General features: G+C 42.6%; 5 protein-coding genes, 1 non-coding gene and 3 pseudogenes across 11 annotated transcripts; 4 read left to right on the top strand and 5 right to left on the bottom strand.

Annotated features, from left to right (window-relative positions):
• Positions 1-3012: 3012 nt before the first annotated feature.
• On the bottom strand, positions 3013-3424 carry LOC142427445 (large ribosomal subunit protein eL27-like; annotated as a pseudogene).
• A 10532-nt stretch (positions 3425-13956) lies between these two features.
• On the top strand, positions 13957-14038 carry TRNAS-GCU (transfer RNA serine (anticodon GCU)). The gene has a single exon. It is a non-coding gene; the product is annotated as a tRNA-Ser (tRNA).
• A 15789-nt stretch (positions 14039-29827) lies between these two features.
• Positions 29828-40651, bottom strand: LOC142427398 (zinc finger protein with KRAB and SCAN domains 4-like). Its single transcript, XM_075532665.1, has 5 exons — positions 39935-40651; positions 38229-38370; positions 36870-36952; positions 35179-35302; positions 29828-33847 (listed from the first exon to the last, which is right to left on the bottom strand). The coding sequence occupies exons 1-5, from the start codon at positions 40355-40357 to the stop codon at positions 32982-32984; spliced, it is 1638 nt and encodes a 545-aa protein (XP_075388780.1). The 5' UTR covers positions 40358-40651; the 3' UTR covers positions 29828-32981.
• Positions 40652-52564: 11913 nt separating this feature from the next.
• On the top strand, positions 52565-53597 carry LOC142427435 (farnesyl pyrophosphate synthase pseudogene; annotated as a pseudogene).
• Positions 53598-65494: 11897 nt separating this feature from the next.
• On the top strand, positions 65495-82481 carry ZSCAN26 (zinc finger and SCAN domain containing 26). 2 transcript variants are annotated; one of them, XM_075532672.1, is made up of 4 exons: positions 65495-65651; positions 73393-73870; positions 74165-74282; positions 76726-82481. In XM_075532672.1, exons 2-4 carry the CDS (start codon positions 73454-73456, stop codon positions 77619-77621), a joined length of 1431 nt encoding a protein of 476 aa, XP_075388787.1. In that variant the 5' UTR covers positions 65495-65651; positions 73393-73453; the 3' UTR covers positions 77622-82481. The 2 variants fall into 2 exon arrangements, with proteins under 2 accessions (XP_075388787.1, XP_075388795.1); XM_075532680.1 differs by lacking the exon at positions 65495-65651 and adding an exon at positions 65750-65767.
• A 3515-nt stretch (positions 82482-85996) lies between these two features.
• PGBD1 (piggyBac transposable element derived 1) lies at positions 85997-149859 on the top strand. Of its 5 annotated transcripts, none has more exons than XR_012780032.1 (12): positions 85997-86631; positions 88315-88766; positions 90939-91089; positions 95321-95406; positions 99106-99235; positions 102125-102209; positions 109467-110233; positions 114537-114616; positions 119630-119689; positions 136274-136412; positions 136523-136672; positions 137701-137830. XR_012780032.1 is itself a non-coding variant. In XM_075532589.1 (11 exons), exons 2-11 carry the CDS (start codon positions 88359-88361, stop codon positions 138030-138032), a joined length of 2238 nt encoding a protein of 745 aa, XP_075388704.1. In that variant the 5' UTR covers positions 85997-86631; positions 88315-88358; the 3' UTR covers positions 138033-149859. The 5 variants fall into 5 exon arrangements, 3 of the variants coding, with proteins under 3 accessions (XP_075388704.1, XP_075388696.1, XP_075388714.1); XR_012780031.1 differs by having other exon boundaries at positions 136497-136672; XM_075532589.1 differs by lacking the exon at positions 136523-136672 and having other exon boundaries at positions 137701-149859.
• Positions 93347-94324, bottom strand: LOC142429850 (rRNA-processing protein UTP23 homolog pseudogene; annotated as a pseudogene).
• Positions 149860-158485: 8626 nt separating the features above from the next.
• Positions 158486-177731, bottom strand: ZKSCAN8 (zinc finger with KRAB and SCAN domains 8). Its single transcript, XM_075532655.1, has 6 exons — positions 177458-177731; positions 171182-171665; positions 170406-170547; positions 167535-167626; positions 167115-167238; positions 158486-166451 (listed from the first exon to the last, which is right to left on the bottom strand). The coding sequence occupies exons 2-6, from the start codon at positions 171599-171601 to the stop codon at positions 165487-165489; spliced, it is 1743 nt and encodes a 580-aa protein (XP_075388770.1). The 5' UTR covers positions 171602-171665; positions 177458-177731; the 3' UTR covers positions 158486-165486.
• A 64262-nt stretch (positions 177732-241993) lies between these two features.
• LOC142441094 (putative olfactory receptor 1F12P) lies at positions 241994-242932 on the bottom strand. The gene has a single exon (XM_075543182.1). It carries the CDS (start codon positions 242930-242932, stop codon positions 241994-241996), a length of 939 nt encoding a protein of 312 aa, XP_075399297.1.
• Positions 242933-262031: the final 19099 nt, after the last annotated feature.

Here is a 262031-nt window from a genome sequence, read left to right as displayed (position 1 = left end):
TGGTCACTGGTTAGAAGACATGACTGGTCATCTATCCCCTGGAGCAGTGCACATGATGGTACAGGAACATGCGGAGGAAACACTCTCAAACAGCAGGGAGGAAGAGGCAGATAAAAATGAGCGATTGCAAAAAAGAGGACCTGATGCAAAGGGCTTAAGTGGAGAGCAAATGCTTTGAGAATGATTGGGGCAGGGAATGTGCGGATGTGCTTTATACAATTGATGTATGTATATGTATGGATTGTGATAAGAGTTGTATGAGCCCCAAATAAAATGTAAAAAAAGAAAAGAAAAAAAATGATTAGGGCAAAGAATGTAGAGATGTGCTTTATACAATGGATGTATGTATATGTATGGATTGTGATAAGAGTTGTATGAGCCCCTTATAAAATGTTTAATTAAAAAAAATGAGCGATTGCTGCCGGGGGTCTTAACCAAGGGTCACTATACTCCTCAAGATACTCACGACTTGGAAAGGAAACACTTTCTTTTTTCATTGTATTAATCTCAAAATAAACTCTAGCATTTCCTTCGATTAAGAATGCAAGCCATATGAAGTTAAACAATCGGCCATAAAGCAGGGAAGCAACAAAGCCCACATGGAAGAAGCACACCAGCCTGTGTGATCATGAGGTGTCAACGGGAATAGGTATCCGAAGTTCAAAAACAAGTAATCAAATTGGTGTGAAGAGTGTGGACAAAGTGGAGACCCACCTGTGCAAAACCCACCTGTGCAAGATAATTAGGCAGTCCCTCTCAGGAGGGCCACACGGAAGGGATGCTATATCCAGGATGTGGGATAGCACTGATTAAACACAGAACTATCCTCTAGTTCTTTAATATTTCCTCTCCTCACTGTTATGGTATTTGTTTTACCTCATTAATCTTGTTAGACCTATGTATATTCATTTATGTAATTAAGGTTATTCAACGCCTGAAAGCCAAGATAGATAACCCTTCAGAAATAATACGGGGAGTAATGATTCCCTGAGGGTATGAGAAGAGAGGTGAATAGTGGGGAGGGGGGAGCTGATAGCAATGATGACTGTATAACCCCATTTAAAGGGAATGAATAACAGAATTATAGATGAACGGATACTTTAGATGGTATGATACACCTAATAATAATAATAACATATAATAATAAGGGTTCCTGTCAGGTCCCAGGGCCCTTAGGGTAGCAGAAGCCCTCGAAGTGTTGGCAGGAGTGACCTGGTCCAAGTGCAGGGCTTCCAGACAATTAGGCCTCCTCCTTTTTCATTTTTATGACTGAATGTCTTATTTGGTCCTCTGTACTGTGGGCATCCCTGAGTGTGCATTCTGTCGACTCTCTTGCCATCCTGGATCAGGCAGTACCTAGGCCTCACTCTTCCTGGGTGCTGTAAGAGGGCGTACACCCCCCAAAACAAAAACCAAACAGACAAAAGCTCTCCTGGACAGAGCAGATCTTTTGTTGTATGCATTTTTCCAGCTAGGTGAGCATCTAGCAAGTCACATTCAGTTAGTGCACCCAGTGGCATTGCCTAGAAAGCTTCTTTCTGGTCACAGTGATATTTTTTGCAAAAGCAGTTTCACTTGAACCTCGTTTTTTATGATGGCCGATTTAAGACAATGACATGTGACTGTAAAATATTTTTTCTCTGCTTAGGGAAAAATGCTGCAGACACTGTAGTGATGTTGAACACAACTTACAAGGACAGCGCTATGGGATAAACTCAAGTGTACGAGTGGTTTCCCCATTTCAAAAGCCTCTCTTCTCTTGTCCCATAAACCTTACTCACCTGAACTCAGTCTAGGCAAATTCATTTTGTTTCCGCAAATGAAGAGAGAAATGAAAGGTCAATGATTTGACAACATGGAAGAGGTGATAAAAAAAATGAGGTCTGTGCTGTCAGCCATCCAAACTTGTAGGAAACAGAAAGATTTCTCACAAGTCATCTCCCCAAATATATGTTAACCTTAGGACACTGCTTGCAGATAATGGTAAATGATTGTCCTTACCTCCCTAGAGGCAGTCAGTTGCCAGACTACTGTCTGGTCCCACCACAAGAGGGGCCCACTCCCTGCTGTTAAAGACAATGGTGTAATTCTCCCTAAAGGCTTGCAGTCATCTGTTTGGTTCCTGTATGTGAGGTTTACACCCTACTGATAATGATTTCCACAGTGAGCCAGAGAACAGGCCAAACTGGCTCAGTGATATCCAAAGTTAGGCTGCCATTCTGAATCTAGGATCTGCCCTTGTCACATGTATCGCCTAATCCCTCCCCTTCCTACTGTGTGTATATCCCTAGATTGTCCCCCCTCTCATGGCTGTATAAGCTACAGTGCAACTCCTTCCTGTGATGTATGTCCTTACCTGTAATTAGGGGACTTGCACATCCCCAAAGAATATAAAAGCCTTGGTTAGCAATAAATCTCTGTCTCTTTCCACATGGACCACAAAGTGGGGCTGAGGTAAGTATGCTACCATGAATTGTGTCTGACTCCATTATTTCAATCTCTCTTCTATCTCTCACGCTCTCTATGACTTTACTATAATCTTTACTTATTATTGCTGTACAATTGCACCTACCAGACCCGTGATGATTTGTTTGGGGCCCTTTCCCTGTTGGATGAGTTTGAAAAATGTTTCCAAGCATGGAATTGCAGATTAGACAAAGATAGCAAGTGTAATGGAGAATACTTTGAAGATGATAAGGTTGTTTGGTAAAAATATTTAAATACATAACTTTGGAGGGAAAATCCTGGTTTAGGGGATACCCCTCATGCATGTTTCCTTTCCCAAAATAAACACAGAATCTCTGCATGACCTTTAATTTGGTGATTGAGTGTCTTGAAAAGAACATAAGAACATCAGTGACGCTCCAAAACTCCAAAGGATTTCTCTTGAGTACCTATTTGCCCCGAGTCCTCTTTAATAGATCTCTAGATAGAGATCTCTCACCATGTTGCTGAATAAAAAGTTCTTTGTGTGTGTGTTGTGGGGGGGGGGGGTAATGATTTTGACTCAAGATCTAGAATCTCAGCTTCTGGAAGAACCACTTGTTTTTGCCTGTCTTGTACCTCTCCTCAAATTTGACCTTGACCTCCCAACGGGCCTTGCGTTTAAGAGCAGGGTCTCTGAAGACATCCTTGTTGATGATAGCTTTGTCCAAGGGAATGTCTACAGAGTACCTCGTGGGCATGAGCTAATTATAGTTATACACCTTCACAAAAGACTTGATCTTTGACCTCGTGGCAACTTTTTCTTGCCCATGGCAGCTGTCACTTTGTGGGGATATTGGTCAATTCCAGCCACCAGGGCGTGATTGTAGGGGCGGTCCGAGGTGCCATCATCAATGTTCTTCACAATGATGGCTTTGTGTCCCGAATAGCATCCTGCCAGGACCAGCACCACCTTCCCGGATTTCATGAAGTTGCCCATTTTGACAATAGGCTTTCAGGCAGACAACAGAAAAGGAATAAAAAGTTCTTAAAAACATATGCTATTCTCAAGTAGATAGCTTTCCCGAGATTCTCAGAGCAAGTAAGAGATTCCGATTCAAATGACTTCATCAGAGAAAGCATAGAGGAAAAAGATGCCCTGTGGAATGAACATTCACATGCTGCCAAATATTTACTTCATTAGGCAACCAGTACGAATACTGCAAAACAAAAGAAAACAAAAATTTTGGGGTGGGGTGCTTCAAAAGTCAACCATTTATTAGAAAAGCTATGTTACCATCTATATCAGTTACATAATGTACTGTCAACTCGAGGAAGGGATAGAGTCTAGCTTGTCAGTCAGGTAGCAGCTTGATGACCTCATTTGGAAATAAATAACTCTCTGGAGGCCAGACCCAAAATCTCTCTGCTTCATCTTCCTGCTGACAAGACACAGGAGCTACCCTGATAGAGGCGTAGCTCTGTAGCTGGAGTAGCCACGTGGAGACTCCAACCAGTGCTGAGATGCTTCCACTGCCACTGGATCCATAAGACTTCCCACCCACTGTCCTGTGATCTTCCTGCATTCGGCATCACTGCATGTGTTTTGTGACTCTGAAGAGGACTTTATAGATTGGTATTAGACATTTGGCTAATATCGGACATATGTGCTTGGACTGGGCTGGGATATTTTCTCAAGATTCAGTTACTCTTGTATATAAACCTCTTTCTTGCATACATATGTGTTTTTATGAATTTGTTTCTCTAGTCTACCTGGACTAACACATCTTCATAAAAATATCTGTTTCTTTTAAGTAGACATCTTGGCCTCAGCAAGCGTTTGATTTCATAGACACCCTAAGCATTGTGGGAAGATCATTGTGAAGAGTGGGTACTTTTATTTGACTAAGTCCTTAGGAAACAACCAATGTAATTTACATGCCAGATCACTTTTCTTTGATGGATGATTTGACATGATTGCTGTATCTCCTGCTCAAGTCAAGCCAATTAGAAGAAATGAATCCTTCTAACATTTACAACTAAACAATAAACTCTTCAGAACTTTGGAGTTCATACCTTCGAAGGGAGGTAGTCATTCATAATCTGAAAGACTTGAATGGAAGTCCCCACCCAAAAAGAACCCTGTGAATGAAATGGGAAGAGGCTACAATAAACAAACGAATACTTTAAAAATAACAGTTCTTTAGAGAAACACTAGAGCTATATGTATATATGCATACATTTATATACATGAAAGGTAAGTTCAAAAGTCTAGCTATGAAATCATGAAAACTTTATTAAACAGAAATATGAAATGTGAAGTTATTTCTTAGCATATTCTCCAATTAGGTCTACGCACTTCAAAGGTGCCGTTTCATTTTTCTAATGGTTTCCTGAACAATTCTGCACTCTGATCAACAGCATATCAAAATGGCAGTTTTTATATACCTGAGGTATTTAAATAAGGGTCTTTTAATTTTTTATTTCAAAAATCATTTTATTGGGGTCTCGTACAACGCACATCACAATCCATGCATCCATCCATTTTATGTGAAGCACATTTATACAGTTAATGCCCTCATCATTCTCAAAACATTTGTTTCTACTTGAGCCCTTGGTATCAGCTCCTCATTTTTCCCCTCCCTCCCTGCTTCCCCCTCCCTCATGAACCCTTCAAAATTTATAAATTATTATGTTGTCATGTCTTACACTGTCTGACATCTCCCTTCACTGACTTTTCTGTTGTCTGTCCCCCAGGGAGGAGGTTATATGTAGATCCCCGTAATCTGTTCCCCCTTTCTACCCCATCCTCCTACTATCCTCCCAGTATCGCCATTTTCACCACTGGTCCTGAAGGGATCATCTGTCCTGGATTCCCTGTTTCCAGTTCCTATTGTACCAGTGTACATCCTGTGGTCTAGCTAAATTTTTAAGGTAGAATTGGGATCATGATATTGGCGAGCGGGGGTGGGGTGGGGGGGCGAGGTTGCAGGAAGTATTGCTACACTGCACCCTGACTGGCTCGTCTCCTTCCCGAGAGCCTTCTGTAAGGGGATGTCCAGTTGCCTACAGATGGGCTTTGGGTCCCCACGCCGCACTCCCCCTCATTCACAATGATATGATTTCTTGTTCTTTGATGCCTGATCCCTGATCTGTTAGACACCTCATGATCACACAGCCTGGTGTGCTTCTTCCATGTGGGCTTTGTTGCTTCTGAGCTAGATGGGCCCTTGTTTACCTTCAAGTCTTTAAGACCCTAGATGCTACATCTTTTGATAACTGGGCAGCATTAGATTTCTTCACCACAGTTACTTATGCACCCGCTTTGTCTTCAGCAATCCTGTCAGGAAGGGGAACATTATGGAATTCCAATTTAATAGAAAAAAATATTCTTGTATTGAGGGAGTAATTGAGTGGAGGCCCAATGTCCATATGCTACCTTAACTTATACTAAACTTATAAATATATTCACATAGATTTATTTCCCCATCATCATATATAAATATATTTACATATATACATGCCTGTATTTATATCTCTATAAATGCCCTTTGCCTCCTCTAGAATTTTGCTAAAAATCTTATAATGATCTTGACCCCCTTCAAAAATGTTTCCCCTCATGGTACAAAATTTTCTAAGTTACCAGACTAAAATTTTTAGTCAAAATCTTGGAAGAGGTAGGAAAGTTCCCTATTTTTTAAATTCAGGAAGTATAATTGTGTAAAATCTTATATCCTGCATGGTCCATTAAAAAAAATTTGTTCTGACGCTAACATGAAGGAAAAAGAATCTTACTTGATCTGGTTACCCTATTTTTCCCTCATGCTGTGTATCCAAACCATCACCAGGTCTTGCCATTGCTATATTGAAACTATACCTTGGCTCTCTTCATTCCTATTGCCACTCTTCTGGTGTAGATCACACAGTCTCTCATCCTGAGTGCTGCCGTTGCTTCCCAACAGGGCCACTCACATGGGTTCTTGACCCTTGTCCCCTCTAGAGCAGATAGAACACTCTTTCAAATACCTGAAACAGATCACAGTCTTCCCGGTTCGTAAAGGTTCACCAGCTCTCTGTTGCAATTTGTGTAAAACCTCAACTCCTTACCATGGTATTTAGAGCCTATAAGACTTGACCAACCTTGGCAATACTGTCTCCCTCCTCTTTCCTGCTCAATTCTAGTCCGGTCACATTGGACTTTTCTCAGTTCATCTACTTTTCCATATCTCCCTGCTTTGGGAGCTTTATATCTGTCTTATCTTCTACCTGTAATGTCCTTTGTTTCACTTCCCTTTGACTCTATGTCTCTTCTCTAGGCTTTCAGCCTAAATGTCACTGATTCACCGGACAGATGTCTATTGAGAGAGAACTTTCTTCATCTCCCAACTAAAATCCATTCTCCTCTGTGGGATTTCTCCTGCACTTCTTCCATCGTTCTACCACAAGGTGCAAAGACATACTTATGTGCTCTCTTCTGTTTAAACGCATCTCTTCTCCCACCACATAGGGTGTGCTGTGCCTAACACATACCTGGAATTGAAAAGGACATTTGTTATGTAGTCTCTGAGAAAATGGAAGCATGGATGGTGTGATTTCATTAGGTTCAAAGTTCCCATTTGTTTCTAGTAGAGGTAATGAAGTCTCTTCTTTCTTCATCTAAAAATATATTTAGGAGGATATTAAGAGAGATGTTCCAAGCCTGGGAGTAAACTCCCTTCCCACTCAATGATTTAGTTGCATCCATACATGTGAGGAAGGAGAGGATAATAATGAGATAACTAGCATGGAGGATGAGAGATCATGTGGATGGCCTTGGAGCAGGGTGGGTGGGGTGAGGGGGTTGGGGCAGGGTCGGGGAGAGATAACTGACAGGTCAGAGAAGAAAGGCTGAAATATATGGGATTCATACTGGGAACCTAGTGGGAATTCTGTGTAGATTCTGTGCAGAGAAATTGGTAATTAAGCATGGAGTAGGGAACCAGTGGAGAGGTCTGGGAGGCTGGCCCCAGCACCAAAAATTAAGTGGATTCCTACCCCTTCCCTGAGAAGAATTTGTTTCAAAGGATGACATTGATTCTGCAGCTCCGGGAGAAGGACATATCTGATCAGAGCACACGGGAGCAGATGAAGGGGGAGGAGGAGGAGAGAGTGGAACACAGCCTGGCCCACTAGGCCGTGAGGATGATGTTCCTGATTAGAGCAGCCAGTCCACAGAGAGGACAACTTGGCTGGCCCCACTATGAGACATGATGCCCCTCAGTCACCAATGGCACTACAGGGGACAGCACCGGAGGCACAGTGTACGAATTGCACCTGACCTGATCCCACCACACGGAGGCAAAGCACTGGGGGAGTGCAGCGGAACACCAAGGGAATGGAGCAGTGAGGTCCCCAGGGAATGCTGAAAGTGGACTTTGGGGCCAGGGCATGGTGCCCCAACATACTGGACTGGAAAACACTCCTAAAGGCCAACAAATGATCCTTGAACTAACTACAAGCTTTTCTTTCTTGATGCGTTTGGTTTGGTTCTTTGTCAGTGGTTTGTTGTTGCTGTTTTGTTGTCTGGTTGTATACTGTTGCTTTGTTCTCTTCTGTCTTGTTTTTGTGCATGTTATTATCTCCACAGGTCTGTCTAAATAAGACAGGCTGGATGAACTATCTGGAGGTAAAACAACGGGACCAAAAGTTCCGGGGGGACTTGGGATAGGGGGAGGTGGGGGTGGGTAATGAAGTGGTGTTAACAAACCCAGGGACAAGGGAACAAAAAGGGATTCATATTGGTGATGAGGGGGTAGTGGCAGGCCTGGTAGGGAATGATCAAGGGTAAGGTAACATAACAAAGAGGTATAACTGAAACCCAGGTGGGGACAGAGCATGGTAGTAGGGCAGGAGGAAAGTCAAGGGAAATAGAGAAAAGAGCTAGGAGGCAAAGGGCATTTATAGAGGTCTAGACAAAGACATGTACATGCAAATATATATATATATATATATATATATATATATATATATATATATATATATATATATATATATATATATATATGAATGGGGAAATAGATCTATGTGTCTATATTTATAGGTCTACTATTAAGGTGGCAGAAGGACCTTGGACCTCTACACAAGCACTCCCTCAATGCATGAATACTTTCTTCTATTAAATTGGCATTCAATGATGCTCACCCGCCCAACACAACTGCTGAAGCCAAAGCGGATGAACAAGTAAATGTGGTAAAGAAAGCTGATGGTGCCCGGCTATCAAAAGAGATAGTGTCTGGGGTCTTAAAGGCTTGAAGATAAACAAGTAGTCATCTAGCTCAGAAGCAACAAAGTCCACATGGAAGAACACACCAGCCTGTATGATCACGTGGTCCCGAAGGGATCAGTTATCAAGCATCAAAGAACAATCATATCATTAGCTGCACACCTCCATGATACAATCGCTGAGGACAAACGGGTGCATAAGCAAATGTGTTGGACAGGGTTCTCTAGAGAGACAAAACCAGGTTGCTAGTAATTACATATAAATATATTTACAAAGATAGATATATAACACCAAAAATGAACCGTTAAATTATATACAGATAGATAATACAAGAAATTAACAGTTAAATTATAAAGCAGTGAGACACTAGCAGTCCTTTAAGTCTTGAGAGCCTCCAGTCGCCAGTCCCCTTCTGTAGAGAGAGCTGGGCTATATATACCCAGGCAGCAAACAGCAAGGCAGGTCACCAACTATCACCAACTGTTGGTCCCCAGCTCCAGAGACGAACATTCCAATCATGTGGTCTTAAAGGGACCTAAACTTACAGCGATGCAGTCCACAGGCTAGGTATCCCACAGGTAGTGTACCCCTTTAAATTGAGGTACAGAACAAGCAAGACAGCCACACGCAGGTCCGATGATTAAAGAACGAGAGACAAGCAAGGCGAGGCTCACCGAGCCATTTATCCCTCTGCCCTTCAGTTAATCCTACTTGTGTTTATCGGCCAGGCTGGCACAATAAACTATCGCAGCAAATGTGGTGAAGAAAGCTGATGGTGCCCGGCTATCAAAAGAGATAGTGTCTGGGGTCTTAAAGGCTTGAAGATAAACAAGCGGCCATCTAGCCCAGAAACAACAAAGTCCACATGGAAGAAGCACACCAGCCTGTGCGATCACGAGATGCCAAAGGGATCAGGTATAAGGCATCATCAACAACAAAAAAAATCTTACCATAGTGAATGAAGGGGGTAGTGCAGAGTGGAGACCCAAAGCCCATTTGTCGGCCACTGGAGATCCCCCTCACAGAGGGGTCTAGGGGAGGAGATGAGTCAGCCAGGGTGTGATGTAGCACAGATGAAGAATACAGCTTTCCTCCAGATCCTGGATGCTTCTCCCCCCCCCCCCCAACCACCATGATCCGAATTCTACTTCGCAAGTCTGGATAGAGCAGAGGTTATACACTGGTGCATATAGGAACTGGAGACACAGGGAATCCAGGATGGATGATACCTTCAGGACCAGGGGTATGAGGGGCGATACTTGGAGAGTAGAGAGTCAGTGGGTTGGAAAGGGGAACAGATTACAAGGATCTATATGTGACCTCCTCCCTGGGGGATGGACAACAGAGAAGGGGGTTAAGGGAGATGCCGGATAGGACAAGATATGACAAAATAATAATCTATAAATTATCAGGGGTTCATGAGGAAAGGGGGAGCAGGGAGGGAGGGAAAAAAAGAGGACCTGATGCAAAGGGCTTAAGTGGAGAGCAAATGCTTTGAAAATGATTAGGGCAAAGAATGTACAGATGTGCCTTAGACAATTGATGTATGGATATGTATGGATTGTGGTAAGAGTTGTATGAGCCCCTAATAAAATGTTAAAAAAATAAAGAAATTGGTAATTAAGTATCTCTTCCTGGAAATCCTATGTTCCTCTGTGTGGATAGAAAAAGTAACCCAGATTCCCATTGAGAAGAGGTGGAAATGTGTAGGTGGTGAGAAGTAAGAATCAGGGCTGGGAAGCTCTGACAGGCAGAGAAGCACAGTAAGCGCTTGGGTGGGTTAGTGGGGACTAGCTCTTCAATCCTATGCTAAACAAACACAAGACATTGCCATCAGGATAAGTCCAACACAAAACAACCTTATAAGATAGAGTTGAATTGTTCCATAGGATTTCTGAAACTATAAATCTTTATGGAATTAGATGACCTTATCTTTCTTCCAAGAAACATTATGCTATAACACTCCACCTCCCACGTCATTGTCCTAAAATAGTTTGAAAAGAAATAAAGGAGAAGAACTGATATATTTGAATTATGATGTTGGTGAAGAATGCTGAAGCACCATGAACTTCCAGTAGAACAAATAAACCTGTTTTGGACGAAGTACGGTCAGAATATGCCTTAGAAGGGGGAATGGTGAGCCTTCAACTCCCATACTCTGGACATAGCTTCAGGAGGGACTAGTCTCTGGAAAAATACACTGTGCTTAGTAAAGGAAAGGGTCAGCCTAAGAAGAGGAAACCCTCACTCGGTTGGACTGACACGGCGACTGCAGCAGTGGCTCAAACATCACAATGATGAGAGTGACACTGGTCACGTCTGTTCTGTTGTGATTGGGTCGCTATGCATGGGAATGGACCCAATGGCGCCCAAAGTAGTTTTTAGAATCAGACCTCAAAAAGTGGTGTCTGAAAGCTAGATCCACAAAGTATTGAAAAGCCATCCTGTTGTATGTATGGATTGTGATAAGAATTGTCCGAGCCCCCAGTAAAATGATTAAAAAGAAAAAAGAAAAGTCATCCTGTTTACATCTAAAACGGTTAAGTATAAGGGTCACATCTTAATTAATATATTATTAAATTTATAAGCAGGATTTGGCTCTCAGTTCACTCTGTTCACTTCTCTTGCCTTTAAATGTCTTTTTTTTTAATTATTGGGGGGCTCTTCCAAAGATCCATACATCAATTGTATCAAGCATATTAGTACATATGTTGCCATCATTATTTTGTAAATATTTACTTTCCATTGCCCTCAGTATCAGCTCTTTTTTCCTGTCCCCCCACTCTCATGACCCCTTGATAAATTACAAATTTTATTATTTTTATATTTTACACAGACCGCTGTCTCCCTTCCCCCACAGTTTCTGTTGTTCTCTCGGGGGTGGGGAGGATATGTGGTTATGTATGGATCATTGTAATAGGTTCCGTTTTCCACCCCTCCTTTCCCCACCTTCTCCCTACCCTCCTAGTATCACTGTTCCCATTCCTGTTCCTGGATTCTGTGTGTCATCAGCCCTTATATCTTATCTGCACCTGTGCACATGCTCCAGTCTACCCCGAAGTGAAAAGCAGGACTGGGGTCATGATAGTGAGGGGTGAGGAAGCCTCAAGGTAAACCAGAGGAATATTGTATGTTTCATTGATGCTTTATCGATGATGGACTCATCCCTTCCCTGTGACCCCTCTGTGAGGGGATGTCTCATTGTCTACAAATGGGTTTTGGGTCTCTGCTCCAATCCTCCTGTTTCTCAACAATATGGTTTTTGTTTGTTTGTATTGGGTCTTCTGATGCCTGTGACTCCATCCTGTCGACACCTCATGATCACACAGGCTGGTATGCTTCTTCCATGTGGGCATGTTGATTCTCTGCGAGATGACCACTTGCTTAATTTCAAGGCTTTAAGACGGCAGATGCTATATCTTTTGATAGCTGGGCACCATCCTTCAAGCATATTTTTAAAGCAGTAAATGATATTAGGAAATAGTGAGACACATTAAAACCCCTCAAATTAGCGCTTACAAAATAAATACACAATGGTTGTATTTATAATGTTCTTTGAAGAAAACCAAACTACCATCAAATCAATCCCAATTCATAATGACCCATCGGACTGCCCCATAGGGTTTCCAAGGCTGCGAATCTTTACTGAAGCTAGGAAGGCTGGTATGCTCAAGCCACCAGAATTTAGTTAGCAGCCAACATCTTTAAGCTCTGCACGACCAGGGATTCCTTTTTCCATTGAAGATATCATAAAAACCTGCATTTAGAATCTATAAGATATTAAGATTAAAGTTAAATGGCCCTCAATAATATTAACAAACTCTCCCATGCATTGACATGTTTTCAGTTGTCTGCTTTTTTACATTTGCTTTTCTTTTCTTATTGGATATAATTACAATAATAAAACAACTATAATGCCAAATGACTCACCTAGTGATTACTATTTACAAAATAATTTTTCTAAGCATTTTACTAATGCTAATTCACTCGGCACTCACTACAACCTTATGATTAAAAGTAAAAGCCAAAGTCTAGGATTATTATCTAAGAAGTTTCAATAAATGAAACCACATTTTCTGGGTACCTTGATGCTGATGCTTAGGGCTTCAAATCTAGGCGATTTTAGCTGTTCATGTAACGGTGGTTCATTTTAGCCTGCTCTGGTATTGGTGCAAGATGATCACCAAAGACACAGGTTCCTGGACTTGATCTTGGTCACACCTCAGTGAAACTCTTGTTGACTTCATACCAGACACCTCTGTGCCAAAACGTTCTCTAAGAATCGTTCTGAAGTGACTCGAATGGAATGAGGTTGCACTTGAGACTCTACAAAGGGGAGGGCTGGTGACCACTGACCGAACACGAAGAGCAGCGACAGGCTCTCTGTACACAAAGGAAAGAGCTCATTCCATTCGGTATCTCTGCGCGATGGGCGGGAAACGCCCCTTCTCCCGCTGAGCGGCTGATGCTTTCAAATTGCTGACTTTGCAGTCAGCCACCCAAAGCGTGGGCACGGCGCCACCATCGATTTAAAGGATGTCGGCAACACTAACATCTTGATAGTCAAGAAAGTTTTACCTTGCTTTATTCAGCTCTGGAAAAGCACCCGCCAAAACACATAATCTCTCGCTAGTGGAAGAGGTTGTTGTTTCCTCTTTTTAAACTTTTAGTGCTAAATTACAGGAGAGCTGACCGCAGGGGCTTCTTGATGGCCAGTTTTATCCCTAAAGGTCAGAGCTGGAGGGGCGTTTGGGGTGATTCAGTTTGTCCCCCCAAAAGGAGTTTCCAGCGGAGCTCTAACACACCCATCTACCTCTTTTGTCTACCTCTTTCCAAACGTCCTTACCTGTTGCGACAGGTCGCAGACTGATCCGTGCCATGCTTAGAAAGGCGTCTCGTGGCGAACGTGCTCTTTCAGAAGCGATGGAAAGGACATCACAGAGCCAAGATCTCTGGCACCTCCCAGTAAAACAAGAATCCCGAGAGAAATTCTGATCCGGAAGCAGGGAAATTGGTCAGTTGAACGCGGAATGGGAATCTGGGTGCGTCCTGAGCCAGCAAGTCTGCGTGTCTTGCATCCAACAATGTGTGCCAGGCACTGGTTCGACCTGTTATTAGGTAGTTGCCAGTTTCACGGTGCTTGTGAAACGTACTTGACTCCGAGCTTGGCTTTGGGGCTAGGGAACAGAAAGTGGTAATCAGATGGAGCAATGTAAAACGACCGGGAGCACCACCCTCAGGGGTAAACTGACTAACACCTCACTTTGTGTGACGAGGTGGCCGAGTGGTTAAGGCGATGGACTGCTAATCCATTGTGCTCTGCACGCGTGGGTTCGAATCCCATCCTCGTCGGAGAATTATGAGCTCTGTCCGTTTTAGTTTCAAGCACTCAAAATGACGAGTAAGCATTTTTCACCACCCAGCCACGCAGAATGGCTTTATCCTGCACTTAGCTTTAGAAATCTTGTTCACCGAAAAGTGGGTGAAGTGAGACGTCGGACAGTGTAAGATATGACAAAAATAATAACGATAATTTAGAAATTATCAAGGGTTCATGAGGGAGGGAGGAGCGGGGATATGAGGAGCTGATACCAAAGGCTCAAGTACAAAGCAAATGTTTTGAGAACTATGATGGCAACAAATATAAAAATGTGCTTGACACAATGGATGGATGTGTGGATTGTGATAAGAGTTGTACGAGCCCCCAGCAGAATGATTTTTTAAAAAGAAAGAAATCTTGTTCACCAAGGAAGTTAGTAGTTAGTACTTTATCGAGTACTTAAGGGACTTGCAGTCTCATTTTATCTGCACTGAATTGTTTACCTAACGTTAACATTTTTATTTAAAAATGTTTTATGTTTACGTAACGTTAAAGGCTAAGGAATTCTGTGTTCAACAAGCAGTGTGGACCTCTTAGAGATAAAAACAAAACAAAAGCGTACTTTCCATAGGATATCCTGGAGCCTTGGTCGTCTAATGGTTAAGCTGTTGCCTTCAAGGACACCAGTTCGAAACCACTAGTGAGCTTCGCGGGAGAAAGACGGGGTTTTATACTTCTGTCAAGAGTTACAGTCTTGGAAACACACAGGGACAGTTCGACCTGGTGGCACTGAGTTTGGTATCTGATTATAGGTTCGTGCTAAAGATTTCTTCCTGAGAAAGCGGGAAAGCTGGTATTGTGTAGTTTCTATTTGTGGCTTCTCTTTGACTCAGTTTTAGGGAGAGAAAATAACACATTTCTTTATTTCATTTCTTCTATTTCCCCCCTTTTCTGTATAATTAATGCCAAGGAGCCCTGGTGGCGCGTGGTTAGTGCTGCTAACTGCAAGGTCAGCAGTTTAAGCCTGCAAGCCTCTCCAGGGAGATGCACAGCTGCGGAAACCCTGTCACGGAGGCTTGGTTTTGAGTTTCATGTCATTCTCGTGATTCAAGAAGAATAAAAAGCTGTCCACGGATTCTGGGGAGCTGAGACCACGGTGCCAGCGTTCCGTGTGCCTTCTCCTCTGCTTCGCCCCTTCAGGAGTCACCTCACGGCGTCCGGGCCCCAGGTCCACCGCTACACGTCCAGCTCCGTAGAAGGAGAGGGGGAAGGGGACAGGGGAGGGCAAGGGGAGGAGGAGGAAAGGAGGAGGAGGCAGGGAGGGGAGAGGGGAGGAGAGGAGAGGGGACAGGAAGGAGGGAGAGGGGGAGGAGGGATATGGGGAAGGGAAAGAGTGGGGAGGGGAGGAGAAGGGAGGGGAGAGGTGCATATATATTCTTTTTTTTTTTTTTCATGATGCCTTATACCTGGTCCCTTGGCACCTCGTGATCGCACTGGCTGGTGTGCTTCTTCCATGTGGGCTTTTTTGCTTCTGAGCTAGATGGCCGCTTGTTTATCTTCAAGCCTTTTAGACCCCAGACACTATCTCTTTTGATAGCCGGGCACCATCAGCTTTCTTTGCCACATTTGCTTATGCACCCATTTGTCTTCAGCGATCCTATCATGGAGGTGTGCAGCCAATGATATGATGATTTTTTGTTCTTTGATGCCTGATAACTGATCCCTTTGGGATCACTCGCTCACACAGGCTGGTGTGTTCTTCCATGTGGGCTTTGTTGCTTCTGAGCTAGATGGCCGCTTGTTTATCTTCAAGCCTTTAAGACCCCAGTCACTATCTCTTTTGATAGCCGGGCACCATCAGCTTTCTTCACCACATTTACTTGTTCACCCACTTTGGCTTCAGCAGTTGTGTCGGGAGAGTGAGCATCGTGAATGAAGGGGGAAGTGCAGAGTGGAGACCCAAGGCCCAAGTGTTGGCCACTGGAGATCCCCTCATAGAGGGGTTTAGGAGAGGAGATGGGTTAATTAGGGTGCGAGGTAGTACCGATGAAGAACAGAGCTTTCCCCCAGATCCTGGATGCTTCCTCCCCCCAACTACCATGATCCGAATTCTACCTTGCAGGGCTGGATAGGGCAGAGGTTGTACACTGGTACATATGAAGGCTGGAGGCACAGGGAATCCAGGGTGGATGATACCTTCAGAACCAAGGGTGTGAGGAGCGATGCTGGGAGAGTGTAGGGTGAGTGGGTTGGAAAGGGGGAACTGATTACAGGGATCCACATATGACCTCCTCCCTGGGAGAGGGACGGCAGAGAAGGGGGGGAAGGGAGACTCCGGATAGAGCAAGATATGACAAAATAATGATGTATAAATTACAAAGGGCACATGAGGGAGGGGGGAGCGGGGAGGGAGGGGAAAAAAAAGAGGACCTGATGCAAAGGGCTTAAGTGGAGAGCAAATGCTTTAAGAAGGATTGGGGCGGGGAATGTATGGATGTGCTTTATACAATTGATGTATGTATATGTATAGACTGTGATAAGAGTTGTATGAGTCCCTAATAAAATGTAAAAAAAGAAAAGGAAAAAAAAAGAAAGAAAAGAAAATGATTAGGGCAAAGAATGTACAGATGTGCTTTATACAATTGATGTATGTATATGTATGGACTGTGATAAGAGTTGTATGAGCCCCAAATAAAACGTTTAAAACAACAATAACAAAAAAGACACTAGTCTATGACCGTCAGCAACAAACCTGTAGGTTGCCAGGACAAGACTTATCGAATCCTTGCAGCGACGTACGTCAGACTGAAAACCAAACTCACTTCCACTGAGTCAATTCTGACTCTTGGCGACCTTATAGGATAGGGTAGAACAGCCCTGTGAGTTTCCAAGATGGTAACTCTTTGTAGGAGTAGAAAGCCACATCTTTCTCCCAAAGAGCAGCTGGTGGTTTCAAACTGCTGAACTCGAGGTTAGAAGATTACTCATATCCACTATTCAGGACTCCTGGATACTTTAGAATAACAGGAATGTGGTGCCTAACAAGAGAGAGAAGATACATTTTTTTTTTTTTGTTTAAGTTTGAGGTTTCTGAGAAGGCTCTAAAGGAAGAAACCTAAATTGGTGACTGTATTATGGTACTGGGAGAAACAGAGTAACTAGGTAAAGGATGCTGTTGTGAAACAAGAGTGGCAGCAATTAGGGATCCCCAGTGGGATGTAGTGGATCATATGTTGGCAGTTCTACCCTGCCCTTTAGGGTTGTAATCAGTCAGAAAGTGGAAAGTCTTGTGGATCCAATGGTGTTGAATGCATCGCCAGGGCTCTGGCTGCCATCAGTGTGGCTCCATGTGACTTGTCAGCAGGCAGATGATGCAGGGAGAGTGTGACCTCCAGGGAGAAAGAAAGGAAATTCCCAGAATTCTCAGGAGAAGGCCATGTCCACAGGAGGTGTCATCAGGCTGTGATGTGATTGACAGACTAGACTCCACCCTTTCACTCTTAATACCCTCAAATTGACACGAGATTGTGTAACTACCACAAGGAGTCAACAAGTCCACATGGAAGATGCACATCTCCCTTGTGGGAAACTGAGGACTGGGAAGAGAGTGTAAGCAGACAGATTCTCGTGTTTAAGAAGACTAGGAGGCCAGTGGTCTGGTTGCAGGGAAGCCTTCACACTTCTGAGTTAGAGATGAGTCCCAATCACATCCTCATAATTAAGATCCATGCCCACAATGTCCTCCCACAATAGGGCTACCATAAAGTGACCTCTTACAAGCACATGGCTGGTTGCTATCTGGCTGTCAGCTGTATCTATAGGTGCCGACATGTGGCTATTGCTCTCCTTGCTTAGGAGACGATCACTCCCCCTTACCTGCCCTGAGGATGGGTATTATGTCACTCTTTAAATGACTCAGGGACCTCTAGGGTTAGTGTATTGCCCATTTTGTTACATATGTGGCTACCTGTAATTAGGGGGCTTGCCTGCCCCAGACTATATAAACTGATGTTAAGAATACATTCTCTTTCTCCTGCCTGGATCTGGTTCCTGACACCGTGGAAGTGTGCACCCCAAAACTTTTGTCTGTCTCTTAATTTCTTCCCTTCAATTACACAACCAGCTTGAGGAAATGGGCTTTGAGGTCTGACAGACGTAGGCTCAAATCATGGTCTCGCCTTGGAGCTGCCTGTATGTGAGCAGATTGCTTAACCACCTGACCTCGGTCCCCTCAGCTGAAAACTGGGATAGGTGATAATAGTGCATACCTGGGAAGATTGTTGTGAGCCTCAGGTGAGATAACTTGTGAGAAGCACTTGGCACTATCCTCAGTACCATAAATGAGGCTCACTTCAGGGTACCTGCGCTTATCAGAAACCTCCAGTGTTACCTTTCCTGATTCACTTTTGGAAGGGCCAGTATGAAATATGTTTAGTAGGTACCAAATTATAAGGGAGAACCCAGGAGAATATCACACCCTTCCATTTCTTTCTGTGCAAATTTCGTAGCTGTCTAGTGGCTGCAGCCACTCCTGGGCACTTGTGGGAGGGGTCGGCTGTCTTCCGATGTTAGCTCTCAGGACAGCAGTTGACTCCAGCTTCTGTCTGATTTCCCACTCATCATCTCTTGTGGAATTTTGATAACCTCTGATTCAGTTGTTTTCTGCTTTACTTATCACCTGATATATAAAAATCACACCTTCCCTGGCCTCTCTGCCTCCAGCCTCTGTTCCCCTCATCTGCTCAAGCAACTATATAGCCATCATGAATTTCTAACTCTTGGAATCCCTCTTCATTAAAGTTACATTGTGTTTGTTAGGGTCTCATCGTTTCTCTTGTTCTTGTGGCCTAGTTATTAAAACGCTGCTTAGTTTCATTTTCCTCCCTGGTGCACATATTTACAGTCGCTTCTTTTGTTTCTTTCTTTTTCCTCCCTCCAAAACTTTGACATTTCATTTCCTAGCAATTTCCTTTCTTCCATCTTCAAAACTACCTCCTCTTGAAGGATGTCCACCGGAGGAAGTTCATCAACCCATGAGCCTTCCATCTACACCTTCCTTCATTCAACAAATATCTCTTGTCTACTATGACTACAGGAAGCTATCAAGAGGGCATCTACAGACCCATGAGTTCTCCCTAAATGATTAATGGTATGTGCTAAGACTTAAGGAAAAGCCAAGATTTGGAAGCTACATAGTAAATCCTGGGGATTTCAAAGACCAAATTGAAGTTCTAGCTCTTCAACTTTCTAGCCAAGCATCATCTAAAAAGTAATTTTATGTTACTGGGTTTGAGTTTCTTTTAAATTCATACTGATGGTAAAAGCCTAAATAATACAGAAATTTCTATCATCAAAGTGAAAGTCTAGCAAAGTGGACTCCTTGCAGGTAATCAATTTGTTATGTTTCCTTCCAAACTTTTTCCCTCCGTATATATAATCTGTCTGCTACCTATTTACTTTATTTTTCCCAACTCCTTGTGATTTAAAGAGGTGGGATGATACACCTATTGTTTTTGTCGTGGTTCTGTTTAATGTTGTACATCAAAATACTTGTTCAGCCATGGAAGGTTTTCTAATTGGTAGCTACGAATAGGTGAAACATATCTTAGCTCTTATATTCTGTATGTCAGGGGAGCCAGCCCCTAACAAATCATCACGGATCCAGTAGGCGCAATTGTACAGCAATAAGTAAATATTACAGTAAAGTCATAGAGAATAAGAGATAGAAGAGAGATCGAAATAATGGAGTCAGACACATGTCATGGTAATATGCTCACCTCAGCCAGCCAGGAGTGTGGGAAAGCCTTCAGGAGGCGTTCTGGTCTTTTTCATCATCGGGGAATCCACAATATGCAAAAAGGGTTCCACTGCCAGGAGTGTGGTCAGGCCTTCAGTCAGAGTGTAGGCCTTATCCAGCATCGGAGAATCCACAAGGGAGAGAAGCCTTATCATTGCAGCCAGTGTGACAAGAGCTACCGCCGGTGGTCCTTTCTCATTGAGCATCAGAGGGGCCACACAGGGGAGCGACCTCACGAGTGCAATGAACGTGGGCAAAGCTTTAATCGCCACTGCAGCCCCATTCGCCATCGCAAGACTCACACAGTGGCTGAGCAGGTCCAGCTCTTGCCGCAAATGGCTTTTCCAGGTCACGCGTCAAGTTGTGTGGGGCAGGGTAAGGCTAGAAAATGTCTCTCTCTTAGTGTCCACTAAGTGACTTTTAGGACACCTTGTGGGAGTAGCCCGAGGGCATGCTAGGAAGAAGCGTTGGGTTTTGCAGCTGCTGCATGCCTTGCTTCTTTTCCCTTCTTCTTCTAAGATAGCTGCCAAGCCTTCATAATAATGTACTAAAGGCTGCTGCTGTAAGCAACAGCCTACCCCCAAATAAAGTGTCTATCTTCGTTTGATTTCTGAATATCACGTAGACATCTACTAATATGTTATAATAGCCGAGTTGTTGATGTTCCCCATAACGAATGCCTACACTTTAAACACCTTCTGCATATTACAGCTTCCGTTTGATGCCTGCAAGTTTTCCCCTTGGAATTGGTGTTAGGTGCTGACAAGTCAATTGCCACTCAACAACCTTATGTACTGTTGAACCAAACACTGGCTTCTCTTACACCCTCCTCACAATCATTCCCAAGTTTGAGTCCATTGTCGCAGCAACCGTGTCGATCCATTTTCTTTAGGGTCTTTCTTAGTGCTTTACTTTGGGCCAAGTGATTCCATTTTCTTAACCATCATAGATCTCACAGTAATGGAAATAGATGTTAGCATTATTGCATTTTACAGATGAAGAATCTGAGATTCACAATGATACTCTTACTCTTCTTCCATCTTCAGTGTTACAAAAAATTACCTGTATCCTGAACACAAGATACCCTCCATACTGTTGTCGTTAGGTGCTATCAAGCTGGTTCTGGTTCACAGGAATGCTGTGTACAAGAGAACAAACACTACACGGCCTTGCGCCTTCCTCACAGTTGTATGCTTGAACCTAGTGTTGAGCCACTGTGTCAACTCATCTCATTTAATGTCTTCCTCTTTTTTGCTGCTCTTCTGCTTTAACAAGGCACTGTTCTCTCCTGATCACATGCCCAAAATATGTGAGAGGAAACTTCATCATCCTTGCTTCTAAGGAGCATTTTCTAGCATACTTCTTTCAACACAGCTTTGTTCTTCTGACAGTGCATGGGACTTTCAATATTCCTTAACAATGCCATAATTAAAATGCATCGATTCTTCAGACTCCTTTATTCAATGTCCAACTTTTTAATGAATGAATAGTTTTATTGACATGTAATTATATATCATATACTTCAGTAGTTCCGCCCTATTAAGAACTGTTGTGCAATCATCACCACAGTCAGTTTTAGAACTATTTCTTCTTTCTTGTACTCACTGTTGCCAGCTTCCTATTTTCCTCCCACCTCCCTTGCCATGTCCCTAGGTAATTATTAATCTAATTACTGTCTCTATAGATTGATCTATCTTGGATAGCATATACAGAAAAACATACCAGATGAAAACAAGACACAAAAACAACAAAACGACAAAATATAACAGAAAAACGTTACTAGAAAGGAAAACAAAAGACATGAAAAACTGGAACGAATTTAAAATGGGTATTCAAGAGGGAGATCAAATGATACGGTGTTATATTTTAATCTTACTACACCTGCCATGATTGACTTTACATTGTTCTTGGTCTGACAGCAAGACTATTCACATTCCTGGACTGTAATTATGGGGAATTCACTGGAGATTTAATCCATGTGGAGACCCTGAAAATGGAGTTGGGGCTTCCACTGTCGTCCATAATCTTCTGCAAACTGGATAGTCAGAATCTAAGCTCTAACACCATTTCCTCCTCCAGATTTGGATTTCTTTATTTACAGTCCTTAGTTTACACAGGCTGGTGTGCTTCTACCTTGTGGACTTCGTTGATGGCTCACTTACATGACTGCTTGGTTGAAGACTGACTTTTAAGAACCCAGACACCATTCGTTCTGATACCACCATCTGATTTCTTCACCATACTTTACAGCACCCATATACTGTGATCTCTTCATGTAGATGCGTATCAATAGGGCCATGTCATAAGAATTAATTGTTTTTAGATTAGGACTGTGATTAAGTGTGAGCTCAAAATCCATCCATCTATCTATGGTTTATGCATGTCCCAGGTTCACTTTAGAGACATCATTGTCACTTTATTGGAGGACATTATAAATCATCTTCCTGGAACATAAAGTTATTTGATTGGTATATCTTTAATTTCACCAATGGAATACAATTTAAAACACTGTTGAGAAAATGGAAATTTTCCATGTATAGGCCAGATTTTTAGACTGTACATGAATTGTTGACTTGTACAGATTAAAATCTTAAGTGACTGGACACTATTTACGCAAACAACTAGGCTTGGGGATAAGGCAAAAGGTTTCAATAACATTCATTCACAAAGGCAGAACCCTGCCTGCTCGTCAGTGTCTAACTTTTACATGTACAAGATGGGATTAAAATTATCTTGGTTTGAGTCAGGTGCATTTTAGTCCTTGAAATGACATCCATGCTTTCTGACCCTTTTTAAGAGGTCTTTTGCAGCAGATTTGCCCAAAGCAGTAAGTCATTTGATTTCTCGACTGTTGATTTCAGAAGCATTTATTGTGAATCCAAGCAAGACGAAATCCATTTTTTTTTCCTTACCCACTCCCTTCACCCAGTTTTCTGTTGTCCATCTTCCAGGGAGGATGTTCCTTTTTTTAAAAAAAATTGATTTTATTAGGGGCTCATACAACTCTCATCACAATTCATACATACATCAATTGTGTAAAGCACATTTGTACATTCATTGTCCTCATCATTCTCAAAACATTTGCTCCCCACTTAAGCCTCTGGCATCAGGTCCTAATTTTCCCCCCTCCCTCCCCGCTCCCTCATGAACCCTTGATAAATTTTTTTTACCCTTGATAATTTATAAATTATTATTTTGTCATATCTTACAGTGCCTGATGTCTCCCTTCACCCACTTTTCTGTTGTCTGTCCCCCAGGGACATGTAGATCCTTGAAATCTGTTCCCTCTTTCCAACCCACTCCCCTCTACCCTTCCAGTATTGCCACTCACACCCCTGATCTTGAAGGTATCATCCGTCCTGGATTCCCTGTTTCCGGTTCCTATCTGTACCAGTGTACATCCTCTTGTCTAGCCAGACTTGCAAGGTAGAATTCGGATCATGATAGTGGGCTTGGGGGCTCGGGGGGGGGGGGCATCAAGGAACTAGGGGAAAGTTGTATGTTTCATCCTCCCCTAGATCCCTCCACAAGGGGATCTCCAGTGGCCTACAAATGGGCTTTGGGTCTCTACTCTGCACTCCCCCTTCACTCACTCTGGTAAGATTTTTTTTGTTGTTCTGATGATGCCTGATACCTAATCCCTTCGACACCTCGTGATCGCACAGGCTGGTGTGCTTCTTCCATGTGGCTTTGTTGCTTCTGAGCTAGATGGCCGCTTGTTTACCTTCAAGCCTTTAAGATCCCAGATGCCAGGCACCATCAGCTTGAAAGTTGTATTTTTCATCGTTGCTACATAGCACCATGACTGGCTTGTCTCCTCCCCGAGACCCCTCTGCAAGGAGTTCTCCAGTGGCCGGCAAATGGGCTTTAGTTCTTCACTCCCCACTGTCCCCTTATTCACTATGGTAAGATTTTTTGTTCTGGCAAAATGAAATCCTTGACAACTTCAATCTCCTCTCCCTTCATTGAGATGTTATCTCTTGGTTCATTTGTAAGGAACACAGATGGTGCCAATCGTTTATCAGCAGCAGCAAGAATTTCAAGTCCTGGTTTTCAGCAAGGAAGGTTTTGTCATCTGCTTATCAGAGGTTGTGAATAAGCCTTCCTTCAATCCTGATGCCACATTCTTCTTCATAGAACCCAGGTTCTCATATATTTGCTGAGCATACACATTGAATAAGTATCATGAAATGATAAAGCACTGACACATAACTTTCGCAATTTTAAACCATTCAGTATTCCTCAGTTCTGTTCAAACAACTATCCCTTGGTCCATGTACAGGTTGTGTGTGTACACAATGTGGTCTGGAATTCTATTCTTCTCAGTGCCATGCATTGCTTATTATGATCTATACAGTTGAATGCCTTTGAAAACACAAGTAAACACAAATAAAATACAAGTAAAAATGTTTAGTACTCTCTACTTTCAGCCATGATCTATATGACAAAAGCAATGAAATCCCTTGTACCTTATGCTCCTCTGAATCGTGCCTGAATTTTTGGCAGTTCCCTGATGATATACTGTTCAATGAACTTTACCAAATTTACTCACATGTCATATCAATGATATTTCATTCTATAATTCTGGCATTCTTCTGTGTCATCTTTCTTGGGAATAAATATAAATATGGATCTCTTCCAATCAGTTGGTCAGGTAACTGGCTTCCAAGTTTCTTGTCAAAGGTGATTGATTGCTTTGTCAGTTTATTGACACTTTTCTATTGGTATTCCACCAGTTCCTGGAGTCTTGTTTTTCACTAGTGACTTCAGTGTAGCTTGGAATTCTTCCTTCAGTAACATTGTTTTTGATCGTTTGCTACATCTTGAAATGGTTGAATTTCACCCAGTTCTTTTTGATACAGTGATTCTGTGTATCTCTTCCGTCTTCTTTTGATGAGTCCTACATCATTCAATATTTTCAATGTTGACATTTGAAGCTTGAATTTTTTTCCTTCAGTTATTTCAGCTTGAGATATGTTGAGTGTGTTCTTCATTTTTTGGTTTTCTAACTCTATATCTTTGCACACTTAACTTTAATGCTGTCCTTTCAAGCTGCCTTTGAATTTTTCTATTCACCTCTTTTATCTCATCTTTTTTTCCCATTTACTGTAACTGCTCTATGATCAAGAGCAAGTTTCAAAGTCTCTTCTGACATCCACTTTTATCTCTTTTTTTCTTTCTTGTCTTTTTAGTGACTTTTTGCTGTCTTCATGTATGATGTTCTTGATGTCATCCCACAATTCATCAAATTCATCAGGTATCCTGTCATTACTGTTTAATGAGTCAAGTCTCTTCTCAAAATTCAAGTGGGATATAGCCAAGTCAGTTTTTGGCTCTCTCAGACTTGTTTTAATTTTCTGCAACTTCATTCTATCATTTCAATTTGTGATTCCTGACACTTTGATGGTCTTTTCAACAGTCAGCACTTGGCCTTGTTGGGCTGCTGATCTTGAGAGTGTCCATTGTCTCTTTCCACAGATGTAGTCAATTTTATTCCTGTGTCTTCCATCTGGCAAAGTCCAGGTGAAGAGTCACCATTTATGGTGTTGAGAAAAAGTATTTGCTATGAAGAAGGCTTTCTTTTTCATTTTCACTTTGAAGATTTTAAAAAATCATTTTATTAGGGGCTCATACAACTCTCATCACAGCCCATGCATACATCAATTGTGTCAAGCACATTTGTACATTCATTGCCCTCATTATTCTAAAATATCTGCTCTCCACTTAAGTCCCTGGCATCAGATCCTCATTTCCCCTCCTCCCTCCCCCGCCGCTACTCACTCCCTCATGAACTCTTGATAATTTATAAATTATTATTGTGTCATATCTTGCCCAGTCTGACGTTTCCCTTCACCCAAGGAGGAGGTCACATGTAGATCCTTTTAATTGGTTCCCCCTTTCCAACCCACTCACCCTGTATGCTCCCAGTATCGCCACTCACACCACTGGTCCTGAAGGGATCATCCGTCCTGGATTCCCTGTGTTTCCAGTTCCTATCTGTACTAGTGTACACCCTCTGGTCTAGCCAGACTTGCAAGGTAGAATTCGGATCATGATAGTGAGGGGCAGAGGAAGCATTTAGGAACTCGTTGCTACATCGCACCCTGTCTGGCTCATCTCCTCTCCTAAGCCCCTCTGCAAGGGGATCTCCAGTGGCCTACAAATGGGCTTTGGGTCTCCACTCCGCACTCCCTGCCTCATTCGCTGTGGTAAGATTTTTTTGTTCTAATGATGCCTGATACATAATCCCTTTGACACCTTGTGATCGCACCGGATGGTGTGCTTCTTCCATGTGGGCTTTGTGGCTTCTTTTGATAGCCAGGCACCATCAACTTTCTTAACCACATTTGCTTATGCACCTATTTGTCTTCAGCGATCATATCACGAAGGTGAGCACACAATGATATGATTTTTTTGTTCTTTGATGCCTGATAACTGCTCCCTTTGCCAGCTCGTGACGCACAGGCTGGTGTGCTTCTTCCATGTGGGCTTTGTTGCTTCTGAATTAGATGGCCACTTATTTACCATCAAACCTTTAAGACCCCAGATGCTATATCTTTGGATAGCCAGGCACCATCAGCTTTCTTCACCACATTTGCTTATTTACTCACTTTGTGTTCAGCGGTTGTGTCGGGAAGGTGAGCATCATAGAATGCCAATTTAATAGAAGAAAGTATTCTTGCATTGAGGTAGTACTTGAGTGGAGGCCCAATACCCTTCTGCTACCTTAATACTAACCCTATAAATATATGCACAAAGATCTATTTCCCCATCCTCATCTAAATATATTTGTTTATGTACATGTCTTTTTCTAGACCTCTATAAATTCCCTTTATCTCCCAGCTCTTTCCTCTATTTCCCTCAACTTTCCTCCTGTCCCACTATCATGCTCAGTCCCCACCAAGTTTTCAGCAGTTACTCTTTTTTACATTACCCTTAATTATGCCCTACCAGGCCTCCTACACCCAACTCCACAGGTCTGTCTAAATAAGATGGGCTGGATGAACAATCTGGAGGAGAAAACAACAGAACCGACAGTTCTCGGGGGACATGGGAGAGGGGGAGGTGGGGGGAAAGGAAGTGATGTTAACAAACCCAGGGACAAATGATCCAAATTGGTGGTGAAAGAAGGCTTTCTTTGATCTTGTAAATTCTATCATATAATTTCTAGCTTTGTTTCTATCACCAAAGCCATATTTTCTAATTATTGTTTCTTCCTTTTTGTTTCCAACGTTGACATTCCAATTGCCAAAAATTATCAATGCATCCTGATTTCATGTTTGATCAATTCCAGACTGAAGATGTTGGTAGAATTCATCGATGTTTTCACTACTAGCTTTAATAGTTGGTGCATACTTTGGGATAATAGTTGTATTAACTGGATTTCCTTGTCCATGTATAGATGTTTTCCTGTCACAGACAGCATCGTACTTCAAGACAGATCTTGAAATGTTCTTTTGTATGATGAATGTGATGCTGTTCCTCTTGAATGTGTCATTCTTGGCATAGCAAACCATATGATTAGTTGATTAAGAATGGCCAATGCCAGTTCATTTCAGCTCACTAATACCTATGATATTGACCTTTATGCACTCCATTTCATTTTTGACAACTTTCAATTTTCCTAGTTTCATGTTTCTTACATCCCATGTTCTGATTGTTAATAGACATTTACAGCCGTTTCTTCAATTTTGAGTCATGCCCCAACATCAAATGAAGGTCCTGAAGACATCAGTATGGTCAGCTCTACTTTGAGAAGGCAGCTCTTCCTCAGCTATATTTTGAGTTCCTTCTAATTTGAGGGGCTCATCTTCTGGCATTATACATGTTTTCATAAAGTTTTCAGTATATCTGACAATGATCCTCTGCTATTCATATGATTTTCAGCGGCTTATCCTTCCAAAGTGAACAGTCTATTCTTTTTTCATAGTCTGTTGCTTGATGGCTGTAAGTTTGGTTTTGTTTTTTATGTATTGTTAGGAGCTTTTCCTAAAATTTCAATAATGTGTGAGCAAATATTTTAGCAGAAGATCAAAGAAGAGTTAGGTAGCTTTAATTGTTCTGGCTCCAAAGAAGGCTCTTTTCTAGTGAAATTTCCTCAGAGAAGTCTCTTCTACTTGGAACAAAAATAGTCTTTAGATTTATTTATACCCCTAAAATTTATATACTAAAATTTATTTGTACCCCTAAAATGTATTTATACCCCTAAAATTTATACTAAAATTTCTTGTGTCCCAGAGGCTTTATTTTCATCTTCTTTTTTTCCTTCTTGTGCTCTTTCCCACCAAGGTTGTAGCCCCATTTCTTCACTTTAATCCATTTGACTTTTGTGGACATTTCTCAAGAGATGGAAGTGAAGGTAGAGAAACCCTGCAGTTTACTAAGGATGAGGCTATGCATACAGTTTGAATGTGTTGTGCTTAAAAAAAAAGTAATTTCTAAATATGCACGTGAACTGTGTTTTATATAATTTAACTCCTGTGCAAACTTTCCAACAGAAAAACAGCTAAAAAGAGTCCTTCTACGGTCAGAAAAAAAAAAAACACCCTAAAGACTTTCCTCAAAAACAACAACTTCTAAAGATTTGAATTGAATTGGATTACACTGTGGAGCTATTCACACTCTAAGACATCAAAAAACCAGATGCATCAGCCACCCATTAGTGGAACCTACCAGCTGAGTGTAACACCAACAGCTGTAGGCAGACAAAGAGTGTAGAGAGCAGGGGGAGAGACAGAGAGCTCTACCCAGACCTATGTTTTCTCATGATGACTGCATTTAGGCTGTTGTGCCTCGATAAAGCTTTGCTGGGTTCCGCTGGGTTGGTTTCCAAGTTTCCACTTAGGTTCAGACCCGTTCAACTGGTTATTCTCATTCCTGGATATAGATGAGAGGATAAGCATTCCTTGGGCACAAGCTCAAGGTGAGTGGAAACATCTAGCTTTTGCAATGTTTGTTGAGAACTAACCCATTATCGCTTTTGCTTACAATCCATTGGCCCAAGTTGCTCACAAGCTCAAGCTCAATGTCAATGAGGCATGAATGTGTCTACTCCCATCAGAGACAGGGCCCCATTGCTGAGAGGCAGAATTGAGGGTAGATTGCTTGGATCAAAAGAGGAGAGGATGCTTTGAAGTTGTAAGAACCAAGTGAGAAACAGGGGTAGATGCAGAACCAAAAGCATACTTCCATAACAAGAGATCATAGGTTGCTCGCAGGAAAGTAGTCGTTGTGAAATATTCCTGTACTAAACAGATGCTATACGTACAGGGGTGAAAAGTTTCCTCATTTAAATCCACCAGAGCCAATTTCATTAGGAAAAGCAAAATAATGACTAAAAAGCATTTTAAGACAAAGTCGCCTGAGATTACCTAGTGAAGCGGTCGTCAAACTTTTACAACGGAAGAGCCAATCTTTTCCCTCATAATTGAAGTTACTCACCAGCCATAAACATATTTTTACAAACAAATGAAAACGCCACTATCTGAATAATATCCTTGAATATGGTTGACACTGTATGACTCTTCTTGATATGGCTTTAATGTGAGTGGCATCGCATGTGGATGGAGTGCTAACCAAAGGGCTTCATGTGGCTCTCAAGCCACAGTTGGCCAACCTGACCTAGTGGTTAGAGCTGTCATCATGAGTGAAGGAGACGACCGGAGCGATCAGTAGATATGACAGTCAAGACTGCCATGTCACCACACAACAATTTTTTAAAGTATCACCTTTATTATTAGACCACTGTATTGCCAATATATTAGATTTTCTGCTAAAAAGTACTTAAATCTCCATGCTCAACCAACTGTCAACATTTTTAGAGTATTTGTTGACACTCCTTACAACTCTGTAAAGTAAACTATCACTCTTACTATTTTTCACACTAATTAAGGCAGCAAGAGACTCACAAAATAATGAGTACAAATCTTTACCAAAGTTGAGACTAAATCTAGGAGAGTCTTGGGTTAAAGTTTCTCTTCATTATAGTCAGTGATTCTACTGCTATAGAAAAAAACATGTTATAACCACTTACCAGGGGAGAAAAAGAAATAAGAGATGTCTGCATCATTCAATTGGAGAAATGAAGTCAAAGGGTTAACTTGATACTAAAATTCATTAAAATAATTTGATGCATGAAAAATTTTATTCCACCCTTTAACCAAGCTTATTTTATTGCAGATCATTTCAGCTGGAAAAAAAGCTATCCTTTTGAAAACACTAGAAATAAATCCATTTTCATAATTCACTCATTTATTAACCCCTTCGTTGGATACAAAAGTACAGTGGCTAAGTGCCTATCAGGAAACCATATTTTTGTTTGTTGAAATTACACAATGACACAATACTGCTAGAAAAAATTTCCTAGCTAATACTTTGATCAAAATATGTCAGTGGCTCTCCGTTGCTTATAAAGTTTACCTAACTCTGCTCTGGCAGTGAAAACCCCTATAATATACCCACCTCTTCAAATTAAATTTGACTTTCACTACCTTGGACAAACTGTTAGCTATTTCAGCTCTTTAATATGTCACCTTGTCCACGTGGCTTAGTGACCCAGGGCTGCTGTTAACAGAAATAACCACGAGTGGGTGGCTTTCATAAACAGAAGTTTATTGTCTCACAGTTTAGGAGGCTGAAGATCCAAGTTCAGGGTGTCAGCTTTGGGCTTTTGCTGTTGACTCTGGGGTAAGGTCCTTGTCTCTTTTCAGCTTCTGTCCCTGGGTCCCATGGCAATGGACATGGAGAACACTGTGTCTGTTTCCCCACCTCTGCCTGCTCTCTGTGCCTCGTCTGCTCATTTTATGTCTTGAAGGTGATTGGCTTAAAACACATACTGCACATGGATATAGCCTCATTAACATAATAAAGGAAACCCTTTCCCAAACGGGATTCCATCCACAGGTGTAGAAGTTTACAGCACACATTTTGGGGGACACAATTCAATCCCTAACATCATACAGTCATCATTGCTCTCCCACAGGAAAGTTAACTTTTCCCTTCTTTGTGCTTCTGTTTACTGCTTGCAAGGTATTTATTATTGCACTGCCTTATTACGGGCAGCTTTTGGTTCCACTGAAATCCCAAACCTGAGAATGCACCTATGCACACATACACACTCCCATATAGACGAGGGCTTTTAAAAGTTCATGGAAAAATGGAATTGAAAGACAATACAAGCTTGAAACCCCCTTGCACAAATAATTTTTTTTGCCCTTTCCATGGCATACAAAATGCCACTTTCTGCAGAGGTCTAGATAAAATTGAGTGGAGACAGGTTTAAAATTAGGGTGACGTTAGATGGTAGTGAAAGCGATGTCAGATCACGGGGGATTTACCGTGGAAAAACCCTACGGTTTGGAATATGTCCCTAATCACCTCCTGGCTATCAGAGCAGGCATTCAGAGCGTGTTGGAGACTCAGGTAGTGACTGAACAAAATCTCCGGGATTTCATCAGAAACAGAAGCCCGTCATTCCTGGTAAAGCTCGGCGATGCTGGAAGCACCTTGGGAGCAGATCCAAGTCTCAGAGGATGTAGTAGGTGGTTTGGGTGAAAACAAAGAATTTTTACTTCTGGTGATTAATTCACAGCACGAAGTCTTGACTTGACATTCCGGTACCTTGGCTATTATAGAATATTTTGATCAGAATATTAAGGATTTCCAATGTGCCTCTGAATAGATACATGCTCTCCTAGTACTTTCACTTGTGGTTCTGGGTCTACCTTTCTATCTCCAACCCAGAGAAGTCTTGAAACCATAAATGACAATTGTTACATTTTGTATGAATCCTCTGGACCTGGAGGAGTTTGTAATTAGCTAACATAAGCCTTGACTCTGCTATAAGGGGAGAAGGTGAAAGTTAATGTCTTGGCACTTGGTTAAGTCCAAGATCACGAAAACTAACCCGCTGCTGTCAACTCCAACTCCTAAGAATCCATACGACAGAGTCGAACCGCTCACCAGGGCTTCCAAGGCCGAAAGCTTTATGGAAGCAGCCTGCTTCCCCTTTCACCTGCACAGTGGCTGGCGGGTCCGACCCACTGACATGTCAGTTGGCGGCTCTACTCTTAACCAACTGCCACGAGGTTACCTCTGAAGTAACTAAGTGGTAAGAAAAAAAGCTATCGGGCAGTGGAGCGCCAACAACCATTACAAAAGTTTATCAGCATTCTTTCATTTTCGGAGAACTTGATAAACACATTTCTACTTCTCCTGAATGTGAATATTTTCCTCCAAGAGCAGCAATATTTGTGTGAATTACCGTAATTTTAATGTAAACTGAGGAGTAAAGCTCCATGCAGACAGCTATTCACGACCCACAAGCTTTTGAAGGCGTTCTTACTGCAAGTACCATGGTGATGATGAGGTGTGAACTTCCTACTCCAGCTCTGCCAATCCTGTGTACATGGCAACATACGAAGCCAGACTCTAAACCCTCAAAGATATATATTTGATTAGAAATTTCTCACTAATCTAGACAACATCAGCTTTTCAGAGCTTTAAAGGTAATCTCACTGGTACACTTCATAAGAATTCCTGAGTACCCATAACCAAGGCACCAGGAGCCCTGTTAGTGTAGTGGTTATGCCTTGGGCACTAACCACTAACTGCACGATCAGCAGTTTGAAACCACCAGAAGCTCCTCAGGAGAAAAATGAGGCTTTCTACTCCTGTAAAGAGTTAGTCTCAAAAATTCACAGGAGTAGTTCTGCTCTGTCCTATAGAGTCGCTATGAGTCAGCATTGACTCAATGGCAGGGAGATTGGTTTTTTTTATAGCCAAGGCATTGTGGGGAGGTGTGTGTGCAAGATCTCAGGCATCTGACCAAGTCAAGGGGGATTCATGACAGACAACAATCAATGTTTAGAGGCCGAGCCCCATAATCAAGCTGTCCACCTGTGATAAAATACTGGCTGAGGGGGAAGGCTATGTGAGCTCCACGGGTTAAGAACAAAGCATTTTTGGACCAGCCACTTCTCACTTAGAGTCTTATCAAGCAAGTTTTTCCAATCACCTTCTAGAGACTGAAAGATAACTTGTTTCAGCCAGCCTGGATATTTCCAACACTTGATGGTCTTTAGTGATCAAGGCCCTCAATAATTCTGTAGTCAGGAAGAGCTCCCGGTGGCTCCCGTTCCACGCGGAGTGAGCAGCAGCTCTGGCCCACACGGCATGAGTCACTGTGATAGCACTCCTTTCCCAACATGGCTCCTCCGATGCTGAACCAGGTATGACATTCGGGTGAAGCCTTTTCCACATGCATCACACTGATAGGGCTTCTCACCTGTGTGGATTTTCTGGTGTTCAGTGAGGCTTCTACTCCGACTGAAGGTCCTGTCGCAGTCATTGCATTTATATAATACAGGAGCTTCCACATTTCCCCACTGGCTTTCTAGTCTACCCTGACGCTGCCAGCTCCCTCTGGGGTCAAGATCTTGCACGCTTTTATCCCCACTATGGATCCTCTGATGTCTCAGGAGGTGGGAATTCCGCCGAAAGGTTTTTCCGCACATGTTGCACTGGTAGGGCTTCTCCCCGGTGTGGATTTTATGATGTTCGAGGAGGCTGCAGCTCTGACTGAAGGTCTTCCCACAATCTTCACACTCATAGGGCTTCTCCCCCGTGTGGGTTCTCTGGTGTTTGATAAGGTTGGAGCTGTGACTGAAGACTTTACCGCATTCGTCACACTCATAGGGCTTCTCCCCAGTGTGCACGCGCTGGTGAATGACAAGGGCAGAGCTCCCGATGAACGTCTTGCCACAATCTTCGCATTCATAGGGCTTCTCCCCAGTGTGGATTCTCCTGTGCTTAGTCAGGCCTGAACTCTGGGCAAAACTCTTCCCACACTGGTGGCAGTAGTGCCGCCTCAGTCCTATGACATTCTTCTGGTGTCTGTGTAACGTGCCGTCCTGTTCTTCGGCTTCCGCACATGGAGAGAGCTGAACAATGTCTTTACTCAGGTGGCATGGGATCTTCCCAAGCTCTTGGGATGGGTGGTCCTCATCAGAAGGGAAGTCCCTGGTCTTCGTCCACATTCCACCACCTGAAAGGATAAATGACTGGTGACTATCAAGGATGCCAGGACAGAGGAGGAAAGCCCTGTGATTAGTCCCAGGAGGCAAGCCCTCCAGTGGTCTGCATCGTCTGCTAGGAGGGCTCGAGTGTAGGAATGAGGAAGGTCATGAAGGAGAAACAGGAGGGAGACATGAAAATGAGAACAGATTCGATACGAAAAGGACTGAGTTGTGAAGGCCAGAGGAAAGCGGTCAAGTGAAAAGTTTTCTGAAGCGTTCTTTAAGAAACAGGGAAAGGTAGACTAAATTGTTCATTGACACAGGGAGAGAGAAGTCATCTCTGACCCAGCCAAACAGAATTGGCTTCCGTGCTGGGAGATCTGAGTTGGAGTCCCTACTATGTTGACTATGAGCTATATGACCTTGACAGGACACCTAATACTGTCCTTCACACCCTCATCCCTACAGGTTGCTTCCGGCTCTCATACTCTACAGTCTCATAACCTATGTCCTGAATGTGTTGGACAGGGTTCTCTAGAGAGACAAGACCAGATTGCTAGTAATTACATATAAATATATTTATAAAGATAGATATGTAATACAAGAAATGAACCGTTAAATTATATACAGATAGATAATACAAGAAATTAACAGTTAAATTATAAAGCAGTGAGACACTAGCAGCCCTTTAAGGCTTGAGAGCCACCAGTTGCCAGTCCCTTTCTGTAGAGAGAGCTGGGCTATATGTACCCAGGCAGCAAACAGCAAGGCAGGTCACCAACTGTCATCAACTGTCGGTCCCCAGCTCCAGAGATGAACATTTCAATTGTGTGGGCTTAAAGGGACCTCAACTTACAGTGGCATAGTCCACAGGCTAGGCATCCCACAGGTAGTGTACCCCTTTAAACTGAGGCACAGAACAACCAAGGCGAGGCTCACCGAGCCATTTATCCCTCTGTCCTTCAGTTAATCCTACTTGTGTTTATTGGCCAGGCTGGCACATTAAACTATCGCACTGAAGAAACCCCCTCGACTTCCCTCAGTCAGGCCCTGAGATGGAGGGAAAGGAAGACAACTTTTACTAAGCCCCTACTATGAGCTAGGCCTGTGCTTAGGGGCTGTATCTTTTACATTTCACTTATCCTGACTAAAGAAGTACCAGGTTAGAGTAAAAAGAGAGGTCAAAAAGGTGGAGGAACAAGTCATACGGCTCTTTCATAGCTGAGTTTCACAAACGTTAGGGAATCTTAGTTTGTGAGTCTCAGCATGAAGGGGCTCCAAAGCTTCAAACAACCCCGGAGCTTCTATTACAGGAAGCAAACGAAGGCACCTTAAAGGGATTGAGTGTCCATCATCTTACCCAGGGAGGTGCGGCTGCCACAGTTCTCCTGCCTCTTGCCTCTGCTGAGATTCCCCTGAGCCGCGTCCAGCTGTGCCCACCCATGAGACAGGGTCAGGGCCACATCTTCCACTTTCAGCAACCTCTGAAACAAAAGGCAATCCGACCTAGTTCCTCTTGCCCAAGGTAACTCCCAAAGCTGGACATAACAGGGAGGGGCACCTGCACAGAATGAACATCTCACAAAAAGGGCCTCTGCAAGCAAGGCCCCTGTGTTCAATTCACTCTGTCTTTAGTCACACACACACACACACACACACACACACACACACACACACACAACCTTTAAAGGGAGAAAATATGAAACCCATAAAGATTATTATTTTCATATTAAAACCTACGCAACAGTTTAGAAGAAAAGTGATTTGAAAAATAAAGGTCAACATGGTGAAAGGAACGGATCAGATCCTAAACTTTCAAAATGTTTGTGTGTTATACTTTTTTTTGTATAGCAGGGATAAGGACTCATTTAATCATTTTGTAAAATACAATCAAATCTAGGTCTAAAGTGAAAAAAAAACGAGGAGAAAGTGAATATTAAATCACCTAAAAACAATGGAAATAAAAAAACCAAAACAAACAAACAAATAAAACAATGAAATATTCAAGCCAGACATGAAAGACTGAGAAGAAATAGAAATCCAGGTAGAGAATTGCTCATATGGTATCATAGAAAATATTAGACCTAAAAGGATAGGAGATGCTTCCTTCTAAAGGTAAGCTTCTGGAGGACAAAGTCTAATCCCCTCACTGGTGGCAGTTTATCATCCTTTAAAAACAAAGCAAGCTTCTAGGTGGAAGTATTTCTTGCCAGTCCCATGACACAAATGTTGGTCCCTGGCCTTCTGCATATTCACGGAGGTCTTTCCTTTCTGACCACTCTTTGCATTTTTATCTCGGTAGTATTATTATTTTATCCTCACCACTTGATTGTGTTTCTGTTTTTTATTGTTTCTCTTGGTTTGCATTTTGTGAAAAAGGAAGGAGTAGCTGCCTAGAGATAAGGACTGATGCAGGGTTTATAGGGGAGGGAGAGGTCGGGGTGAGGTGAAGTTAGGAAGGGGGAGGGGAGGGGAAGAAAACAATGTATGTGGGAGGGGGGAGTGAGCACTAGAACTGAGGGTGATTACACAACTCATTTTAAAAGCAACTTAACAAAAAAAAAAAAAGCAACTTAACCATTGGGGGTGGGGGGTAGGGGGAAATGTTCTGAAGTTGACTGTGGTAAAGATTGTACAATTCTTGCTATGATTGAACTAATTATGTGGATTAAGTGCCTATAAAACTGTTAAAAACTGAACAAAACAGAAATCAGCATTACACGGAGACCTTCAGTTTCCACGTGTGGAACAACGGTCCTTATTGAAGAAGAAAACCCTACAGGTGAAAAGGCTGCCCAAACAGTGTAAGGAAGGTCGAAGAAGCACAGACAATTCCTCACGTTAGTCGTGAAAGAAGACAAGCTTCTTGGGTGCACACTGAAGGGAAGACAGAAACAATAAACAACCTCAGCATGATGGCTGAAGACCCCAACTTCCATGCGGGTCCAAGAATGACGTGGAGTTGGAATGGTGAGGGAGGGCCCTTCATGGAAAGTGCAACAGCAGGAAAACACGTTAGGGAAGAGAGAGGGGGTTAGTTCTCCAGCTCACCTGGGACTCTGGGGTGATCCTGGAAGCTGCCACTGTGTCTTCTCTGCAGCTCCCTCCCTGGACAAGGCCAGGATCCTGGAAAACTAAGAAGGGAAGAAACGGTGGATGAGATCTATTCTGGCATTCAGCCACTCCACCTTCAATCTAAATTTAAAAGTTGGGCTAATAAATTCCTCCCAAACCAACTTATACAGGGTGCATTCCTTTCCAAAATGCCTGACCCCCCAAGAGCTCCAACTTCAACAAGAGCAACAAGCAGGATCCCTGATAGGAATGGAGAAATGAAGACAATTTCGAAACAAAATTTCAGAAAGCTTTCCCCATATGAAAATCCTTTTAGTTTTTAGTCTTGGTTTTTTAATTTTTTTCTGTGACTGGAGCATAAAACAGGATTGTTAGGTGGAGTTCTTTAGCGGCTTATAGAGTGCTTTCTGCTTTGGTTTTGCACAGTAACGTCTCAATCAGACCAGGCTGGCTTCAGAAAGGAATTGGCTCGCATAGAACTTGTTCAGATTCAAGAGCGAAAAACAAGCAAAGAACTTCGGGTTTTCAGAAGGGCATTTTTCCAAGTCGGTTTAGACTACAATCTCTGCTGAAAAAGAAAGATCACAAGCCAGCGGGGTTTTCCAAATAGTCTGTGTCTTGGGACACCTCCCAAATGTGCAAAACGCACGAGGAAAACCCTCATAGTTACCTCCAGGGAGACTTTGATGCTATTCCAATAGACCTAGAGTTTAGCTTTATTTATATTCTAATTTGCAATAATTCCCTGGTTGTGCAATGGATTAAGTGTAAGTGGCTCCAACTGCCAATCACTGTCTACTCCAGTAAAGATTTAGTCTCAGGAACTCTAAAGAACAGTTCTTTTCAGTCCTAGATGGTCCAAAAGTCAGAGTCACCTGGGGTTAAGTTGCAATAGTACTATGATTCTACAATATTCTGGCTGGCTTTCCAGATTCTACCTCATTTTCTGCAATAGCACTTGCCACTATCAAAAATTATATTCTTAATCTTTTCCCCTACTAAATGAAAGCTCCATCAGAGCAAGAATCTGTCTCTCTTCTAACGACACGATGTCCAAGGAGAACACGGGTTACCACCCAGGAAACCCCACAAACACGCTAAATGAATGGTGACCACTGAGTTCTCAAAGGGAAATCAATTTTCACCAAACCCCAATTTTAGAAATATCTTACTTATTTTGTCCAGTGTGACTAGTAAAGCTTCCCACCATTGTGTTCCAAATCTCCTCTTAAGTCTTAGTTCCAACATAAAGTTGATCTGTGATAGATAGATCTTGTAGGCAGTGAAATTAGATAAAGCCCGTAGAATACATACTGCTCAGAAGATAACCCTCACCTCTGTTTTGTAAGGGCCGGGATCCCAGAGGTTCATGCTTGGGCAGAGCCTTCATCGGTTGGAAGTGGCGACTGTGCGAGCCCCGAGCTCTCGTTAACAATGCTGTCTTACAACAGAGCGGTTCAGGGTTCCGAGCCATGACCTGGAAATCATTAATTTTCCAATTTTTTATTGTTTCAACAAATGTGTCCATCATGCTTCCTATGTACTTGATCTACATACATTCTTGCAGGTAGCACAGACAACAACCACCCTAGGAAGTAGTAATAATTAGGATGGCCTTTTCCTTGAAAGGGAAACTGAGATTTTAAGAAGCTTAGCCAAGGTCACGACCCCTGGTGGCACAGTGGGCTGAGCAGTTGGACTGCTATCCCCAAAGTTGGCGAGTCTGTGGGAGAAGGATGAGGCCCTTTTCTTCCATCCAGACCTCATGCCTTGGAAACACCGTGGAGCTCCCCTCCCCGGTCACTGGGAGAGAGAAATCACTCCACGCAGCGTCTCAGTTTTAGCTAAGGTTACTGCTGTGTGGCAATGCTAAAATGACAGCCCTCATAGAGTCGGACTCCATGCACTAAACCATCTCTCTGAGGGATCACTACATATGCTTTTATGAAATATATATAAGTAGATATGCATATTTACGCTTTTATGAAAACCCTTTAAAAAATAGCATTAAGTCCTTAGCGAATTCTAATACGTGACTAAGGGGTAAAAAAAAACAACGCCTAGATTGATAAGGTTTAGGAGATTAGTAAATAGAATTGCAGTATGTAAAAATCCGTCGCACAAGGCCCAGCACATAGTACATCCTCATTAAATACAAACGCTCTTCGGGATATTTATAGCTAAAGTACAGCTTTCAAGGCACTTTCATGGGCAACTCAGAATTGTCCACATTCTCAAAGAATGAACAGAGAGGGAAAGTAAAAGATATGAAATGACTTTTCACTGTTACACAGCTTGGGTGCAGTTGACTCAAGTCCAGAACCTTGGTTTCCCTTCTGGTCCTGGTAGAAGGCTTTACTCTGGCCACTGAGCAGCTGAAGGAAAGCATACAAGATGAACCCTTGCTCCCAGGTCTATGGGCTCCTTCCTAAGTTGTGCGTAACACGGAAAGGAAAATAAAATTCATTTTACTCATCTCTGCGTAACACGGAAAGGAAAATAAAAATTCATTTTACTCATCTCTGCGTAACACGGAAAGGAAAATAAAAATTCATTTTACTCATCTCTGCGTAACACGGAAAGGAAAATAAAAATTCATTTTACTCATCCCTACGTGAAACGTCTCATTTCCACCAATTATGGACACCAGTCACAAGTCCTGGTGAAAGGTGTTGTACCTATGACCTTGTCACCAATAGAAATCCTTTACATGGCAGATATCCTTAGTTATCACGCTACCACCTTGGTTTTTCCAGAATGGGGTAGACCTGTATTTTAATATTTACTGTCTTAATATCAGGGGGGAACGATCGCAAATTTTGTATTTTGCTCTTTCAGCACAAGTGACTTTCTTTGTAATCCTCTATCTTTTTCTCCCTGCCTTTAAAACTACTATTCTTGAGGATGCACACAGGGATGCGACCTTACGGCTGAAGATGGGGAACATCTGGGTCTAAACCGCATGCCCCCTCACTCCGATCTTGAGACCTGAGGAATGAAATAAAACCCAGCTCTCAGACCCTAAACCAGCCTCTCTCTACCTGCGGCCTCGGCTCATCCAGCTGCCTCTCCAGATACTCCAGCAGGCCCACCGCCTCCTCCCCGCTCTCTGGCTGCTGCTCCCGCACCCAGCCCTGCAGCTCTCCGGGCAGGATGGTCAGGAACTGCTCCAGCACCAGCAGCTCCAGGATCTGCTCCTTGCTGTGCAGCTCGGGCCGCAGCCACTGCCGGCACAGCGCCCGGAGCCTGCTCAGCGCCTCTCGGGGCCCGGCGGCCTCGGGGTAGCGGAAGCCGCGGAAGCGCTGGCGGGAGCGATCGGGACCCGGCGCGGGGCGACCGGGCAAACAGGCCTCCTCCTCGAAGGCCGAAGGCTCCTCCTTCTCCACCTTCACTGCCAGGAGCCCCGTCCGGTCCTCGGTGGACGGGGCGTCCAGGGCCACGCTCGCCCTCGATTCTCTTGCCATCGTGGCCCGAGGCAGCAGCCGGGCCCCACACTCGCTCAGAGGCTGGGTCCTTGCAGAGGATGCCTGGAAAGGGGGGGGGGGGCGCGAGGGAGGGGGGTCGCTGTGATCCCCAGGAGCCCGGGCACTCCCGGATGACACCGCTCAGAGGAGTCCCTACAATTCGTGCTTCAGCGGCAGCTTGTCCGGGGCTCCCACACGCAAACTGGCACTGCCAAAGTGGGCCTGGGGTGCGAGCCAAAGCCCCCCAGCCCCCAGCCTCGGAAGAGAAGTGGGCAGGGAGGGGGGTACCGGATGCTTCCGTGGGGACCAATGCAACTTCCTGGAGCGTCTAGGAGGCTCCTCTCGTTGGCTTTGCCCAAGTTAACCCTTTCGCGAACACGCCCACAACCCCACCCAAGGCTGGCAGCTGCAGAAAGGAGAAAGGAGGGGTGACAGGAGATGTAGAGCCGGCCCTTCCAGTTCTGGGCACCTGCTGGTGCAGCGCGCAATTCTCCCAGAGTGGAGGCTTGCTCAAACAGTTAACATGCATTGACACTACATTGAATGCAGTTGGGCAGTGGGCTTCCCAGAGAATGTGAGTTCTGGGTAGTAGGAAAACCTTTAGTGTGTCTCAGACACATCCAAGACACAGAAACTAGCAGGAAGCACTTGCCCTGTGGAGTGTACTGGCTACTCCTGGTTCTTGCCTCTCAGTTTCTCATACTGCCACTCTCTGTCCTTCCCTTCTGGGAAGAAATTCTGCAGTCCTCTGGTCTCCAACGTTAATTCTCCCCTCCCCTGCATCCTTCAACACACTGCAGGCAGCACACCGCGCCCAAGGCCGCTGAGATTCTCTTGCAGCAGTAACCCACGGATGCCAACCCTGGCTTCCGCTTTCCATGGTCACCCCTCAGACAACCAAGCTGATGGTCCTATTCACTCACCTTCCTGCCTTCAGGAAGTCCATCTTCCTGTTTTGCTCCCTCTGGTTCTTCCCAGTTGGCCATCTCGGGGGTACAGACTCTCAGGCTGCCGGGTTGTAACCTAGGCTTTACTGCTTACTTGGACGACATCATCATTCCTGATGTGGGGGAAGCATATGGAACGAACAATGGACTGCCAGAGAACAAACAAATCTATCCCAAAAGTACAGCCAGAAGGCTCCTTCAAAGCACAGGTGGTGAAATTTCCTCTCATGTACATTGGACATGGTTTCAGGACAGACCAGTCCCTGGAAATGGGTATCTTTTTTTTTTTTTTGGAAATGGGTATCTTGCTTGGTAAAGCGAGAAAGCAGAAGATCCTCAACAAGTTGGATTGACACTGGTGCTGCAACAATGAGCTTAAACCTAACAATTAGGGGGCTAGGGCAGGACTGAGCGATGTTCTGTGCTGTTGCACACGGGGTTGCCATGAGTCAGAACTGACTCCACGACACCCAACAACAACAGCACAGTGGTACAGAGCCGAGGCATGGTGAGGGTAAGGAGTGGCCAGGGACTTATCAACAGGGAGGCAGGAGAAGGGGGTGATTCAATGGCTACCTTTGTCTGGCTTCCCCTTGGACTTGCCCCCAAGGAGAAATGCCCCCCACTAATCACCCTACACAATACCTCTGGAAATGGATTTGATGTTTGAACCTGATGACTTTGGTAAATACCCAAACCCATCTGTGCCTCACTTTCCCCATCTATATATAAATGGGATAATAACAGTGGGTAGGTTTATTGTACACTAATTTAATTGTTCATGTCAAGTATTTAGAAAATGCCTGGTCTGTGATAAGTGGGCACAGAAAACAGGAAGCCTCAACAGGGGTGGGAGAAGGCTCTTGAGAGTCCTTTGAATTAGATGGGATTCTAGGTTAAACTAGAATTGACTAGAATCTTCGTTGACTAGCTGGAGATGGCAGTGGAATGGGAGGATGGCAAACAATGGGAGAGAAAACCTGTAGACACTTTCCTGAGTGGTTTTTTTTTTTTTTCGATCTGTCTTCAATAGCTCAAAAAACAAGGGAGAAAACTTAAAAATAAAAGAAAAGAAAGAAAGAAAGATCCCGTCAAAGCCAAACCAAACCCACTATCCTGACTCATTTTGAGTATCTATAGGGTATCCCAGGAGTAGAAAGTCTGAACTTCCTCCCGTTGAGCAGCTGGTGGGTTTGAATGATAGACATTGCAGTTAGCAGCTGGACACTTAACCCCGCAGTGACACCAGGGCTCCTATTGGCTCTTTCAGCCATGACACATGAAAAGCGCAGGAATATATGTTCTGCTAAGTGACACAGGCACTACTCATGACATATTTCCGACAAAGTGAACATGAATCTAATTAAGACTCTAGATCCAAACACCAGTGTAAAGATGAAACACAGGAGCAAATGGAGCAAATTAAATGAGCAGTGGTACAACTTTACTGCACATTAGAATCTCTAAATACCTTTAAATAGATCTAGATACTTTCTCTGACACAATGATGAAATCAGAAATCGCAGGGATCAACATTTTTAAAATATCAGAACTGATTCTGAGATGTAGTTGTTTTTGTTTTGTTTTAAGGAACCAATGATTTACATGCTTCTAAAAATAAGCCCTCAGTCGAATCCAGAATGTGAGTCTGGACAGGGCAGAAGACCCTGGTTCATCAATCACTAAAGAGCATTTGAAAACAGAACAGATGAAAGGAGAACTATCCATGAAGAAGTTGAATAGCAAGTAAATACAATGATAAAAACATCAGAAGAAGCAGCCATAAAAGTCTATTTGGGACAATTAAAAAAATGTGAACAGAATTATATTATGGATTTTCTGTTGAATGTGATCATGAAGCTACGGTTACTTTAAATTTTAAGGTTGTTAGAAAATCGTATTGAAATTCTTGAACTTGTGGGTGAAGTGAAATACTACCTGGGATTTGTTTTAAATTATCAAGTAAGGAAGAGTGAAACAATGAAAATACTAAAAAGATGATAGTTGAATTTGGGTGAGAGGCATATGGAAGTTCACTATAATGATTGTTCTACATTTATATGTACTTGAAATTTTCTAAATTTCTGATTTCTAAGAGTGATTTTAAACATAGGGCTTGAATTGAAAATGAAAAGCTTGCTCCAAACCAGAATATTTCTTAAGGGTGATAACATGTAGACTCGGGTTGGCTGCAGAACTATTCACAATAGCAACTAGATGAAAATACATTAAGTGTCCATCAATGGATAAGCGAATAAACAATTTCTGGTACATATACACACAATGAGATACCATGCAACATTAAAAAGAATAATCCTGGAAACACCTTGTGATGGTTAAATTTTATGTCAACTTAGACCTAGGTGGAGGTAGGGGTAGAGTCGAATATGTCATTCAGGCAGCATCCCAGTGATATCTCCTTGGATGGGGCCTTTTTAATAAAAGAGACAATGAGAATGTCTTTTTGTCTGCCTCTTCCCCTTTCTCCATATTGGGTCTCTGTTTCTGCCTCTAGGGACTACCTCAGGTGGGTGGCTGACCCTAGGAGCCATCCTGCGAGCTGCCATGTGCCCCGCCATGTTCTCACTGACCTTGGATCCCCAAGAGTCTGCACCCACCAGCCCACGATTTCCTGCTTCCCATTTCACCTTTCTGGGTCACTAGCCTGCAGCTGTGGGAGTCTAAAAAGGATTTTGGCCAGTATTGGACCCGTGCGTGGGCTTGAATTGGAATGAGCTGGGATGCCTTCTTGATCTGAAGTTATTTCTTATACTTACAAGTCTGGTTTTGTTTCTCTAGACAACGAAGCCTAACACATATCTCTTATTGTGGATGATCCCACATGACATTATCCTGAGTGAAATAAGTCAATCACAAAGGGACAACTGTTATATGTGTCTGCTATTATAAAAAATCAAGGAAAGGTTTTTGTTTTGTTTTATAAATCATTTTATTGGGAACTCATAAAACTCTTATCACAATCCATCCATTCATTGTGTCAAGTATAATTATACATATGTTGCCATCATCATTTTCAAAGCACTTCTTTCTACTTGAGTCTTTGGTATCAGCTCATTTTTTCCCTTCCCTCCCTCTCCCTCTTTCACGAACCCTTGATAATGATAAATTATTATTATTTTTTCATGTTGTGCACTGCCCAATGTCTCCCTTTACCCCCTTGTCTGTTGTCCATCCCCCCCTGTGAAGGGGTTATAGGGAGGCCCTTGAAGGAATGGTTTATACACAGAAAACAATGTTTTGATGGCTACCAAACTCACTGCCATCGAGTCTAGAGCTGCCGCTGTGAGTTTCTAACACTGTTACTCTAGAGGGGAATAAAAAACCCAGACTTTCCCATGCCTTCCTCCAAGAGTGGCTGGTTATTTGGAACTGTGGACCTTGCAATTCGAAGCTCAATGCTTAACCACTATGCCACCACGGCTCCTATAGATAGATGCCTATTAATTTGGGTGATGGGAAAGGCAACAATAAACAACAATTTCTCTTTGAATCTCTGTATTATTTTAAATCTAAAAACAATGACCATAGTCCCAGATCAGTTTGTTTTCCCACTTGCCTTGACAATGGGGAATGAAAGAAACGAAGCATGATTTTAAAAAAAAAAGATATGGTTGACATCTGCGAGATACAGTTTTGAATGGTTGCAAGGTTTGTAGAGAAACAATAAAGAAGCTGATAAATGTTGGACATGTTTCAGTCTATACTCATACCTTACAATTAAAAGACATCCCGTAAAGTCCTTCTGCCTCTCTTTTGCATGAAAGTGTCGTGTGAAACACAGACCCTTTGTAACACTGTATAATCTACGTTCATTTACTTTCGTTTTGGGAGAATATGGAAGTGGTCAGGATTTGTTGTTGTTGCTGTTAGATGAAGTTGTTGTTAGGTGCCATGAAGTTGACTTCTACCACTGAATGAAACACTGCCATATGCCTGTGTCTGAGCCCATTGATGCAGCCACTGTGTCAATCCAACTCTTTTTTGCTATCCCTTCACTTAACCAAACATGATGTCCTCCTCCAGGGACTGGTCTCTCCTGACAACATGTCCAAAGTGTGTAAGATGAAGTCTTGCCATCCTTGCCTCTAAGGTCCTTAGTTCTTCCAATGCAGATAGATTTGTCCTTTTAGCAGTGCATGGTACTTTTTTAAAAAAATAATTTTACTGAGGACTCTTACAACTCTTATCACAATCCATCCATCCATTGTGTCAAGCACATTTATACATATGTTGCCATCATCATTTTCAAAACATTTTCTACTTGAGCCCTTGATATAAGCTCCTCGTTTCCCTCCTCCCTCACTTACACGCCTACCTTCATGAATCCTTGATCAATTATATATTGTTATTTTTATTTTGTATCTTACACTGTCCGTTGTCTCCCTTCACCCACATTTCTGTTACTCATCAGGGGGCTATATGTACATCCTTGTGATGGGTTCCCCCCTTTTCCCCCTTCCCCTTCCCGAACCATCCCCCTGCCCTCATGATAGCACTACACTCACTACTGTTTCTAAGAGGCTCTTCTGTCCTGAATTCCATGTGTCAAGAGCTCTTACCTGTCGTAATGTGTGTTCTCTGGTCTAGCCCAACTTGCAAGTAGAACTGGCTCATGGTGGGGGTGGGGGTGGGGGGACAGGGAGGAAGCACTCAGGAACTAGAGGAATGATGTGTGTATACTGCACCTTGGTTGAATCATCCCTTCCTTATAACCCTTTTGTGGGAGGATATCGAGTTGTCTACAGATGGACTTTGGGACTACACTCCAACCCCCCTCATTCGCATCGATATAGTTGCTTGTTTTGGATCTTTTGATACCTGATCCCATTGACACCTCATGATTACACAAGCTGGTGTGCTTTTTCCATGTCGACTTTGTTGCTTCCCTACTAGATGGCTGCTTGTTTTACTTCAAGCCTTTAAGACCCCAGATGCTCTATCTTTTGATGGTTGGGCACCATCCACTTTCTTCACCACATTTGCTTATGCACCCATTTTGTCTTCAGCAATCATGTCAGGAAGGTGAGTATACAAAGAGTGCCAGATTATTAGAAAAATGTGTTCTTATGTTAAGGGAGGCCTGAATGGAGGCCCAAAGTCCATCTGCTATCTTAATACTTAACATATAAATATATGTACATTGGACTCTAACCCTTTCATTATAAATTAATGTATTTACATATATACATGTCTATAGCATAAGGTGACCAGATTTTAACATTAGTAAAGCGGGACGCCATGGGGGGGGGTGTTCTTGATTAAAAATTTGGTCTATATGGAGCAACAAGGTGTCTGCCTGACAGAGTAAAGATCTTAAAGAGAAACTGCAGGTATCCCCCAATCTCACAGCAGGAAACAAAACCTAGCCAAACAGCCAAAAGCTCAGCCCCTGTTCTGGCTGCTGTAAGCTTGATTAACCAAGAGAAGGCTCAGAAACTCTCACAGCAGTTTGCTGATGCTAAAAAATAGGAGCCTCTTATTGAAATAGTAACAGATTTTATCAGGAAGTTTTAACCTAAGTACTCAGGGAATGAAAATTGATACTGCAGTTGATCAGAGTTGTGAAGTAAAGCCAAAAGCTGTGATTAAATCAGAAATTATTAAGAGCAGTAATTGGGGTTCGCTACCTAAAAGAACTATAGGATGTCAATTAGGAAAGTCTAATGTAAATTCTCAAGGTGTTCTGATTGTTGCTGGAATTATTGCACAGGATTATGAAAAAGTTAAGGCAGTGATGAATTCTGATATATCATGGTTTATAAAAGAAGGTCGCTTAAGTCAATTTTTGCTTCCTTGCATTCCCAGAGTAAAAATGTATGCCTCTCAGGAAAGAGTACTTGAGAGGGCTGACCACCCTTTAAATCAAGGGGTCTTCTGGAATGCTGTTGTGGGGAAACGACAGCGCCCTCACATGGAATTAGAAATAGGAGGAAAACGGTTTTTAAACTCTGGATATGAGCTCATTTCTTTAGGGCAGTCAGGAGGGCCTAAGACCCACCCACTAACTTCCTCTAAGTCCGGCATGGCAGGAATGAGTGAAGTTAACCAAGAGAGAGGATTGCAAGATTGTAAATTCATACAGTGTAAGAAGCCTGAAGGGCAAAGTGGCTTAATTGAGCCTGTAACCATAGTGGTAAACTTGGAGAAAAAAATGTCTGTTTGGCAAGTTACTTCAAGAACAGCTAAACAAATTTGTTAAGATTTTTTTTCAATCTTTCAAAGTATGGTAAGAAGTTCTCCCAATTAGTCAACTCTCTCAAATCTCTGAGGGCTGGGAGCCAGTGTTTATGTAACAATGAAGGCTATCTAGTCCTTACACTGGGTCAAAGCCTAGCAAGTTAACTGAGATTGCCAGCAGTGCGTTAAAGTCTGCATGGTTAAAACAGAAGGGGAGAAGAGGAATCTTATGTGCAACGAATTTCATTTGGTCAGTTTAACCAAAAAATTGTTCTCCTTACTAAAACTGATCCTAAGAAGTCCCAAGAAGATGGAAATCACGTTTGGGATCCGGGTCCATTTACCTGGAGAAAGGTCTGTACATTTATATTTTTGCAGAATAAAGCTGATGGACTCCCTTTTGAAGGATGCAACCACATTTGGGGAAAGATGGATATAAAGGACACGAAGGAACAGCAAAAGCTTAATCATAATTCCTTTTACAGGTTAATGACACCCCGAAGAGAGGGGCTATTTGTTTATGTTTTCACAGGCAAAGGAGATAGATGGATTTCTCTTCAGCCAGCAAGGCCCAGAAGAAAGGAGGGAAGCTGGCGTGTGCCCTAACTCTGTCCTGTTACTGAAGTTATCTAAAACGTCAAGAAGAACTCGCAGATTTCTGAGAATGGCGACTGCTAACTGGTGAGATATTTCTTCCATTGCTGACGCTAAGAGAAACTCTGGGACTCTATCATAACTGAACATTTTAGACACTAGTGACTGGACTGTTACTACAGACTTCCTTTGCTGAAAGATCAAGACTTTAAACTCGTAAATTAATGATATCATGTGATTGGAATGTAACTGATTTCTGTGCTACTCCTTACCTATATAATGTAACATTGCATGATTGGGATTTAAATAGGAAATGTAAGATCTCGCTCTCCGACCTAGAGTTACACCTCAGTCCTTGGCTCCGCACGAGAAAGAATTCACGCCGAAGCCTGGCTCGTGATCCAAGTGAGTTTAATGAGAGTTAGAAGAAGTTTCAGGTTTTACACGGCACCCATAGGATTCCTCCCGACCATGCAGCCTGGCAGAGACTGCTCGGCGTCACGCAAAGATCTCTCTTCCAAGTTCTTCTCCAAAAAAGACCTGTCTCAAGTTCTTTCTCAAGTTCTCTCCCCAGTTCCTTCCCCAGCTCCTCCTGTCTCCCCCTGGCTCCTGGCTTTTCAAGGATTCCAGGGGGAGGCGTGGTGAACGACCCCAGGTCGACCCCATTGGCTGAATTGCAATCACCTGGCTCAGATGGGCCGATACAGGTTTAACGCCCACCCATGCCCACCGCGGGAAAACCTAGGCCTCTGAGCATGTGCAATGCGCTGCCCTTTGTTCTCATGCTTGGCTCTCTTGGGCATGCGTCAATGGACATCCTATCCCTGCCTATCTGCCTAACAGAAACATTTGCAAGGGTTTGAGGGAAACATTTCATTAGATATTGATCAGCTTAAAAAGGATATTTTCTATACATTCAAAGACAGACTCGAGGCATCCCCTGGCTCCAATGTGATTAAGCAGTTGGTAAGTGGCATGGAAGAGTTGGATCCTCGAGTTTGGACTCAAAGTATCTCACATAGCTTAAGCTTCAGTCTGACTGTTTTGCTTATGATCATATTTTTGATCCTCGCAGTCTCATGTCGCTTCTATAGGAAGCTAAGAGATATGAAGAGAGACCATGTTGCCTCCGTGACACTATTAAATCTTAAACGTAATGCAGAAGGGGGAAATGTGGGATACCAGCACTGAGGGAAATAAAGCTAGGACTTATTCCCTGACAGGTACGGAGGGAATCTGGAAGGCCAGTTTCCAAGGTAGGAAGGCCGCCACTCTGGTAGTTGGAGATATAGTCCAAGTACATGTTCCTGCAGTAGTCTGTCATTTCCACAGTTTCTCCCGCTAAAGCTGTGCTGCCTTAAAGTGAGCACATGGTTAATTCATTCTCTCTATAGAAGCAGACATTCCTATTTGGCCCTATTTCTTCCCGCCGAGGCATCCAGCCCCTCTCATGCCTTCCTCCAATAGCAAATGTGCATAGGGGGACTTTCCCCCAGCGCCTGTATTCTAAATGTTTCTATAAGCCTGAATTTTTGGCTGTATTAATTGGATCATGAAGTTTTGCCTTGACAGCTTTTAATGTATAAAAAATAACCATGTTGCCCAGGTGGCTTTTGAATTTTACATATAAAACAAAAGGAGACTTGGGGGGGGGGGAGGTCAGATGTTTACAGACATCACTGAAGGCAATCGCTGCCAGACTGCTCTCTCGCCCCACCACAGGGGAGGGCCTGCTCCCTGCTGCTGGAGACAATGGATCACTTCTCCCTGAAGCTTGCAACCATTAGCTTGGTTCCTGTAGGTGGGGTTTACACCCTACGGCTAATGGTTCTTATGGAGATGCAGCTGCCATCCTGACTAGGATCCACCCATCTTGCCACATGTGCACCCCCAATCCCTCTTCTTCCTAATGAATGGATACCCCTAGATCACCCCCTTCCATAACTGTATTACCAATAGCACAACCCCTTCCTGTGATGTAAATAGACTACACGTTGTAACACAAGTCACGTTTGAGCAAATTCAAACATATAGAGGTCACACAGACGTCCTTCTCTGACCACTACACCATAAATTTTAGCTGATTAAAAATTTGGTTCTTTGAAAAGATGAACAGAATCGACAAACCAATGGCAAAACTCACAAAGGATAGGAAGGAACAACCGTCAATATCCAGGTTGAGGGATGAAACAGGGGAAATTACAACGGACTCCAATGAAACTGAAAGACTTATCACACAGTACTATGAAGGGCTGTACTGTACTCCAAGGAATACAACAACGTGGAAGACATGGACAAATAGCTGAAAAAAACGAATCTTCCCCAGATTATCCAACATAGATGTCAAGAACTTGAACAGACCCATAGCAAAAGAAATAGATAAGGTTATCAAGGAACTGCCAACTTAAAATAACCCTGGCCCAGATGGCTTCCAGGAGAATTCTATCAAGCATTCAAAGAAGAGCTGAAATCAATGCTACACAATCTCTTCCAGGACATACCCCAAAACACATTCTATTAAGCTAGTATAACACTGATACCAAAACTGGGCAAGGATCTGACAAGAACAGAACTATGGGCAGATATCTCTAATGAATATAGATGCAAAAATCCTTAACAAAATCTTGGCCAATATAATAAGAAAAGTCCAGCTCTTTGAGGAAGACCCGCAGTGCTCTGTCCCCCGCTCCCATTCCTGACTCACCGCTGAGGAACAAGTCAGTCAGGAAGCGCCCCACCGCCAAGGCATTTAAGGACACCAGAAAGACACCTGTGGGACCAGAGGTGGCCATTCACCTAATTAGAATTACTCTGACCAGCGGCAACGTGAAATCCTTGGAGAAAGTGTGTGCTGACTTGATCAGAGGGGCTAAGGAGAAGAACCTGAAAATGAAGGGACCAGTTAGGATGCCTACCAAGACTCTGAGAATTACGACCAGGAAAACTCCCTGTGGGGAAGGTTCTAAGACCTGGGATCGATTCCAGATGAGCATCCACAAGCGTCTCATTGACTTGCACAGTCCGTCTGAGATAGTGAAGCAGATCACTTCCATCAGTATTGAGCCTGGAGTAGAGGTTGAAGTCACCATTGCAGATGCTTAAATCAACTATTTCAATAAATTGATTTATCTGTTGGTAAAAAAAATAAAAAGAAAGAAAAGTCCATCATGACTAAGTGGGATTCATACCAGGGATGCAGGTTTGGTTCAACATTAGAAAATCTATCAACATCATCCACCATATTGAGAAGATAAAGGACAATGACCACATGGTAACATCAGTAGATGCAGAAAAAGCAGTCAACATCCTTTCCTAATTAGGACACTCAATAAGATAGGACTAGAAGGAAAATACCTCAATATAATTAAAGCTATATGTGAAAATCCAACAGCCAGCATTACAATCAATGGAGAAAAGTAGAAAATATTCCCGATGAAAAAGGGAACCAGAGAAGCTTGCCCCTTGTCCCCACTTTTATTCAACATTGTCCTGGAGGTCCTAGCTAATAGTATAGGCAATGGAAGGATATCAAAGGTATTCATCTGGGGAACGAAGAAGTGAAATTATTGTTATTTGCAGATGATACAATTGTATATATTGAGAACCCCAAAGACTCCACAACATGATTGCTGGAAGTGATAGAGGAATATGGTGTATTGCAGGACACAAGATCAGCAAGCAGAAATCAATTGGATTGCTATATATAACTGATAGGATTACAGAAAAAGAAGTACCCTTCACAATTGCCAAACATAAATGGAAATATCTAGGGATATACCTAACCAAAACAAAAACAAGATCTGTATGATGAAAACTATAAAACTTTAGTACAAGAAACCAGAAGGGATCTTCACAAATGGAAAAATATCCCATGCTCATGGATCGATAAATTCAATATTGTAAAGATGTCAATCTTACCTAAGGTACTATATAGGTTCAATGCAATCTTGATTAAAAATACCAACATCATTTTTCAAAGAAATGGAAAAATTAACTACCAACTTCATATGGAAAGGGAAGAAACCCAGAATTGGCAAAAAACAAAACAAAACCTCTCAAGAAGAAGAATAAAGTGTATGTGGGGGGGTGGGTGGGTAGTTTGAATCACCTGACTTTAGAAGTGATTATACAGCCACAGTTGTCAAAACAGCATAGTCCTGGTATAACGATAGATACTTGGACCAATAGATTAGGACAGAAAATCCAGGAAAAAAACCAGAATACAGATAACTGATCTTTGATCAAGCCCCCCCCCCCCTAATCAAATGGGAAGCAGATGCCCTTTCAACATATGGTGCTGGATAAACTGGCTGTCAATCTGCAGAAAAATGAACCAAGACCTTTACCTCATCCACACACAAGGACAAATTCAAGGTGGATCACAGACCTTGAGGTAAAACTCAAAACTGTGAGACTCGGACCAAGCCAGAAGTAGCATCCTGAAACAGACACTGTTGCTCTTCTCAGAATGAATGGAGACCAGAAAGCGGACGCTCATGCCCAAGAAAAGCAGAATTTCACCCAGCACTTCTCCCGTGTGCTGAGAGTGCTGACCGAGGATGTCCTGGGGCACCCAGAGTCAGGAGATGCCACTGCCAGACTCAGGAAGGTCCTGGAATACAATGTCATCGGAGGCAAGTACAACGGTGGTGTGACGGTAGTGGCTGTGTTCCGGGAGCTGGTGGAGCCCAGGAAGCAGGAGGCTGACAGTCTGTAGCAGGCTCTGACCGTGGGCTGGTGTGTCAAGTTGCTCCAAGTTGTCCTCCTGATACTGGATGACATAATGGGTTCATCCTTCACCTACGGGGGCAGCCCTACTGGTACGAGAAGCCAGGATAGGTCTGGAAGCCATCAATGATGCCAGGCTGCTGGGATCCTGTGTCAACCGCCTGCTGAAGCTCTACTGCCTGGGCAGCCCTGCTACCTGCACCTGCTCCAGCGCTTCCCGGAGAGTTCCTATCAGACTGAGATGGGACAGGTCCTGGACCTCATCACCGTCTCCCAGGGCAACGTGGATCTCAGCAGGTTTACTCCAAAGAGGTACGAATCCATTGTGAAGTACAAGACTGCGTTCTACTCCTTTGACCACCCCGTCACTGCTGCCATGTCCATGACGGACATTGACAGAGAGAAGGAGCATGCTGATGCCAAGCGGATCCTGCTGGAGATGGGCGAGTACTTTCAGATCCAGGATGATGACCTGGACTTCTTTGGTAAGCCCTGTGTGACAGGCAAGGGTGGCCCTGACGTCCAGGACAACAAATGCAGCAGGCCTCTTGGGAGCAGTGCCGGGTCCTTCAGGAGAATGACGGGCAGAAGGAGGCAGAGAAGGTGGCTCGGGTGAAGGCCATGGACCAAGAGATGGAGCTGCCAGCTGTGTTCTGGCAGTCTGAGGAAGCCAGCTGCTGCAGACTCAGCAGCCTCATCGAGCAGTAGCCGGGCCACTACCACCCTCCACCTTCCTGGGGCTAGCCCACAAGATCTACAAGCTGCAAAAGTGACCTGCAGTTTGGGAGGGGCAGGCCCCAGTAAATATTGTTTAACCTTAAAAAAAGCCACCCAAAAAACTATTAGGCTCATCAATGAAAAAATAGGAACAAAGCTAAGAAACCTTAATGCAGACAATATATGGGCTGCCAGCCATAATGAGGGATGCTTATCCATAAGAAGAGAACACAGATGTGTGTGACATACTACAGATAAAACACTTGTGTGCATCAAGAGACTTCATCAAGAGAGTAACGAGAGAGCCCACAGACTGGGGAAAAGATATTTAATAATGACATATCAGACAAAGGTCTTGTTTCTAAAATCAACAGAGAACTTTGAGTGTCAGTCTGGGTAGACTAGAGAAACAAATCCAGAGACACTCACATGTGTGTAAGGGAGAACTTTATATCAAGGAGCAATTGTACATTAAGAAAATTAGTTCAGATCAAGTGCATAAGTCTAACATTAGCCCATATGTGTAAAAGCAATCTATAAATTCCTCTTCAGTCTCACACAAAACATGCAATGATGCCAACTGCAGGAAGATCACAGGTCAGTGGGTGGGAAGTCTTGAGGATCCAGTGGCAGTGGAAGCATCTCTGTGCCGGTAGGGTTTTCCACATGGCTCCTCCAGCTCCAGTGCTCTAGTGTAGCACCATGTGTATTGTCAGCAGGAAGTCCAAGCAGAGTGTGTGTGTGACCAGCCTCCAGCAAGCTATTTATCTGGCACCTTCAAATATGATCATCAAACTGCAACCTGATTGACAGGCTAGATTCCACCCCTTCAAAAGTTGACACCAGATTATATAACAGATTATGTAAACCTACAACTTTACAATAAGAAAAAAATGAATAGCCCATTGAGGAGGTGGGTAAAAGACATGAACAGAAGATTCACAAAGGAGGAAACCCAAATTGACAATAAACACATGAGAAAATGTTCCTGATCATTAGCCATTCAGGAAATGCAATTCAAAACTACCATGAGATATCACCTAACACCCAGAAGGATAGCCCAATTCAAGAAAACAGAAATCAAAAGTGTTGAAGGGGGGTGGTGAGATAGGCACTCTCGTTCACTGCAGTGCTCTTGTAGATAGGTGCACCCACTGTGTAAAGAAATTTGATCATACCTGAAACAGATGGAAATCAAGTTCCCTTATGACCCAGCAATTTCATTACTGGGCACATACCCAGAAGAAATAAGAAATAGACCATGACCAGACATCTGTGCTCCAATGTTCATCACTGCGCAGTTTATAATTGCAAAGAACTGAGAACATCCTAAATTTCCATCAGTAGACAAAAGAATTAAAAAACTCTGGTATATACACACAATGGAGTACTGCGCATCTCTCAAAAACAGTGAAGAAACCATGAGGCACCTCGTCTTGTGGAAGGAATTGGAGGATGTTACGCTGAGTGAAGTCAGCTAAGCACAGAAGGACATGTACAACAGGAGTCCACTGAGCTAAGTTCAAACAACAGTACGGGGATAGGGGGAAATGTACTTATCACACAGTTCCTGGGCTGAGGACCAGAGACTCTGGCAAGAGCCAGACTAAACACAATGATGCATACATCATCAACAAAGAAAAGGAGATAAAAGATGAAGATAGCAACAGTACAGAAAGACCTCTCTCACTCACCCACCCCCCACATTCCATATGCCTTCACAGCCCATAGAGGGGTAGGGGGAGAAAAAAAAAGATGGCATCCATCACAGGGGAGGGTATTGGGGTATGGTTTATGTCTCCACAGGAAAGGGAGAGAGAGAGTAGATCCCATTCTGGTGTGGCAAGCCTTGAGGTGACATTGCTGCCTGGAGCAACTCCATCACAGAGAGAACTGGAGGGGCGGCCTCAGCTTCAGACCTGACATCCCCTCCCTAGATGACAGTGCTTACAGAGGACACCACTGAAGTTCATGGAGAGTGGCCACCGGACCAGCACACAAAGGGACAAACCAAGAGGGGAGTGCACCAGACCAGCCATGGGGGCAAAGACACAAAGTCCCTGAGGAATCTCCATAGCAGACATCTAACTCAGGGGTGCGGGGTGGGGTGGCGCTTGGCACCCTGTCGGAACTGGCTGGGGGAATATTCACAAGGGAGCCACACTGAAAGTTAAAGGTATAACGGGGTGGGGCCTGGAGCACTGAACTGCTCCATCCTTGACTGCAGGAAGAGCAATGGATCTTGTGGAAGACATACCCCTTGGGCATGACTGCTGCTAAAAGGGTATAAGTGCTATTGGGTAAGCAACTATTGGGTAAGCATTGGGAAATGGATGCCCGAAGGAAGCGGGGAATGGACTGATGGCGTGTATCAGGGTCTTGCTCACTAATTAACAGAGGGATTCTCATCTACTTCAGCTACTGGGGGCCCGACAATAGCATGAGCTCCATTTCCCCACTTTTCGTTCTCTTTTGGTGGCTATCTACGTAAGATAGGGAGGATAAACAATCCCAGGTGACAGCAAAGGGGCTGAAGATTGAGAGGAGTGTGTGTGGGGGGTGGGTGGGGTGTGCATGAGGGAGGAGCGGGCTGGGGGAGGGGAGTGATAAGCCAATAGCAACAGTGATAGTGCAATAGCAAGGGGTCTAAAAGAGATGGTGAGGAGCGGGTAGCATTCCTTGTCATGTTTGATCAATTGAAAAGTATCGACAGGGATTACTGAGAGGCGAATGATGGGGAAATGTGATAGTGGGGCAGGAGGAAAGAAAAAACAGAGGAAAAGACAAGTATGTAAAAATTATACATACCATATATACTCGAATATAAGCAGACCCGAGTATAAGCCAAGGTACCTAATTATTACCTGGGAAACCAGAGAAACTGATTGACTCGAATCTAAGTCTAGGGTGGAAAATGCAGAAGCTATTGGTGAGTTTCAATAATCCAAACAAATGAAAATAAAATTACTAAATATTGAGACATCAGTGGGGTAATGTATTTAAATATTTATTTTTAATAAAAAACACAAATAAAAGTCATTTAACATTAGTAAACCAGCACAGTAAGTGCAAAAAAGGTTCAACAAAACAATAAGGTATCAACAATGATGCCTTAAGAGTACTATTCCCTGAGCTCAATCAGCAACAAAGCTAAAATGTAAAGAGTTAAATTCCTTCAAAACTGGATTCCTCATCATCATCCATATCCCAAAGCAGAACTTCAGCTGGTGTGAGGTCATCATAGACGCCGTCCTCACTGAGATCGCCGTCATCACCATCACTGCTATCATTTTCATACAAAGCGCAGTCTTCACTGCCATCCATAGCGTTACTAATACTACATTTCTGGAAGGCACGTCGCACCATGTCTTCTGGAATGTCTTCCCGTGTATCTCAAACCCACTTTGCTATTAACTCTATGTCAGGCTTCATGAGATTTCCTCCTTTTGTTAGTTGGGCTTGATCAGATGACATCCATTCATGCCACATACTTCACACATGGTCTTTAAAAGGCTTATTCAAAGATACACATCATAGGATGGCTCTGATTGGTTAGATGTGAGTAAACAAACATTCAAAGCCCTGCAGTGTCAGCGGGGCTTTGAATGAACAGCGGTTACTTTGGGGGGCCCCAGTGAGATGTTACACCTCACCAGGGTACACTGCCCGTGTATAAGCCGAACCCCAGCACAAGTCGTGTATAAGCCAAACCCATATTTTTTGTGCTGAAAAACTTGGCTTATACACGAGTATATATGGTATATTTCCAGAGATGTGAGGTATCGTATTGGATAAAATGTTCTCCATTTCAAAGAATGAGATCCAAAGTATGTAGAAAGTAGTTCCAAATTTTCAAAATTTCGGAGGAAATGCACCTATTTAGGAAGAAATCTAGACTACTAGATCAAATGTTTTTCTGTTTCTGGGATGGAAAAAAATGTGTGACTGTGAAAATGAAAATCATTTCTCTGGCCCTCACTTGCCTCAAAGGTTGAGTTCAGCTTTGCACTCCAAGAGAAGCTCTGGTTCCTGCTTCCAGTAGAAACTGAGGGACTGGTAAGTTACTAATGTGTCTCTGTGCCATATAAATGGTGGACACGTTTCTGTTTATGGGAAAAATAATAAGATGGGCATGGGAACTGAATGCACAATGAAAAAATAAAGAGGACAGGTTCTGGCATACTTGGGAGATATTGCAGGTTCAGTTCCAGGATTCCATAATTAAGTAAATATTGCAATTAAGTGAGTCATGATTTTTATTTTTGTGTCCCAGAGTATATAAAAGTTGTTTACACTCTAGCCTATTAAATGTGATAACGTTGATAAGGTTTGGGATGCCTGTCACCATTTTTGGCCCAATATAGAGAAATTCGGTTTATTTCTGCAAGCACTTGACAGAAGGAAGTAGTGGGTTGAAGCCTCCCAAAACTGCTTTAGAGATTCAATGAGAAGCAAATTATATACCTAAACTCTGTGTCAGGTCGAGGGAACGTGTAACAAGTTTGTGAAAGTCCACCTAAGTCTTCAGCAAGGGGACACAGAAGGCGTGGTCTACCGAAATGGAGGCATCCTGTCCCTCCCGCAAGGTCTCAGGCTCCATTCTTTATCTAAAAGGCCTTGCAGACCTGGATGGTTTTGTTTGTCCAAATTGGTGAATTAGAACATTCTCCAGTTTAAAAGGGAACTTTTCTGCCAGCAGGCAGGGGTGTGGGGTAGGGGTGGGGATGGGGTTGCTGTTACATTTGTTTTTTTTTTAAGGCAAGTCGAAAACAGACTAGATCTCAAACCTTGGCACGTTTCCAGTATTGATTAACAGCAGGCTACCTCTATTCCCCCGGTATCAAGTGTGCAATACAGTATTATGAAAAAATTGGAAATAATCTGAGAAATACCCATCTGCGATGCAGAGCTTTGAGCACATGCTACTTGAAAATCAGCGATGAAAGACTTGCTCAAGTTAGAGTTGAAACAAAACTTCATTTATAAAACCCTCAGTATTTGTGAAGCGCAATAAAACAGAGCCATGGAAAAGCTCGGCTTGCTTGGGGGGTGGGGGAGGATGTCAGGGAAATGAAGACGGGGAGGAGGGAAAGGTGAGAAGCAAGATAGTTCCACATTGAACAAAGGTGGGACCCATCAGGACGATTTCCTCTTTCGGTTCCCTTGGAACTCATATTGGAGACCTGAAAGGCCTGAAAAGGCTGCACAAGTGTAGGGGGAAGTCAGATGCTTACAGATATCTTCCCTGAAGGCAGTCGCTGCCAGACTGCTGTCTGTCACCACCACAGGGGAGGGCCTGCGCCCTGCTGCTGGAAACGATGGACTATTTCTCCCTGAAGCTTACAACCATTAGCTTGGTTCCTGTAAGTGGGGTTTACACCCTACTGCTCATGGTTCCTATGGAGATCCAGCTGCCATCCTGACTCTAGGATTCGCCCATCTTGCCACATGTGTACCCCCAATCTCTCCTCTTCCTATTGTGTGGATACCCCTAGATCACCCCCGTCCACTACTGTACTACCTATAGCACACCCCCTTCCTGTGACGAATGTCTTCACCTGTAATTAGGGGGCTTGCATGTCCCCAGAGAAGATAAAAGCCTTGGTTAGCATTAAAGATTCTCTCTCTCTCTCTCTCTCTCTCCCTCCACATGGACCATCAAGCTGGGCTGAGGTGAGCATGCTACTATGATATGTGTCTGACTTGATTTATTTCAATATTTCTCTTCCATCTCTCATGCTCTCTATAACTTTACTATAATCTTTACTTATTATCGCTGTACAATTGTGCCTACCGGACCCGTAATGATGTGTTAGGGGCTGGCTTCCCCTGGCATCCAAGTATCTCTTTACTCCAGAGCGGAGGCCCTTGCGGGGGGCGGGGGGGTCCCTCCACCCTGCATCACAGTGCAGGACACAGGCCCTGACCTGGCAACCTGCCTGACAGGAAGTCACCAGCCGGAAGCAGAAATCATGCCCCTATCTGTTCCCAGTGCGCCTGCGTGGGCAGCCATCTGCTTTTCCTCTTGGTCTGTGTAGTAACCGCCTCACACTCACCATTTCGTAACCAAAATCAGCTTTATGACCCCTGTTTCGGGTTCTCGCTGTTCAGAAGATGCCCTGGGCTCATCTGGGAACCCGCCCCCCAAGTTCTGGCTTCCCTGCTGGGGATCCAGAAGGCCTCAGGCCTGTGTGGGGTGGTTCAGGTCCTGGCGCTTTTACCGCTCTTAGACACTCTGGGTTTCAAGAGCAACCCTCCAGGGGAAACTGCACCTTCTCATCCTCCTCGTTGTTGATCTCTTATTACGGCGGATACCAACCAGTACTATGCTGGCGACCGGCAACCAGGAGAAGATTATGAAAGGGTAGAGGAAAGCCATTGACAGAGGAGACTGAGAGAGAATTGGGGCATTAGGAGCGCATGAAGTGTGGGGGCTCTCCAAAATTCCCTGAGCTGGTTTCTGATGAACACACTCTGGTTTCTGATGAACAAACTCCAGTCGAGGATGAAGCAAAAACTCAGAGAGTGAATCTAGCTGGGAAGAAGGAGAAAGGAAAATGAGGGCCTGACGTTTGAAAGCCCCCAAAAAGAGAAAGAAAAAATCCAAAAGGTTCAGAGTAAACCCCAGAAAGCTGAAAGTGAGGCAATGGCGGGGGGGGGGGGGGGTCCTAGACCATGACAGAGCAGTGTGCTATCAACGGGCACCTTCACTCCAACTTGTACTTTTTGACACTGGACCATTCTGGCTTGACATTTCCCCCCAAAGAAGTATGGAGGACATTGGCGAAATCTGACCTGTAATGTGTGCACCTTTCCCTTTCTAGAAGCAAACTGGCCTAACTGCACACAAGAATCTACTCCTTGATTTTTTTCACTTAACAATGTGCTGGATTCATTTTAATGACTTTATACCATTCCATCATATGGAAGGAGCATATTGGATGTTTAAGGTGTTTCCTGTTATTTTGCTGTCACACAGTAATGTAGTGAATTTCATGGTGGACATGTAAGAGTGTAGTGTGACTGTTAGTTGTATGTGTCCACTTAGAACTATGTTACAACGATGCTATGATGCCCAAACATTTGGTAAAACACTAGTCATTACGGTTTTATATGATTAACTGAAATAAAGCTGATTACTTTCCCAAATGTGGATGAGCCTCAAATCAATCAGTGGAAGGCCTTATGAAAAAAAAGAGGACTTCAATGTTATGTTCTGTCTCATTTAAATTAGACATTTTGCCAGAAAACGTTTATTCTTCTCATCACCTATCTATGGGTTTGGGCATTCTCCAGTCTCTTACAATTGTGTAAACCAATTCTTGAAGTAAATCAATATATGTGTCTCCTTAGTTAAGTTTTCTAGAAAACGGATATGAATATGCTATGTATTTGTAACATAGTTTTCTAGAACAACCTATGGGTCACGACCCCTTTGGGGGTGGAACAACTCTTTCACAGGGTTGCCCGATTCACAACAGTAGCAAAATTACACTTATGAAGTATCAACGAAAACAATTTATGGTTGGGGGATCACTACAACATGAACTTTATTAAAAGGCCGTGCCATTAGGAAGGTTGAGAATCACTAATCTAGAAGTAGAACTACTGAGTTTTAAAAACAACAACAACAACCACAACAAAAACAAAACATTACCGGAACATCTAGTAATGGCCACGTTACAAGTTGAATTATTGGCTCAAAAGGAAAATATCTTGTAAATATTTTATCCGTTGATTTTCACATGCTAGCATCATGGTAGATACTGCAGATAAACTAAGAAACAAGTTAGGTATGATCTTTGCCAATATATGACTTTGTATTCTACTGGGGACAATTTATTTTTAAAGAATTATACATTGCAGTGTGCTATGAGGAAAACCAGGAGGCAGGGGAAATAAGGAGGGAACCGTTTATTGATAGGCCAGGGAAAGCTTAGGGATGTCACATTTAAGCTCTATGTGTTTTTAATTTTAATTCTACAATACTGCCTTCAATAAAAAGATGTACAAAATTACACAATTACCAGTACTATGTTCTCAAATCTTTGTCAATCTAATATGTGAAAAATGGCACTTCACTTTTGCTTTTATTTGCATTTCTTTGATAAGACTTAGCTTCTTCATATACCTATATTTTGCAATTCTGTTTTTATGAAATGCCTACATTATAATCTTTGTCCATTCTTCCTTGAGTCATTGATATTTTTCTTATTGATGAGAAGAACTCTTCAAATAATAAATTAACTCTTTATCCTGTATCTTACAGATATTTTCCTCTGTTATTTTTCTTTTGACTTCCTATCCTGGGAGACACATACAAGGACTGTTGAATATTCCATAATGCTAACTAAACAGTACATTTGTCTCTCTCACCGGGAAAAAGATGCAGCCAAAAACTGGATTCTAAACAAGCCAAAGTAAGATTGGAGAATGACTTTCCCAAAATGATAAGTGGACTCAGTGCAACAATGCCTATGGCAGAGTTCCCATGATAGGTCTTTGTACTATATTTGTGTTAAACTTACTGTGTCATTCTATTGCTAGAGAAAGACTGATCCATTAAATGTTTCTTAACAGCCGGTCTTAAGAGTTGGAATTTGACTGCAAGTCACTTGTGTCCAGAGGAATTAATTAAGGAGTTAGAACAATTCTTTCTTTTGAGATGGTCCTGTGTCATCCTCATGATTCCTGGTATGTTCAAGTTCATTGCTGTGGCTATTGTGTAACCGTTCAACCTGGGAGGTTCAACTTCCAGCACTCTATTGGGCAACATTCTGTTGGCTGATATTTGGAAGTACATCTCCAGGCCTTTCTTCCTGGCTGCCTTATTCTGGAAACCACTGAAACCTACCTGTCCACTGTGGGCGACCCTATTGGTATTTGAAGTACTTGTGTCACAACTTCCAGAATTATAACAACATGCAAGCTTCCACTGGAGGACAAACTGATAGATGGATAGTGGCTGGGATGATCCATCTGGAATAGTAGTTGACAAAATATATACCCCTGTCCCCACAGGAATTCTAATGGGTATTTTCTAGTTGACCTCCCTCACTCTCCTACCCAGTTTTTGAAGATGGTGTTCTTCTTGGCTATCAGTAGCTTTCCCAAATCAAAACTATTGTTATTAAGTTGATTCTGACTCATAATTGACCCTATATAGGGGTTTCTGGGGCTGTAAATCTTTGTTGAAGCAGACTCTTCATCAGAGTGCCTTATCATTCTCCCTCCCAGAGACTGGTGGATTTGAACCACCAACTATTTGAACCTCTCCAATTAGCAGTTCAACTGCAGAATCTACTATGCCACCAGTACTCCCTCAGTAGTTTGTGGAATAAGAAAAACCATATGATAGTTTCTATAGATGCTTAAAAGTGATTTAGTAAAACAGCATACATTTCTGATTAAAAGGAAAACTCCTAATACAATAGGACTAGATACATATTTTCTTTAATTTGGAAATAATAAATGTATCTCAAACCAAAAGTTATCACCATGCTTAAGGGTAAAATATTGCAGATATTCCCATAACAATTCAGGTGAAGTCCCGAGGGAATACCAAAAATAGATTTGGGGAAACACTCCTAAAGGTCAACAAACAGACATTGAACTATTTATAGGATTTTCATTTTATCTGTCATTGGTTTTGTTGTTTTCTTTTCTTTGTTGCATTGTTTTGCTCTGTCTTGTTTTTGTGCATATTATTTTCTCTGCAGGTCTATCTAGATAAGATAGGTGGGGTACGGGTAGAAAGGGAGAACCAATTACAGGATCTACATATAACCTCCTCCCTGAGGGACAGCCAATAGAAAAGTGGGTGAAGGGAGATGTCGGATATGATGTGTAAGATATGACAAAATAATAATTTATAAATTATTAAGGATTTATGAGAGAGGGGGATAGGGGAGGGAAGGGGAAAAATTAGGAGCTGATGCCAGGGGCTTAGTGGAGAGTAAATGTTTTGAGAATAATGAGGATAACGAATGTACAAATGTGCTTTATACAATTGATGTATGTATGGATTGTGATAAGAGTTGTATGAGCTCCCAATAAAATGATTTTTAAAAAAGATAGGCAGGATAAACAATCTGGAGGAGAAAACAATGGGACCGACAGTTCTGGGGGACATGGTAGAGGAGGTGGGGGAAAGGAAGTGGTGTTAACAAACCCAGGGACAAGGGAACAACAAGTGATCCAAAATCGGTGGGAATTAGGTTGTAAGAGGCCTGGTAGGGCTTGATCAAGAGCAATGTAATTGAGGAATTACTGAAACCTAAATGAAGGCTGAGAATGAAAGTGGGACAAGAGAAAAGTAAAAGGAAATAGAGGAAAGAACTAGGAGGCAAAGAGCATTTATAGAAGTCTAAATACAGGTATGTACATATGTAAATATATTTACATATAATGAAGGAGAAATAGAACTAAGTGCATATATTTATAGGTTTAGTATTAAGGTAGCAGATGGACATAGGGCCTCCACTCAAGTACTCCCTCACTGCAAGAACACTTTGTTCTATTAACCTGTCATTCCGTGATGCTCATCTTCCTGACACAATCCCTGAAGACAAAGCAGGTGCATGTAAAGAAAGCTGATGAAGCTTGGCTATCAAAAGATATAGCATCTGGGGTCTTACAGGCTTGAAGGTTAACAAGCGGCAATGTAGCTGAGAAGCAACAAAGCCCACATGGAAGAAGCACATCAGCCTGTGTGATCATGAGGTGTTGATGGAATCAGGTATCAGACATCAAAGAACAAAAAATCATATTGTTGTGAATGAGGGGGAGTATGGTGTGCAGACCCAAAGCCCATCTGTAGGCAACTGGACATCCCCTTACAAAAGGGTTGCAGGGAGGAGATGAGCCAGTCAGTGCAGTGTAGCAATGATGAAACATTCAACTTTCCTCTACTTCCTAATTGCTTCCTTCCCCACCACTATCATGATCCCAATTCTACTTTACAAATCCGGCTAGACCAGAGGATGTACACTGGTACAGATAAGAACTGGAAACGCAGGGAATGCAGGATAGATAAACCATTCAGGACAGTGATGAGTGTGGTGATAGTGAGAGGATGGAGGGAAGGTGGGGTAGAAAACGGGAACAGATTACAAGGATCTACATTATAACTCCTTCCCTGGGGGACAGACAACAAAAAAGTGGGTGAAGGGAGATGTTGGACAGTGTAAGATATGACAAAATAATAATTTATAAATTATCAAGGGTTCATGAGGGAGCGGGTGGCGGGAGGGGCGGGGGAAATGAGGAGCTGATACCAAGGGCTCAAGGAGAAAGCAAATGTTTTGAGAATGATGAGGGCAACAAATGTACAAGTGTGCTTGACACATGGATTGTGATAAGAGATGTATGAGCCCCAATAAAATGATTTAAAAAAAACCAAATTCAGCTGAAGCTGTTAGGTAAAGAATTAAGACTGCAATTTTGTCACATCTATAATTTCTTACTTCAATAGTTTAGGGAATAAGAAATTACAGATGTAGCAAAACGGCAATCTTTTTCTTTTTAAATTAACAATATTGCTGCTTATCCTATTTTGCATTCTCCCCCATATTAGTAGACTTAATTTTATTACTTCATCCAAATACTCGTATCCGCCTTATTGCTCAATCTTCAAAACGCTTTGACACGTATTTTTGCCATATTTGCAAGCTGGATGATCTTTTCACTTGGGGTAAAATCATAACGCCACCGCGCGCGCGTGCGTGTGTGTGCGCGTGCGTGTGTTCGTGCGTCTGTGTGATATTTGCGATCAAAGTAGAAATGCTGGCGCGCCGTGGTCACAGGGAACTGAGCGGGCGTGCTTTTATTTAAACAAAGTGAATTGCAGCTTCAAAATTTCCAAACTCAGCTCACACTCGCGGCCCTGCCCCACCCCTCCCTGCCAGGACGCTCAGTGGGCGGGGCTTGCGAGGCGGGGCGGGGCCGGCGGGCGGCTCGGCCTAGACTGGCACCAACGGGAGACCATCGAGCTGTGGTCCTCCTGGTTCCTAGAGCGGAGACCAAAGAGGGCTGGCGAGACGTCGCTGGCGTTGAGCGCTGAGCGGAGCCTGCCTTTGAGAGCGATTGTTCGCGGCGCGGGTCCTTGCGGGGTGAGTGGTGACGGGGCTGCCGGCGGCGGAGGCCCCGCGGCCGAGGGGTCTGGGGAACAGGTGATTCCGGGCGGCCGCCGCGGAGCCCGGGCGCTGGAGGCCTGGCGAACGGTGGGGTAGGTGGGGGTGGGGCAGGCCGGGTGGGGTGGGGGAGGGGGCCAGGAAAGGGGTTGGTGACGCTGTGGTTCCAGGGACCGGAGTACAACTTGCAGTTGCTTATTTCTCGCCACGGAGCACCATTGCAAGAAGGTATTCCGAGTAGGCCTCCCTGAGAAGGATACTTGAGCGTAAACGCCGGCGGCGGAAGCGCTGGGGAGCACGAGCTCTCTCGGCCGAGGGCAGCAAGTACAAAAGCCCTGAAGCCGGGGCTTCCTTGGCATTTTCTAGGTTCACACACACAAAAAAAAGACCGGAGTGATTGCAGCGAAGCGAGCCGTAGGAGATGATAACGGAGAGATTTGAGGAGGGCGTTTGGAATAAGGGCACGTTGTATTGTGCAAGGACTTTGGCTTTGTCTTGGAGAAAATAAGGACTCATTCAAGGGTTTCTCTAGCAGGGAATTGATGAGACTAGACTGACGATAAGGAGCAAGAATTAAAAGTCGCTGCCATTGAGTCCATTCCGACGTACAGCGACCCTCTAGGACAGGGTGGGACTGTCCTTGGGGGTTTCCAAGGCTGTACATTTTCATGGGAACAGAAAGCCGCGTCTTTACCCACTATCCACCAGAGCTCCTTGGGAGCAAGACTAGAAACAAGGAAATTTTGAAGACAGTTGCAAGTTCACTTGGGAGATAGGATGTCTTGGGTCATTGATATGGCAGAAGTGAATTCAGGTATTCACATTATCGATCCGCTTTGCTGTTGGATGAATGCACGTTTCTTAGTCTTTGGATGGAAGATATTGTTGGTAAGATGAAGGTTCTGCTTTGGAACCTTATGTGTGTTATGTTTAAGGTAAGCTCTTTAGCACTCCATATCTATTTTCTTCTTTCTTCAGTGAGGTTAGTAAATGATATTGTCTCCGTAAGGAACGTGAAGATTAAATGAATTAATATGACAGAGCTTCAAAAAGTGTTTGTGTTATTTTAATGTCGTTTTTCCACGAGCTTTTAAAGTTTCCTTTGTTATGCAGAGCACATAGAACAGTTGTTCTGCTTACTGTCTTTAGTATTATTGAGACATGAAATAAGAGTGGACGTTAATGGGAAGAAAATTTCAAGATTGAAAAGGGTTTCAGGCAGTTGTAGTAAGAGGTGCGAAGAACCCAGGAACAAGTAAGTACTGGACATGTGAGGAACTGAGAGCGTTTCATCATATCACAAGAAAAGTTTAATGATTTAAGCATGATCCTAGGGGTAATGGTGAGCCAGGAAATGTAGTCCACACAGCATTGGCATAATCGTATTTCTGCCTTAGAAGGAACACTGCAGTGTGGAAAGTAGATTAGCGTGTTAGACCAGCTCAGATCAATCTGTGTAGTATAATGTAGTGGGAAAAGTGAGAGATAACTTAGGCTATTGAATCAATACAACTTGATTGCTCAATGCATGTAGTGGTGGGATTCAAATAATTTCACAAATAATTTCACTGCCCTAATGACCCTTTCAAGTACGAAAAAGAGATCTACCCAACGGTACTTTATTATTGCATACAGTGAATAATTAAATAAGGATTAGAAAAAGGTACACAAAATACATTGTCATAAGAAAGTTTTAAAATATTAATGAAAAATGCTATATGATACCTGACAAAAACAGTCAAACTCTTATTTTACTTCCATATTGCTGCTTAATTGGCATCCTCTCTTGTAATGTTCTTTGCTGTTATTTGAGCATCATCCGCCGTGTGGTTTGTCTTTAACTATCTTTTCACTGTAGGAGTAGGGTCCCGTTCCTTTAGAGGTAGACCAGTTAGACAATAGTTATTGTGTTTGATATATTAGAAACAGGTGGCTTTTCTTCCCGGAACATACTATGTTCCTCTTTGAACAACCCTTTTCCGCTTCTGCTGAACTTAACAGCAGTTGTTCTGATGGTATTTTTAGCTCTTAGAACATTTGCAGGAATTGCAAAATTCACTTACAATAGCTCATGGAATTTGGTGCATAACACAAATGAATGACAGCCTGTCACCCTCTGGTTGTGTGGCACTTTTCCTCTTTGCGTTCTATGTTTATGTACTGAAGTAACATGTAAGGGAATAAAAACGTAGTAATTCATCAAAATTATAGTGAGTTTTATGAAAGGAATAGACAAATATCACAAGCATCGTCCTTTCTAACTTTTTATACTTAAGGACGGAGTGAATGTTACTGCTAAGGCTCAGACTACACTGTTGTGCAGAGGAATGTTAAATGAGAGGAAGGAAGGTAAATTTGTGGTTTCCACATTGGAGGCCAGCTGCCCAGCCACCCACCTTAGAGACACCCCTGGTTACAGGTGCCATTTTAACAACCGGTTCACCAAACTCAACAAAAAAATAAATACTGCTTCTGCCAAACCAGTGTGAACCAGCTGAATCCCGCCACTAGTGCACACGATATGAAAAGGCAGAAGGAAGCTCTATTTTTTTGGTTTAAATAACTGAGTTGATGAAGCTCTGCCCCAAAGCACTTTATCAAATTGCCTATTATATATTGCATTTGCTATCCTTGATTGATCGCAGCGTCCTTAGTCACACCACAGACATGAGCCACCAGCACTAATCAACATCTGACATTTATCTTGTGCCTAATAATCATCCCTAGGTCTCTCCATGATGCAAACTGTTTCACGGCTAACCTGAAGTCTGTTGGTTCAAGCCCACCCAGCTGTACTGGGGAAGAAAGGGCCTAGTGATTGAGTTCTATTCAATTGTAACCTGTGGAACAGTTGTAACACACGGGTCACCATGAATCAAATCAAGGGCAACTAGCGGCAGTAATCACCAATTTCTTGGACATTTTAATGTCTGATAAGAATAGTGGGATTTTGCATACTAGTTTTAAGTCTATTTTTGACAAAGAAAATATTTCTCACCTGGGGAGTACTGCTGTGCACACATCCAATAATATTAGCAGCAAGATGTATTTGGGGCCCAGCCAGGCACAACCATTAATTGAGTGACAAACTCCCCTCCCACCAGAAACACACATACTGATACACCCCTCACCTTAGTTGAAAGGCATCAGCAGTTTGCAGGATGCTTAGTACCTCTCAAGCATAGTTAAAAGCAAGAGTGCTCCATCCCTGTTCCCATAACCAAGGTCCTGCTCCAAGGAATGCTGGTGTGCCTTTTTCATTTGGTGCTGCTGTAACAGAAAGAAGACCCCAAGTGGGTGGTTTAATAAGCAGAAATGTAGTCTCTTTTAGGCAGCGAGAAGTCCAAACTCAGGGTGCCGGGTCTAGAGGAAGGCTTTCTCGCTACTAGCTCTGGGAGAAGGTGTCTGTCTCCTTTCATCTGTGGGCCCAGTATCCCCTGGACAGCTCCGTGTATCTGTGCATCAGTCTTCCCCTGGGTCTAAGAAGTTCTCAGGGACCCCAAGTCCAAAGGACAAATCCTCTCGGTTCTCTCTTAGAGGTAGGGAATGAGGTATCCTCTTGCTGTGCTCTCCTTTCTCTTTTTATCCCTTGGGAGAAGAAGGTATGACTCAAGGAAGGGTGTGGCTGAAGTGAAGCAGACTTGAGCAAAGGCATGGCTTGAGCGAGTGGCGTAACTCAAGATCCACCCTCTAATCCTCTCAGCTGCACTACACATACAATGGAGGATAATTAGATGACAAAATGCAGGGTGATTGCTACTAGGAATCCCAGAGTAATCAAGCTGACACATCGTATTTGAAGGCTGCAACTCAGCCCATCACGGGGAAGTTCCATTTTCCGAGCTCATTTCTGACATGTTGCGTTTGAGATGATTCTATAGGGTATCGAGTACTAGGTAGCCAGAAGGAAACACAGATCTGGCACTCTTGAGAACCCTGGGCTGAGGAATAAGGAAATCATCAGCTTAAAGATAGTAGTACGTCTCACCATCCCTGCCCTCTATAGTACCCTTTTAAAATGTCTACTCACTCTGCTTCCATGCAGTGTCTTCGTTCTTGAAAGTCTGTACACACTATATTATTGTACTTCCCTATACTGAAATTGTTTACACGGTGGTCACCAGTGGCCTGTATGTTTTTGTGTCAAGTGGCTGTGTCAGGTCTTAGAGGAAGTCGCCTTCCCTATCACATTTCACGCATTTGAGAGCTGTTTTCAAATTACTCTACATAAAAATCCGTTAATTCCTATTCTTTACAGTTAGCACATTTACTTCAAAACCTCTTAAGGAGTTAAGTTTTTATCATTTAGCAAATGAAGTAACTCCATGAGGGTATGTAACTTGTTGCAAGTCACATCCAGGTTCTTCCACCACCCCTAAAACAAAACAAAACAAAAACACCCCAAAACCTTACCGCTATCAAGTCAATTCTGACTCCTGGTGACTATTTAGAACAGGGAAGATCTATGATTTATAACACATAATAGGATGATTAGGTCACAACATGGAGGATGATTAATACTGCTAGGAACCGTGAACTCATCAAGTTGACACATAGTGTTTGAGGGATACAATTTAGTCCTTAACATGGGAGGTCCGTTATCTGAGTTCATTTCTGACATTGAATTTGTGGTTTCCATAGGGAAACGCCTGTGAATTTCCAAGGCTGAGAATCATTACAGGGGCAGAGAGCCTCATCTTTCTCTCTCTCAGAGTCTGGTGGGTTCAAACTGCTGACCTGAGGCACAGAAAACCGCATCCTTATCCTTCTGGATACTACTGTTTTTGTTCCCTCCCTCTCTGGCTGGTCTTCCTCACTTGTCTCTCTGACATGAGGTGTTGCCTCGGGTCCCAGCCCTACAGAGGCGTTCCCCGCCATCCCTCATTACTACACTTCCAGCTGCTCTGTACTCGAATTAGTTTCCCTGTCTGGAGAACTCTCCCTGTGTCTTTGCCTGACTAACTTACGACTTGTAAGGCTCACACGAAGGAATTGAGAATGAATACTTTTTGCCCTTTCAGCAGTCTGTACCTGTACCTACCTTCATCTTGGCACTCCATATGATAAATTGCAATTGCTTATTCATATAAGGGTTTTGAGAAGCAGAGAGCTGCTAGGGGTTCTCAACCTTCCTCATGCCGCAACCCTGTCATACAGTTCCTCATGTGGTGACCCCCAACCAGAACATTCTTTTCGTTGCTACTTCATCACTGTAATGTTGCTACTGTGATGAATCAGGCGACCCCTGTGAAAGGGTCGTTCAGCCCCCAAAGGGGTTGCGACCCACAGGTTGAGAACCGCTGTGCTTGAGGCTAGGAAGTAGCCTCTCATCTTTGTATCCCCAACTTCTAAGCATGACTGGCACATTTAGACCTTCAGTAAATAAGATGAGTTCTGTGTGTTATCTCAGGGGATTCCAGTGATTGGATTTGATTAGTATCTATAGTACTAATGTTTGAGTCTTTTCTATCCCAACTTTTTTTCTGTTCTTTATTATTTTTTCACTTTTAATAATTTTATTGACAAAATCCGCGTGCCCCACGGTTCAGCGGTTTCAACATATGAGAAGAGTGGTGCAGTCATCACTGCAACTAGTGTTGGAACGTTTTCTTCTTGTGCTCATTATTACCACCTTCCCCGTCCCCGCTGTAGCTCCAGGAAACTATTAATACAGTTGCTGTCTCTATAAATTTAGCTCTCCTGAATTTCATATAAAGAAAGACATACACCCAAAAAACCAAAACACCCCCCCAACCCCCGCCGCGCCAAACAACCATAATTGAGAAAACCTCAATCCAAAAGAAAACCGACAATAATAAAAACTGGAACACATTTAAGATGGGTCAAAAGAGAAAACAAATGAACCGGTGTTAAATATTACCCTACTCCCATCTGCATTAATCCACTTTCCAATGTGCTCCGTCAGATGGCAAAGGCTATTCCCATCTCCGGTCGATGGTCAGAGGGGCCTCGAGCCTTCATCCACATGGGGATGCTAGGCTGCAAGTGGGTTTTAGGCGTTCACTATCCTCATGGCCTTCTGCTGTCCCTCAACATTTTGAGAATTTTCTTACCACAGCAGTGTGAGCTTCCTGGTTCATTGGTACGTATGCTATGTGCACGCTCTTTTTTCCTGAAATACTCGACAGTTAGTTGTAGCCTGCATTTTCTGTGTGTCTAAGAATCTTTTCAGTCAGGAATGAGAAGAGGATGTTGGGTATATGGCCAATTGCTGCCATGAGCAACGCTTCCTAGGTTATGAGATTGGGAGAACTGAATAGTACCTCTTCAGGAGAAGAATCCTGATCAATAGGGGGACATTGCAGACACAATCTCAAATTTTCATGGAATCCAGACCTCCTTAAGTCATAGGGATTAGATGAGCCCGTGAAGTTATTGCCCTGTGATAATCTTTTAAGCTTGAACCAAAAGTATCCCTTGAAGTCTTATGAAAATCAAACAGTAGTTTAACTTGGGTGTTTTAAAGAGCGATCCATATGGGATCCAAGCGACAACAGCGGAGATCAGAACCTGAGAGGAGCTTGTGCTGACGGAGAAGGAGAGCTTAGAAGAGAGAGCGAGATTGATTGCACAGCTCCTCAAGAACATAACCAGGAGCCCTGAACTGCACACGTAGAAACAATTGAATTATTAAATGTTCTGCTGTGTGTGCGCGCTACAAAAATTCAAAAGATTAGTCTCTTACATAAGCATAAGATCATTATCTGAGGAGATTTTGTATCAGGGATCAGTAAATCTTTTGTTTTAAGGTCCACAGTCAATTTTCTGGCTTTGTGGATCTGTCTGTGTTACATAACATACTTAAACCGTTGGTATAATGAAAAAGCGTATATACACAATAAGTTTTTTTTAAAAAAATGAGTGTTGCCCTCTTCCATCGAAGCTTTCTGCAAAAAAAAAAAAAAGCTTGCCACGGCTGGATTTGGCCTTCCGGGGTGTAGTTTGTTCACCACAGTCTTACTTCGTTTTCCCTAATTATTCATATAACCCCCCCCCCACACACACACACACACACACTTGTTTTAGTTTTTAAATCTAAGAGCCACGTTTCACACATTACATTTAATTATGTCTCTTTAATCTGCAACCACACCTTCCCCATGGTCCTGTTTTTATTTTAGTGAAATCCTTTGTTTGGAAAAGTCCGTGCCTATTGTAGAACGAGCTGCTTTTGTATTTATCCCAAAGCTTCTTCTGTACTGGTTTCATGTTAAACATCCTTTGTAAAAATGCTACATGGTTGATGAGACAAGTGATGCTCGCTTGTCTTATCACTGAGCTTGCTAATTTGGATCGTATGATGGAGTTTATGACTACCGCGTGTCTCTGTTTCCCCATTTGTAATTAGTAAGCACTCAGTGTGTTGAGATTTTGAGACTGTGAGGATGTTCTGTACCCCTGTTCACTTTACCCTAAAGTTTTCAAAACATTTGTGGTCCTTGACTAAATTATTTCATTAAGGGCTAGAAAATAATTGATTTTGTAAACCTATTTTTCTACATTTGTTAGCATCTGTTAGCAGATGAAGGGAAAAGAGCTTTCTTCTTTTGTATGTCTGTTCCTTTTTTTAGTAAGGGTTTGGAAGAGAAAAATAATGGGTACTAATTATTGGAAATGTATAAAAGGCAACCAGGGGTATTGCTATGATCAGGAAGATTGGTACCATTTCTTTTTCTGATTAGTATTGTTATACTTTTAGGAGTATCCCTGAGGAGACATTCCAAACAACACTTTCCAGAACAGATCGTCTGAAGGTTAGAATGGCGACAGTATTAGTAAGTGCTCATTCCCCAGCTCCCCTGAATCTGAAGAAAGAAGGGCTTCCGGCAGTCAAGGAAGACCACTGCTCCACTTGGGAGCAGAGATTCAGATTGCAAAGAAACAGCAAAGGCCTCGGACAGGAGCAGTTGCGCAAACGATTCCGACAGCTGTGCTACGAAGAGACCACGGGACCCCTAGAAGCACTGAACCAGCTCCGGGAGCTCTGCCATCAGTGGCTGCGGCCTGACATCCACACCAAGGAGGAGATCCTGGAGCTGCTGGTGCTGGAGCAGTTCCTGACCATCCTGCCCGAGGAGCTGCAGGCCCATGTGTGGGAGCAGTTCCCAGAGAGCGGGGAGGACGTGGTGGCTGTGCTGGAGGATCTAGAGCCAGAGCTTGAAGAAATGGAGCAAGAGGTAGGAAGGATCAGAGGTGCATTCTTGCAGAAAAGCAGGAACTGAGAGCTCTGACAGAGAGGTGGGCATGGAAGAAGAATAGCTTAGCTTTGGTGCTGTTTCTATTTATTTCTGCTGATTTCACCTCTGTCAATCTTATTCCCTGCTGGGACGAAATGGAATGAGCTCCAGATTCCCCATCCCTGGTCTTTGTCCCTCTGTACTTTCTCTCTGTTTTCCTTTATAACATGGAAGTGTGTTTTTCAAACAGTGATTCCCTCCCTCCTAAGACTACCTGTGCCTAATTTTCCCCAGGACTCAGACCAGGCAGAGAAACCAAAAGGGCTCATGAAGGAGACGGAGCCCTTCAAAACAGGGCAGGAGCAGCAGGTCCAGCCCAGGTGTGAAGTTTTGAAGCCTGACAAGGAGAAGGGTAAGATGTCGATGGCATCTTCAGCGAATGCAAAGTGGTGGGCTGTGTATGTCCCTCTTGAGGCCTTTCTCAGCACGCTTACTGTTTGTTTCTCTGCATTTTGTGTTGTTTGAGGTGTGCAGTAAAATTCTCACGCACACATGCACGCGCATACTTTTTAAGTGTACAGATCAATAACTGGGCTTTCCAAATTGTGAAATAGTCATGTACGCCCCAAGCTGCTAACCTCAGCGTCTGTGCTTTGACGCCACCGTTGACTCTGAGAGAGAACGATGAGACTGCCCAGTCTTGTAAATATTTAAAGTCTTGGAAATCCTGTCCTGTAAAGGGGCTGCTATGAGTTGGAATTGACTTCATGACAGTGAGTTAAATCACTACTACACTCAAGATAGAAAAGATTGTAATCATCCCAACCATTTCCCTTCAACCCTTCCCTGGTGTTTGTATTCAGCTGGAACTGCAGGCCTCTCCTCTGCAGGCCTGCCTTCCCCTTGCTCCTCTCCCCTTCCTGTAGAGTGGCTACAAAGCAGTGGTTTTCCTTGTCTGCGGCAGAGGCTCAGGCGCTGGCTTCATTACTCTCTTTCTTCGTCTTCACATTATGTGGCTTCTGTCTTATTTTTGCTCTATTAAGTTTCCTTTGCATTGGAGTTTTCCACTTTCCCATTGTCCCTTGAGTTTTTCTATTCTCTCTGCAGTCTGATCCAGGCCCTGCTTCTCTTGCCTGTTAATACTGTCATCCCAGTACCTCCGTGGGTGGTGTTGCCGCCTCTTCATTGTGGGTCATTTCAACACAAATTCACTGATGTTACCCTTCTGCGTAAAATCTCTCAGTGAGCTTTACAGTTTTAGTTACTCTCCTTTGGGGGAATGTTTGAAAAATTCTATGATAAAAAGTAAAACATAGAAATAAGAGGAGACAACAAAACACAAACACTCACCTTTCAGTGACACCCCATTATCATTCAGAAAAGCCTCACGGATCTTGGTGTGGTGTCTGCTGTTTTGTCAGCCCGCATGTTCACTAGGTTGGCCTACCTGAGACTTTTAGTGCTGACTGACCCATAGCACTGGAAACTCCTCAGTCCCCATGCAAAGGGGGACAGAGTTCTGTGTGCCCCCTTTCTCGTGCCGTAGCTTGTCATTATAACAAGCTGTATTCCACTTCCCATTTGCTGTTGCCCCCTCCACCTTGTTTGTTCTGTCAGAACACTTGATGGTCCCTTTCCCTGACTAATGCCTGTTTACCCCTGAACAGTAATCATGGATAGCATGTCCTCTGCCCTTCCTGCAGTCCCCCAAGTCTGGGGTAGTGTTCTAGCTATGTTCCTAGAGTGCTACGATTTTTCCTATCCTCATTGACCATAATGGTATATTTTATCGACCAAAGCCCCAAGGTCTAATTCTTTTTAGGTCTAATTCTTCTTAGGTCTAATTCTTTTTCTGACCACATTTTTTTATAGCTGCTGGTGTGCAGACTCAAAGGTTAGGGACTTAATTTTATTTCCCGAATCTTCTGTAGTGCTTGCCCTAGAATGGACAAGAAATATTTGATGGATCGCTTTATATCTAAAGCCATCCCTTATCCGCGTCTGCTTCCATGATCACCTTCCAGACTGAGACAAGTAGCTGAAAGAGGGACCTGCATTTTCTGAATAATCTTCCAGAGTTGATTTATGCCATGCAATCAATGGTTAATGTATATTTTAAATTCAAAAGGCAAATGGAAAGGATTCCTTCCTCTCTAGATCTGTTGAAACGCAGATGGGTTACTTAGTTTTCTAAGATCAGACAACAAGTCAGTGATAAAATTTGCACTGCGTCTGCATGTCATCATTGTTAAAGTGTTAGCTGTGTATCATCCCTTTTCCATTGGCCCCAGAACCCTTCAGTGGCCTACCTTTCCACTTTCCATGTGACAAACCGTTTTCAAGAATATATGGTCATAGCCTTTAAGATGCTTTCTTTAAAATAATTAATGGACTAGCTTCTGTGTATGTGCATGCTCTGTATATTCCATGATAAAACTTAAACCATTCAAAATAACTGCCTCCCACGACAATCCCCCATTCCTTTCCCAAAGACTCACTCGCTCACTGCCATTGAGTGGATGGTGACTTGGCAGTGACCCTGTGGGTTTCCGAGACTAACTCATCACAGGCGCAGAAAGCCCCAGCTTTCTTCCAAGGAGCGGTGGTGGTTTCGAGCTGCTGACTTTGCGGATCACAACGCACTGTGTAACCACTTCACCACCAGGGCTCCTTTCCCCACAAACAGCCACTGTTAATAATTTCTCGTTTATCATGCCATATGTGTGATGTATATAAACATACATAAATGTCACTTTGCATGAATGCTTGATTTAAACATGTTACTCCTACTTACAAATCTCTTCTCCCAAGTGTCAAAAACAAGTGATCCGTGGTGTATATATTTAATATTTCAGATGAGGAGACTGAGAATGAGAAGCTGGTCACTGAGACAGACTCTTGCAGAGGAGCGCAGTCATCTGGGGACAGATCTGAACCTGCGGAGACTCGTTACGAGGACTCTGACTGGGAAAGTCAGCAGGTGAAGCCTCAGGAGAAGATTGACTACATATGCTCAGAATGTGGGGAGGGCTTTGCTCAGTACTCAGACCTGATTAAACACGAGGGCGTGCACTTGGGAGAAAAGCTCTGTGAGTCCGCAGTGTGTCAGGGCTCTAGTCCTACTGAACAGCAGAAAATCCAGTCTAAAGAAAAAGGTCATCAGTGTCTTGAGTGTGGGAAAGCCTTTCAGAGGAGCTCCCACCTTATCAGACACCAGAAAACCCACCTTGGTCAGAAGCCGTATCAGTGTAGTGAGTGTGGGAAAGTCTTTAGCCAGAATGCGGGCCTCTTTGAACATCTCAGAATCCATACTGGAGAGAAGCCTTATCTGTGTATCCATTGTGGGAAGAATTTTAGGCGCAGCTCTCACCTTAATCGCCATCAGAGAGTTCACAGTCAGCAGGAGCCCTGTGAGTGCAAGGAGTGTGGAAAAACTTTTAGTCAGGCCCTGCTCCTTACCCATCACCAGAGAATCCACAGCCACTCAAAGAGTCATCAGTGTAATGAGTGTGGGAGAGTCTTCAGCTTGACCTCAGACCTCATTCGACATCATAGGATTCACACTGGAGAAAAACCGTTCAAGTGTAATGTATGCCAGAAATCCTTCCGATTAAACTCACACCTTGCGCAGCATGTGAGAATCCACAATGAAGAAAGACCCTATGAGTGTCACAAGTGCGGAGAAGCCTTCAGGCAGAGGGCAGGGCTTTTTCAGCATCAGAGGTGCCACCACAAAGATAAGCTGGCTTGATCAGGTATCACCTCCTAAGGAAGCTCAGAGGCAGATGTGATGACAACCAGACCTCACTCTGAGAAATGCCTCTGGCCAGCTCTGGCATCTCAGAATTCTTAGGGGCCAAGTTGGAGGCTGCCTGCCTACCATTTCCCCTCATTTTAATTTCTTCACATTTGTTTTTCTGAAATTAGCTTTGGACCACAATAGTTCGACCATAGTATAATAGGTACTGGGGAGTTAGCTACCCAGAATTCTTTACTGCAGGACTTCTCAGAGCCTTTACATGATAAATGAGTATTAGGAATCTTCAAGTAAGGGAGTACCCAGGACCGACCAAGAGTTTCAAAGTCAGCAGTGAATGAAAGTATCCACAGATTTACAGGCTTAAGCAAAACGGGGGCAGATTGGTATTTTTGCAAATGCTATAGCAGCAGACTTGTATATAATAGAACTTTCTTTAAAACAACACTGTCAAAGTTGACTTCAAGAACAGGCTCATCATCGAGAACATCTCCTTCAACTGTTAATACCCTGCTCCCCCCTCCCAATCCCTAGTGAGTGAAAGCATTTAACAAAGTAAAATTTTATTTTGCTGGTTACCTATAGAACTTGCCCTCAGGATTGCTTTCATGTAATTTTACCATTTCCAGGACCTGTTGTTCTCCACAAATCAAGGTTTTAATTACACTATGGAAGAGATTCCATAGGTCATGTAAATGAGCCGTGCCAAGGTAATCAATCTATCTTACTATATAACCCAGTTCCAATAGACCAGCTGGCATGATTCAATAAATGTCTGGTAGAAGAAATTGGGCTTTTTTCCCTTGATATTGTTAAGCTGAAATTTTATTATTTTTAATTTTATTTTTTAAGCTGAAATTTTAAAACGTTAATTGTTCTGAAGTGTTTTGAATGCAAACAACAGAGACAACTTGAAGGAAATCATGACCTTTATATCGTGAGTACCAAAATATCATAGTAATAACGATGAATACCGCAATTAGAAGACTCCACTCTCAAACATCACCAGGATGATAAATATAATTTATTGAAGAGTAGTTGCTGTACAGAGTACTGCTGCCCAGAGAAGACTTCTCATGGGTGTGGACAGATAGGTAAACCCAAGATAATGGTTAGAACTAGGCTTTGCTGCATGTAATAATGAAAAAATAGTAGTGACATAATAAAGTAAAAGTGTATTTTTGTCTCAAGAAAAGGCCACATGTGCACAGTCTAGTCTGGCCAAGGGGCTCCATGGTATCACGAGAGACCCTCACGCCTGCCCTCCCATCCGCCTCCACTGCCCCCATGCACTGGCCACCGGGGGGACTCAGTGACTGCTGACACTCCAGCTGCCGCATGCCGAGGTGGACCAAGAGAAATTCCTCTTAGTTGAGGAGCTGCCCCATAAATCATCTTAGCATGTATATCATTGGTCAAAACTTAGGAAAAGGCTAGAAAACCATATCTAATTCTGGTCACAGAGTTTTCAGCTGCAATAGGATTTCTGTCTCTAAGGACAAATGGGAAAATGGACATTGGAAGAGGCATTTGGTAGTTTTGATCCTGTTGCATATCCCTCCCCGCTCAGTGATATAAGCAGAAGCAACAGTTAATACTATTTTCTGGAAAGTGATGAGATCTCTAAGAGAAACAACTGTAGCCTTTTAAAAGACTAAAGTAGTTCATGGTAAGTCAATCATATTTCATTGTTTAGGAAGCTGTAGAACCATTGCATCATTTACATATTCTGCCTTTATGAGTAAAAATAAGTTGATGTCAGGATTTTGAAGACTGTGCTGGGGTCAGTATGTAAGCATTAAGCTCCATGTCGTGGTTTAACGCCACTTAATACTGTTCAATTTAAGAAGGAAAGTAGATAGAATATCTTTATTCTCATTAACAAGCAATGGACAAAAAAAAACATTTGATTTTTTTTTCAACTCCCTTAATAAAAAAACCTTAAAGAAAATTGGAATAGAAGGCAGGTTCTTCAATATGATTTTGGACATAAATGAAAAGCCCTCAGCCAACATTATATTTAATGGAGAAAGCACTTTCTTTTGAAATCAGGAACAAGACAAGGGTACCCACTCTCACCACTTCTACTCAGTATAGTATTAGAAGTCCCAGACAGAACAGTAAGACAAGAAAAAGAAAGAAAGGCTATTCAGGTTGGAAAAGAAGTAAACTATCTATTCATGGATTATATGACCTCGTATATAGATAATGCCGAAGCGTCCACAAGAATACATCTAGATCTAGTAGAGGGATTCAGCAAAATTGTAGGGAACAAAGTCAACAAACAAAAATCAGATTTTTATATACCGCAACGAGGAATCTGAAATTACAGAAACAGTTCCACTTGTAATAGCATCTAAGAGAATAAGATGTCTGTGAATAAATTAACCAGGGATATAATAACAATACTATAAAACACTGATGAGTGAAATTAAGACTTAATTGGAAAAACCCTGTACGAAGATGGATTGAAAGACTAAATATTCAGTTGGCAGTGCTACCCAAATCTGCAATCTGATCAGAATTCTAAAAGCCTTCTTTACAGAACTCCTCAACTTTATATGGCAAGCAGTCCCAAGTGGCTGCAACAATTTTGAAAGAAGAACAAATCAGGACTCATGCTTCCTGATTGTAAAGCATGCTTCAGAGTCAAAATTATCAAAACAGCCCGGTGCTGACTTAGAAATAAGCACAGAGACCAGTGGGTGAGGATTGCAAGTCTAGAAACAAGCCTGCACATCTACCATCAAATGGTTCTTTGCTTTCCTTTTCAGTGCTTTAAATATACTAAAAGCTGTGCTGTCAGCACAGATCAGCTTTCATCACGTGATTCTTGAGAAGCATACTGCATCCGTTCAGTAAGAGAAATGAGTGTTTTTGACAGTGATCCAGGGAAAATTTAGGTTTCCACATACAGAATCAATCCATGCCTCACAACATAGACAAAATAAGTTCAAAATGGATGACCTAAAACGATAAAATTCTTAGGAAAAAAGCAGAGTCATACCTGTCAGACCAAGATTATAACAATGGATTATCTAATAAAAGCAAACAGCAAAAGGCCAAATAAATAAATGGGACTTCATATAAATTAAAAACTTCTGTTCCCGAAAAAATTTAATTTATTTTTAAAAAAGGCAAACTATTGACTGGGACTTTGGAAACCTATCTAACAACAATCTAACAACTAAAAACAGTTAAACTTTGATGATGACAAAAAGATAAGTACCCCAATCATGAAATGGGCAGAGAATTTAAATGTTTCATCAAAGAATGTTCAAGAGGCCATCAAACACATGATCCGTCATTAGTCATCAGAGATGCTCAACTACCATGAGACCATTTTACATCCACTAGGGTGGCTCAGTAGTGAGTGCCCTGGTAGGGCAGTGGATCTGCTAGCCACAAGGTCAATGGTTCAAACCCATTAGCATCTTCAAGTGAGAGAAATCTGTCCACCCCTGTTAAGATTTATATATCCTTAGCTATCTGGAAAATTTTTCTTGGCACCTCTCTTTGTGATTTTATAGCATAATACCCCCACTCCTTATTTAACATGGTTTGGTTCCAAAGAACAAATCCTTTTTCCAAAATTTGCATGTGGAAAAAGAGGATGATCATAATTTTTTAACTGTCAAGTTATATCACTACATAACTGCTGAATTTTTATCATTGTACAACTACCACTTTTCAGAGAATCATGGCTGAGCCAAGTTGACAACATTAACCCTCACAGCTAGTGTGCACACAGCAATTGGATAGCAGATCTTTTTCCTGTGGTCATAAATCTGAAATGTTGGCTAATGAGACAGTCAATAAATGAGTAGGTATATAAATTTAGTAACACCTTCGTATATAGATATATATGCTACATGGGCATGGGAAGACATGGGAGTACATACACAAATACATGGGCATATGCATATACATATTTGTGCTGCATATATATTCACATATCACATAGGGGACACAGTTATAGATACTTTTGAGACATATCCAAACACCTCATGAATTGGTTTACTTGCTGGATTTGACGCTCAGGACCATAGTCTTGTGGAGAGAATTAGTGAAATGGAAATACTTTAAGTTTGGCAATTAGTGCCTAGGTTCTTCAAACCTTTGAGTGACTGGATCAAAGATGAATGAAGGGAACCAAAGAAAAGAAGCAATTAATTCACAGGATAGGTGGTACGCACAAACCCTAGCCTCTTCTAGCCTGAGACCAGAGGAACTAGATGGTGCCAACCACTCTGACCAGGGACATGATACAAGGTCCCAGTTACAATGGGAGGCAAAACCACGCAATTTTCTTTTCGAAAAGACCTGTCTTAACTGGACTGATAGGAGACTAGAGGAACTTCCAAGACTCTGCCCCTGAGATATTCTTTTTTCTACTCCCAAGGTCACCTTTCAGCTCAATAATAGATCGACCTATAACGTAAACAACACCAGTAAGGGATGTGCTCCTTTAAATAATCTGAGACCAAATAGTGATCCTTTATCCCAAAGCAATGAGAAGGCAAGGAGGAGCAGGGAAACTGGATGCATGGAAATGGCAGGTGATGTGGAAATGTTGGGAGGGCTGAAAGTTGCAGGGACTGTAATATCACATGACAATTTGTGTATGAATTGTTGAATGGGAATTTACTGTGTAAAGTTTTCACGTAAAATACAATAAAATATATGTCTTTTGAAATTCAGTCACATCTTTAAAAATCTAATTCTTAAAGTTCTATAGGGGAGAGAGGTATTCTCATCAGTACCTCGGGGCAGATCCATATCATGTGTACATATGTATACATACCTGTATATATAGAATTAAACTTAATTGTGATCAATTAGTATTGATAATTTTGTTTTTATGTTGGCACTCAATTTACATATACAATTGAAAACTAATGGTCCAGTCTTATCCAGGAGAATTGTGTAATTGTTACTATATCAGTTTTAGAACACCCCCCTTCCCCCCCCCCCCCCCCCCCGGGTTAAATCCCCTTTCACAGTTCTAGTGCTCCTTCCCCCCTCCTGCCTTCATTTATTTCCCCTGAAATCACTTTTTCCTCCCTGTCACCCGACCCCTACCCCTACGTCCCCTATAAACCCTTTTATTCCTGTGCATCAGAAACTGGGAAGCCCAACAGAAACATCGAAATAAGGCGGTAAGGTTAAGACAATAAATAATATAAAGACCAAACTACAAATAATGAGTAAAAATGAAAAGACCACGTAATTTTGTTTTCTGTTCAGTTTTTAAGATAATTGTATTTTTCCATATTACATCTTCATAAATTAACTTATTTTTATAGGCATTTCTTGTAGAAAACTTGAGAAACAAGAAAGCAAGTCAAGGTGATTGTTTTTATATGCCCTCTGGTATCAAGACTATGGCCAGAGGGATATCCAGGTCACCAAAAATAATTTGGAGGTTGCCAAGGTCTTGTTTAAAAGTGCTTGCAAGTCTGACCGAGAACTCTGACATTAAAAAAAAAAGAAAGCAAATCACCCAGCCTGTGGCCCAGGTAGAATTTTTCAATTCAGGCACACCGCAGAGAAATGCAATAGACACTAAAGCAAGTCACAAACTGGTTGCTGAGCACACACATGAAAGTTATCTTTACGTAGTAGTCTATGTAACATTATGAAAAAGTTGAAAATATTGTGAGAATTACCCAAATGTGACACGCAAACATGAAAGGAGCACAAGTGGGGCGGGGGTTGGGGGTGGGGGAACGGTGTTAATACCCTTGCTGGATGCAGAGTTGCCACACAAACCTTCGACTTGTACAAATGTGTCTAAGTAAAAATGTATCTGTACAGTACAATAAAGTAAAGCACAATGGAAGTATTCTGGCATTCCCATTCTTCTCAATGTCATCTATAGCTTGTGATCCACACAGTCAATACCTTTGCACAGTCAATGAAACACAAACATCTTTGGTATGCTCAGCATTCACCAAGATGTCAGACAGCATCAGCAATGAGGTCAACAGGCAGTACTCTAGGAAGATAACACATGGTATGGTTAACTCTGGTGAGTGCAATGCTTATTTTTTCCATCTTACTGTCTCCATGAATACAGAAACTATCAATATTATTTTACATGCAATTAAATTTTCATGACAGGGAGCTGCTATGAATTCAAGCCAGATTCAGGAAAGGATATAGCATGAAGGATTTCATTGCTGATGTCAGGTGGATCTTGGCTGAATGAGAATACCAGAGAGATGTTTACTTAGGTTTTATTGACTATGCTTAGGAATTCAACTATTGTATGGATCAAAACAAACTATGGGAGACATTGAGACGAGTGGAGATTCCAGGATACTTCATTGTGCTTATGTGGAACTTGTACATTGAACAAAAGATAATCATTCTAACATAATGAGACTACTTTGTGGTTTAAAAGCAGGAAAGATGTGCCTCCGGGTAGTATCCTTTCACTGTACTTATTCAATCTGTATGCTAAGCAAATAATCTGAGAATCTTTGCTATATGAACGTTAGGCATCAGGATTGGAGGAAGACTCATTAAACTGTGATGTGCAGATGACACAACCTTGCTGATAGCAAGGAGGACTTGAAGTACTTGCTGAAAGATCAAAGACTGCAGCCTTCAGTATGGATTGCAACTTAATGTAAAGAAAGCCAGAGCCCTCACAGCTGAACCAATAGATGACATCATGATAAACAGACAAGAAGACTGAAGATGTCAAGGATTTCATCTTGCTGGATTTACAGCTAATGCCCACGACATCAGCCATCAAGAAAGCAAACAACATACTGCATTGGAGAAACTCGCCGCACAAGACATCTTTAAAAAACAAATAAGACCTCTTTAAAGTGGTGAAAAGCAAAGATGTCATTTTGAGAACTGAGGTGCACTTGACCCAAACTATGGTGTTTTCAATTATACGCATAAGAAACTGGATAATGAATAGAAAGGACCACATACGAATTGATGTGTTTGAATTGTGGTGATGGCCAAGGATATTGAGCATACCGTGGACTTCCAGAAAACCAAAGACCAAACTCACTGTCATTGAGTTGATGCTGATTCATAGGTACCTTACAGGACAGGCTAGAACTGCCCCCCCCCGTGAGTTTTGGAGATTAATACATATATCATTCCAGTCATGCCAAGCAGAATTGCTATCACAAAGATGTAGCTCGTCACCAGGATAGAAAGCCCTGGCTTTCTCCCTTGGAGCAGCTGGTGCTCTCAAACTGCAGACCTTGCCGATCACAGCTGGTGCTCTTGGGCGACCAGAAAAAAAATCTGTCCTGGAAGAAGTACAGCAAGAATGCTCCTTAGGATGCTATTAGGAGACACCAGTCTCAGGAAAAAGTAGCGGATCAGGAAGAGAAGGAAGGTCATCAGGGAGATGGATGGACAGAAACTGCAATGATGGGCCCAGACAGATCCTAGGGATGACACAGCACTGCGGTGTTTGGTCCTGTTGCATGTAGCGCTGCTCGCTGTAAATCCGATCTCAATCAGTGGCATCTAACAATTGTCTTCATGCTGCCCGGGATATAATTTATATGTTTAGCATTTTTAAAATTAAATTTTACTGCTTGCTGGATTTTATTTACTGGCCCCTATGGTGTAGTGGTTAAGCATTAGGCTGCAATCTGCAAGATCAGCAGTTCGAAACTACCAGCTGCTCCCTGGGGAAAAGATGGGGCTTTCTACTCCGGTACAGTCTCAATAAATAACAAAATCCAAATATGATAAAGGGAAAGGTATCAGCGTACATTGGGAACACCCAATATATACAAGTCTATGGAGGACAATTGGAGCCCAAAATCCATCTGCAGGGTACCAATTCAGATAAGGGTCTGGCCAGTAGCGGGAGGGGAACATCCTGTGAAGAGATATTGTAAACTTGATGAAGGTGGATGCCATTGCAGTATAAAATGATACCCAGTCAGTTGACCACCTTGACTCATCCTGAATGTGTTCTAGATTTAAATATTTCTCATTTTTTTCCACGATAGAAAATTTACCCCGGCTTACTTTAATATATTTCCAGTGGCCCATTTTCCCCCTTCAAATGACTGTTTCTGTTATTTTTCCCAGTTTATGAAGCACAGAAAGAGCAGATGCAGACAGTAACCGATGGTGGGGATAGGGGAACAAATAATACGGGAGGAGGGAGGGTGCACCAGAACTGATGGTGATCATGTATATACAAGTCTCTTTAAAAGTGACAACCATGTAAGTATATGATATTTGGATTTTATTATCAACAAAACTATTTGGGGGGGGGGGCGGGGAGTAAATCTCGGAAACTAGGGGCGGTTCTACTCAATCCTGCAGGGTCGCTGAGTCATCCATCATCCACTTACTGCTGATCTGCCCCGGGCAGAGACTGGGTTTTGTCTTTACCATCGAGGTTGAAAACCGAGGTTTCCATGGAATTTGTGTCATGAGGGCAGCTGCCAGAGCCAACGGGGAGGAGGGCGCGAGTTCCGACAGCCCAGGGCCCGGGCGGGGCAGGAAGTGGCAGCGCCTGGTCGAGCGGCTTCCGCAGCCGGCCCTCCCTCGTCGGCCCACTGGTCCCCCGCCTGGCTCGGTCATGCGCACTGCAGTGCAAGGCATCCGTGGACACGGGCGCCCAGAGGAGTGAGCTAGGGGGTTGCAGCCCGGCTGTCCGAGGGCCCCGCCTGGGGCTCCTGGGAGAGGCTTGGGGTTCCTGGAGCCTTGGCTGCTGCGAACTCCGGTGAGACCCCAGCTCCAGAGGCGCCACTCAGGGCTGGCTCCCGGGAGGCCCGGAGGCAACACCATTGTGCCTGTTCGTGGAACCTCTGCTCCTTGCACCAGCGTTTACGCAAGCATCCACTTGATGTCTGTGCGCTGTATGGAGCGCTGCGCTAGGCCTAGGAGCGCAGCTCAGGGAGAAATCGCCCAGACCCTCCAGAGTGCTGGAGTGTCCTGGCCACTGGCTACTCACGCGCATCTGCCTTTTCCATCAAGAAGTTCACCTCCATTTGTGGAATACCAGGTACGTGCAGGGACCAAGGAGAGAGGATTCCTGCTCTCCTGGAGCTCAGTGCTAGGAAACTGGCAGTAGACTGAAGTAGAAGAGGGAATGAAACGTGTGTTACGGTTGGGGACACAGTAAAGGGCCACTTTATCATGGGGACCCTTCATCATCATTGTGACTTAGGGGATAGGGTGATAGGGCTGGGATGGCCAGGGACACTGATAGAGAAGGTGACATTTTGCTCTGAATCTTGGGAATTTTACCCTATCAAAATTGGTGGCCATAGACTACAAGGCGGGTGGGGAAAACTTTGAGTAGCTAGCAGAGCGGTGGCCTGAAGGGTTTGCCAGGACCTTGAGTTCCTTGTGTTCTGTTTATTATTCCAGGGTTAGACTCCTGGAAAATGTGTTCAATAAATGTTTGTGGAGCGACAAGCCAGCAAAACTAGTGAAGACTAGGTCCTGCCTGGGGTGCCTAAAATTGCATTCTAGAATTTGAATTTAGCTCAGTGAGGAGCTAAGGTCCACCCCACCATCCCCCCCCCCCCTTTTAAACGCATGTTTAGGAGATGGGAATTTAGTGACTTACAGTGCAGGTCTCTGACAGCTGAAGGCAGTAGTGCCATCAAATAATACAAATGGAGAAATCCAGAGAGAATGCAGCTTTGAGGGGGCGCTACTTTAAGGGTGTGTTGAAACTGAAGTGCCGAAGAGGCCTGCAGGATGGAGGTGTCCAGCTAGCAGTTCAAGATGTGGGTCTGGAGTATGAAAGGTGAGTTGGAACTAGATACAGATCTCAGTGTTCTTGAGCTGGAGATGTACTGAAATTGTAATTGATGAGGTTACCACAAGGGAAAGTAGGGAGAAAGAACAGAAGAATCATGCTTCTGTTCTGCCTTTTTGTTTAACAGCACAGAAATGTAGCACAAACCCAAGACTGTGGGGCTTAAACATCAGTGTATTAATTCTCTTGATTCTGTGGGTTCCTTGAGCAGCCTCATTGCTGTGGAACTACTTACATGCCTGCATTTAGTTTGTGGGTCAGCTGGGACTAGCCTGCCGTGGGCATTGGTGCTCATCCACCTGACCACTCTGCCCGACTCGCTTGAGCTTCCTCCCAGCGTGGCCGATTCATGGCAGGATGCTAGGGTTACACAAGGCCACTTCCTCTTATAATATCATTTTTGTCATGTATATATTTTGGTGAGAGCAAGGCATAACCCAGCACAAATACAAAGGAAGGTTAAATAGACTCACTCCATCTTTTGATGTAAACAGTGGTAAGACCTCATTACAAAAAGTACTTTGGGGTAGGAGTTAGTCGGTCAGTAACTTCTGGAAACGGTTTACCCTCAAAGTGGAATATCCAGTGCGAGATAGATGCACAGTTAGAGGACTTGGAGAGAGTAAAAATCTGTCTGGGCAGACAGCCATTTGACTTCTCCATGGATAAAATAGGTATCCTCCTTTCCTAGCTAAAATGTATTCTGCTTAAGCACTCTTATAAATGTAATAATCCCTACCTCATAATCCACATCCTTTAGCTCTTGGTTGGGTACCTGTAGAATTCAAATTTATGCTTCTGATTACTTCCACCAATCATTTAGGCAAACAGGCTCAGCTTTTCAGTATGACCTCTTGTGAGGACAAAAATATTAGTATGTTGTTGAGTTTTGAGACTTGTAATATTCTTGTGTCACAGATAGTCATTTGGAAAAAGCTTTCTGAGCCCCAAACCACAGTTACATGAGCCCCGTTTCAGCAGCTCAGCTTACCATGCATGAAGCTTCAGGTCCTGCTCCTGAAGATGGAGAAGGCTTTGAGAAGGTGAAGGAGGAAGATCCCACCTGGGAGCAGAAGAGCAGCTCCCACACTCTGGAACTTTGCCGCCTGCGATTCCGGCAGTTCGGCTACCATGAGGCCTCGGGACCTCGCGAGGCTCTCATCCAGCTCCGAGAACTTTGCCATCAATGGCTTAGGCCAGGGACACACAGCAAAGAGCAGATGCTGGAGCTGCTGGTGCTAGAGCAGTTCCTGACCATCCTGCCCGAGGATCTTCAGGTCTGCCTCCCAGTGCAGCATCTGGAGAGTGGAGAGAAGGTGGTGACAGCGCTGGAGAATCTTGGGACAGAACATGGACACTCAGGACAACAGGTGAGAAGAGAATGTGGTGGTGATGGTATGAGAGAAGTAATGGAGAAGTGTTTGTGTTAGGAGCGCCTAATTATTTACTCTTAAACAATTTTAACTTATGGAAACATTGGGAGAATAATTTCTGCCCACACCGGTTTCATTACTCCTCGACATTTGCACAGACCAGTAGGGAAGGTAATGAGTGCCCAGGGACAATCTCTGCATTTTCGCCTCCCCCAACATTGTCTAGTAGTGGAGCTCAGGGATGATTTTGTTGATCAGTCTTACCTAGCGCACCCTTGGACATGGGCCTAGGGCAAGTCCTCCCGCTGTCTGCCTCGCTGTGCCTCTGCTGTGCCCTCTCCCCTTCTCTAAGGCGCTCTAGTGGAGCCATGGAGTCCCTACGACTTGGAATCAACTCAGTGGCAGTGAGTGAGTGAATGGTGAATGGGTTAGGCATAGATTGGCCTGCCAACCACACACAGGTGGTTCAAGCCTACCATTTGTTTCTTGGGAGAAAGCAAAGAGCCTCTGCTTTCTGTCCTTATGAAGATTTACAGTCTCAGAAACCCTGTGGGACGGTCCTACTCTGTGTCGTATACGGTCACTGTAGCTCGGAATAAATTTGACCACAGTGGGAAATACATGGGTATGTACACACACACACACACACACACACACACACACACACACACACACACACAGAGTCGGTCCTCGGTACTGTTGAGTTAACCACCAGCTTGTGGTGACCCCATGTGCAACAGGATCACTGCGATCTGTAATTTTCTGTATCAGTGGATTTTAGAAGTAGATCACCAGGCTCTTTTCATAGTTCACGTTGGTCTGGTAGCGCTGAGGAAGCATGTTCAGCGTTTGATAACAGATCAGCCTCCAGGGAGGGACAGGTAGTGGCTTCACAGGAGGCGCATGACCCAAGAACTGAACTTGGAAGGTGAGAATTCTGCCCTGAGCCATAGCTCTCTAGAAACTCATGTGTGCTTTCCCCCTGAGCCATGTGAGAGTTTGTTGGTGACACCATGCCTTGCTAATTTTAAACATTTCAGTACATACTTCCTAAGAACCAAGATAGGTCCTTAAATAACCAGAATGCAGTGAGTGGTTCCATTTAGGGGACTTAAAATTGTTACGATACTCTCATCCAAATTATAGTCCATGTTCACATTTTGCCACGTTTGTGTCAATAATGTCTCTTATTGCACTTCCCTATTGCTCCCCTCCCCTTAGCGAAACCCGGATAAAGCCTAGCATCACATGCTGCATGTCGTTGATGGATTTCTTTAAACCAGAACCAACCACACTACCATCAGGCTGATTCTAACTCATAGCCACCCTAGGTTTCCATGCTGTGAGACTATAGAAGCAGATAGCCTCATCTTTCTGCCTTGTAGTGGCTAGTGGGTTTCAACTGCTGACCTTGACCTTTCAGCTGGACAACCCACAGTTGTCCATCTGGAACAGTATCTCAGTCTATCATTGACATCGACATTTCTTAAGAGTATAGGCTAGTTATTTTATAGAGCATTCTTCAATTTGAGCCTGTCTTATGTTTCCCTATGATTACCATCAGGTTGTACGCTGGCAATTAGAATGCCCATTTGCTGGAGCAAATGCATCCTCGGTGCATCACCTGGGGAGACATGGGATGATAGTTTGCCGCATGACTGTTGATGTTAAGGTGGTATCTGTCAGATGCCTCCACCTCAGAACTTTCATTTCCCCTTTGCATGAGTCTGTGGGAGATGCATTGAGTGTACATACCCTATTCCCGTATATGCATATCTTATGTTCCTGAATGTATAGTATACATAGCCTCTTCTTCATCAGACCTTTATCCAAATTTAAGAATCTATCTGTTTTTTATTTGCATTTTTCTGGGCAATAAGTCTTGCCCATCTTAGTTGCCACTGTATCCTCAGCACCTGGTATAGGGCCTGTCTCTTAGTAGGTGTGCAGGTAATACTTCCCAAGTAAATGAAGGTCTTTATCTTGCAACCCTGTTACACACTCTGGCTCTTTAAAGAATTGAGTGGGTGGGGAGCCTTATCCTGTGTTCCCTGTGTGTGTGGTTGGGGGGGGGGAGGGCATGGGGATGGGGGGTGGGGGGAGGTCTCTAACTGCAGTTAGGTTCCGTTCCCTCTAGGATGCCTTTTCAAGGTGACCCTTTGTCTGCAGGTCTCAGTCCACAGTCAAGGGCAGGATATGCATCTAGTGGTGAGTGAATATCAAGCACCCTCTATGGAGTGTCAGTGTCTCCAGCTGCTGCCTGGGGTAACTTCCCTGAAGTGCGAACCTCCAGACTGCCACTTGCAAGAAGAAGTGAGTGGTGAGTGCCAGCGGGTGACCTTGCGGCGAGGCCGCCAACTGCCTCACAGTCCTTTATGTGGCCTGAAGTTTTGTTGTTTTTGTGTTTGTTTTGTTTTCCAGCCTGTTATCCATACACGTTTTTAAAAAGAATTGTAGAGTGTTAAAATTTAGAAACCATCTCATCCAAAGAGCATCCATGACCTGCCCAGAGTCAGCAGCCACTTCCAGAATGTAAATCATCTACCCACTGACCCAAACCCAGGAAGCTCTCTTCATTTCCAAGAACATTTCATATCCTTAATAAAGCAAAACGCCCCCATCGTTAAGCCCATTCTGACTCCTCGGCGGCACGCTGTGTCTGTCAGCTCAGCTCTCACAGCGGCCTTCTCAAAAGTGGCTGCAAGGCCCTAGAGCAGTGCCACCTCCAGTCAGGTGGGCGCCAACCTCTGACTTGCAGGAAGACGCTCCTTGATTTAAAATATCGTATTGCGTTTTTGCCGCACGTTCTTGTAGCAGCTTAGGCTTTCTTTCGATAGTTTGGTGCATATAATTCATTGGCCTTGGTTCCAGTTCCCACATACTTATTTCTGTTGTGGTTGTTTCTGTTCATCTTGCTTGGCCTAGGGTTCATTTGTAACATCGGGTTTTCTTTAGGTAATTATTTGGAGATGCACATACTCGGGGTGTTGTTATTTATTTTATCAGCAAACCTTTTATTTGACGGAAAGTCGACCTGTTGGAGTGGTTTCATCCCTAAGTTTAAGGAGCCTCCTAGAGCAATAGCTGTGGGGATTCCTCTAGTCTCTACCAGTCCGGTTAAGCCTGGCTTTCTTGTTTTTAGGAATTTGAGTTCTGCTCTACGTTTTCCCATCATTCTATACAGGACCATCTATTTTGCCCCAGGCTGCAGTGGTCCCTAGTAGTAGACAGGCACCATCTAGTTCTTTGGGTCTTAAGGTAGGTACGACCATGGTTTGTATGGACCATTGGTTCCCAAACGTACTTAGTCTACTGCCCCTTTTCAGAAACAAACAAACTTAGAGTCCCGCTGGCAAGGAAAAACATTTGTACTATGATCCATAATCCACAATAAGGTGTAGGTTTCTATATTTGTAGTCCCTTTATATTATTTCAATGAATGCCCCCTGGGAGACAATATATCCCACTTCAGATATCAAAACTCCTCCACTTTGTGTCTATACTCAGTTTAATTGCACCTTCAGTTGCTGCAATACTGTATTCAACTACTCTTTAAATATATAGTATGACAATACTAGAAAATTGTAGGATGATTCAAATTAGTCAAATATCTAGAGGTCTGGTGTAGACTATTGGCCCTTGTGTTAGGCTGGGTTGTCTAGAGAAAGAAAATCAGAGACGCTCATCTATGTACAAGAAAAAGCTTTATATCAAGAAGTAGTCTTCTATCGAGATGGCATCCCAGCCCAGTCCAACTCAAGTCAACAAGCTTGATGAAAGCTGGGGACCTCTTCAGACTCGTCAGTGGTGCAGAAAGGTGAAGCAGGGTGCTGGAAGTCACAAGCCAGGGTGTGCAGAGCTGTTTGGTCAGTGGAAATAAGGCAGGTCAAACAACCCAGGCAGACACAGAGTCTCAGCAAGCAGGAAAACAGAGGGACTGACTGAGAGTTCCCAATTTCTCCCTTATAAGCAGGCCACACGCCTCCCAGGAGGCATCATCAGGCTGCGTCCTAATTTACAGATTGGACTCCGCCCTCCACTTCCATACAATTCAAGTTGACAAAGTCATCCAACCACCACAGACGACCATATTCCTCTACTCGAGTTTCTTCATGGAATCTTTGGCTTCCTTCTTTCTTTGTCTTTTGAACATGTCTCCTCATATCTCCTCATATCTTGCCACCCCCTCCCAAGTGTTCTGGAGAATCTGGTTAAGGTGCTACATACAAAAGACTTGTTATAGGCCAAACCCCTCTGTACCTTCCCTTCTGCACTCATCTCTGTACGGCTGCAGGGTCGGCTTGCTTAGGGAGTATTGGGTGGATGGAAGGAGATGACCCACTGGAGTCTGGCTTTAAACTTCCAAACAGGATATTGGGACTTGATCATTAGAATGTGTGCCATAGGAGATTGAAGTGTTTTTGTATTTTTTTTTAATAAAAAAGATTTGTTTATCCCATCTAATCTTTTTGTTTTACACATCATTGTAGGCAGGGGTTTATGGTCCCGTGCTCCTTTTTAAAAACAGTGTTCCTCTTTTATGACAAGTACTTCCACAACTTTAAATGATTATTGCTTTACGTTTTAAAGTCTTTTGAAGAATCCACAGTTGTCACCTTTCTGTTCTGTTTTTGAGAAAGCACTTTTTTGGGGGGGTATTTCTGTTCCTGGCTTTTTTTTCTTTTCTTTTCAGAAGCAGACAATGGTTTTGTATCTTGTGTTTTTTGTTTTCTTTTCTTCAGACAGTTAAGAGGATTGGGGCCACTGATTTTTTTTGTGTGCTCTTTCCTCCTCAGCCCAGGCTTCTTTGCCCCTCCCTGTTCCTTGGGTTGCTGGATGCTCTGATTCTCATGCCTGGGGACAAGCTGACTGGTTAGGGGAGAAGGGTTGTCTAGGACTATCATGTTCTGTGTAATAAACAGGGGAGGCACTGCAGACCCTTTCTTGATTTTCACAGACAACTTCTGATCCAACTGTGAGAAGCAGGCATTCGGATCCACTCACTGCATTCTTGAAATGGAGACGATGTGGAACTTGGCATTTTTGTGCAATCCATCTTGTTCCATATAATTCCTTTCCCAGTGTCTCCAACTCCTTTAACACACACCTCGTGGTGCACAGCTGTGTCTCAAGTATGAGGGAGAGGGACCGCTGCTCCCACAGCTGCATATGGCCCTACAGTGCCGCCTGGCAGAAGGCGAGGGCAGCTGGCAGCAACTGGTAGGGCTCTCAACCTACTGCACTTGTCACAGAAGAAGCCGAGATGCTTCTGGTGTGTTTCTGCCTCGTGATCTTCATGTTTGGCCTCCTAGACCAAACCAAAAAGATTATTTAGAGCAATTATATTTTCTGTGTGTATGAGGGTGGTACTGCATCCCGTCATGCAATATGAGATTTAGAAGGAAGACCCCTGAGGACGTTGGTTTCTTCAGTCTCCTAATGCTTGACTGCTGATGCTTGGTGCTTACTGTCAAACGCACTATGTGTTTGGATATGTTGACGGAGGAGTACAAGGGAGCATGGGACGTCATCAGTTCATTGCAGCTCATTCCCATTGTCTTCTCTTCTGTCTTTGGCAGTGGTAGGAGTGGTGGATCCGTGTGGTGTTTAACATGAACTTGCATATATGGGAAAATATTCCTTTACGTCTTTCCTAGGCTTAACTCTGTTGCTCGCCCAGCTTAGAAGGAACTTAAGGAGCAAGCACAAGGCCCGATCGGGCCTTTGTTCTCACAGATTCTCCATTGTCTTTGTCCCTTTTACTTTTCCCTCCTTGTTGCCTTGTCTTTGCTCCCTTCCATTTCTGTTGTCGCCCTTTCCTGTCACAACTCATAGCCCCTTCTTTGGTAGTGGGCTTGCTTCCCCTGTCGAGTTGGGTGTGTGTGCACCATGGGGGAGGTAAGTAGTAACCATGACTAGGGACACAGCTGTTATTTCCAACAAGCTTTCTTCCAGCTGCACAGTGCCTGGTACTATGCAGACACCATCACTGTTTGGATTATTGTTGATTCCTTTGGGACCAACAGCTCCCAACATGGAAGATTCACACAGGTCCTTTCAGGCCATGGGTAATAGCTCCTCCCTTTCATCTCTATTGCCCTGCTCTTTTCATGTTTCTCTTTTTTTGATACCTTTCACCCAGGTGGCTCATCTTTCCACTCTCCACTACCTTTCTTCCATCCCTTTCTTTGCTTAATCTTGCCTTTATAATCAGCTCCTTTCTCCCCTCTCATCCTCCTCATCTCTTTTGTTTTAACTTTTCCTCATGTGTGGTAGTCCGTTACTGTAAAGCACCTCATAAGTTCATGAACTTCACACAGTTTTGTGGGTGGGAACCCCTGAAGTTGTAGAATTTTAGAATTACTGAGAGAATGAAAATAGTTGTGACACTTTGTTGCAAATGATAAGATCTGAGCGTGTAGGAACATTGTCTTCTTTTCATCTTAGTTCTTGAGTGTCTAATAGACAGAAAGGTTTTTGAGGCCCAATCCCCACATAGGGCATTCCTAAAGCATCAGTGTCTCACCCAGGATTCTCATCTCCCTTCACAGAGCCTGCGCCCCAGCAGCCAGGTCTCCAGCAAGAAACACCTGGAGACAAGGCAGCAGTGACTGTGTTTAACTCAGCCAAGTTGCAGGTAAGCAGGATTGTCGGACCTTCAATTCAGCGCTCTCCCTCCCCTGTTTTCTTAATCACCTCCTGACCTTTGAGAGAGCCTTGTTTCAGGTGGTACAATCCCTCCTCCTCGACTTGCTACAGAACATCCCAGGCCATGTGCACATCCCCCAAAGAGCTCTTACTGAGTCTGTGCTACCGCCACATTCTGCACTTTAGTCCTGGGGAGAGAACTGGAATTCAATTATGGATTATGGGGCTAAGGGAGGAATCAGTCACCTGGTTTCATAAAGGGCCCCTACTTGCTGATGCTTAGGGACCGACATCTGGCTTTTGAGATCTCTGTAATTTCCCTCACACAAAAACGAGGGCTTTTTCTCTCACCTGTACCTCCTCAGAGTTCAGAATATGCCCAGTTATTACTTGTGATGATGATGAAATTTTGTACGTCCAAGACAAAACTTCTTATCTTTTAACAAAATGAACTGTTTCTCACACACACACACACACACACACACACACACACACACACACACACACACCTTTTTAATTCTGTCACCTTTCACAGTCACTAAGAGTCAGAATTGATTCAATGACAGTGAGTTTGGTTTTTCATTCCGTGAGAAGGTCAATCATTTTCCTAGTTACTTAGTTTTTAAAACAATGTTAAATCACTCTGTCTCACCTAAGCCCTCTGGCACATTCCTGCAAGATCAATTTTCTCCAGTCTGTCCTTTCATCAAGCCTGTTTTGCTTTGTTTGTATCGCCCGAATATTTTATCTTCCTGAAAAGAAATATACAGAAAACAAAACCTACTTTTACATAGATTTTTAGTATATGTGCTGCCAAAGCGAGTACTACATATATATATTTTTTGAATCAACAGTTTCCTTAATGACAATATGATGGCAATACCAAGAAAAAGAATTTAATTTTCAAAAACAGTATGTAGTTCTTATACACAACTAGGCCAGGAGCAATTACAAAAGAGTCATTTGTTTGTACTGATGAATTGTCAAGTTTAGATTGAAGAGAAGCATTAAGATCAGCATTCCAGGAGGAGGAAAGGGCACAGTGGAGGAATCTAGTGTTGCATCCAGTAACGAAAGGTCAGACAGTGAAGGAGGAAGGAACCCTCGGTGAAACCAAGCTGTTGGTGGAAGTAAATGGCAGATGGGCAAAGGAAGAAACCACGGAGACAGCACACGCTTTAAAATGAGCTGAACGTCTCAGTGCCCAAACCCTTGTCTGCTTGCAGTGTGTGGTGGGTTAGTGTGTTAGTCTGGGTAGACTAGAGAAACAAATTCATGGACACACTCATGTGTATAAGAAAGAGCTTTATATACAAGAGCAAGTGAATATTGAGAAAACATCCCAGCCCAGTCCAGATCAAGTCCATCAGTCTGATATTAGCCCATATGTCTGATACCAATCTATAAAGTCCTCTTCAGACTCATGAACCACATGCCATGTCAGTGAATGAAGGAAGATCACAGGCCAGTGGGTGGGAAATCTTGTGGATCCAGTGGCGGTGGAAGCATCTCAGCAGTGGCAGGGGTCTCTACGTGGTTCCTCCAGCTCAGGGCACTTGAGTAGTTCCACGTGTCTTGTCACTCGTAATGTCTCCCAGGGAGTGAGCCTTGTCAGTAGAGAGTCTCCAAGGGAGTGAATCAGTGCCCTGCCTCCAAGAGCTATTTATCTCCTTCATGCCTCCAAATATGGACATCAAGTTTGTGGCCTGATTGACAGGCTAAACGCCACCCCTTCGCTCTTAATCCTCAAATTGACACCAGATGATGTAGCTACCACAGTTAGTGATGAGACACTGAAGCAACATCATGCACAATGAAACTCCCCTGTGTGTTGAACTAGGCATTCATTCTGTAACAGACCAGGCACTGTGTTCAACGTCAAGCAGTGAGAAAAAAAGGGTTGATTGAGAATGAAATAGGAAATTGAATGCTTAAGGAACATGAGAAACAGAACCGGGAGGAGGAGGTATGTGGACGAACTCTCAACTGCTAATGAGTTAAGGAATCTGGGACCCTGGGGCTCCTGTTGAGGAGACCTTCATGTTCATAATTTAGAAATGCATTTCAGTCACATTCTCCTAAACAAAAATTATTCCCCATGATGTTTCCCCATAATAATGCCAATTTTAAGGTGCTCTTTGCAAATATATGATCACTTAATTTACTTTGGAAGGTCAACTGCTTGAAGGCTATCTACCTGAAGGTTATCTGCCACCAAAAGCAGTCAGGCCATCTAACCCTAACTACTGTGGCCTACTCTCTTCTGATAAGGATCCTAGATTATTCCCCTGAAGAAGAGTTCAGAAATCGAAGGTCAAACCAGTTCAGAGATGACCAAGATTACACTGCCATCTTAGCTCTGGAACCTCCCATCTTGTTACATGTGTACCTTGTCACATGTATGCCTCTAGTGCTCCCCCTTCCTATTGCATGTATCCCCTAGCTCACTCCCCTCATGTTACACACATGCCTCTAATACAGTGGTTGTCAACCTTCCTAATGCAGTGGCCCTTCAACACACTTCCGCATGTTGTGGTGACCCCCCCCCCCCCCACTAAAAAAGTATTTTTCTTGTTACTTCATCGCTGTAATTTTGTACTGTTATGAATCAGGCAACCACTGTGAAAGGGTCATCCAACCTCCAAAGGGGTTGCGACCCACAGGTTGAGAACCGCTGTTCTAATACAACCCCTCCTGTTACGCATGTGCTCACTGTGGCTTGCATGTCTGAGATTATATAAACTTGTGAGAGAATACATTTAAGCCTTCATTCTGGTTCTGGTCAACATGGAAGAGGTGGGTCCTTGCTTCATGTCCCTTTAATTTACCCCTCAAGCACACAACACCCCCTTGGATTCATTGGGTATAGACACTGGTACCTCACAAAGGAAAGTCCACGCAATAGACCTTTGGGGGTCAATGCTAGACAAGAAATCATAGGCAACTCCCGAAATAAGTCCTATCCAGATATAATTTTTACAACCTAGATATCTCACTGTGCTAGATTAGGAATATTTAAAACAGCCATTTTAAATGAGACTCGTGAGAGCTCTGTGCCTACCTTAGGTTCCAGGTTTGCTCAAAGAAGTCTCAGAACGCCTTTATTTTCTATTGATACTCAGTTGAATTACACTTTCAGGAGCTGCAATATGGCTTTGAAGTACCCTTCAAAGACATAGTATGAGGGCACTAGGGAAATACTCCATGAATATTGGGCATTTAAGAGACAAAAGGAGCAGATCACTCCTTGAATGGGAGGGACCAAGGGCATCTGATTGCTCTTAAAGATGGGCATTCTTTAGCTGGATACTGAGTAGCCAAGTGCCCTTAGGAGACAACTTTCTATGAGCATTTTGATGGAAGGAAGTTGTGGAGCTCTCTTTCTGTCTGGAGAATGCGTAATTAGCATTGTACCTCTCTCAGAATGGAGCAGGTCTTCCACATCCTGTGGTCAGGAATGTAGAGATTAGGGTACCTACACTCTTCCAGGTCCTCAGTTTTCTCTACTGCAGGGTGATAGTCATTGGCAGGAGGTGGCAGCATCATTATAACTGAAAAGGTTTCACTAAGTTAGCACAGTACCCGGAGTGGTTCATGTTACTGGTCTATAGTGTGGTCTTCAACACTCTTCATTCCCGGACCCCTTATCCTTCCCACATGGAAACACAAAGAAGTCGTTTCTTTTCAGGTATTGGTGAAGACTGAAGAAGCAGCCATCCGGACCCTTGCCCCACAGGAAGGGCCACATCTGGGTCTAGCTCAGAAGAACCTCCCTGGAAACTCAGTACAGGAGAATGTGACCAGCCTCAGTCTGATGCGTAAGGACAGACCTTTGGCCAGTCCCTCCCTGTCTGTACCCACTGTCTTCCATCATTAGCTGGATAACTCCTTGTGTGCCCCTATCTTCTACAGGCCCTAACCCTTTCTTCGCCTCCTCTAGCCTCCAGACACAGCTCAGTCCTTACTTTCTTTTCTTCTTCTTTTTTTTAAAAAAAACTTTTTATTAGGAGCTCTTACAGATATTATTACAATCCATGGTTCCATTAGATCAAGCATAATTGTACAGTTGCTGCCATCATCATTCTCAAAACATTTTCTTTCTTCTTGAACTCTTTGATATCAACTCCCCTTTATCCCTGCTGATCCCACCCCTGAACCTTTATTATATTATTATAGTTATTATTGGATTGTTGTTGTTGTTTTTCTGCCATAACTTACACCATCCAATGTATCCCTTCACCTAAAATGTTGTTTGTTCCCCTTTAGTGGACAGCCCCTATTCTTTTCTGCTCCTCTCAATTGATTCTCCCAGCTTGTTGATTCTTGCTATCTTCTCTGATCATCCCACTATATTCCTTGACTTCTTAGCAACTCCTCCTTTGCTCCCCAATCAAGGGTGATATGTAACTTATGGTTTGTAAACATTCCATCATACCCGGAAACCCTGTGTTCTCCTCTACCTACTTTCCTGTAAAAGAGCTTTTCTTCACACCGAGGGTGCTACTGTACATGTGGAATTTTTTACCCAAATGTACTTTTTCTTGTGAGATCTTCTCCTTAGCTGGACCCTGGTGACCCCTTTTAAATCTCCCTCTCTTTTTAAAAAAACATATAATTCATGGACCATGCAATTCAATGGGCTGAATATATTTCAGCAAGTTGTGCACTCATCGCCACAATCAATTTTAAAGCACTTTATTCATTTTTGTACTCATTGTTATTAGTTCCCCCTCTTTCTCCCAACCTCCCCTGCCGTAACCCTAAGAAACTATTAATCTAGTTATAGGTTCACCTATGCTGGATTTCATATAAATAAGGTCATAAAACCCCCACTCCCAAACAAAATAAAACAGAAACCTCAATCTAAAACAAAGCAGAAAATTATAAAAAGTACAATAAATGCAAGATGAGTCCAAAGGAAAAATTGATAACATGTTAAATTTTAATCTATCTCAGCATTCATTGATTTCCTATGTGCTTTGTTTGAGGGCAAAGCTGTGTACGTCCCTAGTCAATGGGCATAGGGGATTCACCAGGGCTTCACGTACATGGCGACTCTGCGAATGGATTTTGAGCTCTCACTCTGCAAAGCTTTCTGCAAACTGGGTGCTCAGAATTTAAACTCTAATACAATTCCTGCCGCTGATTTTGCATTTTAATGTTTAAGATGCTTGGATCAAATAGGTTGGTGTGCTTCTTCCATGTGGACTTAGCTAATACGTCACTTAGATGGCTGCTTGGTTTAAGGAAAGCATTTTAGACCCCAGACATGAATCTTTCTGAGAGCAGGGTGCCATCTGATGTCTTTACCACACCTTGCTGTTGTACCACCTATATCTTCAGGAATCCTTTCATGGGGGTAAGTATTGAGCACTTAGTTAGGGCTCATGATAATGTGAGAGCTCATAATCCATTCATACTTCTAAGGTTGATAGATACACCTGTTCTAATTTCATGGCAGAATTATCAGCCTTATGAAAGATAGTATACGTATGCTCCATGCCTTTGGTAATTCTAATAAAAGTATCATTAAACTAACCAGTGGTATAGACTTTACAACATTATTGCGGTAAGGGGAATATTCATATATGGGAAGGTGTTTTTAGACTAAAATACACGAGATATGTCCACTATACGTATTAAAAACTTTAAGTGACTGAATCATGTTTAAGAAAACAATGAGAGGAGGGTGGGTTGGAAAGGGGGAACCGATTACAAGGATCTACATGTGACATCCTCCCTGGGGGATGGACAGCAGAAAAGTGGGTGAAGGGAGACGTCAGACAGGGTAAGATATGATTAAATAATAATTTATCAATTATCAAGGATTCATGAGAGGAGGAGTGGGGAGGGAGGGGAAAATGAGGAGCTGATGCCAGGGGCTTAGGTGGAGAGCAAATGTTTTGAGAATGATGAGGGCAATGAATGTACAAATTTGCTTTACACAATTGATGTGTGGATTGTGGTAAGAGTTGTATGAGCCCCTAATAAAATGATTTAAAAAAGAGAAAACAATGAGGGTTACACATAGAGTAGAGAGGTCAATAAGATTCATTCACTATGGCAAGACCATGTCTGTAAAACTAAGACACAACTTCTAAAGCTAAGCACATAGGAAAGTGGCAAATACATGGTATTTTTTTTTTTAAACATTTATGGTATTCTTAAAGTGTCTATTATTGGGTAACCTTAAAGGCAAGAGGTTTGAACCAAAGCCAAAGGACTTCCAAATCCACGACTTTGGATTAACAATCTTCTTCTCTCAGTAGGGTGTAACAACTTTAAGTTCAAAGTATATTCGTTCCTTTAATATGCATTCAGTGTGTCTAAGGTAAAGTCTCGTTCACTTTTGGGTTTTCCTATTTGGATCCTTCTAATATGGCATATGTTGTATGCTGTATACCTGGAGAAGACGAAATCTAAAGATCAGCCACCTCTAATGTGGCCCCTGAGTCACTGAGAGATAAAAAGAAAATCAGTTAAAAATGCAGGATTAGTCATATCACATAGGATGGATTCTCCCTAGGGGATCATAAAATCACTTCATTGTCTTTCAATATTGTGTCACATTTTGTTTGCTTGCTAAGACAACAAACACCTAGAACTCTTGTTGATTTGTAGTTTGATTTGTTTTAATTTGGAACACCCTATGTTATTTTTTTTTTTACATCAGGGCCCAGATGACATTTAAATCCTTATTTTTTTAGGTGAAGAGAGTGTGACCGATGATGGATTGTTTTATACAAAGCAGGAAATGGACCCACGTGGGGGAACCCCCGGACTACCCAGCAGGTGAGTGTCATGGTGCTGAGCAGAACTAATCTTGGAAGTGGACAAAAGAATGAGAATGGCATCAAAGGGCCCTAATGATCAGAAGCCTGCTTTCTTAGATTTTCCACATCACAGAAAGAACGTGTATTAGACAGGGTTCTCTAGAGAGACAAACCAGATTGCTAGTAATTATATATAAATAGATTTATAAAGATATATAATTCAAGAAATAAACCGTTAAATAATATACAGATAGATAATATAAGAAATTAACAGTTAAATTATAAAGCAGTGAGACACTAGCAGTCCTTCAAGTTTTGAGAGCTGCCAGTTGCCAGTCCCCTTCTGTAGCGAGAGCTGGGCTATATAAACCCAGGCAGCAAACAACAAGGCAGGTCCCCAACTGTCATCAACTGTCAGTCCCCAGCTCCAGAGATGAACATTCCAATCGTGTGGGCTTAAAGGGACCTCAATGTACAGCGACACAGTCCACAGTCTAGACATCCCACAGGTAGTGTACCCCTTTAAACTGAGGCACAGAACAACCAAGGCAAGGCTCACCGAGCCATTTATCCCTCTGCCCTTCAGTTAATCCTAGTTGTGTTTATCGGCCAGACTGGCACAATAAACTATAGCAGAGCACCACTCTCACTCACCTCGGTGGTGACAGGAGGCCCCATGCTAAGAATGTGACCTCTCAACTTAGAACTGTTCAAAACTACTCACTTGAAACACCACCCTGTGTTGTACCCAAGAATCCTAGCCTGAACTCAACTACCCTGCATGATCACTCTTCACTGGGCAACCTTTTTTTGTCCGGAAGCCAGAAGGCTGAGAATTTAGAATCAAGTGTGGGCTTCTGGTGAGGCTGACATGACAGTTAAGGAAGAAATAGCAGACTTGGAAGAGAATTTAGGGAGAATAAGTATAGAGTGTTGTCAACCTTCATTCAAGAGAGTCCTGAACAATAACAACAACAACAAAAACATCAAAAGGCAAGTAGATGGTGGAGAAATCAAAGTTAGTAATTGATGCTTAGTAAGTGTCAGTTACAATGGATGAATGACTGTGTAACAGAGATGCTCCTAACGTGGAAAGGCCGGGACAACAGCACCTCAGTGGACTGATTTCTGGTGGAGCCATTAATTCCTCCAAGACTTAAGAGAAAAGGAGAAAAGAAATAATGTGATAATAAGTCTGATGATCAGGACAGTTGGGGATTTATATTAGCATTTGTTACTCCCAGGGAAACAGGGAGATACATTTCAACTAAAATACCTTGAAGTTTAAGAAGAGAAATGAAGCTTCGTAAACGTGGCGAGCTCTAGGCTGAGAAGGGTAACTAACCCTCAGTGACTGCCCAGTGATGTCTGGAGATTAGGAGTGTGGTCACTGTGCGTGCTGGGTGCATTCAGCCCCGGGGACTGAAACTATGTCTCAAGGAAAAGACATTTGACTGTTTCCTATGACAATAAGTCTGAAGATAGTCTGTTCCAGGTTTATGCAACAGCTCACCCCACCATAATGGAAGTAATAGAGAGCCATTATTAATACGTGACATGTAAAATAGCCATTTCTTGTGCACGTGTGTATAATTCACTTAAATAATATTATGAATAGGTATTGTTTCTTAGTCTTTTGGTCAACATAATCTTTTGAGATACATCTATATTTCCAGCTAAACTTTGATTCCTTTGTTTATAACCATTCTATGGCACCACATCTTGTACATCTACCATGTTTTTCCTATCAGCTTCCCCAAAGATGGTCACCCAGATTGCCTCCAGCTCCCTGCCAACATGGTCAGTGCTATAGTACTGCTCCTCAAATAAGCCCCCTGCTTGAGAAATTCTTTGGGAATAAATACCCAGGAACAGGATAACTAGATAATAGGATATGATTTTACTAAATTTAATTTAGTTGTGCTAACCTGACTTCTATACTCGCGGGACAGTTGGTGAAGCTTCCTTATCATCACTTATCCCCTCTAGTATGTGGTGTAATCTAGTTTTCTGATTTGGGGTCCAAAGTCTTGCTCTCTTCCTGTACTGTAACACTAAAAATATTGGTTTATTGATTTTTTAACCACATGATGACTCTGCAGCTCAAGCTATTATGACTTTGTTTAATGCAGATAGAAGAAGAAAGGTATCTTGCCTTATTTGTCCTTTTTTTGAAATCATAAGCCATTCAAAAACCCTCAACAGCCTTTCCCTTATTCTCATTGTTTGAAATTTGGAATCACATAGCCATCCTAGCTATAAAGGAGGCCAGGAAATTGCATATCTTGCAAGGGGGAATGGGATTAGCATGACTGATTTAGACCAATCATAATTCATAGCTTGAGCTTGGCTACATCAGTATCCCAAACAGAATCTGGTTGGTGATAGAGAGGAAAAGGGCAGAGGATGTTGGCAGGAAGATGGGAGTCAGCTGTGGTGTGGAGCATATTATTGGGTATCTGATTTCACAGGATGTCACAGGCCAAGACTAACTGGAGGGAGGTGTGGGTAGAGATTTGGGTTTGGAAAATCAAGTGATGAACTGACAAGCAAGGAGAAATCAAAGAACACTCGTATAGAGAAGACTTTGAACATGACTGGTCACATGTTTGTGGACTATGTGGGCATAGGAAAGGAACAATGGGAAATGTACTAAAAGTGAGACCCTTCTGAGGTATGCTTGGAAAACAAATTCACTCATAATAGAGTCCCTACCCTTCATCCGGGAGCCCTGGTGATCCAGGGGTTAAGTGCTTTTCTGCTAGATGGAATTTTGAAGGTCAGCAGTTTGAATCCACCAGCCGTTCTATCAGAGAACTATGTGTCCATCTGCTCCTATAAAGATTACAGCCTTGGAAACCCCATGGGGAAGTTCTGCTCTGTCCTAGAGAGTCAGTATGCGTTGGAATAATGTGATAATGGTTTGGGGTGTCGGCTTTACCCTCAACAAGTCACATGAGACGAGAGATGTTGCAGATAAGGAGACTCAACTGCAGTGCTGTAGGATGCAGTGTCCTTGTTGCTACAACACAGCATGCAGTGGAGGCACCTGAGACTTGAAATCAGAGAAAGGAGATAACATCTAAGACAGGACTCGATAAGTAAGTAGGAGTTTTCTAGAGAAAGTTGAAAGAGGCAGAAAAATGGCATTACAAAGACCTAGAGAGCACAGGAGAAGAACTGGGATAGAGTGGAGTCGCTGGAACCAGGGAAGAAGACAGTTTCAAAGACCAAGTTTCTGCTTGAATAAATGATGGGTCCTTTTTGGAGTCGGGTGAGAAGTCATATTTTGAATTGTCAAGGACTGGGTAAAAACACTGACAAGGGCGAAGGCTTTGAAATATTTGGAATTGGAGAATTTGGAACAAAGGAGAAGAGGAAGTGAGAAGGATTTCTGGGCAGTATTGAATAATTTAGCTGACGTTGTGGTTCCTCATGTTTTAGTAGTGTCAGTCTACTTGTATGATTTCTCTGGCAGTGTTCATTCTTGGGTGAAGAACAGAGAACACCAACAATAATGTAGACCTGGTTCTGGAAGTTTTGCTGGTCAGATAATACAGATAGATGCTGGGGCCGAGTAGTTGATGATTCTGGTGCAAGAGGGCCTGTGGTGGTAGATCACAGGGTCTAGACCAAAGGAGAGAGGTGTAACCAGGAGAGAATGGAAGGACAAAGTGAAATGGAAAAACAAGTATGGGTGAAGAGAATAAAGGGCTTTGAGTGGAAAGGCATTAGGGATAGAGAATGAGTTATTGGGTCTAGATCGCATCAGTGAGTGGAAAGGGTCAGTGTAATAGCAGGATTGAGGGCATGTACCTGGAGTTAAAGATGTCAGGGAAAGCTCAGATGGATGTTGGCGGGGGACCTTCAATGATTAGTATATTATAGTATAAATTATACTAAAAGATTTCCAGCACTCTTCCCTCTGGGTCTTTCCTTCCTTTGTTAATCTTCATACAAGATAAATCCAGCTTCTTGTTTTTTTCCATTTTTCTTTTGATTTCCATATCATTTATTTCTCCTTTGAGCCTTATGATCTCTTTCCTTCCTTTATTTATTTATTTTTCTTTTAAACAATTTTTTCTTTCTTTTCTTTCCTTCCTTTATTGGAGGGATTGTGTTGTCCTTGTTTCAGTACTTGGAGGTGTTGTGTTAAAGTTTTTATTTTAGCTTTCTCCTCTTTTTGTATGTGTGTGCTTTTGGTGTGTCCCAAAGCTTTTGATACGTTGCTATAATTTTCATTTGTCTCAAGGAATTTCTTAATTGTCTCCTTTATTTCCTTTATTACTTAGTCACTTTTTAGTATTATTTTGTTCAGCCTCCATGAGTTTGTCTTTGTGTTTCTGTTCGTTTTATTGTTGATTTCTAATTTTATGGCTTGTGGTCTGAGAGGATAGATTTTTAAATATTTGTTGAAACATGATTTGTGGCCTAGTATGAGGCCTATTCTTGAGAATGTTCCATGTATATTGGACAAGAATGTATATTGTTGTTTTGTTGCTGAAGCATTCTGTACATGTCTACCAGGTTGTTTTTATTGATTGTGTTATTGAGCATTTTTGTGCCTTTGTTGACTTTCTAATTTATTTTTTATTTTTGACTTTTTTCTTGACGTTCTGTCTTTCCTTGCGAGTCGTGAATTAGTGTCTCCTGTTATTATTGTTGATATGTCTATAACCTTTTTTAATTCTGTGATGATTTGAGTGAGGTATTTTGAGGGTCTTTCATTGGGTGCATATATGTTTATAATAGTTGTGGGTTCCTGAGCTATTGGTCCTTTATCATTATGTAGTGAACGTTCCTATCTCTTATTATGTTTTTTTTTTTTTTGCCTTGAAATCTATCTTCTCAGAGACTAACATTGCTACACCTGCCTTTTTTTTGGTTGCTGTTGGCTTGGTATACTTTTTGTTCAGCCTCTGGTTTTTAATCTGTGCATGTCTTTATGGGGTGTGTTTCTCGTAGGCAGCATATTGATGGGTTTTGTGTTCTTAACCATTCTACTACTCTCTCTTTACTAATATATTCAGACCATTAACATTCAGTGAAATTATTGATAGGAATGTATTTGTTAGCCACCATTTTGCTTTATACTCGTATGTTTCTGTGTTCATATATATGTTCCGTGCTTATACGTGTGTTGTGTTTAGTTTCTTTGTTCTTTTTGTGTTATTTTCTTGCTTTGGGTATTGGTCTATGTGTGTTCATTTCTGTGAGGAATTGTCGTGTGTTTCTTTCAGGTTTGTGTTTTGTTGTTGGTTTGCTCATGGTACTTCATTGAGTATTTTTTGTAGTGGTTGTTCTTGATTTTGGAATTATTTTAGTTTCTCCTTGTCTTGGCATACTTTTGTTTCTCTGTCATATTTGATTGATAACTTTGCTGGATACAGGATTCTAGGTTGACAATTTTTTCCTCCAATACTCTGCATACATCACTCCATTATCTTTTTGCCTCCATAGTTTCTGCTGCGAAATCTGGGATTATTTTAATTGCTGATTCTTTGTATGTAATTGGCCTTTTTGCTCTAGGCTGCTCTTAGAATTTTTTCCTTGTTGTTGGTGTTAGACAACTGGCATATTGAATACAATATGCCAGGTTTGGGGCTAGGGAAGCCGGGGGAGGGTGTCCTTTTGGGATCTTTCCTGCCTGGGGTTCTCTTGACTTCCTGAATAACTATCTTTAGACCTTGAGGATAGTAGGTGCTCTGGGATTATTCTCCATGTGTGTTTATTTCCTTCTTCCTTTGCTGGAATCCCTATAAGATGCAGGTTGTTCCTCTTAATTGTGTCCCACAATGTTCTCATGTTTTTTGGGGGTATCTTTTGTATTTTTTTATCTGTTCCTCTTTTTGGAATCTACAGATTTGTCTTCTAGGTCACTAATTTGGGTTTGTACCTCTTCAATTCTGTTTCTCTATACCTTTCTAGTGCTGTTTAATTCTTATATTGTAGTGTGTTTGGTTTTTGTGTTTTTGTTTGGAGTTTTTGTTCTACAGCATGTAGTGAGATTACTAGCTTTTCTATTATTTTTCTTTTTCTCAGACCCTTCCTCAGTTGTTTCATGAGTGCCATAATCATTCTTTTGAAGTCTTTTTCTGGCAAATCTGTGGCTTGTGCAAATTCAGGCATTACATTCAGGCCTGTTCAAATTCAGGCATAACCAAATATACGGGATTTGCTTATTTGTTTCTTTTCCTTGGTTTTTTTTTTTTTTTGTGCACCGATATCTCCTGTTTCTTTGACATCTTGGAGTCACTATTAGGGGTGTAGGTAGGTGGTGTTATTTGGCAGTGGTTAACTCTGTTAGGTAGTGCAGTAGAGGGGTGTGGACAGTTTGTATTATGTATCTGGGGGGAGAGTGTTGGATTAGGTATTAGGGGAACATTTAGAGTGTTACTCTTTAAACATAGTAAATGAAGTGCAAATTTCTAGAATCAGAAAAAGGGTGTTTAAGAGTTTTCATCCTAGTGACTTTAGCTTACTTCCTTATAAACCCTGTGAAAATCAGTTTATAACAGTGATTTGGGGTTTCTCTTATATTTCTCCCTGAAGCAGTATGCCCATGAGATGGATGTAGAACTGGGAGAGGCTAACTTTTCCTCTCTGGGATTCTGTGAGAAGTTTGAGGGGCACACTAAATGACAACCCCTTTTCTCCAAATTTTGAGCAAATTGGCAGAGGCACAGGAGCTAAACAATTTATGCTTGAAACCTAGGCTTTATTACTGACAGAAGGTAGGACAGATCAAGCAACTCAGAAGCAACTCAATGGGCTCCTACCGGCAGAGCTGAAGTGCGGCAGCCCTCCCCAGCTTAGGCCTGCCTGGTAGAGCTTGAGCAAATAGGACCAGGGTCTGTCTAAATCCCACTTCTAAAGTGGACAGAATAACTTCCCTAAGAATATCCACTTCATTCTCCTAACAAGTAGATACTTTGTGATTGAGCGAGAGGTGAGGAATGAAGCTAGAAATGCTAGCTATAACTGAAGCCCTCCCTATGAAAACATGAGAAGTTGTTAGCTGATGACTCATAGCTGAATGAAATGTTGTCTGATCATGTGCTGTCTTCATGATCACTGGTATGTTTGAACCCATTGTGAAGCCATTGTTGTTGCTGTTTGTAGTAATCCATTCATTGGATTTTGGTTTTCCCTGACCCCATGCTTTACCAAACATGGGAAGTAATTCCTAAAAAAGAAAACTGAAGCTTCAGAGGATTTATCTTGCATGAAGAACCTGTGAGGATCTTATAGCATGTGCTCTTTGTCTCTTCCTTAGGGAGTGTATATCCCAGATCTCTGGTAGTACTCCTGAGCCTCCTGAAAGCACAGTTCCAACTTTGAACATTCTGAAGGACCACCAGCCCGGTGACCTGTGGGCCCGGATGCACGTTTCATCCATGGAGTATGCTGCCGGAGACATCACCCACAAAGGCAGGAAAAAAGACAAAGCTCGAGTGAGAGAACTGCTTCAAGGCCTTGCCTTTTCTGGTGACTCAGATTTGGAGGAAGAGAATGACCCTGAGACCCAGCGGCCTCAGAAGAAGCGAAAGATGTCAAGTGTCCCAGAGAAGAACTGGACCAAAAGAGACATTCAACCCAGCTTCCCACGCTGGTCAGCACTGGATTCTGGACTTCTGAATCTCAAGCATGAGAAATTGAACCCAATCGAGCTCTTTGAATTATTTTTTGATGATGACACTTTCAATTTGATTGTCAGTGAAACCAATAATTATGCTTCTCAGAAGAACGTCAACTTGGAAGTCACAGTCCCAGAAATGAAATGTGTGTTTGGTGTCCTGCTTTTGAGTGGATTTGTAAGACATCCTAGAAGAGGAATTTACTGGGAAATCTCTGATACTGACCAGAATCTGGTTAGGGATGCAATTAGAAGGGACAGATTTGAATTGATCTTCTCATGTCTACATTTCGCAGATAATGGCCACCTGGACCAAAAAGATACATTTACAAAATTGAGGCCTCTTATAAAGCAGATGAATAAAAACTTCCTCATGTATGCACCCCTGGAAGAACACTATAGCTTTGGTAAGTCCATGTGTGAATGCTTTGAAAGTGACCAGTTTCTAAATGGAAAGCCTATTAGAATTGGCTATAAAATTTGGTGTGGTACCACTACAAAAGGCTATCTGGTTTGGTTTGAGCCCTATCAAGAAGAATCAGCTGTGAAGGTAGAGCAACATCCTGATCTTGGTTTAGGTGGGAATCTAGTGATGACCTTTGCTGATGTTCTTTTAGAGAGAGGTCCCTATCCTTATCACCTCTGTTTTGATAGCTTCTTTACAAGTATCAAATTGATATCAGCCTTGAAGAAGAAGGGCCTGAGGGCAACAGGAGCAATTCGTGAAAACAGGACTGAACAGTGTCCCCTTATGAGCACAGGACACATGAAAAGAATGAGGAAGGGGTATTTTGATTTCCAAGTAGAAGAAGATGATGAGATCATCTTGTGTCGTTGGCATGGTGATGGTATCGTCAGCTTGTGCTCCAGCGCTACAGGCATAGAGCCAGTGAATGAAATAAATTATTTTGCTGGTGGTGAAGAGAGCCTTCAGATACATCAGCCTTCCATAATGAACCTGTATGATGAATGCAGGGAAGGTGTCGCTAAAATGGATCAGGTAATTTCCAAATACAGAGTGAGAATAAGAAGCAAGAAATGGTACTCAGTTTTAGTAAACTACATGATTGATGCCGCCATGAGCAATGCCTGGCATCTCCACCGAACCTGTAACCCAGGTGCTTCTCTAGACCTCTTGGATTTTTGGAGATGCGTTGCACATTTCTACTTGGAGCACAATGCTAATCTGTCAGACAAAGGCAGGTGACATGGACATAATGCAGAGCTGAGCAAGTTGCAGAAAAACCTTAACTACATATTTGATTGTATATTCCAAAACGAATCTGGTGCCTGTAAGATCAAGGATTGTTATAACAAGTAACGTTAGAGAATTATCTATAAAAATGTTGAATTCCAGTTATACCTTTTTCTATGTTCAATTTTGTTGTTGGATATGGAATACCATTTATTTGTTCAATTGATTATTTTATACATTTATAGAATGGACCCTGCTTTTTTTTTAGCCACTCTATCAGTCATTTTCTTTAAAAAAATCATTTTATTGGGTGCTCATACATATCTTATCACAATCCATACATCTTACATTGTGTCAAACACACTTGTACATTTATTGCCTTCATCATTCTCAAAACATTTGCTTTCTACTTGAGCCCTTGGTATCAGCTCCTCATTTTTACCCCTCCCTCCCCACCACCCCTTCCCTCATGAACCCTTGATAACTAATAAATTATTTTTATTTTGTTATGTCTTACCCTGTCCGAAGTTTTCCTTCACCCACTTTTCTGTTGTCCGTCCCTAGGGTTATATGTAGATCCTTGTAATTGGTTCCCCATTTCTACCCCACCTTCCCTCCACCCTCCCAGTATCCGCACTCTCACCACTGGTCCTGAAGGGTTCATCTGCCCTGGATGTCCTGTGTTTCCAGCTCCTATCTACCAGTGTACCATCCTCTGGTCTAGCCAGATTTATGAAGGGGAATTGGGATCATGATACTGGGGTGGGGGAGGAAGTATTTAGGAACTAGAGGAAAGTGGTATGTCTCATTGTTGCTACACTGCACCCTGACTGGCTCATCTCCTCCCTGAGACCCTTCTGTAAGGGGATATCAAGTTGTTTACAGATGGGCCTTGGGTCTCTACTCCATACTACCCTTCATTCTCAATGATATGATTTTTTGTTCTTAGATGCTTGATACCTGATCCCTTTGACACCTCATGAACACAGAGGCTGGTGTGCTTCTTCCTTGTGGGCTTTGTTACTTTGAGCTAGATTGCCATTTGTTTATCTTCAAGCCTTTAATACCCTAGATGCTATATCTTTTGATAGCTGGGCACCATCACCTTTCTTCACCATATTTGCTTATGCAACCACTTTGATTTCAGAATTGTGTCAGGAAGATGAGCATCATGGAATGCCAGTTTAAAAGAACAAAATGTTCTTGAATTGAGGGAGTACTTGAGTGGAGGCCCAATGATGGATCCTGCCTTAAAAAAAAATCTCCTGGAGAATGGCACCTTAAAATGCAGGCAATTTTGGGGGAGGGAGTATTAGAACTGACTGTAATTACACAGCTCATTTTAAAGTTGATTTAACCATTGGGGGGTGGGGGAAGTGTTCTGAAATTGATTGTGGTAATAATTGTACAATTATTCTTGATATGATTGAGCAAATGAACTGCTGAATTATATGAAAGTTAGGTGTCAATAAAAATGTGAAAAAATAAAAAATGCAGGCAGTGTCACATAGTAACCATAGAATGGTACTAAATACATAGTTTAAAAATAAAGAATCCATGAAATAAATACCAAGCCAACTTTACTACCATCGAGTCAATTCTGCCGCATAGTAATACTAGAGGGCAGGGTAGAGCTTCCCCTGTGAGTTTCTGATATTCTAACTTTTTAGAGGAATAGAAAGCCTCATCTTTCTCCCATGGAGTGGCTGGTGGTTTTGAACTGGTGATCTTATCATTAGCAAACTACCACAAAGCCACTATATCACAAGGGCTCCTGTTCATGAAGTAAGAATGATCTAAGGTAGTAAGAGGTGGGAGAAATCAGCATTGGTATCAAACTGGATCAGATTATGTATAGATAAGAAGGGCCTAGAACCAGTGTTGTAGGAGAACACTGTAAAAGGCAACTTCAGAAGTGAAGCTGTATCTTTGAATACCTATCCCATTGTCATTTTAGGACTTTACAAGAAAAGTCAAAAGAATAAGGGAAACTGAGGACATATGAAGCCAATGAATAACAATAGTCATTATGAGAGTAAAGTTGACCAAAAGAGCATTAATCCCTTTTTGAAATCAACTAAGGAGGGAAGTGAGTGAGTCCTGGATTAGAGTATTCAGTGCTAGGTAACCCAGGGAGGAACACGTGATGTGAACACATATATTGAAGCCCAGTATTGGTGAGTTTGTGTGGAGGTCAAGGAGAAGTGAGACTAATCTCCTTCATGAGGTTACTTAGCCCCTCTCCTCACCTTTCTTTCACTTCCCAGGATGTACAGTTCGCTTTTGACTCGAAAGCCTGTGGTCTGTCTGTCTTGTGTCCTTTCAACTCAGCCACAGCCATCCAGTCAGTTCTGATGCATCGAGACCCTGTAGGTGGGGAGAACAGAACGGGCCCTTTAGGTTTCCAAGTTTGTAAACCTTTACAAACCTTTGCAAGCCCCATCTTTGTCCTGCACAGTGGCTATTAGGCTTTAATTACTGACCTCATGATTAACAGCCCAATGTGTAATCCGCAGTGGCACCCGGAGCTACTTGAATTCTTTCAACATAATACTAGTCATAGCAGTAGGTGAATACAAATGATTAGCTGAAAAGCTGAAAGTTCAAACCTGCCCAGAGGCAACTGGGGAGGAAAGGTGTTGGAATGCCACGGCCTTGAACACATCATGAAGTGCATTCTACTTTGCACTCATAGTGGGGTCTCCATGAGTTGGAAGTAACCAAACTGGTTTGGTTTTTGGTGGAAACATAAGCCAAGGGTAAACCATATACGCATATGTTCCACATTCAGATACTCAAGTTTGTAATTGATCTGACATTCCGTATGTACTGCTCACATCACTAACATGGGCTGTTTTCTGAGTTCAAGTGATAGAAAGTCTGATATGTACAAAGCTTGGGATGGATTTAGGAATAAACACCCTGTCTATATCTTCTCTCTCTTTTTTTTAAACATTTTATTAGGGGCTCATACAACTCTTATCATAATCCATACATATACATACATCAAGTGTATAAAGCACATCTGTACATTCTTTGCCCTCATCATTTTCAAAGCATTTGCTCTCCACTTAAGCCCTTTGCATCAAGTCCTCTTTTTTTCCCTTCCCTCCCCGCTCCCCCCTCCCTCATGAGCCCTTGATAATTTATAGATTATTATTTTGTCATATCTTTCCCTATCTGGCATCTCCCTTCACCCCCTTTTCTGTTGCCCGTCCCCCAGGGAGGAGGTCACATGTAGATCCTTGTAATCGGTACCCCCTTTCCAACCCACTCACCCTTTACTCTCCCAGTATCGCCCCTCACACCCCTGGTTCTGAAGGTATCATCCACCCTGGATTCCCTGTGCCTCCAGCTCCTATATGCACCATGTACAACCTCTGCTCTAGCCAGACTTGCAAGGTAGAATTTGGATCATGGTAGTTGGGGGAGGAGGAAGCATTTAGTATCTGGAGGAAAGCTGTATTCTTCATCAGTGCTACATCGCACCCTGACCAACTCATTTCCTCCCCTAGACCCCTCTGCAAGGGGATCTTCAGAGGCCGACATATGGGCTTTGGGTCTCCACTCTGCACTTCCCCCTTCATTCACTATGGTAAGATTTTTTTTTTTATGATGCCTTATACCTGATCCCTTTGGTACCTCGTTATCACACAGGCTGGTGTGTTCTTCCATGTGGGCTTTGTTGCTTCTGAGCTAGATGGCCGCTTGTTCACCTTCAAGCCTTTAAGACTCCAGTTACTATCTCTTTTGACCTGTCCATATCTTCTGTGACACTATCCACACCATTATCTGAGGAAGAGAAACTCTGGAGACTTGCCCTTTCTCAAGGCCCAGTTCTCCCCTCCTCCTAGATCATTCCCATCAGCAAGCATTCTGTAATAACTCCTATCTTTAAAACAAAAAGTCCTTGACTCATGATCTCCTTCTACTTACTAATTCATATCTCTGATCCCTTTACAGGAAAACCCCCCTCACACTTACTCATATAGCCAGAAGCCTCTCACCCTCAGAGCTTTTGCACTTGGTGGTTCCACTAGAGAGCTGTATGTATCCCTCTCTTTCATGTTTTTTGGACTTCCATATAAAATAGTAACTCCCTGCAATTCCACCCTGGCACCCATTTTTATCATAAATTTAATGGCTATCAAGGGGGATCAGAACAGATCTAAAACCCATATGTTGACAATAGGACATCCACCTCACAGAAGGGTCACAAGGAAGGGCTGAATCAACCAGGGTGCCAGGGTGCGGTATAGCACCAACGAACCACAACATTCCTCTGGTTCTTTGAGGCTTTTTCACACCCCCCCCCCCATTCTCATGCCCCAGTCCTACCTAAAAGCAGTTCTGGCTAGACTGAAGCATGTACACTGGTACAGATAAGAGCTCATGACATGGAACCCAGGTCAGAAACAGAAATGGGAGTAGCAATACCAGGAAGGTAGGGAGAGAAAGGGGGAACGGATCAGAATGATCGATGTATAACCACTCTGAAGGGGAATGAACAACAGACATGTGGGTGAAGGAAGATAGCAGTCAGTGTAAGGTATGAAAATAATAATTTATAATTTGACAAGGGGTCATGAGTGGGGCTAGCAAGGGGTGGGTGGGTGGAGAGGAGCTGATACCAAGAGTACAAACAGAAAGTACCCTATATACTCATGTGTAACCCAAGTTTTTCAGCTCATTTTTAATGCAGTTTTTGTGATAAAATTAGGTGCCTCGGCTGATATTCAGGATCAGCTTATACTCGAGTGTATGCGGTAAATGTCAAAAATGATGATGGTAACATATATGCAAATATACTTGATACATTTGAAAATGATGATGATGGCAACATATGTACAAATGTGTTGACATAATGGATGTGTGTATAGGTTGGGATAAGAGCTGTAATAGCCCCCAATTAAAAGATTTAAAAAATATATGCTTGATATAATCTATGTATGGAATTTTGTAAAAGCCACCAATAAAATGATTTTTAAAAAGTAATAATTACCATCTAATATATTACACGTTTTCTGCCTCTCCTCTTTCACTTATATGCAAACTCCACAAGGGCAGTATGCTGAAGAACAACCCCTCCATTGCTAGTTTATTTCCAGCGAGGATTTGGTACCTCATGGAAAATAACGAAGGGAAAGAGATTGGGAGGTTGCCCATCAACACCCCATACACCTCCACCGTCATCCCCTCAGGAGACTTATTCTCAGCTACTCATTCTAAAGCAAAGTAAAATGAAGAAGAGCAGCACGAACCACTGGAAAATATCATTTAAGATGGCTCCATTCAAGGGCCTGGGTGTCAGTAGAATCAACCTAGTTCAATAACAGTCTGAATCCTAAGATGCCTAATTAGCTTGCCATGATGGCTGAAGGCTTTTCCACAGTCATCACACTCCGTCTCTCTCCTGTGTGACTTCTCTGATGTTTCACACTTCTGCTAAATCTTTCACTGCACTGACTACACGGTTGGGCTTTCTCACCAGTGTGAATTTGCAGGTGCTGGAAGAGAACCTGTATTCTGACTGAAGGCTTTGAAAAACTCATTCCACTGATTGTGCTTCTCTCCAGTGTATATCCTCTGATGCAGAACAAGGCATGAAGTTAAGAGGACGGCATCCCCACACTCTTCACATTCATCTGGTTTTTCCCCTGTGTGAATTATTCCATGTCAAACGAGGCCACTGCTAGCATAAAGGCTTCCCCCGACTCCTTCCATTGATAATGTAGCTCCAGTGTGACTCTGCTGACGTTCATTGAGACCCGACCTTTGGGTGAAGGCTTTCCCACATTTTCACACCCATATGGATTCTCTCTAGTGCGGTTCTCAGGTGCTGAATGAGGACAACACCGAGTGAAGCTTTCCCCACATTCATTGCACCTTGATGTGTTTCTCTAGCGGCGTGTCCCTACTGTTTTCTCCCTTTCTGTCATGTCTGTAAGTTTCCTGTACTTAGAATCCAGGATCCTGAACTTAATATTCTATTTCTTTTAAGAGTTCTTGTTTTGGTGCCACCTTCTGGTTTGAAGGTTTATTTTCACCATCACATTGACTTATTTTGACTGTTTCAGAGTGAGGTTTAAAGTTCAATTTTGAACAGTGATGGAAGAAAACTTTCCTAAGAAAACCTGGGCAGACTTACAAAGATTTTATAAAAATTGGGGCCAAAGAATTTTTTTTTGTCCTCGAGCAAATGTTGCCCTTTTATTAGAAGTATATGTGTTAAAAAAAAAAAGAAGTATATGTGTTTACATATGATTCACACATCATATACTTCTGTAGTTCAGGCATATTAAAAAGAGTTGTATAATCATCACTACAGTCAGTTCTAGGACATATTCTTTCTTCTTGCACTTGTTATTAGCTCCTCATTTCCTTCCAGCTTCCCCTCCCATAACTCCAATAAATCATTAATCCAGTTACTGTCTTTATAGATTTATCTATCTCGGATTTTGTGTACTAGAAAATACAAGAAAAAAAAACACTTTACAAGCCAAACAACAATAACCAAATAAACTAGGGGGAAAAAAACCATCAAGGGAAAAAAGTCAGGGAATATTAAAAACTAGAACAAATTTCAAGTGGGTCAAAAAGGAAATAAAATGCTCAGTTTTCACATTTTAACCTAATTGCATTGCCATAATCACATTTACAATCCTCTCTTGGCAAGGCTTTTCCAATCCCTCGACTATGGTCAGAGGGGATTCAGTACAGGCTTAATGCACATAGGAATCCTGCTAGTGGAGTTTGGAAAAGAATTTCTAAAGAACAGAATGATCTCCACTTATTACATATGTTTATGGAGGGCTTCTGTGTTGTAGCCAGTGTCATATAAGACTGTTTCCCTCGGCGGTTGACTTGTCGTGTCCCTAGGGTTGGTGTCATCCAGTGAGGTAATAATAATTCATGATGTCACCCTCCCCACTCCTGTGCAGGGCTCAGAGCTTCATGGCTCCCCACAGTTTCTCCCCCTCCCATTGGCAAGCTTACTTTCTGACCAGTAGCTACTGCTGTGGCCCACTTGTCATACCTTGCCGGTGGGTGCTATGGTAGGGGGCTGGAATTTGATGAGTTATGCACCGGGAGCTGGGTAAAACACCAAGCCTGGTAATACTGTTGCTGTAGTAGCCCCTACCCCTGTGACACGAGCCCACTCTTGCCTGCCACCACCCTTGGGGTCACTTTGAGGTCATTCTGACTGTGTCAGGAGGGCCACTTCAAATTACTGACTCCATTGTTGGCACTGTGGGTAAAGCCAACCGTGAGATGAATCCTTGATCTAGTGGAGCTTACATTTAGTAAGGGGGGAAGCAGTAACAATAATGTAATTTCAAAAAGCAGGAAATGCTATGAAGACAACAAAGCAGAATATGTAAAGCCAGACAGACAGCTCCACAGGTGGTGGAATTATTGCACATTTAAGAGTATAAATCTGCTATACCCTAGGTCTGCTATCTGAACAGGATGAAAATCACTCTATGGGGAATAGGTGTATGTACCACGAGGTCCTCTCCTATGCGCTGAGCATGCAGGCAAGATCCCAAGATGACCAACCCTGGCCAGGCCAGCAAACATGCTTTCTCTCTCAACAGTTTCTAACCTAAACCAATTTGTGTCCCGCCCCTGCAAACTTTACTCCTGATAGGAAAACCTTATTAAAATTTTTCTCACATTTGCCTCTGAGAAAGTTTTATGTAAGCATACTCTCATATCCTACCTTTCTGGGACCAGCCCTGTCTGATGCCTTAGTTTTTCAAAACCAAAACTCAGCCTTTGAGGTGATTCCAGCCCACGGCGAACCCCGAGTGTTGCTGAGCACACCTGCACCCTCAGGGGTTCTCATAACTGACCGTTTGAATGTAGGTGGTCGGAGTTACATTTGTGAGTGAATTTAAAACATCAACCTTTTTGAACTGTCATCTGGTGGTACCACTCAGCCGTTCCTAGACCGCCCTGTGCTGATGGGTGTGCCAATTCATAGTGATCCTGTAGGATAGACTAGAACTGACGCGTTGGGTTTGAGAGACGGTGATCTTTATGGAAACTGACTCGGAGCTCTGCAGAGGAGCTGACAGATTTGTCACAGACCTTTGGTTTAAGCACTTAGAAATTGAGCCAGCAGGGATCCTTTGAAAGGAACACAATAGCTACTAAAGACATCTCATGACTTGCCATCAAGTTGATTCCAACCCATAGTAATCTCAGGTGTACAGTTGTTACATGGGGTTTTTGAAGTGGTGACCTTTCAGAAGTAAGTTTCCAGTGTGCTTCCCGGTGGGGTTGAACCTCCAACCATGTGGCTAGCAGATGAGTTCCTCATCATTGGAACCACTCAGGGGTCCATATCCCAGTGTGTTTTCATGTTGCTTTCATTTCTGCCTTCGTGTAAGGGATCCTGTCCCTGAGTCTTACCTCCACAGAAGTGCACCAACTCTCTTCAGGCCCTAGGATTGGAGATGTCAGGGACCAGGCAATTCAGAAAGGAACACGCTGTATATGAATTTGTTTTGGATTGACTTTTTGAACGTGGATTCCACAAGGTGGGGAGACTGAAGACCAAGGTAGATCTCATCCACAGTTTCTTTCCTTCTTAATTTTCTAGGTTCCTGCTCTTGCCCAGGAGAGAAACCGGGGAGATGTCAGGCTCACCTCAGAGCCTCAGGTAAGCCGGAGACCCCTATCTCCCAACACGTTTATTACGGTTGGGCTTCTGACAAAGGGCTTTCCCTCCTCGAACCCATTACTACATTTCTAAAGTGGCCCAAGGATGCCTGATCTTCTATAGCTTCAGGAGGGTAGAGAATCCTTGTCAACATCAGTCCACATCTGGTTCTTATTACAGACACATCTCCTTGCTTCCTTTGTACCAAATCTGATACCAGCCATCCCTCCCACAGCACTCTCTGGGTTCAAATAAAGCATTGGAATGGCCACACAGAACCCACAGAATAGTCTCCGATTTAGGGGGGTAACTAGGAAAATAACAGGATACAACTCTGACTCAGGATCGATAGGCTACAACTTGGGATCAGGAATGGGATGCATATAGGCAGGCTCTCTTCCTCAGTGTGGGACAGGTCTTTCAGTTCCTCCATCTATTCAGGGGTGCCCTCAGCCACAGCAGGAGGCTTCTTTGGCCCCCTGAGGACAAGCCTCCTCTCTTAGCACTGAGTCCTGTGTCCCATTTTGGCATGGCCTCTGCCCTACTAGGAAAATGTCACAAAGCTTTTTCCCTTACCCACCAGGAAGTCTGCACCTGTGGGTGCTCAGCTCTCTCGCGCTCTGTTCAGTGGGTCTGGGAGCCTAGCTCTGACAAGTGCCCAGAAGCTCAGCCTTTCAACAGCACGCCTTCTGCCCCAAAATGCTTTTTAACATTTATTGGACAGCAAAGCAGATCGATTCTCTTGTTAGGGTTTCATACACCTTATTTGCCTGATCCCACCCCTGTCAAGAATTTTATATAATATACATTATAGCAAGCTGTCCAATTCCCTTGGTGAACCGCAAGCTTCTTTTTGCATGGTGTCACTGAATCAAAACAAATCCATGAATGACTAAAAGGATTATTTTTAGATTAATTATGGATAAAGTATTTCACAGCACGGCATAGGCCTACCTGGATTTTGGATTTCTCTGTATGTCCCAAGACTGCTTATCACAGTCTATCTTTATTTTAGTGCCCATGTAAGAGGTGGTTCCTGGCTTACTAGTAGTATGGAGGTCTGTTTGTGCTTCCCACATCGACTCTGCTCTGTCTGTTTGGTCAGCCCTTTCATCTGTGGAATTTCCTTCTTCAACCAATGGCAGTGCAGTGACCGTTAACTGAGGAATTAAAAAATAATTGTTTTATTGATATAAAATTCACATATCATACATGTTCATAGTTAAGTTGCTTTTAAAAAATGCTGTGCATATGGGTGCTGGAGGCACAGGGAATCCAGGGTGGATGATACCTTCAGGACCAGGGGTGTGAGGGGGGGATGCTGGGAGAGTGGAGGGTGAGTGGGATGGAAAGGGGGAACTGATTACAAGGATGTACATGTGACTTCCTCCCTGGGAGATGGACGGCAGAGAAGCTGGGGAAGGGAGACTCCGGATAGGGCGACAAATGACAAAATAACAATCTATAAATTATCAAGGGCTCATGAGGGAGGGGGGAGCGGGGAGGGAGGGGAAAAAGAAAAAAAAAAGAGGACCTGATGCAAAGGGCTTAAGTGGAGAGCAAATGCATTGAAAATGATTAGGGCAGAGAATGTACGGATGTGCTTTACACAGTTGATGTATGTATATGTATGGATTGTGATAAGAGTTGTATGAGCCCCTAATAAAATGTAAAAAAAAATGCTGTATAGACATCATCACAATCATGTGTAGTGCCCCCTTCCCATCCTGCATTAGTTATTTGCTCCCTAATTCTTCCCACCCTCCCCTCCCCACTCATTGTGGGGCTAATTGGACCCCATGGCAGCACTTAATCAACAGAGACAGGTGAGTGTCTTACCACAGTGGTCCGCAGAGCCAAGTAGTCATCAGAAAAGCCAGACTCCTAGGGGATTATGGCATTAAGTACTTAGGCAGGGTGTCCCTAGGGGTGAAACAGATGGGAAATCTACTAAATAGGTAACTGATCTGTACAAGTAGAAAAATTCTAGATCAGTCAATGGCAACCTAACTTGGATAACCAGAGTACAGGGCCGTAACTCCTTCAATCAATCCCCAGACTTGAGCCAGCTTGCAGACCATCAAACTGACCAGTGTTGTTGTGTCCCTTTGAGGCAAAGCCCCAGTACAGTGCCAAATACGTATACTGTTAGTCTTTCTCACAGCCTTTCCCAAAGGGATCTGCAGCCTTTTACAGTGCTGTTCATGGCGGGAAAGGAAATAATCAGACCTTTGGAGAATTACTGGACATTGACACTGAATGGGCATTAATCCCAAGAAGCTCCAAATATTTTGAAGGTCTACCAGTCAAAGTGGGAGCATATGGAGGTCAAATTATTAATGGAGTCTTACCTCAGGTACATCTCACAGTAGGTCCAGTGGGCCCGTTTCATAGGGGACAGTTCCAGAATGCATAATGGGAATAGGCGTACTCAGCAAATGACAGAACCTCCATATTGGATCTGCAATGTGTAGAATATGAGCTATCATGGTAGGAAAAGGAAAATGGAATTTCCTCTGCCTACAAAAACAGTAAACCCAAATCAATACTCTATTCCTAGAATGATTACAGAGATTTTTGTTCCTCCATGAAGGCCTTAGAGGATTTATGGGTGGTGATTCTGATCACACACTCATTTAACTTGCCCATTTGGTCTGTACCCAAAAACAAATGCATCTTTGAGAATGACAGTGGGTTATTGCTCTTTCAGATGTGGTTTCATTGCTTCGGCAAATTAATACTTATCCTGGTACCTGATCTGTAGCTGTTGATCTGGCCACTGCTTTTTCTCAATTCCAGTTTAAAAGAACCCCCAAGAGCAGTTTGCCTTTATCTGGTAAGGGAAATAATACACTTTTACTATCCTTCCTCAGAGTTATATCAGCTCTCCAGCACCACGTCATAATTCAGTTCACAGGGATCTTGATCATGTTTCCCTTCTACAAAATACCACTCCGGTCAATTACATTGATGGCATTATGCTAAATAGACATCTCAGGAAGAAATATCGAAGACTCCAGACTTATTAGTAGAACATCTATGTGCTAGGGGGTGGGAAACTACCCCAACATAATTTCAAGCAACTTCCATCTCAGTGAAATGTCTAGGGGTTCAGTCTTGTGGGGCATGATGAGGTATTTCTAAAGTGAAGGATAAGTTATTCCTTCTGGCTCCTCCCACAACACTGGGTAGGTGTTGGATTTTAGAGGTTATATATCCTTCATTTGAGTGTGCTACGCTGCCTATTTATCAACTGACTATAAAACCTGCTAGTTTTGAGTGGGGCCCAGAACAAAAGAAATCTCCGCAACAGGTTCAGGCAGCCATGCAAGCTAGCCTGCCGTTTGGGCCACACGATCCAGCTGACCCAATGGTATTTGATGTGGCAGTGAGAGATCGAGATGCAGTGCGGAGTCCTTAGCAGGTCCCTCTTTGTGAATTATAGAGCAGACCTTTAAGATTTTGGAGCAAATCTCTGCCATCCTCTGCAGACAACTACTTTCCTTTTGGGAAACAGCTTTTGGCTTGTTATTAGACCTCAGTAGCAACTGAAACGCCTCATCATGGGCCATCAAGTCACTAGCCTGAGCTGCCCAGCATGAATTGTCTGTCCCTCAGAATCCTAAAGTTGGATGTACACAGCACCACTTCATCACTAAATGGAAGTGGTATATGCAAGATTAGGGCCCAACAGCACCTGAAGGTACAGGTAAACTGCATGCAGTGGCCCAGATGCCTATGGTCTCCACTCCTGTCACAGTACCATCCTCCCAGGCTGTACCTTCTGATCAGTTGACTAAGGAAGAAAAATCTTGTGCTTGGTTTCCAGATAGTTTTGCATAACATGCAGGTACCAGTTAAAAGTGGACAGCAGCAGCACTACAGCCGGTGAAGGGAAATCCTCCCAGTGGGCAGCACTTGGCCCAGTACACCTGGTTGTTCATTTTACTTGGAAGGACACAAATGACCAAATGTGAGACTGTATGCTGATTCATGGGCTGTGGCTGGTGGCTTGGCTGGATGGTCAAGGACGTGGAAGGAGCATGATTGGAAAATAGGTGACATTAAGGCAACACCTGTCTTTTCCTGTTGCCCTGGAGATAGGAGGAGCTCAGAATGGCTAGGAGACATTCTTAACTGGCAGTCCAATGAAATCATTGCTGGGTCTCCAAGTGGGAATATTTCCCCTTTTGGAATTAAGAACACCAGGCCCAAGGAACACAGGATTTCAGGGACAGGAAGCAAACATTGGAGTGGGTGCTTCGGAGGAACAATGAGCGGTACCACTCTGATTTTCACTCTTGAGGCTTGCTCTTCTGACCAAACACTACAGTGGTAGTATAAAGGGCACGTAAGGAGAATAACAATAAAAGAGAAAACAACCAACAATACCAAGACCAGGAGCCTGCTAAGCTTACTACTCTCTTAAAATGCTAGCTGAGAATTTCCCTCCAAACATAAGCTCGTGCTTCGGTGCAACTAATGGCACGAAACAAGAATGTTTCACTCAGCTCGCTGGACAGCTAGTCCAGTGTGACTGTTTATTGTATTTTTTAATGCTGGGGCGGGGATCAAACAAAGATAAAAATACTACATGTCTGATGTTGTTGGATTTATTAGCCAGTGATGAGGTCTATATTCAGCACAATGTTTTTAAGTGTTTAGAGTAAAGTCTTCACTAATTTTGACTAAGGGACTTCTGTTGCTAAACAAGGCTGGATCTCGAAAGAAGGCTTGTCCACATCTTCACACTGATGGGGGTTTCTTCCCGGTGTGGCTCCTAAGGTGCTGAGTAAGACCCGTGGTACCTTGAAAAGCTCTCACACATCCCTTACATCTATATGGTCTCTCTTCAATTGAGTTCTCTGATGTTTCATAGACCCTAACCTCTGACAGAAGGCCCTCCACACTCATTATATTGGATGGGTTTCTCTTCAATGTGATTCTTCAGATATCCAGTAAGGTGTGAGCATTTACTAAAGAACTTACTGTCATCTTTAAACCAATAAGATTTTTTTTCTAACTGATGATCCTCTGGTGAAGAACCAGGCCTGTGTTTTTTTAAAACATTTTATTAGGGGCTTATACAACTCTTATCACAATCCATACATATACATGCATCAATTGTATAAAGCACATCTGTACATTCTTTGCCCTAATCATTTTCTGTTTTTTTTTTACATTTTATTAGGGGCTCATACAACTCTTATCACAGTCCATACATATACATACATCAATTGTATAAAGCACATCTGTACATTCTTTGCCCTAATCATTTTCAAAGCATTTGTTCTCCACTTAAGCCCTTTGTATCAGATCCTCTTTTTTCCCCTCCCTCCCCATTAACCCCTCCCTCATGAGCCCTTGACTGAAGATTTTCTCAGGTTTCTTAAACTGATAGCATTTTATTATTAATTTCCTGATGTGAAAGAAAGTTTTTCCACAGTGTTCACACTGAGGTTTTTCCCCAATGTAAATTCTTCAGTGTATGGTCAAAAGAACAGCATCTTCCCAAGGGCCACATTCCGAGGGGTAGAAAACAGGGAGGATCAGAAAGTGGGAAACAGAAGGAAATGGGATAAGTGATGGTACGTTGAAGGGAGTGCAATGAATGAATTGAAACAACATGTGTATTGAATGGTTTATTGAACATAAAACTGATCCTCTGGTCTATAAACCTTCATCTAATTCACAAAGCTAAAGACAACAATAACTGTATTAGTAATACAGGGTCTGAGAACACCAAATGGGCGGATTTCCAGGAAATATTTTTCTTCGATTGAATGCACAGCCCAAAAAGTAAGTGATCGCATACACGCAGGATCATCTGAAGGTAGTGCCTGGAGAGGGCAACCTGTAGCCAAGGTATGTGTGTTTCCCGATAAGGATCCTAGGTACCACCCCTTCTTGTCATGGTACTGGAGGCCATGCTAGTGTAGTAAAAGGAGAGAGAGAGAGTGTGTGTGTGTGTGGGGGGGGGGGGTGAGGCGGGGGGCAAGTATGAGGATTGTGAAGAAAAATAAAACTCCACATTTGAAAATGGTGTGTATGTAAAGACACCAAAGGAGTTCCCATATAAATTATTAAACAAAAAAACAAACTCATTTCCATGAAATTGATACTGAGTCACAGTGAAGCTTATAGGACAGGGTAGAACTGTCCCTGTGAGTTTCTGAGACTGTAACTCTTTACACAGAGTAGAAGATGTAAGCTCCCTCAAATGTAATTTAAATAACATAAAGTAAAACTACAGTAAGCCCTCTAGGACCAAGGAGACTGCTCCTTAGGGTTGTTTCAGTCGCCAGAAATATTTTTCTTTCATCGAGCAATTGACACATTTTACTATGAAATATGTATTAGATAATATCAATCAATTTTAGACTCCCTTTTGAATGTGCAACTGTGTTTTATAAAAGTAATTTTTAAATATGTTCAAAATAAAAATGTTCTGAAACATTTGTTTATCAACTAAGATCCTTTAATATTGTCTTTAAAACATTTTATGAGTATCTATTTCAAACATCATACTATTAGTACAATCGCTAAAAAAAACTACAGTAAGTCAGAAAAATGAAGCCACTAACTACTACATGGGGGGAAACCCCCAGCCAATGCTTAGGAATAAATCTAACAGAGATATAAAACATTCTCACAGGAAACCATGAAACATTATTAGGGAAAATTATATAAAACTCTAAAGAAATATGGGCTATACCATTGCTCATGGTTCTCTACCAAGGTTATGGGTTGCACTGCAAACCACAAGGTCAGCAGTTTAAAACCACCAGCCCCTCCATGGGAGAAAAAGTAGGCTTTCTACTCCTGTAAAGAGCTACAGTCTTAGAAACCCACAGGGGCAGTGCTACCCTGTCAGAATCCACTCTCTGTCAGTGAGTTATATGATGGTCCAAGGATTCAAAGACTCTGTTTTCCCCAGATTAATCCATAGAGTCAATGTAGTTCCAAGAAAGCCCCACATACTTTTAGAAAGATGTTATGGACTGAATGGCTGTGAACATGACCTTGTTTGGAAATGTGTGATTTGTGCCACTAAAATGCAGGCATGGCAGGTCCTAATCCAATCAGAATCATGTCCTTGTGAAAAAGAACAGACATAGAAGATCAGACATGGATAAGCATACAGGAGGAAGAGGGCCATGTAAAGAAGAATCTGTAAAATAAGAAGTATGAGAGAAACGTCCAGGGCTACCAGAAGCTGCAAACCACAAGAAAGCATCTTCCTCTAGAGCCGCAGCAGTTCTCAAGCTGTGGGTCGCGACCCCTTTGCGTGTCAAACAACCCTTTTACATAACAGTAGCAAATACAGTTATGAAGTAGCAATGAAAATAATTTTATGGTTGGGGAGACCGCAACATGAGGAACTGTGTTAAAGAAACATGGCATTAGGAAAGCTGAGAACCACTGCTCTAGAGTCTTTGGAGAGAACATGGCCTGACAATAGTCAGACTTCAGACTACCTGCCTCCAGAACTGTGAGATAAAAATTTGGTGTTGCAGGGAATCCAGGGTGGATGATACCTTCAGGACCAGGGGTGTGAGGGGCGATACTGGGAGAGTAGAGGGTGAGTGGGTTGGAAAGGGGGAACTGATTACAAGGATCCACATATGACCCTCCCTGGGAGACGGACGGCAGAGAAGGGGGGCAAAGGAGACTCCGGATAGGGCAAGATATGACAAAATAACAATCTATAAATTATCAGGGGCTCATGAGGGAAGGGGGAGTGGGGAGGGAGGGGGGGAAAAAAGAGGACCTGATGCAAAGGGCTTAAGTGGAGAGCAAATGCTTTAAAAATGATTAGGGCAAAGAATGTATGGATGTGCTTTATACAATTGATGTATGTATATGTATGGATTTTGATAAGAGTTGTATGAGCCCCTAATAAAATGTAAAAAATTTGGTGTTGTTGAAAGCTGCCCAGTTACTGGTATTTTCTTAAATGAAAGCTCTAAGAAACTAATACAAAGGAAGTACGCAGAATTTGATAGTCAATTCTACAATTTATATACCAACAGAGCTAAGTTATGAAAACTTATATGAACCACACCCTGAGGGAATGAAGTGCTTACTAGGGGCCATGGGGGGTGGCATCAAAGTCAGTTGGTATGTCACAGTTCCCCAAGACCATGTTCTATGTCCTACATAGGTGAGTAACAACTGGGATCATGAAAGTTATTGAATGTAAATTGTTATTCTGTAAACGTTAATCTAAAATATAATAAAAAGTAAAGAAAATACAAATTCTATCCAAATTCAGGAGGCCAAAAATAGCTAAGATACTCTTAAAGTAGAGGGATAAAATGTGGCAATTTGATCTGATAGCTACCAAAACATAAAAGCTACATAAATTAGGGAAATATTCCAAATGGGTGCAGGTGTAAACAAATAAAGCAATGAAACGTCAGCTCTACCAATGCAATTCCATCCCCAAACTTGATTAAACTCCTAATCTGAACTGAAATTACTCTAATTATTCCACTTCTCTTTTCTTTTTTAGAAGTTCCAACAGTTATAATTCGACCCTAGATATCAGATAGCACTCAACCTCTTCTCTAAGTTCTATAACCTTAGTCATGAAAAAACAACAGACAAACCACAATTGAGGTAAAATCTAGAAAACACTGACCAGTATTCCTCAAAACTGTCAAGGTCATAAGAAACAAGGTAAGTCTGAGAAACTATCAAAGCCAAAAGCACCTAATGAGACATGATTCCTAAATATTATGTGACATCATGGATTTATACTGAACAGAAGAATGATTTTAGGAAAATATAAGACACGAGTGTAAGTATGAACTTTAGTCAATAGTAATGGATCAATATTGGTTTACTAGTTTTGATAAATGTATCACAGTAATGTAAGACAGGAAGGAGTTGGGGTGTTGTATTAAGCTACACACCGGGCTGCTAATGAACATCAAAGTCGGCATTTGAAACCCATCTGAGGGAAAATGATAGGGCTGCTTGCTCCTATAAGGATTTGAAAACCCAAAGAAGCAGTTCTACTTTTGCCAAGAGGGCTAGCTGCTTTGAGTTGGAATTGGTTCCATGGCAGTGGTCTTGGTAAAGTCAGATGTTAAAAAATATAGGACCCTTATACTATAATTTTTCTGTAATTCTGAAGTCAATCATTCATTTAAAATTGTTTTTTTTGTTTTTGAATAGGTAATTCAAAATTCCAAAGTCAAAACAATCTAATAAAAATACATTTTGAATTTATAAATTATCAAGGGTTCATGAGGGAAGGAAGGTGGGGAAGGGGGAGAAATAAGCTGATAGCAAGGGCTCAAGTAGAAAGAAAATGTTTTGAAAATGATGATGGCAACAAATGTACAAATGTGCTTGACACAATGGATGGATGGATGGGTTGTGATTAGAGCTATATGAGCCACCAATAAGATGATTAAAAATACATTTTGAATTTTTATTTTCACTTCAATCCCCCCAGTTTTCCATAGCCTATAGGTAACCATTTCAATGGTTAGTTTCTAAGACAAATACGTAATTTTGTCCCTTCAACTTTCTTACACTATAATTTGTCCTGAATCTCTCTTTTCACTGCACAATACACTAGCTACATGCAGCCGCCTGGCAGTCTCTTCAATCATTGCCTTCTCCTTGTGTCATTTGTTAAGCCTTTGACATTCTTGCTCTTGTTAAGGAAGAGGGTTCCCAAAAAATCAGTATGAATTTAGTAGTCATACAGACATCATGCCCTTCATGATTTGGGAGATGGACCATTTTGACTTATAGTGCTCTACCAAAGTCTCTCTGAACTTGCCTCAACCAAAGTTTCTCTGAATTCTCTTTGAATTATGATTTTGGTGAAGAATATTGAAAGTATCAAGGACTGCTGCAGAACAAACAGTCTTTGAAGTACAGTCAGAGTGCTCCTTAGAAGCAAGAATGACAAGACTTCATCTCATGTACTTTGGACATGTTACCAGGAGATACTAGTCCTCTTAGCAAAGAAGGTCACTGAAAAAGACAGTGATAAAGATGGTGTGGTAGTTACATAATCTGTTGTCACTTTGAGACTTAAGAGTGAAGAGATGGAGGTTAGCCTGTCAATCAGGTGACTGCATTTGGAGATATTTAATAACTCCCTGGAGGTGGGACACACACTCCCTCCCTGCCAGGCATTCCTGTGCAGAAGACACATGGAGCTATGGTAGAGTCCTGGAACTGACGGACCCATGTGGAGATCCCTGCCAGTGCTGAGATGCTTCCATTAACACTGGATCCACCCACTAGCCTGTGATCGTCCTGCATTCGGTCAGCATTGTATATGTTGCGTGAATCTGAAGAGGACTTTATAGATTGGTATTGGACAGAGGGGCTACTATTAGACTTAGGGACTCGATCTGGACTGGGCTGGGATGTTTTCTCAATATTCAATTGCTCTTGTATATAAAGCTGTTTCTTATAAACATATGAGTGCCTATGAATTTGTTTCTCTAGTCTACCCAGACTAACACAGATGGATTGACACAGTAACCACAATAATGGGCTCAAACCTAAGGATTATGACGGTGGGATAGAACCCTGCAATGTTTTGTTTCAATGAATAGAGGGTCACTTTGAGGTGGAACCAACTTAATAACAACTAACAACAGTTTTTCTGAGCAGTAACTCTTTGACAACACCAAAAAAGACACATTCAATGCCATGGCCAGATGCACATGAAAGAGCCAGAAATACAGTTACCATAGAAGCATGTGGTGTCATTTGCTCTACCCTTATTACCAACACAGGGAGGACTCTCCCCTCCAAAATCAAACTAATCTAAATTTAGTGCCATTGAGTGTCTTACAATTCTTAGCTACACCTGCCTCCGATCCCATCTATAGCTTGCTCACGATGGAGCTGGTAGGTTTCTGGAGTGAGTTATACCTCAGTTCTTTGCTTCACATGCTGAAGGAATTCACACTGAAGCAGCACACAGTGTGATCCCAGTGCGTTTTTATGAAGGACAGGACAAGTTTTCAGGTTTTACAGTCTCAAGGGGGTTCACAACTGGGACCAAACAACCACGTGGAAAAGTGCATCACCACGCGCTGAACTGGGGTTGAATGCCAGGGATCGAGTGGTCTAGGGAGCAAGGGGTGAGAAGGTGAGGGGGCAAGAGCAACTGTGGGCCACCACATGGGCCAGAACCGGGGCATGTGGGTCCCAAGCAAGCCCGGCAGCGTGTGCACCCCCACCCTCCAACCTGCCACAAAAGAGAGTGGCCTTTCCACAGCCAGAATATTTCAAACCTCTGGCTGGGGAGGCATGGTTGATGTCATTGGCTGAGTTAGGCCCACCTAGGTGATGTCATGAGCCTGGGCCTAGTTTGGCCTGACCAGGTGCATCTCCCACCTGACCCGGGGACTTGAGTATGAGCATGCTCAGTTTGGGGTCTTCATAGGTGCCTAATGATTGCCTGATTTTTTTCCAACCTCCCCAATGGGGGCCTTTGCATGCTGGGAGGGACAACCCCTGCCCCTAAGCTAGCTACCTGACAGAACCAGATTTTTCAGCCCTTGACCCCTGTGCCTCCTTTTCCTTTATTACATTCTCCACACAGCCCTCAACTTCCCATGATGACTTCAGACACTTGGAAAGGATTAAAATTCTCTGTGTGTATTTCAGAATATGTAATTATTTCCATATATTGCAGAGTAAGTTATCTAATTTTAACAAGGCTTGAGATGTTTGACATATTGAGCAGTTATCCTATGCCGATAGGATGACATGCTCTCAAATTTGAACAGAATTGTGTTGGGAGAGGTGAGTTTCCAGAGAATAACAGTGGTAGCAAACCATTAAATTCTCTCTGTGTTGATCTGAATCATAGAAATGGAATGGACTGGTGGGTCCCCTTTCTTTAGAGAGGTAAAGGGTCTGCTCTGTCATCGTCCAGAAGAGACAAAGCGTTCTTGTTGCTAAGATACTGTTTGTCGTAATAGAAAGGACAAAAAAGGTGGGGTGTGGTGAGGCAAATCAACACAGACACTAAGAAAATTGACTTTCACAAACAAAAGAAGGTTCACTACCTTTTTTCTTTTTTAAAAATCTTTTTTATTAGGGGCTCATACAACTCTTATCACAATCTATACATGCATCAATTGTGTAAAGCACATTTGTACATTCATTACCCTCATCATTCTCAAAACATTTGCTCTCCACTTAAGCCCCTGGCATCAGCTCTTCATTTCCCCCTTTCCTCCTTGCTGCCCCCTCCCTTATGAGCCCTTGATAATTTATAAATTATTATTTTGTCATATCTTGCCCTGTCTGACGTCTCCCTTCAGCCACTTTTCTGTTGACCATCCCCCAATGAGGAAGTCACATGTAGATCCTTGTAATCAGTTCCCCCTTTCCAAACCACCCTCCCTCGACCCTGCCAATATCACCACTCACACCACTGGGCCTGAAGGGATCATCCGCCCTGGATTCCCTGTGTTTCCAGTTCCTGTCTGTACCAGTGCACATCCTCTGGTCTAGCCAGACTTGCAAGGTAGAATTGGGATCATGATAGGGGTGAGGGGAGGGGAGGGCAGAGGAAGCATCTAGTAAACAGAGGAAAGTTGTATTTTCAGCGTTGCTACATTGCACCCTGATTGGATTATCTCCTCTCCGAAACCCTTCTGTGAGGGGATGTCCAGTGGCCTACAAATGGGCTTCAGGTCCCCACTCCACATCACCACCCCCATTCACTATGTTAAGATTTTTTGTTCTGATGATGCCTGATACCTGATCCCTTCAACACCTCAAAATCGAACCGGCTGGTGCGCTTCCTCCATGTGAGCTTTGTAGTTTCTGAACTAGATGGCCACTTGTTTACCTGCAAGCCTTTAAAACCCCAGAAGCTATATCTTTTGATAGCCAGGCACCATCACCTTTTTTCGCCACATTTGCTTATGCACCCATTTGTATTCAGTGATTGTATCATGCAGGTGAGCATACAATGATATTATTTTTTTGTGCTTTGATGCTGAAAACTGTTCCCTTCGGCACCTTGTGATCGCACAGGCTGGTGTGCTTCTTCCATGTGGGCTTTGTTGTTTCTGAGCTAGATGGCCACTTGTTTACCTTCAAGCCTTTAAGACCCCAAAGGCTATATCTTTGATAGCCTGGCATCATCAGATTTCTTCACCGTATTTGCTTATTCACCCGCTTTGTCATCAGCAGCTGTGTCGGGAAGGTGAGGATCATAGAATGCCAATTTAATAGAAGAAAGTATTCTTGTACTTGAGTGGAGACCCAATGTCCCTTTGCTGCATTAATACTAAACCTATAAATATATGCACATAGATCTATTTCCCCATCCTCATTTATAAATATATTTGCATATGTACATGCCTTTATTTAGACCTCTATAAATGCCCTTTGCCTCCTAGCTCTTTCATTTGTTCCTTTTACTTTCCTCTTGTACCACTATCATGCTCAGTCCCCACCTGGGTTTCAGCAATTCCTCCTAGTTACATTACTCTTGATCATGCCCTACCAGGCCCCCCACAATCTCCTCACCACCGATTTGGATGACTTGTTCCCTTGTCCCTGGGTTTGTTCAAACCACTACCTTTCCCCCCACCTCCCCATCTCCCATGCCCCCCTGGAACTGTCGTTCCCATTGTATTCCCCTCCAGATTGTTCATCCAGGCTATCTTATATAGACAGACCTGCGGAGATAATAACATGCACAAAAACAAGACAAATGCAAAAGCAAGCAACAATGTACAAAACAACAACAAACCAATGACAAAAACAAAACACAAGAAAGAGAAGCTTGTAGTTAGTTCAAAGATTTCTTGTTGGCCTTTAGGAATGTTTTCCAGTTAAGTCTGTTGGGGCACCACCCACTGACTCCAAAGTCCACCTTCAGCATTCCCTGGGAATTTTGCTGCTCCATTCCCTTGGTGTTCTGTTGCACCCCCTTAGTGTTTGCCTTGGTGTGGCAGGATCAGATCGGGTGCAATTCCCACACTGTGTCTCTGATGTGGTCCCCTGTAGGACTATGGGCCAGTGAGGGGCGTCATGTCTCAGTGGGGCCGGCCATTTGGTGCTTTCTGTGGACTGCCTGCTTTAATCGGGAACATCGTCCTCATGGCCTGGTGGGCCAGGTTGTGTTCCAAACTTTCCTCCTCTCCCTTCATCTGCTCATGTGTGCTTCAATCAGATATATCACTCTTCTGGAGCTGCAGATTCATTGCTATCCATTGAAATAAATTATTCTGGGGGAGGGGCAGGTGTTCACGTAGTAGTTTGGATTGGGGGTGCTGTTATGTGTTGATCCTTGCATATGTGTTTACTATTTCTCCCCCTTCTTCTCCCTACCCTCCTGATATTGCTATTCCCATAACTGTACCCAAGGGGTTTATCTCTCCTGGATTCCGTATGTTGAGAGCTCTTATCTGTACCATGGACATTCTGCAGTCTAGCCAGATTTGTAAGGTAGAACTGGGTTCATGATAGTAGGGGGTGGGAAGGGGGGGTGATATTAAAGAACTAGAGCAGTGATTCTCATCATTCCTAATACTGTGACCCTTTAAAACAGTTCCTCATGTTGTGGTGACCCCCAATCATGAATTTATTTTTGTGGCTACTTCATAACTGTAATTTTGCTACTGTTATGAATTGGATGATCTCTGTGAAAGGGTCATTTAACCCCCAAAGGGGTCGCGACCCACAGATTGAGAACTGCTGAATTTGAGAAATGTTCTGTGTTTCAAAGGTGCTATACTGCACCCTGGCTGGCTTGTCCCTTGTGACCCTTCTGTGAAGGGATATCCAATGGTCTGCAGATGGGCTTTGGGTCTCCACTCCGACCCCCTCATCCACATAGATACAATTGATTGTTTTGGGTCTTCTGATGCCCAATACATGCTCTGGTGACACCTCATGATCACACAGGCTGGTGTGTTTCTTCCATGTGGGTTTTGTTGCTTCCTTGCTAGATGGCCGCTGGTTTAATTTCAATCCTTTAAGACCCCAGATGCTTTATCTTCCCAGATGCTATATCTTTTAATAGCCGGGAACCTTCAGCTTTCTTCACATTTGTTTATACTCCCATGTTGACTTCAGCAATTTTGTTGGGAAGGTGAGCATCACAGAATGCCAGCTTATTCGAATAAAGTGTTCCTGTGTTGAGGGAGGACTTGAGTAGTAGCCTGATATTTAATATATCAGTATATGTACTACATACACCTTTATCCCTATTGTTATATATTAATATATTTTCATATATATATGCCTATATTTATAGCTTTATAAATGTCTTTTGCCTCCTATTTCTTTCCTCTTTCCTTTTACTTGCCTCTTGCCCACTATCATGGGTGACCTTTATTCAGCTCTCAGTAATTACTCTTGGCTACATTGCACTTGATCGAACCCCACCAGGTGTTCTGCACCCTCCCTGCTGTCAATTTTAGATCTCCCTGGGTTTGTTGGCTCCTCCCTCCCTTTCCCCCACCTCTCCCTCTCCCCTGCTCCCCTGAAACATCATTCTTGTTGTTTTCTCCTTGGGATTATTTATTTTGCCTATCTTATATAGATAGACATGACAAAAAAAAAACCCCAAACAAACCAGAAGAAGAAGCAGGGGGTGGGGGGACTATAAATAAGTTCAAGGTCTGTCTGCTGACCCTTATGTGTGTTTTCCGATGAGTCTAATGAAGTCCCAAGCTCTGCCCTCAGAGTCTGAAGTCTATTTTCTGGATTCCTTGGGGACTTCTTTGATTTGCTCTCTTGCTGCTCTGTTGTGCTTTGTGTTTCACCCGGTGTTGGGGGGTGGGGGGGTGGTGGTCAGATCTGGCACAATTCCCGAACTGTGTCTCCAGTGCTGTCCCCTGCAGCACTGTGGGTCAGTGAGGGACTTCATATCTCATGGTGGGGCCCATCCTATTTTCCTCTTTGTGCCTTGGCTGCTCCAAGCAGAGTGTCATCCTCGGGGCTTGGTGGGCCAATAATTTGTTTCCTAGTAGCTATATTAGCCCTTAGAAACAGATTAAATTAATTTTAATAATTTAACCTAAAATGTTTAATTATGCATTCAATTAAAAATATATATACTATTGTACATCTGAGAGTTTTCTATGTCTTTGAAATTTGATGCTTACTTTACATGTACAGCATCTGAACTAGCCACACTTCAAGACCTCAATAGCCACACAGTACTGGACAGCACCGTTATGGAAGTAATGTCCTCATTTAATGGAAGTGGGGTTAGATGACTTGGGGGGGTGGTAGATGACTCTTAAGGTATCTTCCAAGTCCAAGGGGTGCTGGTGGCACAGTGGTTAAGTGCTTAGCTGCTAACCAGTCACTCTGTGGGAAAAAGATGTGGCAGTCTTTACAGCCTTGGAAACCCAATGGGACAATTCTGCCCTATCTTATAGATTCACTGTGATTCAGAATCTACTTGACAGCTGTCAGTTTGGTTTCATTTCCAAGTCCTAAGACTCGATTGAATGAGCATTTTTCCCTCACCTCTACCCTGGCAGATGTATCTTTCGATCCTTTCTCTGAAGTTTTCAGTCCCACAAAGTCTAACAAACCTAATCATACCCTCCCTGTTTTTAGGTCCCAGCTAATTCAGAAAGACAAGACATACTCTTGAGCAAGTTGGCCCCTTGTGAAAGGCCACATGAGTCCCTAACTCTGCAGCTCCATGACAAGGAGACACAGCTAGAGCAAGAATCTCGGGAGCCCCAAAGGAATGGTAAGGAGCAACAGTTTTGAGTATGTAAGGGAGGAGGTGGCTACTCAGGCTCCTGAAGAGCTACTTCATTGTCTTCTTTCAAAGTTTTGCTTGCTTTCCCTTTACCTCAGAAAAGAATATTTATCATCCTTCCTACTTCTGCTCCATCACTGAAAAATTAGCTTTTCCATTACACTGACAAGAAGGAACCTTGGTGGTATCGTGGGTTACAAGTTGGGCTGCTAACTTGGGGCTCAGCCCTAGGTCAACAGAGGCAAAAGGTGAGGCTCTCTGTTTCCATAAAGATTACAGCCTTGGAAACCCAAAAGGAGCTGGTGGACTTTGCTCTTTGGGGCTGCTATGCATTGTAATTGACACAATGGGGGGAGAGGGGTTGCGCTTTTATCATTAAAAGCTGTGATTTGGCCCAAGGCGTGGTAGAGGAGACTGACTTTGGTTTTTAAATACCCTTTTCAGCTTAAATGCTGATTCTACTTCCAGGTTCCCTTAAATGTATATTTTGAATTGGTAGAGTTTATGGAGACACTCATGTGAAAGAAGTAGGGGTCCTAGTCAATGCAGCAGGTTTGTGTTCAGATCAGTTGTCTGGGCTTAGGCCATGGTTTGGTGCCTCCTTCCACAACTCAGCTCACAAATTACGACATTAATTCAGATGCACAGAAAAGTGGACAGAAGAGACAGTGAAGATACCAGTGATTGACATACGGAAACCAGAAAGGTCTGCGTGACGGCTTTCACTGTGCTCCAGCTAATTATCTTCCCTCATAAACACTCTTCCTTTGTTTGGGTCCTCTTCAGGATATTCCTGCCTGACTCCCAAACCCAATTTATTCTCTCCAGTCACTTTGATTTGCTTCCACTTCCATTTCCCGCCTCTGCATGTTTTCTGAAACTTTTACTCTGCTCATGATTTCTCATCTCCATTCTCCAATCTCCCTGTCTTTCCTTCTAGATCGATAGCCCCCACTTCGCTTTCTACCCTCACACAGGAATGCCAGGGATCCCCTTGACCTATATGGTTTGTGTTTTCCGCACACCTTACTCCACTACCAAACTACATATTGTGCTGCCATCCCCCTAAGTGGTCTCTTCTTAGTCGCCCCCCCCCATGTTATGAATCTATCTGAGGATGGTTCAAAAAATGAGATGATACTGAAACCTGATGTGTGTTGGCTGTGATTTCTCATTATCATGCAGAACATTTATGATTTTTCTTCCATTGGCTTTTTTCTTCTCAAGCCTAAAATGAAACCTGTTTGTTCAATGTTTGTTTTGGTTTTTTTTACAGGTGATCTCACCAGGGCTAAGAATAAAAAGGTGGCCCAAAGGAAGGATATGCCCCAAGATGTGGAGACTCTTGGGGGGATAAACAATAGATGTAACCAAGACGTCCATCAGCAGTCTGAATCCAAAGATGTCACTGAAAGAGGGAGCAGATTGGAGAGGCAACAAGAGGAGAGATGCCGATATAAATGTGATGAATGTGGGAAGTTTTTCAGTCATACCTCAGACCTTTGTAAACACAGGAGAACTCACACAGAGAGAAGCCATAAGCCATATAAATGTGATGTGTGTGGGAAAGCCTTCATTCAACGCTCACATCTTATTGTACATAAATAATAGATTCACACTGGAGAAAAACGCTATACATGTAAAGAATGTGGGAAGAATTTCAGTGGCCGCACGGGTCTTATCCAGCATCAGATAATCTATACAGGCGAAAAACCCTATGCATGTAATGAGTGTGGGAGGCCTTTCCGAGTGAGTTCCGCCCTTATTCTACATCACAGAACTCACAGAACAAATTAACTCTGTTACTATGAGGAAAGTAACAATATTTCTGAATATTAATACTGAATATTACTGGTATTGAAGCCTGATATGTGTTTCAGTACATCAGACCTAATCAGTTATCAGAGACACTATCTCAGAGATTTTAGGACTATCCTGAATGCGAGCAAAGCTTTCAGTCATTATTTTAAAACTTCTCTGACACCAGAGAATCTACTCAAGTAAAAGTTCCTTTATATCTAAATTAGCTGTTTGATGGGAATAATTAAGAGTTAATTCAGAAAGCATTGTCAATTGATAATGCTTCTCATTTGCAGCTGAAGATATCCATGTTTCCTGGTTGAAAGACAGTGAGCTCCACCTCTCAGCTCTAGACCCTTTTGACCTATTGAGCATGCAAAGGCATTCGACGTTATGGATCATAGCAAACTAGAAAGCATGAGAAGAATGGGAATTCCAGACGCTTCATTGTCCTCATGCGGAACCTGTGCATAGACCAAGGGGCAGCCATTTAAACAGAACAAAGGAATACTGATTGGTTTAAAATCAGGAAAGGTGTGCATCAATGTTTTATCCTTTCCCCACAATTAATTCAATCTGGATGCCGAACAAACAATATGGGGAGCTGGATTGTAGGAAGAAGAGCATGGCATCAGGATCGAGGAAGGCTTAATAAGATGACATAGCCTTGCATATGAAAAATCAGGAAGACCTGAAGTATTTGTTGACGCAGATCATCAAGACCTGTACCTTTCAATATGTATTACAACTCGATGTAAAGAAAGCCAAAGTCTTCTCAACTAAATAGACAGCGTCGCGACAAACAGAGAAAAGAAAAATGTCAAGGATTTCATTTTCCTTGAGTCCACACAATGCTTATGGAAGCAGCAGTTTAAAAAAAAATCAAATGATGGATGCATTGTGCAAATATGCGGCACAAGGCCTCTTTAAAGTATTGAAGAGCAAAGGTATCACTCTGAAGACTGAGGTACACTTGACCCAAGCCATGGTATTTTGAATGGCCACATATGCATGTGAAAAGTTGGACGGTGAATAAGGAAGACCCGAGAAACATGGATACATTTGAATTATGATAGTGATGAAGTGTACTGAAAATACCAGGGAGTGCCAGAAGAACAGGCAAACCTGTTTTGGAAGAAGTGCAACTAGAATGTGGCTTAGAAGTGAGGATGATGAGACTTCCTCTCACATACTTTGGACTTGTTATCAGGATAGACCAGGCCCTGACAAAGGACATCGTGCTTGGTGACTAGTAAAGCAGAAGGTCCGCAAGGAGTAGGCTTAACACACGGGCTGCAACAATGGGCTCAAGCATAAAGATCGCGAGGGTGGCACAGGACCAGTCAGTCACTGTTGTGCATACGATTGCTGTGTTAGGTTGGTTACTTAGAGAAGCAAAACCAGTGGCATATATATGCATATAAAGGGAGAAGTTTATATGGAGAAAAATGGCTCACATAATTGTAGAAGTCTAGTTGGTTCAAGTCTAGGGTGTCAGATATTAACCTGGAGGCTTTTCCAATACATATTTTGGGGGAATCCAATTTGATCTGCAGAAGTGATCTTTCTTTTGGATCTTAAAATGGGGTGTCCTTTTGTGGGAATGTTTAGATTTGCCTAGGATGATGTTGTAAATGAATGGAGACGCAGAGGAATGAGAAGCACACGGAATGAATTTGTAAAAAAGCAGAGGGCTACATCTCGTTTAGGCATGTAGCAAGGAACCAAGCTGTGTCCTCTCTACTTGTTCATGTTCAAGTTTAGGAATTTATGACTAGTTACATTTATTCAAATTGTTGGGTTTTTTTTAAAAGCATTTCATTGGGGCTCATACAACTCTTATCATAATCCACACATACATCAATCATGTAAAGCACACTTATATATTCATTGCCCTTATCATTCTCAAAACTCTTGCTTTCCGCTTGTGCTCCTGGAATCAGCTCCTCATTTTTCTTCCCCCACCTCCCTCCCTGCTCCCCGCTCCCTCATGAACCCTTGATAATTTATAAATTATTATTTTATCATATCTTACACTGTCCGGCGTCTTCCCTCACTCACTTTTCTGTGGCCCAACCCCCATGGAGGAGGTTATATGTAGATCTTTGTAATCAGTTCCATCTTTCTAACCCCCTTCCCTCTTCCTTCCCGGTATCGTCACTCTCACCACTGGTCCTGAGGGGTTCATCTGTCCTGGATTCCCTGTGTTTTCAGTTCCCATCTGCACCACTGTGCATCCTCTGGTCTAACCAGGTTTGTAAGGTAGAATTGGGATCGAGATAGTGGGGGAGGGGGAGGTGTGTGTGTGTGTGTGAGGAAACATTTAAAAACTAGAGGAAGGTTGTGAGTTTCATCAGTGCTACACTGCACTCTGAGTGACTCTTCTCCCTCCCTACGCCCCCTCTGCAGAGGATGTCCAGTTGTCTACAGATGGGCATTGGGTCTCCATCACGCACTCCTCTCATTCATGATGATCTGATCCCCCACCCCTTTGGTGCTTGATACCTGGTCCCCTAGACCCTTCGTGATCACACATGCTAGTGTGCTTCTTCCATGTGGGCCTTCTTGCTTCTGGGCTGGATGGCCACTTGTTTACTTTCAAGCCTTTAAGACCCCAGATACTATATCTCTTGATAGCCGGGCACCATCAGCCTTCTTCACCACGTTTGTCATCAGTGATCATGTCGGGAAGGTTGGTATCACAGAATAACCGTTTAGCTGAGTAAGGTGCTCTTGTATTAAGGGAATGCGCACGAGGGGGCCCAATGTCCACCTGCGACTCTACTAAACCTATAAATATATACACATAGGTCTATTTCCCCCATAATCATAAGTATATTGACATATGACATGTCTGTATTTAGGCCTCTAGGTATGCCCTTTGCCTCCTACTCATTTCCTCTATTTCCTTATGCTTTCCTCCTGTCCCACTACCATGATCAGCCTTCATTCTGGTTTCAGTAATTCCTCTTGATTACATTGCCCTTGGTCACTCCCTATCTGTCCTCCCATCCCCTCACTGCCACTGGTTTTGAACCACTGGTTGTTCCCTTGTCCCTTGGTTAGACAACACCTCGTCCCTTCCCCCACCTCTCACTGTCCCATGTCTGCCCTCCTCCCTCAACTGTTGGTCCCATTGTTTTCTTCTCCACAAGGTTTATCCAGCCTATCTTATCTAGATAGACCTGCAGAGATAATAATATGCACATAAAATTGCAGATGGCAGAACAAGGCTACGATGGCAGCAACACTGACTAACAACAACAAAAAAGGCACTGAAATACACAATCTAAAAGAAGAGAAAACATAAAAAATAAATAGAAAAGAAAGAAACGCCTGTTAATGGTTCAAGATCTGTTTGTTGACCTTTAGGAGTGGTTTCTGGACAAGTCTGATGGAGTGCCACGTCCTGCCCCCAAAGTCCATCCTTGATACTTCCTCAGGACCTCCTTGCTCTGCTTCCCTGCAGCTCTATTGCAAATCCCCAGTGTTTTGCCTCAGTGTGGTGGGGTCAGCTCGGTCACACATCCCACACTGTGTCTCCGGTGCTGTCCCATGTAGGGCCATGGGTCAGTGCAGGATGTTGGATGTCACAGTGGGGCTGGCCATACTCTGTACATTGGCTGCTCTGAGCGGGGCTATTGTCCTCTGAGCTTGGTGGGCCCTGGTGTGCTCCACCCCCTTCCTCCCCCTTCCTTTGCTGCAGCTTCCATCTGGGTATGGTAGGTCAGTTCCTTTCCCAGTCTAAAAATTGACTTTCTGAAAACTACATTACCTAAGAAAACAAGTCATCTGGTGCTGTAGAGATAAAATCTATAAAGAAAGAACAGGTACCAAACTCCAGGAATCACACACACACAAGTAATGTTTGCATTTCCTTGAGAATCAATCAACACGATCCGTTTGCAGAACATGCTGACCTGAATGTGCATCCTTCGAGCCTTGATTTGCATCCAAGTTCTAGCCATAGTTTGGCTACATTTCCCCCTTTTTTAAAAATAGCATCCAGATGAAGATAAAACACAACAAGGGCAGCATTTCTCCTTCTATGTTTCTTTGTTTGTGGAGGATTTTTTGGCACACTATATAAAAGACAAATCATGAGCAAAAACAACCCTGAAAAAGAGCCAAATATAGCTTTAAGAGAGGGAATAGGGCTAAGTTTGCAAAAAACTGTGAGTGTCATCAATCTGTTCTATTTGTTTTTTTATAAGTACCCTGTATATGACATTGTAAGTGCAAAATATCCTGTGACAGACTGTGGTAATTCAATAGATGTCTTTTAACATGATCCCAAGGAAACAGAATATCATATATCACAGGAGTAACACATATGGATGTATGATCCCAATCACATTGTAATTTAATTTGTTGCTTAATACTATTAATCTGGCCTCCCAAAAGAATAACTGTTTGAGGTAAATTAGCCAATTGTTCATGAATTTGCTGATCAGTATGTTGTTGAGTGGACCACAAAACCTCAGAATTTTGATGCCAATCATCTACGAAGGGAGCGGTTTGTACAGACTGATGTAAAGCTAATCCTGCAGTAGCAGTAACTGCAATAATTCCTAGGATTGCAGCTATTAAAATGTCCCCAAATCGCTTCGATCTTCTCAAAAGTCATTTAGCCAATTTGTCAATTAAAGCTGAAGTGGGAGAACTTTGCCAATGTCAAGACAATTGAGTAGGCATCCATATTCCTACTCTAGCTCTCAAAAAATATATGCTTTCACTACTATGACTAAAAGAAATAGAAGAGTGTAAAAAGTAAAAAAAAGAAAAGAGGCAATTGTTACAATTAATTTCTCCAGAGGAGTGATTCCAATTGACGAATTCTTTCATGAAAAGATATGGCAAACGCACACAAGCTTGGACACAAGGGTTTATATTAACTGTGAAGGACAAGGTGTGATTTCCTGTATTATTAGTACTATAGCCAAATCCATCCTCTACTAGGGAACAAGGCAGCGCCTATTTTCCATAAATGAGTTTGGAGGGCTGGGCGGAGAAATCCTCCATGCCAAAAAATAGGATCTACGGCCTGCGTGTCAATGGTGTGGTCCTGAGAATGCCATTGAAGATCTGCTGCACTAGGATTTGACCCGAGCGGCACCTGGGGCGCTCCAATCAATGACAAGTCCTTGGGAATTATTAACCAACACTCGGGCCGGCTCACCTCTGCAAGTGCTCCAATGGACCCGACCAGACACATGCACACAGGTTGGTGACTGACGTGGGGCAACGGAGGTACAGAAAATTTCCTGTTTATTTAAATGGGAAAACCCTTGAGCACTTAAAATTAGTAATTTTCTTTCTTTGCTTTTTTTAAAAAAGCCATTTTATTGTGGCTCATGCAACTTTTTTTCTTAATTGTTTTATTAGGGGCTCATACAACTCTGATCACAATCCATACATATAGCAATTGTGCAAAGCACATTTGTACATTCATTGCCCTCATCATTCTCAAAACATTTGCCCTCTACTTAAGCACCTGGTATCAGCTCCTCATTTTTTACCCTTCCTCCCCACTCCCCTCTCCCTCATGAACCCTTGATAATTTATAAATTATTATTTTGTCATATCTTGCCCTGTCCGACATCTCCCTTCACCCACTTTTCTGTTGTCCATCCCCCAGGGAGGAGGTCACATGTAGACCCTTGTAATTGGTAAAAAATAAGCGATTTTCATGGCTTGTTCTTATCTCCTGAATTTTTGATGATCGACTGCCAGGCCTGATATTTTAATTTTAAACATTGTTCCCCGTGTCCAATACAATAAGAAGTCCTTCAACCCCAGTTTCATAGGATGTAATAATGGTGCCTTCTTCATTTGCTCGAAATGGTCCTCGATCATCTAAAGGCCCAGGGATTCAAGAGGATTCATTAACATAAAATGGAAAAGTAGGATCTGTCCAAGAGACTCCTCTATTCAACGGTGGATTAGGAATATAGGTCCCATAAGTAAAATTCTTAGCATTTACCTAAGTAATCAAAATAGCCATCCTAGACAACAACAAATGAGAAGCTGTCATCCCTTGTCCACGGGAATGCACTGGTTGTTCTCCTTCCATGCTTAACTTTTTAATCTGTTCCCACTTTGGCAAGCCAATGTGTTGAGTCGTCATCAAGGGCACTCAAACCGCTGTTCTGGTAATGCTCATGGCAGCAAAATCCCGTTCAGTTTGCTCCAAAGGTAAGGTCTCTTCTGGGCCATCATGTAATTTTATTCGCTTATCTGGAACCTACAATCTCTTTTCTCCTGTGGAAATATAAGCAAATCACCTTCCCCATTTTATGACCATAACTGGTTGTCATTTGTCTTGTTCAAAACTTGTATACCATGTAGGCTGTTCTATATCTTTAGAAACATTATTTTCCCAATGGAATTCAGTGGTTGTGAAATTATTGTCATTTAAATTTAGAAAATTTAAAGTGTATAAAGCTGCCTTCTTGGATGAGTATCCCCATAACCTCCTTTTTGTTTCAAAAGCAACTCTTTCAAAGTCCAGTTTTGGCATTCAATAATAGCTTGGCCAGTACTATTTCCTGGAATATCAGTCAAATGTTGAATGAATCCCATGTACATGGATAAAAGGCAAACATTTTTTAGAAACATAAGCCGAACCATGATCTGTTTTAATGGTATGTGGAATTCCCATAATAGCAAATGTTTCCAACAAACGAGCAATAACAGCACCAGCATGGTCTGTAGTAGCAGAAGGAGCCCATGAACAAGGAGACAAAGTATCAAAAGAATGAAGAACAGATTTGAGTTTGCCAAAGAAGGAATTTGAGTAACATCCATTTGCCAAATTTGATTTCAGATTGTTCCTCGAGGATTAGTTTCTAAAGGGAGATGAGGGGCAGATCCCGCTTGACAAGCTGAGCAAGATCATAAAATAGCCATTGTTTGGTGCCAAGTAACCCATGTCTATTTTTTAATGATCTCACATTATTGTCATACCTAGAATGTTTATTTTGAGCAATTTGTAATGATCCCATAAGGTGATCAACCATATCATTCCCCATAACCAAAGGAACAGGTAGGGATCTATGAGATCTAATGTGAGTAATAAAAATAGGATTAGTTCTTTGATGAACCACATGCTGTAAGTTACAGAAAAAATCATTCAATTCAGTTTTATTAACAATAATAGTAGCAGTTTTAATATGTAAAAGAGTAAACATAGCATATTGTGAATCAGTAACTAGATTAAGTGAATGAGGCATCTCTACAAGTAAAGTTAAAATAGCAACCAATTCAGCCCTTTGAACAGAAGAATAAGGAGAGGCCATAACTTTAGAAATATTATTGTCAATATTTACATATCCAGCAATACCATGCTTATTAGCATCTGTAAAAAACGTAAGTGTTTGAGGAATGGGGGTAGAAACAACCACTTTTGGCAATATCCATTCAGTTCTATTCAAAAATTGAAAATGTTGATTGGAGGGATACGAATTAGAAATGATACTCAAATAATTGCTAAGGTCATTTTGCCAATCTTCTGATAAAATCCAATGATCATTAATTTCTTTATTGGTGAAGGGTGCTATTATGATTGCAGGATCTAGTCCACATAAATGGTGTAAACGAAAACATTCTTGAATAATTTGACATGTTTTCTGCAAGTGCGCTTCCAATTTATGCGTGCTTTTATTAGATAAAAATAACCATTTTAACAAATTATCATTTTGCAGAAGGACTCCTGTTGGAGAATGAATAGGATGTATAACAATTAAGTGAAGATTATCTAAGACATCTATGTGCTGTAATTGACTATCTTGAATATGCTTCTCAATCCATTGTAATTCTTTCTCAGCCTCAAGAGTTAAAGTTCTAGGACTATTAAGATCTGAATCTCCTTCCAATATTTGAAATAACTTAGAAGGTTGTCCAGTAGGAATGCCTAAAGATGGGCATAGTCAATTTATATACCCTAATAATTTTTTAAAATCATTGTGTTTTTAGAGAATCCCAACAAATTTGTACTTTCTGAGGTATAATTTTTTGATTAACATTTTTTGTCCCCAATAATTAAATGGATATTCTTTTATGATTCTCTCCTCATCTACTTGTAAACTACATTCTCTTAAAATTGTTAATGCAGATTCAAAAAGTTCTGTTAAAGTTTGAGGATCTGGATGAGCAAATAAAATATCATCCATATAACGATAACATAAACTACTCAGAAATTTTGTCTTGAATCATTTGTAAAGGTTGGTGAACAAAAACTTGACATAAAGTAGAACTGTTTAACATTCCTTGAGGCAAAACCTTCCATTGACAGCTCAACACTGGTTGACTGTTATAAGTCGGGACAATAAAGGCAAATTTGACACAATCCTGAGGTTGTAAAAGGATCATTAAAAAAAAAACAACCTTTTAACTCTATTATAATCAAATTCCAATCTTTAGGCATCATAACAGGAGATGGAACACCATGTTGTAAGAGACCCATGGGAATTATTACCTCATTTATTTTTCATAGGTTCATCAACATTCTCCACTTTCCTGATTTCTTTTTTCATTACAAAGACAGGAGAGTTCCAGGGGCAGTACTAGGCTCAATATGTCTTAGATCAAGTTGTTCCTGAACTAAAAACTGAATCCCTTCCGGTTTTTCTTTTGGCAAAGGCCACTGTTCAACCCACACAGGTGTTTGAGTCTTCCACATTAAGGGTAAAGTGAAGTGCACAACAGTGACTACTATTCTAAATTTGTTCAAAAGTTGGTCCTGGCGGCTGCCTACGACTATGAATCTGAGCCTGCTTCTCAGCTTCCTCGTGCCACCAAGCTTTAAACTGGATATACTGGCCAGAGGTTGGCACCGTTTTGACTAAAATATCCCGATCTGAGGGAATCGTAATAATGTCAGTAACCTAAGCATGTAGGAGCCCCTGAACATAAGGTGACTGCACCCCATAAGAGTTTACAGCTTCTTTAAAGCTTTCAAAGTCTTAAGCGCATGTCCTTCATGATCACATTGCGCCCATTCATTAGCATGTTGGTTATTAGCAGCCACCTGAGTTCTAATAACAGGGAAAAGAGCAGCCACAGAGATGGGAGAGGGCAAAGAAGTCTCATTTAACTCATAATAATTTCAATCTCTCAGCTGGAATTCGAGGCATAGCCTTATTCTCCTTGGGATATGCTGGAGGCTGTTCTTCAAAATAAGGGACTGTCAGTTCTACAACTGTCTTTCGAGAATCTAACTGAAGATGTTGGACTATTTTATTTACTTGACAAACCAAATTCTTTAATTCCTCAGCTATGGGAAACTTATCCTCCTCTTCAGAGGAAGAATCTGAGGAAAAAGAAGTTTCAACTTCAGAACTATCATAAATTTTGTCATATATAGGACATTACTATTGGCAGCTCCTGTAACACTTTCACAAGCAGGTTTTTCTCTTTCACTTTCAGTATCCAATTGAAAATGGTTTTAAAGCAATATTAACTAAAGACATTAATGTCCAAACATCATGATCAATGGTTTCACCCTTTTGATGTGCCCTTGGCAAAGCATGAGTCACCTGTTTCCATACTTTGGCATTTAATTGCTTCTTGTTTTCCGGGTAAAACCAATAATGATGCATATGTAAACAATGTAGCCGGACTATGGCTAGAACTTGGATGCAAACTAAGGCTTGAAGGATGCACATTCGGGTCAGCGCGTTCTGCAAACGGATCATGTTGATTCTCAAGGACATGCAAATATTCCTTGTGTGTGTGTGTGATTGGATGTGTGTGTGTGTGTGTGTGTATGAGTGATTCCTGGAGTTGTTTGGTCCTTGTTCTTTGCTTTATAGATTGTGTCTTTACATGCCCAGATGACTTGTTTTCTTAGATAATGTAATTTTGAGAAAGTCATATTTTAGAATTAAAAACCAATTTGAGTAAATGTAATCAGTTGTGTATTCCTAAACTTGAACATGAATAAACAGAGAGGACACAGCTCAGTTCCTTGCTACATGCCTGAGCGAGCTGTAGCCCTCTGCTTTTTTACAGATTCATTCCATGTGCTTCTCATTCCTCTGTGTCTCTGTTCATTTACAGCAACACTTCTCCTTTTTCCGGCTCTCCCAATAGGATCTTGCCTTTTCTGAGATTTCTCCAAACTCTGCCTACCCAATTAGCAAAAAAAAAAAAAAAAAATGTACACTATCTTGTAAGACCTTGAGTTAGCAGCTGTGCTGTTCCCCCATTCCCGGTACCCTGCCAATCTGATAATGTAACGGTGAGATCTCCCTAACCTTCAGCCCCTGTTTTGAACTATAAAAATTCTGGAATTTCTTTGTTCTGGATCGAGAGGTTTCCCATGTGCTAGCCTACTCTTGGTCCAGCTGTTTAATAACAGTTTTGATTATTAATATTAATAAAATATTGCCCATTTACAGCAGGGGTATGATGCTTGCACTATAGGAAGCATATGGTTAAGAATAGAGCTTTGATTATAAAGTTAAGGATAAACATTTTCGGGAATTGAATATTATGGAATGCTCCTAAAAATAAAAAAGTGGCTGGGCATTTATTATAATGATGTTGGCATATTCAGCTAGAAAAAAACATCAAGGCTACTAGACCAGCAGCATATTTTACATTGAAGCCTGAGACTAATTTGGACTCTCCTGTAAGGCCAAAGGATACTCGATTAGTTTCAGCTAATGTAGCAATAAATCATAGTCTACCAATGGTGAAGAAGGGATAAGGAGTCAGGTGCATGCCCGTGATGGTTAATGAGGTGAGTGTAAAGGCTCTTATTATCAGTATTACTGGTAGCTGGAGAGACTTCATATGAAATTGCTAGGGCTGGTGCGTGTAAAGTTCTGATGAGGGCTTATTTTGTGTTGGATGCTCAGCCTAATGGTAAACTAGAGTATACGACTAGACTTGAGCTAGCCAGGATAAAGTAAATCTAGATTTATATTGGTTAATGGGTGTGGTATGGGAAGTGGAATTCATAAGGTTAGTGCAGTAATAAATATTTTTGATGAAGTTACTGGTCCAAGCGTCCCCGTAATAAAAAGTTTCACTGGGTCTGCAATTGGTTGGAGAAGGCCATAGAGACCTCCAATACTGGGTCCTTTGCGGAATTGTCTGTAGCCTAATACTTCTACTCAGTCAGAGTGAGGAATGCGATGGCTAAAAAAACAGGGACAATTAAAGAGACAAGAGTAACCAGAAACACTGTTAAGAAGAGGATTTGAACCTCTCATTACAAGGACTTAAGTCTTATGTAATTACCAGGCTCTGCCATCCTAAGGAACCCTGCTCTTGGTGGGCTGTTACTGGGTAATTTCATTATTCTAGTAAAGGTACTTCAGAAAAGTTGGCCTTATTTATCTGGTCCATTTGTGTTAGGAGAAATATTTTCTTTTTTTTTTTTATTAGGGGCTCATACAACTCTTATCACAATCCATACATATACATACATCAATCATATAAAGCACATCCGTACATTCTTTGCCCTAATCATTTTCGAAGCATTTGCTCTCCACATAAGCCCTTTGCATCATGTCCTCTTTTCCCCCTCCCTTCCCGCTCCCCCCTCCCAGGAGAAATATATATATATTTTTTTATCCATAGGCTGTCTTTATTTTTTTGCTTCATATTGTTTTTACTTTTATTTATTTATTTTTAATCATTTTATTAGGGGCTGATACAACTCTTTTTTTCTATTTCTTTTTATTTTTTTAAATTTTTTAAATTTTTAAAATTTATTTTATTTTATTTTTTTTGAGAAATATTTTCATAGATCAAAAATGACCTGGATTACTCCAGTCTGAACCCAGATCATAGGACTTTAATCATTGAACAAACGAAACTTTATAGCTGCTGCACAGTGGGGTGGCCTGAGCCAACATCAATGTTGTAAACTCTATTGTCGATATGAATTCTTTAATAGGATTGCTCTGTTATCCGTAGGGTAACTTGGTCCATTGATCAGCTAATTGGGTCAGTAAATGATTGGAAAATTGGATCGGTTAGTCCAAGGACATTATCACTCGGAGGTTAATTTATGTTCTGAGGCCACCCCAACCAATATTAACAGCTCATGGAATGATTGGTTGTTCCTTTTTTTGGGAAACATTTTTTATTAGTGAACTGGTTATTAAAGCTCCATAGGTCTTCTATGGAGTTTATAAGCTCGTCACATGAGTTTGTCCCTGCCTCTTCATGAGGAGGCCAATTTCACTGATTAAAAAGTAAGAGCCACTTAAGTCATCATGTGACCATCATACAAGTCCTTATTTAGAGAACAAATGATTTTGCTACCTTTGCACGCTCAGAGTCCCGCAGCTGTTAGACATGGATGGGTCACTGGGCAGGCAGTGTCTCAAATACTGGTTTGCTAGAGGTGATGTTTTTGATAAACAGGTGGGATTAGAGTTTGTTGAGTTCCTTTTACTTATTTTAATCTTTCCTCGGGAAGTACGCACTTGTGTTATTAATCAGTAACAAACTGATTAATAACACATACTGATTAATAACACATTTATTAATACTGGTTAATAAATCACATATAGATTGAATGAAATTATTAGATTGCTAACTATCATTGAGTATTCATTCTGATATAAACTAGTGCAAGAAGAAGAAAAATCCTTGTTATTTATAAGTCTTGCATCTATTTTAGACTAGATTTATAAATGTTATAAAATATTATATACCTATATAATAAATATATAAATAAAATATAAGTATGTATTATATCATTTAGATTTAATATAATTGTATAAAATGAAAATCTAATAAATTATTCCCGTGTCGAACTTAGGCGTTACTGAAAATAGTAAAAACATGTTTGTTGAGCTTGAATGTTTTCTCGGTTGATGGTTTTTCTGAGGACGAGGATGAACATAATAAGCATTACTTTCTACATAAGGTTGACTCCTGAATGGAAAGAGCAGCACCTCGTCATTGGCCTCAAAGCAGCCATCCTTGTAATTGTTTTCCCCTTTCCATCCCACCCTCCCTCCACCCTCCCGGTATCGCTACTCTCGCTACTGGTCCTGAAGGGGTCATCTGCCCTGGATTCCCTGTGTTTCCAGTTCCTATCTGTACCAGTTTACATCTTCTGGTCTAGCCGGATTTGTGAGATAGAATTGGGTTCATGGTAATGGGGATGGGGGGTGGGGCTAAGCATTTAGAAACTAGAGGAATGTTGTATGTTTCATCGTTGCTACACTGCACCCTGACTGTCTGACTGTCTGGTCTCCTCCCCGTGACCCTTCTGTAAGGGGATGTCCAGTTGCCTAAAGATGGGTCTTGAAAAAATAAATTAATTAATTTTTTAAAAAGATGCATCTTGGGTCCCCAATCTGCACTCCGTCTCATTCACAATGATTTGAATTTTTGTTCTTTGATGTCTGTTAAGTGATCCTACCAGGTTGTTCTTAATAGGTTAATTACAACAGGCCTCTACATTAGGGCCAACGATGGTCTTCATTTCCCATATAAGAACCCAGGAAATTTCAAGGTGAAACAAGTGACAAAACATCAGAGAGGAAATTTGAACTGTCAGATTCAATCCTAATTCCTTCCACTTCCCTCTCAGGTGGGCCAAAGTGCAGCCCTTAAGGGCTTAACTCTTGGGGAGTAATCTCTAAATTAATGTGTAAATTTATGACTATGCCAATAAAATTACCAATTTTTAATAAGTGAATTTTAAGTTCAAACAATATATAAGCAAGACTTGGAAGCCTCTGGAAAAGGATAACAAAGTGTCTTTCTGCCATCAAGTCCATTCCCTCTCCTGGTGACCCTATAAGAGAGAGTGGCTGGTGGTTTCAAACTGCTGACCATGCGGATTGCAGCCCAACTCGTAACCCCTGTACCACCAGCGTTCCTCACACTTGGACCAGAGGATATTAAACTCATCATAAAGCCTCTATAACTAAATGGTCTGGTAAGGTAAGGTAGGCAATTAAGTAGGACAATAGAATTTTTAGATATAAATATAACCACATGTAGAAACTTAGCATAATGGAGATGAAAAATCAAGGGGGAATAATAAATAAACTCTTCAATATTAAGGTTTTTTTTGTGAAGAGTAATTAAAAAATTACCTGGGAAAACATTAAATTTGGTTCCCATCTGATACTGTATAGTGGAACTGTTAGGTAGCTTAGCCTAGGTAATTGGGAAGTCCATTTACGCATGCCCAGGAGAGCCAGCAAAGGACAAAGCTGGATTTTCCCGCCGGTGGGCCCAGATGGGTGTTACACCTGGAGCAGCCAACCTGGGCCAGGTGACTGCAATTCAGCCAATGGGATCGACCTGGGGTCATTCACTACACCTCCCCCGGGAACCCTTGAAAAGGCAGGGACCGGAAGGGAGAGGGGCTGGGCTTGTTTGGGCAGTCTGGTCATCTTCTAGGGAGGAGAGAGATCCTTGCGTACCTGGGGCAGTCTCTGCCAGGCCGCACGGTCAAAGGAATCCTATGGGTGCCGCGTAAAACCTGAAGTTTCTTTTAACTCTCATTAAACTCACTTGGATCACGAGCCCAGCTTCGGCGTGAAATCTTTTTCGCGCGGAGCCAAGGACCGAGGCTGAAATCTAGTCCCAGAGAGAGAGACCTTACAGAACAACTTATAAATAAAATTTATAAATGAAATAATGAATGCACTAGAGGAAAATGTGGGAGAAGTCTTTTATAAACTTAAAATAAGGAAGACCTTTCTAATGATGACCCCAAATCCAAAGCCTTAAATGAAAAGATTAATAAAAATTTACCCTTGAAAAAAAATCAAAATTCTTGTGAGGTGAAACAAATAAACCACCAAAAATACCATAAGAAAAGTCAAAGATAAATATAAAATGCAAAAATTAAGTCTGGACATCACAGACACTGAGCAGTGTAGACACCTAGCTTAACATGAGGAACTCCATCTTGTTTCAGACTGCCTTTCACTCCTGCTAGCAGTTAGTCCCCCTTCTCCTCTTCCCTCTCCCTGCTCTCCCAATAAGACCTTCACTCTTCTGAGATGTCTCCAAACCATACCTTCCCAACTAGCAAGAACTGTACACTGTCTTGAGTTAGCACCTGCAGCTGGGCTCTTCCCTACCAGGCCTGTTACCCTGCCAACCTGATAAGAATGTCACAGCTAGAATATCCCTCCCCTTGAATGTCACAGCTAGAATATCCCTCCCCTTATTTTAAAGTATAAGAAGTTTGGAATTTCTTTGTTCTGGATCAAAAGGTTTTCCAGGTGCTAGCTTACTCTCAGTCTAGCTGTTTAATAACGGCTTTAATTATTAATATAGTGGCGTGATCTCACCCAGTTACAACATTAAGCATCCATAAAGACACAACCTGATGCCATTAGCTAGAAAACAAAGTTATTTTCCTTGAGTCACCTTCCTTCCTGAGCCTTCTCAGAATATCAACCCCAAAATGAAAGAGAGGCCCACTGTAGAGAAGGTCACTCACCTCCTAGAGACTTAAGACAGAATGGGACTGTCCTGAACCGTTCCTAAGGTTGTGGGTCTTTAGGGAAGACCATGGCGTCCCTTCCTTCCGCAGAGCAGCTGGTCACTTTCACAGGAACCCCCTTGCAGTGGGAAGGGCCTGCCCACAGTGTGTCCCTGAGTGGACGCTGTTCCCAGAGCTCACTGTTCTTACCAGATTAGTTCCTGTGCGCAAGAGCTAGGATCTGGACAAAAGCTAGTGCCTAGCTTCATGAAAGAATCCGTATAAAAGCAGAACCAGACAGCCCTAGGGAGGTAGGAGAAAAATATTTAAAACAAATATCTAGATAGCACTACCTATGTGCCCTGCATTGTTCATGTAATCCTTATAACAACTCTGGGTAGGTGTTTTTCAAAGTTGGTGGTGGAGTGGTTATGCATTGGGCTGTGAGCCACAGGGCTGGCAGTTCAAAACCACCAGCAGCTCTGTGGGAGAAAGACTGGACTTTGTACTCCCATAAACAGTCTCAGAAACCCACAGGGGATCTATGTGAATCAGCACTGACTCAATGGCAGTGGGAGATGGGTACCCATCTGGAAACTGTCAAGTAGAAGCTGAGCATTTATGCCCACTTATGCCACTAGGACACCTTACATGCTTAAAATCAAGTAAAAGAGAAAGAGAAATTGCTAAGAGTTTTAAAGATGTTTAATCAATAGTACCACTTCCCTTCACATCTGCTGTTCTGTCTGGGTTCATCCAACTCACTCTCCCAACCCTCCAACTTTGGCCACCATTCCCCTTCCTTCCCTCAGAATGCTGCACCGACCGCCAGTTCTGGTGCTCCGCAGCAGGCTGGTGTGAACTACTCCTAGACATGTTTGGCCTCAGTTCATTGAGCGTGGACAGGAGGTCGCCAAGTATCAGAATCCAACAAAACCAGCTCCGTGCATCTTTACAGCATCAGGAGAGTCTGTGACTCAGGAAAAGTCCTTTTGAGGGCCTCCTCTTCAGGAATGTTTTTGTAAAAAGAACATTGCTTTATTCAAATAGAAAGCCAAGAGTGCCATCACTGTCTCAGGAACCACGGAGAGTTGCAGACATGAAAAAAGAGCCAGGTCAAGTCAGGAGCGAATTTGCCCAATCCCATGCCTCACTTCCTCAGCACAGCTTCTGAGCACTGCTGAGCTAGAGCAGAGTTGGGGTAAGTGGGAGATAATTCAACTAGAAAACAGCATCACTGTTGCTGCGAAGTGGCTCTGGCCCTGGTTGGGGTGGAAAAGTGACTTCTGAGGGAAAGGAGACCTGGCCCATTTGGGTTTCCAAGGTGGTAGATCCTATTCCCAGGGAGATGTTGGTGATCTTGATGTCTGCTCCAATAACCATTTACAGCCACAAGGTCACCATGAGTCAGAATCATCGACCTGATGGCGATGGGCTTAGTTTTAGAACACTTATTTCAAAGGAGCCCTGGTGGTGTTGTCTGGCAAACCTTTGTACTGCTAACTACCTCAAGGTGACCAGTTCAAACCCACCAGCCCCTCTGAGGGAGACAGATGAAGCCATCTGCTGTGTTAGAGATTACATTCAAAAGGCCATGGTTTATGGTGGAGATCCTAAATCCATTTGTGGGCCTCCACATAAATTCAACCTCCCTTGACTTTCTTGTGACCATTAACCTGAAACATGCAGAGCTTTGCCCTCAGGCTCTCACTCCTGGAGCAGGACCAGGGAGAAAGTCCACAGCCTTTGGGATCCACCGGGGTGTGTCCTTAATGGAAGCTAGAGTTTTAGGATCTTGTGGTTCTGAGTCGCATCCGGACTGCCTTGAGTCCATCTTGTACGTTCTCCTAACATAATGTATGTATCTCAGTCATAGTCCCTTCCTGCTTCTGTGGTCCTACTTGTAACTGTGATGTGTTGATTCACCGCCATTTGGCTTTTTTGTTTCTTTTGCTGTGCTCCACACCACCCACCATCCCTAAGTCTCTGAATCTAGCCAAACCCTTGGGTGTCATCATGACTTCCTGCTAATGGGTCCCCTCATTCAAATGTGTCTTTGTCTTTTCTCCGGTTTCAGACTTCACAAATGCTCCCGTTAGATTATATTTGTGATTTGAGGTCTCTTTTGTACCATAAAATTCTGTTTCTATGAAGATGTACACAGCTTTGGGTAGCTATATTGGGTGGACAGCATCCACTCGGTGGCAGTGGGTTTGAATACTTCTCTAAAGGATTCCTGGTGGGCTTATTGATTAAGCATTTGGCTGCTAACTGGAAGGTCTGCAGTTCAAACCCATCAGCTGATTTAGGGACGGGGTTGTCTACTACCTTCAGGATTTACAGCTTCTGAAACTCTAAGCAGCACTGGGTTGCTATGAGTCAGAATCTGCCCAATGGCAGTGGGACTTGTGTGTGTGTGTGTCTTTGTGTGTAGAATGTATTTTCAACTGTTTGCGGTTTTCTTCTTTGCTTGGAAAGATGTGCTGCCCCCAGACACACCAGGCAGGGCTACACATTGTAGCTGTGACATTGAATGTGCGGTCAGCAGCAAAGACCAAGGTTATAATCCACTGCCCCAAAAGGAGAGTCCTTGCTGGCAAGTTGCATTTGGGCAGAATGCACAAAAATGGGCCCTTTCCACGACAGGGAACGGATTTAAAACATACAATAAGAAAAGTCAGACGTGGGAGAATACAAGTAAAAAAAAAATGAAGTGGGTAAAGCCTTGTGAAACCTGATTCTCGCCACCCACACCATTAACATGAGTTAGTGCAAGTAAGCCAAGTGGCCCTCGAAGTTCACTGCCAAATCTAACTTTCGTAGGTTATGGGTAATGAAATACAACAGAGGAATGTCATTCTTTCCTTGGTGCATTACACATTTAAACTGATTTTCTAACTTTGGGATTGATCCCTTCTAAAGCTGTTGAAGTAGGACTGAGCTACAAAAGGAGACTGTTAGCTGCGCTCTTCCCAACTCACAGCCCCTCCATACACAATGTAACCAATCACTGCTGAGCCAGGGCAAGTCCCAAGATCAGCTGTGGATCAGACCAGTGTTCAACAGGGTTTTTCACTGGCTGGTTTTAGGAAGTGCACTGGCAAGCCTTCATCCTAGACTGAGTCTGGAAGCCTCAATGAAACCTGTCCTGCATTGTAGCAACAAGCGGCCTCCAGTGACTGATGGGTAGTGGCTAGCCTTGAGGTGCATTGGCTGGATGTTAAAAGGTCTATTTTAAAACTATTTAATTTAGGAAAACTCATTTCTACCTAGATGACCTTCTTCGACTGACATGTTAACAATATTGGAAGCAGAAACAGGTTTTACTCAGCAAAATGACATTCTGGCTTGTGGTGTCCTTGCTGAGTTGATAATTACTCTTGTCAAGACAGCCTTTGTGGTGTAGTAGTTATACACTGGGCTGCTAACCACAAGGTCAGCAATTCAAACCCACCAGCTGCTCCAATGGAGAAAGATGGGACTTTCTATTCCCATAAAGAATCAGGCTTGGAAATTCACAGGGGAAGTTGTACCTGGCTGTATGGGGTCCCCGAGTCAGTACGGACTTGATGGGAGAGCTTGGCTTTTCAGTTTGAAAGAGCTAGTCTTAGAAACCCAAAAGGGCAGTTGTGTCCTGTCTTATAGGTTCGCTGTGAAGCAACGAGAGAACAGTGAAAGAGTGGTTGCTCAAGAGAATGTATAGACTTAGGTGTTGTCTCCAAGGCACAATTCTTACCAAGTTAAAGCAGCTTGCTAAGATAGCCCCTAGTGCTTGACACTGAATGTTAAGGGAATATACCCTAATGTGGTCACCTGAAACTAGACATGTACTCCTTCCATACCTTCTTGTCCTGGCACAGAAAGGGTGGCAGATCTGATGTCTTACATAGACAATGTTGTCTCTAGTTCTGTCATCACCTGGACACACTGGCACCAACTCCAATCATTAACACCTCCTGTTTTTATGATCTTACAAACCACAACACACATGCACATTTAGGATTCTCCTGAAATTTGGCCCAACCAAACTTAAGAATGGAAATCCTTGTGCTCCATTCTCTAGGCCAGGGTTTCTCAACCTCAGCACTAGAGATTGGGAGCAGGGCAGTGCTTCATTGGGGGTGTCTGTCCTGTGCACTCAGTATAAGAATTGGCCTGCCCCAAATGTCTATAGTTCTGTGCCCTGGTGCCCTGGTGGTGTAATGAGCTATGTGCTGGGCTGCCAACCATAAGGTCAGCAGTTTGAAACCACCAGCTACTCCTCGGAAGATGAGACTTTTTCTCCCATAGTTATACTTTCAGAAACCCACAGCAGCAGTTCCACTCTGTCATCTGGGGTTACGATGAGCTGGAATGGACTTGATGGCAGTGAGCGTGGAGTCTTATGTTCCAGCCCTGTGCATTGACGGTTTAGCAGCATTCCTGGTCTTTAACTCCATCCGCACTGGGTGCTGGTGGCACCCTGCCTCACTAATGAAACAGCCCATACTATCTCCAGACATTACCATGCCTCGCTGAGAACCACTGATCGCACTCTAAACACAACGGCCTCTTCCCATCATAATTTTAACCCGGTACTCCTTTGCAGCGTCCCACTTTTTCCCTTTCCTTTTATCACTATATAATTCTAGTCAAATAACTGAAGAACTTCCTATTTCAGCTTCTTAGTCACATCCACTTAGTATTGGCGTTTTGGCCTTATTCTTAGCTGTACTTTTTAGTATATACTCCATACTTTAAAAATAGTTCTGTACTTCTTGAGCACACAATGTAGCAAGAAGATATACATATCATTGAAAAGGTCTTGAAATAACACTATAAACAACCCACACAATAAGTCAACAAACATTTATTAAATGCCTACTGTGCGCTCAGCATTATACTAGGCACTATGGGGCACCGGGATACAAATGTAGGAGTTATTCCTGCCCTCAAGGAGCTTACAATTTAATTTTGGAAATAAATACAAATGTAAAACTATAGTACAGAACACTAAAAAATAATTATAAAGCGACACATTAATAAGTGCATGGATCACAGTACAAACTAAAATGTGAAAAGGCAGGTGGCTAAGGCAGCACAGAATGAGAGGTGAAGTCAGTCACGGAGAGCTCTCTCTGCAAGCACAAAAAAAACCAAGCTTTGAAGGGAGTGAATGATGAATACCAACTGGGGTCAAAGAGCAACCCAAGCAAAAGGGAAAAGACGAAGAAAGTACAGAGGCAAGGGCATGTGAGACAATGCGCAGGGAGTTTGAAGACGATAAATCAAAGGAACTTGCTAGAGTGCTGAGGCAGATTAAGCATGTAGAACCTGGAAAACCATTTTTCTGCTAGGAATTACCTGGTAGGCATTCTTGAGAGAGAATAAGATGATGAAAATGGAGTTTGAGGATCATGCTGGAAGATATCTGCAAGAGTGAGGAAAGCCAGACATCACGGTAACCCAACCCTCCGCTAATGCAGACCTGTAGGGAGGGCAATGCGGGGAGCGAGCAAATGTAAAACAACATCCAGCCTCATGGAGAATGCCTAATGTTGGATCGCCTTAGCAAGAATCCTGGACATGCAGAATAGAAGGCACAAAAAGATCAGAAGACCACTCTAAGATTGGAATCGTAAATTCTGTTCAGGGTGAAGAAGTGAAGCAATAATGCACACTTAAAGGGAAAGCAGAGTTTGGAGAAGAGAGAGGAGTGCATTTTCCAAATGCCAAGCTGTGTAGGTACCTACAAAAGGTTCTACAGGTCTCATGATGCTTGACAAGGTGGGGAACATTAAGTTACTCAAATACAGAAGGTAAACGTAACTAATCAATATGGATAACTAGGAGTATAGAAAAAGTAGTGAATAAAATTAAGACATGAGGATTATTCTGTGAGGAAGAGGGAAAAAATTCAATAAAAGAATGCCACAAATTGGAAGGGGGGAAAAAGGGAGGGGACCTAATAGGATTCTTTCCAACTCAAAAGAAAATTCCTGAGATGTAAGGGATATTGAATAGTATGACACATTTAGGGATCGAGAAAGTTAACGAGGAAAAGGAAATTCTAAAGACAGTTTTGTGGAGTGTTGCTTATAAGTCTCCAAAAGGAAAAGCTTTAAGAATAGATTAATGAGGAAGAGGTGGAAGAATCAGTTCGTGGAGAAACAGAATGGTAGTTAGAAATAGGCAATGGGGCTTAAGGTTCTTCATAAAAGGGTACAGGTGGAGTTAAACCTGTCAATCAGATCACGGTCTGATGGTGCCTTTGTAGGTGTAGCCTTCACATAAGAAGGGTCCTGGGAACCTCCCCTCTCTGCCTTCACCTTCCTGCTGGCTGACCCTGGTTGCTGCCAGAGCCCAGTGAGGCACCCACCGCCATGGGAGCTACATGACTTTGCACCCACCAGCACGGGCTCTTCCTGCATTCTGCATCATTGCATGTGGCTGTGTGTCTCTAGAGGGATTTATGGACTAGTATCGGACTTAAGTACTTTACTTGAGTTGGACTGGGCTGTTTTCTCCATATATAAACACTTCTTGAGATAAAACTTTCTTATACATGAGTGTCACTGGATTTGTTTCTCTTGTCAATCTGGCCTAACACGGGGCTGCACGGTGGACTTAAAATCAATACCAGCTAACATCACATGCCTCACCAAAGAGAAGCATTTCCAGCCATCACATTGGGGGTAAGTTAATTAAATGTCTAATACGGCCTACAAATGACGTTATAAATATCCAATGGCCCTTGACAGAAGGTTCCTCACCTCTGCTATAGATGAACTTAGTATTTATCATCCTAACTGTTCTTCTGCAGTCCTTGTACATCGACACTTCATTTCTACTCACAATCTGACCTTCTCTTATGCAGTTTAGAGAAAATTATATTTAACTCTACAAGTCACTGCGTTATCCTGCCAGTCACTCCTTTAAACTTGTTTTATACAATTTAGCTTTCTAGTACTTCCAAAAGGTGCTCCAGAGCCACAGCGGATTTGTCAATGAGCTGCTAACCCAAAGGTCAGGGATTTGAACCCCCCAGAAGCTCCCTGGGAGAAAGATGAGGCAGTGTGCTTCTGTCAAGATTCAGAGCCTCAGAAACCCTCAGGAATTGTCTTACACTGTCCTAGAGGGTTACTGTAGGTTGGAATCCACTTGATGGCCAGAGCTTTTTGAAAGATATTATACCCCAAAATGCATTTTCCAATCATTCAAATGGATTTGCACTGTATTACACATTTTCTTCCCTAGTTATCTCATGACAAGGGACACATATTTTTAAAGCAGCCATCTAGGGTTTGAGTGGTCATTAGAGACTGTGGCCAAGAGTTCTGGCTCTAGAATCTGACCACATAGGTTAGAATCCCAGTTCTATCATTTACCAGCTGCACAATCAACTCAACCCTCCAAGCCTGTTTCTTCATCTATAAAGAGAGATGTATGATAAGAACAAGAAATGTTTAACATAGGGCTTGGCATATGATAAATGTTTCATAAATGTCAGCCATTATTATCTAGAGCTGGTGTGATGTTTATTGTGCCAACTAGGCTTCCACAGGAACATGTGGGCAGTTTAATCAGGTCACAGGATGATGGGAGGCAACAAGATAAATGGCTTTCCAAGGCCCCTTTCTCGCTGGTGATCGGACCCGGCACTCTGCTGCCTGAGCACGTCTTTTGCCTCAACCACGTGCTGCATGGATCATGCCACCTTGGCGTGTGCACACTGCTTGTGGTTCCAACGAGAACTGCTTTGCCATACTTCTTGAGGCTTCACTATGCTCCCTTGCCACCTCAACCTCTGTTTCTTGCTGTTGCTGTCTCTACTTGTCTTGCCTGTGGGCAAACTTGGCTGTCTGTTCCCTTGACCTTGAACCAGCAGGCAGAGCGAGTTGAAGGACCTTCAGCAGTATATTAACTATTCAGTCGCTCTGCACTGCTGTGTGAACTTGTTATAATCCTTAGTGCTATATAAACTTACCCATATACCTAAGTGTCCTGGTTTTGTTTCTATACAGAACACTGCCTACCACATATGGGGATTTACCACATGCTAGCACTGCCACCTTGCTTCACTGACTAAAAACAAACAAAGCCAAACCCTGAAACTTAAGACACCTGTCCTAGGACTAATTCAGATGACAGCTGAGTTATGGAACCACCACCTTATCTTATGAGGTCTTAATATAAGAAGCCAGGGATGAGAGAAGAAACCAATTTGGGGAGAACTCCTGTAGAATAAAGGAGCTTAGTGCTTGTAAATTTAAGTAAAAATAAATTTGAGCATTTGTAGTTAGGAGCTCAAAATAAGGTTTCACCAATACTATTTTAGGGCTATGAGAACTAAGGACTATGAATAGACTTTTTTGTCTTTAAAGAAATCAGCCCTTTTCTACTGTCTTATACTACTTGCCTCTTTCTCCCATCCAAGTATGAACCAGGCCCAAGCCTGCTTAGTTTTGTAGATTAGATGAGATGGGGCACATTCAGGGTGGTATGGTGAGATAGTTAAGGTTTATTGTGCCAACCTGGTTGATAAACTCACGTGGGATTAATTGAAAGGCGGAGAAATGGCACAGTGTGCCTCACCCTTCTAGTTCTCCGGTACCTTATTTTCTGATGGTTGGACCAGTGTGCGGCTGCCTTGGCCAGTTCCCTGCTTCAGCCAGCAAGGCTCACTTCCTGCAAGAATCCCTGAGAACCCACATGAATCTACCCTGATGCAGTCCTGGGTGCTGGAACAGCCATGTGGAGATCCCTGCCAGCACTGAGATGCTTACACGCTCACTGATTTGGCTTTCCTCCTGCAGTCGGCTTCATTGCGTGTTCTGGAAGATTGAGGACTTTGTAGATTGATGTCAGACATATGGGCTAATGTTGGACTTATGGATTTGGACTGGATTGGGATGTTTTTGAAAGTACACTTATATATAAAATTCTTCTCTTATACATGAGTTTCTGTGGATTTGTTTCTCTAGTTTACCCAGACTAACACATATGGCTGTAGAGTACCACTCGCCTATTTCTACAGATGTGCTAAGCCATAACAGTTCCTTGAAAGTCTTTTCTCACATTCACCTCAGGATAACAACAGTCCTTCTGGTTCTATTCTTGATGCCCACCCCCAGCCCTATGAGTTTCTGATAATTTTGAGATTTAAGTAATTAGGCTACATGTTTCTGACCCAAAAAGAGACATTAGTTGAATTAGCTGGTACAGCTAGTCATTTTAATGTTGTTCTGCTAACAGAACTTGCCTTGCAATCAAAGATAACTGTTCCTCTACAGTATGTATACACATGTATATTTACATGTATATGTACACATGTATTTTCCCTGACAATGTACCCATCCTATGTATTATCTGCACACAAGGTAGGACTAGCCCACAGAGGGTAAGGCACAACTGAAACAGGACCACAATGATAGACAACTAGAATTACTTGTTTCTGATTTCTTGAAATTCAAGTACAACAGAATAAGGAATAATTTATATGTTAAAAAAAAATGAGCAAGTTACAGATTGGAAATGGAAACACAGGGAATCCAAGGCAGATGACTCCTTCAGGACAAGTGGTGAGAGTGGTGATACCAGGAGGGTGGAAGGAGGGTGGGGTGGAAAGGGAAAGCAATTACAAGGATCTACATATAACCTCTTCCCTGAGGGACAGACAAAAGAAAAGTGGGTGAAAGAAGATGTCAGACAGTGCAAGATATGACAAAATAACAACATAAATTATCAAGGGCTCATGAGGGAGTGGGCAGCAGTGAGGGAGGGGAAAAAAATGAAGACCCGATGCCAGGGGCTTAAGTGGAGACCAAATGTTTTGACAATGATGAGAGCAGTGAATGTACAAATGTGCTTTACACAATTGATGTATGTATGGATTGTGGTAAGAGTTGTATGAGTCCCTAATAAAATGATTTTTTTAAAAGCAAGGGTTAAGAAAACATAAGACAACTGAAATAAATTATTTTAGCAAAGTTAACCAAGATTATAAGGAATAATCAAATACATTTAGATAACCTTGACATTCATCTTACTGGTCAAGATGGGGGTGAAGGGGAATGTCAAAGGAAGAGAACTTATGATCCAAATTGTGGAGGTCTGGTGTAAAATCAGGAGGCCTGATGATGCACTAACTGCCATGTGCCGGGTCTGAGGGAGGAGGATAGGACTGTCTACTCGAGATTCACAGCCTTAGAAACCCTACATAGGGTCAGTATGAGTTGGAATGGACTCAATGGAAGTGGACTTTCGGACTTGTAAAATCTTGTGACTAAATTTTTAAAATATCCATCATGAGATAACATTTTAAATAAACATCTTAATGTGCCTTATAGTCACAGTGTGAACTGGGTTACCACTCTTAGAACTTTCTTCAAAACCAATGTCAGATTCTTTAGGAGATGTTTAGTGGGGCCCATTCCAATTTCTACTTTTTGAAATGATTTTGAAATGAGCCAAAAGCTACTTAATTCTAAGTCTGGAAAATAACTGGGTAATGAAGTGTCCAAAATTGAGATATGACTTGATGATTATATAAACGCTTCTCTTGCAGTTTATGAAACATGAAATTCTGGCAGCATTCCATTTATGTAGTCCTATAACTGCCCAATTTTGGACACACAATTCTGGCATGTTATTTAAAACTAGGTCCATTCTTTACATTGCATTCTTTGGTATACTGAGTCTCAAAGATGAAATACAATGCCTGGTGATGGTGAGACTCATGCTGGTAAATTACAGCCAAGGATTACCGATGCTGGTTGCCACCAGAATTATCTTTGTGGATAAAAAGTTATAAAGGTAATGGCAAGAAACAGACGGGAGAATGATAAAATGAGGTGCTGAGACCATGTATCGAAGTGTGCCCAGGGTAGTGAAAAGTAAAAGAAAATCCAGTCAGGTGGCTTGCACAGGCTGATAGGAACTTAAGTGAGCAGTACTGCAATGGGACAGTCTTTGCATGGACTTTAATGTCTTCTTTAAGCACTGCTGTCTCCTCTTTCCCTCATGTGAAGCCATATATAGGCTAGTGCGAGTTATCTATTTGTACCAGGGCTTACAGTGGAGAGATGAAAAGTCCCAGTCACTGAGAGGTGTAAGTCTCCAAGCTCACCACATCTCCACTCACCTCATTCTCTGTATCAGCCCCATAACCATCACTAAGGCATCCATCTCCTTTGCTGACACAGAGACTGGAACTGGGGTTGGCGATATGACGTTCAGTGACTCAGTGGAGTCAGTAAAGGTGGTATATGAAGAAAAATACTGGAGTGCTGTTAAAAATATAGCATTCTGAGTTTGCATGGGATTATGGAATTCCACCGACTACAAGTAACAGTAGAATAAAGTAAAATGTACACAAGCATAAACGTCTATAAAAATTTCCCTACTACTAAGATCTTAGAAAGCTAAATATAAATATAAGCCTCACACTAAGGCTGCTTAGAACTCTAGAGCAGTATCTTATATCAGACGAGGGGCACAAGGGCACCTCTTGGGGAATAAATTTGAGATCACAAAGTATGTAAAGAAGCAGAAACCGGAAGAGTAGCCTCTCCCAAAAGAAAAAGGCAAGTGTCTTGAGCCACATCAAGCAGCTAATGCAATTTGACGTTTGTAAAGGATTTATCAGGCCAATGGCGCTTCACTCCTTCAGACACCTCTCAACATAGTTAATCCAATCAAGGCACTGGGCCCAAACTACTCAAGAGCTACTCTAACTTTGCCACCAGTATAAATTCTGACACTAGATTAAGTAATTATGGGACATACTTTCTACACCAACAAAGCTCACCAGCATGTGGTGTCTTAAGTGCTGAATAATATTCAAACTACAAACTTTAGGTTTTGCTAAACTCCGATAGATTCGTATTTTTTTTCTCCACTGTGGATTCTCTGATGTCTGATGAGACTTGACCTTTGAATAAAGGCCTTCCCACATTCATTACATTGATAGGGTTTCTCTCCAGTGTGAATTCTCAGATGCTGAATGAGGCCAGTGTTCCCATTGAATGCTTTCCCACATTCTTTACATTTATAGGGTCTTTCTCCAGTGTGGATTCTCTGATGTTCAATAAGGCCTGACTTCTGACTGAAGGCCCTCCCACATTCACTGCATTTGTAGGGTTTCTCACCAGTATGGCTTCTCTGATGACCAATGAGATGTGAGCTCCGTCTGAAGGTTTTCCCACACTCATCACACTCATAGGGTTTCTCCCCAGTGTGGATTCTCTGATGTCCAATGAGGTGAGAGCTATGACTGAAAGCTTTCCCACACTCATTACATTCATAAGGTCTCTCGCCACTGTGGATTCTCTGGTGCAGGATAAGGCCTGCACTCTGGCTGAAGGCCTTCCCACACTGATTGCACTGATATGGCTTCTCTCCGGTATGGATTCTCTGGTGCAGGATTAAGCCTGTGTTCTGGCTGAAGGCTTTGCCACACTCTTTACAGTGATAGCGTTTTACTGTGTTGTGGATATCCTGATGGGAAAGAAGGGCTGACCTGTAACTGAAGGCTTTCCCACACACATTACACTGGTAGGGTTTCTCCCCCGTGTGGATTCTCCAGTGTCGAACAAGGCCTGAGCTCTGAGCAAAGCTTTTCCCACATTCATCACATTTATGCCGTCTTTCTTGTGTGGAATTTCCCCGCTGCCTTTCTAATCTGCCCAGGAGGTCGCTGGCTTCTCCATGTTCAAGTCCCCTGCTAACATCCCCGTTGCATTTGGCAGCTGTTTCTCCATGTTGTTGGATTCCAGAAGATATTACCTGTTTTGAAGCTAATTCCCTGTTCTCATTCTTGGTTTGACCACCTGAAAAAAAATATGTAATAAAATATCAAATCATTGTTACTTTCTATTCTTTATACTAGGAGAAAGGAATGGAGAACTGGAAAAAAGAAAGTAGGTAAAATTTATGAAGGGAGCTTCAAAAAGTTCATGAAAAAAATGAAATTAAGAGATAATAGGATTTTCCCACCAACTTTTGAAGTCCTCCCTTGTATGTCTCCAAAATGGCTTCATCATATAGGGAGGTATGAGCAAGTCAAGAAGTATCATAAGAAAACCAGGGAAGAGGTGCCATGAGAAAAGTGTTGTTGGAAGGAGAGTAAAATAGAAACGGGGTCACCTACGGAGACGCAGAAGTTGGAAAGTGGGAAGGAATGTGGGAACATTAAAGATCTAACGAGTGGGGGAAAATGAGCAAATGCCCTGAGAAGTCACTCAAGGAAAGGACGCACAAGAGACCCAAGTGAGGAAAATCTACATAAGGACACTGGGAGAAGGAAAGTGTGTACTCAGCAGTAGAGAGATACTGATTTCCAATGGGCAAAGAGACCAATACCTGGTTACACGCTGTTAGGTAAACACCAGATTCGAGGACCAAAAAAAGTTCATAAAGCCCACAGCTACCCATAGACATACAAAATGAAACACATAAACAATCTTAACACTAAGCACCATAGCTCTCCTTACCCATGGAGAACATGTTTCTGTAATTCTCTGGCCTATTATCTCTACACAGATCCTTCTGGGATGGATCAAGAAGCCACTCCTCCCGGATAAGGGACACAGCCATGTCTTCAATCTTCTCCAAAGTCTGAAACAAAACAAGATTCCCATTTGGGGACGGATACTGTCCACAGAGCCAGTGTAAAAGAGACCCACCACAGCCAGGAGAGGATTGGAGGGAGAAAGCATAGAGTGTAAAGGAATCTTTGTGGATGGAAAGAAGAGGAAATCATAACGGATTTATTGGAAAATCAAGGATCATTGGTCCCTGTGCAAAGCAATGTGAGGCAAGTTCTTAGGTGAGTTCTGCTATAAACAGGCCATGAGGCAGAAAAACATTGCCAAACAGAGCTAGGAGGTTTCAGTGAGAAGAAACACACTCACCTGGAACCCTGCTGTGAGAAGTGCAGTTGCCATTTCCTGGTCTCCAGAGCTTCCTTTCTGTGAAGGGGTAGGGCTCTGAGACGTACAAGTAGCTGAGAGAAGAGAGGGGAACTATGAATCAACCCAGGTCTAACCTGTGGCTGAGGCAGCCAGTACTAACGCATTCCATAATTGTTCATGTTTTAGCTGACAACCAGGCCAGACAATTTGTGTATGGCATGCTGACACCTTGGACTCTTTATCTATAGTGTCCAACAAACCAACTGCACTGCACTTGTATCTTACCATTTGAAGTTAAGCATCAAAAAAGATGTACTGGTGTCCCTTTCTGCACTAACACCAAAGCTACTTCCTTACTTGTGCTTGTGTACAGTATTCCTTTAGTTTCAGAATTTTTGGTAAACAGAATATGAGCTAATCCATTTCTATAAACTTTATTACCTTTCTGAGATATCTGCCTTAGCTCCCAGTGTTTATTTCCTACAAATACTAGGCAGTTTATTATTGAAATTAACAGAGACTATTGTGTTTTAGGTAAAAAGCTTTTGGACAATCACATTATCTATTGAAAAGTGTTTCTATGCTTCTTTTTCGGATGAGGAATATATTCATGATGAATAAGCTACTCTAAAGTGCATAAATAAAAAGATTCAAAGTGCAGTACAAAAAGCGACTTGAGCAATTTGTTCTCCAAGTAAAGAAATTGGGAAAAAGGACAAAGACATGTCAAAAGGATAAAAGTGAGAGATTGGGGTGGGGGTGGGGGTTTCCTCTGGCCAAACATGAGATAATTTAAGCATCATAATATATACTTTATATTTACAAAATATAAAAAGTATGGGTCTATATTAAGTAAAATATTTAATGGGGATATGAGAATCTCTCTTACAATGAAAAAAAAAGCAACAACAAAAAAATAAAAGTGCTTGTTTCAGAAGCACATATATTAAAAAATAAATAAATATAAAAAGGATGATCACCATTTCTAACCATATTAATAATCACTGGTTCAATCAAAAGTCATCCACAAAACAAAACAAACAAAAAAATCCAGATACTAGCGCTATAAGTAACACAAGTATGTTGAGGAGCCATACACCTACATACATTCAAGATGATTTTTCTACGAGTTTATGAATTATTAAAGAAAAATGTTAACTTTATATGATTTGACTTATCAAGAGTAACTTAAGCTAGTCATCAAAGTTAACAATGCTAATAACAGGATAAACTTCTGTTGCCTAGCAATGGATACATCACTCTGGGATGTGCCTACTAAGTAAGTATGACTTCAATCTGGACATGAAGAAATAGCAGAAAAACCCAAATCACGGGCCACCCTACAAAGTAACCGACCTACACCGTTATGTTCCTGTAAGATATAACAAGGCTGAGGAGATATTTTAAGTTAAAGGAGGCTAAAGAGTATGACAGCTAATTGTAATGTGTGACCCTGGTTTGCAATATGGGCTGGAGAGGACACTGAAGCAACTGGGAAAATATGAGTATGAACCGTGGGCTGGGTAACAAATGAGGGGGTACCCCAAAGAAAGCCAGAATTGTGCTGGGAGAAGAGGAGCTTTTATAGCACATGTTTTTCCTGCTGGGAGAGCACCGAGCAACTCACTCTGAGTTATTGCACCCAGTGGTGTCACCTGGGAGGGTTCTCTCGGGTCACAGTGAATTTTTTCTAAAAGCCGTTTTGCTCAAACCTCGTTTTTTTGTGTTATCTGATTAAGATAACAGTGTGCGGCTGTCAAATTTTGTTTCCTGCACAGGAAAAATGCCGCAGAAACTGTTATGATGTTGAAGACGGCTTACACGGACAGCGCTATGGGAAGAACTCAAGTATATGAGTGTTTTTCTCATTTCAAACAAAGTGAAATGTAGACTGAGGACAAACCTTGTTCTGGACGTTCTTCAACTTCCTGAAGGGACCAAAATGCGTTTGGAGTACTTTCAGAGTTCATTCCATCAGGTCAGATTGTGATTCTATTTAGAGGCTCTGAAAGGAGTGTAACAGTGTGACAAAAAAGGGCCTGATTTGTGGCAGACGGGGGACTGGTTTTGCTACCACAATGCACCTGCTCATGCAGCCATCTCAGTGTACCAGTTTCGGCAAAAAACAGCATGCCTCTCTTGCCCCACTCACCTGACTTTGCTCTGTATTAATTCTTTTTATTTCCGAGAATGAAGAGGGACATGAAACGACAGGGATTTGTGATGCAGAAGAGGTGAAGAAAAACAGGAGGTGCTGTCCGCCATCTCAACAGATGAGTTTGAAAAATGTTTCCAAGAATGGATTGCAGATTTGACAAATGTATTAATGTAATGGATAGTACTTTGAAGGTGATAAGGTTGTTTTGTAAAAAAATCTAAGTACATTGCTTTTTTGGTGGGGAAGGTCCATTTTGGGTGGGTACCCCCTCATATTGTATTAATGTTATATTTCCTAGATGTTGTTAATTTATTGATAACATCTGTATTTGATGAAGCACATGCTGAAATGTTCACATAGTGTTTTATATCAGAAAAATAATTTTAAGCTTATGTTGTAAATACACAATAGAATTGTATGAATACATAATAATCTCCAAATTCTTCAATGCACGTACATGTACTGCTTCTCATCGAACTTGTGTTGCGTTAAAGCACCAGTTTTCCTATCTATTGATGCTTTCTGATTGAACCAGTAGTTTATCCCTAGGACTGACAGTTAATATTTGGTGGCTACATAAACATTTAAACCCAGATGACACTAGTTTGAAAGACATATTCTAGTTGCTTGCTCTCTAGATGTAGAAAATAGTCCCCGATGTACTCTTTCCTTTGCCCTTCTTCCATTCATCCCCAATGACATCTGCCCCTCACCTCGCTCGCGTGGCCCCTGGGGGACTGGAGCTTTGCGCTGGGTTGTTGCAGGTTGGGGCTGAATCCTTGGAGGCTCTGGCACAGATTTAGAATTCACGCCCTCCTCCCAGTGTGCTCGATGTCCATGTGCACGAGCTGGGACCTGGAAACGACAGAGAAGCTACATCATCAGGGAATCCCTTTGAGATGTGGTTCGTGATGTGAGACCCAAGAACACTCTACAAGGGATACATGTTGGAGGACAGAATCTCATTACTTCCTAAGAGTAATAAGGTACATGAATATGAACAGAAAGGAATCCTTTCTGCTCAATAGCAAAGGAAAATATTTCTGCTGGTATCCAATGGTTTGTGTTCCCAAAGCAGAGTAGAGGACAGAAATTTAACTGGTGCTGTTCAGTGCAAAAAAAACCCCAAACTAACAACTAAGCATGCAACCAAAAAACACAGGTTCTGGTCTCAGATCTAACCATTTAGATGCCCCTAAGAGAGTAATTTAATTGCCCCACATACCAGTTTCCCATCTGGCAAATAGGAATAACACAATTCAGAGGAAAACAATGCACTGATATCCTTTACCTGTCTACTCTGCCACCCCATCAAAACAAACACAAATGAACTCTAGAAATACAAGTCATACCATACCCTAATTCTGTTTATCCTCATGACACAGAAACCAATACTTTGCATTTATTCTCCCACTGTGATTCCCATGTCCCTCCATCCCACATCCCAGAATTCCCACCAGTCGCAACATGCACAGCCCCTTCTACTTACTGGTCGCCCTAGTATATCAATCTGCCTTTCCAAATCCTCCAGTAGGGTCACCACCTCCTCTCCACTCTGCAGCTGTTGTTCCTTAACCAGAGCCTGCAGCTCGTCAGGCAGGATGATTACCAACTGCTCCAGCACTAGCAGCTCCAGGATCTGCTCCTTGGTGTTCAAATCTGGTCTCAGCCACTGATGGCAAAGTGCCCGCAGTTGGATCAGGGCTTCTCGGGGTCCTAGAGTCTCTTGGTAGCATAACTGCCTGAAGCGAACTCGGAATAACTCTTGGCCAGTAGAGTTATTATGATGCAGATTAGATTCCTGATGATCCCAACCTTGATCTTCCTCAACCTTGACAATTACAAGGTCCTCTTCAGAAGCCTGGTCAGGTGGGGGTGGGGCTGAAGGCTTTCTTGATTCTGTAGCCATTGAAGGCCAGAGAAGTTCAGGAAGCTTGTCTCCACTACCTCTTTTTGAGAGCTTTCCAAGAGTACTTGAGACAAATGAGAAAATAAATCGTATTACGGCAAGTTGAAGTTTATAGTGATGTAACAAGATATATGAACAAGCTTCTACTGTGACATGAGCTTCACAGTTCATCTATTTGAAAGATCTCCACTGCACCCTGGAAACAACTCCTTGCCTCTTTAACCTACCAGGTCAAATCAACCCAACAAATCTTTTCTTCTGCCTTCTCTACGTGGGGGTGTGGAACAGGTTAAATAAAAACGAAGACAAGAAACTCATGTACACTAGGTCTAAGTCAAGGAGTCTCGGGTGTCTAACAGGTAACACATTGGGACACTAACTGCAAGGTCAGAAGTTCAAAACCTCCTACCATTCTGTGGAAGAAAGATGAGCTTTTCTACTATCACAGAGATTTAGCATTTGGAAACCCACAGAGGCGGTTCTATAGGGTTGCTATGTGTCAGTGTAGATTCTTTGGCAGGCAAAGTTCTAACTCAAATTCTGTGTTTAACTTCAGCTGGTCCTCAATGCAACCGATTCCTTTAAAAGTTTCCAACATCAGCTGTACTAAACTGATTACAGACAGTTTGGGTCTCAAACATTCCCTTTATTTTACCCATTGCCTTACTCTTAACATGAGACTAATTTCCATATAGCTCAGGAGATACACTGTTAAGAACTGGGTTCGCTGGGACATTCCTTTAAATCTGCCTAGAGGCACTTCAAATGAAAGCCTGGGATCTACTACCCAAAGGTCAGTCTTGAAAACACCACGGGATGCAGTCCTGGCTTGTAGCACATGGGCTCACCTGGGCTGGAAGTGATCGGAAAGCACCTGGTTCGCTCATAGGCACGCCACTACATGTGCCTGTCACCTGCCTCCCTGTCGCAAGGCTAACTTCTTACACTGTAGACCTTAGCAGTAGCCCAGCCATTCTCTGGGGTACTGGCCCTCCGTCTCTAAACTTCAATGACCTGCCAACACTTAGAACCCGTGTCTAATTTCTTCAATTTCTGATTACAAATCAAGCCTTTATAAACATCTACATATGAAGTTTTATATTGCTATAAGTTTTTCTTTCATTTGGGTAACTATCAAGAAGTAGAAGTGCTGGTCTTAAGATCAGTGTAACTTTATAAAACTGTTTTGTTTGTTTTTTTAAAGATCATTTTATTGGGAAAACCAAACTTACTGCCATCAAGTCAATGCTAACTCATAGTGACCCTCTGTGGGATTCCGAGAGAGTAACCATTTGCGGGAGAAGGTTCAATCTCTGTCACTTGGAGACGCTGGTGGCTTCAAACTGCTGACCGCATGGATGGCAGCCCTGTGCAACACCACACTACCAGACTCCTTCAAAAGAAAAGGTCTTCCGATGTGGCTACACCACTTTGCAAGTCAATGACAATGGAAGAAAACTGTGGTTGCTCCACATCCTGATCAGTGCTTGATAGCGTCTGATTTTGTTTTGGTACATTGTAGACATTCTAATGTAAGGTTAGTGGTATCTCATTATGGTTTTAATTTGCACGATAATGTCTTTTCACGTGCTATGGCCATCTGTATATATTCTTTGGCGAAGTAGATGTTAAAAACATTTGCCAATTTAAAGTCAGGTTTATTATTAGCACATTTTGAGACCTTGTGTATTCTGGATATAAGTCCTCCTCAGATACGTGATTTGCAAATTTAACAAATGTCTCTCAAAAGTAGTAATTCTTAATTTTTCTTGATGTCTACTTCAACTTTCACTTGTAGGGATTATGCTTTTGGTACCATAGCTAAGAAAGCTTTGCTTAACCCAAGGTCACAAAGATTGACTTCTGAAAGCCATATAGTTTTATATTAAGTATAAGAACCATTTTAATTTTCTGTAGTTTGAAGTATAGATGTACACATACACAGCTGTCATTGGGCGATCAACATGTAACAATTTGCTAAAATGATTACTCTTTCACCATTCATTTACCTTTATAACTTTTGTCAAAAATCAATTGACCATATATGTGAGTCTACTTCTAGAATTTATATTCTGTTCCATTGACCTATGTCCATTTGCCAATATTAGTGTCTTGGGTGTTGTGGTTTTTTAAGCCTTGAAAACAACACATCTTCAAATTGTTTTTGGCAGTTCAGTTCTGTTGACTTTGTATATAACTTTTAGAATTAGCTTGTTCAAAAAAATTTGAAAATTGGATTTGTGTAGAATTTATAAGTAATGTCTTAACAATATTGCTTTCCATTCCATGATCATGGTACATCTCTTTTTATCTAAACCTTCTTTATATCTTTCACCAGTGCCCAAACTACCTATTCTCAAAGGACAGGATAAAATATTGTCTTGATGTCTCCCAATTGGATGTGACCTCTCCCTTGCTCTATTATCTGTGCCACACAATCATGTTAGTGGTACAGTTAATGTGTAAAACTTGTACAGGAATTGTAACTTCCTCATTATAGAGTTGTCAAGAAAGTTTAATATCTCAAGAAATTTACTATCTTAAATTGTATGATAGAAACAATTAATTCTAGGGGCTATCTTTATAATACTTACCTCAGTGTCTGTATTTGTTATTGGAGGTAGAGAGACCTATTTTATGTCCCCATTTCTTTGTGGGCTTTTAAAAAATTATTTCATCATTGCCTGCTGCTGCAGCGGGAACTGGTCTTGCTTTGGGTTATGGATTATGCTTTTCATGTTCCACAATGCTGTCAGAAACATTTTCTAACGAATATGTAAGGTTGTTCTATGGCTTTTTCTTTTTAGGATTTTTATTGTGAATTAGGCGAAGGTTTACAGGGCATATAATCAATTTTACATCAAATGGAGTGCATACATATTTTGTTTCAACTCATCCACTGTAATCCCACAATGTGCCATCACATACCACTTCCTGTTTCCATTCCTCCTCCATTCCTAACCATCTGCACTTTGTCCGTGGCTAAGCCCTCTTGATTTTGAGTGACTGATTATTTTAACATGGGGCTAAGTTCAGTCCTAGGCCTGGAGAGTGACTACGGGCCAGGATCTTAGGAGTCGCAGCAGTCTCGACTTGACTTGTAAGCCTGCTCTCTTATTTTGGGTCGTGTTCCCCATTTTGCCCTATTTGCAGGACCTCCTAATGTGATCCTTTGCGGAGCAGACAATAGTAGCAGCTTGGTTATCATCCAGTTCTTCTGGTTTGAGGTTTGTGGAAACAACTGAGATCTATGTGGTCCATTCATCGACTGGACTAATGCTTTCTATCTGTCTTTTTATTTTCATCACTATTCTTCCCTCTAGACAAGGATGTAGCCCTTTTGTTACCGTGGCTTTTTCATAATTCTATTTTATTGTAGAATTCTTTACTCTAGCTCAATGGTTCTCAATTGAGGTTGATTTCCTGTGGACATAGGACAACTGTCTGGAGATATCTGTATCACAATGGGGAGGGGAGATCAGTGGTGCTATTAGTTCTAGTAGGGACAGAATGCAGCTAAAAAACATATGATGCACAACACAGTCCAACAACAGAGTTATCTGGTCCAGCTGAAACTGTTTAACTCCAGTTTCCTGGCAAAGTCTTTTGTACACAATCCAAACATGGTCTTATATTGTACTGCTATTGACAGATGTCACTGACTCATGGCAACCCTCTGCTGCTCAGCCTAGCACCATCTCCTTTACTGGCTGTGACATTAGACTGTTGTGACTGGTCACGTTTACACTGACTAGTGGTAGCACGTAGATCAGCAGGTCCTCTCTACGAGTCCTTCTTAGGATGGAAGCGCTGCTGAAACTTGTTCAGCAACACGTAAGTCTCACTGACAATGCTGCACATATGGTGCATTGGCTGGGGAAAATGCTACCACCGAATAACTACTGCCCATGTATTATATTGTATAAAATCTAGCAAGCATCTAAATGCCTGTGGTCATAGCCCTCTTGCACGTGTTTGTTTGTAGCACTAATCTTTTTCTTTTCAGCAGAGAAGCCATAATCCATAGGAGAGTCACATGGCAGCACTGTAAAAATGAAGCAGATAAATGCATAATAAAAGCTTCAGAGAATGAAGAAAAACACAAGCAATGGTGACATAAAACAGAGAAAACAGACAGAGACACTTTGAGGGATGGCGGGGAGATTGTAGGGAGTTTCTAACTTGAGTCTTCATAGCTTAGCTTCTTTTCTTCCCAGGGTTTTGTCAGCTAGCTTGTTTGTTTGGGGAGAGGTTGTGTTTTCAGATGTAATAGTGCAACTGGTGGAAGTCACCAATTAGGGTTCTATTTTACTGTAACATGTAGGCCACCCCCATCTTAGTTCTTCCCTTGGTATTTAAATTTCCATATTCCAGTCTTTTCCCTCTTCAAGTAGCCCATTTTTGAGGATTATAACCTATAAACGAATACAAAGATATGTGCTACAAAATTATTACATCGTGTACTCTCCCCACAAGTTGTGTGTATACATAGCCACATCAAATTGGCAAGCACCTTGGAATAAATACTTACATAACTTGTCCCCACTTACCTACTCCCCCCCCCAGTGGGGAGGGAGGGGGAAAATGAGCAGCAGCTATTAAGGGCTCAAGTAGAAGGCAAATGTTTTGAGAATGATGATGACAACAAATGTACATATGATCTTGACACAATGGATGTATGTATGGATTTTGATAAGAGTTGTACGAGCCCCCAAAAAAATTATTTTTAAAAAAGAATACCTAAACCAAAGCCCCATTGCTGTTCAGTCAACTCTAGCTCCCAGCGACTGTATAGGACGGTTCCTTGTGACCCTAAGACAAACTAGAACTACTCCATAGAGTTTCTGAGGATGTAAAATTTTCTCTCACTGAGCTGCTGGTCGGTTGCAACTGCAGCCCAACACTTAATCCACTGTGTCACCAGGTCCCCTGAAAAAAAACAAACAACACCTAGCAGTTTCTTGATAAGGTTTTCCCAGGTTCTCAAATGCTATATAACCCTGTGAACTACTAAGGTGCAACTCAGCTCTTACCAACATCATTTTTCTCAGAACATGTGCAAGGAACAAAAGTTTTCTTCCTTCAGTCAAGTGGAGTCTAATTTGAGAAATGTTTGAACACTGAAAATAAACTAAAACAAGAAAGATACTTTTTAAGCTTTACTGATCAAGAAAGGGTAAGTGACACAATTACTGGGCTGTGGAGGTATCTCAAATTATCTCAGCTGCATGTTTTAATATCTACCACATCCTACATGTGAACACAACAATCACCGGCAGTGTGTACATTTGCTGAAACAATTTCTCTGCTACATACACTTAACTAGTTCGATTAAAAACAACTGAAATAAGTATTGTGAATATGGTTTACGTCTACATTACCCTGATCAATATTTTCATTTGCATGACCATCTGGTCAAAACACTTTTCTGAAAGCGCCAAAATGGGCAGAATAACTTTAAAGCAACCAAGAAAGACTTCTATAGATAACTGGGCTTCCAAAAAAACCACACAGATGTATAAATTCATGGGAATCCCAACTGTGGCTGAAATGCAAAAGTGCTAAGTGAAAAGAATTCAGAATGTGGGCATTGCTTGGAGAAGGTTCCTTTGCCACTTTAAGACAATTCAAATAATACTAGAAACCGATTAGCTATGAAGAAATCCAGCCCCCAGAACAACTTTCCCAGCAAAAAGTTTGAGGACAGAGAGTCTGGCCTGCGCCCGCACAGGGCAACCTCACGCAGCCGAATCATGGCGGGGCGCGGCCTCGAACCAGACTCCTTGCCACAGCCCTGGGGCCTGCGCCAGCCACAAAGCGCCCTTTCATCAGGCCCGGCGACCGAACCCCACTCACCGCGAGCTTCACGGGCGGCCGGGGTAGGGAAGGGAGGCTGCCAAGGGTAGACCGACCTGGCGAAAGGGCGGGGTGAGAGGAGGGGCGCAAACCTTCCTGGGATGCGCCCTTCCAGTAGCTAACTTCCCAACCTGCGGAGGTACTGCACCGGCCGACACGCCTCTCGACCGAAAGCCACTTCCGGGAGCTCTCTAGGAACGCTGGAGGTCTGAACGCTCTATGGTCGGACGGGGAGAGACCTGAGCCCCCACACGTTAGGACCGCGAGCTTCGGTTCGGGGTCCTCCAGCGCCTGCGCGTCGCAGAGATTGGGCGCCCTCCTGGCTGTGGACCTGCAGTGATGGGGCGGACCTTCCTACCTCATCCGCCCAGGTCCCCAGGCCCCTCCCCTTTGTTTGCTGGAAGATAACGGTCCTCCGGGACTGAGCCGTGCGAGTGCGGCTGCGCCTGCGTTCACAGGAGAGGTGGGTGAGTGGCAATGGAGGAGAGTGCACTTTAAGGATCCCTAGGATATTATTAATAAACTGGATTTGCGTTTGGCTATTAATTCCCATTAGACTAGAGCGTTTATTTCTTGAGGTATTCCTGATAATCACAGTTATATATACATACATATATATGCATACATATAATTTATATAATATTATATATTTATCGATCCCAAATGGCACCTGGCAAACAATATACCTTGCACTATTAAGCATTCTCGGGCGGGAAAAGGACAACCCTTTCTACTTCTGTAAAGCGTTCCAGTCTCGGAAATCCACAGGGGGAGTTCTATCCTGTCCCTATATATCAGGTTGCTATGAGTCGGAAGCAACTGAGGGAATTGAATTGATTAAGTGCTTTTAAAGACCATAATTGAATATACCTTTTACAACCACTATTTTCCACCGCATCCCATCATAATGATAAAACCTGCATTGAGGCTTACTTAGGTTTTAAAATGTTAACCCGTGCCATAAGGTGAACCTAATTTCAATAGTACAAAGTTTACAAATAGTTTACTCTTTTTAAATTTAGTTTGTTTAGCTTCGTTTTTTAAAGTTTTGTTGGCACTTCATTAATGTTATACAATTAAATAATTCAATCATATCGAGAAGAGTTGTACAATCATCACCACAATCAATTCTAGAACATTTTCCTTGCACTCATTGTTATTCATGTAATTTTAAAAATTGTAACAAAAACATACACAACAAAATACTCTCCAATTCAACAACTCTACATGTATAACTCAGTGCCATTGATTGTATTCTTCATCTTGTACAACCACTATCAATACCCTTTTCCAAATCATCCCACTACTATTACCATGAATTCAATGCCCCATAAGCAACAACTCTTCCTCCTTCACCCATGGTAACCATGGGTCAAGTTTGTTTTCTTTTTTAGTATTTTTCTTGCTATCGTATTCACGTACCACACACTTTCATAGTTAAATTGTTTTTGTTTTTTAAGAAATCAGTTTTTTTCATTTTATTGGGAGCTCATACAACTCTTATCACAGATCATACATACATCCATTTTTTGTCAAGCACAGTTGTACATTTGCTGCCCTCATCATTCTCAAAATGTTTGCTTTCTACTTAAGCCCTTGGTATCAGCTCATTTTTCCCTCCCTCCCCACACCCCCTTCCTCATGAGCCCTTGATAATTTATAAATTATTGTTTTGTCATATCTTACATTGTCCAATGTCTCCCTTCACCCACTTCTCTGTTGTCCATTCCCCAGGGAGGAGGTTATATGTAGATCCCTATAATTGGTTCCCCCTTTCCACCCTCTGGTATTGCCACTCTCACCCCTGGGCCCGAGGGTTCGTCTGTCCAGGATTCCCTGTGTTTCCAGTTCCTGTCTGCACCAGTGTACAACGTGAACCTCAAAGGTGCTAGGGGGGTTCCTAATAAAATGGCCATCACACAGGTCACCACGGAAATCCCACTAGAGAGGAAAACTTCATTTGAGTGCTGCCATTTGCTCCCTAATTTTTTATTATAACTAGTAATGTAATGCTTTATTTCCACTCAAAAATAGTCTCCTAAGTTGTGTATTTTTAAAAAAGCATTTTATTAGGGTCTCATACAACACTAATTTGTGTATTTGAGCATTATAGTAATACTCATGCAGAGTATCATCTCCTCTCAGCTATCATGTATATATATATATTAATCATTTTATTGGGGCTCGTATTACACTTATCACAATACATACATACATACGTCCATTGTGCCAAGCACATTTGCACATTTGTTGCCATCATCATTTTCAAAACATCTGCTTTCCACTCGAGCCCCTGGCATCAGCTCCTCATTTCCACCCCCTCTTAAATTTTTTTTTTTTTTTAAGAATTGTATATACATCATCATAATCAGTTCTAGAGCCAATTCAGTTTGGGTCAAGAGGGTGGTCAACTGACCAAATATCATGTGATACCAAGGTTCGTTCCACCATAATCAACGTTACAATGATTTCTGCCTGATGTAAAGGTGTTTCGGTCCCTCGCCTGTGGCCAGAAGGCATCTTTGAGAGGCTTCATCTGACTAGATACTCTGCAGATGGATTTTGGGCTCTTACTGTCCTCCATATCCTTCAATAATAGTTCATTCTTTATATGCCCTTTGTTTTTTGTCCTTTTAATCATTTTATTAAGGGCTCATACAACTTGTATCCCAAACCATGCATACATCAATTGTGTAAAGCACATCTGTACATTCATTGCCCTTATCATTCTCAAAACATTTGCTCACCTCTTAAGCCCCTGGCATCAGGTCTTCATTCCCCACCCCACCTCCCCTCTTTATATGCCCGTTGTATGAAAGTGTTTAACTTCCTGGATAGGGTTTCAGAGGCGGCAATTGTGGAATATGCTTTTTGGTTTTGTTGTTGGTTTGGTCCCACATTTTTATTCCTTCAGGATATTTCCTAACTATCCATTTATTGTCGGTTCTCAGAGGCCCCTCTAGTCTGCATCATAAACTCGCTCTCTCTATCTGCTCCTGCTGGTAACCATAACCCATCTTTCTCTTTTTTCTCCATCCCTCACCCCAACAATTCATGGAACATATCTACAGAAGACCCCCTTAAAGTGTTAAAAAGTATACATGTCACTTTCAGGGCTGAGGTGCACCACATCTAAGACATGTATTTTCTTCCTTTTTCTTAAAAAAAAAAACCATTATGTATTTTCCATGGCCTCATATGCATAAGCTGAACAATGAATAAGGAAGACCAAAGAAGAAACGATTCCTTTGAATTTTGGTGTCGGTGAAGAATACTGAATATACCGTGGAGAGCCAGAAGAATGTATGAATCTGTCTTAGAGAATGTATAGCCAGAATGTGCCTTAGAAACATGGATTGGTCTCATGTTGTTAGGAGGGGCCCGTCCCTGGAGAAGGACTTCATGCCTGGTATAGAGTCAGGAAGAAGAAGACCCGTAGTGATGGGCATTCATTCAGTGACTGAGACAGTGAGTTCAGGCCTGGCGGTAAATGTGAGGGTGGTGCGGGACTGAGCAGTGCTCCTTCTGTTCTACGTTGGTCACCCTGAGTCGGAAGCTACTTGGCAGTGCCAAACAGCAACCCTCAAATAATTTGTGCAGTCCGCAGGACTAAATTTTAGCAGTTTTTATTTGTTTTCAAAAATCAAGAAGAGAGCAACAAACACCAAGATGTTATAATGCTTCTGAACTCTTTCAAAAACGTTTTTTGTTAACGGACAGTGTAGAATATGAAAATAAGAATAATTTATAAATTATCAACGGTTCATGAGGGGAGGAAGGTGGAGGAGGGAGGGGGAAAAAGAGGAGCTGATACCAAGGGCTCAAGGAGAAAGAATGTTTTGGAAATGTACAAATATACTTGATGCAATTGATGTATAGATTGTTATAAGAGCTGTAAGAGCCCCCAATAAAATGATTTATTAAAATTTAAAAATAGACCCGAGTGCCCGTCCATTAGCGAAAGGAGCCCGGTGCCAGCACCGCGGAGCCATGAATTACGCCCGGTTCCTCACGGCCACGAGCGCAGCCCACGAGCCCTCTGCCATCCGAGTCCTGACTGATATACTGAGCAAGGCCCCCGAATCGTTCATCTCCTTGGCTCCCGGGTCCCCAAATCCGAACACGTTCCCTTTTAAGACGGCCAGTGTCACCATAAAAAATGGAAAGACCATCCACTTTGGAGAAGACGTGATGAAGAGAGCGCTTCAGTATTCGCAGAGCTCTGGAGTTCGACTATTGGGACTTGGGAACAGAGCTTTCAAAGAGAAGAGAAGCACCTAGCATCTCAAAATTCTTTCAGGACTGCCTCGGGAGAAGGAAGTGGCATTGGAGCAGGGTCTTTGAAAAAGGAGACCAACGCTAGGTGAAGAAACAGGCTGGCAAAAGGACACGAAAGGTGACCCAGGAAGTGGAGGCAGCAATTTAAAATCCGTGGCAAAAATAATTTGCTGATCACTATTCACCCTTTTTTAAACAGACACTATTTGTTATAAATTTAAAAGTCATTATTCTCAGGATAAAGGGTTTTTTTTAATGCAATGTGTGTATAAATGATGCTTTATCAAGGCCTTTGTTCTGTGATGGAAAATGTACTGGAGTACAATACATATGGGTTTCAACCATTTTCTAGAAAAAATGTAATTAAAAGATGATGGAATTTTTGCCATGAAAAAAAATTAAAAATAAAATGATAAAAAACACCCATTTTGTTCTTTATTGAATAACTCTTTCTTTGGTGAGTTGTGGCTGGAAACAGAGTACCATGTTGCTTTGTTTCTTCTGCTTTTATAATTTTCAATAGATTTTTTCTTTACGTCCCAAGTTGTACCCATAGGCAGTTTAGAAGTAAAATAGTGTCATAAGCTAGACAAAGACTCCTAAAACTGGACTGAAAGGCATTCATGAAAACAGATAAAATCAATTGCATTTGACTTCATTGACCTTGAAATCTTCTCAACAAATGCAATCTTAATAAAGTATACAGAGAAGTCATATAGAGGAAGCCACTAGCAATACATGTATCTGATAAAGACCTGGTATTCAGAACATATGAAGAACTCTCTCAACTGAATCATAAAAAGACAGACCAACATGAATAGGCAAAAGACACATAAACGTCCAGTTAATATATGGAAAGGTGCATTAGGATGATAACTGTGAGGTCAGCAGTTTGACACCACCAGCTGCTCCGTGGGAGATAAATGAAGCTTTCTACTCTTGTCAAGATTTAGTCTTGGAAACCCCCAGAGGCAATTCTATCCTGTCAGGTCGTGTCTGTGAGTGTCCAAATCAACTTCAATGGCAGTGAGTTTAGTTTGGATTGTTGGAGCTCCTCATACATGTCTCAATTCTCCTCAGTCGCTCTGCATTTGGGGTTCAGAAGGACCACTATTCATATATAGTCTATGGAGTAGCATAGTAATTCTCAGTAGTTTGGTTTCATCACTCCTTTATACTCTTAAAATATTACTGAGAACCTCAAAGAGCGTTGGTTTACATGAGCCTTCCCTATCTGTGTTTGCTGTGTTAGCAATACAAATTTGTAAATTTAAGAAAATATATTTATACTTCAAAATACTATCAACCCTATTATATGTCAACTTAATTGACATTTAGGAGCCCTATCGTGGTAACGAGTTGGGCCGTGACCCGCATTTTGAAACCACCAGGGGTTTTCAGGTCCCGTGAAGAAAGACAGTGTTTTTGAGTCCCGTGAAAAATTACAGTCTCAGAAGCCCACAGCAGTACTTCTACCCTGTCTTACAGAGTCGTCACAAATCAGACTTGACTCAGTGGTGGTGAGTTTTTTACAGTTTTGAATTAAATGACATATTACAAAAGTACTTTTAAAATGTAGTGAGAGGATTGGAATTTATATTTGGGCAAATCTTAATGTCTGGCTTACAATGCGACAGTTGGGTTCTCACATCTGCTGCTTCTTCTGGCTCGTGCCTTTGTTCACATGGTCATCTCCCCTCGGAGAACACTCCGACTCTCCACTGACTAAATACAACCTGTCTCTTCTTCACAGTTCAAGTCAAGTTTCCCTCTTTCTCTTAAGAATCAAAAAACAGGATATATAAAAGCAAGACACTGAGGGACAGGTTAAACGTATGGATGTCTTGTTCTGAGTTCAAGTTAGAAGAGTGAAACATTTATCTACTTCCTTTCCTTGCCAAGAGTTTACTGGTAGGCAAAACAAAACAAAACAGCCACACACATAGGCAAAAGTCAACCTCCCACAGAGTAAATCATTTAGATCAGATGGTAGAGAGACCAGTCACACAGGCAAGCATCCCAGGAGGCAGATGTGTGCATTTTGCCAGAGGAGCTTTGCAGCCCTAAACTCGGGATTATGGGTTGCCAAGGACCAATCTCCTGGGGTCAAGTTGATCCCAACTCACAGTGACCCTATAGGACTGGGTGAAATCCCCATCGACTCCCTCAAGGACAGTATCAGCTGGCCTTGGAAACTTCTGGGTGATGATGAAACTGGCAATGTTTACTGCTGCTGGACTGATTGGACCATTAGAGAAGGGATTGGAATTAGGTATTTCTTTAGGGAGCAGTTTAGAATCAAGGCACATGATTAATGTTTAAACACACACACAGCCATTATGCAGTGAATTCAAGAGGATCAAATATCAGTTGACTAGTCTTTAGGGAGGAGCCCTGGTGGTTGAGTGGGTGAGGTCAGCAGTTTGAAACCACCAGCTGCTAAGTAGGAGAAAGAAGAGGCTGTCTATTCGCATAAAGATTTAGGGCTTGAAAACCCAGAGGGCTGTTCTACTGTCCAATAAGGGTCGCTATGATACAGAAGCAACTTGGTGGCAGGGCTTTTATATTGTTGTGATTCATACCAATCGTGGTTCTAAAACTTTTACACTTCACTAACATTTGGTTGACCTATCTTTGGGAGGTTTTAGCCATTATTATACCACCAGTTACAGATAGGAAACGTGAGTCACACACAGAAAGAATCTATGAATTAGCCAACGGTAACCATCAGTAGAACCACTCTGCTCTTAACCTATATGTTCTGTCTTTCATCAATAACTTGACTTCAGTTGTATGTTAGTCTGGGTTGACTAGAGAAACCAATCCAGAGACACTCATATATGTGTAAGAGAGCTTTATATCAAAGAACAATTGTATATATTGAGAAAGCATCCCAGTCCATCCCAGATCAGGTCCCTAAGTCTGATATTAGCCCATATGTCTGGTACTAGTCTATATATTTCTCCGCTTTTTGCCAAGGTCAACTGCAGTATTCATATAACTTACCACCCTTGGTTCTGTGAGTCCTTCAGATGTCCCTTCAGGTCCCTGTTTGAGGGTGCCAAATGTTGTTTAAATAAATGGAGACACAGAGGAATGAGAAGCACACGGAATGAATCTGTAAAAAAAGCAGAGGGCTACAGCTTGCTCAGGCATGTAGCAAGAACTGAGCTGTGTCCTCTATTTATTCCTGTTCAAGTTTAGGATTACGTGGCTGGTTACATTGACTCAAATTGTTTTTAAGTCTAAAATATGACTTTCTCAAAACTACGTTATCTAAAAACACAAGTCATCTGGTGCTGTAAAGATACAATCTATAAAGCAAAGAACAAGGATCAAACAAACTCCAGGAATCAATCTCTTTCTCTCTCTCTCTCTCTCTCTCTCTCTCTCTCTCTCTCTCTCTCTCTCTCTCTCTCTCTCTCTCTCACACACACACACACACAAAGGAATGTTTGCATATCCTTGAGAATCAACATGATCTGTTTGCAGAACACGCTGACCCAAATGTGCATCCTTAAAGCCTTGGTTTGTATCCAAGTTCTAGCTATGTTCTGGCTACAGAGAAGGGGGTGCTAGCTGCTAGCAGGGATTAAAGGCAGTTTGAAACAAGATGGAATTTCTCATGCTAACCTACGTTACTATATTCCCCACTTCTTTTACCGAGGGAGTCAAACCATTGACTCAGGCTTCCCCTGGGTTAAAGAGCTGGACTGTGCTTGAACCACCAAGAGGAGGACTGCTTGGATACGTTTCTGGATAAAGTTTACAAAACAATTTATGAGACACAGACCTGTAATCAGTGCTAAGAGTATTAAAGGTAGTGGGCCAGCAAGGCTGGTTAATAGAGAGGTTAACCAAGACGTCCAACTGAATCGTCTGTGATACCAGGAGGCCTGTGATTCTCTTTCTCTTTTGGGCTGGTCTAATCGGTCTCTTACTGCCTTGCCGAGATTTTTCTATTACTCCTGAGTAGTTGGCATAAGAACAGTAAATTTCCCCAGGACCGCACATAACATGCCTTGAGAGAAATAAGAAGCTTAATCCTTCACACATTGGGGGGCAATATATAAATTACCAAGCAGAAAATGAGTACTTTCTGGAAAAGGGAGGGTCTAATACTCTTACACACAGTTGTTGCACCACAGACAACAAGCCAGGGTTTTATCCTGACTCTTAGAAGCGAAGGTCTCAGGTTTGTCTCAGAAACCAGGCAGCTGGGCAAGGTCAGTGGCATTGAGGAAAAATGGGTGCAGCTTCCTGGACAACAGGAAGAGGGTTTTTTTCCTTTCTGAGCAGAGTGGAGATGTATATTGTTTGGTCCATATTTTTAGGCTTTTCTATGTACACAACTTTTAAAAGGCCACAGAACCCAGTTCAGTTAGTACATCATGAATGCCCATATCGATTTCCAGGACACCAGTCTAAAGAGTCACGCTTTTCCTGAGCTGCGAATGCTGGGCTGGACTGTTCATAGGCCCCAAAAGAAGAGGCTAGCGGCTCACATTTTGAGTTTAACACCATTGCCAAAGGAATGACACAAATCTACCCTGAACAAAGCTGACTGGTCAGGGGTCCATGAGAGGTTTTCAACTTGAAGTCCGTTTTCAAGAGGTTAAGGTGAAAGCAAAACTGGAATGGGCTGGCACGCATAAACACTAAGCAAGTGTAATAGGCGGGACGAGCCTGTTTGGCTGGAGTTTTATCTTCAAGGGGTTGGCAGATGAAACTGTGGAGGGCGCTGGCTTGGTGTGAGAGAAAGGAATCCAGGAAGGCCGGCTGGGGACTTTTCAGGCTGTTGGATTCATCAAGACGACGGTGCAGGTTTCCTATCAATTTGGTTCTGGATCTTTCTTCTTCCACCTTCGTTATTGACAGAGTCGCTGGGCTAGAATGGATGACCAGTGGCAGAGAGACAGGAGAGGGAGTCTGGGTTGGACTTGGCACCACACCTTTGTCCCTGCTGGAGAGACTGGAGAGACTTAAGTAGGGATGTGTTACTTACATCAGCGAGGGTGGACTGGTAAGTTGGGGCAACAGGGCCAGGAACCACTGAAACACAATTTAAAAGGGGGGGAATTTGTTTTCATTGGGGAAACACTGGGCTCACAGAAAGGCAAGGTAGGAGCAGCTCTGGTCATCATTCCCCGGTCTCCAGAATCAACTTAACTAATGTGGGCTTGATGGTTCAATTCATGGTTCTACCTGCCCAGAGCTCGGCGGTTATAGGCACTGTGCTTTGGTAGATGTTGGGACACCTGGGAGGCAAATGCAGGCCGTGTCAGCTTCTCATGGCAGCACAAGTTTGCACCTAGGAATAATTTTATTTGAAAGGAATTTAGTCATAACTGAAACAGTTGTTTCCTCCCTAGTGGGGGGAGCTTTGGCCCATACAAAAAAAGGTGTCCCCAAAACATTAGCAGGTACTTGTACCTAAGAGTCGGTGGCTTAATATTAGTGAAGTCCAGTCCTCAATGTTCACCGGGGGCGGATGGGGGCAGGGGTTGGCTCCGATCCTGCAGAGGGTTTACTTGGGCACATGGCACAGACCTTAGAGTCGCCGACACCACTAAGTATTGGAGGGGAGGGGCATAGCACGTTGAAGACAAGAGCTGAAGTAACTTAGTAGCTCCTAGTGGCAGGTTATAAGCTTTGGCCGAAGCAGGTGTTCATTGGGAGCACTTTTCTGGTACGGCCAGGCCTGCAGGTGTTGAGTTAGCTGGAGCTCTTTTGCTCAGTGAGCGGGAGAGACTTGGAGGCACCCATGGTGACCGGCATACAGGGAGAACTGTGAGAGGTTTCATCAGCTTTAGCATTGCTTTTTGAGTGGCTGCGTCAGTCAGACTGCTACCAGGTTCGTTCAGGGTGTCAGTGCTTTGGTGGCCTCTGCAATGGATGACAGCGACTTTTGCTTCTAGAAATTCCCAGAGTTGCCTTTCTGTCTGTGGAGGTGGGGTTTGCAGAATGGCTGATTTTCAAGGTAAGGTTAACCCGCACTTACCTTGCAGCCAATGATATCCCAGGAAGGTGTCCTGCTTGCCACACTGCTGGGCCTTCCTGCTGGAGCCTTCATCCCCGTCTTCTGTGGCAGCTGCAATAAATCATAGTCATCGCAAACAACTAGCAAACAAACTGGCAGCCAGAAGTAAGTCCTTTACATATTGGAGAAGAGAGAGATCGGGTGTGTAGAAACAAAAGGTTTTAAATCCTTGCCGAGGGTCTTTCTGAATAAGATGTGCAAAGTTTCGAGTCTTTAGGGAGTCCACTTCAGGTCAACCGGGAGGTTACATTAGTTGGGGGTCAGTCCATTTAAAAGCAAAAATGGGTTGACTGGCTGCTGCAAGCGGTATAGAGAAGAAGGCATCTTTTAAGTGTAGTACAGTGAAGAAGACGTGGTCAGGAGAGAGCGCTTAGTAAGGTAATACGGTCATCGGTCCCAGGTTTCTAGAAAGGGCAGTTCCACAGAGATTTGCAGGCCCGAGGATGACAGCTTGTAAAAGGCGGTCAATATGTTTTGGATTCCCACCCTGGTCCTGAGGCTGATAGGGCACTCTTTAACACAGACAGGTTCAGCAGTGCCGAGGAGGGTCACCACAATGGGCATGTGATAGGACACTCTGTAACATAGACAGGTTCAGCAGTGCCGAGGAGGGTCACCACAATGGGCATGTGACGGGCAGTGAGGCCTGGGGGGTTATTTTCTGTTTAGAGGAAGGAAACTGGCATTGTAGAGAGGCAAGGAGGCTGGGATCTGAAGATACTCAGGAGCAGCATGCGATTTTTTTCAGGGAGGGGACCAGCTGGTTATCGGGCTGCTCAGGCAGGAGGAACTTACCATGGGATAGGCCAGCGAAGGAGCTGGCAGCACGGAGTTTTGGCAGAAGGTCCCGGCCCATCAGAGAGTAAAGGGCTGTCTGGAACCACCAGGAAGGAGTGAGAAACAACCTTATGTCGCCCAAGATTTACAGTTCTTACAATAGAGAAGAGATGTGATCTAACCTGACCAGCAGCTCCTTAAATCTGTGCAGTGTTACAAGAGAGAGACCTATGCAGTTGTTTAAGAACACAAAGTTTGGCTCCAGTATCTACCAGAAAAGGAACACGTGGGCTTTGGCCCCCAATAGATGCAGTTGACCATGGCCCCCAATAGATGTGGTTGACCATGGACTCCTGGGGGCCTAGTGATGTAGAGACCCGACCGCCCTATTCAGAGTCTGAATTCTGGGCAGGTAGAGAATAGAGACCGGTTTAGAAGTGGGTCTGTGACTTGGCATTTGTTTCCCCAGTGGCCAGTCTGCTGGCAGTCAGTATGTACCTTGGTTTTGATTGAAGGGGTTCTTGTTGCACGTGTCTGTGGGCTGTTGTTTGGATATCAGGAACTAAAACTTTTACTTGGGGCTTCACAGCCTTATCAGTTGACACAGCAAATTCTTTCTGTTTCCCAGAACAAAAACTCCTATCATTGTGAAGGAGGGGGCATGTGGACTGGAGACCCAAAGCCCATCTGTAGACAATTGGACATCCCCTTACAGAAGGGTCACAAGGAAGAGACGAGCCAGTCAGGTTATAAAAGACCTTTTGTGTGATTTCTACCAGCTGGTCAATATTCAGGCTGGCAAAGCCTTCTAGTTTTGTAAGTTTCTCTGGATGTCGGGCGCAGATTGCAGGACAAAAGGTATGTTGGTGGGGCTGAAGGGTTAAAAGGAGTGTAAGCACCATAAGCCTTTCAGCGATGTTCAAGAAACGCACTGGAGACCTTTGTGCATGGATTACGTCAGTTATTTCAGATAAATTGGTAGGCTTGCATGTTGCTGGTTTTTAAAAATTATTTTATCGGGGACTCTTACAGCTCTTATCACAATCCAGCCATACATTCATTGTGTCAAGTACATGTGTACATTTGTTGCCATCATCATTTTCAAAACATTTTGTTTCTTGGTATCAGTTCCTCATTTTTTCCCGTCCCTCCCCCACCCTTCCTCCTAATGAACCCTTGATAATTTATAAATTATTATTGTTTTCTCATGCCTTACTCTGACTGATGTCTCCCTTCACCCACTTTTCTGTTGTCCGTCCCTCAGGGAGGGGGTTATATGTAGATCATTGTGGTCAGTTCCCCCTTTCTCCGCCCCCCCACCATACCCCCACCTGCTCCTTCCCCTCCTGGTATCACTATTTTCAATATTGATCTTGAGGGGTTTATCTGTCCTGGATTCCCTGTGTTTCAAGCTCTTATCTTTACCCGTGTACATGCTCTGGCCATCTGGATTTGTAAGGTAGAATAGGGGTCGTGATAGTGGGGGTGGGGGGAGAAAGCATTAAAGAACTAGAGGAAAGTTGTATGCTTTATTGGTGCTATACTGCGCCCTGACTGGCTTCTCGCTTCCTGTGACCCTTCTGTAAGGGGATGTCCAATTGTCTACAGATGGGATTTGGGTCTCCACCCCGCACTCCCCCTCATTCACAATGATATGATATTTTGTCCTGGAAAACGCTAAGGGCGTGCAACAGAGCAGCAAGGGAAACAAAGCAATGAAGTCCCTGGGGATACCAAAAATAGGCTGTGGGCCCAGAGTGTGCCACCCCATCAGACTCGACCAGAAAACATTCCTAAATGTCAACAAACAGACCTGGAACTATTTATAGGCCTTTTTTTGTCGGGTTTTTTTTGGTTGTTGTTTTGTTTTGCTCTGTCCTGATTTTGTGCTTATTATTGTCTCTATGTCTATCTAGATAAGCTAGGCAGGATAAACAATCTGGAGGAGAAAACAATGGGACCGATAGTTCTAGGGGGGACACAGGGTGGGGCAGGATGTGGATGTTAACAAACCCAGGAACAAGGGAGCAACAAGTGATCTAAAATCCATAACAAGGAGGGTGTAGGGTGCCTGGTAGGGCTTGATCAAGAGCAATGTAACCAAGAGGAATTACTAAAACCTGAATGAAAGCCGAACGTGATAGTGGGACACAAGGAAAGTAAAAGGAAATAGAACAAAGAATTAGGAGGCAAGGGGCATTTATAGAGGCCTAAATACAGACATGTACATATGTAAATATATTTATATATAATGATAGGGAACTAGATCTATATACATATATTTATAGGTTCAGTATTAAGATAGCAGATGGGACATTGGGCCTCTACTCAAGTACTGCCTCAATGCAAAAAGACATTGTTCTAATAACCTGGCATTCTGTGATGCTCAGTTTCCCTACATGATCACTGAAGACAAAATAGGTACATAAGCAAATGTGGTGAAGAAAGTTGATGGTGTCCGTCTATCAAAAGATTTAGCATCTGGGATCTTAAAAGCCTGAAGCTAAACAAGCAGCCCTCTAGCTCAGAAGCAACCAAGAACACATGGAAGAAGCACAACAGCCTGTGTGATCATGGGGCTTTTATGTTTACAAGCAGAGGAGTGGTGAATGTCCAGGGAAAAACCGACTCAGTGAGGGAGGTTAAGACCTGGGTTTCCTCAGAAGAAAAGATGGGGGGTGGGGTGTTGGGCTTTTCAGTTATGCAGGTCCGTGATGGGAAATGGAACACATGCAGGCAAAGGGCAACTTAACAAATTGTCAGGAGGATCCGCTTCTTGTAGGGAAAGGACAATGAATGGAGGAGAGTCTGGAGTTGGGGGAACTCTAGCTGTCTGGGGCACAGCTGAGCAAGGCCTCCGGCCAGTCTCCTGGGGTTCAGCGGAGGGAAGCTGAAGGAGACAAGGAAGGGAGGGAGGTTTGCTATAACAGACTTAGGGGGAACTAGTGCTTTTTAAAAAAACATTGCAGCCAGTTTGGAACAAAACAACTTGTGCTTTTGCAGAGCAGGGGAAACACATTTTAGCCAGGGAGGAGGTGACTCAGGAAGGACAAATTATTTATTAATATAAGGGAAGTGAACAGGGCGACCTGTGACAAGGGCTTAAAGATGGGCCATAGCACAGGTGTTAATACTTTTTGGGCAGTCAGCCAACACGGAAGCTCTGGCTACTTTTTCTCACAAGGAGTGTGCCTGCAGGCAGCAGCAGGAGAACTTTCCTGGATAGTCAGTAGAGTAAGCTTCAAAAGAGCAGGGACTGAACCAAAGCTGCTGAACCGCAGAGCAGGGAGTCAGCATCTAGGAAGGATCTAGGCTCTCCCAGGATGAGAAAAGGGGGAGGAGCAGAGTCACCATTACAGACAGACTCAGGCACGGCAGGAGGCTTTAGGAATGCCTCTGAGCAGCCACAGAAAACAGACAGGGCTGGGGTCCACTGCAGAGAACTTCTCCATTCCGGGAAAGGATTGTGGGGTGCAAGCAGAACCAGGGGTGTCACAGTGAACACCCAGAGTCACAAAGTGGCGCTAAGAGGGTGCTTTGCAGTGGCAGAAAGTCATTGCACAAAAAGTCGGAGACAGTGAAGAGCCAAAAAAGACGTTACACAAACCAAGAGAGACCTTTTGGAGAGGAGTCCACTCCTTAGGGGCAGTAACTATCAGCCCCAGAGTTTGTCAGAGAACAATGGAATGACAGATTGCAAGGCAGAGGAAGAAACAGACTCTCCAAAGATTAGTCATCTCAGCGGATTCCTCGTCCTCTCATTACAAGGTAGACATCAGCAGGAGGGGGTTCCTGGAAAGTGAACCCATTCAGGAGCTTGCCAGACCTGCAGGTTAGAATATGGACTGTAACAGGTTACAAACACATGTTGACACAGTTTCCCAGAGTTTAAATCATTCGTTCCCTTCCGAAGAAGAGCGACTATACACAGAAAGCAGACCCGGACCAGGTTTACTCTATGACTGACGGTGGGCATTTGTCAAAGGGACGGTTACCAAAAGCCAGACCAGGGCAAGGTTTACTCCATAACTGGGTGCAGTCACTTCTCAAACCCAAGGGAATTTTTTCGGAATTTTCTCCCTGAGCTCAAAACAGACAGGCTTACCAGAGAACACACAGATCAGCAGAGACTTATGAGGGAGACTCTGTGACAGTCCCTCCTATGTCCTCGGAGACACGAGGGTTGCCTGGGGTCCTGAAACATCATCAGGGGTGCCCCCCCTCCCTCCAGGAAAGCCCTCTGTGTTGGTTGGGCTCAGAGTAGGGTGACCGGTTTGCAGTTAGTGGGATCTCGCTGGCGCCTCCAAATGTTGTAGATAGGCAAGATCAACCACACCACTATATGAATCATTGAAACCTTTATTCAACAGCCGGAATGAGAGTAGGCTAGCACTTAGAAGCCTCTCAATCCAGAACAAAGCAATTCCAGAAATTTTATAGTTCAAAATAGGGGGCTGTTTCAAGGGGAAGGACAGTCTAGCAGTCACAGTCTTGTCTGGTTGGCAGAGTAAGAGGGTTGGGGGGGGGGGGTTTAACACCACAGCTGCAGGTGCTAATTCAAGGTCTTACAAGATAGTGTACATTTCTTGCTAATTGGGCAGGCAGGGTTTGGAGACATCTCAGAAGAGGCAAGGTCCTATTGGGAGAGCCAGGAGAAGGAAGAGGAGAAGGGGGGCTAGCTGCAAGCAGGGGTTAAAGGCTGTGGGAAACAAGATGGAGTTTCTCATGATAAGGTAGGTTACTACCTCCCCACTTACGTTATAACCAATTATTACACCTATCAAAAAACTTCCTGCCTCTTACTTTAGCCATATGCTTATGACACATTGCCATACCATTTATACTAGTAAATATTCCTCCTGGGTACACCAATATCTGATAACTGAGTACACCAATATCTGATAAAAGAGTTACCTTGAGTAAATAATTGAGAAGCTGCATGGACCTACCCCGAAGCAGCTCTGGTGCTGGAGCACCCATGTAGAGACCCCTGTCAGCGCTGAGATGCTTACACGTTCACCGATTCGGCTTTGCTCCTGCAGTCGGCGTCATTGCGTCTGTTTTGTGAGATGGAGGAGGACTTTGTGGATTGGTGTCGGACATATGGGTTAATGTTGGACTTGTGGGCTTGGGGAGCACTGGGTTGGGATGTTTTCTTGATGTGCACTTAACCTTTATATAAAACTCTCCCTTATACATGCGTTTCTGTGGATTTGTTTCTCTAAAGTACCCAAACTAACACAATAATAGAAGTTTAAATCATCTTATTTCTAGAATATTAGGAATTGAAGCTAAACCGGAGAATTCAAAAGTCTCTGTGCCATGATTTACACCATATTCTGAAGGAAGTTCAGCTAAACAAGCTATCGGGCCCATACCCTGAAAAAGTTCGTTTCATCCCTTCCTGAGCTAATGAACCCTCATCTTTTCCACCATTTTAATGATTAATTTCATGGACTTTAACGATCATAATTAGCTCCCAGTGATTATCAACATGATACTATTTAAATAAACGTATTTGCCATTATTCTCCTACTTGTTAATCACATGACGCATGATCAATTGAAGCAGCCACAAAGTATTTCCTAACTCAAGCAACTGCCTCCATGCTACGTCTAACACCAGACTTACTTAACGTCATATATTCAGGACAGTGAACCCTGATAGAAATAAGCAGCTAATAAGCCCCAGTCATTATATGAAGAGCAGTGATAATGAAACTAGGCATAGCCACCTTCCATTTTTGAATCCCTGAAGTAGCACAAGGACCCCATATATCAATAAGCCTAACCTTCTCACCTGACGAGAACTCGTCCCCCTGTCAATCTTCTATCAAATCTACTCTCAAACAACACTGACATCATCCTATTCTCAGCTCCAGTTTCTCTCCTAATCAGAGGATGACATGGATTAAATCAAACATAAGTATATAAATTATAGCTTGTTCATCCATTGCCCACACAGGATGTATAGCAAACATTATTTATAATCCAACCCTTATACTTTGAAGCCTAACATTTATATGTTATTTTTACACTATCTGCCTTTATGTTACTAGTTAACAACATGTCTTCCTCAACCACATCTCTATCTAGAGTATGAAACAACACCCCACTAATGATAATAAAATATTTATTCTATTCTTTTTTTCCCATTTATCATTAGGTTGTCTATTGGTTCACTTGTAGTGATTTTTTTTCCTATTTAACCATTCTATTGGGGGCTCATACAACTCTTATAGCCATCCATACGTACATCCATGTGTCAAGCCCATTTGTACATTTGTTGCCATCATCATTCTCAAAACATTTACTTTCTACTTGAGCCTTTGATATCAGCTCCTCATTTCCCCCCTTCCTCCCTGCTCGCCTCTCCCTCATGAATGTTTGAAAATTTATAAATTATATTATTTTGTCACATCTTACACTGTCTGATGTCTCCCTTAACTCACTTTTCTGTTGTCGATCTCCCAGGGAGTGGGTTATATGTAAATCCTTGTAATCGGTTCCCCCTTTCCACCTCACCCTCCCTCCACCCTCCTGGTTTCACCACTCTCAGCACTGGTCCTGAAGGGATCATCTGTCCTGGATTTCCTGTGTTTCCAGTTCCTATCTGTACCAGTGTACACCCTCTGGTCTAGCCGGATTTGTAAGGTAGAATCGGGATCATGATAGTGGGGGATGGTGGGGGGGGGGAAACATTTAGGAACTAGAGGAAAATTGTATGTTTCATCGTTGCTACACTGCACCCTGACTGGCTTATCTCCTGTGACCCTTCTGTAAGGGGATATCCAGTTGCTTACAAATGGGTCTTGGTTCCCCAATCTACACTTCCCCCCACATTTATTCTATTATTAATAAGAGGTCTACCACCACTTACAGGCTTCATGCCTAAATGACTGGTTATTCAAGAAATAACTAAAAATGCCAGCACTATTAAACCTTTTATAATCGCAACTCTGCCATTATTAAACCTCTTCTTTAAAATTTTTAATATAATATTTTATTGACATATTTTATGCATTCCAATATACCCCTTCTTTCCCATACAGTTCTGTTGTTCAATCCCACGGGGTAGGGTTATACAATCATCAATGCCGTCAGCTCCCCGCCTCTCCTCCACTCGCTTCCCGTACCCTCAGGGAACCAATATTCCTGTCACTGTCTCTGAGGGCTTGTCTGTCTCGAGTACTATGTACCAAGCGATCTACATACAAATGAACATGCATGATTAATGAAGTATATCACATGAAGACCTTAATAGTAAAGGAAGGAAATCTTACAGAACTAGAGGATATTTATATGGTTCATCAGTGCCATACAGCACCCTGAACTTATCCTTCATTCTGTGTGGCCCTTCTGAGAGGGACTGTCAAAATGCCTTGTGAAGTTTGGGACTCCATTATATCCACCCACCTTTGTAACAATTTGGTTGCTTTTTTTAAACTTCTGATACCTCTTCCGGTCGACACCTCATGATCACACAGGCTGGTGTGCTTCCTCCATGTGGGATTTATTGCTTCCCTGCTAGATGGCTGATAGCTTAACTATAAACCTTTAAGACCCCAGACACTATATCTTTTCATAGCTGGGCACCATCAGGTTTCTTCACCACATTTGCTTATGAACCCATTTGTCTTCAGGTGTATCATACAATGTCACATTATTAGAACAAACCATTTTTGTACTGAGGTTAGATTTAAGGAGAAACCCAAAGTTCTTCTATTTCCTTGTTGCATTTACATATATAAACAAATACATATACATATACAAGTACATACAAAAGATATTTTTTTTCAAAGCTATGTATTTAAATATTTTTCCAAAACAACTTTATCACCTCCAGGTACTCTCCATTGTACTTAATACACTTGTCAAATCTATGATTCCATTCTTGGAAAAGTTTTTCAAACTCATCTGTTTGAAGGGCTGACAGCTCCTCCCTTGTTTTCAAAAATATTTTATTGGGGACTCGTACAGCTCTTATCACAATCCATACATCCATCCATTGTGTTAAGCACATTTGTTGCCATCATCATTTTCAAAACATTTTCTTTCTATTTGAGCCCTTAGTATCAGCTCCTGATTTTTTCCCTTCCCTTCCCCACCCTCCCTCCATGTCTTACACTGGCCGATATCCTCCTTTGCCCACTTTTCTGTTGTCCGTCGCCCTGGGAGGGGGCTATACATAGATCATTGTGATCAGTTCCCCCTTTCTCCCCTTCCTTTCCCCGTCCTCCCCCCTGGTATCACTACTCTCATTATTGGTCCTGAGGGGTTTATCTGTCCTGGACTTCCTGTGTTTCTAGCTCTTATCTGCACCTGTGTACATTCTCTGGGCTAGCCGGGTTTGTAAGGTAGAATTGGGGTCATGATAGTGGGGGTTAAGAAGCATTAAAGAACTAGAGGAAAGTTGTATGTTTCATTGGTGCTATACTGCACCCTGACTGGCTCGTCTCTTCCTTGTGACCCATCTGTAAAGGGATGTCCAATTGTCTACAGATGGGCTTTGGGTCTCCACTCCAACCTCCCCCTCATTCACATTGATATGATTTTTTTTCCTTCTGGGTCTTTGATGCCTGATACCTAATCCCATCAGCATCTCATGATCACACAGGCTGGTGTGCTTCATCCATGTGGACTTTGTTGCTTCTTATCTAGATTGGCGCTTATCTTGAAGCCTTTAAGATCCCAGATGCTATACCTTTTGATAGATGGGCACCATCACCTTTCTTCACCACATTTGCTTAAGTGCCTCTTTTGTCTTCAGTGATAGCGTTAGGAAGCTGAGCATCATGGAATGCCAGGTTATTAGAACAAAGTGTTCTTGCATTGAGGGAGTACTTGAGTAGAGGCCCAATGACCACCTGCTACCTTAATACTTAACATATATGTACATAGATCTACTTCCCTATTGTTATATATAAATATATTTACATATGTACATGCCTGTATTTAGACCTCTATAAATGCCCTTTCTTTTCTCCTTTCTCTATTTCCTTTTACTTTCCTCTTGTCCCACTGTCATGTTCGGCCTTCACTCGGGTTTCAATAATTCTTCTCAGTTACATTGCCCTTGATCAAGCCCTACCAGGACTGGCCACCTTGTTATCGATTTTAGATCACTTGTTGTTCCCTTGTTCCTGGGTTTGTTAACACCCACTTCCTTTCCCTCTGCCTCCCCTTCTCCTGTGTCCTCCTGGAACCATTGGTCTCATTGTTTTCTCCTCCAGATTGTTTATCCCATTTATCTTATCTAGATAGACATGCAGAGACAATAATAAGCACAAAAACAAGACAGGGCAAAAAAAAAGATAACAACAAAAACCAATGACAAAAAAAGAGAGAAAGAGAAAAGCCTATAAATAGTTCCAGGGTTGTTTGTTGACCTTTAGGGGCATTTTCTGGTCGAGTCTGATGGGGTGGCACACTCTGGAACCACAGCGTATTTTTGGTATCCTCGGGGACTTCATTGCTTTGCTCCCCTTGCTGCTCCCATGTGACATGCCCTTAGCATTTCACCCCTGTGTGGTGGGGTCAGATCAGGCAAAATTCCCACACTGTGCTTCCAGGGTTGTCTCTCATTGTGAGTGTGGTGGGGCCAGCCCTGTGGTCCTCTCTGTGCATTGGCTGCTCTGAGCAGGAATATCATCCTCAGGTGTCCTCCTTTTTTTTTCATTCACCTTTTCTACATCATCAAATTGCTGTCCTTTCATGTCCTTCTTCATTCATGGAAACAAAAATAAGTTGCACAGAGCAAGGTCAAGTAAGTAAGGTGTGTGGGGCAAGAGAGGCATGCTGTTTGTTTTTTTTTTTGCAAAAAACTAGTGCACTAAGCAGGTGTATTGTCATGGTAGCAAAATCAGTCTCCCGTTTGCCACAAATCAGACCTTTTTTGGCACATACTGTTACACATTATTTTCAGAACCTCTAAATACGAGAAAGCTTGATTAACAGTCTGACCTGGTGGAATGAACTCCAAAGGCACTAGCTCCCTCACATCAAAAACAACAATGAGCATCGTCTTGATCTTTGATTTCACTTGATGAGTTTTTTTTTTGGGGGGGGGTGAGGTGACGATTGGGTGGTAAAAATAGCACCATGTCTTGTCACCAGTAATGACCTTGGAAAAGAAGTCTGGGTTGCTTTGGAGCACGGCATGTTTCCACTGATGCTCTTTTTGCTTGTCAGTCAGAACCTGAGGCACAAATTTCGCAGTGACCCTTCTCGTTCCCAAATCTTCCATTAAAATTTGCTGAACCAAACTAAGATAGTCCAGATAATTTCCCCATCTCTTCAATGGTCCGTCATCAGTCTTTGAGCACCTGTGCAGATTTTGTCAACATTTTCATTTGTTCTGGAAGTTGACGAATGTCCAGAATGAGATTTGTCATCAATCGACATTTCACCTTTTTTAAAACAAGAAAACCACTGGTACACTTCAGTTTTTCGATAGCATTTTCCTTGTAAGCTGTGTTAAACATCACACATTTCTGCGGCATTTTTCCTGAGCGGGGAAACAAAATTTCACAGCGGCATGCTCTTCTCTTAAATGGGCCATCACAAAAAACGAGGTTTGAGCAAAACTGCTTTAATGAAAAAATTCACAGTGACCAGAGGGATCCTTCCCAGGTGATGCCACAGGGTGCAGTGGAGATTTTTTTTTGGTGGGGGGTACCAGCTTGTATATTCATATTTATCCATATATTTTTGCTATTTTCTTTTCTTCCTCTTATAGTATACCTTACTTTTATGTTTGCCTACTATTCACTTCTCGGTAATTCCTTTCAGATAGATTTCAATTGATCAAACATGACCATAAAAGCTACAAAGTCCTCGCAGTCCTTTTAGAACACTTACTATGCCCCTGTACCATCATTGTTGGCTCCTCGCTCACCTCCTCCTCACCCCAATTACACCTATCATAATTGGAGCCTTTGGAATTTTATTAGTTCCCCTAATTATTGGAGCCCCCATATAATCTTCCCTTGAATAAGCAATGTTTCTGACTTGTTCCTCTCTTATTTCATGTTTTCCTTGCCTCTTCAATAGTTGAAATGGGAGCAGGAGCAGGCTGAACTACTTACCCTCTATTGCAGGTAATGTTGCTCCCACTGGAGCCTTTGCTCCTTCACACTTTTCTCTCTTCACCTGGCTGGGGTTTCTACTGTAAACCACCTGCTCTATTTCAATATCACTCACTCCTGTTTTCCTGATCTGTAGTGATTACAGTTGTATTACTTCTTTCATTACCAGTTGTAGCTTAGCTTATATACAGATGCTAGGCTACCTCTATATAAATATAGGCTGGCCTACATACATAGCTATCCTAGTATACCCCACATACATAGCCTAGCCTAATCTTTATTCATGGGCCAGTTTAGCCTAGCCTATATACACATAGCCTGAATGTATGTATCCTAGTCTAGACTATTTCATAGCCTTGCTTATATGTATAGGCTACCCTACCCTATATACATAGGCTAGTCTCTATACATAGCCTAGTCTACTCTAGGCTAACCTTTATACATAGTCTAGCATAACTTAGCCAATATGCATAGCTTAGCAGTTTAGCCTACATGCAGTCTAGCCTATATATAGCCTACCCTATATTCATAGGCTAGCCTAGCTGATCTATATGCATAGCCTAACCTAGACTACATAGCCAAGCCCATCCTAAACTACCCAGCCTTGCTTATCTTATATACATTACCTAGCCTACCCTAACCTACCTTATCCTATATCTGTAGCCTAGCCTATATATATAGCCTTGCCTAGCTGAGTCTATACACATAGGCCTAGTCTAGCCTATGTGCCAAGCCTATGAACCCAGCCTAGCTTAGCCTGCAGCCTCACCCCACCCACTTTGCACTCAGGGCCCAGGCCCTACCAGCACAGCCCCCAGCTCCCACCCCTAGTCCAGAGCCCAGCACCCAGCCCTTAGCCTGAACCCAGCCCCTACCTCAAGCTCAGTGCCAAGTCCAGCTCGAAGCCCTCAGCTCCCAGGCCCAATCCTAGTCCCCAGTCTAGCGCTGAGTCCCCAACTCCCAGCCTGAACCAGTCCCCAGCTTCCAAGCTCCAGTCCAGCCTCTGCCTAGAGCCCAGTCTTCAGCCCCCAGCCCAGAGCCAGGCCCCCAGAGCCCAGCTCCCAGCCCAATTCTGGTGTGACTTGAGCAGTTAAAAAAAAAAGCTTATCTCCAGTTTCATAGAAAATATACATCCAGTGATGGAGACCACACTGGGCACAAATCTGAGAGAATAAAATTCTGGTGTTTCAGTAATGATCTGCTCCATACTGTTTTCAACGTTTCTGATGTTGACCTATTTTCTTCGCATTTCTCTGACGTTAAGTTCTTTACATTAATAGGTTTTCTGTTGTGAATTCTGTGATATTGAATGAGGTGTGAGTTCTGAAGGATCTGTGTTATGCATTTATAAGATTTCTCTCTAGTGTGGGTTCTCATTGAATATAAATGCTTTTCTACATTTATTACATTTATAGCGTTTCACTCTGACATGAATTCTCAAATGCAGTATGAGTTTACATATTTTGTACTCCTCTTTTCTCCAGGATGAGTTTTCAGTCTAGCGAGAAATGAACTCCCCTGAATTATTTTCTACAATCATTCGTTACTTTAATAAGCTCTCTCCCCACTGTAGGATGGGGATTAGCTGATTTCTAATAAGCTGTGAACCACGCACATATGCTTTTCAATTCTCATGTGATGGATGTTCTATTGTAAACTGCTATATGCCTAATAAGACTTGGCCTTTTGAAGTATTTTCCATACTGATGAGTGTTTATCCAGCATAAATCATTGAGGTCTATTAACATCTGCATTCTATTTGAAACTTTGGCCTTAAGTTCCATGTTTACAAGATTTCTGAAACAGTCATTTTTGAGTGCAGATTTAAGCTCTTCAACAGGGCTTTCTAATGAATTATTTAACTGGAGGGTAGTCTGAGAGTCAAGCAGTCCCTCTTGGAAACTATATTAGAAGGAGGTCAGGGGTAGGAGAAATTAATGTTTTTATTTCAGGTGTGTGGCGATACTTGCAGCACAAACCTGAAAGCAGAATTTGCAGTAATTGGTTAAAAACTGAATATAATTTGTCTTGGGTGTATTCTTGGGACCACTCCCCCCTGAAGTGACAGTTTGTGAACAGATGGGTGCTAAACAGAGATGGAAATCGTGAGGTCATCTCCCAAGCTGTGACCTGTTTCCCGTGAAAACATTACGTCTCTGTTAAGACCTAGAATACGATGACAGCTGTTCTGTTTCTGAGTGTCTCACTGTGAGATTGACAGCCATAGTTGAGTCAGTAGTGCTACCTTGCTGGCTACTTATCAGCCTGTTTGGCTGTTTCTGCAGAGCAGAGCTTAAAAGTGTTCATCAGTTTGAACACCAGCTTTAATAGGCTAACAGCACACAGAAGTCCTTTGCCCATGTTTTTCTGATCCATGGACATTTTTATTAAGCCTGGTGTCTTTTGTTCATGACTTGTCAGTCAGTGCCAGAATATGGCTGGTACGCCTGCATGCAATCTGTATTTTGCATTTGTAGGAAACCAAGTTATCAATACCTGGTGGAGAACTGTAATAGGGGGGGAGCTTGCCAGATAACTAAGGTGCTGTACAGTCGTCCCCCCCAGAGCTGACCTCTCATAAACCCAGCTCTCTTATCCATTGGCTTGACACAGAGTGGTTACTGATGGAGCCCAATCGCTCTTCGGCAAGGACGCGGTAGTTGGAGGTAAGAACATGCATCTGCCTCTCTATTCTTTCCGTACTTCTTCAGTAAGTTTTGTAAGACTGCATTATCTTTCTCTTTACATTTTTGGTTTGTGCCACGTTCCATAATGAAAGGGATGCTAACATAACAAACCTTTCTTCATACAGGAGTCTGTGGGGTGCACATGCCACGTGGACTCTGATGGTGGGAAAGACTGGTGGGAGGAGGCAAGGAGGCAAGCAGCTGACCGTGGTACTTTTATTTCACTTGGTGGAACCTTTCAAAGCACGGAGTAATGCATAAAGGCACCTGGCAGTGGCTGCACATCACCGTTGTCCTCGTCTCCTTCTTCTTGGTGCTGCACTCCCTGCACCGCCGCCTGGAGCCCCTGACAGGCAAGTGCTTGCCGACCTGCTGGATCCGCACATCATCAGGCACGCCACTGACTCCGGGCTTGTTCCTCACCAAAAAGGAGGGCCTCCCTCTTTTCTTCCTTTTCTGACCCATCGTAAGCTGCCGGATGAGAGCAATTCTGAAGGACAGCTGGTCACACCTGCCCCCGTGGTTGCAGTTCCACATGGTGAAGCTGTTCACAATGCCGAGGTCAACGAGGAAGTACAGCAGCCGGTGCCACCACTTGAGCGAGCGCCTCCCGACGGCGTACCTTTCCCGCCGCTGGTCCAGGTGGTCCACTCCGCCCATGATGGCGTTGTACTCGGCCACGGCGCGTGGGCACGGAATCACTGTGGTGGAGCCGTCTTTGTTCTTCCTTTTGACGATGGTGATGTCCTTCGGGCTGTGGAAGGTGGACAACACGGTCACGGGTCTATTGTCCTGCCACTTGACCGCCGACACACAGCCCTTGGTGCGGAAGCGGAATTCTCCGTGCTGCAGGTGATCTTTCCTCCTCAGCACGTCGGGCAGCCCCTTCCTCGTGGCCCGCACCGTCCCCACAGCATAGAGGCCCCTTTCGCTCAGGCTTCTCATCAGCGGATAGGACGTGAAATGGTTGTTGAAGGCGACCAGCCTGTGAGAATGGAACCAGGCCTGGCACAGCCCAAGCACAACGCTCTCGCCCAGGGAGAGCGCCGGGTCGTTATGCGGGTCCTTTTTCCCACAGTAGATCTCAAACTGACTCACGAAGCCGGTCTGCGAGTCAGCCAGGCACCAGACTTTGTACCCGCGCTTGACGGCCATTGTGGGCAAGCCCTGCCTTACCGAGGAGCGGCCCCGGAAGGGCACGGTGCTTTCATCGACTGCCATGACACTGGAGGGCACGTACACCGCCTTGAGGCGGCTGTTGAGCGCGCTGATGATTGGGCGCAACTTGTGGAGCCGATCGTAGCCGGGGTCCCCTCTGGGCACGGCCTTGGAATTGTCATTGCAGTGTATGTTCTCTGTCAGTTTCTTGAATCTGGTTTTCGTCATAAGGTCCGGGACGGAGGCCACGCCTAAGAGGGGGTCGCTGGACCAGTAATGCCTGAGCTCCGGCAGGGCGTGGATACCCATCAGGATGTGCACGGCAATGAAGGCCTTTATTTCCTCCACCGTTGTAGGCTGCCAGTTTTCCGTTGACCTTTTGATCTCCTGTCCCCTATATCGTCTGGTACGTTCCTGGGTGGCATAAAGATTCGTTTGGTCCTTTATCGTTTCCAAAATCTCTTCTGTAAACACAGACAAAAAATAATCCACTTCTGTGTCCCTATCAGTCAAGTCAGGGCACACTTGGGCGTGCTGAAGCGAGGCGGTTAGACTGTCAAAGTAGGAGACGTCCTCGCACCAGCCCCCTTCGCTTCCTTCCCGTTCGTCTCGGGCAGCATCATCTGCATCACCCCTTTCTTCTGCAGCATCGGCTGCTTCCTCATTCTCTGCGAGCATGTCAATGCTGTTCCGACCTTCTGGATGGGCTGTCGGTGCCACGAGCCGGGTAAGCTCCTGAGAGGCGTCCTCGTCACATTCCTCCTCTGAGTCCTCTTCATTGTCCGGGAGAGAAAAAAGATCTTCTAGAATTTCTTCATCTTTCTGAAAGGAGGCCACTTCTGAAACAGAAAAAACAAACAAATAAATATATAATTGGTGTGGCAAAATTAGGCCACCCTTTCAAATAAACATGAGAATACACATGGAGAGCCAATTGTCTAATGTAAGCCTCCTGCCAAAACACATAAATAAACACCAAAGGAATTTGTCTCTAGGAAAATAAATAGCCATTACAAGGAATTCTTTTTTATCTCAAAAGCAGAACTTACAGCTGAGACACAAGAAGAGCAGTCCGGGAAGATTGCAAGACACTTACACGAAGGTCGATCAGGGACACCACACACCACATGGGTACAATGAGTGGCGCCTCAGAAGGAACTGTGTCTGAGGACAACTTGTTCTCTAGTGAAGTCAGACCTCAAAGCAAAGACGAACCAGCAAGTGTACTTACAAGCTCATCTCCCAGGCAAACAAAACAAAATAAAACAAAAAACTTACAAGCTCATCTCAGGTCCCAAGAGAGACAATGGTTCTATAAAACCACTCCTCTAGGGTGTAACGTCAATACCACACCTTGTTAACTAGTCCATGGAACTCACCAATTTCTTCAGTGTTAACACAGTAACAGAGGTCCCCTTTGATGTACAGCCCCGGGGGCAGGAAGAGGTGCTTTGTTTCTATGTACCCTGCTGCTTCTACCTCTTTTGCTTCTTTTGTCTTGCTCTGACATTTCTCAACTCCTTGATTTTTCTTTCCTTTAATTTGATCCGAATATAAAAGCTTTTGTGTTGTTTTCTTTTTATTCCTTGTTCTAATTATTAAAAATGTAAACAGTCAGGTTAAAGTATAAAATGATCTCTCCTGCCTTCTCAAATTGGCCAATGACCTATTCGGGGGTGGTGGTGGTGGGATCGTCTGCTTGTCGTTGAGTCATTTTGGGTGAGGATTTTTGGTCCCATAAAGAAAATGAAAAGGCCACTTACAGCTGCTAACACTGGCCTGGGCAGGGAGAAAGCCTCTTCTGCCTCTCTGGTGACACAGTCTTAGATTCCGATTGCTGATGAAATAGAAACACCCTAAGTGGGCAGCTTTAAAATAACAGAAGTCTGAATTTACAGGTTAGTTCTAAGGAGAGCTCCTTCTTTGCTTTTTTTGGCTTCTAGTTGTTTGCAATTCGTGGCTCTCCTGGGCCTGTAGATTCCTCGGCTTCTGCTGACATCAGATAGTGCCATCTTTTGTGTCTGTGTGCTACGCTTAATGTAACTCAGAAGTGATCAGGTTTAGGATGCACCCTACACTGACATGACCTCAATTGATCGGTTGATCACATATTAGATTTCATTACGGAAAGTGATTACATTAGACTAGATTATATTACATTTACAGGTGTAAGGCTTAAGATCACAACACATATTTGTGGGGACACAATTCAATCCATAATATTTCATGCTTTGGCCTTCCAAAATTAACGTGCTTCTGATGTCCAAAACACACTCACCCTCTCACACACACGGTATGAAACCCTGCCCCTTACCACAGTCCAGTACCAGCTGGGATTCTGAAGAGCCTCGGAGATTCTTGCTTTCCACTGGCTGGAACTGGACATTAAGTGGTGGTCCTAGGGATGCTACCTTCCTCCTGAATATTTCTTCTCCATGTCCAAGGGCTGGCACCTGAGAAAAAGAAAGGACGTTCATACTTATCGGGGTCTCCCTATTTGAAATAGACAAACATCTTAGTGAAAACAAGAAGGGGAGTGTCTTCCAGAATATAAAAACAAGGGAGGATGAATTATGGTTGCTTCAACTGTAACCTATCGTGTGGCGTCTGATAGAGAGGAGAGGAAACATGAATACATACAGAGACAGTTTCAGCAGATATGTGATCTCAGGCCCTCTAGACCCACTGAGAACCCGTTTCTTCTGGGGTATCACGTTTCCCATCTTTATGCACCTGGAGCGTTGCTTCATCAGTGCCTCTCTCCAAATCTTCTAATATTGTCACCGCCTCCTCCCCGCTCTCTGGGTAGTGCTCCCGCACCCAGCTCTGCAGCTCTCCGGGCAGGATGGTCAGGAACTGCTCCAGCACCAGCAGCTCCAGGATCTGCTCCTTGGTGTGCAGCTCAGGCCGCAGCCACTGCCGGCACAGTTCCCGGAGCCTGCTCAGCGCCTCCAGGGGCCCCGGGGAATCCTGGTAGCAGAACTGCCTAAAAAGCTGCCGGCAGAGCTCCTGTCTGAGAGGGTCACTTCTCTGTAGGCAAGTGTCCTGCCTCCAGGTAAAATCCTCCTCTTCCACTTTCATTATCAGAAGGCCGTCATCCTCCTGCGGAGTCTGAAGATTCTGGGGCACGGCTCTCTTTGATTCTGTTTCCATCTCAGTTAGAATATGTGATCGGGAAATCCACGTCTGCTTTGGAAAGTGTCTTCTTTAGTTTCAGCAGCTTTCCTGAGGAATCAAAAAAATTATGATTAATGCCTGAGAAGATGAAAGACCACACCAGGGGGTAAAAAATCAACCACTGTCCACATACAGTAGCATTTACTTAGTTCTGAGAGACCTTCTCTGTGCTGTTCAACTGCTAAATGACTACTATTGCAAAGCAGCTAAAAAGTAAGATAATTTACATTAGAAAAATAAAATATAGGGAGCGCTGGTTATGTGTTGGGCTGCTAATCACAAAGTACTCAGTTCAAACCCACCAGCTGCTCTGAGAGAGAAAGATGAGGCTTTTGGGTCCAGTAAAGGTTTACAACCTAGGAAACCCAGAGGGCCAGTTCTTCTCTGTGCTGTAAGGGCACTTGAGTTGGAATGGACTCTCTGGCAGTGAATTTTGAGAACATGAAATATGTACAAGTAATCTATGATTGGGTTGTAAATAAATCATACAAAAGTGTGGAACAAAAGAGAAAAATGATTGATGTGTTCATATGGTCAAAGATCTGAAAGGTGACAGTGGACTGTGATTGTCAGGGGAAATGTCATTTACAAATTAAGTTGTACAGTTGATTCGGTTATGAGAGGGAAAGACCAGAAAGTAGCCTAAAATTTGTGAAAGCCAGAAACATGCTAGGAAAACTGAGTGTCTATGATAAGATTCTTAATACGAAGTTACCAAAAAGTGGCAAGCTTGTAACCAGTCAAATGCAGGAAGCCTGCAAGACTCAGCAAAGCAGGAAAGCCCGGTTGAGTTCCAACTCTCACAGGCTTTGCTGTCCAAGCAGGGAAATAACTTGAACAAATGGTCAGTGATGGAGCAGAGAAGAGGGAAAGCTAAAAAGGTCAGGCAGTGTGTGTGGGGTTCTTACTGAAGAACGCTTCAAACGTCAAGCTCCTGCGTTTATCTGTTAGGCATTGAGGAACCAATGAAAGATTTTTAAGCAGAGGGACCTGAAAAACCCTGTTTGTGGGAAATGGTTCATTTCTAGAATGGACTATATGAAATGTAAACATCAAAGGCCACTTTATAATTATACAGGTGTGAGAAAACACAAGCTTGGATTGTTATGAGTATCTATCAGAATGTGGAAGTAGGGTGACTTAGAAAACTCTAAAATAACAGGCCAACTCTTTTGTCAGAGCAAAGAGGAGTAATTTCAGCCAGGGCAACGGGCTCCTTCCTGGAGCCACAGGCAGGTCTCCTCTTGTCCCAGTAATGCCTTTTCTGGTTTAGTTCCCGAGCTCAGGCCGTGTCTTGGTCATTGGAGGTTCTCATTTCACCATCAAGAAAAACAAAACAAACACACATTTAAAAAGACCCCAAAAAGCTAGCACCATGAATTGCTTCTCAGTTTTGTCAGCCATTCAGAGAATATCAGTTTCTTAATTCAGACTAGCTCATGAAAACCCTCGGTCTGTTTCTGAACTGAAAAACTAGATCACAGGATGTACACATGAATTCCTAGATCACAACGGCAAAATGCATACATCAATCCATCAGGTCCTCCTACTAAGCACTTTAGCGTTTCCTACTGACTGATGCACTAATATATACTTACTTGAAATCTTACACATGCGAAGCACTGGGCCACACACTGTCCAGCAGTGGTTTCCAAGAAAGCCCGAGTTCAGAGCTTGATTGTCATGTCGAAATGCAGTTGGAAACAGGTTCTTGAGCCCTTGCCTCAGCAGATGCTGACCCAGTCGGATGGGGTAGACTTGGGGATCCTGTATTCTGATGCACAACTCTGAAAGATTTTAAAAAAATCATTATTTTAGACACAGATTACGTCAACCAAAGTTTGTAATCTAGTTGCAGAAAAGACACAAAACTCACATGGACATGTTACATGCTAGAAACATGACACATGGTAAATCCTTGGTTAATGATGAAAGTTGAAATACTAAACAAATTTTATTGTGGAGACAATGAATGCCTTAACAGCTCTAGGGTGGGAAGACACTGTGTGAATGGTAGCAAATATCTTCCAGAGGGTTTAAACTGGACAACAGAGGAGAAGACAGGAGTTGAGAGGAGGAAGCGGGAATGCGTAGAACTGTTTGGTGTCCTTCTCACCCTGTAATCTTTATGGAAGCAGATCATCAAATGTCCCTCCATGAGGCTGCTGGGTGAATTTGAACCACTTGATGGTTAGAGTTGAGCACTTAAAGTTTACATCACCAGGGTCTAATTCATCCTATCTTACTGAATTGTGTTAATCAAGTGCTTCTCAGGGAATATTCTGATACTCTGTGGGCACTATCTCACATAACACCTCACTCACTGCCACAGAGAGTCACTTCCTACTCATCGTGACCCGACAGGATAGGACAGAGCAGAACTGTCCCGTGGGTTCTCGAGACTGTAACTCTCACTGGAGCGGAAAGTCGTCATGTCTCCCGCAGAGGTGGCGGTTTTGAATAGCAGCCCAAGGTGTAACCACGACTCCGCCATGGCTCTCACAGGGAAAACAAAAAACAAGCCATGGTGTCAATTCTGGCCCTTGGTGCCCACAAAGGACAGAGTGGAACTGCTCCCTAGGATTTTCAAGGGTTGGGCTGGTGGGCTCAAACTGCTGACCCAGTGGTTAGTAGCCCGAAGCATAACCTATTATACATACTACCAGGAAGATGGGCAGTAGTTGACTAATTGCAGCCAAGTTAATTCTGACTCACGGTGACCCTATGTGTATCTCAGACTATCTTTCAGAAGTAGACTGCCAAACTTTCTTTTCCCAAAGAGCTCTGGGTGGGACTTGAACCTGGAATCTTTTCACAGCTGAGCATAGTCACCATTCGCACCACTCAGAGAGTGGTTCTACAACCATATCGTCTCAGAGAGCTGACAGGTATTTCAGGACTCTCATCTATTACAAACCAAGTCTACCACTCCAGAATTGTCTAGTCTTCAAGGATTTATTTAACCATTTCTACAGAATTACTAACTTCAAGCTAGTAAACATGTCCTGAGCGCCATCATTGTGTCAAAGGGAAGTTACAAAAAGGGCTAAGCGGACGTGGAAACCGCACAGGCGTTTGGTAAACACAAGAAAAGAGAGAGGAGGGACTAGTTGCGCTGGAAAAGGTGGAGGTGTAGGATCTTTGGTTGGTTGTAACCCGTTCCTGGTCAAAGAACAGAAGCTTCACAGGGGCAGGTCGGGGAACCAGTGCCGGAGGCAGAAGTCTTTCTTAAGCTCCGCACAGACCCCGGTGCTTCTCACATTCCGATTACTGCCCGTCTCGGAACACCCGCTTTGTTGGCGGTCTACCAGGCGGGCGCTCAGTCTCGGTCTGGCTGCAGAGCTGGCACAAAGGCGCCAAGGCCAGCAGGGCATCCCGCTACCCGACCACGCCCTCAGGCCCGTGCACCACGCCTCCCGGGGCGGCCAGCCGCAGGCGAGCCGGGGAGCAAATGCCCTCTTCTTTAGACCTAACCTGGCTCCACCTCTCCCCGAGGTTCCGCCGCTCCGGGACGGCCGGCAGCGCTCCCCGCGGGCACATGGGCGGGCCCGGCGCTGACCTGACCCTCAAGCGCGACTGCCCGCTGCGCAGAGCTGGTTCCCTCCGGACACTTCCGGCGGGAGGACCCAGCAGCACCGCCCCCCAAGGCTTCCTTCCGCAGAGACCGGTGCGCCTGCGCAGAAAAGGACGGGCGGCGTCTGAACTACGATTCCCAGAAGCCTCCTCTGGAGACTTCCTGCGCCGGCACCCCTTCGTTTCGAAGGATCTTTCGGAACTTGAACCGGGAGTCAGGCCGTCTTTTAATTCCAGTTGTAGTGGCAAACTTGACTCGCCTGCGTTCCTGTGGCCACCCAGGTTTCTTCCGTTAAACTAAGAAAACTTTATGGTGAGGTTCTACTCTAACACTTGGGGGCGCCAAGAGATGGGGTCCACTCCGCAGCAGCTAACCACATACAGAGGGCCACCCCACCCGCAGGTTCTGCATCGACGGAGTCAACTAAACACAGGATGAATTGAAAACACTGGAGGGGGTGGGGGGTGGGGGGTGGCGTTGGTGTGGGAAGCAATTGCCATAAGAGCTCAAAGGATCCTTAAAATTCTAAGATGGAGCATTCAGTGTTATTTACGTAGTATTTATTTTGTGTTAGATATTGTAAGTCACCCAGAGATGGTTTAAAATATACTGTAGAATTAGTGAAGTACTATCCCATTTCACATAAGAGACTTGAGCACCCTGGGAATTGGAGATTTAAGGAGCCCAGGAACTGATATCCCACAGATATTAAGGGGCATCTGTACTATCTACCAAGAATATAAAACCCAAACCAAACTCGCCACTTTCAAATCGCTGCTGACTCATGTTGACCTTGTAGGACAGAGTAGAACTGTTCCTGCCCTGTGGGTTTCCAAGGCTGTAGCTCTTTACGGGAGTAGAAAGCCCTAGCTTTCCCATGGAGCAGCTGGTGGTTTCAAACTGCTGACCTTGTGGATCACAGCATGCATGAACACAACTCCTAGGACTCCTTGCATAGCCAGAACCATTGCGGCCCAGATGTCTGCTTCCCCTCATTCACTGCAGCTCCTCCAGAAGTGCCCATCTGGCAGCTGTTTTCCGATTTCCAGAGTTAGGCAGTGTACTAGGGAAGTAACTGCAGATCAGCATCAGGACCAACTTGGAAGTAATGCGGACATAGTAGGATGCACTCAAGTCTAGTTTAAAAAAGCAAAACCCAACAAACTCACTGCCATCCAGTCAATTCCAATTCATAGTGACCCTATAAGGCCCGGTAGATCTGTCCCTGTGGGTTTCTGAGACTAACTCTTGGTGGGAAAAGAAAGCCCTGTCTTTCTCTACTCAGCGGCTGGTGATTTTGAACTGTTGACCTTGTAGTCACAGCCTAATGTGAAACTGTTAGGTAGGCAGAATAGGGACAAGGGTTGTCCCTTCCATGCCTGCAAAGGCCCCCATAAAGGAGGTTGGGAAGAAATTGGGCAACCATTAGACACCCATGAGGACCCTAACTGAGCATGCTCAAACAAGCCCCCAGCCAGGTGAGAGGTATACCTGGGCTGTCCAAACGAGGCCCAGGCCCATGACATCATCCAGGTGGGCTTAACATAGCCATTGCAGCTCCCAGCAAGGGGGTGGGCCAGAATAAAGGCAGGAAACACGCTCTGGGACTTCCTCCGTTTTATCCTGCTCCTGGTCAGTGGGAGGTTGGAAGTGAAGTCTCCCTTCCTCTAGTGAGCGCACATGTGCCTGCCTTGGGCCTCCTCTGAAATAGCATGTACTCTTTCTTTATCTTTTTAAAAACTTTTTATTAGGGGCTCATCACACATCAATTGTGTAAAGCACATCTGTACATTCATTACCTTCATCATCTATCCAAAACATTTGCTCTCCACTTAAGCCCTTGGCATCAGGTTCTCTTTTTTACCCTCTCCCTCCCTGCTCCCCCTCCCTCATGAGCCCTTGATAATTTATAAATTATTATTTTGTTATATCTTGTCCCCTCCGATGTCTCCCTTCACCCCCTTTTCTGTTGTCTGCCCCCCAGGGAGGAAGTCCCATGTAGATCCTTTTAATCGGATCCCTCTTTCCAACCCACTCTCCCTCTACCTTCCCAGTATTGCCACTCACAGCCCTGGTCCTGAAGGTATCATCCGCCCTGGATTCCCTGTGTTTCGAGTTCCTATCTGTACCAGTGTACATCCTCTGGTCTAGCGAGATTTGCAAGGTAGAATTCGGATCATGAGAGTGGGGGGTGCAGGGGGGAAAGGAAGCATTTAGGAACTAGAGGAAAGTTTATTTTTCATCGGTGCTATATCGCACCTTGACTGACTCATCTCCTTCCCTAGACCCATCTGCAAGGGGTTTTTCAGTGATCAACAAATGGGCTTTGAGCCTCCACTCTGCACTTCCCCCTTCATTCACTATGGTAAGATTTTTTTGTTCTGATGATGCTTTATACCTGATCCCTTCAACACCTCGTGATGGCACAGGCTGGTGTGCTTCTGAACTAGATGAGCACAGGCTTTGTTGCTTCTGAGCTAGATGGCTGCTTGTTTACCTTCAAGCCGTTAAGACCCCAGACGCTATATCTTTTGATAACCAGGTACCATCAGCTTCCTTTGCCACATTTGCTTATGCACTCATTTCTCCTCAGCGATCATATTATGGAGGTGTCCACCCAATGATATGATTTTTTTGTTCTTATTTTGTGATCACACAGGCTGGTGCGCTTCTTCCATGTGGGCTTTGTTGCTTCTGAGCTAGATGGCCGCTTGTTTATCTTCAAGCCTTTAAGACCCCAGACGCTTTATCTTTTGATAGCCAGGCACCATCAGCTTTCTTCACCACATTTGTTTATTCACCCACTTTGCCTTCAGTGGTTATGTCAGGAGGGTGAGCATCATAGAATGCCAATTTAATAGAAGAAAGTATTCTTGCATTGAGGGAGTACTTGAGTGGAGGCCCAATGTCCTTCTGCTACCTTAATACTAAACCTATAAATATAGGCATATAGATCTATTTCCCCATCCTCATATATAAATATATTTGCATATGTACATGTCTTTATCTAGACCTCTATAAATGCCCTTTGCCTCCCAGCTCTTTCCTCTATTTCCCTTGACTTTCCTCCTGTCTCACTATCATGCTCAGTCCCCACCTGAGTTTCAGAAATATCTCTTCATTACATTACCCTTGATCATGCCCTACCAGGCCTCCCACACCCACCTCATCACCAATTTGGATCACTTGTTGTTCCCTTGTCCCTGGGTTTGTTAACACCACTTACTTTCCCACGACCTCCTCCTATCCCATTCCCCCCAGGAACTGTCAGTCCCTTTGTTTTTTTCCTCCAGATTGTTCATCCAGCCTATCTTATTTAGAAAGACCTGCGGAGATAATAACATGCACAAAAACAAGACATAGCAAAACCAAGCAATAATATACAACAAAACAACAACAACAAACCATTGACAAAGAACAAAACAAAACACAACAAGAAAGAAAAGTTTGTAGTTAGTTCAAGGATCGTTTGTTGGCCTTTAGGAGTGTTTTCCAGTCCAGTCTGTTGGGGCACCACGCCCTGGCCCCAAAGTCCACTTTCAGCATTCCCTGGGGACCTTGCCACTCCATTCCCTTGCTGTTCTGCTGCACTCCCCCAGTGCTTTGCCTCAGTGTGGTGGGATCAGGTTGGGCGCAATTCCCACACTGTCTCTGGTGATGTTCCCACCAGGGCCATGGTTCAGTGAGGAACGTCAAATCTCATAGTGGGGCTGGCCATGTGGTCCTGTCGGTGGACTGGCTGCTCTAATTGTGGTCATTGTCCTCAAGGCCTGGTGGGCCAGGATGTTTTCCACTCTCTCCTACTTCCCCTTCATCAGCTCCTGTGTGCTCCGATCAGATATGTCCCTCTCCTGGAGCTGCAGATTCAATACCGTCCTTTGAAATAAATTCTTCTGGGGAAAGGAACAGGTGTCCACTTAGTATTTGGTACTAGGGCCAGACACCAAGACCTCTCCACTGGTTCCCTACTCCACGCGGGAATGTTGCATTCACACCTTGGGGCACTGGGTTGAAGTCTGATCCCTCTTTCCCTCTGGAGATATAAACAATACCCTCCCCTTGGGTGGGGGTTAGCGCCCTGTGCCGCCTCTACCCATTCTTCCTTATTTTCATCCCTTCCCGCCCCCTTTCCCCACCCCCTCCCCAGTTGTCTACCATGTGCATCCCTGCATTTGATCTGCTCCCTGCTATACTACACAGTCCTCACCGCAAGAATGTTTGTATACAGTAGCTTTTTCCCTATGCCTCTTTTGCATTTTTTAACTCTTATCTCAGTGGGCTCGTGTTTTACTTGTCCTTTTGTGCCTGAATCACTTAGCTTAGCATGATTTCCTCCCGTTCTTCCCACTGCAGCGATGTGCTTCATACGTTCATCACGGCTTTTTAGCATGTGTAGTACTCCATTGTACGTATACATCACAGTTTTTTAATCCAATCGTCAGTTGATGGAAATTTGGGTAGCTTCCACTTCCTTGCAATTGTGAACTGTGCCGCAATGAACATTGGAGCACAGATGTCTAGCCTTGATTTGTTCCTTGCCTTTTCTGGGTGTGTGCCCAGTAGGGGGATTGCTGGGTCATATGGTAACTCGATTTCTATCTGTTTTAGATAGCAACAGATCAATTCCCATAGTGGTCATACATACTTACAAGTCCACCATCAGCAGATGAGAGTTCTGGTCTCCCCACAGCCCCTCCAAAACTTGTTACTTTCTGATTTTTTTTTTAATTCGGCTACCTTTGAGGGTGTCAGGTGGTACCTTATTGTTGTTTTAATTTGCATTTCTCTTATGGCTAAAGATCGGGAACATTTTCTCATATGTTTGTTGGCCATTCGGATTTCTGCCCCTGTGAAACTTCTGTTCCAGTCCTTTGCCCACCTCTCAAATGGGCAATTAGTTTATTTCTTTTTGAAAGCGAGCAGAGTAATGTAGATTTTAGTAATAAGGTCTTTGTCTGATGTGTCATTGCTAAAGATGTTTTCCCAGTCCGTGGGCTCTCTTTTTACTCTCTTGGTGAATTCTTTCAATGTACACAAGTGTTTTATCTTCAGTATATCCCATTTGTCAATTTGTGCCTCCTCTGTGTTTGTGTCCTTCCCTATTTCTGATAGCCTGTGTATTCCCTGTGACAAAGTTCTCAAGTTGGTCCCAATTCCCTCATTGATGGCCCTAATAATTTGGGGTTTTAACTCGAGGTTTGTGATCCATCTTGAGTTTAATCTTGTGCATGGAGTGAGATAAGGGTATTGCTTCATTTTTCTGCAGGTAAATATCCATTTTTTCCAGCACCACTTGTTAAAGAGGGTATCTGCTTCCCATTGGATACTTTTTGGGCCCTTATCAAAGATCAGTTGTCTGTATGCTGATGATTTTATTTCTGGGTTTTCAGTTCTTTTCCATTGGTCTGAGTATCTGTCATTGTACCATTAGCATACGGTTTTGACAACTGTAACTGTATATTATGTGCTAAAGCCAGGTAAAGCAAGCCCTCCCACTGTGTCCTTCTTCTTGAGGAGTTCTCTGCTAATTGTGGGCTTCTTCCCTCTCCATATGAAGTTGGTAACAACTATTTCCATTTCTTTGAAGAAAGAGGAGGGTAATTGTATCGGGAGTGCTTTAAACTTATATATAGTGCCTTTGACAGAACTGACATCTTGACTATATTGAGTCTTCCAATGCACAAGCATGAGATATTCTTCCATTTGTTGAGGTCGCTCTTGGTTTCTTGTAATAGTGTTCTGAAGTTTTCCCTGTATAGATCTTTTGTTTTTTTTTTAGTCAGGTATATCCCTAGATATTACAATTTGTATTTGGCTATTGTAAAGGGTACCACCTTTTTGATCTTCTCTTCTGTGGTCTTATCCGATGTGTATAACAGTCTGATAGACTACTGTTTGTTGATCTTGTATCCTACCACTCTGCCAAATTCCTCTATTGCTTCCAGTCCTCCCCCTATGGAACTCTTTGGATTTTCCATATATAAAAATCATATCATCTGCAAATAATGATAGTTTCAACTCTTCCTTCCCCAGACGAATACCTTTGATGACTCTTCTTTGCCTTATGCTGTTAGCTAAAACCTCTAGCACGATATTAAATACGAATGGGTACAAGGGTCATTCTTGTCTAGTCCCTTTTTCAGTGGGATTGTGTTAGTCTTTTGTCCATTGTCTACCACGTTGGCTGTTGGTTTTTCATAAAAAGCTTGTATTGTCTTGAGGAACTTTCCTTCCATTCCTATCTTCTCAAGTGTCTTAAACAGGAATTGGTGTTGGATGTTGTCAAATGCTTTTTCAGCATCTATTGATTTTATCATGTGGTTCTTATAATTTTTCATGTCAATGTGGCGAATAATGCTAATGGTCTTTCATATGTTGAACCATCCCTGCATCCCTGGTATGAATTCCACTTAGTCATGGTGAATTATTTGTTTTATATACTTTTGTATTCTGTTGGCTAGTATTTTGTTAAGGATTTTTGCATCAATGTTCATTAGGGATATTGGTCTGTAGTTCTCGATTCATGTGGGATCCTTGCCCAATTTTGGTATCAGAGTTCTACGAGCTTCTTAGAAGGAGTTCTGGAGGTTGCCATCTTTTTCTGTGTTCTGAAAGAGTTTGTGTAGGATTGGTGTTAATTATTCCCTAAAGGCTTGCTAGAGTTCTCCAGTGAAGCCATCTGGTCCAGAGGATTTTTTTGTTTATAATCCCTTGATAACCTTTTCTATTTCTTCTATTTCTATGGGTCTGTTGAGATTCTTGACGTTCACCAAGGATAGTCTAGGGAGCGATTGTTTTTCCACGAATTTGTCCATATCTTCCAAATTGTTGAATTAATTGGAGTCCAATCCTTCAAAATACTGTGTAACTATCCTTTTGATTTCATTAGTGTCTGTTGTAATGTCCCCTCTTTCATCCCTTATTCTTGCTATTGAAATTTGTTCCCTCCTTTCTTTGGTTTAGGTTTGCCAGTTGTCTATCGATTCTGTTTATCCTTTCAAAGAACCAACTTTTAGCAGTATTAACTTTTTCCATAATTTTCTTATTTTCCCTCCCCTGAAACTCAGCCCTGATTTTTATAATCTCTTTTCTTTTGCTACTAGTAGGATTGTCCTGCTGACTCTGCTCTAGTTGTTGTAAATTTTGTGCCAGCATATCAATCATGAGTCTCTCTTCCTTTCTTAGGTGTGCACGTATTACTGTGAAACTTCCTCTGATGATTGCCTTTGCTATGTTCCATAAGTTTTGGTACATCGTGTGTTCATTCTCTTTGGTTTCTAGAAATTTCATCTCTGATCTGCGCCAGTACATACTCCTTTTGCAGTAGAGAGTAATTCATCCTCCTCTTGTCTTCTTTGTCTTCCTTTTGTTGATTTCCAGTGTTATGGCACAGTGGTCAGAGAGAGAGAGGTCTGTATGATTTCAATTTGCTTAAATTTATGTAGGTTTGCCTTATGCCCCTGCATGTGGTCTATCTTCGAATATGTGCCATGGGGACTTGAAAAGAATGTGAATTTTATTTGTGTTTGGATGAAAATCTCTGTAAATATCTATCAGGTCAAATTGTATAATTGTGTTTAACTCTAGCCTCCTTGTTGACTTTTTCCCCTGTGATTCATCTTTCTCAGAGAGTGGTGTGTTGAAATCTCCCACTATAATTGTCGAGCCTGTGATTTATTTTTAATCTTTTGGATTGTTTTGTTGACATATTCAGCTGTCTCTCATTCGGGAAATATGTTTAAAATGCTTATTGTTTCTCTGCCTACCATTCCCTTGGGCATCAAATAGTGTCCCTCCTTATCTCTTTTTATGGTTTGCACTTTCAGGTCAATTTTATCTGAGATTAGGATTGCAACCTCTGCTTTTTTTTGAATTGCTGTTTGCTTGGAAGGACCTTTTCCAGCCTTTGATTCTCATCCTATTTTTGTCTGTAGCTTTGAGATGTGTATCCTGTAGGCAGCAGATTGATGGGTTGTGTTTTCTAAGCCAGTCTGCTAGCCTCAGTCTTTTAATGCCTGAGTTCAGGCCATTGATATTCAGGGTTATTATCTCCATCTGAAGACTCTGTGATGTCATCTTATACATTTTGTGTTGGGAGTTTTCCTACTTTCTTTTCTCATTAGTGTGTTGTGCATGTGTGTGAGTGTGTATCGTTCTTGACTTCTTTCCATCCTTAAGCCAATGCTATCTTGGGATCTGTTTTCTCTTTGTTGCCCTCTGGGTGAGGTTGTTCTATGTGGCAGTCTCTTATTTATGCTTGGTGAGTGTTGTTCTTCTGCCCATACTGGGTCGGCAAGGATCTTTTGTAGGGCTGGGTTTCTTCTAACGTATTCTTTGACTTTTTCCTTGTCTAGGAAGATTATTACTTCTCCATCTATCATCGATAATTTGGCTGGGTAGAGTATTCTTGGGTTTGTGTTGTTTTCCTTCAATTTTTGGAATATGTTACTCTACTCTCTCCTCTTCCTCATAGTTTCTGTTGATAAGTCTGAGCATATTCTTCCGTGGGAACCTTTATATGTGATTGCTTGTTTTTCCCTAGCTGCTCTCATGATTTTCTCCTTTTCCTCAAAGTTGGATAGTATAACTATTATGTGCCCTGGTGACTTCTTTTTGGGATTCAGTCTAGTTGGTGTTCTTTCAGCCTCCTGAATGGTTGCCTGGTTTTCATTCATTAAGCTGGGGAAGTGTTCCTCAAATAATTCTCTTACTATTGTTGCAGATGACTTCTTTGATATGTCTTCCTCTGGTTAGCCAATAATCCTAATGTTGTTCCTCTTCATAGCATCAGACATAGCTCTTAGGTTTTCTTCAGCTTCTTTGATGATCTTATTAGATTTTTGTTCACATTTGTTAAAGGTTGCTTGGCTTTCCTCCAAGTCACTGATGCGGTTCTCTGATTCCTCCAGTCCATTCTTAACGTCCATGTTTCTGCTACTGGTTTTTGTTATCTCCTCCCTAAGCTCCTGTATTCCCTTTGGTGTATGGCCTTTATATCCTCTATCATTTCATCCTTTTTCTGTATTGTTTCCTCATATCCTGTATGACTCCAAGCAGCATTCTGAAAATTTCTTTCTGTGGCAGCTCAATATCTACTTCTTCTATGTATGTATGTTATGTTCAGGACATCTTCTGCCATTGCCTTTTGTTTCTCTGTTTTTTTCATTGAGGTCGTTGTGGCTGATGGCTGTTTGCGTTGCGGTGTTTTAGAGAAGTTAGGTACCATTTTCCAGGAAGTCAAAGTGCACTGGCTCTCTCTGGGAGACTTATAGGAATGCTTCTTCGAACGGCTTACAGCTAATTTTACTATGGGATAAACCTACCACTTTATGCTCCTGTGTTTTCCCTATCAGAGGAGTGCCCCAGAAGGCTGTTGGTTTGCCTGCTTTTGTGTTCCGGACATTGGGCAGAGTTTCCTGTAACAGCTTGGAATGTTGATGAGTGTTGGCTGAGCTGCCTTATGCCACCAGGCACACAGGCAGAAATTCCCTGGTGAGAAGTTGAGCAGAGTATTCCCTGGAGGTAAAGCGGGCCTTTCCCTAGCCTTTGGGCTAGCTACACAGAATGGAGCTCACCTAGCTGGGTGTGGTACAGGTGTAGATGCCCAAGGCCAATGTAGGAGGCCATTGGCTGATCCGGTTGTTTCTTGGTGGGTGACTAATTAGTCCCCTGTGTCTCTGTTGTCTTTGCAGATAAAAGCACTGCAAGATAACTCAGTTATTTATGACCTTGCAGATAAAAGCATTGTGAGATAACTGTTCTTTATGAGCTCTTTAAGATTCTTTTGAACTTTGCATGTTCTTTTGCTTATCTTAGAATATAGCGCTTTTATTATTCAAGTGTTTAGACAGTGTGACTAGTTCAGTACCATATGCATAGATAAGAGGTTCAGAATGTTTTTTAAAGCAAGTTCTTTGATGTTTGTTTTGTAACCATTCCCTTGTAAGAAGAGTATAATAACCAAGCTTTGAATATGCTTGGGACTTCGTCCATCAGACTGTCATCCTCCTAATCCCATACTTTGTACATGTCTCTTTCTTTTCCTTTCATCCACACTCCTCATTTCAGATGCAGCTTGATATGCGATAGATAGCTGGTCTATTTCCAGCAGGCTAAAGGGAGTTGTCTTGAGGTCAGCAGTGCAGTGTGAGAGAACAGAAAAGAGACAAAGAGGAGGGGAAAATTAAGAAGTAAGACCGTTTAGACTGTGTGGGAATATAGGGAAGAGAGGTAAACAAAAGCAACTATTTAGCTGAGTCCCACTCCCCACCCATGGAGCTGCAAGGGTTTAGGCTCTGCCCAGAGGCAGTATGTCAAGCCACAGCTGAGGCGAGCGAAAGCCACTGCGCAGCCCTCAGACTGTGGGGGGCAGAGGGCAGAGATGTAAACAGAAGCAACAATGTAGCTGAACCCCGATCCTTGCCGGTGAAGCTGCAAGGTCCTGTCCCTGCCCTGAGGGAGGCGTGGGCAAACTGTGGCTGTGTTGAGACCAAGCCCCCCTACAGTCTCCAAATGGTTCCAGCTCCGGCAGAGACAGTGGCTGTGGCGGGACCATGGTCAAACCCTAGCCTTCTTCCACTGAGGTAAGCCAGAAGCCCCCAGCCCCTCAGAACCCCATGGGTCTGTGCCTACTTTATGATGCTCTTCCTGTATTCCAGCAGTGTTGAATTTCCCTCTAAGCAACTCTCCTGGGCTGGATTCTGCAGAGTCCCTCTGGTATGTGTCACTCTGTCGCCATCTTCCTGGAAGTCCCCTTGCATATACTCTTTCGAGACTAAAACCTGAAGCTTCTCCCATCCTTCATAAAAACCCACTTGGATTACAAAATCGACGTAAATTCTTTCTTGTCCAAACCACCAAACTGAGGTATTACCCACTTGAGAAACCTTACAAAACCACTGGAGCACTAGAACTCCTAAAAGCCTAGTAGGGATGGCAACACTGACAAGCCCCTCCTTAATGTTCCATGCCCTTTATTTGCCTGGTCCCACCCCTAAAGAGTTCCTTATCTGCATTTGCAACAAGCTGTCCAGTCCCTTTGTTGGGCCCCAAGCACCTTATTGGGAGTCTCAAAGACTATAGTAGATGGGCCAAGTAAAGAAATTCACTGCACTGTAGCACTGTCATATTTTATAGATGAAGAAAGTGAATAAGATTAAAAAACTTGTCCGAGATTAGATAGTACATCATATATTCTTGACACCCCTTTGTAAAGATTGGCTGAAATGATTATCTTTAATTTTTTTTCTGTTTGTAATTACACACCATTAGTGTGTCCTCTGATTAGACCTATCTTTTCTATGAAGAGGGAGCCCTGGTGGCATAATAGTTCCTCATTGGGCTGCTGACCACAAGGTGAGCAGTTTGAAACCACCAGCGACTCCATGGGAGAGATGGGGCTTACTTCTTCCATAAACAGTTACAGTTTGGGAAGTCACAGGAACAGTTTTACGCTGTCCTGTGGTCAGCACTGACTTGATGGCAGCGAGTGAGTTTCTATGGGGGATTTCTACAGCCTCAGTCTCTGAGAGTGACAGTCTAGGAAACGCAGAGCAGCAGTTCTGCTCTGTCCTGTAGGGTTGCTCTGAGTCAGCATGGACTGTATGGCAGACAGTTCTTTAAGAAGGTAAGCTCGGGAGGGGGTAAAATGAGGAGCTGATGTCAGGGGCTTAAGTGGAGAGCGAATGTTTTGAGAATGATGAGAGCAATGAATGTACAAATGTGCTTGACACAATTGATGTATGTATGGTTTGTGATAAGAGTTGTATGAGCCCCTAATAAAATGATTTTTTTAAAAAAGAAGGTAGGCTCTTACTTTTGGGGGACCATTTCTTTTTTCTCACACTGCCCGACTCTGTGTTCATCATACAGCAGGTGCTCGGTATACATTTGTTGAGTGAATAGAACAAATAATAGCTAATAATTATGTACCAAAGATAGCCGATGGTTCCTATTTCATTACCTTTCTTTGTGATCTGGAATTCATATAAAAGAATGGATTTTTTTTCAAGACTCACACAAATCTAGCCTCTGTAGCAACTGAGCATCTTGAAGAACTAGTAAACTCTGTGTGGAGGTGAAGCCTGGGACTGACGAGGTCCCTGGTGGCGTGGAGCCAAACCTCTGATGAGCTTTTGACTGAATCCAAAGTTGAGGAAAGAACCAAGATCTCTTATCTTCCACTCTCATCATGCCAACCATGCTCAGGCTCTCATCCCTGCTTTCTGCACAGAGGATTGGAGGAGTTGAGAGATCTCAGGATTTACTAGGATTTGAAGGCCTTGCTGGAAGTCCACTCAGTTGGAACTGGTATCTTGATATTGGTTTCATTTGTGGTAATTATACTAAGGCTGCTGTGCAGCCTATGGAGTTTGCTGCCTCAGTGCCTGTTGATTCACCCAGTTTCTACTTTGTCATAGTCTCTCAATGGTTGTCACTCATTGGCCCTCCCAGGTATGCCCTATGTGGTTTTCAGTGATAAAAACCTATTATTTTATAACTCAGTCTTTCAAAAATTGTGAGTCTGCCTTGGCCTTATCTGCCATGATCTATATAGTTTTCCATGAAAAGCAGTTCTCATGACCCCATGGCGAAGGGACAGGATGGAACATAACAAAATGGAATGGAACTCCCCTGCCCTGCCTTGCCTTGTCTTACCTTACAGGTTGAGCCCTGGTGTTGTGGTGGTTTCTGTGTTGGAATGCTAACTGCAAATCATCAGCCACTCTGTGGGAAATAGGGCTTATTCTGATAAGGAATCCCAGAAACTCACAGGGTCAGTTCTACCCTGTCAATGTCATATATACTACCTGAGTCAACATCAACTCAATGGCAGCGAGTTTAGTATAGGGTTTCTGCAGGAATCCTGGTGGCAGAGTAGTATAGTGGTTATGCATTTGACTACTAATTTCAAGGTGAGAAAGAGGCTTTCTACTGCCATAAAGAATTATAATCTGGGATGGATGGTGCAGTTCTACCCTGCCCTGTACAGAGTCGTTATGAGCTAGAATCAACTGGATGACTACGAGCGTTTTGAGTTATAGGGTTTCCAAGATTGTAACTTTTTGTGAGCATCATTGAGCCACCAGTCAGACATTAGTGCAGGTTAACCCTGAGACTCCCACCCCGCCATTTGCCATACAAATGTCCTTTCCTACAGTTCCAACCTGTTTTTGTTTTTAAAATCATTTTATTAGGGGCTCATACAACTCTTATCGCAATCCATACATACATCCATTGTGTCAAACACATTTGTACAGTCATTGCCTTCATCATTCTCAAAACATTTGCTCTCCACTTAAGCCCTTGGCATCAGCTCCTCATTTCTCCCCTCCCTCCCTGCTTCCCACTCCCTCATGAACCCTTGGTAATTTATAAATTATTATTTTGTCATATTTTACAGTGCCTGACGTCTCCCTTCACCCACTTTTCTGTTGTCCGTCCCCCAGGGAGGAGGTTATATGTAGATCCATGTAATCCATTACCCCTTTCTACCCCACTCTCCCAGTATCACCGCTCTCAGCACCGGTCCTGAAGGGATCCTCTGTCCTGGGTTCCCTATGTTTCCAGTTCCTATCTGTACATCCTCTGGTCTAGCCAGATTTTTAAGGTAGAATTGGGATCATGATAGTGAGGGTGGTGGTGGCAAAGGAAGCATTTAGGAACTAGAGGAAAGTCGTATGTTTCATCGTTGCTACACTGCACCCTGACTGACTCGTCTCCTCCCCATGACCCTTCTGTAAGGGGGTCTCCAATTGTCTACAGATTGGCTTTGGGTCTCCACTCCCCACTCCCCATCATTCACAATGATATAATTTTTTGTTCTCATGATGCCTGATAACTGATCCCTTCGACACCTCGTGACCGCACAAGGTGGTGTGCCTCTTCCATGTGGGCTTTGTTGCTTCTGAGCTAGATGGCCGCTTGTTTACCTTCAAGTCTTCAAAACCCCAGACGCTATATCTTTTGATACCCATGTACCATCAGCTTTCTTCACAACATTTGCTTATGCACCCGCTTTGTCTTCAGTGATTGTGTCAGGAAGGTGAGCATCATGGAATGCCAATTTAATAGAACAAAGCATTCTTGCACTGAGGGAGTACTTGAGCGGAGGCCCAATCTCCATCTGCTACCTTAATACTAAACCTATCCATATATGCACATAGATCTATTTCCACATCCTTATATAAATTTACATATGTACATGCCTTTATTTAGACCTCTATAAATGCCCCTTGCTTCCTAGCCTTTTCTCTTGTCCCCTATCATGCCCAGTCTTCATTTGGGTTTCAGTAATTCCTCTCGATTACATTACCGTTGATCACGCCCTACTAGGCCTCATACACCTTTCTCACCACTGATTTGGATCACTGTTTTCCCCATATCCCTGGATTTGTTAACACCACTTCCTTTTCCCCCACCTCCCTCTCTCCTATGCCCCCCCCCCCTGAACTGATTATTCATCAAGCCTATCTTATTTATAGTAGGGAACCAGTGGAGAGGTCTGATGGGCTGGCCCCAATCTCCCACCTACATGTATTCTGCCCCTCTCCCCAGAAGAATTTATTTCAGAGGACAGCACTAAATCTCCAGCTACGGGAGAGGGATATGTCTGATCAGAGCACATGGGGTCAAATGAAAGGGGAGGAAGAGAGAGTGGAGCACACCCTGACCCACCAAGCCTTGAGGACGATATTCCTGCTCAGAGCAGCCAACCCACAGAGAAGACCACTTGGCCTGCCCCACTATGAGACACAACATCCCTCACTGACCCATAGCCCTATAGGGGACAACACTGGAGACACAGTGTGGTAATTCCGCATGATCTGATCCCACCACACTGAGGCAAAACACTAAGAGGGTAGAATAGAACAGGAAGGGGAACTGAGCAATGAAGTCCCCAGGGAATACCAAAAAGTAGAATTTGGGTCCAGGACTTGGTGCCCCAACAGCCTCCACTGGAAAACACTCCTGAAGGCCAACACAGAGTCATTGAACTAACTACAAGCTTTTCTTTCTTCTTGTGTTTTTTTGTCATTGGCTTGTTTTGTTTTAGTTTGTTGCTTGTCTTACTTTTGTTCATGCTACTATCTCCAACATGTTGTTAACCACCCCTTGTGTGGTTCTACATCAGATGATGCTGTGTTGTCTTTTCTGAGACCAGTGGAATTCTATTTTGCTGCTTGGATTTCTGGCTCCTATGTTCTTGTCCAGTGCCTGACAGGCCATTCCAGACACCTACAGACCTCTTTGGTTCAAACAGTACAGGATAGTAACATACCCTATTATTTAATTTCTAATTTGACTTACAGCATTTAAAACTGGAAGCCTGAACCAGCCAAATTTTAGATTTATTTCTTATTCCTCTGATCATAGCCTTAGTCATTTTTTAAAAATACTTTCATTGGGGGCTCTTACATGTCTTATCAAAATCCATACATTCCTTCAATGTGTCAAGCACATTTGCACATATGCCACCATCATCATTTTCAAAGCATTCTCTTCTCACTTGAGCCTGATATCAGCTCCCCATTTCTTTCCCCTCCCTCCCTGACCCACCCAACATCCCTGATGAACCCTTGATAAGTTATAGATTCTTTTCCAATATCTTACATTGTCCTCTGTCATCCCCTCACCCACTTGTCCATTATTCGTCCCCCTGGGAGGGGGTTCTAGGTTGATCTGTGTGATCAATTACCCCTTTCTCCCCCACCCTCCTCTAATCCTCCTGGCCCGAAGAGTTTGTTTATCCATGATTCCCTGTGTTGTATGTAGGCTCTTATTTGTAGCAGTGTGCATACTCTGGTCTAATACGATTTGTAAGATGTCCAGCAACCTTCTTAACATATAGATATGAGTACATAGCTCTATTCCCCTCTCATTATGTATATATTTATATATGTATATGCCTGTATTTAGGCCTCTATAAATGTCCTTTGCCTCCTGGTTCTTTCCTCTATTTCATTTTTACTTCTTTCTTGTCCTGCCAACATGTTCAGCCTTCATTTGGGTTTAGTAATTCCTCGCTGCTACATTGCCTTGATTGAGCCCCACTCAGCAGCCTACCACGTTCCTTCCATTGATTTTAGTTCACTTGTTGCTCCTTTGTCCCTAGGTTGGTTTCCATCCCCCATCCCACTTCCTTTCTCCCACCTCCCCTACTCCCGTATTCTCCCAGAACCAATGGTCCTATTCTTTTCATCTCTGAATTGTTTGTCCTGCCTATCTTATCTAGATAGACATGCAGACACATTAATAAGTGCAAAAACCAGGCAAAGCCAAATAAAACTGCAAAGGAAGTCAAAACCAACAAAACAATAACAACAGCAAAAACAATTATAAAATAATAATAACAAAAGAAGGCCAATGATAAAAATGGAAAAGCCTATAAATAATTCAAGGTCAGTTTGTTGGTCTTTATGAGTGTTTTCCAGTCAAGTTTGATAGGGTGCTACACTCTGTCTCCCAAGTCTATTTTTGGTATTCCCCAGGGGTTTCATTACTCTGACCCCCCCTACCACTCTGCTGCATGCCCTCAGTGCCTCACCCCAGCATGATGTGGCCAGACTGTGCATTATTCCTGCACTGTGTCTCCAGTGCTGTCCCCTACAGCGTCATGGTTCATTGCGGGGCACTGTGTCCCATGGTGGGGCCAGCCCTATGGTCTTCCCTGTGTGTTGTCTGCTCTGAGCAGGATCATCATCCTTGGGGCTTGGTGGACCAGGATATCCTCTCCTCCCTCTCCATCCCTTTGCATTTCCTCCTGTGTGCTCTAACCCGATGTGCCCCTCTACCCAAGCTGTAGCCCCAGTGCTGTCTTCTGAAGTGCATTCTTCTGAGGGAGTGGAAGGGAGAGGCTCACCAGAGTTCAGATTGGGGTCGCCCCGCAGACCTTTCTTTTGGTTCCCTGGTACGTGCTGGTATGTTTTATTCACATCTTGGTGCATTGGGTTGAAGTCTGGTCTCTCTCTCCTTCTGTAAAGATATAAACAATACCCCCCCTTGGGTAGATTAGTGCCCTGCTCCCCCCTACCCATATATTATTTTTTCCCTCTTTCTTTCTCCCTCTTATTTAGTTGGCTGCCGTATGTATCCCTGGACTGGGTTTGGCCCCTGCCATAGTTGCTGGAACTCATCCAGGGATGTATGTATATAACAGTTTTTCCCCTATGCCCTGTTTTGTTGTTTTTTTTTTTTAAGGTTACCGCAGTGGAGTCATGTTGTACTTGTCCTTTTGTGCTTGACTTACTTTACTTAGCATGCTTTCCTCCAGTTCTCCCCATGTGACAATGTGCTTCATGCGTTCATCACTGCTTTTTAGGGATGCATAGTACTCCATTGTATGTATATACCACAGTTTTTTGGATCCATTCATCTTTTGATGGATTTTGGGTTGTTTCCAACTCCTTGAAATTGTGAACTGTTCCGTGATGAACACTGGAGTTCAGATGTCTGGCTGTGGTTTGTTTATTGCCTCTTCTGGGTATATGCCCAGTAGGGGGATTGTTGGGTCATATGGTAGTGTTGTACATAAACCAGACAAGAACAACTGAGACGTGAGATTGGAAGAATTAAAAGAGTTTATTAACAAAAGAATAGGAAGAAGAAGAAGAAAAAGAAGAAGGAAGAGGAGGAGGAGGAGGAGGAGGAGAACCTGCGCAGGGACCAGCAGCATGAAAGGAAGGGGGAGCTTGGCTGGCCGGTCCCGCTGCTTACAGACTTAGGTTTATATATGGTTTAATCAAACAGTTGCGCGGTGCAGCTGAGCAAGCTGGCACAGAAGCAGATCTGCGGTTAAGCAGCACAGCTGAGCAAGCTGGTACAAAAGTAGACTTTGTGGTTGCACAATTTCCTGGTACAGGATAGTCTTTTGCTGGTTCTAAGGATAAGGGGCTCTTTGTTTTTTGGTTTTATTTTGATAATGACTGGTGCAGAAAGATTGCATGGTATAAAATGGCTTTACTTAGGCTAACTATTATAGTAGCTCAATTTCCATCTGTTTTAGATATTGCCAGATCGATTTCCAAAATGGCTCCACATTCCTACATATTCACCAGCAGTGGACGAAGAATTCCTATCTCCCCACAGCCACTACAACACTTGTTACTTCCTGATTTTTTTGAATTGGGCTATCTTTGTGGGTGTTAAGTGGCATCTCAGTGTTTTCATTTGCATTTCTCTTATGGCTACTGATCGGGGACATTTTCTCATATGTTTATTGGCCAGTCAGATTTCTTCCCCTGTGAAACTTCTGTTCAGGTGTTTGCCCACTTCCTCAGTGGGCAGTTTTTTTTTTTCCTTACTGCAAGCTTGCAAAGTATGGTAGTTATAAGGCCTGTGTCTGATGTGTCATTGCTAAAGATGTTTTCCCAGTCCATGGACTCGCTTATTACATTCTTGGTGAATTCTTTCTATGTACACAATTGATTTATGTTCAGTATATCCCACTTGTCAATTTGTGCCTCCTCTTTATTTTATCCTTCCCTATTCCGATAGCTTATGTATTCCCTGTGCCAAGGTTCTCAGGGTAGTCCCAATTCCCTGATTAATGGCCCTAATTGTTTGGGATTTTATCTCAAGGTCTGGATTTACCTTGAGTTTATTCTTGTGCATGGAGTGAGGTAAGGGTCTTGCTTCATTTTTCTGCAGGAAGATATCCATATTGTCCAGCACCACTTATTGAAGAGGGCATCAGCTTCCCATTTGATATTTTTTGGGCCCTTATAAAAAATAAGTTTAAAAAAGCTAACACTAAAAAAAAAATAAATAAAAATAAAAATAAAAATTAAGTTGTCTGTATGCTGATGATTTTATTTTTGGGTCTTCAGCTCTTTTTCATTTGTCTAAATATATGTTGTTAAGCCAGTACCACACTGTTTTGACCACTGTGGCTGTATAATATGTGCTAAAGTCAGGTAGAGCAAGCCCTCTCATGTTGTCCTTTTTCTTGAGTTCTCTGCTAATTCTGGGCTTCTCCCCTCTCCATATGAAGTTGGCAACCAGTTTTAACAATTCTTTGAAGAAGGATGATGGTATTTGTATTGGAATAGCATTAAACGTAAGTAGTGCCTTTCGCAGAACTGATATCTTTACTATATTGTGTCTTCCAATCCATGAGCATGGGATATTGTTCCATTTGTTGAGGTCACTCTTGGTTTCTTGTAATAGTGTTCTCTAAAAGTTCTTGTAATAGTGTAGTTTTCCTCGTAAATCTTTTTTTTTGGTCAGGTATACCCCTAGATATTTTAATTTGTGCTTGGCTATTGTACAGGGCACTGCCTTTTTAATTGCCTCTTCTGTGATCTTGTCTGATGTGTATAGCAGACCGATAGACTTCTGTTTGTTCATCTTGTATCCTGCCACTCTACCATATTCCTCTATTGCTTCCAACACTCAATTTGTAGAGTTTCGGGGATTTTCAAAGTATAAAATCATATTGTCTGTGAATAATGATAGTTTTTCCTCTACCTTCCTCAGATGAATGCCTTTCATATCTTTTCATTGTTTTATGTTGTTAGCTAGGACCTCCCGTATGATGTTAAATAGTAGCGGGGACAAGGGTCAACTTTGTTTGGTCCTGTTTTTCAGTGGAATTGTTTTAATCTTTTCTCCATTGACTACCACGTTGGCTATTGGTTGTCATATATAGTTTGTATCGTCTTGAGGAATTTTCCTTCCATTCCTATCTTCTCAGGTGTCTTAAACAGGAATTGGTGTTGGATGTTGTCGAATGCTTTTTCTGCATCTATCAATATTATCATGTGGCTCTTCATGTCAATGTGGTGAATAATACTAATGGTCTTTCGTATGTTGAAACATCCCTGCATCCCTGGTATGAATCCCACTTGGTCATGGTGAACGATTTGTTTTGTATACTTTTCTATTCTGTTGGCCAGTATTTTGTTAAGGATTTTTGCATTGATGTTCATTGGGGATATTGCTGTGTAGTTCTCAATCCTTGTGGGATCCTTGGCCGGTTTTGGTATCAGAGTTATACTAGCTTCATAGAAGGAGTTCGGGAGTTTGCTGTCTTTTTCTATGTTCTGCAAGAGTTTGTGTAGGATTTGGTGTTAGTTCTTCCTTAAATGTTTGGTAGAATTCTCCTGTGAAGCCATCTGGCCTGGGGGAATTTTTGTTAGTAATCCCTTGATAACCTTGTCTGTTTCTTTTATTGCTATAGGTCTGTTGAGGTTCTTGACATCCACCTGGGATAGTCTAGGGAGGGATTGTGTTTCCAAGTATTTGTCCATGTATTCTAAGTTGTTGAATTCCTTAGAGTCCAGGCCTTCATACTACTGTGCAATTATCCTTTTGATTTCATTAGGGTCCCTTGTAATGTCACCTGTTACATCCCTCATCCTTCAATTGACATTTGTTACTTCCTTTCTTTGGTTAGGTTTGCCAGTAGATCAATTCTGTTAATCCTTTCAAAGAACCAACTTTTAGCTGCACTATTTTTTCCATAGTTTTTTTCCCTCTCCTGTATCTCAGCTCTGATTCTTATTATTTCTTTCCTTTTGCTATTAGTAGTATTGTTCTGTTGACAGCTCTAATTAGTGTAAGTTTTGTGCCAGTATATCATCCACGAATCTCTCTTCCACTTTCATGTGTGCATGTATTGCTGTCAGCCTTCCATTGATAAACACCTTTGCCGTATCCCAAAGGTTTTCGTATGTCCTATTTTCAATCTCATTGATTTTTAGAAACTTCCTGATTTCATCTCTGGTCTGGGCCAATATCCACTCCTTTTACAATAGAGAATTGCTCATCCTCCAATTGTTTGCCTTTGTTTTCTTAATCGTTATTTGATGGATTTCCAGCGTTATGGCACAGTTGTCAGAGACGTCTGTATAATCTTTATGAGCTTGAATTTATTCAGGTGCATCTTGTGTCCCAGCATATGGTCTATCTTCAAGTATGTGACATGTGCGCTTGAAAAGAATGTAATTTTTTTGCATTTGGATGGAAAGCTCTGAAAAATATCTATCAAGTTGTCCAAATTTACTCTTTAGATATGTAGCCTCCTTGTTGAGTGTCTTTCCCAGGGATCTTTCATTTTCAGAGTGGTGTATTATACCCACTATAATTGTTGATCCTGTGATTTATTTTTGCATCTTTTGGAGGGTTTGATTTATTAATTTCACGGGTTTCTCATTGGGTGCATATGTATTAATTATGCTCACTAGATCTTGGTCTACTGTTCCCTTGAGCATTATATAGTGTCCCTTCTTGTCTCTTGTTGTGCCTTCTACCTTGAGATTAATTGTGTCAGAGATTAGGATTGCTACCCCTGCTTTTTTGCATTGCCATTTGCTTGGTATATTTTTCTCCAGCCTTTAATTCTCAGTCTATTTTTGTCTTAGCCTTGAGATGTGTCTCCTATAGGCAGCAGATCGATGGATTATGTTTCCTGAGACAGTCTGTTAGCCTCTTTATTTTAATGCCTGAGCTCAGGCCATTGATATTCAGTGTTACTACATCCATCTGTGGACTCTGTGATGACTTCTTGTACCTTTTGTGTTGGGTGTTTCCTACCTACCTACATATCAGTTTTTTGTGTGTATATGTGTGTGGTTCATTCTTGCCTTCTTTTTCCTATTGCACTAATGCTATCTTGTTTCCCCCCCCCCCCTATTTGTCACCCTCTAGGTGGATTTGTTCTATGTGATGGTCTCTTATTTTCACTTGGTGAATGTTAATCTTCTGCCCATACTGGATCGGCAAGTATCTTTTGTAGGTTGAGTTTCTTTTCACGTATTCTTTGATTTTTTACTCGTGTGGAAAGACTTTTACTTCTCCATCTATCTTAATAGATTATTTTACCGGGTATGATATTCTTGAGTTTGCGTTATTTTCCTTCAATTTTTGGATTGTTACTCCATTCCCTCCTATTCTACATCGTATCTGCTGATACGTCTGAACATGTTCTTATTTGGGTACCTTTATAGGTGACTATTTGTTTTTCCCTAGCTGCTCTTATGATGTTCTCTTTTTCCTCATAGTTGGATAATTTGACAATTATGTGTCTTGGTGATTTCTTCTTTGGATTCAGTCTGACTGGTGTTCTTTTGGCCTCCTAAATGATTGCCCAATTTTCATTTATTAAGCTGGAGAAGTTTTCCTCTAAGAATTCCCTCACTATTTTCACTGTTAGCTTCTTTGTTGTGTCTTGACCCAGTAGTCAAATTATTCAAATATTGTCTCTATTCATAGCATTAGACATGGCTCTCAGGTTTTCTTCAACTTCTTTGATTGTCTTATTTTTACTGCTTTTCCAGTTTGTTGAGGTCTGCCTGGTTATACTCTAGGTCACTAGTGTGATTTTCTGCCTCATCGTGTCTATTGGTAGAGTCTGTGAGTTTGGTACTAGATTTTGTTATTTCATCCTTTAAGACTTGTATTTCCCTTTGTCGCATTGGCTTTATCACCTCTATCATTTCATCCTTTTTCTGCATTGCTTCCCTCATATCCTGTACGATTCCATGCAGCATTCTGAAAATTTATTTCTGTTACAAGTCAATATCTGCTTCTTCTATGCACCTCATTAGATTCATGACTTCTTTCGGCATTGTCTTCTGTTTCTCCTGATTTGTTGGGACTGGTTGCTGTTTATGTGTTGTGTTAGAGGAGCCTGGAGCCATCTTCCAGAGTCAAAGCGCACTGGGCTCTCTCTTCGGGGATTTGCATGAGTGCTTCTATGAACTACCTGCAGGTAGCTGCACTGGGAGGTCTGACTACTGCTGTACCTTCTTGTAGTTTCACTCTTACTCTAGCTGACCAGTATTCCTTTATTTTGAATGCGAATTGGATAGTCCTCTCACAGGACACTGGTTAGGTAGTTGGGGGCACATGAGCATTGCACTTCACTGGCTGCTCAAGATAGTGCTTGGAGAGCCTCCAGTGTGTGTGGTGTTTCCATCTGCAACTGTAGGATCCCAGAGGGCATGTGAGTGCACCCTCCATGGTGTAGAGCACCACAGATGGCAGGCAGAATTACCCTAGTCAAAGAAATCAATGTGGAGGTTGGACTGAGGTTCCCACAGCATCATGGAGCACCACCAACAGAAGGCAGATGTTCCCTCAGTCACTTCTCGTGTCTTGGAGTATAAGCTGGAGCACCCCAGCCATTTGAAGGGGAGATCCCTAAGCTGTTTGGGTTATAGTAGAGGATGGGTGAGATTTCCCCCACAGCATGTAAAGTCAACAAGTGGGCGTGAGCTTCCCAACTGGGCCATCAGAGTTGCCCTAGGTGTAGGGGAGTGGTCTGGAGGCCAGTAGTGGCTTGTAAGACAGCCACTTGTCTTTCCTGTAAAGGAAAGACAGGGAGAAGAGATGAAAAAGAGAGAAAGAAGAAAGCAAAAACAAGAGCAGAAAATTAAAAAATACTAACACACAAAATGCAAAGAATAATGTAAAAACTATCAAAAAAGAAAACAACAAAAAAGAAAAACTGAATCTGCTGAGACTATGGTGGGAAAGAGAGACGAGATAGAAGAAGGGGATAAAAGAAGGAAAAGAAAAATAAGAAAAAGAGAGAAAATATAACGAGATAGCCGAGTTTCATGCCGTGTATTACACTGCCTTGTGCCATGTGCAGCACTGTCACAGGGGGCAGGTTGGAGCTCTCCCCACTGGGTGCATAGAGTTGCTGTAGGCAGAGAGTAGGGGGCTAGAAACCAACAGTGGCATGTGGAAGGAAAGAGAGGGAGAGGAGAGAAACAAAAAAGAAGAAAGAAGAAGACGGGGGAAAGAAGAAAGAAAAAGAAGAGAAAGGGGAAGAATGGGAAAAGTGCAACTGTGTTCCCTAAGATTGACTGTGATAGGAAAGAGAAGAAAGAGAGTAGAAAGAATAAAGAGATATCTGATCCCTCATTGCCTGGACGTGGGTCCAGAGATGTTTAAATACTGCTCCAAGGTGGCAGGTTGGTGTGCCCCTTTAGTGTAAGGTCTCAGCAGTGTTGAGTGGAATTGCCCTAGTTTGTGAGATAACCTTAGAGGCAAGACTGAGGTTTCCTCAGCAGCATAGAGCCCTGTAGAGGGCTGCCACAGCTGCCTTATGTGGTGTGCAGCACTCCCATAGTGGGCAGGCTAGAGTTCCCCCTGCTATTTGGGTTGAGTTGCCATTGGTGGAGGTTAGTGGCCTGGGAAGCCATCAGTGGCATATAAAAGGAACGGGAGGGAGAAAAGAGGAAAAAAAGAGAAAAAGAAGAGGGAAAGGAGAACAAACAAACAAACAAACAAAAGTGGGCCCCTTGAGACTGCCTGTGGTAGGAAAGATAGAACAGCAAGAAAATAAAGATAGAAGAAAACAGTGGTAAGTAAGGAGATAATTGATTGCCTGACTGTGGGGCTTTAGGAGTTCCAACCCTGCCTCCAGTTAACGGGGTGGTGTGCCCACTTGGTGTAGGGTCCCACAGATGCTGGGTGGAATTATCCTTGTAGACAAGGTCACAGCAGAGGCCTGGCAGTGGTTCTTACAGTGGTGCTGAATGCTGGAGTTCACTGGTATAACTTCCTTTTGCTGTATGTAGCACTGCAGAGGGTGGAGTGTGTGTGTGTGTGTGTGTGTGTGTGTGTGTGTGTGAGATCCCTCAGCCCCATGTATGGCCCCAGCATAGGCAAGACCTCCCCAAATGTGTGTAGGATCACTGAAAGTGGAGATGGACTTGTTGTCCTAGCTCACACCAGGACCGCTCATGCTATAATAGCTCAGAGGTTCCACACACACCCCAACCCCACCAGCTGGGATTGAATTACCATATGTACTCGAATATAAGCCGACCCGAGTATAAGCCGAGGTATGTAATTATTACCTGGGAAATCAGAAAAACTGATTGACTCGACTTAAGCGTAGGGTGGAAAATGCAGAAGCTCTTGGTGAGTTTCAATAAGCAAAACAAATGAAAATAAAAATACTAAAAATTGAGACATCAGTGGGGTAATGTAGTTAAATATTTATTTTTAATTAAAAACATAAATAAAAGGATAACAAGTCATTTAACATTAGTAAACCAGCACAGTAAGTAGAAAATAGGTTCAACAAAAACAATAAGGAACCAACAATGATTCCTTAAGAGTACTATTCCCTGAGCTCAATCAGCAACCAAGCTAAAATGTAAACAGTTAAAATCTTTCAAAACTGGATTCCTAATCATTATCAGTATCCCAATGCAGAACTTCACCTGGTGTGAGGTCATCATAGACGTTGTCCTCACTGAATTCGCCGTCATCACCATCACTGCTGTCATTTTCATAAAAAGTGCAGTCTTCACTGCCATCCATAGCAGTACTAATACTACATTTCTGGAAGGCACGTCACACCATGTCTTCTGGAATGTCTTCCCATGCATCTCGAACCCACTTTGCTATTAACTCTATGTCAGGCTTCATGAGATTTCCTCCTTTTGTTAGTCGGGCTTGACCAGATGACATCCACTCATGCCACATCCATCACACATGGTCTTTAAAAGGCTTATTTAAAGATATATCCAGAGGCTGCCATATAGATGCAAGCCCACCTGGAATAATGGCTAAAGTAACTTTACTAGATTTTGCCTAATTTTTTTTAATGTCATCAGATAGATGGGCTCTGAACATATCCCAAACAATGATGGCTTTTTCTTTAAGGCTGTTCCTGGTTGTCAGTTCCAAATTTCTTTTAGCCATTTTTTTGTTCCATATCATCCATCCAGCCTTTAACATGTGCACGCACAGTAATTCTTGGTGGGAAATTGATCTTTTTAGGAAAGGTCTTTCTTTTAAAAACAATGACAGGACACAGCTTAGTTCCATTTGCCAAACATGATAGAACAACTGTAAAGTGTTTGTTTTTTTTTCATTTCCTGTGGTTTTGAGAAAAATGTTTTTTTCTTCTAAACTTGCCACAGTTCTGTTGATTGGAAGATCAAAAGTCATGGAAGTTTCATCCATATTCCCAATATCTGCCAGGTCATAATTATAAATCCTTCTTTGTTTTATAATAAATGACTGGAATGACATACGGTAATTTTTTCTTCAAGGTCTTGTGGCAATTTCTGGGAAATCTTTGTTCTTTGTCTCAAACAGAGTAGGCCAAACCTATTCATGAAGCGGGTACACCATCCTGCTGACACAGCAAATTTTTCAATGCCTGGTGCTTTATATTTGTCATCCTTAGCCATTTGTAGAGCCTGTATGCGGATTCCCATGTATGTTACGCAGTAACCATTTTGACGACACTCCATAACCCATTTATGCAATTCACTCTCTAGAGCCCCATAGAAAGACATTAGACCATGACGAGCATTTTTAGCTTTTGGAATCTGTTCCAAGTCAGCCTTCATTTTCTACCCCTCCCTCACTTGCTTTTTGTCAACACAGAATTCCCTACTTGCAATACTATTATTGCTCTCTTTTACTCTTGACACAACCTTCATTTTGAAACTAGCCTCATATGACCGGTGTTTTTGTTTGGGTTCAAGGGTATCCATTTCTAATAGGATAAGAAAACAAGACTTTGAAAAAGAACTTTCATGGTAATGCGCCCCCTGCCCCGCCCCCATGATATGTTATCCGTGATGAGGTGGGGAGTCCCTGTGGGCAGGGGATGAAGGATGTGAATTAACACAGAGAACAGAGGGGAGAGACAGAGTGCAGCCACAGACACATCCATACCAGTTCAGCTGCCCGCGTATATGAATCACTACTGTTACTTCTGCGAATTGGAGCCGTCCATGTAATAGGACGGATCAGATTGGTTAGATGTGATCCCCAGGCTATGAGCTCAAGCCAGCTAACAGCACAGGAACCTTTGGTGTGGGGTCCTGTGACTAGAGGTTCTCCTCTGGTCTGGGATTATTTCCCCTCTTGGGTGTCCGTCTGGGGAAATGACTACTTGCTGTCAAACCTAGGATCAGGCAGCTGCTCAGCTGAAGCCCACATGCCCAGCATGCCAAACCTAGAGTGATATAGTGTATTCTTGGTTTGCTTTGTCAGTGGAAATTAAAAAAAAACCCACCGGAATTCAGAACAGACTCTAGCACCCTGATTCTAATTCCAGGACTCCGCTTTCCTGTCTCCTTCACCTTACCTCCCAATTTTCTGGTCTGGCAGCAGGACCTCCGGGTGGGTGAATCTAACTAGATGCTATCTTATTTAAACTATCAGCCTTAGTCATTTTTATCTACTTGCTAAACATTTTTCTTTTGCAATTTGCCTGAGTATTATTACTAAATTCTCTTACAGTTTTACCTGCACAGCCCCCATTTTCTTCACAAGTTAATTTGTGGTTACTGCTCCTCATGACCACATTTTCAAACTGGATTCTTGCCCATACCTCTCATTATTGTCTCTAATTTCTCTCTCCACTGATGAGGCTATTTAGATGAATAAGAACCACAAAAATCTTAGCTAGTAAAATCAGTGCATCTAATCTAGAGAAAGAAGAACATTTTGAGCCAGAAGAAGAATAAAAGGAATAACAAAAATTAGAGCAGAAATCAATGAAATTTAAAATAGGAAATCAATATATGTTTAAGATGCATCCATGTGTTTGCATGTCTTGATTAGTGATTGCTTTTTATTGTAGAATAGTATTCCATTGCATGGATGTATGCCATTTGATGTTCACTTCCTCCATTGCAGTGGTTCTCAACTTTCCTAATGCCACAACCTTTTAATATAGTTCTTCATGTTGTGGTGACCCCCAACCATAAAATTGTTTTCCTCGCTACTTCATAACTGTAATTGTTATGAATCAAGCGACCCCTGTGAAAGGGTCGTTCAACTCCCAAAGGGGTAGAAACCCATAGGTTAAGAACCGCTGATCTATTAAATAATATTTTGTTTGTTTCTAGTTTTAAAACATAAGAAGGTACTTAAACATTTGTGTACAGGTTTTTTGTGTGAACATAAGTTTTCAAAGCCGGTAGGTACCTGGGATCATGAATGTAAGATACTCTTGTAAAATCATGTTCACATTGATATGAAGTTACCAAACGGTCTTCCATGGTTGTTGCACCATTTTGCATTTCCATCAGCAGAGTCATAGTCCCCATTGGTCCACATCCTCATCAGTGTTTGACATTGTTGGTGCTTTGAATTTTGGCCTTTTCCCCAGTCTTAGAGGAAAATCTTCAGTTTCTCATCGTTGAGTGTGATGTTAGCATTTTCCTTCTTTTTTAGTGCAGACATTCATTATCAAATTGAGGAAGTTCCCATGATTCCTAGTTTGCGGAGAGTTTTTATCATGGATGGATGTTGGATTTTGGGGGCAGATACTTTTTTATGATTCAAATGAGATGATCCTATGATTTTGCCTATTTGGCCTGATGATATGGTGGATTCCATAGTATTGAACCAGCCTTGTGTCTGTGGAATAAATCTCATTTCATAAGAGGGCAACCTAAGTGTAGGGCATATGGGAACTCCCACAATTTTTATGCAAATCTAAAACTAGTCTGAAATTCAAAGTTCAATAACAAGTAATACATCTTTTCTTTCTTTTTTTCTATTACTTTTGTCTTAAACAGTTTCCTTTAACCCAACAGAAAGGTGTGGATCCTGTTTTTCATTATTTTCTATTAAGCCTAGGGATCATCAGGCAATCCTTAAACAGGGACTCACTAAAACTAAAATTCCATGTGAATGGCATCAAGAATATTCCCAAAGAACTCTGAATAAAGATTTAAGTTTGAAAAAAAAACAAGGATGGTAAGTTTTCTTTAAACACCAAAGAATAGCTAAAGAAGAAACAATCTCTAGCAATTCTTTTTCCTGCCAAATATTTCAAATTACAAACTGTCATTCATGAACACTCCCATAGAAAAACCAGGCCATGAAATTGATTAGTGTGAAGAAATTGTCATATGTGTATGCATATTCAGTTTGACTACTGATCCAGAAATCTTTCTTTGGGAAAATATCTGGTAGATATACTCGCATACTTGTAACGATGCAAATTCAAGATTTGAATCATTGAAGCATTGTTTGTGATACAAGCAATTAGAAACCATTCAAAATTCATAGTTGGGCATTACTAAGAATCTGTCTATACAGTGAAATATCATACAATAAAAACTAAAAAAAAAAACCCCTCAAATTTCACTGCCTTTTTATGGGAGTAAATAGCCTCACCTTTCTTCTGGGAGTGCCTGAGGGGTTTGAACCACTGACTTTGCAGTTAGCAGTCCAGTGCTTAACCTACAGTGGCACTAAGGCTCTCTTTATAAAAAGTTGTCATTTTTATAAAGTTATATACTTTATAAAAGTAGACTGCTAATTATCTACTTTATTCCCGCCCCTTCTTAACAACTGACATTGATATGGTTGGCTAACGATCCAATTTACCAGAGTTTCTCAGTCTCTGTTGGTATTAATGCAAGTCAATAAAATATATTAATCATTTTGTTGCCTGAATTTCTGGTTTTTGTTTTTCTCCCTTGGAAAGCTCAATAAGGCAGTTTGACTTAGCTGGAAGACAAGGTATCATTTTACTTTTCCTTCTGTATTCTTCTCTAGTCCCAGTATCCAAGTTGAACCATATGGTTACCTTGGGGGTGAAATCTATATGCGTTGCATGGTAAAACAGAAAGATAGAAAGAGCATCAGTTACCACTGGGAAACCATCTTGTCAATTGTGGACTACCCACCTTTTAAATTGCTTTCCTATGCAATAAAAATAAGTATCTGCTTTATTTCAGCCACTTCATTTTTATCCACCTCTGTTAATAGCATTCAAAAGAAATCCTAACAAAGTGTAGAAACATCTATCACCATGTTAGCTCCCATTTGGGAAGAATCATAAAAATGATATTCAAAAGAAAGTTATACTGATCACTTAAACTGAAATGAAAACGGAGATGATTTTAAAATGGGGATTTCAGAGAAGAGGAGGAGGTATATTACTTGTTCTGTTTGGGGGGAGAATACAGACACTGATGAACTTTAATATATTCATTACAAATCACAGGTAATCACTAAAAAAACATTGGTTTGAAATTGGAAATAGTATGCACCAGATCACTGTTATATCACTATTTATTCAACCTGTGTAGTGAACAAGTAATCTGAGAAACTAGACTCTATAAAGAAGACCATTACATCAGGATTGGAGGAAGACTCGTGAACAACCTGTGAGATACAGGTGACACAACTTAGCCTGCTAAAAATGAAGAGGACTTGAAGCTTACTTACTGACAGAGATTACATGACAGCCTTTTGTGTGGATCACACCTCAACATGTAGAAAACAAACATTCTGACAGCAGGAAAACGTCATGATAATCAGAAAAGATTCAAGTTGTCAAGGATTTTATTTTACTTGTATCCATAACCAGTTTTCATGGAAACATCAGTCAGGAAATCAAATGATAGGTTTCACTAGACTAATTTGCTGCTAAAGATATTTTTTAAAATTTTAAAAAGAAAAGAGATGACTAAGGTGCACTTGACTAAATGATATACCTGTGTTCTCAATTACCTCATATTCATGTGAAACTGGACAGTGAAAAGGAAGACTGAAGAAGAATGGACACATTTGAATTATGGCACTGGGAAATAATGAATATACCATGGATTGTCAGAGAATGAACAAATTTTCTTGAAAGAAGAGGGTAAGACTTGGTCTCATTTACTTTGAACATATTATCAGGAGGATCTAATTCCTGCAAAAAGACATCATGTTTGGTAAAGTAGAGGTTCAAAATAAAAAAGGAAGGTCCTTAACAAGTTGGATTGATAGTAGCAACAATGGGTTCCAACACACTATTGTGAGGATCATACAGGACTGAGCAATATTTTGCTCTGTTGTATGTAGGATGACTGTGAGTCAGAACAAACCTATCAGCACCTAGCAACACTAAAAACATAGTAGCAACTATACATATTTCAGAGTGATTAACAATATAGATTTAAAAAATTTTAAATGATGATTAATAGCTCTGAGGCAATTCTTTATAAGTTAGTACAATTATCAATATAGATCAAATTTAAGAAAAAGACATAGACATAAATCACACTCCCCCACCACCACCCACCAGGAAAAAAGACCAGGCTATAGGAAATTCACATACTATGATTATAAAACAAGAATCAATATTTAAAAAGGGGTGATGAATAACTGTCCATCGCTCACTCTTACTACTTCTACTACAGACCATTCTCTTGACTCAGATTATTATATATAATAACACTATGCTCCCTCTCTTCCCTAGAAATCTTCATGTGCTTTTAGTGTATTCTTCATTCTTATGTAGAGCTCATTTGTCATTTAAGAGCAAGATTAAGTGTTGTCCAAGCTACCCTTGCCCTCTCAGCCCTCATCAATTTCTTCTCCCTCTGATCTCACATTACAGTTATGACTTGGACCTTTGATTTCATAGCAACTTTGTTCTCTAGTGATTTCCATGCATGACACTCTTGTTATCTACTCTACTCCCCTTTAGCAGAACGACTGTCCTGAGATAATTATCCTCTGTTCTGCATTGCCATGTCTAACCCTGCAGTAATCTGAGCTATCTGTGGTCTATTCATTATGTATGCAAATGTTCATATCATGTTTTCATTGTAATTGTCATGGACTTTATAAATATTTGTCAACACCAGTAATTTCTAGGAGAGTTCAAATGGATAGTGGCTGTGATTATCTCTTTCCTACAGTGTATAGGAAATATGTATTATGTCAAGTGTGCTTGTCTTTAACACTAACTTATTATGTTATTAAATTGAAATGACAATAGCATAAAGATTTTCTTCATGTTAAACTCCCCAGGGAGTACAAATCCCTAGGAGAAGATTTTATTCAGTCTTAGGGCCTTTTTTAAAGCCCCTTTCAGATCATTGTTTCTTAGACTGTAGATGAAGGGATTCAGCACAGGGGCAACGACCATGAAAATCACTGATGCTGCTGAGTCTTTTTCAGTTGAGTGGTTGGATGAAGGACTCATATAAACTCCTGTGATCGCTCCATAGAAAAGAATGACCAAGGCAAGGTGGGAGCCACAGGTGGAGAAAGCTTTGAGTTTTCCTTGGGCAGAGGGGACTTTCATCACAGCAGAGATGATTTGCGTATAGGATGCTAGGATGCACCCTGAAGGTATCACAAAGATCAGCCCCACCACCGCCAGAACCATCAGCTGATTAAGGCTGGTGTCAGAACAGGACAGAGGGAGGAGAGAGTTGATATCGCAGAAGAAATGGTGGATGACATTGTCAGAGCAGAAGTTGAGGCGGGCCATCAGAAGAGTGTGCAAAAGGGGGTTCAAAGTGGCAATGCCCCAGGGGACAGCCACCAGAAAGGCACAGAGGCGCTGGGTCATAATGGTGGAGTAGTGCAAAGGGTGACAGATTGCTACATAGCGATCATATGCCATCACTGTGAGAAGAAAGTTGTCCATGTTGGCAAACATCATACAGAAGTACATCTGAGCCAGGCAGGCAGGATAGGAGATGGACTGCACCTGTGTTTGGATGTTCAGCAGCATCCTGGGAACCGTGGTTGAGGAAAGACAGAGGTCTACCAAGGACAGATTGGCGAGGAAAAAATACATGGGTGTGTGGAGGAGATGGTCGGAGGCAATCGCCAGCAAGATGAGCAAGTTCCCCAGGAGTCCTGTGAGGTAGAGACACAGGAAAAGTGCAAAGAGGAGGGCCTGCTGTCCTGGCCAACTTGAAAAGCCCAGGAGGAGAAATTCAGAGACACTGGTGTGGTTTCCTTGTTCCATTGCTTGGCTCTATCTGCATGAAAACCCAGAGGATGAAACACTTTTGTCAGAAAAAATTCCATTTATATCCTGATATGTCCACCCATTCTGGTTCCACTGCCAGATACTCTCTTTAGGGCATCCGACTGCTTCCATGAGGCTCTCTCCTAAGCCTTAACGAACCTCAAGTGAGTCCTTTTACCCTATCAGTTGCCTTTTCACATATCTTCCCTTTCTGAAACCTCACTTCATCTAAGATTTCCATGGGATTTGTAGGCATCATCCCTTTGTTGATTCTTTTCCTACTTTTGAGCATGATTCAGATTTGTGCGTATTTTGCATTGCGTGCGGCGGCCTGACTCAGCGTTGTTGTACTGAATCATGAGTCTGGCACACTAACGGATTGCATGACAAGCAGCATGTATATCTACATGAGAAAAGGTGTCCGGATATTTGTCCAACGTCATGAGAACCATTCTGTCTTTCTAGTTAGCTGCAGTCTAGTTACCCCAACTCGTAGCATCTCCGCGGGTAACGGGACCATTCCTGAAATTGGCTTAGGGAAGAGCCATTGTGTTCTGTATGGTTTTCCTTGGCTGAGGAGTAGACAGCGAGGAGCCCGGGTGGCATGGTGGATCCATGTTAGGCTGTGAGCCAAATCACTAGCTGCTCCTTGGGAGAAAGACAGGGCTTTCTACTACTGTAAAGGGTTACAGTCTAGAAATTTAGATGTTCTGCTGAAACCTGGTTAGCATCTGTGGTAGTTACACACGGTAATCTGTTGTCAATTTGACATTTCAAGAGTGAAGGGGTGGAGGTTAGCCTGTCAAATTAGGTCGTAGTTTGAGTGCCTCATTTGGAGGCACTAAGGAGATAAATAGCTGGCTAGAGGTGGGACACAGCCTCATTCTCTGGGAATCATTGCAACTGACAAGACACATGGAGCTACGCCAGTGCGCTGAGCTGGAGGAGCCATGTGGAGCCTCCTGTCAGTGCTGAGATGCTTATAACACCACTGGATCCACAGCGTTCCCACTCACTGGCCTATGATCTTCCTGCGTTCAGTGTCATTGCATGTATTTCATGAGTCTGAAGAGGACTTTATAGATTGGTATCGAACATATGGACTAATTTCAGACCTACAAACTTGATCTAGACTGGGTTGGGATGTTGTCTTAATGTATAATTACTCTTTATATAAAGCTCTTGTATACATATGAGTGTTTATGAATTTATTTCTCTAGTCTATCCAGGCTAACAGCATCACTGCAACTTGCAAGCAAGCTTCCACTGAGAGGTGGTTGGTGGTTGTGTTCAAAGTGAATTGGATCTGAGTTGAACAGAAGTCTGCATAGATGGGCAGAATTTGACACTGACCCACCACCACCTTCTAAAATGGGGATAAACTATCTTATCTTTTGAGACTGAAAAGAAATATGAAAGTACTTAACAAATATGAAAATTTTATGAAGACTGCTGAAAAATATTTACAAATAAATTTAATAAGCAGAACATAAAAAAATGATAACTGGTTATATGACAGACATATAAATGCAGGTGAAAAAGAACAACACAGAAAAAAGTATTAAATGTGGTTTGATTTAAAAGGTTCTAATGTTTCTGTAATGTTTTAACTATAACTACCAATGAATTCATGCTTATGAAGTGTTACTACTTTTGGTCCTGTTTCTTGGAATTTTGTATTTTTTAGAAAACATAAAATAATGAAGACAGGTTCAGCCCTGAATCACTTGGAATCTGGTTGTAGAGGAAAGGTATTATTAAAGAGAATAATCAAGATGATATTTATGTACACAAGTGAGGCCATTGTATGAGAATAAACGACACTGTGATAGGTAAGAATGATGCTGGAATGTAGGCTCTGAAGTCACTCAAACTACAATGAAACCAAATTCCGTCACTACTGGCTGAGTGATGGGTACTAACCACCTAACCTCTCTAAATCTTTGCATACACATTTGTAATAACAGCACTCATCCTATCAGTGTTATGAGAATGAAATGAGCCAGTGTGTGTAAAACCTTTAGCAAATTACAATTACTCAATAAATTAATATTCATGGAGTACCTGAGTATTACGTTTTTGTAATATTCAAAAATATGGGGTACACATTTTTGACACTTTCAGCTGTTAATGAAAGTGTTTACAATATGATTTCATCCAGGGATGCCTTGGATGAAAATCCAGGCAGTACTCTTCCCAAAACTCAGCCATTGGAAACCATATGGAGTTAGGCACAACCAAACACCGCTTGGGATTTGATTCTTTGGTTTTGAGGTTCAGGGTTCAACTTTCACCAGATCTCCCAGGTAATTGGCTTATTAGTATAAGAAGTGCTTCTGTTCTACTCCCTCATTTTCTACACAGTGCTTGGGGTCTTAAAAGTCATGAAAAGGCACAACAAAATTTATCTATTCACCTGGAACAATAAAGAAAGGAGGGTCAGAAACCGGAGGAAGAAATAGAATGTGTGGCTAACTGAACAACTGCTTCATTTGTCATAAGACCAGAAAAACTGGATGGTGCCCAGCTACTGTTATTGAGCATTTTGGTCAAATATATAGTCTATTTAGAATAATCCTAATTAAAAGGGGAAATTCAAAACAGAATGTAAATTTCTCATGGACCTCAGACTTTCTGAAGCCATAGAGGCTGAAAGAATTCTGAAACTTTGCCCCTGAGATAATCTTTAAACCTTCGACCAAAAATACCCCCTGAAGCCTTTTTACAACTAAATCATAGTTCATCTTAATTTTTTAGAAATGTCTTCCTTGAGCGTTATATTCTTTTAAAACTGTTTATATGGGTACAAACCAATAACAGCAACTGAAAAGATTGGATAGAAGCCTTAAGGGGCAGGGAATGTATGTTAATGAGAATGGAACAACTTTGAAAAGGAGGATGAAAATGATTGCACAATATGATGAATGTAATTAGTTGCTGAATTCTACACCTAGCAACTGTAGAATTGAGCTATGTTTTTCTATGTATGCTCTCAAAAACAAAAACATAACAAAAGTAGATAGTCCTATGAAGCACAGTTCTACTCTGACATTCATGGGGTCCCCATGAGCTGGAATTGACTCAATGACAACTTTCCTTTCCCTCCACCAGTTGCTGGCAGAGCCAGAAAGGAAAAAGTCACCTTTCCCCAGAACTCACAATGGCTATTGTAAATCTTCTCTTCTCAAACGTCTCACTGCAGCACATGCCTTCAGATCACTTCTGACAGTCCCAGGGAAAGCACAAGCTGCTATCAGGTGGAAACACACAACTTTGTTTCTAACTTGGAAAACTTATGTACATCTCTTTTTTTCTTTCTCCCTTTATCTTCTTAAAACAGACAAAAGATTCTTATTTCTGGCAAAGGTTAACACCTCCACACCGGATTCCACCCTTTCTGATTCTTGATGAACTTGCCTCTTCTGTAACTTGACTGCTTTCTTGCTCTATTGGACCCATACTTTCTTTAAAAAAAATTTCAAACCATTTTGTCAGCATATAATTAACATACCATAGAGCTCAATAGTTTAAACATATTTTTTGAAGTTGCACAAGTCACCACCACAATAAATTTTAAGCATTTTCTTCTTCCTTGTACTCATTATTATTAGCTCCTCATTTTACCCCCAACCTCCCCTGCCTTAATCCCAAGACACTATTAAACTAGTTAACCATCTCTATAGATTTAACTGTCCTGGATTTCATACAAAGAAAAACATATAAGATTGCAGATGGAGAAAACAAAACAAAACCCCAGCAATTATAACAAAATAAACTATAGAAAAAATGCAGCTGAAAATATAAGAACAACAAAAAAATCCAAACAGAATTAAAATGGGTCAAAAGGGAGAACAAATGTTAAATTATAGCCTAACTATATCTACATTAATCCACTTTCCAATCCACTCTGATAGCAAGGCTATCCCTGGCCCATGATTAGAAGGGATTGAACAGAGTCTTAACCCAAGAGGGAACCCTGCAGATGGACTTTGGAATCTTCACGGTCGTCCATAGCCTCCTGTACACTGGATGCCCAGAATTTAAGCTCTAATACCATACTCTCTTCTGGTCTTGGATTTTATTATTTATAATTCTTAGATCACACATGCTGGTGTGCTTCTTCTGTGTGGATTTAGCTGTCACCTCACCTAGACGCCTTTTTGTTTTACGACAAACCTTTGAGAACCCAGAAAATATTCATTCTGATAGCTGGGCACCGTCTGATTTTTTACCACACTTTGCTACAGTAACCATATCTTCAGTGATCTCTTCATGAGAGCAAGTATTGAGTAGAGTCACAGTATGAGAACTAATTGTTATTAGTTGAGGGCTTTGATTAAGTGTGAGCTCTAAATTCATTCATGTATCTATGATTTATACATGTCTCTGTGGATCCATGTTTTCAATTCAAGTCTCTTCCATCGTATGCATCCTTTTTTGGGGTTGTGCTTCTTGCATATCCCAGTATAGTATTGATTTTATCACACTCCCCTTATTTCTCAGCTCATGCCAATCAGTCTTATTGCCCCCATGACTCCAAGTAGCTCTTTCCAAGTTCTCTTGATAAAGCCATGGAGATCTCTCAGTCTGTCTTCTTTATATACTTTACAATTCTCTCCTTAAAATATTATTTTCCTCCTTAGATTTGCTTTAAAATTTCCACTAACGGTGGATCCTTTATTTTTCAATTCCATTCTTCCTTGATTTTTCCCACAAACTTTTGGAAAGCACCCTCATATAATTTATTGTTTGTTTTTCATACCTTTTGCTTGCTTATGGAATTTTGGAGAGTACATGGACCGAATTTTATTCATCTTTGTATCGATAAGCCCATTTTTATAAACAGTGATGACATATATTTGCCTAAGAACTCAATGATTTGGGGAAAGGGGGAGGGGAGATGATCTGCATATAAGAGGCTACAATGACATGTATACTTGTATTATTGGTATTCTACTCTGTTTCTACTTATTGCCTGTGTGGCAGCCAAAGGAGTGGAAAGTCTTGTAGCAGTAACTAAAGGAAATGGAGGGAATCTGCTCAATTAAAATTGATTTTTGTGATCAAATAATAAACTGTGAAATTGAATGGAAGTGAGAAACAGTCCTAAACACTTATAAACAAAGTAGAGAAAGACCCTGCACATTGGACACCAGAGAACACAGACCTGCCTGGAACTAGCAGTTGAGTGAATCAGTGTCCTTACATTGGCAGCACGTTTTTCAAAGCACTCTGGCAGAATAGTAGAGAAGACTGGCTTAAATCAAAAGGAAGGAAAATGGAAGACTCTATCCATAAAAGTAGGCAGAGAGCTCATGTGAAATCTACCTGGAAATCTCCAGCAGTAATTAAGGTGACTTTCCGAAAAAAATGAAATAGAGTAAAGAGCTAGGAGACAAAGAAAATTTATAGAGGTCTAAATAAAGGCATGTACATATGTAAATATATTTATATATGAGGATGGGGAAATAAATATATGTGCATGTATTTATAGGTCTAGTATTAAGGTTGCAGAAGGACATTGAGCCTCCACTCAAGTACTCCCTCAATGCAGGAATACTTTCTTCTATTAAATTGGCATTCTATGATGCTGACCTTCCTGACACAACCGCTGAAGACAAAGCAGTGAATAAGTAAATGTGGTGAAGAAAGCTGATGGTGCCCGGCTATCAAAAGACATAGTGTCTGGGGTCTTAAAAGCTTGAAGGTAAACAACCGGCCATCTATCTCAGAAGCAACAAAGCCCACATGGAAGAAGCACACCAGCCTGTGTGATCACGAGGTGCCCAAAGGATCAGTTATCAGGCAACAAAGAACAAAAAATCATATCATTGGGTGCTCACCTCCCTGATACTATCGCTGAAGACAAATGGGTGAATAAGCAAATGTGGCAAAGAAAACTGATAGTGCCCAGCTATCAAAAGATACAGGGTCTGGGGTCTTAAAGGCTTGATGGTAAACAAGCGCCATCTAGCTCTGAAGCAACAAAGCCCACATGGAAGAAGCACACCAGCCTGTGTGATCATGAGGTGTCAAAGGGATCAGGATCTGCATCATCAGAACAAAAAATCATTTCATAGTGAATGAGGGGGGGAGTGTGGCGTGGAGATCCAAAGCCCATTTGTAGGTCACTGGTCATCTCCTTACAGAAGGGTCTCGGGGAGGAGAGGAGCCAGTCAGGGTGCAATGTAGCAACGATGAAAAATACAACTTCCCTCTAGTTCCTAAATACTTCCTCCTCCTCCACTATCATGATCCCAATTCTACCTTACAAATCTGGCTAGACCAGAGGATGTACACTGGTACAGAGAGGAACTGGAAACACAGGGAATCCAGGACAGATGATCCCTTCAGGACCAGTGGTGTGAGTGGCGATACTGGGAGGGTGGAGGGAGAGTAGGTTGGAAAGAGGGAACCGATTACAAGGATCTACAGGTGCCCTTCTCCCTAGGGGACGGACAACAGAAAAGTGGGTGAAGGGAGACGTCAGACAGAGCAATATATGACAAAATAATAATTTATAAATGATCAAGGGTTCGTGATGGAAGAGGGCAAGGGGAGGGAGGGGGGAAATGAGGAGCTAATGCCAGCGGCTTAGGTGGCAAGCAAATGTTTTGAGAATGATGAGGGCAATGAATACAGAAATGTGGTTTACACAATTGATGCATGTATGGACTGTGAGAAGAGCTGTATGAGCCCCTAATAAAATGATTAAAAAATTACGGTGACTTTCCACAAACTGGAGGATTTGCTGTGATAGGTAAAAAAAAAACAACCCTACTGCTAGTAGCAACTCCTAGGGTAATAGGTTGATGTGGTATCAGGAGGAGTAAGTCCTGTTATATTAACTGGAACAGTCCCTGTCACATAGTAGGCACTCAAAAAGCTTAGAAGAAATAGAGAAACACTTGAAAACACTTTGAACATGGAACCATTAACAGCAGAGCATCAGGCTGTGACAGCTTTGGTAGCAGTAAGTAAAGATATTACTCCTCCTCTTTAATTTTCAAGAAGGTAAAACTTTTTGATTGCTGGATGCATGATACTAAAATCAGCTTGAAACCACCTATGAGTAAAGTCTATAACTTAAAATTGGAAAATTCTTCATCAAGATAGAAAAAATATGAAGCTAAGATTTACCACAATCAAGTAGTCTATATTACATGAAATGTTTTCATAGTTTGCTTGCTAATCTTTACAAGAACTCTATTATATAGGTTGAACCCACTTCAGTTGAGTTGAGTCTATAGGACAAAATAGAATGGCTTGTTAATTTACCATAAACGATGTAGTGGTTATGCATTCGGCTGCTAACTGCAAGGCCCACCAGTTAGAAACCGCCAGCTGCTCTGAGGGAGAAAGAGCAGGTTTTCTACTCCCATAAAGAGTTACAGTCTTGGAAAACCGCAGGGACACTTCTACCTTGTGCTACAGGGACGCTAGGGGTCCACTTTGACTCCATGGCAGTGAGTTTTATTTGCGGGGTAGGTTTTCCAAAGCTGTGCACAATTACAGAAGTAGACTGCTACATCTTACTCTGCTGGGGCAGCCTGACCATTTTGGTTACCAGCTGAGCTACACCACCAGGGTGCTTTAATTATACAGGTCGCATATCCTCATTATATAGACACTGAGCTATAGCAGAGTCATGATATCTGACATTTGATTTGAAATTCAGCCTTCATTTCAGGAAGCCATCAGAGGAGCTAAACTGCCACATCTTATTAATGAGGTAATTATTAATTAATCCCACAAATGGTTACTAGGCACCTACTCTATGAAAGGCAGTGCCTAGCCACATTGTAGGGGGCTTTCTTTTGTCTCACTCATATAAAAGCATGCATACTTCTTGTTTCTCCAAATAGTCACTTCCCATTGCACTTACCAAGTTTGCATCTCAGGAGCCTTCTAGGTAGAGGCGTTTGCTTACAAATCTTACACAGAGGCAATGTTAAAATAAAAAAGTCAGAATTTTGTCCCCCAGAACAAACAGGAATAAGGCAAACTTGGTTTTTGGAAAGGGTGTATCTGGTGCAATGAGAGTTGGAATGAACATAGACTCCCCCACATTGAAATTTATCTCTCTTGCAACCCCTAGGAGCCTGACCTTGGCACACTCCCTCAACTCCTGTAATAATGACTTCATCCCTCTTGTGGGTTTCCCAGCTGAAACCTAAGAGATAATATACCAAGTAGAAAATGCCCCAGGGATATTAAAATAATTAAAATCATTGGATTCCAGGAAGGTTTGTTACATACATCACTCCCACCCACTCCAATCCCAAGAGACGCCTAAACAACAAATAGCAAACAGTACATCAGTAATAAATAACCTTTTCAAGAATAAGTTATTTCTTCCTTAGCAACATTCATCTATTCTCCGAATATGTCTTTATCTTCTCCGTCTGCAGCACTCTGCAAGCAACACCATACTAGGGTTTATAAATGCTTGTTCCATCAATAGCACCTCAGTCCTAGGACCCGTTTTGTGGCAAAGAAGATGAGACAATAGGCATAGATCACAGAATTCATGGCACTTCAGGACCCAGCCTAACAAATATCCACTGGTAGGACTGTTCTCCTTAGGTTTGGGAAGCTGTAAATCAATATGGGAGCAGAAAGACTCATCTTTCTAATTAAGATCAGTTGGTGGTTTCAAATTGCTGACCTCATAGTTAGAAGCCTGATGTGTAACCCACTGGCCACCAGACTCTTTCCTAGCCCAATACAACAGTGGAATTACCTCTCAAGGATTAATATGCCAAAGCAAATGACTAAGATAAAGGTTCCAAAGTTTGTGGGAAAATTACATTGCCTTTTTTTTAATTTTAACAATTTATTAGGGGCTCATACAATTCTTATCACAGTTCATACATATACATACATCAATTGTATAAAGCACATCTGTACAGTCTTTGCCCTAATCATTTTTTTCTCCTCTTTTTTTACATTTTATTAGGGACTCATACAACTCTTATCACCATCCATACATATACATACATCAATTGTATAAAGCACATCCATACATTCCCTGCCCCAATCATTCTCAAGGCATTTGCTCTCCACTTAAGCCCCTTGCATCAGGTCCTCTTTTTTTCCCTTCCCTCCCCTTTCCCCCCTCCCTCATGTGCCCTTGGTAATTTATACCTCATTATTTTGTCTTATCTTGCCCTATCCGGAGTCTCCCTTCCCCCCTTCTCTGCTGTCCCTCTCCCAGGGAAGAGGTCACATGTGGATCCTTGTAATCAGTTCCCCCTTTCCAACCCACTCACCCTCCACTCTCCCAGCATCGTCCCTCACACCCTTGGTCCTGAAGGTATCATCCACCCTGGATTCCCTGTACCTCCAACCCTCATATGTACCAGTGTACAGCCTCTGTCCTATCCAGGCCTGCAAGGTAGAATTCGGATCATGGTAGTTGGGGGGAGGAAGCATCCAGGATCTGGGGGAAAGCTGTGTTCTTCATCGGTACTACCTCGCACCCTAATTAACCCATCTCCTCTCCTAAACGCCTCTATGAGGGGATCTCCATTGGCCAACACTTGGGCCTTGGGTCTCCACTCTGCACTTCCCCCTTCATTTAATATGGTATATATATACATATACACATATATACACATACATACACACACTTATATCGTTGTTTTTTGTGTTTTTTTTGCATGATACCTTATACCTGGTCCCTTGGCACCTCGTGATCGCACATTGCCTTTTAATCCCATTTCTCTATGAACTTTTGAAGTCTATTTGTGGTGTGAACTGCTAGATGGGAAAAAAAAAATCTGTCTTTGAAGAAATAAAGCCAGAATGCTACTTAGAATTGAGGATGGTGAGACTAAGGCTCATGCGCTGCGACTTGTTATCAGGAGAGACCAATCTGTGAGAAAGGACACCGATCTTGGTAACGAGAGGGGTCAGTAAAAAATAGGAAGGCCTTCAAAAAGGTGGATTGAAACAGTGGCTGCAACATTGGGCTCACACATAAAGTATTTGTGAAGCTGGCCAAGCAGTGTTTCCATCTTTTGAACTTAGGATGACTACTATTTGGAAATGGCTCGGTGGTACCTTACAACAACAAAAATCGACACAGTAACTCCAATGACCTTTATCCCTACTGCTGTGATGGATGTGCTGTCCAAGAACAAAAGACTGTATCTTAGGTTTTTTTTCTCTGTAGCAAAACATCCTAAACCTGTGACTTACGTTATTTATTTACTCATAATTATGTGGGTCAGCAGTGGGTCCTAAATTCATCTGGATAGTTGGTCAGGTTTTCTCTGGACATACTCATGTGCTTGCAGTTAGTTGATGGGTCAATTTGGCTGTGTTGTTATGGTTATTAGGGTAGGAGGTTTAAGTAAGATAGAGATGAAGGAAAGGGAGACAGGAAGAGGGAGGAGAGAAGTGACGAGGGAAGCAAGCACAAATATGAAAAATTTTATTTAAATATAAGTCTTAAAACTGGCATGTCACTTGGACATTTTATTGTCCAAACTATGTCATAAGTTCAATTCAGACTAATTCAAGATCACTAAGTTTAATCTCTTCAATTCCGTTCCTCTGTTCTTTTACAACATTGTGCTGTTCCTTTATAGTGTATGTAATTCTTCTATTGTAGCATTTGATTTTTTTTCTTTTTGGAATTTTTTTCCTACAGCATGTAGTGAGGCTTTTATAGTTTCACTTTTTCTCTCAGACTCTTTCTTCACCTGTTGTATGAGTGCAATCATCATCTTTTAAAATTATTTTTCTGATAATTCCATAGTCTGTTCAATTTCAGGCATTACATTAGGTCTGGTTGATATTCAGTTATTTGTTTGTTTCTCTTTGTGTACGTGGATGTGTGAACCCATATCTTCTGTTGTTTCTTTGACATCTTGGTGTCCCTTGTAAGGGAGGTTGTGGGTGGTGTTTGGTGGGAGCAATTAACTCCGTTAGGTGATGGGGTAGAGGGGTGACAGCAGTTTGTATTAAGTGTGGGATGGAGAGTGTGAGATTAGGTGTTAGGGGAGAGATCAAAAAGTGAAAAAGCAACTGCTAGAGAATGGAAAGAGGAAGCAACATAAGCACACACAAAAAGAGGGATCCGTTAGTGTTAAATTAGACACTGCCCCGGCCCCCACCCCAAAGGCTTGTTATGCAATGATTGGTCGATGGATAAGAGAAAAACGTAAGAATAGTGTGAGCTTTGAGTTTGATGAGATTGAGAAGGTTTGATATGAGAAAAGATAGGTTAAATGTGCTATGAAATAGAAGTTTAGATATTACAACGAAAGACAGGAAAACTGAAAAGAGATAAAAATTAAAAAAACAAAAAGAGAAAAAATGACACTAGAGTAAGGAGCAGGAGAGCTGTTAACACATTTGTGTTGGGCTCTCACTTTTGCCCAGGAGCTTTGCTTCTGTTGCGAGTGCGAACTTCTCGATAGATTGTGCTAAAGGAGTGGAAAACAAACAAATGAGATCGAAAATTAAAAAGTACAGTAAAAATTCTCTACCCTGTCCATACAAATGTTCGGTTTCTCAGGTGGGTAATATTTCAGTTCTTGGCTTGTTGGAGAAAGAATTCACACTGAAGGCTGCTTTGTAATCCAAGTGGGTTTTTATAAAGGATGGGAGAAGTTTCAGGTTTTATAGTTTCAAAACAATACACGCTATTTCAGGGAACCGTGCCAAACTGTGCGAAAGCAAAGGTAGGACCCACAACGGAACAGGGGCAACCTTGTGGGACTGCTCACCCACACGTGGTAGCCTGGGTGAGAAAGGGTGAAGGGCCTGCCCACAGTCCCACAGCCAAGGTATTTAAACCTCTGGCTGGGGAGGTGTGGTTGAAGGTATTGGTTGACTTCATTGGCTGAATCAAGGCCACCCGGGCCTAGTTTGGGCCACCCAGGGGTGCCGCCCAGCTGGCTTGGGGGGCTTGAATTGGAGCATGCCCAGTTAAGGTTTTCATAGGTGTTTAATGCTCGCCTGATGCTCTTCCAACTTCCTCTAAGAGGCCTTCAGGATGGGGAGGGAGAACCCCCTTTATCCCTATTCTGCTACCTAACACATATAACTACAAATGGGGAAGACTTGTTTGAAGATGAATTATAAGAATAGTTCACAACTTTGTTTTCCAGAGGGAAGGGTATAAGAATGACAGATTATAGAATAGCAACAATACAAAATAGAGAGCAGCTAGGCCCACACCTGGCCTTGGAGTGGGGGCAGTCAGGACTGTGTGGAGGAGAGGTCTTTTAAGCAGTTGGGGACAGTGTCTGGAAGTATGAGGTTCCATTACATTGTGATTTTATAAGATGTCAACGTAGGGTTGAGATTAAGGCTACATCAATGATTTTGGTGTCTGGCGTGGCTGAGAGTCCTGTATTCTTGTGATTCAAGTTACTTCTGCTGAGAGAATAGATGTCTGGAGGATCAAGTAAGAGGGAATGGGGCTTACTCTTTGCGGATGATGGGAATGACCAAGTGGGGGTGAGGGAAGGGTTCTATACCTGCCACCTCCCTAGGTTGTCTAGGAGGGAGAAATAAAGTGATAACTTACACAGAGGCCAGGTTTCTTATCTGTGAGACTTGGGTTGCTGATCAGGGGCTGGAGTCATGGAACAGCCAATGAATAGTTAGGTATAGGAATGGGGGAGTGGCTTCTGGCTCCTAAGGTATTTAGTCTCTCACACCAAATGCCCTTCCTGTGCTTGGTAACTCCACCTACCGCCCCCCTCCCCCACGCCCTTGCTGTTTCTACTTGTATTATTATGCTAATATTTTGTTAATAGGCCAGGTGTGTGTCTGTACTGCTACCCAAAGGTGCTTGATTTTTTTTTTTTTTTTTAGGTTGTGAATGGCCCTGTTTTTGTTTTTTTAAGCTGTGGGGGTTTTCTGGGTGTTTTAAAATGAGGGGCTGAGCAGAGCTGTACCTCAGGGAAAGTGGATTTATTTTGCCAAGTGGAGATGGAGCTCCCCCAGCTCCTGTGGAGACCCTTGCCAGCGCTGAGATGCTTACATGCTCACTGATTCCACTATCCTCCTGCAGTCAGCGTCATCGCATGTGTTTTGTGAGATTGAGGAGGATTTTGTAAATCGGTGTCAGACATATGGGCTAATCTTGGATTTATAGGCTCGGACAGCACTGGGTTGAGAGAGAGAGAGATTTGACCGGCAAATCTAGTCTTCTCACTAGGGAGACCAGGCCTGGAGGCATGGGGGCGCCTCATAGTGGGGAAGTGAACTGCTTAGCAGGGGCCAGGTGCTGTCAAGTTGCTCCTGGATGAAGCTGGGTAGAGCCCACACACAGCTGGGGCTCCAGCAGCAGGTGGAACCAGGTAAGAGCTGAAGCAATGCGTAAGCGTGTCTTTCTTGTACCATCTGTGGGGTTGTATAAAAAGCCATAGGATAAACATGCCCCCCCACTATCACCACCTTTGAGGCACTAACATTTATTGGAAGTAAAAAATGTTTTTTAAATATTAGATAGCTAAGGATACTTCCGTGTACTCCTGTCTCTGGCATTCTTACTCGTAAGCCGCAGGGCAGTCCTTTTGGCCCACACTTTAGCAGGCCACTTTACAAGGAATATGGACAAACTCATTGCTGCAGAGTGGATGCTGACTCATAGAGACTAGATGTGGAGTCCTGGTGACCTAGTGGGTTAGAAACTAAGCTGCTCACCACAAGGTCAGCAGTTTGAAGGTATCAGCCCCTCCAAAGGAGAAAGATGGGGTTATTTCTTTGATTGTGTCGATGATTGCAGAGTTCCATTTTGATATGCTTAAACCATTGGGCTAGATGATATGTCAATTACATGTCCGTAAGGCTGTTAAAATTTAACAAGGACAAAGAGTTACAGTCTTGGAAACTCACAGGGGGCAGTTCTGCTCTGTCCCATAGCGTTGCAATGAGTAGGAATCTATTTGGTAGCATGCTTTCAAGGGATAGGAAAAGAGAAAATAATCAATAGATGCCAAAGGTTCTCTTGCTTGGCTGCAAACTGAAAATTTCCAGGCAGGTTGTGTCTTCCCAGAGGCACCTTTGGAGAAAAGCCTGTTGGTCTACTTCTAAAAGTTCAGCTGCTGGAAAGCCTCTGGCGCACAGGTGTTGTTAGATCTCTCAGAAGAGAGATATACGTTGGTCCTTGGCTCCGCGCAAGAAAGAATTCATGCCAAAGCCTGGTTTGTGATCCAGGTGAGTTTTATGAGCGTCAGAAGTTTCAGGTTTATACAGACACCCACAGGGCTCCTCCCGAATGTACAGCCTGCCTGGAAGCTGCTAGCAAAAGTCCAGTCTGGGCTCCTGCCTTTTCAATTATTCGGCCGGGAGGTGTGGTGGGCAACCCCTGGTCGACCCCATTGACTGAATTGAATTAGGTGGGCCAATCCTGGTGCAGCACCCACCCACGCGTACCTGGTGGGAAACCTGAACCCCTGAGCATGTGCAGTGGGTCACTCCTTTGCTTCCATAGCTCAGATCAATGGGCATGCGATATGGATGCCTCAGCCGTACGCTAGACTACCTAACAGTGTCTACTCCACACACGTGAGGGCACCACAAATCAGACAGCAGCTGTTACTGATAAAGGTAGATTACACCTCTCTTCAGCCTCTCCCTCATCTTCCTTTCCCCAGTCCCCTGCCCCAACCTCTCCCTCCCCAGTCTGAGAGGAAAGCCCTGGAGTAGTTAAACCCTTCACAGTAAGTCTGCTCTCAGGTATATTCTCTGATTCCCAGGTGTCCATGGTCCCCCTCCACTTAATGTCAACCTCTTCCTTCTAACCTTTTTTTGGCAATAATTAAATAATTTTTATCCGGGGCTTGTACAACTCTTATCACAATCCACACACACATCCATTGTGTCAAGCACTTTTGTATATTTGTTTCCCTCATCATTCTCAAAACATTTGCTTTCTACTTCAGCCCTTGGTACCAGCTCCTCATTTTCCCCCTCGCTCCCCGCTTCCTCCTCCTCCCGGGGACCCAGGACCCATCTGTGGGCAATTGGACACCCCCTTGCAGAAGGGTCATGGGGAGGAGTCAGGGCAGTCAGGGTGCAGTGTAGCAATGATGAAACATACAATTTTCCTCTTGTTCTTGAATGCTTCCCTCCATCCCTTCCTTGACTATCATGATCCCAATTCTACCTTACATATCCAGCTAGACCAGAGGATGTACACCGGTGCAGATAGGAACTAGAAACACAGGACAGATGAACCCCTCAGGACCAGTGGTGAGAGTGGTGATACTGGGAGGGTGGAGGGAAGGTGAGGGAGAAAGGGGGAACAGATTACAAGGATCTACATATAACTTCCTCCCCAGGGGATGGACAGTGGAGAAGTGAGTGAAGGGAGATGTTGGACAGTGTAAGATATGACAAAATATTAATAATTTATAAAGTATCAAGGGCTCATGGGGATGCTTTCTTAATGTACACTTACCATTTATATAAAACTCTCTCATATACAAATGATTTTCTATGGATTTGTTTCTCTAATGTACCCAGACTGGGCTGGGATGTTTTCTTGATATATAATTACTTCTTGATATAAAGCTTTTTCTTATACATATATGAGTTTCTCTGGATTTGTTTCTCTAGTCTACCTACTCTAACATACTGGTCATTTTAGATTCCTCATGCGAGTGACCTGCCTGTCAAAGAAAGGGGTTACTATACTTAGGGAAGATATTTGACTTTGAGTACCCTATAGGAGCAATGGCTTTTGGTTCATATCAACTTGTTGACTGCTATCAAGTTGGTCCCCATGCACATAGGAATTTGACCATTGTGACCCATAAAACATTCATTGCCTAATTTTTTGAAAGTAATATCCATATCATTCTTAGTTTGTCTCAGTTTGGAAGCTCTGATCAAAGTCATTCAGCATCACAAAAACATATACTGTATGTACTTGTATATAAGCCAAGTTTTTCAGCACATTTTTAATGCAGTTTTTGTGGTCAAATTAGGTGCCTTGGCTGATATTCTGGTTGGCTTATACTCGAGTATATAGGGTAAACCACTGAAAGATGGCTGTGCTTGAGGTGGATTGGCTAGAAATTAAACCTAGCTCTCCTACATAAATGATGAGAATTCTACCACTGAATCACCAATTTGCCCCCTCTGAATTTGGAATGTACTACATCTGGAACCCAGAGTGTGGAATTACAGCAACCATGACTTTACAAGAGTAAGACAAGGAAAAACATAGTTCCTTTGAGGGTAATTATTTGGACACCCTTCCCTGTTCCCCTCCAGCACACATATACACACCATACCAGCAACACAATAAAATAACTATCTCACACAGCTTACTTAGCCAAAAAATGGGTGAAGAGAAGTAAATTCTACAATGGGAATATCATATCTGAATTATTGTAACAGTGAGATTATTATATTTCCACTGACTTTCTTACATTAAGATTATGTAGAGATTATGCTGGCAGTCAGCTTGAATGGACTCTGTGTTTGGTTAGATATCAGGGTAAGATTTTAGTGATGGCAGCAATAGCTTCTTTCTGGGAGTTGGGAACCAATTCAGGATACCGGGTTTCACATTTCTTTCTTATGTTTTAATTTCATTTTGTTTTGAGCTGCTGGTTTTGTTGACATATCTTACACAATCCTGTATAGCCGTTCACATGCAATATTGTGATTCAATTCCCTCAAGAGGAGTTATACAATCATTGATGTTATCAGCTCCTCATCTCCCATCTTTCTAGTACCCTCAGGGAATTGTTACTCCTGTTACTGTTTCTGAAGGGTTATCTGTCTTAATTTTCATGTACCGGACAATCTTATATATGAAAATAAGCATGCACAAATCTAACATGATTAATAAGGTGAAACAAATCACTACCTTAATAGTAAGGGGAGGAAATATTGAGGAGCTAAAAGATATTTATGTGGTTCATCAGTGCCATAACTGCACCATGGATTTAATCTCCATTTCTTGTGTCCCTTCTAAGAGAGTCTGTTCAATTACTTTGCAGATGAGTTTTGGTTCCCTATCACATCCATGAACCTTCACATTGCCTTGGTTACATGCTTTGGAGTGTCTGATACCTCTTCCTGTCAACACCTCATGATCAAACAGGTTGGTGAACTTCTACCATGTGCACTGTGTTGCTTCCCTGCTACACAACTGTGTTTTAGCCACGGGTGCTGTGCAATTAGTTTTGTGGGACCTAGTTGTGTTTAGTTGCAAGTTGACAGTGAATCTATTTGGGCCTGTGCTGTGGACCTTATACTTCTTGAACCTGGAATTCTCTCATGGTGCAGCACCACAATTAGGGATGTAACCGAAACCTCCTTGATGCTCATATACCGTATATACTCATGTATAGGCTGAGTTTTTCAGGACAAAAATGTGCTGAAAAACTGGGGTTCAGCTTATACATGGGACAGTGGTACCCCAGCGAGGTCCCGAGGTAATGGGACGAGTGCCCATTATCTTGCGGGTGATTGCCATTTCTTCGCTATTTATTCAAAGCCCTGCTGACACTGCAGGGCTTTGAGTGTTGGTTTACTCACATCTAACCAATCAGAGCCATCCTATGATGTGGATGGCTCCAATTCGCAGAAGCACCCATAGTGATTCACTTATGCCGACAGCTGAACTGGTAAGGATATATCTGTGGCTGCATTCTGTCTCTCCCTTCTGGTCTCTGTTAATTCACATCCTGCATCCCCCCGCCTGCACAGACTCCCCTCCCGGCTAAACAAGTCCCGGGGCGGGGGGTGGGGGTGTGTGTGCGGGCAGGAGGGGGGCATTACCATGAAAGTTCTTTTTCAAAGTCTTGTTTTCTTATCCTATTAGAAATGGATACCCTTGAACCCAAACAAAAACGCCGGTCATATGAGGCTAGTTTCAAAATGAAGTTTGTGTCAAGAGCAGAAGAGCGCAATAATAGTATTGCAAGTAGGGGATTCTGTGTTGACGAAAAGCAAGTGAGGGAGTGGCGGAACATGAAGGGTTACTTGGAACAGATTCCAAAAGCTAAAAAAGCTCGTCGTGGTTTAATATCTTTTTATGGGGCGCTAGAGAGTGAATTGCATAAATGGGTTATGGAGTGTCGTCAAAATGGTTACTGCGTAACACGCATGGGAATCCGCATACAGGCTCTACAAATGACTAAGGATGACAAATATAAAGCACCAGACATTGAAAAAGTTGCTGTGTCAGCAGGATGGTGTACCCGCTTCATGAATAGGTTTGGCCTACTCTGTTTGAGACAAAGAACAAAGATTTCCCAGAAATTGCCACAAGACCTTGAGGAAAAAATTACCGTATGTCATTCCAGTCATTTATTATAAAACAAAGAAGGATTTATAATTATGACCTGGCAGATATTGGGAATATGGATGAAACTTCCATGACTTTTGATCTCTTGAAGCCTGACATAGAGTTAATAGCAAAGTGGGTTCAAGATGCATGGGAAGACATTCCAGAAGACATGGTGCAATGTGCCTTCCAGAAATGTAGTATTAGTAATGCCATGGATGGCAGTGAAGACTGCGCTTTGTATGAAAATGACAGCAGTGATGGTGATGACGGCGATCTCAGTGAGGACAACGTCTATGATGGCCTCACACCAGCTGCAGCTCTGCATTGGGATATGGATGATGAGCAGGAATCCAGTTTTGAAGGATTTTAACTCTTTACATTTTAGCTTGGTTGCTGATTGAACTCAGGGAATAGTACTTGTCCTTTTATTTATGTTTTTATTTAAAATAAATATTCAAATACATTGCCCCACTGATGTCTCAATTTTTAGTCATTTTATTTTCATTTGTTTTTCTTATTGAAACTCACCAATAGCTTCTGCATTTTCCACCCTAGGCTTATACTCGAGTCAATCAGTTTTTCTGGTTTCCCAGGTAATAATTAGGTACATCGACTTATACTCGGGTCAGCTTATGTTTGAGTAGATACGTATGTTGAACCTATAAATGTGAGACAGTGAATGCCCCATGGAGTAAACAATTGACTCCTGTAGTACAGGAGCTGGTGGATAGCTTTTCTCTTCTTTCTTCCTTTGGATGGACATGTTTCAAGGTACGTGTGGGGCCAAGCACCGAATCACCCCATCTTATGGCAAGCTCTACA

This window comes from Tenrec ecaudatus, chromosome 1, assembly GCF_050624435.1.
Source record: "Tenrec ecaudatus isolate mTenEca1 chromosome 1, mTenEca1.hap1, whole genome shotgun sequence".
NCBI lineage: Eukaryota > Metazoa > Chordata > Mammalia > Afrosoricida > Tenrecidae > Tenrec > Tenrec ecaudatus.
This window is presented reverse-complemented; position numbering and strand designations above follow the sequence as displayed.

Excerpts from the sequence above, each read along its gene's own strand:
- ZKSCAN8 (XM_075532655.1), bottom strand. The coding sequence starts at position 171,601 with ATGGCTACAGAATCAAGAAAGCCTTCAGCCCCACCCCCACCTGACCAG. Across the intron at positions 167,627-170,405 it reads CCAGGGGCCACGCGAGCGAG|CTACTTGTACGTCTCAGAGC; the intron begins GTGAGGGGCAGA and ends CTCTTCTCTCAG. Across the intron at positions 166,452-167,114 it reads CAGAAACATGTTCTCCATGG|GTGGTCAAACCAAGAATGAG; the intron begins GTAAGGAGAGCT and ends ATTTTTTTTCAG.
- LOC142427398 (XM_075532665.1), bottom strand. The coding sequence starts at position 40,357 with ATGGCAAGAGAATCGAGGGCGAGCGTGGCCCTGGACGCCCCGTCCACC. Across the intron at positions 38,371-39,934 it reads TGGATGAGCCGAGGCCGCAG|GTCATGGCTCGGAACCCTGA; the intron begins GTAGAGAGAGGC and ends AATGATTTCCAG. Across the intron at positions 36,953-38,228 it reads CCGGCCCTTACAAAACAGAG|TTTTCCAGGATCCTGGCCTT; the intron begins GTGAGGGTTATC and ends TTCCCTTCTTAG.
- LOC142441094 (XM_075543182.1), bottom strand. The coding sequence starts at position 242,932 with ATGGAACAAGGAAACCACACCAGTGTCTCTGAATTTCTCCTCCTGGGC.
- PGBD1 (XM_075532581.1), top strand. The coding sequence starts at position 88,359 with ATGAGCCCCGTTTCAGCAGCTCAGCTTACCATGCATGAAGCTTCAGGT. Across the intron at positions 88,767-90,938 it reads ATGGACACTCAGGACAACAG|GTCTCAGTCCACAGTCAAGG; the intron begins GTGAGAAGAGAA and ends CTTTGTCTGCAG. Across the intron at positions 102,210-109,466 it reads ACCCCCGGACTACCCAGCAG|GGAGTGTATATCCCAGATCT; the intron begins GTGAGTGTCATG and ends TCTCTTCCTTAG.
- ZSCAN26 (XM_075532672.1), top strand. The coding sequence starts at position 73,454 with ATGGCGACAGTATTAGTAAGTGCTCATTCCCCAGCTCCCCTGAATCTG. Across the intron at positions 73,871-74,164 it reads TTGAAGAAATGGAGCAAGAG|GACTCAGACCAGGCAGAGAA; the intron begins GTAGGAAGGATC and ends AATTTTCCCCAG. Across the intron at positions 74,283-76,725 it reads GAAGCCTGACAAGGAGAAGG|ATGAGGAGACTGAGAATGAG; the intron begins GTAAGATGTCGA and ends TTAATATTTCAG.